This window comes from Mya arenaria, chromosome 1 (genome assembly GCF_026914265.1).
Source record: "Mya arenaria isolate MELC-2E11 chromosome 1, ASM2691426v1".
NCBI lineage: Eukaryota > Metazoa > Mollusca > Bivalvia > Myida > Myidae > Mya > Mya arenaria.
The window spans coordinates 31,596,280-31,884,637 of record NC_069122.1 but is presented as its reverse complement, the minus strand read 5'-3'; the positions used below and the strand labels follow the sequence as shown (position 1 = coordinate 31,884,637).

Genomic DNA, 288,358 nt, shown 5'->3' with positions numbered 1-288,358 from the left:
ATGTTCATATGAGGAATTGAAACGTCTGTGACCTCTGTATGTTCATGTAAGTAACATGAATTTACAATAGCATATACAAGGCCAAGTAGTCTGATTAACGAATGGAGGCAATCGTTTTAGACAATTTTTTCTCTTCAGATGGTATGTATTCATGAACACGATACAGTAGGATTTGTATGCTTTGTTATATATTATTCATTTGATCATATCCAATTTAGCATTACATTTAGCAACCTTGGTGGAGAGAAAATGCTTTTTAGAAGTTTCAATTTGAGTGTAACTCCCCATCTTGCTTTGTAGTATGTGCATGCATTCGTGTTTGTGCAAGGGGGGCCTTTGAAAACTAAAGTTTGATCTATGATTATGTTGTTTCAAATGCAGACTCAGAATAAACTTATATGCATGTGTTTAAGATCATAATGTGTTTTGATTTATATTTAGAATATTTGATATGTACCGTTGACCCTTGCCTAAATGGCGCTACATGCATCGCGGATCGGTGTTTCTGTGCTCCTGGTTGGGCTGGCGTTCATTGTGGAACAGGTATGCGTGATTGCGTGTGCGGAGGTATGTTATGTGATGTGGGCACCTTAAGAGGGACAAATCGGTGCTTTTCACATGTGATATGAACCTTAAAGGAATGACCTTATTATATTTCAAACCCGGACTCAACGATACTCAAAATACAATAGTTTTCATCCTTTTTGTTTTGACCTGATGTATACTATAAGAAAAAGCGAAATAATATTAATGAAATTATCATTTACACTATGTTTTATCGATTGTCAATGATATTGATGATTTTTGGCTTGTCAGAAATATACACTAAACTGATGATAAGTTGCAACCAGAAACATGTTTTTGGTTAATTGTATATATATATATGTAGAAGAGCAGAACCGTAGTATACACAAAAAACATTTAAGAAATATATACGTTTCTTTTAAACTATCATATGCACGGAATGTGCACTATTTAAACCTATCAACTGGTACCGTTTTGTTTCTTAGAATGGCGTCGTTATGTCCTGAAAGTCGAAAAATGTGCCTCCATATTGACGCATTAAATTCACGAACCGACAGTCAAGAAACTTTTTCGACTTTAAGGACCAAATCACACGATTTACAGCAGCACAAATTATACAGATTTAAAGGTTTAAAAGTACATTCCCTGCACAGCATATTTCTAAGTGTTAAAGAATCTCTTTTATAAAATACATAATTCTTCTCAAATTTGAACGCACCTGCTTCAATGTATTCTTTTAAACAACGACTGGATTCTCCAATATGTAAATAAAGGAGAATAACTCAACAATACCTCTTAATTGTATCTTATTTGTGCAATGCCTTGCAATGGCTTGACACTTCGCAACTTGAATGTTAACGATAATGAACTAAAGTCTTTTCTTGTTTTTGTGAGCATTGAAATGCATTTATTTTATGTAAGAGCTATTGGTTAAACAGATAATAACACAATTTTTGTTCATGTTTCAAACAAAGACGTGGACGAGTGTGCATCCAATCCCTGCAGGAACAGAGGAACGTGCTCACAAGCTATCGGCCAGTACAGCTGTGCATGCCCTCCAGGCTTCACTGGAATTAACTGCGAAACAAGTAATTCTATTACATTATGAGCTAAGATTCTACATGGATAAACCGCTATAGCTATATACTGCTAGCCTCGTCCATATAATCTCAATTCAAAAATCAAGTTTCTACATTTTCCGTGCTCATCGTTGTTGAATAATTCTATCAATACAATGCAAATTTATTATGCCCATTTGATGCACACGAATCTTATTTAGTTAACCAGCTGTTATAAATAAGTGGTAACAAGAATCTTACCTAGTTTAGAAGTTATAAGTGAAATTCGCAAACCATAACTGGTAACCTGTTAATGTTGTATAGCTAAAAAGGTTAATTAGTGTTAGTTCTGGGCAATTTCATGTCTTTTTTGTTCTACATTTTGTATATTAATTATCGTACCATAAAAGTATCCCGAATATTAATAAGATGGTTAGATAATTATCGCGAAAAGTAGTGTCAAGTAGTTTACATGAAACAATTCGTGTACGCTATCAGGTTATCTTACGGCAGTAATATGCCACCATAGTTTGTCTTGCGTAACCGATATTCTTAACTTGATAGTATCTGTGTAAATATTAAAATGCCGTCAGGAGGACGCACACATGTTAAGCTGTTAACTATTATTCATCAACTTCAACAACAACACTTAACTGGTCTGTAACTATACCTACTACGCCTAGACAGGGGGAAATAATATCATGTGAATATGACATCTCTAATTAACACATTCAATATCACAGACTAACAGCAACAATAGTTCATGTACATCTGTGAGCGTAGCCATCGATGTTTAATATAATAACAGTATATTTTCTTATCGACGTATACTCTCATCAATTGATAATTTGACAAACTTCAGATATAAACGACTGCGCAGGTCTGCCTTGTTTGAATGGAGGACATTGTAATGACCAGATCAATGGATTCAACTGCAGCTGTACACCTGGTTACGTCGGCCCCTTATGTCAGACGGGTAATTTACATGACGCCGGTTGACAGATAACCATTTAATTGAACAATAAAGAAATGGTATTTCGTTAATGAATTCTTTCATCACCACTGGTAAGCAACCACCGACCAGTGACTGGACGGAGTAAGACTTCCATTCGCGTCATGTTAAACGCAGACTTTACATTAAGTGATTACTGTGGCAACATTTATCGGCAAGGATAGAATGATAATTATATTATCTGTGTTTGTGTTTTTACACGTGGCGTTTTATGTCCCTCTTTAGTGTACTAGTATGTCTTTAGACCTTGAGTGTTGTGCCTTAAACATGATTATTGCCTTAGTAAAAGGTGAAGTACTTTTTTTGTTTTTGAACAGTGATTTATGCATACGTATAACAATCTGCTTCATCAAAGTATTCACTATTGAAATATTTGGTTACAGATATCAATGAGTGTGCGTCTAACCCTTGTATGAACAACGCCACATGTTTGGACCAGATTGCCCAGTTTTCCTGTGTCTGTCCTGAAGGATTCACCGGCACACTTTGTGAACACAGTGAGAACGTTACTGTAATGTCTGATATATACAGTTATTTGTGTCTATATAGTTCCCATGGTTACAAACGTAAGTTCTGTATTACATTTATGATATGTTAACATGGTAAGGGTTTACAAGGTGGTAACCACTTTATTGTTGTTTGGGGACTTGACGTTATAATTGTGTGGTCAGGATTTTTATGTGTGTATCTGTTTGTATTTCTATTGTTATGGTTTTGCCAATTAAGATTTCTGATGTACATATAAGCTTTACATATAGTCGTGCAAGTGTCAATTATGTCCAGTTTTAATGCCCTATGACCCAATATATGTGCGGTAGCATTTTAAATGTTTTAGCTTGAGATTACTAGAATACATTTCAGATATTTTTCCCGCAGTTTGTAATCTTGTTAATTTCTAAATCGGAATTCAATGCGAATTTACCCTTTTGCAATTTTTAAAGATAAAAAAATATTGTTTGTAAAATAAATCGGTATACATTTCTTTACCTACACATAGAACCCTATCCATTATGAAAATTGGATAAGTTTAATTGATGTCCTATCCATAGTTCCAATTACGTCCTAACTGTATTTTCCGGTCAGTCGATTTGATTCTTTTAACATTGCATTGTTCGGTTGAAAAAGTAAAACATTTTCTTGTCAATAGTCTTGTTAGTTATGTCACAAAGGAGCAGCGAAATTATGGTTGTGCTGTTTACAGGGTATTTTATCTAATGAAAATTGGTATTGTGCTTCTATTCAATGTCATCTTTAAATAATTGTCTCCTTCGTTTTTTTTTTCTTTCGTTTCCTATATAGTGCTATTTATGTCTTTATTCGCAGATATAAATGAGTGTCTTCCAAATCCCTGCCAAAATGGAGGTGTATGTGTGGACATGGTTAACGGCCGTACATGCGTGTGCCACTCCGGGTACACGGGGACGAACTGCGAGATAAGTAAGGGCGTGGCACCATATTTAGTTTACTATAAAAATATATACACAATAAACGTCTTAAAGTGAGACACTGTATCGATTTATTATATTCAGATGAAAAAGTGTATTCAACTATTAAAATACATATTTATAACGCTGTTGTAAACACATTCAACTTTTTAACTATTTGGTTTCTGATCTTATGATCTTCCATTCCCGTTGTAACTCAGCATAAAATGTGAAACAATTTTTGGAGATCACTCAGTGTAATGTATTGCGATCTCGCATCGCAAGAAACACTTTTCCTCTATATAAAGTATAGGCTGCAAGGCTTTAAGAAAATCATTTTGATTATTTCATATACATTTTTTGAACATGTATCATTGCATTTAAATATAAACATAGACGCACAGTCGAACACATGCATGTTGTGCTGGACTATTTTATCTTTGTGTTAAATGCTTGACAATATAATACATACATTACGACAGACGTTGATGACTGCCTCCAAAACCCTTGTTTGCACGGGGGTACATGCCTGGACGGAGTTGGAATGTTCACGTGTACGTGCGTGCTAGGATATACAGGCGGAACGTGCGAGAAGGGTTAGTCGCACTCATTGGTAATTTTGAGGCCGTGCTTTATAATCACATTTCATGTTGTGAAAATTTGTCTTATAAGATATTAAATCTAATGCTTGTTTAAAATTCTGTTTTTGCCATTTTCTGAATATAGATGATCTTATCGTCTTTGGCAGTGTTGCACTTATCATTTATGTCGAAGACAAGTTTCAACCAAGGGGCTGTATTCAATAACTACCTTAAATGTCTCTTAAATCTAACATAAGAATCGAAGCATTTTGATTGGACTTTAATAGCTGGCCAGTGGACTGGATTGAACCACTGAGGCATTTCGAAGGACAAGGATAAAAAACTACATTAAATAAAGCCCCTGGAATTTCGTTTTCCAATCTCATAAAAAGGTCCGACGTTACGCAATGGGCGATATGGGGGTAGACAACTTAATAATAAGAAGTGAACGATCTTATTTTAATGGGATTGGTTGTTTTTATACTTAACACGCATGGTGTGCTTCTAAATTATCTCTTATCTGAAATATATTTAGATTCAAAATATTTTTCAAAACTGTGTTACCAATTTATCAATATACATCAGAAGCTAATTGTATAAAACCGTTTTTTATTTGGTGTCGTAAAAGGTGTATTCATATGTCGATATGTATCATATAGTAATTGTTGAACAATTACATTTCCTATATGTACACACTAGCCAAATCATAACTTGTGAGTAATTTATCATTGACTGCAGACATTGATGAATGTCGGCCAAATCCCTGCCGAAATGGTGGATTGTGTGTGGACGCTGTCAACAGTTTTACGTGCAAATGTCCGGCTGGATTCACGGGAGTAATATGTCAAACTGGTGATTTGCTTACAATGTCATTATTAATCGATTGCTGTTTAGATAATTTAACAAAACCAATTTGGATATATGAAGACTCTTATTGGCCAGATTGTGAATACAATAATTATTATAAATCAAAGTTTAATTTATATGCGTATTAGTTTGTTGTTTTCTTCTGACTATTTGAAGAAAACTATTTGATTGAGTTTCGGCAGTATCGGATAAAATATTACCTAATCATATTTGGTCGTTAACACATTTCGTTTTGTAAATATCTTTGTTAATATCTCAATATGGGGTCCAATGTTTCCCAATTACTTCTTTTAAAAGAATCTCCCTTAAAACACCATATAGGTATCGACGAGTGTGCATCCTCGCCCTGTGGTGCCGAGAGCACCTGTTTGGATGGAAGTAATGGTTACACGTGCATTTGCCGTGCGGGTTACACAGGGAGTTGCTGCAAAATTGGTATATTTTGAAACATTGGTGACAATTGTATTAATACGTATAAACAGACATAGTAAAATCCCTGTTTTTGATGATATGTTTTGAGATACCAAATTCATGAATATGAAAATCATATGAACAGAGAAATCTGTCAGTATACAGCTGGTGAAATTATACTTTGAATTCGTATTTGATAAGGTTTTATTGTTCTCATATAATTGATAAAATTCAAATCCATCTATATAAGGTAAGACGGCCATCATTATGATGCAAATATGTGTTAGTGCAGTTAAGGTTCACCACCCATCATTAGTATACAAAGAAATGATAGTGCAATTTAGATATTAATATCGAAATTATTTATATGCTTAATATATATTGATTAACTATTCTTAACATGGAAAATAAACACCATTATGGCTCTACTTTTATGATATGATATATTGAAAGAAGGTGTTTAATAGCGTAATACCTATATAAAAAGCCGTGGGTGGAAACTTTAAAACTATTTAAACTTAACATTTTGTAACTTTATCATTATCATTATCAACTTAATCATTGATTTTTAGCTCACCTGTCACTTTGTGACAAGGTGAGCTTTTGTGATCGCCTTTTGTCCGGCGTCCGTCGTGCGTTTTGCGGCGTGCGTCGTGCATCGTGCGTCAACAATTTACTTAAAAGACATCTCCTCCTTAACCGCTGGGCCAATATTAAAAACAACTTCATAGGGATGTTCCTTGGGTGGTCTTCTATCAAAGTTGTTCAAAGAATTCAATTCCATGCAGAACTCTGCTTGCCATGGCAACCAAAAGGAAAATTTTTAAAAAGTCTTCTTCTCCCAAACCAAAAGGCTTTGGCCTTGATATATGGTAGGTAGGATCACCAAATGGTCCTCTACCAAGATTGTTCAAATTATGGCCCTTGGGTCAAAATTGGCCCCGCCCCCTTGGGGGTCATGCGTTTTCTCTATATGTTTATAGTGAAAACTTCAAAAATCTTCTCCTCTGAACTTACTTGGCATAGAGCTTAGATATTTGTCATGATTCATCGTCTAGTGGACCTCTACAAAGTTTGTTCAAATAATGGCTCTGGGGTCAAAATTGGCCCCGACCCGGGGGGGGGGGTCATGGGTATGCTCTATATGTTTATAGTTAAAACTTCAAAAATCTTCTCCTCTGAAATTACTTGGACTAGAGCTTAGATATTTGGCATGATTCATCGTCTAGTGGACCTCTACAAAGATTGTTCAAATTATGGCCTTGGGGTCAAAATTGGCCCCGCCCCCTTGGGGGGTCATGCGTTTTCTCTATATGTTTATAGTGAAAACTTCAAAAATCATCTCTTCTGAACTTACGTGGCTTAGAGCTTAGATATTTGGCATGATTCATCGTCTAGTGGACCTCTACAAAGTTTGTTCAAATTATGGCCCTGGGGTTAAAATTGGCCACACCCCGGGGCTGATGGGTTTTCTCTATATGTGTTATAGTGAAAACTTAAAAAATCTCTGAACTCACAAAGACAAGTAACGTCTTAATTTAAACTGGATAACATATTTAGTACACATACCAATTTTCAATATGGGCCACATACAACAATTAATAACAAATATACATATATAGATACACACGTAAAATCAAGTAGTGACAAGAGCTTAGATATTTGGCATGATATATCATCTAGTTGACTTGTACCAATATTGTTCAATCTTTGGCCCTGGGGTCAAAAAATGGCCCCACCCAGGCGGTCATGGGTTTCCTTATATATGTATATGATGAAAACTTATAAAATCTTCTTCTCCGAAACCAAAAGGCGAAGGCCTTAGATATTTGGTATGAAGCATTGTTTATCGGACCACTATTAAGATTGTTCAAACTTTAGCCCTGGGGTCAAAATTGGCCACGCCCCGTGTTCATAGGCTTAGGTTTTCAATATTTGTATATAATGGAAGAATGTGCAATATATGACAGGTGAGCGATTCAAGGCCATTTGGCCCTCTTGTTGTATTTTTGGTGGATGACTTATCTTAAGTTTCAATTGTTCGATGTAAAACAATCTTTTTTTCTAAATGATCATAATACTTTCTACTGTCACTTATTTCAGATATAAACGAATGTGAGTCGGATCCTTGCCTTAACGGTGGTCTGTGTTTGGAAGGTATAGACGTTTATAACTGTACATGTCCTGGTTATCAGGATGCCCACTGTGGAACAGGTACATGACGTTTGTATTAATTCAAATTAAGTTGATCACTTAAAGTGCTCTGACAGCTTTTGGGAAGAATTCATTGGTGCAGGTCGATTTTGTCCGGTTTAAACTATATCGAAACTTTTTTATTTATAAATGATGCTTAAACCGCGTGGTATAAATACCGTGAAAACTACAGGGACACTTAAACCGCCTAAGCCGGATGGTTTTACTAGAAGGCATTTACAGTGTTGCATTTTATGCCTTCGTTTTTCCGTCTTCCCAGGTTAATCTGAAAAAAATGCCTAAATAGCTCTGATATTTTGTAAGAAAGACAATAAGGGAAGTTATTTTCTAATATTGTTTCAGACATCAACGAGTGTGAATCACGCGTCTGTCAAAATAATGGGACATGTGTGAATCTGGTTGGCTCGTTTCAATGCAACTGTGCTCCAGGATACATCGGCACATTGTGCCAGATTGGTAACATATTGGTTACTTTAGTTTGACAATGGTTTAATACTGTTTTAGTATGTGTTGCACAATGACTCACTTGAGCCTCGCACTGATTACCTTTAGTAGGTTCAGTTAAGATATAACCATAAACTATTTTTATTTTCAAAAGGTTTTACACAAAAAGATGCATTTGAAATTGCCGAAAATTACTTTACGAATTTGAGTGCGTGAAGTGTTCAATTATAATAAAATCATTAATGTCAATATACATCTTTTTAACCGCACTTTGATGTGCATTTAATTGCAGCTCAGAGTCTATTCCGGATAACCGTTGGATATCCGACTTGCGGGAGGAAATGTTCTACCATAGCTTGCGACCAGCTGTATCAGATACAAGTTTTGTAACAAACCTGTTGGCCAGTATGTCAGCGGCAGTTTTGATATTTTTTTTCTGATTAAATGTTTGAATAATTATCTAGATGTGAACGAGTGTTCCTCACAGCCTTGTTTAAACAGTGGAGTGTGCATGGATGGAATCAATCGGTATAACTGCACTTGTCCTCTTGGGTATGCCGGAACTAACTGCGAATTTGGTGAGTTCACGTTTTTGTTATTATGTTGTTTATCAGGGGAACACCCATATCATCGTCTAAACTGCAATAATCAAATTAACAAAAAGGCAACCCTTAATGTTTGATCGCTTAATCCGATTGAAATAAGAACAGTTGAAATTTGACGCAAAAGGTTTATTTTAGTACTTCGCGGTCACCTGCTCATTGTATCCACATATTCATTTCAGTATTTCACGGTCATCGGCCCGTTATACATAATTATACATTTCAGAACATCACTGTCACTGGCCCATTATACATAACTCTACAGTTCAGAACTTCACGATCACTACCCATTATACAAAACTAAAGATTTTAGAACTTCAAAGTCAACGGTCCAGTATACACAATTAAACAGTTCAGTTGCTCACGGTCACCGACACATTATACATATCAATACATTTCAGTACTTCACACTCATTGGGCCATTATTCATAACTATGCATTTCAATATTTAACGGTCTCTAGTCCATTATAAATACAAATATACATTTCAGTATTTTACGGCACATGATACATTTTTACATTTTCTCGTATACATTTCAGAACTTCACGATCAGCGGTCCGTTATACTAAACTAAACAGCGAAGATATACAGTATATTAGATATTAATTCAAATTGTGTATAGCCTATATATTTACCTACTTGTAGATAATATAATAATTAGGGTTGTTTTTAGAAATTCGTTATCAATTTATATGAGAATATGACTAGTTGAATAAATGAATACTTGGTATGCTATAAGAAGTATTCATTTTACTCATTTTCAATCAAATTATGTTCATATCAAAGTTGTTAACAAAATCCTAATTTAAGTAAAACCCTTAATGTCTACCATTTTAAAGATATTCAGGAGTGCTCGTCTTCCCCGTGCCTTAACGGAGGGACATGTGAAGAACATATCGGATACTACACGTGCACTTGTATTCCCGGCTTTACTGGAACCAACTGTGAACACGGTATGGATGTTAATTATTACCAAATATTTTTAATTTAAGTTAAATAAATATATTATGAATGCAACAAACAACAGCTTAAACCGCATAAAAATTTTGGCGCCATGAGCACATGAACACATAGAGCTTTTCTGTAATATGGAGTGATCCCATGAATGTATGGCAAAATAATGTTATTTGGCACCATTAACAAAAAAACGGACTGTGTTAAACTGTTTATTGCGCCAAGACCACACGAATGCATTGGATATATTGTTGTATTGCGTACGGTGCATGTTTTCATAAAAACAATGTTTGATCTCATAGCAGACTTAGCAACGACTTTTCGACCTTCTGATTAGAAATTTATATTTTAATAAAACTGTCTTTTTGGATTATAGGATTTTAGAATTAGCAACAAGGAAATAAACAAACATGTGCCCTGTAATGTGTATCCTAACCTTTCTCGTTTCTTGTTATTTCTTCTGCCACAGATATTGACGATTGTTTAGGAATCGACTGTCAGAACGGCGGCACGTGCGAAGACGGTGTTAACAACTTCCGGTGTTTCTGTCCTGCTGGTTTTACCGGGGAAAGATGCCGAACCGGTAAATTCTGAATTGATCATTGAGACGATTTGAATATATATTTCTAGCGGTACTTGGTTATTTAATCACCATCATAGTCGAAAAGTAGGACTATTTGCCAGTGGGTGTTATGAATTTTTATAGTTCATACACTCGGGAAATTATTCGCAAAGTCCAAAATAAGTACAATTTGATTAACGCATTTTTCTATTGCATATTATATTTGAATATTAAAATGTTGATGGTTAGATATCAAGAAACGTTTTTGGTTTTTTCAGATGTTTATCTTATAATACCAATATCAGACACATTTAGCGTGTCGTAAAGTGTTATAAGAAAATAACGAGAGACTAGTTGTCATCCCAAACCAAAGTTCGCTGTATATAAATAACATTGATCATGTTAACTTGATTAGTATTAAAGTAATATGCCATATATCTGTGTATGCATAAAAAATCTGCTTATTTTGTATTGCTAATCGAAAGAGGCATTTTCAATTATCCAATTATTTCATTTAAAACCATTGCTCATATTCCGATTGTGTCCACTTTATTTATTTCACAAAGTAAACCCGGCATAATTGAAACTGTTCGATGAAAGTTTGATTGTTTTAGAATGTAATGGAATGAGAAGGGAAATGGTTTATCTTTAAGTAACGGACGTGAATTATTTTAGAAACGACCGAATGTTCGCCAGATACATGTCAAAATGGAGGTACTTGTGAGAATTTGGAGGCGGAGTTTCAGTGTCGGTGTGCATCAGGATATACCGGAACATTTTGTGAAACAGGCACGCATTGTTTTATTAGTAGTAGTATTCATGGACAGTTTTTTACTAAAAAAAGACATTCTTAAACATGAATTCCAGCATCAATATTTGGGGTGTAACTACACAAGCGAAATAGAAGCCATGTTGAAATATGTAGTATAAAAAAGAACCAATCAATAAAATGTTTGGCCTTGTTTTGGCGTTTGCGAGCAAAAGCCTTATCTTTGGTGCCAACTCATTAACCGTTTAAAATATTGATATGTAACATATGTAGTCAGCGATTATAAGCTAATGTGAGGCAAAGCACATAACTCTGATCTATATATGCAAACAATCTATTTAGTCAGTTTCGTTTCTACAGATGGTATGCAATGGTAATCACGATGCATTAAGATTTGCATACATTTTTACTGCTTTATATAGCGATATTTGAATGTGGTATTGAACCTTATGACGTTTGATTAAAGATTTTAATCCACGGAAATCATGGTTCATTTAATAGTAACGAATGTGTCCTCTGTATATTCATAAAATGAGTGTCTGTATTTCCAGATAGCATAGAGAAGTTCCGATATTTTTTATTCTTTAATGACTAGTATAATTTATTTGATAATGCATAATTTTGCTATGTATCTGTTTGTGCCAGAGACTATGTACATTTAACTTTAGACTTGGAACATGTAGTTTCATGTGTAGAAAAATGAAAGTTATAGATACATGTGTTTACGCTAATGTATACCATTAATATTTAGAGTATTTGAAATGTGGCATTGACCCCTGCTTAAATGGCGCCACATGCATCGCGGATGGATGTTTCTGTACTCCTGGTTGGACTGGCGTATATTGTGAAACAGGTATGCGTGCTTGCAGGTATGCTACGTACGGACACCCAAAGTGAGACTAATTGTGTTGTGCCAATTTATTATTTGTGATGTGGGCATTAAAGGGACACTTGTGTTCTTAATTGACGATGTTTTGTATCTCTTGGATAACAAGTGCGTAGCTATTTTCAGATACATTTCATTATTATTATCATTAGCTCTACACATCAGATGCATATATTTGTTAAATCCGAACATACGGATACACAACATACCTGGTTTAGTTTGAAGAGCTTTCATTCCTTACTGATTTGACCTTATGTATATTATAATGAAAAGCGAAAGAAAATAAATATGATAATACGTACACCAATTTAATTAGTATGTAACATCGATTTTCAGACAAAAATATGGGAGTTAATGTTATTGTTATGCTTGTCAGTAATATAAATCGAGGATACATTGTCTACCACCAGTGTGATCCTTATTAATTCTATCACATGAAAATCAAGCGGTAATATTCACGCATTTAAGGAAGCAAGTGCGAGTAAACAACAAACGCATTTTAAACCAAATAGATTTTAAATCCATAACGTTTTCTAAAACTGTGATTTGCACGAAATGTGCGTTATTTGAATCTTTCACTCGTTATTATTTTGTTACTGAGAATGGCGTCGTAAGGGCATGAAAGCCGAATGTACTGTATATTTTAAGAAAGCATATCTTTACGTAAATATTTCGTAAGTCGTTTGCCAAACGTTCAAAATTGATTTCACCTTCATCATCCATTTCTTTCGTCCCCCCCAAACAAAATTTAATGATCCATTCCTCTTACCCCGTATATGGGTTAAGTAGCCAATAAAAAGGGCAGAAACTCGTATTATAGATGAAATAAAATCCTAAAATAGGAACAATAAAGGTGCACTTAGAAAAAACACAGTTTCAAGTCACGGAATTTTCTATTTTTGCTTTGTAAACCAGCAATCGTTCAGCTTATACATTCAATAACCTTTTTGTTAATACCTCTAGAAACATAGGTTAAAAACAAGAGAAGCTTACACGTGTGGCCTCCGTGAAAGCGTTTTTATATTGCGAGAAAAGTGATTAGACTTTCTTACCACGTGAAAATACCCCCCCCCCTTCAAAAAACACACCAAAATCTCTTCGAACACCGCCATTTTATTCCGCTTAACACTTTTCCCACACTTAAAATTCGGAAAACACAAAACACGTTGGACGCCCTGTTGCACATAAAATAATTTGCAAATTAATTACTATAGTTTGCTTGGTTCAAGAATACTGATATTGGTCATGACCAGCAGATGACCCATATTAATTTTTGATGTGAGGTTAAAACATCACGGATGTGATCTTGATCTTAAAAAGAATGTCCGAATTGTAAAAAGAAACGATTGGACCTACGTTCTCAAACTATTTATAAATATATTGGCTACCACTTAAATTGACCTTGACCAAAGAAGCTGTATGTATATCAGTAAAATTGAGTTGCCCATATGCTTAACTTTATATTATCCATTTTACTAATACACTGCTGTAAGGGAACACACAAAAGCTATAACTCATCACTTCCACTAAACATATTTACAACTGGTCAATAACTATCCCAAAACTTTTAAGGATGTTGCTCATAATCTGAATTACAACAAACATATTAAATGCAGATGGGGAGAGGGCAGAGGCATTCATGCTTTAAAACATCTCTGGTGCTCTTATTGTGGCTATCTACCCGACAAGGCGCAATTGGGGGCGTTTGATATGTGACTGTGACAGCTCTTGTAAAATTGAAGTATAACAGACTAGCTACATCAATAAGTACATGTACATGTTTGATTGTATCAATCTGTGTTCAATTAAAGTACAGTTTTAATAATATGCGCAATTCTACATTCCTTTCTTTGTTCCGTCTAAAGCGGTACGTTCAAGCTATGTTACAGATAAGTTATTACCACACTGGACGATGAAGTATTTTAATCAAAATGAATTATGAAATAATGAATATAAAATACTTCCCTTTTTAATACTTCCATCAGTTAACACTTGATTAACTTCAGATATAGACGAGTGTGCCAGCCTGCCTTGTTTGAATGGAGGACGTTGTATGAACCAGGTCAATGGATTTAACTGCAACTGTCAACTTGGTTACGCCGGTTCCATTTGTCAGACGGGTAAGATCCTGCGTGTCCTTCAATCAATAAATTGACCAATGAAGAGATTGTATTGCACCTATGAGTAGTAGCAGATGTATTTATACTGCAATGGATATCTTTGAGCACCTCAAACAACCTCCAACAAGTGAGGGCGGAGCTAGGCTTCCATTCATGTCATGTTAAATAAACGGAAAAGGACTTTATCCGAAATGATTTATTACTAAGTTTGCACTAGCCGAGCAATCATTTATCGATAACAATAGTATAATATTCATACTATCTGTGTTTGTTGTCTAACACTTGGCATTGCATGCGTCAAATAGGGTGTATGTTTGATCGTAATTACTGTGCCTTAAACATGATAATAATTGCATTACGTTTAAGGTGTTATTCATTTTCTATTGTCTTAATTTATACATGACATGTGTTTCTATCCAGATGATAGAGAAATATCGGTGATTGTTTCAACACATTTAGTAATTCCAAGCTGACTTAAAATTAATCAGAACAGCAGTGTCTGCTGGTATATTTTATGTTATGTTAGTAGTTTATGCGTATTTACATATTTTAACGGTGACAGTGTCTTTGCTTTCATGAACAAATAATTCTGATTAAGCAGAGCAGTTTGCTTCAATGAAAATATTTACTATTTTCTCGTTTGGTTACAGATATTAATGAGTGTGAGTCTAATCCTTGTCTGAACAACGCTGCATGTTTGGACCAGGTTGCCAATTTTGCCTGTGTCTGTCCTGAAGGATTCACCGGCACTCTTTGTGAACACAGTAAGAATATTGCTGTAAAGTTTGATATATTCAATTATTTTTGACTATTTTTTTCCGTTGGTTACGGACATAAGTTTCGTATTACTTTTAAAACCTGTGTACATGGTAGGGGTTTCCACGGTGGTGACCACTGTATTGTTGTTTTGAGTTCGTCATCTGTGTTGTCATGGTTTTTTGTTGTTTATTTGTAAGTGTTCTTATTGTAATGTTTTTGCCATTTATAGTATCTGATGTACAAAATAGCTTGTACTATTATCGTGAAAACGCCAATCATGTTCAGTTTTGATGACTGGCGAACGTATATTAAGTGTTGTATAATTTAGAAGGGTATACTTTGTGTTTACTAATAATATAATTTAGATGAAGTACGCAGTGTGTATTTTAATTTCGACGTGGAATTACCGATTTTGCTCTCTGTAAAGAGACAAAAACTTGTTTGTAAAATTAAATAGCTAAACTCTTTACTTATTCATCATCTACAAATCCGTTCCGATGGGAAATTTGAATAATTTATTCCTCGGATACCTTAAAACGATTTCACGTGACTTTTATCCGTAGTTCCAATGACGTCCTTATTATATTGTCCGGTCGAACAATTTGATTCTCATAACACTGCATAGTTCGGTTGAATAGTTTATACATGTACTTGTCAATAGTTCATGTTCATTCTAACACCAATTTTGATTATTTTAATCAAATGTTTCACTTAAGAAAATAATCAAATCCTTTAGTGAAAAGTTTAATAGAAGACATGTTATCATAAAGCATATAATAACATCAGACATATTTAAATTCCCCAGTTTTAGAGATGAGGTCATTACCTAGATGTACTGTCTGCAATATTAAAATAGTTTATTTTTCACACAGGATTAATGACATTTTGCTTGAGTAATATTACTGGGTGTTTTTGTCGAATTGGGTAAGTTAAGACTCTTTAACATCTTGGTGCTTTTAAATTAGGTCATTAATATAGTACTGGCTACTGGGCTGGTTCCTGTGATTTCCATTGTAATATTGTATCTGTATTCGCAGATGTAAATGATTGTGTTCCGAATCCCTGCCAAAATGGAGGTGTATGTGTGGATATGGTTAACGGCCATACATGCGTGTGCCACTCCGGGTACACGGGGACGAACTGCGAGATAAGTGAGGGCTTGGTACCATGTATAGTTTACTATAAACATTTATAATTATTTGTCTAGACGTGAGATTCTCTACCGATATTCTGTATTCAGATGAAAAAATAATGTTTTTTAAAACATATAAATATATAAAAAAAAATATTTATGGTGCTGTATTAACACACCATTATTATTTTTTTTTTAATTTGATTTCTGATCTAATGATTTTTTTTCCCGCTGAGTTTAATCATAAACACTGTTACTGTGAAATATATTTTATAGAGCTCACTCAGTGAAATTTATTGTGATCTGGCTCTGTAAAAACAATCTTTCTTTTGAACGTTAAGACGTTAATGACTGCCTGCCAAATCCTTGTTTGCACGGGGGTACATGCCTGGACGGAGTTGGAATGTTCACGTGTAGGTGCGTGCTTGGATATACAGGCGAAACGTGCGATACAGGTCAGTCACACTAATTTGGTGTATTTTAAGGCCAAGCGGTCATATTACTGTCGTGTTGTTAAATGTTGTCTTATTACCTAAAAAATAGAAGAAGAAACCATAGGCTACCAATAGAAACAGGTAATTGGAATAGGAAACTAGTCAACGAAAGACTTTGTCAAACTTGATGACGAATTTCATTTCTTATTTGAATGCCTTAATTTTGATAATGAACGTAAACAATTTATTAAACCATATTTTTACAGAAAATCCAAGCATTTATAAACTCGAACAATTGTTTAATAATGCTAGTAAAAAAGATTTCTTTAATCTCTGCAAAATAGCAAATGTTATTATCAGACAAAATAGGTAAGCGCGGTATGTTTGAATATATGTTATCACTGAATGTTAACATTCCTAGTTATATCTAGTACTTATATATATGTAAGTAAGTGCATTTATTTTCTCTAACACATATACTTCAATATTGTTGTATTCTTCTTGTTTCTTTTTTTTTTTTTTTTTTGGTTCCTTACTAAAAATGTGACACTTCCATTGTTTTAAAATAGTATTATGGCAATAATGTAACGTTACAATATGCTTTTTAACTTCTTATAAGTATCAAATCTAAATAGTTACGTTAAAGATTAAGAATGTTAAATCTGATTTGAGCCACTATATTTCATTGACTGTAATAATTATGCACCTCAATGTTGTACATGCATTTGAGAGAATAAAAGTATTGACTTGACTTTACCTGACTACATATTAGATATTATGCTTGCTTAAGTATTCTGATTTCTGTCATCGTTTTGAATGTGGAAATTCTAATACCTAATTTTAAGAAAAATAATCTATGTGTTTTTATTTGACTGAATCGACTAACATTTGTTAAATCTGTATCCAAAAGTAACTGTTGGCCTATCCAGTTCTTTGTATTCGCAAACTAGCCAAATGAATACCTCTTGATGATTTATACCTCTTGATGATTTATCATTGGTTGTAGACGTTGATGAATGTCGGTCAAATCCCTGCCGAAATGGTGGACTGTGTTTGGACTCAGTCAACAGTTTTACATGCATATGTCGAGCTGGATTTACCGGAGGAATATGTCAGACAGGTGATTTGCAGTGAACCCGGAGCAGTGTTACTTTTTAAATAGAAAGTCTGAATCGATTGTTATTACAAAACCCTACCAACAAATTTTATAAATATAGCTGCCCATAATTTAATGTTAATGTTTCGAGAATAAAACTTTTATCGTGCTTTAATGTTTGAATTAAATATGCGAGTTGTTTTCGTAAACATATTTTCATATAACAGCTTAACTGACTACCTTTTTGTATTCTTTAAAATCTGAATTTCTCACATTTAGCTATTTCTACATCCTTTTTATTACGCTCAATTCGGGCCAGTTGTTTTTTAAACATTAGCATTGTCCTTTTTCGTATAATTAATAGTGTGCAAACTTAAAACAACCATATAGGTATCGACGAATGTGCATCCTCGCCCTGTGGTGCCGAGAGCACGTGTTTGGATGGGATTAACAGTTACACGTGTATCTGCCAGGCAGGTTACACTGGGAGTTGCTGCGAAATTGGTATATATATCTTTTAACGATTTACATTTTGGAACATTATCACAAATGTTTTGAATGCTAATTTACAGGCATAGTAGAAGTGTTTTAATGACATTTTTTTTAATGTAGATACCAATTTTATTCCAATCATCATATTAACAGAGAGACATGCAGATATTAGTTACTGGGTTTTAGATATTAAGTTCTATGTTTATTTATATTGATTGACCATTATTTTATTCTGCATGAATTACATTTTAATGATTTTGTTTCGCAAATAACATAATACCTATATAAAAAAGCTCCCCCTGAACACTTTAACTTATTAATTTGAGCTTAAAGTCTATAACTTTAAAATGAAAATTTACCATCAGCAGTTTTTGTTTTATTGATGGATGACATAAGTTTCAATAGTTTGATTTAAACAAAGCTTTTTATCTGACCCAAATAGTAACTTATTTTAGATATAAACGAATGTGAATCGAATCCTTGCCTAAACGGTGGTCTGTGTTTGGAAGGTATAGACGTTTATAACTGTACATGTCCTTCTGGTTATCAGGACGCCCACTGTGGAACAGGTACCTTACGTTTTGATTAGTTTTAACATTGGTAAAGTTGAAAAATTAAAGTGTAAAAACAGCTTTGGGAAAAAGACATTGGTGCAGATCGACCACAATCGGTTGTAAAAAATATATAATACTTACCACGTATTCTTACATATGACGTTATAATCATGCGTTATGTAAACCTTGATAACTACACGGACATTAAAGCCCTCTTATCCATTTTACCTTGCTATTGGGCATTGACAGTGATGCCTTCCTGTTTAATGTTTTCGCAACCTGGATAACCTGGGAAGAGTGCTAAAATTGCATTGATCTTTTGTAAGGAAGACACTAAGTGAACCTTTTTTATTAATCCTGTTTCAGACATCAATGAGTGTGAATCAGGCCCATGCCAACATAACGGGACATGTGTGAATCTGGTTGGCTCGTTTCAATGCAACTGTGCTCCAGGATACACCGGCACATTGTGTCAGAAAGGTAGAAGATTGGTTGCGTTAGTTGCACTATCGGTTTAAGAGCGTATTGCCTTTTGTCTCACATAAGCATCACACTTAAGTTAATACATACGTTTATCACTTACAATACTTTTATCTCGGTTTATTTGACTATCACATATTTGTTTGTTTTTTCTTTTATATTACAGAAGTGTTATATAACTTTGTTTTGTTTTTATTGGTTAGAAAATAAATCACTTTGCATGTTTGTAAAAATCTAATTCATTTGGTGATTTCGTTTGCTTAACGGACAATTTTCCAGCAAGTCAGAGGTTAAATTCTCATTTAGTTATTATGAAGCTGTTTGTCCATTGGAGTACGTTTTAATTTATCAAATGTGCATGATACATGTTTATATCGCGTGCTTACAGGATTTCAACCTGACCATATAGCCGGCTGTTTCTGATACAAGGTTTCTTACCCACCTGGCGGTCATTATTTACTTTGCAAGTTTGTATATTTCTAATTAAATGTCTAAATAATTATCTAGATGTGAACGAGTGCTCCTCACATCCTTGTTTAAACGGTGGAGCATGCATGGACGGAATCAATCGGTATAACTGCACGTGTCCTCAAGGGTACCAAGGAACTAACTGCGAATTTGGTGAGATTTCCATGTGGTATAATAAGTAAACATAACAGTATTTCACGGTCACTGGCCCGCTATACATTACTATACATTTCAATACTTCATGGTCACAGGCCTACTTTGCATAACTATATATTAAAGTACTCCAAGATCACTGGCCCATTATACATATCTGTACATTTCAGTACTTCCCGGTGAATCCTTAATACATAACTATACATTACAAAACTTATCTATGCATTTAAGTACTTCACGAACACTGGTGCATTATACATATTTTTACCTTTCAGTATTTCACGGTTACCGACCAAATATACATAAATATACATTTCAGTACATCCCGGTCACTGGCCCATTATACATAACTTTACATTTCAGTACTTCCCGGTCACTGGCCCATTATACATAATTTACATTATATATATATATATATATATATATATATATATATATATATATATATATATATATATATATATATATATATATGTACTTTAAACTACGAAACTAAACAACGAAGTTATCGAAGTTATACTGTGCTATTAGTTAAAATGGTGAAGTGAACTTCATAATTTCCTACTAAGTATAAATCTTTAAATAAATTGGAATATTTTTAAAGTTCGTTTTACTTTTTATAACAATATGACCAATTTGAATATATAAATACTTTGTATACACTAATAAAATGTTAATTTTGTTATTTTATATTGGCCTAGTTATTTGTCCAAGAAATCTGTATGAAATCATCTATTTAATAAGTATTTTATAATTAAACATGACATATGCTACAACATTTTGTTTAAAACATTCTTATTTCTTATCTCAAGTTATTATTGAAGATTATCATGGATTCTGCTTTTCTAAACTGGGCATTGATGATTTTGACATGCATCCTTTAAAGTGACATTGCACAGACTAATGAATAAAGCCGATTGCATGGTGAAGAAGCATGTCTGTTCGTGATAATTTCGTTAATAGTTTAACAACTGTAATATAACACCGTACAGAGTGGAGTAAAACTTTATAGGCTAGTAATTACAAATATGTTTCAAACAAGGCGCACAATTTTAAAAACAGCCGGTAACGTGGAAAACAAAATGGCTACCTTATTAAATAATTTACAGCATTCTCATATTACAGCGAGTTTCGACAGCCAGTGGTAATGGTTTGTTTCTCGAATCCCGTATTTTACGAGTTTAGTAGCCAATTAGAATGGCGGAATCTCTTATTGGCCGCCTTTGGTCGAGATTTTGCATGTATTTTCGTCGGGAGTTAGTATTGCATTTGGCCCGTTATCGCGTAAAAGACCTAATAGTTTATTACTAAGACTTGTTATTAACACGGTGCTCACATTTATAACAAAACGTTTGATACACATAATTCCTCCAGGAAATGTCTGCCTTTCTCTATAGTTAGAATTGCCTATTCATTTTTGTCATTTTCAGATATTCAGGAGTGCTCGTCTTCTCCGTGCCTTAATGGAGGAACATGTTCAGAACACATCAGATACTTCACCTGCAGTTGTATTCCCGGTTATACTGGAACCAACTGTGAACACGGTTTGAATTTTAATCTCTATATAGTGTAATCTAAATTAAATCAATATAATTCTTAAGAAAAACAAATTGAAAACACATATAATAGATGGAGCCATAACCACATAACAGCATAAAGATATACTGCAACATGAACGCACTATGAGATACTTTGGCATGGTGCCATTATCATATGAACGCATTGTTGTACGGCGAAATAATATATGAACGCATTGAGCTATACAATAATATAGTGCCATGACCACATGAACGCATTGAGATGTACTGCTATATGGCGCAATGACCGCATGAACACAGTTCTAGAGATACTCAGAGTTATAAGTTACGGGGCTAGTAGCTTACCCGATATGGAATGTACGGAGTAGAGGAACCCGAAGCTTGAAGCCGAATATGGTTTCCTGCGTCGACAACATATTAGCATTGATCAAGACGCAAACACCACCTGGGAAATGTTTCATTTATTAATTGGGAAAAGACGCCATTTCTATATAATTGATTTATGATCCAATATGAATATATATTGGGTTATCTGTCCTCGACCAATGTCTTTGCGTCTTTCATGTTGGAGGTGTAATATACTAGGTATGGCGCAATGACCAAATAAATGTATTGATTGTTCTGTTGCTGGTACGTTTTGCAAATACACTAAACAAAGCCTATTTGTCAATCAGCTATTACGCTAAAGATAATTTTGTTATAATAATAACAAAATGCATATCACGATTAGCACAAATTAAAGATTTAGACAAGAGCTCTTTTGTTAGCTTTTTTCTAAAAATATGAACGAAAATGTATATGCTAAAAAACGTTAATAACCTTATTGGAAGTTTGGTGGCTATAGGTTTGGATATACAACAAAAAACAGTTAAAATAGAAATTTGTTAGTTGCTGTTTGGTATTTTTTCCTAGATCTGAGTTAAAGAACTCAACAATTTGAAAACGTGAAATTTCCAACATAAATCTGTGAACAAGTCGTCTTTAAGGTATCAATTTCTTAACCTTTCTTTATCTAGAGTTAATAAAAGGTAACTGCATTTAAATCAATCCATCCTAATACATGACCATATTGAAATGTTTTAAAGATATCAACGAGTGTCTGCCAATGCCATGCTTTAACGGTGGAACGTGTGTAGATGAAATCAACCGCTACACGTGCATATGTCGAGCGGGCTTCACTGGCACAAATTGAGAAGAAAGTAAGTCAAACTTATGATAATGTGGTATCATTGCCAAGGTAGAAGTTACCTTAAACTTCGATAGATTCATTTTAGACCACGGGCCGGTTACATTAAAACGAGAACAAAATTTCTCGCTTAAAATTTACCACACAATTAGACATTAAAATAACGATCGAATCAGATATCTGGAAAGCCAATGACTAGTCAATCAGGCGACTGTAGATTTTTGTTCAACCTAACCCAGTGCATGGTTGCACAAAAATAAATCTTGAGTCGCAAAGCAAAATAAGCATGACTTTTCGACCATCTGAATGATTTGTTAGAGTTCATTTAATATTACTTTTTTTATGGAATTGTAGGTCTTTAAGCGGAAAGAAATGTTTTCTTGGCTTAGTTTATCCGTTCAAACAGTTATGTCGTTATCACAAGTTAGCATGACAATCAAATGATGTTTGGTTGTAATCGTAAAAGTAATGTTTTACAATCTTTCTAACTTCTTATTATTTCTTCTGCTGCAGACATTGACGAGTGTATTGGAATTATTTGTCAGAACGGGGGCACGTGCGAGGATGGCGTAAACAGCTTTCGGTGTGTCTGTCTTCCTGGTTATACCGGAGAAAGATGTCAAACTGGTAAATTCTTTGCTGTACTCGTTGACAAGAATTGTATATATTAAGAAATTCTGCTTGAGTTAATCACGATCATTGTCGGTGGCTAGGACTATTTGCAAGCGGTTTTAATGAACTTTATAATACATGAACACTTTTTGAAATGATTTGCATAACCTAAAGCAAGCACAATTCCGTTAATTTTAAAATTCGGAATTTGCTCAAAAATACAATGCTGATGGAAAGATATGAAGAAACTTTTATTTTGCCTTGGGATATTTGACTTATGATACCAATATGAATCTTATTTAGCTGATTTAGTTGATATCAGAAATCAATGATAGACCCGTTGACATCTGAATATAAATATAGTCTTTGAGGCATTGATAATGATAACATTATTTGTATTTTTCAAAGTATATATGTATGTATATAACATATGTAAATATACATAAACAGTCTTCTTGGTTTTGTCAATAGTAAGATTTATCTTGTAAATCGTTACTATTGTTCATATCAAATCAATTTCTTCCTCGCCTGACATTTCTATGACTTTATACTAGTTCCCTTATTTTATTTAGATGATATGTATACGTCAAAGGTATGTATTATTATACCAAGCCAATAATGCATACCATGTTTAGCACAGTCAATATTTTTTTACTTGAATAACTTATCTCTTTTCTCAGATATCGACGAGTGTCTTTTATTACCGTGCCACCATGCCGGGACATGTCAAAATACACCTGGAAGCTACATGTGCATTTGTCCAATAGATCTGACTGGGCAAAACTGTGAACTATGTATATCAAAGTTATTTGTAGATTTAAAATTATCATTTGTTGCTAATAGCATTACTTAGCTGGCATTGTATTCTTGTTTTGCCTTGTTCCTGTAACTGGTATTCATTGTTCTTAAGTAATTCATTATTCACTACTGTGCTGCGATAAATTAAAGCATGGTCCCTATCATTTTATTAAATTTTTGGTTATTAATCCCGATTATATCGTAGTGCATAAACTGCTAGTGGGGAACCAAATCGCGCAAGTTTGCGTTTGTAAGCAAATGTTAACTAACACAGTGCTGTTTTCAAAGTGATTAAATCAGATCACACCCTCCTTTCTTACTTTAAGTAATGAACGAATGTCTTTCGAATCCATGCCTGAATGGGGGAGAGTGTATCGTCGGCGAGGGACTTTATGACTGCATCTGCTTGCCCGGCTTCAGCGGAACAAATTGCCAGATAAGTATGTAACATATTTATCGACAATAAAAAAGTGTTTAAACTTTGATAAAAATTATACTAAGAGGCATCTGATAGAGTTTGTTTAAAAGATGAATCAACTACATAATATAAATGAAATAATATGGAAAAACAAACTAGCCTACTAGTCAATACCCAACCATGGTCTGGTGTAATGCCCCCAGAATCAGCCAAAGAATCAGCCAAATACTAAACTCTGATCTTGTGTAATGCCACCAGAATCAGCCAAATACCAATCTCTGATCTTGTGTAATTACTATAGAATCAGCCAAATACCAATCTCAGATCTTGTGTAATGACCCCAGAATCAGCCAAATTCCCATCTCTGATCTTGTGTCATGACCCCAGGATCAGCCAAATACCAATCTCTGATCTTGTGTAATGACCCCAGAATCAGCCACATACCAATTTCTTGTCTTGTGTAATAACCCAAGAATCAGCCAAATACCAATCTCTGGTCTTGTATAATTACCCCAGAATCAGCCAAATACCAATCTTTGATCTTGTGTAATGGCCCAAGAATCAGTCAAATACCGATCTCTGATCTTGTGTAATTAACACAGAATCAATCAAATACCCATCTCTGATCTTGTGTAATGGCCCCAGAATTACAAATACCAATCTCTGGTCTTGTGTATTGGCACCAGAATCAGCCAAATACCAATCTCTGATCTTGTGTAATGCCCCCAGAATCAGCCAAATACCAATCTCTGATCTTCTGATCTTGTGTAATGAACCTAGAATCAGTCAAATACCAATCTCTGGTCTTGTGTAATGAACTTAGAATCAGCCAAATACCAATCTCTGTTCTTGTGTAATGCCCCAAGAATCAGCCAAATACCCATCTCTGTTCTTGTGTAATGCCACCAGAATCAGTCAAATACCAATCCCTGATCATGTGTTTGACCCCATAATCAGCCAAATACCAATCTTTTATTTTGTGTTATGACCACAGGATCAGCCAAATACCGTGATCTTGTAGAATGCCCTAAGAATCTGCCAAATACCAATCTCTGAGCTTGTGTAATGACTCCAGAATTAGCCAAATACCAATCTCTGATCTTGGGTTATGCCCCCAGAATCAGCCAAATATCAATCTCTGGTCTTGTGTAATGACCCCAGAATCAGCCAAATTCCAATCTCTGATCTCGTGTTATGCCCCCAGAATCAGCCAAATACCAATCTCTGATTTTGTGTAATACCCCCAGAATCAGCCAAATACCAATTTCTGGTCTTGTGTAATGACCCAAGAATCAGCCAAATACCAATCTCTGATATTGTGTAATGTCCTCAGAATCAGCCAAATACAAATCTCTGATATTGTGTAATGGCCCCAGAATCAGCCAAATACAAGTCTCTGATATTGTGTAATGGCCCAAGAATCAGTCAAATACCAATCTCTGATATCGTGTAATGGCCCCAGAATCAGCGAAATACAAATATCTGGTCTTGTGCAATGGCCCCAGAATCAGCTAAATACCAATCTTTATTCTATTGTAATGACCAAAGAATCAGCCAAATACCAATCTCTGATCTTGTGTAATGACCCCAGTATCAGCCAAATACCAATCTCTTATCTTGTGTAATGACCCCAGAATCAGCGAAATACAAATATCTGATCTTGTGCAATGGCCCCAGAATCAGCCAAATACCATTCTCCGATCTTGTGTAATGACCCCAGAATCAGCCAAATACCAATCTCTGGTCTTCTGTTATGACCCCAGAATCAGCCAAATACCAATCTCTGGTCTTGTGTAATGAACCTAGAATCAGTCAAATACCAATCTCTGATCTTGTGTAATGCCCCCAGAATCAGCCAAATACCAATCTCTGATCTTGTGTAATGAACCTAGAATCAGCCAAATACAAATCTCTGGTCTTGTGTTATGTCCCCAGAATCTGCAAAATACCAATCACTGGTCTTGTGTAATGAACCTAGAATCAGTCAAAAACCAATCTCTGATATTGTGTAATGTCCCCAAAATTAGCCAAATACCAATCTCTGATATTGTGTAATGGCCCCAGAGTCAGCCATATACCAATCTCTGATATTGTGTAATGGCCCTAGAATCAGCCATATACCAATATCTGATATTGTGTAATGACCCTAGAATTAGCCAAATACAATTCTCTGATATTGTGTAATGGTCCCAGAATCAGCCATATACCAATCTCTGATATTGTGTAATGGCCCCAGAATCAGCCAAATACAAGTCTCTGATATTGTGTAATGGCCCTAGAATCAGCCATATACCAATCTCTGATATTGTGTAATGGCCCCAGAATCAGTCGAATACAGATCTCTGATATTGTGTAATGGCCCCAGAATCAGTCAAATACCAATCTCTGATATTGTGTAATGGCCCCAGAATCAGCCAAATACCAATCTCTGATATTGTGAAATGGCCCCAGAATTAGCCAAATACAAGTCTCTGATATTGTGTAATGGCCCTATAATCAGCCATATACTAATCTCTGATATTTTGTAATGGCCCCAGAATCAGTCGAATACAAATCTCTGATATTGTGTAATGGCCCCAGAATCAGTCAAATACCAATCTCTGATATTGTGTAATGACCCCAGAATCAGCCAAATACAATTCTCTGATATTGTGTAATGGCCCTAGAATCAGCCAAATACCAATCTCTTGTCTTGTGTTATAGCCCCAGAATTAGCCAAATACCAATCTCTGATATTGTGTAATGGCCCCAGAATCAGCCAAATACCAATCTCTGATATTGTGAAATGGCCCCAGAATTAGCCAAATACAAGTCTCTGATATTGTGTAATGGCCCTAGAATCAGCCATATACTAATCTCTGATATTTTGTAATGGCCCCAGAATCAGTCGAATACAAATCTCTGATATTGTGTAATGGCCCCAGAATCAGTCAAATACCAATCTCTGATATTGTGTAATGACCCCAGAATCAGCCAAATACAATTCTCTGATATTGTGTAATGGCCCTAGAATCAGCCAAATACCAATCTCTTGTCTTGTGTTATAGCCCCAGAATTAGCCAAATACCAATCTCTGATATTGTGTAATGGCCCCAGAATCAGCCAAATACAAATCTCTGATACTGTGTAATGGCCCCAGAATAAGCCAAATACCAATCTCTGATATCGTGTTATGGCCCCAGAATCAGCCAAATACCAATCTCTTGTCTTGTGTAATAACCCCAGAATCAGCCAAATACAAATCTCTGATATTGTGTAATGCCCCAGAATCAGCCAAATACCAATCTCTGATATTGTGTAATGGCCCCAGAATTAGCCAAATACAAATCTCTGAGATACTGTGTAATGGCCCCAGAATCAGTCAAATACCAATCTCTTATATTGCGTAATGGCCCCAGAATAAGCCAAATACCAATCTCTGATATTGTGTAATGGCCCCAGAATCAGCCAAATACAAATCTCTGATATTGTGTAATGGCCCCAGAATCAGCCAAATACCAATCTCTTGTCTTGTGTAATGACCCCAGAATCAGCCAAATACAAATCTCTGATCTTGTGTAATGACCCCAGAATCAGCCAAATACCAATCTCTGATCTATTATAATGACCCCAGGATCAGCCAAATCCCAATCTCTTGTCTTGTGTAATAAACACAATATCAGCCAAATACCAATCTCTAGTATTGTGTAATGGCCCCAGAATCAGCCAAATACAAATCTCTTATATTGTGTAATGACCTCGGAATCAGCCAAATACCAATCTCTGGTCTTGTTTAATGCCCCCAGAATCAGCCAAATACCAATCTCTGATCTTGTGTTATGGCCCCAGAATCAGCCAAATACCAATCTCTGATCTTGTGTAATGACCCCAGAATTAGCCAAATACAAATCTCTGATATTGTGTTATGACCTCAGAATCAGCCAAATACCAATCTCTGGTCTTGTGTAATGACCCCAGAATCAGCCATATACCAATCTCTGATCTTGTGTAATGACCCCAGAATCAGTCAAATACCAATCTCTGATCTTGTGTAATGCCCCCATAATCCGTCAAATACCAATCCTTGATCTTTTGTAAAGACCCCAGAATCAGTCAAATACCAATCTCTGATCTTGTGTAATGCCCCCAGAATCAGCCAAATACCAATCTCTGATCTTATGTAATGACCCCAGAATCAGTCAAATACCAATCTCTGTTCGTGTGTTATGTCCCCAGAATCAGCCAAATACAAATCTCTGGTCTTGTGTAATGACCCCAGAATCAGCCAAATACCATTATCTGGTCTTGTGTAATGTCCCCAGAATCAGCCAGATACAAATCTCTGATCTTGTGTAATGCCCCCAGAATCAGCCAAATACCAATCTCTTGTCTTGTGTAATGACCCCAGAATCAGCCAAATACCAATCTCTTGTCTAGTGTAATGACCCCAGAATCAGCCAAATACCAATCTCTTGTCTAGTGTAATGACCCCAGAATCAGCCAAATACCAATCTCTTGTCTAGTGTAATGACACCTGAATTAGTCAATACCAATAGTTTGTCCATTGAAATGACCAAGAATCAGTGAATACCAATTTTTGGTGTTGTGTTATAACTCTTTAATCTGTCAATACACAACTGTTTATTTAATGATATATTTATGTGATGTCGTTAGAAATTGTCAATACACAACTGTGGTCTTGTGTAATGGCATTATAATCAGTCAATACACAAGGTCTTCCGTCATAACACTATAAGTAGTTCAAACCTTACTGTGGTCCATAGTAATGACACGAAATCAGTCAATACAAATCTCTGGTCTAGTGTTATAACTCTATAATCAGCCAATATATAACTGTTTATTTAAATGATTACTTTAGAAATTAAACATACACAACTGGGGTCTTATTTTATGACATAATCATCAGTCTATACGCAGCTGTGGTGTTGCATAGTGACATTTTGCCCAGCCAATGCCCAACTGTTGTCAGGTGTTATGAAAAATAATCAGTCAATACCCAACTGTTAGCTTGTGTAATGGGTTTGTGTTATGATGCAAGAAGCAGTCAGTTCACAACTGATTTTCTTTTCAAACAAAGGACAGGCTTTCTTAAAATGTGTGGTTGACATTTTCTTTTCAAAAACTCAGATATAAACGAATGCTCCTCCAGTCCATGCCGTAATGGTGGAACATGTCTGGATGGCATTAATTCCTACAATTGCACATGCACCCCTGGATATACTGGACTACATTGTGGAATAGGTAAGTTATGTAAATCATGACAGAGAACAAGAACTGGATAACAATGCAAAAAAGCCAACTTATCAATATTTTTAGCAAGTGTTTTATATACTAGTTTTGGTGTTTCACTAATTGTTTTATTTTTAGAAAATTGTCTACGCAACCTTGAATTCTGAATTATTTTCTTCTGTACGTTATCAATGTTTATGCGAATTTTTCATCGGGTTTTCAATGTTAGACTCAGATTTAGCGATATTGGAATTTATATCAATGTTTATATTTTATAAAACGTTAATAACAAATCAAAATTAAATTACTTGTAGCTAAATGGTCGTGTTTTATACACCAATTTTATTAGAACGATATCCTGACGTCCCCCTTTAGAAATACGCAGTTAACGTCAATAGCGTATGTTCGTGAAAAGAGCATTGGAAGTTCGATAATAGTTAGAGTGGTTACATGTAAATATAACGATATTAATCTTTTAAAGACATAAACGAGTGTGCTTCTGGACCGTGTCAGAATGGCGGCGTATGCAGCGATCGAGTCAACCTGTACATCTGCTACTGTACACCGGGATATGCGGGAATTAACTGTGAACTAGGTATAAGTACTAAGTATATTTGTAATTGTATAATGGGATTACACTTCCCATTCTTTTCGCTATACATTTCCATGGAAATAGGCAACATTTCAGGTTTCAAGTATATGACAAACATACATTTCCTTAAAGTTCGGTTCAAAACCGATTGATTTAAACAATAAAAAGGTATGTTGCGTTTCTCCTGAGAGTTCACTTACTTTGAAGTTACTTATAGAAAACATGTGGCATTTGATCTGAATTAGTTTTAGTCCAGCAAAACAATATTTGAATAATATTCACGATTCTTCTTGGTTGTAGATATTAAACTGAATTCAAAGAAAAATAACTTTCAAATAAGTGCATTGCTAAGATTTAAACAAGTTATTTGTCTGAAGTAGCATTCTCAATCTTATATGTAGAGAAAGCATCTTGAACCAATATGAGTGCTTGCCATTTAGTTATAACGTTTGCAGGGAGGGTCATTTTCTAACGGTGTTATAACTTGTGGCCCAACCCAATTGTATAATTATGTTATTTGTTGAAATGATTTATATTACGTGCGTATATTATATACAATAAAATACGTTTTAACTTAACTACGATTAAACTAGACTAGTTGTAACGTACCTTTTGTCATGACGCACTGTGTTGTATGGCCCTGGTATGTCTGCCGTTTTGACACTAGACTACCAAATAAAACAATTCTAGAAAACGAAAACGAAACAGTTATCAATTTTTAATTTATGAAAAGAAACAGAAGAAAACGAAAATGTACGGAATATTAGTCGTCATTAATATTCATTTGACCAGTTCCACTAATATGTTTAGTCGTATATTATTTATATGCAATTACACTTATAAAACATGCATTACTCACTAATTTTATAGACATATATATGTATCTTCTTGGTGTACTGATTTGACGAAGAGATCTCACTAATATTGATTTGTATTTATAATTCAATGTTAGATCATTCGTTCCATGTTCATATCTACAGCTTACTATATGAGGTCCCAATTGAAGTTCTTTGTTTAACAACTTATTTTAAGAGCAAGACATTTGTCTATTGCTTTATGCAACACATCTGGACAAAACGACTTGCATGTCTTAAATGCGAACGTCAGTCATTTAAACAGGTTTGGAACATTTTGTAACGCAGATATAGATGAGTGTGCCTCCAGTCCCTGCCAGAATGGAGCAACGTGTGCGAGACTTATTCCGGGATTCCGTTGCATTTGTATGCCCGGGTACACCGGAGCATTCTGTGATATAGGTGGGTTGTACCTTGCTTTGTTGTGGATGATTTTATACTGTAAGCGAGGTTGCAAAACGTCGGGACTACACCGAGAAATGTGTAAAATGTAGAAATATAAAGAGTATACATGTATCTGATATGTTTAGATAACATGATATGATGTGTAAATATAGTTTTGGTTTGTTGTGCACACATGATATAATGTACATATATCAATTGTTGAAATCACGCGAATGCACGATCAGATTTTAATGAAATTATTACAACAAAAGCATAAGTAGAATGTATCATTCACTTTAAATATGCTTGAAAATTCTTATGCATTTTTGGTTTTCAATAAAAGCTTTCAACAAATTCTGAAAAAGAGATTACCAATCTGGATGTCTTGTTTCATCAAAACGTTCTGAAAATGGAATCCACAAAGTTGATGCCTTGTTTTATAAACACATTCTGGATCAACTTAATTGATGCATTGTTTTATAAACACAATCTGAAATCGAGATCAACATACGTGATGCATTGTTTTCTTAACACTTTCTAAGATCCACGAACAGATACCTTGTTTCATAGAACCATTCTGACAATGAAATCCGCATACTTGATGCATGGTGTTCGAAATTCAGTATGGCAATAATATCATTCAGCTTCCTTTCAGATATAAATGAGTGTGCCTCATCCCCTTGCCTAAACGGGGGCTTGTGTGAAGACAGAATTAATTCCTATATTTGTCATTGTGTTCCTGGATTAACGGGCGACCGATGTCAATCAGGTAAACTATTCATATACAATCATTAGAATTAGCTCAAATAGAGAGGGTTTAAACTTGCTGATCTTATTTAGAAGACATGATGTTATACAAGCAAATTTACGACGTTAAACAATATAAATTATTTCTGTCGCGTCTATTAAAAAATAGAAACAAATGATATAAAGTGACTAATAAGACATTTATAACCTGCGGTAATGCCTTTTCATATCCAACTTATTTTTTAAACTACAATACCTATAGGTTCCAATGGCACTACTTAATTTTAATCTTATAACCGCGGTTTAAATAAAGTTTAAATCAACTTAAGTAACTCGTCTAAACATATTTACTTGCCTTTAGTTATTTCTATTACTTAATGATCATTTTTCATATTCGGACATCGATTATTGCCAGCCTCAGCCTTGTCTTACCTTAGCAATCAAAGTTGATGTCTTGATAAAGATTATTGTCATCCTCAGCCTTTTTAACTTAGCAATTATTCTTCATATTCAGACGTAAATCATTGCCTGTCTCAGCCTTGTTCAAACAACGGCGTATGTCTTGATGGATTAAACAACTTTACGTGTGTATGTCGTCCTGGTTTCACCGGCATCACGTGCGATATAAGTAAGTTATAAATGGTGTTTAAACCTTTTTCTGTAAAAAAATACATTAAACGCATAGAAGATGGATAGCGGCCAATTTTATAATAATAAAGTGATTTTTAGGTATCTTTTGATACGGTAACACATGAACGTAATGTCATTGGTCAACAGTAAATATTGATCAATCAATTAACATTTAATCAAGTTTTTCCAAACCAACAAAATAACCAGTTTTATACAATTGGCTACTGTCTTGTATTAATATATGTTGGGACAATTGTGAGATAGTGAAGGCTTAAACGGCTTACCTAAATCTTAATATACTATTTCATTCAATCAACTACAGATACTCCGATAACTTATATTGAATATTTGTAATATCATTCATGCATACGCCCTACACCACATGATCCTCATATATGTTGTTTAACTACATGCAGATATCAACGAGTGCGCCAGTCAGCCGTGTCAGAACAGGGGAATTTGTGTCGATGAAATCAATGGATACACTTGTATTTGCCCCATTGGATTTATGGGGCTCAGATGCGAATAAGTAGGTTTTGGTTTATTGATGTTGTTATTGTTTACCTTATAGCATAACTACGAACAACAAGAATCCAAATAAGTATTTACTGGCAACATCAAACAATTGAAATGCTTACATTTAAATGAATTTTAACATGAGTCACGTGCTAACCATGCGCATTAGATTTGAGAGTTTAAGAAAACTTTTATTTATTACTACTAGAAGTGAAACAAGATTGAAATCATATATTGTTACATTTTTATTAATTTGTTGTAATTAATTTCTTTATTTATTTTGAGATGGAAAGTTTGGCCTTAATTATGTTAATTATTAATTATGGATATTCCGGGTTAAATTGTGATATTGGTAAGGGTTTCGAGTATCAAAGTTCAATGTATGTAACCCTTTTTCTTAATGACTTGAATGTATGGAACATATAAGAAACATCTCCTTTTGTCGTGACGTCAAGATTTGAATGTATCAAACATATAAGATGGAAACAATACAATTTTACAAAATTGATATAAATAAAATCACAAGAAAACAAAAATAAACAGATTAGATTAGCAAACAATGCGTGAGTAAATTGCGTAATGTGTGCGAGATAATTTTAAACATCTTACTACAATTGGGATGGTGTAGAAATAGTTTTGTGTATGTGTTCTTAAGAATATCATTGTTAATAATGTAATAATTTGGTATATCTAGATATTGATGAGTGTATTACTGCGTCCTGTCAAAACAACGCATCCTGCATTAACCTGGTTGGTGGTTTTCACTGCATTTGTGCGCATGGTTACACGGGATCATGCTGCAAAATTGGTATGTTTTTTTATTGTGAATCTTGTTTGTGCGATCCAAATTTATAAGTTCAATACAACCTCCTGGATCAGAGCGCAGTGAGATTAAAACTATTGTATTGCCAAATAATGCTTTTCATAAAAACTGCATATCATATTCATCAAATCACTGCCTCTTAAGGATGTGAACATTTAAATTTCAATTGCATTTCCATATCGTTTCTTTTCAAGATTCCTCCAATGCCTTTCAAAATGTTTTCTATAATTGAAGATTAAATCAAATAACAACACATGTACATGATTTTTTATAAAAACAACAACAATTGTATAATATTGATGTTTTACCAACTTTGTGGAGAAAAAAAATATTGATTTTTTATGTTTTCATGAATAACAAAATCACCATTAATGAGTTTCATAGTGCTTAGTGTTGTATTCCTTGTTGACAAGTATTCATGTCAATGTTTAGCTCATATCATTTTAATATTTATTCCATCTTCATTTTGTTCAATAAATTGTTATTTTGCATTTACGTGTAATCTGTGCGTTTAATATTAGTGCTACTCAGAAATTAGCTCAGTCGATAATAGAAGATTGAATATTTGATCAATAAAACGAAGTCAAGTGGCGACACTCAAACATATGAGGTTAATAAACAGCACGTTTCACATGTGCCACACAGGAAGTTCAGATTGTTTGAATGTTCCGGCAATTTCTTCCTCAAAATTTAATGCATTACTAAAAATGACTTTAATTTATTAGCAGTGAGGTTTAATAATACATAATGCAAAGCTCATTAAAAAGTAATATAAACAATGATTGAGTACTTACAAGGTACTAACAAGTTGTTTACCGCCACCATGTATATTCATGTGCATACATGTATACCCTTTTAGATAGACGGTATGATTTAAGAATTAACGTCACACGAATATGTATGATTTTACAGTATTTGAAGTTTGTTTTACACTTCAGACATCGACGAATGTGCGTCAAGCCCCTGTAGTAATGGGGGTCTGTGTGTAGATCGGATCAACTCGTATATTTGTGTGTGCGTTCAAGGCTACACAGGGGAGTCTTGTCAGACTGGTATAATAAAATTGATTGCCAGCCGTTGATGTTGTCCAGTCATGTGTATTCTACTAAAAATTCGAAGATTATTTTTCATGACATTTCTACTCAAAACAATCTTGCTCTACGAAATCATTTCATTTTAAAAATAGACTACCAGGTAGGATCCATCTCTTAATCTACTGTATATAAGGAATAAAAATATGTATACGGTTTAAAAACATAAATGTTTAGAGAAACATGTCTTGAAATTTATCTAAATGTTGACGGCACCACATAGATAAAGGTCAAACCCACTATATTCTGAATATTATGCCTTTTGCTTTCGAAGTCCATATCCGAACCAATGCAATTCAAGATCGTTAATTTGTGGGTAGATACATCTACCTTCCACTCCGATCGAGGGAAGAAATTCATCTAATATAATACTTGAATAATATTATCTAGGCCGGACTATCTTATAAAATATCATAGCATTCAAAAAACTTGTAAAAGTATAATTATCAGTATAAAATGTCTTGTATGCTATTCATAGATATAAATGAGTGTGCGTCTAACCCCTGTCCACCCTCGGTCCCATGTGTGGATCTGGTGAATTCCTTCAGATGTGATTGCCCCCAAGGTTATACAGGTCCATTTTGCACGATACGTGAGTGTACATGTATTTGCATTTATCTCTAATGCGCTACTCTTCACTCCGTCTGTTTGCATTTTTAGTTGCACGGTGGTTAAGGAATGGCATATGTTCAACGTGAGATTGACTTCTTTTGGTCATAACTACATATGATATAAGCATAGATGATAATCAAGTTAGTTATTTTTTCTTCCACATTTTTATTCAAAAGAACGTCATTTTATCATCATATGTTGACGATTTATAACAAATACTTATCTCAAATTCGCGAAACAAACATGGCTTTCATCCAGACTATCGTCAACTGCACTAATAGTTTTCGACTGATAAGATTGATATCACTGATAAGCCTCTCTGATGTATACTTGCAAGCCATATGCCAATGACCTGCATGAACATGTTTGTAGACTCAAATTTAAATTCATAAACAAAAGTATTTGAAGTCATAATTAAGTAAAATAGTGTATATTATGTTTTGTTATATGATTTTTGGTGGTTTATAGAGATTTATCAGTTAGATGCAATTGATATTTCACTGTTTCAAACAGTGAAAATATCAAATATATATTTTTCAATGTATTGAAAGCCCGTTTTAGGTTCCGAATCAAACGTTAGCGTACACAGGGCTGGGACACTATTCCAAAGAGTCATTTTCGAAATGACGTTATGTACGCATACCAGTTGACGAATATTTCTAAAAAAGTGTAATAAAATGAGTCGTTTTTCCTATTCAAATTCCAATCTTAGGCATATAATAAAAATAAAAAATAACGTCGTGAACACCAAAAGTGAATATTTCACTAGTGGGTACGCCAATCGTGAAATATGAATTTTAGTGCTCACTCGGTGAAATATTTTACGATCTTTCCCTGAAGCATACAATTATCCTCTATATATTTTTCACAGTCAGTCCTCTACTGATACGCTTGTGCTTGTATTTTTTACAGTCAGTCCTCCACTGCTAAGCGTATTCTGGTATTGTTTCACAGTTAGTGTCTACTGCTAAGCGTATTCCTGTATTATAAGTCAGTCCTCTACTGCTGAGTGTACTCCTGTATTCTTTCAGTCAGTCTTTTACTGCCTACATTTTTCACAGTCAGTCCTCTACTGCTTTGCGTCTTCCTACAATTTTCACAGTCAGTCCTCTACTGCATAGCGTTTCTCTACATTTTTCACAGTCAGTCTTCTACTGCTTTGCGTATCCCTACATTTTTCACAGTCAGTCTTCTACTGCTTTGGGTTTCCCTACATTTTTCACAGTAAGTCCTCTACTGCATAGCGTTTCCCTACATTTTTCACAGTCAGTCTTCTACTGCTTCGCGTTTCCCTACATTTGTCACAGTCAGTCCTCTACTGCTTTGCGTCTCCCTACAAGTTTCACAGTCAGTCCTCTACTGCATAGCGTTTCCCTACAATTTTCACAGTCAGTCTTTTACTGCTTTGCGTCTTCCTATATTTTCCACAGTCAGTCTTCTACTGCTTTGCGTTTTTCTACATTTTTCACAGTCAATCCTCTACTGCAAAGCGTTTTCCTGCATTTTTTCTCTGTCAGTCCTCTACTGGTTAGCGTTTTCCTGTATGTTTTCAAAGTCAGTTGTCTACTGCATAGCGTTTTCCTATATTTTTCACAGTCAGTTCTCTACTGCTATTCCTTCATTCTGCACTGTCAGTCCTCTACTGCTTAGCGATTTCCTATATTTTTTCACAGTCAGACCTCTACTGCATAGTGTTTTCCTAAATTTTTCATAGTAAGATCTCTACTGCTAAGCAAATTCTTCATTTGTTTACATCAGTCCTCTGTTTTTATTAGCCTATTCCTGATTTTTGTCATAGTCAGTCTTCTATTGCTTAGGGTGTCCATGTATTTTCAGTTGCAGTTTTTAATAATTTTTCACAAAACACTCACTTCAGCGGTTGACGTGTGCGATTCAAGCCCATGTACAAACAATGGGACGTGTGAAGTGACGAACATCCCTGACGCTGGGTACGTTTGCACATGCGCAGCGGGATTTACCGGAACCAATTGTCGAACCAGTAAGACTTCGCTTCCACATGTATTCTCTAATTACATTATCCGATATAGAACTAGTTTTATTGAATAAATCGACTGTGAAGCTTACGGCAACAAGCTTAATTGTTTGAGTTATCTGAAGCCATGGAAAACATGGTTCATTGTATCAGTTGATTATGAAGGCTACGACAACTAGCTTTACTTTATCAATTGATTATGAAGGCAACAACAACTAGGTTTATTATATCAATTTATTATGACGCTTACGGGAACAATGTTGATTGTATTAATTGATTATGAAACCTACGACAACTAGGTTGATTGTATAAGTTAACAGTGAAGACAATGATAACTGCGTTGATTGTATAAGTTTAATTGAGGCCATCGAAAACATGGTTAATTATATCAGTTGATTATGAAGCCCACGGCAACTAGGTTGATTTTATCAATTGATTCTGAAGCTTTGGACAACAAGGTTGATTTTATCAATTGATTCTGAAGCTTTGGACAACAAGGTTGATTGAATCAATTGATTCTGAAGCTTTGGACAACAAGGTTGATTGATTCAATTGATTATGAAGCATATGACAACTAGGTTGGTTGTATTGGTTGACTGTGAAGCCTACGACCAGTAAGGTGATTGTATAAATTGATCCTGAAGCGTACGACAACTAAGGTGATTGTATAAATTGACCGTTAATTGTACAACAACTTGGTTGATTGCATATATTGGCTGTGAAGCCATCGATAAATACATTGATTGCATACATTGAAGCTATCGAATATCTGACTGCTTTTTATTTCTGAAGATAAAAAAGTATTAGATATCAAACCTTTTATTGGTAATCGTTGTTTACATTGATGTTTGTTTATTTTATTTATTTTTCTAGGGATTAACTTGAACAATTTGCAATTTTCAGACATTGACGACTGCCTATATGGAAAGTGTGCAGCCTTTGCGACTTGTCAGGACGGAATCAACTCTTACGTATGCATTTGTCAGTCTGGTTTTACTGGCACGTTCTGCACGGAAAGTTAGTGCTTGTTTTGTTATGGTTGTTGAGGTGTCACCAATTTGGCAATTAGACAATTAGATTTACTTTACTTTATTGTATTAAAGTGAAACGGTAGCTACGGTAGTATGCATCCAAACTACAATAATCCTGTATATGAAGTTCTTTCATCATAGAAATAGTTTATTTGAAGCTAGTCTTGTGGCTAATACACATGGCAGTGTTTTAAAGAGTATTTAATTAACACTCATATGATTGTCTGATTGAACAATTGGGAGTTCACGGTTTTTCGTACCCGAGTCTAGTTGTTGTTTTTTACAATTTCCAAGGATTATTTCTTCAGACCGTTAATTGATCACCTTTTGGATACAGACAGTCTACGCCAATGATGTGTTAATATATCCGGACGATATGGGCACGATTTTTTAGAGTGAAAATGTTATCTGTATTGCTATTTTCCTAAAAAGACAATCCTTTCGTTGGCATTAAAATTTGAACATAAGTTTATTTATTTATTTGGCCTCATTTTTAGACATCAACGAGTGTACAGCCACTCCTTGTTTGGACAAAAGCATGAGCGTGGATACCATTGGCAGCTATTATTGTATATGCCGTGAGGGCATGACGGGTCTTCATTGTGACACCCCTACGGGTTGGTAACTGCAATCATACTTATTTAACTTTGGTTCTGACCAGTGGAGTAACGTTTTTCGAGCGAGTGGATCTCCGTGTGGGCCTGTTGAAAAACAACAACAATAAAATAACTTCAAATACATTGTGAAGTATAAAATAAACAAAAAACTTTTTTATTTACTTTTATAATTATCAATTTTGATAAATCATACACTCCGTACACATCTGGAATTTTTATGGAAGTTATGACTTGTTATCACGCTAAAAGTCCAACAATGGAAAACAATAGCTTTAGGAAAATATCTCGACTGGCCAGAATCAAACTACTGATTTTGCAATGTTTATTGACAACCTCTGCTTAAGTAGGAATACTGTTATATGTAAATTTGAAAAAGTACGTAAGCTTGAGCTCTAATTTAGTTCAGTTTGGGCTACAGATTTTCTATCTAATCGTTGGAAAACTAGATCAATTCTTCAGCAGTAACATAACCTTGTTAACGTATATTAGAATGCAAAGACAAACGATAACAAACTTTGAATAACATGTACATGTTTTCAATATGATTATAGGCATCGGCATTCCATTCATATAGACCACTTTTTATCAAAGTCAAATACAGAACCTAAGATTATACAGAATATAATACTTCAACAAGATTGATTTACAAAATGTCATTTAATTATTTAAATGTCAAATGTTGACAGTTATTTCCTTTAGTTGGAACATCATCGGTGTGTCTTTCGTCAGACGATTGTGGTTCTCACAAGACGTGTGTAGATAAAGAATGCGTTTGCGCTGATCAGTATGTTGGTGTGGCCGGAAATGATTGCATGCATGGTCAGTTTCTTGAACGTTTCTTTTTATTTGGTCCTTTTATTTGGCTTGTGTTAGTTGTTTAATGAACAGGTGTAATGCAAGATAGTCGCATGAGCCATTCTCGTTAGCCTTAGTTTGATTCAAGTTATTAAACTTTACATGAATGAATTAACTATTAGTACAATACACGTTTCAAAATAAAGGCTATGCCTGATTCTACAGTTTGATTGTAATATGATGTGTTTAAGGTTAACATCCAATGTACATGCTAAAAGACATTATAGATCCACTGGAACTGACCATCAGTTCTGCAGTACCTTCTTTAATAAATTATTAAAGAGTCAATACACCCTTGTGTGTTGCTATTATTCTGATTAATTCTGAAAATATTCATACTTTCTAAATCTAAATTTACACTTATATCGGATTGATGCCATAAAAAGAGCATTTAAAATTGAAAGCAATTAAGGTCATAGCAGTTTATATTCACACCGCAAAAGGTCACTTTTGTGGACACCCCAATCAGGTTAGTTTAGGTTGACGCCACAATAAGGTCGATTAAGTCGATGCTAGCATCAGGTCAGTTGAGCTTGACGCAACATTCAAAGCGCAGCTTCGATAACCCTTCAATCATGTGGCACTACAATCAGACAAGTTTAGGAGACTGAATCAGGAAAGTTGAAGTTGTTGTCACTATCAGGTAAGTTAAGGTTGACGCCACAATCAGGTTAGTTTAGGTTGACGCCACAATCAGCTTAGTTAAAGTTGACTTTACAATCGGTAAAGTTAAGGTTGACGCAACAATCATGTCATTTTACGTTGACGCCACAATCATGTAATTTTACGTTTACGCCACAATCAGGTCATTTAAGATTGTTGCCATAATCAGGTCAAATTAGGTCGACCCTTCAATCAGGTAAGATTAGGTCGACGCTACAATCAGGTAATGTTAGGTCGACGCCACATTCAGAGCGCAACTTCGATGTATCCAACAATCAGGTCAGTTTAGATTAACTCAACAATTAGCTCAGTTGAGGTTGTCGCCACAATAAGGTAAACTTAGATTGACGCCATAGTCAGAGTGCAGCTTCGTACCAAACAATTAGAACAGTTTAGGTTGATGCCATAGTCATATAAGTTTAGGTTGTCGCATCAATCAGGTCAGTTTAGGTTAACGCCACAGACAGTGCGCATCTTCGATGTACCCAACAATAAGGGCAGTTTAGGTCGGAGCCTTAATCAGGTCAGTTAAGGTTGACTCTACAATGAGGTCAGTTAAGGTTGACTCTACAACCAGGTCAGTTTCAGTTAATGCCACAGTCAAGTCAGTTTAAGTTGACGTCATTAACAGAGCTGTTAAGGTTAATGCCAGTATCAGGGCAGTATAGGTTGACACTATCAAGACCGTTATGAATTTTACCACAAATAATAAAACCTAAAATATATTGTTATATTTCAATTAATATTTAATTTTAATTTCATCATTTCGTTTCGTTAAAAATCAAAATAGATATAAAAAACACTCTTAAGACTATTTGTATACCGCTTGACCGTTAATACAAGGACTTAGGTTTTACATTAAGTTTAAAAAAAAACTTTTCTTGTTACAGTTGCTGTTCTCATTGGAGTTATCTTGGTGTGCATCATCGTGGTGATAGCAGGAACTACTTTTACAATAATATACCTGAGGGTTGATACTTTTGATATTTATAATATTCCTGCTTGTTGCATTCACTTTTTATGCGTTTATCCTGCTTATTTGTATTAGATATACATATGTACAGCTCCGGCTTTGACTGCGCTGTTAGTTGTGAAAAGGTCGAGTTATATTGAATTGATCGAGTTCAATTTCTATTTTTATTAGATATATAGTTGTTCATTATATAATGCAATTTAAAGAAATAATTTGTGAACATTTAAATGAATGCTTAGGTATATTTATCACTTTTCGATTCGTCATCTATACCCTTTTAGACTTAAAAAAATTCGAGCTTTTTCTACAAGGCGATTTTTGAAGTCACTTTAAAGGGTTTGAAAATGTATACTGCACACAATCACAAATGTTTCTCTTACGTTGAATGTTTAAAAACTTGCAAACCAAACGGAAAATATTTGTCAATAAAAATATATTTACATGTATTTCATGTAATGGAATTTCACAACTTTTATTTTACAATACTTACAGGGCCGTAACAGTAGCCTAAAATAAAAAAAATCCAAAGAATGTTGTACTCTGTATTACTGTGCTAGTTAATGCTGATACAAGCCTATGTAATTTTGTAAAAAATAATACTTGTCTACTCTGTTGAACAATGTCTTTTTCTACATAGAAGATTAAGAAAAGCTACTTATCAGACTGACATGCAGTTTATTTATCATACAATTTATTTTAAATCATTGAGCAATAATGATTACTTATCTTTAATATACTTTTAAACATAATTATTAGTAAGCCGTAATTAAGGCCAATACACTGTATACCCGAACATATCCTAGTCAATGTTCAATTTATGCATCATGTAGTTACAATAAACAAAATCCAATGCCGAAGCTCGCCCATTAATGAAAGTACAGGTTTCGTGATAAAATCACACACACACACACACACACACACACACACACACACACACACACGTGAAATCGCGCTGACTCCTTTATGGTACTAATGGACAAAACGCAGTGTTAACTTTTCTATTGCACTATGCATTTAAATACACTATTAGTTGGAGATACGTGCAATATTGCTTCCTGTTTTGTACTATACAATCATACACAGACATTATAAGTCGACCAATGTACAGCGTTGCCTTATCTAAGGAATTAAACAATTAAACACAGATACGAAAAAACGACTTATGTACAGTGCTGCCTCCTCGAAGGAAGTAAACAATACCATATATCTACACAAAAAGTAACCTCGTGCACGGCTCTGATACCTCTATTTGGAACTAAACAATCATGATACATCTACACAATTAGCAGGTTCAATGTACAGTGCTGACACCTTTATTGTACTATAAAGACATACACAGAACCGTTTAGTTGTCCACCGCACAGTGTTGACTGATCAATGGTACTGTACAATCATGCACATACACAATAAGCCGATCACTGAACTATACACTACAATAATACAACGCATTATTTCTGTTGTGCAATGCAAGAATTAAGATACACGATAAACCTAACCAAGGTACAGTGCTGTCTCCTTTATGGAACTATACAACCATGCACAGAACCGGTATGTCGGGCCAACACAGAGTGCTGTCTCTTCTATAGGACTACTCGTATATGATAACACACAGACAAACCGGACAAACGCTCACTGCTGATTCCTCTATAGGACTATAAAGTCATACACAAACACGTTTATCCAGCCAAACGTACAATGCTTACTCCTTTATAGGACTATACAATTATACACAGACACGGTAAGCTGGTTCAATGTACAATGCTTGATCCTCTATAGGACCTAATAATCATGGCCGATTCAATGTACAATATTTATGCAAAAAATACTGACTCCTCCGTGGGACTTTAGAGTCATACACAGACACGTAAGGCAGGTTCAATGTCAACTCCTCTCACGTCCATATAACTATATATGACTATACAGTCATACGATAAGCCGACCAATGTTTATTGCTGCCTCCTCTTTGGCACTAAATAATCATACATCTACACGATAACCAGGTTGAAGGGACAGTGCTCACTTTTTATTGTGCTTGACAAGTGTACACATAACCGAATAGTCGACCATCGCACAGTGCAGTGTCATCTATGTTACTGTACAACCACACGGTGACACCAGCTGACACACATTTTAAGATTAAATATGTATATTTATATAGTCATTTATTCAACGTTTCAATATATAGCTTCATTTATTACAGTGTCGCATTTCAAATACAAAATGAGACAATGCGTGTAGTATATATATAATATAATTGTAAGATATATTTAACTTAAAGAAAATCTTTTTATATTAATATGTGTTCATTGTTTTAGACTTATTTATTTTAACAACGATTGTGAAATAAATGATTACTACATTTTTATTAATCACTTTCGATCACTGAACCGTATTACATGAAAGTGTGGTTTCATGCTATAGGGAAACCGGAGTACCTAGAGGAAACCCACCACCTGGCATGGTGACCACAAATCAAACTCGCATGCGCCAAGGCCGGGAATCGATCCTAGGTCGCCTAGATGATAATGCTAAAATCTCTACTAGTCAATGTTTGAAAAATGCGTTGAAAGCATTCAACTGCTCAATAAATCAAAATCTAAATGAAATACAGAACATATTAGACAAAAAAATGCTTCATATAAGATTTCCGTCTATTATTATTATTACAGTTCAACATTAATGATTTCACTGAGTCTTAATTTGTCAATAAAGAAACATTTCTTATATTTCAGAAAAGGATAAACTCGTCGAGAGAAGGAACATTTGTTTCGGAGATGACCTCTTCATCTTCATCTAACTCCTCAAACTTGTTAAATAAAAACGAAGGTAATTATCGGGCCGTTCTCCTGTGGTTCATGTTGTTAATGACTGGCCTCAGTATCACCAAATAACTCAAGTTTCTACTCAACTGAGTACATTATTTAAAGTATTATGTATGATGGAAAACGGAAGTGTAAAAAAATCTACAGAACTGGTGTAGTCTTTGGTTAGGTTTAAGTTGGCCAAAATATTTTTGGTTGGTCAATATGTATCCAAAAATCAATATTAACCAATCAATTCATTTAAATATGCAAACTAGCATTAAAATAACCTGTGTACAACCTATCCACGATTTATATAATTGGCTGCTGGTTGTTTCAAATTCTGGTTTAATATTCCAGTAATCAACACTTTATAACAAATGTTGTTTTGTGTAATTGTTCATCGGATATCATAAGTTACAAACACCTGATGGCGTCAAGGTAAATACTTAGTTTAAGACATGCATTTTCATTTGAATAAGAGTTTGCTTCCCCTACCACCAGTTTTTATAAAAACTATATTTGTGAACGGTCGAACTGTAGTGCAAACGTAATAATGTACTGGGGCTGTGATGACAAGCTTACAGAATTGTCAGTTCTCTCAAAAAAAAGAGAGAACATTCTGAATCAGGGAAAAAGATAGCACATATATTAATGATGAACTTAGCTTTGGTGTCATAACACAGGTGTGTTTGACTCAGAATCGGTGAAGGAAAATGCAAAAGTGTCGGAGACGAAAAGTTTCACCATTATCGAGAGAATGTGACCATTGGACCATATTTGGACAGGACCTCATATCAACGGTTATTGGTAATGTTTTGTTGAGTTGTTTGTATACAAGGACACGTTTTGTTCACTGGTCATCGATTTTCAAAGCTTTTATTTGCACATTTAAATCAGGTAGCACAATGGTATAATACAATGTCGCATTGCAATTATTAATCTCTATTCTAGAGCCTTACCATGCGATGTCGACACAAATGGATTTGTCAACCATGCATTGAAGCTCCATCAAATAAGTTGAAAAATATTAAAAATGTAAATGAATATCCAACACATTTGTAAAATTTTAACGACTCTTATATAATCATGTGCAATTATATCAAAACGTGCAGGTTCATGCTAGTCCTTTCGGATTGAATAAATACTTTTACATAACTTTTCATACCGATAGATTACTCAAGTTAATAAACATTGAAAATATTGATGAGCGATTGAAATACATTTATGTTAAAAAATCCGTTTTAACAAGTATGACGGTTATTTTATAATAATTAAGTTTAAATCGTAGCCCATTTACTTTCTATGTGATAATATGATTAACCTGATTGCACAAAAAACCATTGAACCAAATAAGCTGGATTTCACATTATATAATTTCTTAAAGCTGCACTCTCACAGATTGAACGTTTTGACATTTTATTTTATTTTTTGGCTTGGAACCTGCCAATTTTTGCGAAAAACCATGGAAACCAGTCATGTGAGTCTACTGACAAAACATTAGACGGAAGATTTAAGTTAAAAAAATAATGTTTTACATATTTTTCTTTAACCGTTAGTAGCCATAAAACATTAATTTTCGAACGCAAATATGAAAATCTACGACCTGATTTTTGTCAGCAATCTTATATCATTGGTTTGCAGATATTTTCGAAAAAAAAATGCTCTTTCCAAGACAAAAAAATAAAAAAGTTGTAAAAATGTGTGAAAGTGCAGTTTTAAAGGCATTCGGTCAATATTAACATTTGCTGAACCTACAAGATACAAAAACAACGCTTGTTTATATTCATTAAATTGTCAATTAAAACAATATTTCGTATTTCAGAGCGTATACAGAAGTTCCAAGACCTCCTCATCTTCATCTTAGTGCTGAGACTTGTAAATAAGATTGAAGGGCACAACAGACTGTTCTCCTATGATTCATGATTGTAATTGTTAATTATAGTCTGGTCCAAATATAACAAACAAATAAGATGCAACTCAACTGGAAACTACATTGCTCAAATATGTTGTGTAATTCAAAGGAGAAAGAAATTCAAATCTTGTTGTTTAAAACTCTGGTTTCATAATTTATAATGTTACATTCATCAATATTCGATTTGTTTTAAGCACTTGCCAAAGTACATTTCTTTTATTTACATTATTTTAAGGAAAATGCGCTTTTAAAAATGTAAGCAAATAAATATTTGTCCACACTCGCTATGTCGACGTCGGATATCTCGATTTTTCGGTTGTGTCGATTTTTTTCTCCGGTCCCGAAATTATTCCTTCTTATTCTATATATAATAAAACTGCTTGTGTCGATTTTTCTATCTCGAATATTTCGCTATGTCGACCCCCTATTTCAGTCCCTGTGGTCGAATTTCACACATTTCCCTTGTACCTTATGTCGAAAATATTAAATAACAAAAGTAAGAGCAAAAGTGAAGCAGGACTTGAAGACCTGTCTAATTTCTTTAAAAGCGTTAACTATAAGGATATACAATCCACAAGTAACCAGTCTGGTGAACTTAATGTAAACGTGGTAACTAATGATGAAATTAATATTCCAATTACATTGGAAGAAATTGAAAAAGCTGCAAAATCATTAAAAAAATAACAAAGCAAGTGGACTAGATAAAATAACAAATGAACATATTAAAACTAGTTTTGACGCTCTTAAGAACATGTATGTCAAATTATTTATCTTAATTTTTGAATATGGTGTTATACCTCAATCTTGGACTGTTGGAGTTATTAATCCTATTTTCAAAAATACGGGTGACCCTACACAACCTGAAAACTATCGACCTATATCGACTTAGTTGTATGGGGAAATTGTTTACTTGCGTAATAAATAATAGGCTAAAACATTACGTCGAATCTAATAATATCATACATGAATTTCAGGCAGGTTTTAGAGCTGGTTTTTCGACATCAGATCACATGTTTGCCATAAACCACATAATTCAATATTCGAACAGTAACAAAAAGGGCTATTCTGCGCGTTTATTGATCTCAAACAAGCTTTTGACACTGTCTGGCGAGAAGGGCTTTGGGTGAAACTTTTAAAATGCAATATAAACGGCAAATGTTTAACTCTTATTAAAAATTTGTACAACAACATCAAATCATGTGTCACAGTTAACTCATAATTGTCAAATTATTTCCCAAGTAATATAGGTGTCAGACAGGGGGAAAATCTGTCTCCACTTCTGTTTTCCATGTTTCTAAACGATTTACACGAGTATTTTATAAGTAACAATATAGACAGCAGTGTACAATTACCAAATCCGAACCATTTTCAAAATTTGCAAAATTTCATAATAATATTTATACTTCTATATACTGATGATACAGTTATAATGTCTGAAACTCCAACAGGTTTACAAAATGCACTCGATGCTTACGCACAATACTGCGATTCATGGAAACTAATAGTTAATATTGTCTAAAATACTAGTATTTGGAAAGGGAAGACCGGTTACATTTACTTTCTCATTTCAAGCAAGCCAACTCGATATAGTTAATGAATATAAATACCTCGGTATATACTTTAGTAGAACTGGTTCTTTTCAAAAATGCAAAGTACATATTGCAAATCAGACTACAAGAGCAATGTACAGTTTATTACGGAACGCAAATCGCCTTTCTTTACCTATAGATTTACAAATTGAAATTTTTTGATAAAACTGTGAAACCAATACATCTTTATGGAGCTGAAATTTGGGGCTATGGAAAAAAACGAGGTTTTAGAGAGAGTTCAACTTCGATTTCTTAAGTATATTTTAAAGCTAAAACGATCTACTCCAAATTATATGGTCTATGGTGAAACCGGGGCAATGCCGCTTTCGGTTGATATCGAAGATAAAATGATTGCCTTCTGGACAAAATTATTAACAAATACTGATAACAATATTACGAAACTCTCGTCTTTGATATATAAGAGTATATATAATTACTCAATCAATTATAGTGAGCAAGTATTGAAAAGAAAATTTCCATGGATCTACCATCTAAAATGTATTTTAAGTAAATGTGGTTTAATTAATATATGGGAAGGCCAAAACTTTGTGAATCAAAAGTGGTTGAAGGCAACGGTTAAGCAAAAGTTAAAAGATCTCTTTATTAATGAATGGTTTAGTGCTACTGAAACATCCAATAAAGTAACGTTTTACAGAATATTTGAATCAAAATTCGGCATTGAGCCATACATTTTAGATCAACCGACTAAAAACTTAAATTCAGAACAAGAAACCATAGACTCCCAATTGAAACTGATAGCTGGAACAGAACGCCTCTAAAGGAAAGAGTGTGTACACATTGCGATAAATTAGGCGATGAATTTCATTATCTTTTAGAATGTAGAATTTTTGATGAAGAACGAAAGAAATATTTGAAACCCTACATTTATAGACACGCGAATATTATTAAACTAGAGAAACTTATAAATACCCGGAATAAAACGCAGATGTTTAACTTAATAATGTTTGTTAAAGCAATTTTATTGAAATCATTATTATAATAGTTGTAGGACATGCCTGTTGACATATACAGAATTTGAGCCATTTTGTTTCTAATTGCTACGATATTTTATTGACTCTCCATTTATTTATTTATCCACTAATGTATGTGACAATAACCAAATTGATTACACTGGTAATTTACTATATATAATAATCATTGTCAAACGTTTGTAATATAAGAAAACAAACCTTTAAATGTACCCATTTCACTCGTTTGCCTTTGTGACATTTAGCATTTGATATTACCTCATTTTGCCATGTTTGTATTGGAATGAGTGAAATAAAGGAAACTTGACTTGACTTGACTTGAACAGAAGATCGAGCTGTACGTGCGAAAATGTTCATGACGGTTTGTCGCATTAATTCTTTTTGAGCATAAAATGTCATAATTGGAGGTTATTTAATAAGTGTTATTTAAAGTTGTTTGTTTATGTTTCTGATTAAGTAAATCATTTATTGCTCAAGAGCCATTTATTGCGGAAGAGACATTTATTGAAACGCCGTTGACATCATTGGAAAATTCGACAGCAATGAAAGTTACGTGACGAAAAAAAAATCTCTACACTGCATGTAGAAAACAACATTTTTTAAACCAATAAATTGAATTGAATTAAATAATTTGACACAAAAAAGTCATTTTTTTCATATTACTTTTCAAAATTACATCTGCTGTTTTCACGACGGAAATATGTAACAAGACCGTTCAATTGCAGAAGTCGGACATCGAACTCAAATGTGTTGGGATTTCTGATGTTTTTTTTGTTATTCGGATGTGTCGAATGTTCGTTATGTCGATTTTTTTTCCCTACGTCCCGACAAAGTCGACATAACGAGTTTCGACTGTACATGATTTTGGTAATGTTATACTGTTATGTAGTAAAATTAGTTGAGATTGGAAAGTGATATTGGTCCTTTGTGTCAATGAGAGAAACCTTGAAAGGTGATTTTACTCCTGTTTGCAAATAAATGTAGAATTTAGAAGTTTTGGAGCATTGAATAATCTTGATGTTTGCTTATAATTAAATGAACAAATTTAATTCCGAATCAAGGGCAACATCCCTTGCATGTCAAGCGGCTTCACCCTTAGAATTAAGTCGACTGCCACCGTCAGAGATTGAGAGTATTCTATTACGTATAAATTTTGCAATTTGCAATTGTGTCAAATCAAACCGGTCAGATTTATTTTTATTCTAAAATAGGCTCTTTGAAGTGCAGAGAATCTTATGTTCGAAATCGTTTTGGTGCTGTATAGATCGACTGACTATTCGTTACAAAAAGGGGATTATGATCTTGATTTTATTAAATGCTTTGCTCAGTTTATTTCAAACAGTAGAAGTAGTAGCATGTCTGTGTTAAAGGACTTAACAGTGTTGGCTTTAATGCCCCGATTGAAGGCAATTTAAATTTGATCTTGAGTTTAGTTTCTCAAATAAAGCCATTAATGCACTTAAAATATAATAAACATTGAGCTCATATTTTCATCAAAAAACTTATAAAAAGAAAGAAACCAAATATAGCAAAGATATCATCTAGCTATGGCTATCTTAAAGTAATACAAACTTTTTCAATTTAATAAACATCGTGTGGCTGATTTAAAAATAATTTCTTAAAACAATTAAAAACACACACAACGTCTTTGTATGTCTACGAAAAGAGTGGAATAAAAACATAAGAGTGGGATGAATTAACTGAGCGTGGAGGGGCTGAAAAACTCAAAATTATTTATGTTGGCCTTACCAAGACTGTAATATCAAAACTTCTATGTGTAGTGTGAGCTGCCCTAAATAAAATGATTGCCAAATTTGAGATTATAACCTTAGTACGAGATGCGGAAAGAGATGTATGTGTAGAAAGTATCAAATTGTAGATGGTTTGAATGTAATAAGAAAACAATGTATTCGTTATTTTTAAAGGGTTTTATTAAATAAGTGTCGATGGATGTCGCCTGGGTAGCGATAACATATACTATGTATGTCGGCAAACCGATCAATTCAATTTTATTTTTATTTGATACAGATATTATTTTTTCAAACATATATACCATAACCTTTCAAAGCGGTGAACCTGCACATGGTTGGGTAGATGCAAAACAACGTTTGCACATAGCTAAGTAAACCAATGAACGGATACGAAATAAATGCAATTAAAGTGGCAAGAAGTGAGGTCTTCAAAAGGCCGGTGGCAAGCAGTGAAGTCTTCAAAAGCCATGTTACAAGCAGTGCAGTTTTCAAAACCCAGGTGACAAGCAGTGAAGTCTTTTAAAACCCAATGGCAAACAGTGACGTCTTTAAAACCCCGTTGGCAAGTAGTTCAGACTTTAGCCTGTTGGCAAACAGTAATGTCTTCAAAATCCCGGTGACCGACAATAAAAATCCTGGTAGCAAACAGTGAATACTATGTGACAAACAGTGAAGTCTGCAAAAGCCATGTTACAAACAGTTAAGTCTTAAAAAGCCTGTTGGCAAACCGTAAAGTCTTCAAAATCCCGGTGACCAACAGTTAAGTTTTCAAAATCCCAGTAGCAAACAGTGAATACTTTAAAAGCTCGGTGACAAACATTGAAGTATTCAAAAGCCTGTCAGCAGACTGTGAAGTCTTAAAGAGAATCGACACAAACAGTAGCGCCTTTAAAAGACTAGTAGCAAACAATGAATACTTCAAAACCCCGTAATCAAACAGTGAAGCTTTAAAAAATCCGATGAAAACAATGAAGTCTTCCTAAGCCCGGTTGCAAACAATAAAGCCTTCAAAACACCGGCGGCAAACATTGAAATCTTCAAAAGCCCGGTGGAAAACAGTGTAGTCTCAGAATACCCAGTGGCAAACAGTAGGTATTATAAGGTCCGGGGTCAAACAGTGAAGTCTTCCAAAGCCTAGATGCAAACAGTTAAGTATTCAAAAGCCCGATAATAAACAGTGAAAGTTTTAAAAGCCAGGTCAAAAGCAGTGATGTCTAACATAGCTTAGTGGCAAAAAGTAAAATCTTCAAAAGCCCAGTGACAAACAGTGAAGTCTTCAAAAGGCTAGTAGCAAATTGTGAAGTCTTCAAAATCTCGGTCGCAAACGTTAAATTATTCAGAGGCCTGGTAGCAAACAGTGAATACTTCAAAAGCTCGATGGCCACAGTGAAGTCTTCAAAAGATTGGCATCAAATTGTGAAGTCTTCAAAAGCCTAGCAGCAAAATATAATCCTTCCGGGAACAAAGAGTGAAATCTTCAAAAGTCCGGTGACGAACAGTGAAAACTTCAAAAGTCTGGTGAAAACAGTGAATTCATCAAAACCCCGGAAACAAACAGTGATGTTTCAAAAGCCCGGTGGCAAACATTGAAATTTTCGAAAGCCTGTGGCAAGCAGTAATATCTCCAAAAGCCTAGTAGCAACCAGTGAAATCTTCAAAAGCCCAGTAGCAAACTGTGAACTTAAACGCAAACAGTAAGTCTTTAAAACTCCGGTGGTAAACCGTTAAATCTTTTGAAGCCTAGAAGCAAACAGTGAACTCTTTAAAAGCCAAGAAACAAACAGTTAAGACTTCAAAAGCCTTGTAGCAAACAGTGAAGTCTTTCAAAGCCCGATGACAAACGGTGAAGTCTTCAAAAGCCCTCTAGCAAGCAGTGAAGTATTCAAAAACCAGGTCACAAACAAGCCTTCATATGCAAAATGACATTATTTTATTCGTTTATGCATAGATTTAGGTATCTTAAACATATTTTGTCTTACTTCTTTGAAACAAAAATAAAAATGTCCCAGTTTGAGCGAGCGAAATCAAAATACGAACGAGTAAAAGAAGGAAAAACAAGATATCCCTACATAATTTATAATCGAGATTGGCAATATTGACCATGAATGACTGTTTTTTTCCTTTAACCTGTAATTGGTAGTACCTTCTCCACGCATTCTTCGATTTTTATAATTTAATCGGGTGTTGTCTGTGAGATATTATAAAATATTTTAAGCTGTTACATAGCTTAACATTATTTGTATTAAGCTCTTTTATTAGGTTTTTGGTGCAAATATTCGCAGTCGCTTTAAAAAATTATAAAGAAGTAATTTGTTGATTTCAATGTAATATTGCATTTAATTTCACGAGTGGCAAAACAGAGAATGTAAGTGTAGTTTTTCTATGATACGAGTGAAGTAAAAACAATCTTACAATTAAATCAATAAATACAGTTTCTTTCATGATTATTTTCGGAGATTTATTGGCTATCTTTTCTAAATAACCCCGATTTGGAATATCTCTTTGCTACCCGGGTAGAATCGATTGACGATAGCATGGATTGTCGTTCGTTCGCCGACATTAGGAGAAATAGTTTTGAAAGATTTTTTATAAGGTGTATTCTTTATCCGTATTTCAGTGCAGTCATCAATAATCTTTTACCGATGCATGTAGTTATCAGTTAAGAACAGTTATTGTATGATTTCTTTTTTTACATTGAACAGTGCAGGAATATGAATACCAAATTTCACTTGTTCTAAATCATTGAAAAAATATTTGAAAGGTCGAACGTGTAAACAAATACATCTAGATGAATATTTGATTTAAAACTATTTTCTTTTTCAGGTTTAAGAGTTTGTTTAATAAACATTGGTTTATGAAATTTGGATATTGAATCAATTTCATTGTCAGAGACCAGTATAATCTGCTTGTACACGGGTAGTTTTCAGATGGGATGAAGACCACACTAGGTTGTTGGCATATTATTTAAAATGTGGTCGGGAAATGTTGTTTATAAGTTAATTGTTCTCCTATTTATCCAGGAAGTTCGTATAACAGTCAGACAGTTATCCAATCCAAACGGGTTGTATGAAAGTTAATGTTCGAGCATTCTGCTTCCAAAAACGTTTAAAAAAAGGGATCGGCATTTATTTCCCGAACAATCGCTAAGTCGTGTGTATTACCAAAAAAAAATTTTTTCAAACGGTTTAACTTGTGTTCAGAGATCAAGTCATTACTTTGACATGATTAACTGATTCAAAACAGAGGAAGTCAGTTATGATAAAGGGAATAACTACAATTGATTTTAAAATCTTAACGTTATATTTTCACTTCTTAATTTGCAGTGAAAATATCAAACTGAATTTTCAAACTGATATTTGTATTGATATTTTTTCACTCATTAAACTCCATATTTCACCAGATGAGTTCGAAACCTGTGCATTTCATAACAAAAGGGTACGGTTAATTACCTAATTGTCCGGATAGCTATAACTAAATAGATGCCGTGCAGGAATTCCGATGACCTGCATCCCCTGGGACAATCGTTAATGCCGATACGCAGGCCCCGGTTTAATTGCCAAATTATATTTGCGTGTAAAGCTATGCCATAAGCTTTTAATTAGAGATGTGGAGAATTAAATGCCTGTTGATTTAGATTTAGAGAGAACGATGCTATGTATTCAAAGAATACAGGAGATGTCGAACTACTAGGAAAGTTGTCCAAAGTGTTAGCTACATAATGGTTTTATCAAACGTTGTCACAGTTTTGGACTTTTAGTGAATTTTATAACGGTACAGTTCCACCATGCCAATTTTATAAGTACATTTCTGTTTAGGTCATCATTTTAGATTTTAAATTTTAGATTATAAGGACAGTTGACCACGTAATGTTTATCTTCAGTCAGTTGGTCATTTTACCTCGAAAACGGACTTTTTTCTATTCCGATATGACAGAGGAAAAACACAAATAATCCTTCAGTATCTTATCAATAGTCCGCCAACAACTGCACCAAACAATCACTCGCCAAGAAAGTTCCATCACTCTGCATGATAATGCTACTGGCAAAGAAAATGGCCCAGAATATCTACATGTGAACTAAACCCTACCCGCCTAGGCTGATAAATATGCAGCAGTCAACGATAATAAAATGTCTATTCTTGCAAAGCTATGGCGGAGCTACCTGCTGTATGATAAAACAAACTTAATTCGAGTTTACATAAAATCTTTATGTTAAATTCTTATATCACGCGATGAATTTTATAAAAATTACTTGAATGAGTGCTTGAAATACGCATTGGCAAGCTCTTGTCCTCCATATTCACGAAAGTAACCTAGTCAAGTAAGGTAAATACCGCTTGCAGCCGACAATCGAAAACCTAAAAAAAAGAAATGACTCAATGCTTAACGGCCTTCAACATAACAAAACTCGTTGAATGGACCAAAACAAAAAATGTTTAAAAAAAATCATTTCACATTTAGTTTAAAGATTCAATCTTAAGCATTGTACTGCATTTGTTGAAATATGTGTATGTGTAAGTAGGAGTTGATGAAAATTTTATCCGATTGTCAATCTATTTAAATAGCATTTGCATTTTTTCTGAAATACCTTATTAAAAAATGAATGAGATTTTGTGTCAAAATAGTCAGTACTTCCGTGTGTACAATGAAATGTGGCTTTGTGATGATTGCAGCTATTTTAAGAAATATATACGCCTTTTTCTAACCAGGACATGAATTATATCCACTACCTTCACTATTTTATTGAATATCTATCGTTTTATGAAAAGCATCATCAGGAACCAAAAATATGTTTTTGATTGTATGTTGTCGACATAATTAAAACAATGTAAATACTTTTTTACCCGAAATCTAATCAAATCTTTTTTCGTAAAAATATTGTCAACTTTTTATACCACAAAACATATCGCAAAAGATGTCTACTCACGAAAAAAAATAATTTCGTAGCTAAATATAATATTAAGGAACCTAATTTATTTATATTTTGGCCATCCCCACAAATTGTTGGCAGGCCCTTGAAGTATTTGCGGGTCGCATTTTTATGTGGGTCGGTAAGGTAACACAAAACAGACTTTTATTTATTACAGCCCTATATAGATTTAATGAAGTTAAAAAAGAGTATTTAATGTTTATACTTTAACAACACTTTAATGAGATATACACAAATAAGTTCTTAATCTGTAAAAAAAGTCGTCTGGATTTTTCTAAAAATGAAACGCATCAAGTCAAAAAGTTGTAGAAATTAAAGGGTTTTAGCTCGACGCAAACATTTGCACGTCATGTGTATGAACAACAAGCTATAAACTGATTGTGAGAAGGGAGCTACATGCCGGAATTTCCGATTAACTTTCGCTTTACGAGTGCGCTCAACTGAAATACACGCGGTAAGCGAAACATATTAATATCATACAATTCATCTTTAAAGTATGTTCGATGCATACGGACAATAATTATCAATTTTCATCGTTTTTATTTATTATTAAAAATTATACAGGCTACTTGAAAAATATTTTATGTGTCGGCAAAGAGAGGTGAAGAACATAAAAGGTCTTTCTTATCATCGAACGTACGACAAACTGTCGTCAAATCACGAATTTCAATTGAACATTTGGTAAATGTCAGAAATGATACCAAAAAACAAACAAACGTCAAATCAAAAAAAGTTGCTCTGAAGAAATAAATCAAGATAAATGCTTTTAAATAGAAATTATAACTACTCAGACATATTGATTAAAAAAGCGATCGTTGGATACGTGCGTTTATAAGAAGACACCTCTGAATTCCATGAACAATCTGAATACAGCAAAAAAACTATGACACTGAATGAGAGTGTTTTCTCGAGACGATACACACTATTTGCTTATCCTGATAAAGACCTGAGTCAATAGTAAATCTGAGTCAAGGTACAAGTACTCTTTTTGTCATCTGACAATGATTTTATAACTTAAACATTTAGAAAAAAGTGGTGATTCAATGTAAAGTTAAACAAACGAAAGATTAATTCGCATACAGGTAATGGTACAAGTAGTATCCTATATATATAAATATTGTATGGTTTATACGACAGCGATGCATACACTTGCAGGTTACATTATAAGAAGTGCCTCTAATATTCGAACATTGTAAGGCGATGCATACGATTGCAGGTAAAAGAAAAGAAGTGTTATAATTATACATTTTGCGGTATAAACCATAGGGATTCATATCCATATTTGTAAATAGTGCACATAGTGACTCTCATAAATGTATATTGTACCGTATATACGACATTATTCATACGCGTACATGAATCCATACGAAAGCAGATAATAGAACACACAGTGTTTCTTATATATGAACATGTTACTGCATACGCGACAGTGATTTATACACGTACGGATATTTGTACAAGTAGTACCTCTAGTGTATATAAACAGTGTCGTATTCACGACAGTGAATCGTACCCGTGCAGGTAATTGTAAGTAGTGCATCTAGTACATATGAACAGTTTCGTATACAGGACAGCGATTCCTACGCATACAGGTAATTGTACAAGAGGTGCCCCTAGTATATATGAACAGTGTCGTATAAACGACAGCGACTTGAAGCTTTGACCAAAATAGTACTTTATTCAAATGGCACCCAGATTTTCAATATTGTAAGATCCAGAATGAGTTCTTAATAGTTTGTCAGCTTTACACATTCCAATGAACCCTCTACAGTCAAATTAACTGTGTTTGAACTGAGAATCACAATTGGCCATAACCTTTGAACTATAACTTTTGATATCCCAGTTAGAATTGAATATAAAAAATACCTACAGGAAGGTAATACACATACAGTAATTTTTTTATAACTTCAATAACCACTAACCACACCTTGTATTAAAAAAAACAATATTGTCAAATTTATTTATATGTCAATACAGAACCGAACATTTATTAACCAGAAGGTAATAGAATTGTGTGGAAAAAGTATCGGACGTACAACAATTCCAAAATTCTATTTAATAATGGTTATTACTTAAAATTTGTATACTCCATTGTAAAAAAACTTTAAACTTAGGACTAAGATCGAGTAAGATCTGAATAGAAACGTGTCCCGGTATTGATATGAAGACATACTCTCTGTTATTAACGTTTATCAGTTGATGTTGATCTACTGTTTATGGGGCTGGTATAAAATGGCAATTATACCATAGTAAAAATAAACTAGCAAAGTCCAAAGCGATGCCCCCTCTCCCCCGCCCCAAACAAAAATACATTAACAAATCCTCGACATCAAAGAGACATTCTTCAAACATGTAAACTGACAAATTGCTATATTGTGTAAGGGTAATACTTACGTGATTAACTCTGACAAACGTAACAGACCCGGAGAAGCTCTAGCTGCTGTCCACTACAACCCCGATGCTTTTCAGAAGGGTTGCCGATAAAATTTTACTAGTTTCGGGAACCTTTCCGTATCATTACTTAATAAATGGGCGAAGCTTTGCCATCGGGCCCGTTCGGCATGTATTTGCATGCATTCGCGGAGTGGCATACAAAAGGTTGCGGTATAAACGCAGAAACCTATCCGATTGGCTCCCGAATGTTTCCCAGTCGTGCAGATAGGTTGCGGTAACATTGCAGAATGTGTTGAAGAGTTGCCGAATAAATTTGCGAAATAATTCTTAAATGATGCGGAGTCGATAGTCAGGGTATATAATCTATGCCGAACTACTATTTTGTTATCGGTTGCTGGTGGGACACTATGGATGTAAGAGGCCTTCACCTTGCACTTCAGTTTCTATTCTAAGCCGAAATGGATACCATGCTGACCTTGTCATTGTTTTAGAGACAATGAGTATGGACAGTACAATACATTGCTGCAAGAACTCCGAGATGAAGATGCCTTCTCCTTCGAAAGGTATTTGAGGATCACGCCAACAATGTTTGAAGAAATACTCCAGCATCTAACGCCTGGCATTAAGAAAAAAAAGATCCTGCTTCTGATATACCCTTCCTGCTGGCATAAAGCTTGCGATGACGCTGATGCTGAGGTAAATGGCATCTTGGGACACAAACGCCTCCTTTTCGTATGACTTCTGTGTTGCTGCGGAAAGTGTATTCCATTTCGCCCAAAAGTGTGTACTGCTCTGCTTCAGGAGTATATATAAGGATGACTGATCACTTTCGTAGTCTCTTTCAAGTTCTGTTTCGGCTTGCTCTTGTCATTGCTGCCTTCAATAGCCAAAGAAGAGTGGGATGTACTGGGAGCATCCCTTCGAGAATTTTTCAAAAAATCTCTTCTCAGCTTGGACAAATAGGGGTTTATGCCTATATCCGAATTTGAGTTTTCAGGGGCTGGCTGTCTAGTATTTTTCACGCCAAATCTCTTTTTAGGTAGCTTGTCCTTGCCTCGCATCATGACTTTATTTTTTCCAGAACATCGCGAAGACACGCCGAAACATCCCGATTTTGCAACTCCTGCTTTCGGGTACCCTTCGGGGGCCTAGTGGGCGGCAGGTAATATAATACAAGACTAAAACGCGTATAGTGTTTAACGAATATCTCACTGGTGTACAATAAACGTAATACCCTCTCCGGTCACTGTCAGTCAACCTGTATACTCATCTCAAGCTTCATATTAAATATTTTTCATTGGATAGTTACGGCATCAAAAACGTATGTACAGTAAGTAGGCTGGGATATTTGGACAAAAGACTATTTTCAGTTTTTTCGACTGGTATGATTTAACTTTAAAGCCGAAATTTTTACATGGCGGTAATTCTGACTATTTAGAAACTCGAAAAGACTACTAAATCGGCAATTTTACGTTACTCAATCAAGTAACGTATACTTTTAGGCGAACGAGTTGGTGCGCTGTAAGCAAATGTTGGACATATTCAATCGGGCATGGATCTCTTTGAATACATGTTACACAATTGAAGTGGACAATTAGTCAGTATCCATCTCTTCTTCAACAGCACAAACTTCTACGAAAAATGATTCTTTCAAGTTTGTTTTGTGGAATAACATGCTCTTTGTATAGGTTCAGATAAAACTAAATCGATACACAAACGTCAAATAATGCCACATGCCATATGCCTACACAAGTTTTCCTAAGAAACGTAATATGTTGCAAAGGATGGAGTCCTGGTTACACACAAATTGTTATTAGTTTTGTCGGATACATGCGGTTTTTGTAGAGAATATATAATAGGGTTATCATTTCCAGTTCCATAACAAAACTAAACGTAGAAAAAACGAGTTTTAGAAAAAAGGAAAATGTACCGATTCCACACGTTGGCCCTGTTTATCCCGGATTGCATGAACAATTGTATCCGCCGGGAACGTTATTACAAGGCCACCGTTCCTGCATGGCGCCGATGAACATGCACTAATAACTATAAGGACATATCATGAGTAATTATGACAAATAATTTCCTATTTTTATACATGTTTCTTCGTGTATCTCGTACATTAACTCGTATGTCAAAAGTACATCGAACAAAATATGTGAACTGGAATTAAATGACAAAAAGCCTTAATCAGACCCTTTGATAAATTTGCAAATAACATAATTGGGGAAATACTTTTCCTGGAAAGAACGCCGATATTGCAAATTGTAAATATTGTGAAACAATGCTAAAACCTGCAGGAAATGTATATAAATAATGTATTTTTGTATTTGAAGTTGGCGACTAAGTAAGTAACGCGATAAAGATACAAAAAGAAGTCAGCGCTTGCGACCAGGACAGTTCTAATCAACAATGAATACAATCAGGTGGTTTCAATACGGTGAACATGGCAGATGTCAACATTAAAAAGAGTCCCTTTATGACAAAACATACGCATATTCGGTATATCTGAAGCGATGGGGCATATAGGATATGCCTTATAAAATAATATTCGCTAAAATGTGAACATTATTACAATACTAGTTGTAGTACAAACCTACAAATGAGCATATTAAAACGCCCGTCCGTGCCCCACCTTCAAGTTTAATAAAGACATATTGTCACTATTATTGTAGCGTTCTTCAGGGTGCTTTTTATTCTTGGCCCTTTGATAAGAAATCATTCTTTTAAATAAGAATAACGGGTTACATTTATTTGTACCAAAACCACCACAGTGCTTTGAAACCCATCTTAAAAAGAAACAAAAGACTGGTTATTCGGTGATTGAAACTATCGTTTTGAATTATTCCTTAGTATGTGATAATATTTGTCGAACCATTTTCACAGAATCGACCGGTAAAACCCGAAGGACAGGTACAGTCGAATTGCAATAGAAGGTCTGTACATAATCCGTTGTTCCGGCATGGATTAGAGGCACACTCATCCATCTCTAAACGATGCCAGAAACGAAAACACATTAATACAGTTGCCAAATGCTTAATCCACTGCTTTTGCCCATCAAACAGTGTTTGTACACAAAGGCTGATTGGTGTCTAAAACTTGTCTCCAGATTAAGGAGTTATATTAAAGGTGAATACACAATCACAATCAGAGTCATTGTTTTCATTTCAAAAAACAATTATATTTTACTTATAAAGTTTTGTTTTTGGGACGCTTCATTTCAAGGCTGTATTTCAATAAAGTCGAATGTGCTTTACGCAAAGTTTAGCACATAGTAAGGAAAAAATGAAATTGGAACAAAATTACTCAAATAATACTGATCATTATGTCATAGAATTGGCGCTGCTTTAAGAAAAATCTTAACATGACAGAGTGCAAATAAGGAGCGATTCGTATGGCTTCTAATCGGCGGTGAGTGAAACAATAAGTAGACTGCAAATCAGGAGCGATTCGTATGGCTTCTTATCGGCGGTGAGTGAAGCAAGAGTAGACTATAGATTACATGCATAATATCCAGATTTCATTCGATTAGCGCAATAATGGTTAATGCAATGTAATTCATTGGCATGCATTATTATGGATTGTGGTCACGTAGCTATTAATTAAAAAACATTTGCAAAAGTTAAAATTTGTTTATCTGTAAGGAAAACATGTTTTTGCAAACTATTTTGCATTTCAAAAAGCGTGATTAAAGGCTTCAACTTTATAAGCCTACAGATTTTAAACTATTAGGAACATCACAAGTATGGATCCCATGCGGACGTGCAAGTAAATAAATCGCTGTGCGACAAACATCGGCAATGTCGCCTATTTAGTGGGGGCATAATTAGAAGTAAATTAACACCGGAAATGCACATTCGATACCATTCACTTAAGCTGTTACATATAAATATGCATATATGCTTGATTATTATTTGGTCTTAAATCATAAGCAATTGCATTGCAATGAAACAACCTTTATTTCCGAGGACATCATTTGACATGCTTGTATTGATATATAGAAAGAAATGAATTAATATAATGTTATCAAATACTAGATATTAGTGAATACTAGACTATACATTATATATATAGAACTTATTCAGCTTTATAATGCCTGTTTTATATCAGATCTTAACGACCACATCTGTCTACACTACTGCTTTTACCAGGCATCTTACCAAACAGCTCGTAAGATCAGCAAATTTAGTGGCGTAGCTACATATAGGCCTTGTAGGCCTACGACTTTTTTCGAAAAATGACAAAATGTAAATAACCCAAAAATGCAATTAAAACTAATAGCTACTCAAAATTTTTGAACAACTCAAAATTTGTATATAACGTTAATATAACCAAAGCAAGTCTGGTGTTTATTTTAACTATATGCAGGTTGTATTGATTGTTTTTATTGTAATCACTGCATATATAATTAAGTTTGTGGAATACACATATCCGTAAAAGATACATTGCAAAATATTATTGGTCCAATCCTTCGACTATACTAATATTTCTGAACTCAGAAAGTTATGGACATACGTATAAAAGGCTTTTAAATTTAGAAAAAGTTTACAAAGATAAACAACCTTCTTTTTCATTTTTGTTGTTGTTGTTGTTTTGTTATAATATGTTGCCTTACATTTCATTTTATGTATTGGTAGATTTGTCCTTTGATTTGTATGTATTGAAGATCGGTATTTTTGTTTTTGAACTGAGTAAATGTATAATGTGTAAAAAGGTCACTTTTATCAGATTTCTTTGTTGCACTATGTTGACACTGTATGTAGTAATATAGGTATATGAACACCTTCTCTGTATATGATGTCAACTTGCACCTTTAAGTATCACGTTGTCTCTTATCATGATATCAAAAAATGTCCTTCGTAACCTGTAAAATCTTTCGTAAAATTCAAACAAGCCTTACGTGCTCCACTTGCTATGTCATTTGTAAATGTTAAATCGTGTATTTTGTTTTTCTCACGGGCCATGTGGCTTATTGAACATTTATTCAAAATAAACCATCTATCCATTAAAATGGATGAAATTGTGCCTTTTGTTTTTCTCCTGGAATGCTCCCAAATGACATCGAAAGGGGGGGGGGGATTCCCAAACTCAAATAGAACCATCGGACCTAAAAGTCTTTTAGGCCTAGGTACGCCCCATCGGCGTTGCTCCATTAGGCACGGTAGGCCCGGGCCTACACTTATTTCCAAATATGAAAAATACAAATCGTCCTAATCTGCTAAAAAAATAGGGGGAGGGGATGACAGCTTACACCTATTTGTATTCAAGCTAACACTCCACTTTAACTAAGCATTTTTAAATAGTTTAGTGACTATTTTATGAAGACAGTCGAACTGTTAAACTTATCGATTCGATAATATTTTACAACAACCGACAAGCGCATAATTTCAGTGAGCGTCGGCTTTGTTTACAAATGTAAAGTTGCGAAGCGGGAGTATATTTTGAATGTCATTCAACATGTTTCCCCCTTATCCCGACCCTGGAGATTCCGATGGATCGTGGAATGATGACTTTAAACTCATAACTTTATCCTTTATCACAGAAGTGGGAGTTGGTCAGTGATTTCAAATTTCCAATGGGTACGTGCTGGTAACAGATGTTTAATCGCAAAAGTTACGGAAATTTCGAACACAAATAAATTGTTATTATCTTAGTTTATCATAGAATAAATGGTAGCAAGGATTTACATTTAAATGGTCATTAAACTATTGTCAGGGATAGGATCGTAGGGTTTCATTCAGTTCTTCAGTCTGCTATTGTGGGATAAAACTATGAAACTGTGTAGTAGGGTTAAAAACAGAGTGGGCTTAAAGAGATAAAAACACAAGAATTCAGAATATATGACTCGTAAAAACGTCCGCCCTAACACAATCCGTCCGTTAATCCTTTTTTCATTGACCATCTTTCATCTGTTCATCCATCCATTTGTCTTTCCGTCCTTTTCTTCTTGTCGTTATTTCATTTCTCCATCCATCCCCTCTTCCACGTCCACCCGTACGCCAACTAATTTACCAAACCGTCCGTCTTTACTCCGTCCATTGATCCGTCCGTTCAAACATGCCCATCAATAGAATATTCAAAGATTTACAGTCTATATTCTATGTGGCATATTACTGCCGTAAGATGAGCTGATAGTCTTTGCGAATTATTTCGTGTTAACCACTTAATTTTCGCAATGATTATCTAGCTATCTAGTTTATATTTGCGATACATTTTTGGTAAGATATATTTCATAAGACTAAAAACAGGCTTGAAAGTACCTAGACCTTCCACCTATTAACCTTTTTAGTTATACAACACTAGTTAACTAGTTATGGTTTGCGAATTCAGCTTAATAAGTCACATAATAACTCGTTAACTAGATAAGATTCCTGTTACCTCTTATCTATAAATGCACTTTTGACTTGTTGCAGTAACTGGTTATCTATTCATGGTTTGCAAATTCCACTTAATAAGTAACATAATGACTGGTGATAAGATTCAAGATACGGATACTCGTATCCTGAATAATGAAAAGCGCTTCAAGGCACAGTGGTTAATTCCGACCGAATTTGAAAGTCTCCAGCCGGCCAATGCGGACAGAATCTACGAGGCCTATGATCCAGACCTGCCCAAGACTCGGCAAGAGTTCAGCGAGGAAGTAAGGAGGTAGAATATGCGATGGCAGCTGCATAATGCAAAGCCTTTGACACTGCTGGCGACACTCAACAAGACATCGGAGGCAGCTTATCCGCGCATATACATTATACTGCAGTAACTGCTGACTAGGCCTGCTACATCCGCCTGATGTGAGCGCTCCTTCAGTTCTATGAGGCGTATCAAGACACACCTTCCTTCTACAATGACCGGCGAGAGGCTATCTTTAGTTGGCGTCCTCTATATTCATCGTGATGTTGAAAAAGACATAAATATACTCATAAACACATTTGCTTTACTCAAATGCAGGAACTTCATTTCATTTAAAGACCCTCGATATATTATCGTAAACAAAACCAACTAGACACGCTTATTTAGCCATTATATAGTATTTTCTATTTTGAAGTTTTTATGACAAGTTCGTACCAAAGCTTTGTTTTTCAGTTCTGTTACTCTACATCATACGTAAGACAGAAATACATTGCAGTCAAGAAAATTATGAAGCTATTTTTGTTCACTAAATAAGTCCATGTATACGCCAAATCGCACCATATCGGATCAGTGGTTAAAAAGAATCCCGAGGGAGGTCCCGAACCCCACTACCAAAAGGGCCTATACTCCTGTATATGCCCAGCTACGCCCCTGATTGCTTACTAATGATCAATTCATTACATAAACGTTATACAAAACATACACTATAGCAAATATTATGGCAGTTTGTCAAATAATTCTTTTCTACATGACAACTGAAAAACGAAGTGAAATGATCGTCTTTCCAATCTATAGTATACTACTTATATATTCTTCCTCTACAAGTTAAACATTTTCATATTATACCAACAAATATGGGGTCTACTGTATCAGCTTCTATTTAAGCTTGAATAATTTGTTAAAATGACTTAATGATATACTAACAAAACCAGTTTTTCGTGTATAGTTCTTCATTGAACGGAGCTGATAAGAAATAAGGTTTGTTCATACGCATGCAAAGCAACTTCCATTCCTTAAATGAACTGCCTTTCGGCAATTGCGTATATCAATCGATGAGCGCAACATCTTCGGATATGTTCGGATCGCAATCCATTGCATAACAATACAAATGCAAATTATTGATCTTGTTATTGTTTGTATTACAGGCCCGTAAAATATAAATCAACATTTTAGAAAGTGTTATTTGTTTTTAAATTTAAATGAATCGTTGCCATTAGTGTTTGAATTTTACGTTTAAAAGTGATTTAAAGTGGTTGATCTTTTCCCGAGTTATTGTTACGTCATTTGAAAAAAAATGCTTCCGGTTACAATCGGGTCGTTCAGAATGGGTAGGAAAGGGTTACTAAAAGGTTTTCTTAAATGAAATTAATTAATTTTTTAGCAATTCTTGAATAAAATCATGAACTATTGGTGTAAATATAAGTAATCAATTGCGGGGTTGATGTCAATATCGGGGATATGAGCGCAATTGGGCTGAACAAAGTAGGCATGGAGTCCTTCGGACTCCGCGTCCAATTGCGTTCATACCCCGATAAAGACATCAACCCTGCAATCCATTCCTTAATTGAAAACATAGAAAAAATAATACGTCCGAATTAAAATTACATCTTAATAGAAATTTGAAAAAAAAAAAAAAAAAAAAAAAAAAAAAACATGATTAAAACAAGTTACCTGATTTGGTCATTTTGTGAACTTGTATAGATTATGAGTCGGTTCAACTTCTTATCATATTGTATGACATAACACTAGCTTCCTTAATTACTTGCATGTTGTTGTTTTTTCAAATTTGAGTGGTGGCAGATGGCGAGCTGAACGGTCGTAATTATATTATGGTATAGCTTCCAAAATGTCTATTTCCTCTCGGGCATCTTGCACATTTACTGACCTAGATTTAAGATATTTGAGAGTTCAAAACAAGGTTGGTGGCAGTTTCCAATATCAGTTGTGCCGATTTATAACCAGATTGGATCGGGTGTTTCTTTACTCCAGAAGAAAGGGATAGTAATCCATTTTGCATTCTTTGCTTTTCGCAACATGCGTTTAGAGTGTTTAAACATAGCTTTCACTCAAACCATATCACTTGGATGATTTGGGCTTGAAGCTGCGTGCCATCTATTACCTTCATTTCTTAACAGTGCAAATTGCCTTGATAAAAACTTTGGGCTATTGTCTGTTTTTATTTTCAGGTCAAACGATCCTACATTTGGTTTCTGAATGACAATGAAATTTGTAACGTTAGCACTGGAATCCATTATCAAAAGACGACCCATCTACTCGTATCATCTAAATAATAATAGATATTAATGCTCCGGGAATAATCAATTAATGACCTTGGAATGATATCTCTTCTTCAGATGACAACTCGTCTGTGTGGTTCCATAATTCTGGAACTTAAATAGGACATCGTTTACGCTCTTCAGGCCAATCAATTGGTATGATTTGTTTCACGGCCTGGAGGGTTTTATCATTTTGCGTCACTGACCGGCAATTGCTTCAAAACGAATACACGTGTGCACCAACGGCGACAATTATTTCCGCGTACGTTTCCGGCTGATTGTTTTTATCTTTAAATTTGTTGTGAATGACTTTTATGTTTAATAGAGGAAGTTTGTTTGTTACAGTAAGATATCGATTTTATTTCATCGAGTGAGCACGGAAAGTTATATTTTCAGGAGTGACGGAGCCATGAGAGAAAAAATGCGTTTCCGGTGATCACGTGATATAATAAAATTCTAATCTCACTGAAACAAACAATTTTTCTTTTTATGTTATGCTCCGAACGAAGGTTTTAGAGTTTTTCATATTTAATCAGAATGACCTTTGACCTGCGCAACCCGTTTAGTGACTCATATATGGACTGCATAACTACATTATTAAAGTGCATGCAGGAATAGAATATGCCTAACACTAATTTACACAATGGTTCGTAGCATCCCGCCAATGCAAACACAATGCAAAAATAATTAACATTAACTTAGCATACTAATCTTTTTACAACAAACTGTTCTGTGATTGCTGAAAAAGCCTGGACTATGAATACATAAATTAATATTTCTTAAAGTGTGTCACAGATGAACTTAAAACATGTAGCAAAATCTGCCACATAGATTTATGCGTGTGTCTGGCAGATTAGCTTCTTCTTCGGATTGATCAAGCCATTTACATTAACCCGTGAACGAACTCTTCTAGAAAGCATATTATTTCGTTTATTTTCGTCCCATTAATGTACATAGACAGAGCATATACGAGTCATTTACATTAAACACATACTCACTAATTATGAGTTATAAGAGACGATAAATGCTTAAACATATCAGATTTTACAACGTCTGAACAACTTAAAGGAGAGCTGTATTGCCCAAGGCCGAAAGGTGACCGGTACATAAATTTCGCCAGTCAAATTCACAAATTCGTCAAGACCAGTAATACGTTTTAGTATTTTCTGAATGCCATAAATTAACCTCCAACAAAAAGGCCCATGCATTTCAGGCTCAAATCCCGACATATTTAGGTGAAAACGTCTCAAGAATACCAACAAAACAACAAAAGATGACACTTAGCATTTCTGCAAACAGCGTTTGGTCTGCTAGATCGTCCTTCAACCTTACAGGAACTTTTGAACATCGTGAATGCGCACCGTCTTATGACAACTCCTTGAGCATCAACGATTACGGACAATCTAGATTAAGCCATGAGGGATTTCGGAGCGTATCTAGGAATACCTTTTCAAGATTTGATTTACCTCCGTTATTCTAACAATCCAGCTGTGCTGCTTCACTGGAGGATCATCATGGCTGTAATATCTCGCCTGACCCCCTCCCAAGCCCTCTTGTGGTTTCAAACTTATACAGTTGACGGAGATGCTCCACTAGCTTACGATTCCAATTTCCACCTGGACTGCTGTAGTGAAACTGGTAAATACAGATCGGGGGAGGAGGTATTACAGTCTTGATCTTTATTGAGAGCCGATATACTATTTATGTTGATATGGAGGAAGCTGTAGCGAACTTTTGTGATCCAAACTCATTTCCAGTAATGAAAGAAAGTGACCGTTTGGATCAACATATCGAAACCGCTTTTGGAATACAACCCAAAACCGCCTAAGCCTCATAGAAAGGACAATAATTTCCACAATATCGTCCGGCATGAGAAAGTGGTAGCCGTGGTTGAAGTCGGCCTTCAAAGCGCAGAACATCTTAAGAAACATGTCGAAAAACTACAGCAATGTCGAGGATAATTGCTTATTTCAGTGTATTTTTGTTCGTTTTTTTACAAGATGAAATATTATTCAATCTTACACTGAAACCAACTTTTTTTTTCTTTTTATTATATGCCTTAAAAGGATATCAAATGACAAGTAAGTGAACTATGTTTTTAAAGAGCGCCAAATTGTATCCGAGCGTAACGTCATTTCGGAATGAAATCGTTAAAATTGTGTCCCAGCCCAGTGCGCAGTCACGGTTTTTTTTGGAATTAAGCGCGGGCTAAACTTTCAGAACAGTGTAAAATATCAAATGTTATTTCACTGTTGGAAACAGTAGAATATCATTTTATTACACTGATAAATCCCTATATTTCACAGGTAGTCTTACACTGAAGGAACATAATAAAGCCATTCAACCATACATACAAGACGATGTTTTATGCAAATAGTTATCTCACAAAAAAAATCATCAAGGCCAGGTCTTTGACTAGTGTCATCAAAACATTAAAGTCGGTTTTGAGTTTAAAGAGCATAATTTCCATTTTATTGTAGGTTTAAACATTTTATATTTAACAAAAATTGTGAAGAAAGGAGTTATATCATTATTTAAGATTATATTATCTGGCAGTGGGTGATAATGTTAAGTGATAGTTGAAAATATTGTCCTGGGATTTTTTACTATATGTTGAATAGTTGTAATGAATTAAATAATTTTAAACTGTGCACACAAACTTCTGATAGTAAACAGAAATGCAACCTAGACAAGTACAATAAGTTTGCTAATGTTGGCTACCGGGCATTTTGAAAAATTCAATGTTGGCTACCGGGCATTTTAAAAAATTCAATGTTGGCTACCGGGCTATAGAAATATTTATGTGTTGGCTATCGGGCTTTTCAAAATTTCACTGTAGGCCAAAGGGCTAAAAGATTTCACTGTTTGCTACCCTATATGAAGACTAAACTGTTGGTTTCCGGGCTTTTGAAAATGTTACTGTAGTCTACCGGGCTATATAAAAAAACTTCACTGCTGGCTACCGGACATTTGAAGAATTCACTGATGGCTATCGAACTTTTGAAGCCTTGCTACCGGAGTTTTAAAGACTTCACCGTTTGTTTCCAGGCTTTGAAAACTTTACAATTGGCTTCTGGGTTGTTGACTTCACTGTTTGCTGACGGGCTGTTGAAAAAAATACTTTTGGCTACTGGGTTTCTGACGACCTTACCGTTGGATTCCGGACTTTTGAAGACGTAACCGAAAGCTATCCAGCTTTTCGAAGTAAGAAAAAACGTGCATGTTATACTCAACGTCATAAAATAGTACACATATTCAGGTTCCCAAATAACTTAAATAGCCTTAATTCCAAGCAACAAGTGAAATAGTTTAATTGATTAACTATGTCTTAAACACGGATCGATATCTTTGAATAATTTTATAGTGGGGTTTATTTTTTCAGACAAAATTTAAATCTATTTAATAAGAAATGCAAAAGTTAAAAAAAAAAATTAAAACGGAATTTTCTGCAATATACCACAGGTATATCATGCGTTTTTTTGCATTTGGTTTCAATCGATTCCGCTAAAGCATCTTCTTATATATATATTTTTTTCACGTTTGATGACATCATTATCATTCGATGCTTCCTGAATAATTTTGATATGTTCAAACTGGATACATCGTTTAAAAATAGCTTTTGAAAACTTTCTCAGGTGCAATTAATTATATACGCACGCCTTATGGCGATTTAAAATCCAAACACATTTTTGTGATGAAATAAGTCATATTTCGGGACTGTCTGATTAAACTGTTTCCTTTGACTTCTTTAAGACAGTGCTTCATTGCGAACAGGTTTACAATGAAGAATATATCGTGTGCATACGTGCGTAGAAAACACTATGGGGATCATCTTATCAACAAACGTACGACAACATGTCTGAAGGTCACTGAAATATACTTGAGTGTTACAAATGAAGTTGGAAATTTTACTTATAAAATCAAAAACGCTTTGCCTCAACTGAAGAATCAAACTGATAGTATTGTATGGATTTTATAATAACTATCGTACGACAAGTACGCTAAAACAATGGCTCCTATAGCTGTATGCTAATCTATTTAGATCATTGATTGTCAATTCAAACTTCCGTTTCAGCTTCTGCATGCCATTTAAATAGAAATTTTGATATGCTGAAAATCAAAACATCTGATTGGACAATAACCTTGCACAAAACAGAAATGCCCAATTGGAACACTGCGGCCATTTTTCATCAAAAACAATCTCGGATGTATATGGACGGTTTACAAGGTCTGAGGTTTTTCATTTAACAATGCTGCAAGTAGATTGTTTTGTTTTGTTTTTAAATTAAGCAGTTAAACCTAAGAACTTTACTCTGATGGAATCTTAATTATTTTTTGCAATAATATACTTCACTGAGAATCAATTTAAACTTACAAATAACACGTTAAAACAATACATTTAACTTCTACATCTACTGATGACCTGCAAACATCCGATGCTGTTTTCGATGGAAAATGGCCGAGATGTTCTGATTGGTTACTAAAAATAATCAACAGCCATTATATCTTCAATGCTTCCAGCGGGTTTTTTGTCTTTACAAGAATATATTTTCGATATATAACAAGCATATTCTAATACTTATACTATTTAATTCTAAAAATAAGCTAAACCAACTGCATCCAAACACAAAAAAGACACACAAAAATAAATAAAACGAATAATAAGTTAAACAAAAACATACACAAAATACAAAGAACAGCAACACAGGTATAGTGATGGGCAGTATGTAATGCATCTGGGTGCATGGTTTTGTTAGTGTCAACGTCAACTACATATAGTGCATGTCGATAAACTTATGTTTAAGTTACAATTTTGTAAAAGGATTTGACAGATGTGTCCAGAAAAAAACAAATGATACAGACATTTACATACACAGCTGAACGGTTTGTCAAAAGTGCATCCCTATCTCTTTCCATATAACAATCATCGATACGTATTGAAATAACGTTTTAAAACAAAAATTCCGAATACATTTTTTTTTCTAATTACATTCAAACCGTCTAAAGTTCGAAACTTTCTACAAAGGTATATATTCGCTTCACGTAGGATGTAGTCACAATTATGACGAGTACTGCAACGTGGAAAGCACATACTACATATATAAGTGGCAATCTACAAGAATCGGCTTGGCCATTGTTAACTTTCTCAGGTCCGGCCACATTCCCTTTCTTTACCCACGTCTTTTTTGTAAATAAATCCCCTTTTCATTTGTTTTAATGTACATGAGCAAAAGATTACTTTTTAATGGCATTATATCGAAAATTTCATAAACAGTTATAATGGCACTAGTGTCAAAGCCCCTTTAACGTAGGCATGTTACTCCTACTGTTTGCCAAAAAATATTTAAGCAGCTAACAAAATCACGATCATAGCGCCTTTTTTGCAACAAGAGTCTACAAGGATCAATACTTAAAGAATGCTTAGGCATTTATTTATCTAAATATAATCTAATTCAACCTCAAAACAGTAGAACATTACCCAAATATTCAATTCAAATTAGCATATAAGTTTACTCTTTTAAATAGCGCATTTATTTCATGAATATTATCTATAAAAATCTAAAACATTTCAGTAAAATCAAAATCTGTACTTGAGCAACTGTTTAAATATACTAAGCTGTACTGAACTGTAGCAGTTTAGTTTAATATCAAATATTTTAAATTGTTATATATGGTTGAACAATTAAAAGATTAACAAGACTTGAATTTTTTATTTCACAGAATATTTTAAAGTAATGCACACAGCTTAATCGAATCGTTTTGTATTTTTGTGATATTACGGCCACACATTATTTAACAACACGAATCACAGGAAAATAGTCTGGTGTAACCTTTGTTCTTATTTTTGGAGTCTCAGCATTCTGATTCCTTCGATTCAGAACTGTTACTTTTGCTCTGAAATACACGAAAAAATGGTTTTCTATTGACAGTCTACGTCCTAGCGAAATATTTCGTGCTAAATAGTTCATTTACGTTTAAAGAAAAAACATAGAAAACATCATTCCATAGTAATCTAGTAACCAACTTGATTTTGAATTTCATTTGTTTTTTAGTAAGCAATAAATATAAACTATCATTTTTAGAACTGTATTTGTATCTTGGAGAGTTTAACAAATGTAGATATTGACTGAAATGGTCAGGTTTTAGAATTGAGATTATTTAATGTACGAAGTTCTTTAACATGGAACTGTTCAGTGTGTTCACTTGATAAAAAATGCCAGAAATGAATTATGCCTATTTATGTGTATGTTTATGTTATATATATTTACGGACAATTTAAATCGCTTTGATTATTGACTGACGAGTATGTTGAGAATTGAAAGGGACTCACTATAGTTTTGGCACCAACATTGTATTTTCGCAAAATGAGTCTGTAAGCAATTATATTAAAACTACTTTAGTCTTTGATACCGAAAATGCAGAAATAAATTAATTTAACGACAAAAAACATATTCTGCCTTTTAAGGTGTGTGAACAAACGCCGATACAGTCAATAAAAAATATAAAACTGGCAACAAAACCTCACGCTTTCTAGGACACAAAGTTTAGGACCTATCTTTTAAGCCTTTTTTGTTGAATCGCGTTACTAACGTTACTCGAAACTCGTGGACTTCAAAGACATTATTTGAGCATATACCTACATTTGTTGAATGGCCCAAGACTTTACTCCTTCTAAAATGAGTATTTTACTAAAACATGAACGAATCCCCACAAAACGAAAGCACAGCAACGTTTCTTTTATACCTCATTATTGGCGTTATTTTCCGACTCGTGATCCTCTGAATGTTCTGTGTTACTTTCTTCTGTGAAAGGGCAATAGAAATAAATACATCACTATTGTTTTTATTGCATTTTCCTTGATTTAGAATTTTCTTTCTTTTTTCGAAATTATTTTTAAGGAAACAAAAGCTAAGGAAGGTCATGGACGCAACCCCTGTACTTAGTACTTTGGACAATCTCGTTATCATGAAAACTCCTCTTTGAATAAAATAACATGTTACATCTTAATACGCTTTAACTTAGATGACTAAGCATGACGTCATACAGAGGTTTTGTTACATAAAGTATCCGATGTAAAAAATGTGAATTTGGGATGTCGAGTCTTGAAAGTGTGTTTGGGGTAAATAACAGCATAACATTGATATTTGTTATATAAATATATATATACATATATATAATAGCGCATTCTCTCATATATTATGTTGATGAAAAATCATTGTCAACATTCTAAAAAAAATATGTAGCGAACAATGTACATTAGCAATCGCTGAAGTGATTAACTATTGAGTGGAATTAATTTAGGATTTATAATACATGAACTAAAAATCATAAAACAGCATTTGTTGAGATTGTTCATAATAGACGAACAAATTAGAATTTGAAACAAACATATTTTTTCTCATTATAAAGACAATTTTAAATACTGCAGTCAGTTAAGTTGAATCTGTTTGTATAATGCTGATATTGCGGCCAGACATGATTTACCAACATGAATCACAGGAGAATGGTATAGTGTGACCATTTGTTCAGTTGAGTCGAATCTAAAGTATGTTGTGATACTGAGGCCAGACAATGAAGAACATGAATCACAGGAGAATGGTATAGTGTGACCATTTGTTCAGTTGAGTCGAATCTAAAGTATGTTGTGATACTGAGGCCAGACAATGAAGAACATGAATCACAGGAGAATGGTATAGTGTGACCATCTGTTCAGTTAACTCGAATCTAAAGTATGTTGTGATACTGAGGCCAGACAATTAAAAACATGAATGACAGAAGTACGGTATGTTGTTACCTTCATTGGGCAGGCTTGGTGTATCAGAACTTGTTTCCTCGTCCTGAAACATAAGAAATGATTGTTTATTATTTATTTACATCTCAGCGATTTTTTTTTCTTTTCAGTAAAGAATAAGGGGCGGACCAAGAAAGTGACGTTAGAGGGGGCGCTACTTAAGAACGTAAGCTTTTGACTTGTGCCCCTTTCTCGGACCGAATTTTATTTTAAAATGTTGGCAGGGGTGTCGGAGGTTTCCCTCCTAAGAATATTTGAATATATTCTAGTCCGAAAGGGTGCATTTTGGGAGTATTTCATTACTTTGTTCTTCCTTTATTAAAATAAAAAGTAAACTGTATGGATATCCTAAAAAGGTTGAAAAGACGTGTTTCTGTATACAACAACACAACAGAACATGACCAATTTCCATTAATATTTACCTCTCGTATAATTAACATGGATATATTTGCTTAATGCTGGAAACACTTTTCGTCACAGATATTGACCGAAATGGTCAGGTTATTTAACGTTGGAAAATAAGGGCTTGTACAAAAGTACATGTATATGAAAAAAGTACTTTGACGTGGGAAGGGGAGGGCACCAGGTGCTAGTGAGAATATAGACAAACATGTGCTTCAATATTTGTCAATTGGATTCTGTATTTTCTTTCAAACTTGATTTATTGAGTAGGTTGACTATGCTGATGCAAGCCTATCAACGAACGCTACAGAGCTGTTTTTGACTTTAGGTGTTTTCAGCAAATAATGATAATAATCGAACACTTTTAAGGCAGTTATATAGTTTGAAATCCATCGTTTTGGTTGTTATGTACCTTTACCATACGGTTTACTAATATTATCATGTATCATGTTTCAAATAAGTTAGCCATTCTTTTGACAGAACAATATTGTACAAAGCTAGCAAATTGCCAAAACGGATTCGTTTTAACAAAATGCATCTGCTCGTGATTATGTTCTATACTATAATGAGTAGTTGGTCGGTATGATTAGTTATAGAAAATGGTCATTTCCTCCTTTCCATTAGTAAAAAAGTGGGCGTTCGAAAGGAACCTGCAAAATCAATGTTCTGTTTTAAGCCTTTAGTTGAATCTCGTTACTAACGCCATTCAAAATTGTAGACTAAAGCGACATTATATGAGCATATATCAACATTAGTTGAAGGGTAACCGCCGTCGGTATGTTATTTTAAACACCCCTAATGTTTTGCCACAAATCACTACGTCATAAAAAGCATTTACAAAATCATTAAGAAATCCCATCAACGTGTCTATGATACCTTTTTGGTGGAGGAATCATCCGGCCCCGAACAATCTGTTCCTCCTTTGTTACTTTCTCCTGTAATAGGGCAAAAGATCATCATTTCTGTTTATATATCGCTTTGTACTTAATTCAGAATTTTGTCTTTCTTTACTTCGATAAATCGAACAAGGAAACAAACGCTAAGGAAGCTCATGTACGCAACCCCCGTATTTAGTACCGTAGACCACCTCGTTTTCATGAATAATTATGAGATAGGGAAGAAAACTCGTCTTTGAATGAAAAGGCATATTTTATCTTAATACGCTTTAACTTAAAAGAATAATTATGACGCCATACTGGGGTTTTGCTACATATAGTATCCTTTGTAAATTTTTGTGCATGTGGGATGCCTGGTGTCTTGAAAGTGTGTTATTTGTAAATAACAGCATACCATTGATATTTGTTTATATATATATATATTTATATATTTAAGATCGCTTTATTTCATATATTTTGTTAATAAACAATCATTCCCACTATTGTAAAAATAAATAAATAGCAAACATGTACTTAGGTAATTGCTTAAGGATAAATAATTAATGACCTATAAATCACAAAACAACATTTGTTGTAGAATGTTTGTAATTGAGGAATAAACCAGAATTTGAAAACAGAGAAAAATTATTTCCATTAAAAATACAATTTAAAACACTGTTCTAAGTTAAATCGAATTTATTTGTACTTTGGTGATATTGCGGCCAGTCATTTTTTTTACAACATGAGCCACAGGGGAACGGTATAGTGTGACCTTTAGTTCAGTTGAGTCGAATCTTAACTATTTTGTGATATTGAGGCCAGATAATTAAGAACATGAATTCAAGGAAAAGGTATGTTGTTACCTTCATCCTTGTTTGTACCAGAATCTGTTTCTTCGCCCTGAAACATACAATATAGTTGTTTTTATCGACATTTACATTTCAGCGACATATTTATTCGAATTTTCCCTTCACTTTTCAAGCTATAATAAGGGGCGGGTCTAGAAAATGACGTTAGAAGGGGCGCTACTCCCCCCTCGTACTGAATTTTATTTCTTTTAAAATGTGGGCAGAGGGTTGGGGGGTTCCCTCCTAAGAAAATTTAAAATAAATCTAGTGCAAAATGGTGCATTTTGGGAGTTTTTTTAATATTTTGTTCTCCTTTATGGAAATAAAAAGTAAACTGCGTACATATTCTCAAAAAGTGGAAGAGCCATTAAGAAACCGTGTTTTTACATACAACAACACACCACAACCGAACATGACCAATTTGCATTGAGGTTTACCTCACATATAGGTAAACATGGACATATTTCCTCGATGATGGAAACAAATGTCTTGTTCGGTGCCTTTTCTTTTTCCCTTCCTGCTACAGACTCGTCTGTAATATGGAAACAGAGCTTATATCAACATTTCCTTTTAAATTGCTTTTTATATACAGAATTGTTTCGTTTATGTATCTGACCAAAAAAAACAGAAACCATGTGAGCTCATAATCAAAACCCCTAGTCTAGACTACATTTTGTCATAATATCAATGTGCTAGGGGAGATTGATAAAGCATGTCTTTACCCTTGACGTCATTCAAGCATTTTTTACTTTAGGTTTCCGATATTCAATTATTTAAATTTGAGATGTCTGGTGATATTAATGTTGGTTGTGTGTTGATTACAGCAGAGCATACTTTTATACAAAAATAAAGTAGAAGTGCAAACCCTTTTAATTATACCATTTTGATAAAATAAATGGTCAAATTCTTAAAATTAAACATGCTACAGCAAAGTTGTACTCAATTATGATACACTTAAATAATGACCTAAAATAGGCTTTATATCAACAATCAACATTCGTTTAAAAAAGATGATTTAAATTTAACAAACAAAATGAGTTTGCAACAACCAGAATCGGTTATCGCTCCTTTTCTATCTCATAGAATATTTAAAACGGTGAACTCAATTGAGTCGAATCTTTAGTATTTTGTGAAATTGAGGACATACAAATAAAAGGAACATGAATTGTGTGTTGAAACCTTTGTTCTAATTTTACAAGGTTAATGAATCAATAATACATGGATATCTAAAGAATCAAGAATACGCATGCGCGGTGGCCACTTTGGATGATGTATTGCATATTCACGGCGAAAGTATTCAAAATTTTATAAATTCGACGGCCTTTTCAAAGATATCATCATTTCAGATTGAGAACGTAAATCGAAGGTTGCCAGGATTTTTTTTTATATACGGGTTCATCTTTTTTTACAAATTATTATAAGAAAAAAACATATAGCGCAATGTACATATATTGTTCACGACATTTTGTGGATTAATTTTAAATCGACTTCTTTTTTGTAGTCTTGGAGAAATCTGTAACTTGGGCACCCCTTGTTGTTCCTCACGGAGCTCTTTAAAATCAACAAACTCTGAAGCATGCGCACTGGTCTAATATAAACTAATGCTTGAATTCTAGTTCGCAATATAAATGTCATTTTTTCTATAGCTACTGTACATGTAAAGAATCTCTGTTTTATAATTATGTTTATTATTTAATTGTGTTTTAATATTCGTTATGCCGAAAAGAAAATGTTATAAGCGGCGTATTTCTCTCTTTGCATTATCATATGTTATTAAACAAATTTGATTACTTCGTTATTGCGGGCTTGAAGTATTGCGCTCTTCTTCAAGTCCGATACGGTTTATTTATGAAAGGGACTACGTCATTTTTTTGCTGGAGTGATGGCTTTTAATGGGAAGCAACGAACCATAAAATACACAGAAAAGCTCGTCATTTATTGCTCAAACAATGTGTGCACTTATCATAGACCAAAATGCACATGTTTTCGGCGGGATCTTATCTCCGTTAATCAGTGGTAATCAAAACAAAAATGCACGTTTTTTTGGTCAGTAAAACTATTATTGATTCTGGCAAATTAATAAAATATCGCTGAAACAAAGTATATGTAGAAATGTTTTTTATATATATCCACATTTCACGCTACTATGAACTTGATGAAGGCTTGAAAATTGGACACCATTTTATTTGCCTGGAAGCGAAGCAAATAAGTTTAAGAAACAAGTCGGATAACCTTTTTTCTGAAAGGTGATTTTAAAGGGACTCACTCATGTTTTTGTTTTAACCTTCTTTTTTTGTATGACGAAATGAAGTTTGGAAAGTCATTAAAAGTGTCAAAACTTAGATACTGATGGCTGTAATCCTGAAGTGTCGATATATGCTTTAATATTCAGCGTCAGCGTCAGTTTTCTATTTATTCATTGACGGTACCGACGTGGGATCGCTCACCACAGAATAGCTTTGGTTTCTTAAGTTGTTTTTTTTCCTTCGATTTCAGAATCAAAGAGTAAAATAGTTTTACTTTTAAGTGTGTTCACGTGCATTGTCTGAAAAAATGGGGCTAACACTGAGATGCATGAATTTTATCTTTAATTGTATAATGGATATCAGATCGCTTTTCACTTGCAATTTCATGTGTTATCGATCGCGTTCCAATTGAACATCTTATAGCGAGGTATGGCTTTGCCCGAATACGGAGACTTCGTACCAGTTACCACTACGAAATCGTACCAAGAGAATGTTCAAAGGTTGGCTGCTTCTTATTTGACCGAAATGGCTATGTCTGTTGTGTTTTTTAATATATCACATGTTCTAATACTTGTCTCAACATTAAAATATTGAATAGACTGTTATCAATCTTTGGATGTTGTTGCATTTAGCTTAAAATTGAACAGAAGCATGTTTTACTCCCTTTTTGTCATAAATGATACTCAAATATGCTCAAGACTACACCTATTGACCAGGATCCAGTTGCTAATACAGAAAGAGAGTGATTGTGTTAAAAAAGCATGAAGTTGTAAGTTGAATGAAAGAGAAGAAACTGGTGGTCTTTTTGCTTATAGTTCAACATAACTTGAGACTGTATTGCAAACATTCATCCAGATTAGTGAAGCATGTAGGAAAGATACTGTGGCCACAGGCCAGGGATACAAAATTTTATCTAATGGAAAATGTTATGTTGTGTTTTTTTACAAAAGGAGATACTACATCTGGTTTATCTCTTATATTGTGATATTTATTATAATTAAACTGAAACAATCAATGCATATTGTTAAACATAAGCACACTTTACCAAAGCAACGTAAGATTTGTTTCCGGTTCTAGTTCAGGGATGAAATTTATTTTCTTGTTCTCTCCACATCAGTAATATGTTAGTGTATTTACTGGCAATATCACTTGATTCGTATTTGAGATAAATCATGTTCATACTTTAAAGGCCTAGAATGTTTAAGGGTTTTATAATCGTCAGAAAAAAAGAGTGTAGATATAACTACACTAAAGACTCAGATAATGTCTAATAAACCCCCAAGGTTCAAGTAATGCTTTATTAAACAGACTTGCATAGGAGTGTCCAATGGCATCACTCACTCGACCAAATAAGCGCTACATTAACAATTAACTAAAAAATAATAATTAATTTCAATAAAATCAAACTGAGCTTTTAAGATAATCACGTGGTAGTGATTTTCTGTGTACTAGATTAAGAATATGCATTCCGTTTTGCTGCATGTTTCCTCCTTTCATGTTTTACGTTGTAATTTAGTAAACTTTATCTATAACGTTTCCGGCAATAATACTTCCAACCCGTAAAGATAGCGACTTGGATCAATTTATGTTATAATCTGGACACTTTCATATAAAAAGCTTAAAAATAGTCACCACTTAGCGCAGAGGACATGACTCCCTATGTCCACAGTCAAAGGCTAAATCTTGTATACTAGTCGGCTCTGTAAACTTGCCGGACTAAGATATATTGACTAAAAAAGGGGTCAAAAAAGCATTCTAAAAGTGACGTTCTAAAAAAAAAGCATGATCTAATTTAAAAAATGCCGCCTTAATTTCCAAAATTTTGAATGTTCGAGCCTCGCATAGGTGATGACGTCATCAAAAATGGCCGCCGCGCATGCGGATTTTTGGTTCGTAAAGGTTTCCTACCTGAGCCACCTGAAGTCGATTCAGAACTTGATGTTTCTTCGCTTGAAGAGATGCCTCTGTTCTGAAACATAGAAAACTGGTGTTCATACTGACAATACACGTCTCAGCAAAATTTTAAAATATGTTGAACTGTCAATTCACTTTCGAAAAATCAACACACATACAACTCCAACTAACCATTACAGCCTTGCAGCAATTTATTTACTTAAAAAAAACAGTGAATTCGATAGTTTTAAAGAAAGACATCAATTTATGACATTGCTGAACAGCTAAAACAGATCGGAAACAGAAAAACATGGAATCACTTCCTTTTTTTCTTATTTCATATTGACCGAAATGGTCAGGTTATTTTACGTTGGAAAATAAGGGCTTGTACAAAAGTACTTGTATATACAAAAGTACTTTGACATGGGAACGGGAAGGCGCCAGATGCTAGTGAGAATATAAACAAACACGTGCTGCAATATTTGTCAATTGCATTCTGTATTTTCTTTGAAATTTGATTTATTGAGTAGGTTGACTATGCTGATGCAAGAATATCAACGAACGCTACAGAACTGTCTTTGACTTTAGGTGTTTTCAGCAAATAATTATAATAATCGAACACTTTTAAGGCAGTGATTTAGTTTAAAATTCATCGTTTTGGTTGTTATGTCCCTTAAGCATACGGTTGTATTATATGATCATGTATCATGTTTCAAATAAGTTAGCCATGCTTTTGACAGAACAATAGTAAACAAAGCTAGCAAATAGTCAAAACGGATTTGTTTTAACAAAATGCATCTGATTGTGATTATGTTCTATACTAAAATGAGTAGTTGGTCGGTGTGATTAGCTATAAAAAAGGGTCCTTTCCATTAGTAAAAAAAGTGGGCGTTCGAAAGGAACCTGCAAAATCCATGTTCTGATCAAACTGCATGTAATTTTTAGTTGGTATTGTAATAATGCTAAAGCTCTGCTTAATTTGTGAACACATTTACTATTTTTGACTGATTTGATGGAGTTTCAAATGGCCGAAATGCATTATGCCTATTTATATGTATGTATATCTAAAATATTTTTACGGACAAGTTAAATCGCTTTGATTATAGACAGACGAGTATGTTTGAGAATTTAAAGGGACTCGCTAATGTTTTGGCACCAACATTGTGTTTTCGAAAATGCGTCTGTAAAACATTATATTATAACTACTTTACTCTTTGATACCGTATTGTAGGAATAAAATTAATGTAACGTATGAAATAATAGAAAACAGACAAAAAAACTCACACACTAGAATACAAACATCAGGATAACATGACTTTTAAGCTTTTTGTTGAATCTCGTTACTAACGCTATTCAAAATCGTAGACTTCAACGACATTATATGAGCATATATCAACATTAGTTGAAGGGTAACCGCCGTCGGAATGTTATTTTAAACACTACTAATGATTTGCCACAAATCAATGCGTCATAAAAAAGCATTTACAAAATCATAAAGGAATCCCTTTAAAACTAATCCTCATCGACGTGTCTATGATACCTTTTTGGTGGAGGCATCTTCCGGCCCCGAACAATCTGTTTCTTCTTCGTTACTTTCTCCTGTAATAGGGCAATAGAGATAAGAGCATCAATTCTGTTTATAAATCGCTTTGTACTTAATTCAGAATTTTCTCTTTCTTTATTTCGATAAATCTAACAAGGAAACAAACGCTAAGGAAGTACCGTAGACAACCTCGTTTTCATGAATATTTATGAGATAGGGAAGAAAACTCTTCTTTGAATGAAAAGCATGTTTTATCTTAATACGCTTTTACTTAAAAGAATAATTATGACGCCATACTGGGGTTTTGTTACATATAGTATCCTTTGTAAATGTATGTGCATATGTGATGGCTGGTGTCTTAAAAGTGTGTTATGTGTAAATAACAGCATAACATTGACATTTGTTTTATATATAATATATATTTAAGATCGCTTTATTTCATATATCATGTAAGTAAACAATCATTCTCACTATTGTAAAATAAATAAATAGCAAACAATGTACTTAATTAATTGCTTAAGGATAAATAATTAATGACCTATAAATCACAAAACAACATTTGTTGTAGAATGTATTTAATTGAGGAATAAACCAGAATTTGAAAATAGAGAAAAATAGTTCCATTATAAATACAATTTTAAACAATGTTCTAAGTTAATTCGAATTTATTTGTACTTATGTGATATTGCGGCCAATCATTTTTAACAACATGAGCCACTGGAGAATGGTATAGTGTGACCTTTAGTTCAGTTGAGTCGAATCTTAACTATTTTATGATATTGAGTCCAGATAATTAAGAACATGAATTCAAGGAAAAGGTATGTTGTTACCTTCATCCTTATTTGTGCCAGAATCTGTTTCTTCGCCCTGAAGCATACAATTTAGTTTTTTATCGACATTTACGTTTTAGCGATATTTTTATTCGAAATTTCCCTTCACCTTTTAAGCAATAAGAAGAGTCGTATCTAGAAAAAGACGTGAGATGGGGCGCTACCCCCTCCTAAGAAAAGGTAGACAAATTCTAGTCAGAAATAATGCATTTTGGGGCATATTTAATTACTTTCTTCTCCTTTATGGAAATAAAAAGTAAAGTTCATGCAAAAGAGCAATTAAGAAACCGTGTATACAACAACACAACACAAGATGACCGATATGGATTGATATTTACCTCACTTATAGTTAAACATGGACATATTTGCTCGATGATGGAAACAACTGTCGTTTTCGGTGACTTTTTTTTCTTCCCTCCCGCTACAGACTCGTCTGTAATATGAAAACAGAGCTTATATCAACATTTCCTTTTAAATTGCTTTTTTCTTGATACATAATTGTTTCGTTTATGTATCTGAGAAGACAGAAACCATATGAGCTCATAATCAAACCCCAGTACTTAAATGCGTCTAGACTACATTTTGTCATAATATCATTGTGCTAGAGGAGACTGATATAGCATGTCTTTACCCTTGACGTCATTCAAGGATTTTTTACTTTAGGTTTCAGATATTCAATTATTTAAATTTGAGATGTCTGGTGATATTAACGTTTGTTGTGTGTTGATAACAGCAAAGCATACTTTTATACAAAAATAAAATAGAAATGCAACCTCTTTTAATAATACCATTTTGATAAAATAAATGGTCAAATTCTTAAAATTAAACATTCTACAGCAAAGTTGTACTCAATTATAATACACTTACACATTATAATGACCTAAAATAGGCGTTATATCAACAATTCTGGTTGTTGCAAACTCATTTTGTTTGTTAAATTTAAATCAACATTTTTAAACGAATGTTGATTTAAATTTAACAAACAAAATGAGTTTGCAACAACCAGAATTGTTTATCGCTCCTTTTCTATCTTATAGAATATTTAAAATGGTGAACTCAATTAAGTCGAATCTTTAGTATTTTGTGATATTGAGGACATACAAACAAAAGGAACATGAATTGTGTGTTGAAACCTTTGTTCTAATTTTACAAGGTTGGTGAATCAATAATACATGGATATCTAAAGAATCAAGAATACGCATGCGCGGTGGCCACTTTGGATGATGTATTGCATATTCACGGCGAAAATATTCAAAATTTTATATATTCGACGGCCTTTTCAAAGATATCATCATTTCAGATTGAGAACGTAAATCGAAGGTTGCCAGGATTTTTTTATATACGGGTACATCTTTTTTTACAAATTATTATTAGAAAAAAATATATAGCGCAATGTACATATATTGTTCACGACATTTTGTGGATTAATTTTAAGTCGACTTCTTTTTTGTAGTCTTGGAGAAATCTGTAACTTGGGCACCCAATGTAGTTTCTCACGGAGCTCTTTAAAATCAACAAACTCTGAAGCATGCGCACTGGTCTAATATATACTAATGCTTGAATTCTAGTTCGCAATATAAATGTCTTTTTTTCTATAGCTATTGTACATGGTAAGCATCTCTGTTTAATAATTATGTTTATTATTTAATTGTGTTTTAATGTTCGTTATGCCGAAAAGAAAATGTTATAAGCGGCGTATTTCTCTCTTGCATTATCATATGTTATTAAACAAATTTGATCACTTCGTTAGTGCGGGCTTGAAGTATCGTCAGGTCCGATACGGTTTATTTATGAAAGGGACTACGTCATTTCCTTGCTGGAGTGATGGCTTTTAATGGGAAGCAACGAACCATAAAATACACAGAAAAGCTCGTCATTTATTGCTCAAACAATGTGTGGGCTTATCATAGAGCAAAATGCACATGTTTTCGGCGGGATCTTATCTCCGTTAATCAGTGGTAATCAAAACAAAAATACACGGAGCACATGCACACCTTTACATAGTCTTGTTTCATGTTCTTCATTTGACTGGAAAGTAAGCAATACGGTAAAGAGAAAAAACTTATTTTGGTCAGTAAAACTATTAATGCTTCTGGTAAATTAATAAAATATCGCTGAAACAAAGAATATATATAAAAAAATCAAATATATATATCCACATTTCTCGCTACTATGAACTTGATGATGCTTGAAAATTGGAAAAATGTTTTTCTTTATTTATTCCCAGTTTTAGTACAATGATGCTTTTCATTATGAAACTCTATGATCACACAGTTTTAAACCTTTTATTTTATAAGGCAGACTGTGTGTGATGTTTTTGGTTTCTAACGATGACTGCATCGTATCTTTGAAAAGTATTTGCATTAGGTGCTCTGAATTGTTTCCCTCCGTCTGCAGATAGAGTTGGGATCTCTAATCATTGAAGTACTTGGGGTTTACCTTTTCGTTTTTTATTATTATTTGTTTTATTGATAAGTTTCCTCAAGTTAATGCATACTTTGATAAGATTTATCTTTTGCGTTTTATCTTTATTAAGAATTGTTGGGATAAGAGTAAGGTTTGTGCACATAAACTGGTTTAAACCCCCAGTAAATTTACATTTTACTGACCGTTTCAAGGCGGTACCTAACAATTCTTGATAAACATACCAATTATATATATATATATATATATATATATATATATATATATATATATATATATATAGTATTTATGCACTGTGCTGTTTGTAGAGTTGTGTATTGTTCTATGTTTCTTGTTTGTGAATTTGTGTTCTATGTCTTTGGCGTTTGCCCATTGCCACTAAACCGGGTTTATGTTTAAACTTTTTGCTACTGAGCATGTTTCTGTAGCTTTTTGCATAATTATGGAAAGCTGTATTTTATATTTGATCAAAACAATAAGTCTTTTTCCAATGTAACATTTAGGAACAATGTTCTAACTGGTTTTGAGTTATGTTGTTTCAATAACAAACAAATGAAACTGTATTCTGTATTCTCACCATGATGTTTTCCAGACGTAGAGTCAGAGTTGCTTGGCTACAAATAGTTCATTAACCATGTATAATCAATACGGTATTTATTTAAGGGTAAGGGATCCGTCAGTTTTATTAACATTAGTAATTGTAGTAATTTAGTAAATGTTAAGCCATGATTTTACTTCATATTTAAATGGCTTTAATAAATTCAGTTTTAGTAAAAATGCAATAACGCTTTTTTGTGTTCTGTTACATATTCTTCAAATGCCTCTGTGTGCTTTATCAAATACATACTAGCTCTATTAAAGTTGTAATGAGTAGGACAACTCTATTCTGATCATTCATTTGATAGTTTTATATATATTAAAACTACCTCGTGTACTCAAATATGTTTTTATATCTTTTTTACTGATAACATTAACAATCTACATAACATTTACAATAAAACGATACTGTTATTTTCTTAATGCATTATTTTAAATCTTATACATATACACGAACATTGTATAATGTTAATATAAAAAATATATTATTGTGCAGTAGTACAGCTTGTGATTGATATGATGTGAAATACTTCCAATAGGCATTTACAAACATTTTCTTTTTCCTCCTTTCATGTTTTACGTTGTAATTTAGTAATCTGTAACTATAACGTTTCCGGCAATAATACTTCCAACCCGTAAAGACAGCGACTTGGTTCAATTTATGTTATAATCTGGACACTTTCATATAAAAAGCTTAAAAAATAGTCACCACTTAGCGCAGAGGACATGACTCCCTATGTTCGCAGTCAAAGGTTAAATCTTGTATACTAGTCGGCTCTGTAAACTTGCCGGACTAATATATTGACTAAAAAGGTGTCAAAAAAGCATTCTAAAAGTGACGTTCTAAAAATAAAAACAAGATCTAAGTAAAAATTGCCGCCTTAATTTCCAAAATTTTGAATGTTCGAGCCTCGCATATGTGATGACGTCATCAAAATGGCCGTAAAGGTTTCCTACCTGAGCCACCTGAAGTCGTTTCAGAACTTGATGTTTCTTCGCTTGAAGAGATGCCTCTGTTCTGGAACATAGAAAACGGGTGTTTATATTGACAATACATGTCTCACCTAAATTTTAAAATATGTTGAACTGTCAATTCACTTTCGAAAAATCAACACACATACAACTCCAACTAACCATTACAGCCTTGCAGCAATTTAGTTACTAAAAAAACACCGTGAATTCGATAGTTTTAAAGAAAGAAAACAATTAATGACATTGCTAAACAGCTAAAACAGATCGGAAACAGAAAAACATGGAATCACTTCCTTTTTTTCTTATTTCATTCCACTCTGAGCGGAAAGCGGCTCTAAAACTTGCGTTTTGAAAACGTAAATCATTTGTGTTGAGTGTTTTTTACAAAACAAAACGTAGGTTTCAAAGACTTTAAATATCTGTATTTATGGCTTTGCCTGATTTGTTTTTCATTTAACCCTTTCCACAAGCTTTAAAGTAAACTCATTGATATTATTTTGCCACGAGTTCTGTATGCTTTGCAAATCAAAACAACTATATGCCACAAAAAAAAACAATGGGTAGTTTCCGTTGTGTTAATATCACGTCTGTTGAACAAATTCAAAAAGAGACTTATAAAACGAAGGGACAAAGTTATTACATTCCTTAAATTAGTTCGTTGGAGGATACGTTGTACACATTTTGCAATCCGTGTTTTCGATGACAAAAACAGAAATGTGAAATGCTCAATTTGGAACAGTTTTAAACAGTCAATTTGTAGCAGTTCGGATAGTTATGTTTATGATAATCATGCATAAAGCGTGGTCTGTTTCCTAATATTATGTTTACCCTGTTTTCAAATCGTGTCTGTGTATGATTTAAAAGTACCATGGAAGAGGCAACACTGTGCGTCGTTGGCCGATCGCTTCTGTTTATGAATGCATTATACCATAGAGGAGACAGCACTGCATTGTTAGGCAAATCGTGTCTATGTATGACTATATAGGACCATATAGCACACATCATTAAACATTGGTAAGCGAATTGTAGCTCTGTGTGATTGTATAGTACACCAGAGGTGACATCACTGTACCTTGGTCGGCTTATTGTGTCTATCTATGATTGCATCATACCATAGAGGCGTAGTACTGCTTGTTTTCACCCTTATCGCAATATACGTGTGTGTATGATGGTATTATACCACTAGGCGGCCGAGTAAGATAGCATATATTTTCTATGATCCATCTTTTGTAAAAAAAACAAATCGGTACCTTGTCAAGAACTTCGAATATCTGTACCGTACGTCCTTGATGATTTGAAGATGATGAGCTCGTATCTGAAGATGTTAAGCTCGTATCAATATTTAATTTTTCGTCCACCTTCGAGATTAACTTTTTCTGAAACATAGGAAACGGTTTTTTTATTGACAATACACGTCTCAGCAAAACCTTTAAATATTTTGAACTGTCAATTCACTTTCAAGCAAGAGTACAAAATAATATTTCATTAGCAGCAATATTTGAATAATTATTTATTTGTATTGTTCGATTGCCAATGCCGAAAAATCAACACAGATACAACTTTAACTTACAATTACAGCCTTGTACCAATTTCTTACTGCAAAACTCCGTGAATTCGATAGTTACAAAGAATATTAAAACAATTTTAAACATTGTTAAACAGCTAAAACCAAACGTAAACAGAATAAAATGCATGGAATCACTAACTTTTTTCCCAATTTCATTCCATTCTGAGCGAAAAGCGACTATACAAATTGATTTTTAAAAAGTAAAGCATTCGGTTGTGTGTTTGTAAACAATCAAACAGTGCGTGTTAAAATCCGCAGAATGATTGAAAAACGGGCTTTCGTTTCAAAGATTTTATTGCATTGCCTTATTTGTCTTTTATTGAACCATTTCCACAAGCTTTGAATTTATAACCGTGTCTGTGTATGATTGAATTATGCCAGAGCATTGTACATTGGATGCCAATCGGGTCTCTGCATGATTGAACAGTGCCAGGTATGAAGCAGCATTGTACATCGGAATGCTAATCGAGTCTGTGTATGTTTGAAAAGTGAGGCAGCATTGTACATTGGAAAGCCATCGTGTTTTTGTATGACTGATCAGTCTCAGAGATGAGGCAGCATTGAAAATAGAAAGTCTTATCGTGTCTGTGTATGATTGAACAGTGCCAGAGATGAGGAAGCATTGTACATCGGAAGGCTAATCGTGTCTGTGTATGATTGAATAGTGCAAGATATAAGGCAGCATTGTTCATAGGAAGGCCAATCGTGTCTGTTTATGATTGAATAGTGCAATATATAAGGCAGCATTGTATATTGGAAGGCCAATTGTGTCTGTGATGATTGAATAGTGCCAGGTATCAGACAGCATTGAACATTGGAAGGCTAATCGTGTCAGTGTATGATTATAAAGTACCAGAGATGAGGCAGCATTGTACATTGGAATGCCAATCGTGTCTCTGTATGATTTAACAGTGCCAGGTATGAAGCAGCATTGTACATTAGAAGGCTAATCGAGTATGTGTGTGATTGAACAGTGCCAGAGATGAGGCAGCATTGTACATTGGAAGGCCAATCGTGTTTTTGTATGATTAATCAGTGTCAGAGTTGAGGCGGCATTGAAAATAGAAAGTCTAATCGAGTATGTGTGTGATTGAACAGTGCCAGAGATGAGGCAGCATTGTACATTGGAAGGCCAATCGTGTTTTTGTATGATTAATCAGTGTCAGAGTTGAGGCGGCATTGAAAATAGAAAGTCTAATCGTGTCTGTGTATGATTGAACAGTGCCCAGAGATGAGACAGCATTGTACATTGGAAGGCCAATCGTGTCTGTGTATGATTGAACAGTGCCAGAGATGAGGAAGCACTGTGCCTTGCACGTCTTGTCATGACTGTGTATGATTGTATAGAAAGCAAAGAAAACAACACTGCGCGTGAGTAAGCTTGTAATATCTGTGTTTGCTTGCATAGTTCTAACAACATTCTACGTCTTTCGCCAATGACTTCTGTGTGCAATTGTATAATACTATAGAAGAGCCAGTACTGTATATCGGTAGGCTAATCGTGAATGTGTATGATTCAATAGTACCATTAAGGAAGCAGCACGGTGCATCGTTGGCCGCTCGAGTCTGATTACGAATTTATTATGCTATAAAGGAGACAGCACTGTATTGTTAGGTAAATCGTGTCTATGAATGACTGTATAGGACCATAGAGGATACAGCATTGTACATTGTAAGCTAATTTTGGCTCAGTATTATTGTATATAACAGCAGAGGAGACATCACAGTACAGTGATAGGCTTATTGTGACAATGTATGACTGCATAATACCATAGAGGTGTTTCACTGCATAATTTTAAGGCTTAACGCATTATATATGTAAATGATTGTATCATACCACTAGATGGCCAATAAGAAAAATACATATTTCTCATAATTTTCGGTACCTTATCACCAACTTTGTATTTCTGTGCCATAACTCCTTGTTGAACTGCCCGGATATTTCTGCCCAGTTTCTGAAAAGTTAATACGATGTTTAACACCATTATTCTAGTAGTTGGAACTGATTGAAATGTATGCAGCATGTTTTTATAAAGTCGAAGTGCAAATCCGTAATCAACACTACCATAGAACATTATCAATATCCGTTGAAGATCGCTTTAAATTATTTGTGACGAGTACGTATAAAAACTTAAAGTACAAAGACGTTGGTATTATACCGTTGACTTTAAGTCGGATAAAGGAGACACCTTTCGACACGAGCGCCCCTGCTTCTCCTTGTTCACAAATCCAAAACAACACTGTAAAAAAGAACTCCTCTAGAAAATTTGTCCATGATACCACAAAACAACATTAATCATATACCTCGTTTTCTCCTTATCTCGGCATTTATCTTTTTTCTAAACAGGTAACATGGGACATCTAAGCTCATCGTCTTCACACCACCCCTTGCATTTTCTTTCTGTTACACACAGTTCGTGAATTAATTAACTGAAACAATTTCGTGTTCTTGTAAAAGAAGGTGGTAAGGGAGCAAACAACATGTAACCATAAAATACACAATTCAAACATAACCGATCAATTCATACGGGGATTTTGTTACTCAAGGTATCAAATATATAAATTTTAAATGCCTAGTTATCCAATATTATCTAAGTTTTATTTGAAATGGGATTATATGTAGAAAAAAATATGTTTAAATTATAACTGAAAAAAAACACATGCTTTTTGAGCCATTAAACATAAAAAATATTTTATTTCACGTCCGATATTATTTGAAATGAAGAACGAAAATATAACTACGACTATTTATCTGTTTATCCAAAATGCATTTCAGGTCTTTTATTTTTGTACTATGGATTTGCGAGTCATGCACTTTAAAATGATAGTAAAAGATATGTGGGGTCACCTGGAATTGCAATTTTACATCATTACAAATGGCTCGATGAGATGACAAGCTTGTCTGTCAATCGGAAATCTCTATATAGGACAGAAAACAAGACGTTATTTCATTGACTTAAAGTTGCACTCTCACAGATTGAACGTTTTGACAACTTTTTTAATTTTTGTCTTGGGACGAGACATTTTTGCAAATATCCATGTAAACAAGTGAAATAAGACTGCTGACAAAAGATAAAACCTCAGATTTTTATATTGCAGTTCAAAAATTAATGTTTTATGCAGTTTTCTTAAACCGTTAGTAACGGTTTAAGCCATTAAACATTAATTTTCGAACTGAAATTTGCAAATATTCGATCTGATCTTTTGTCAGCAAACTTTTATCATTGATTTGCAGATGTTAACGCAAACATTTGCTTTTTCCAAGACAAAAAAATGAAAAAGTTGTAACAACGGTAAATAGATTGGTTGATAATTTCTCTTTGTTCCAATATATACTGACACGTTTGTGTGCTTTTGATATTAAAACACGAGTTCGATTGTGAACCTTTAATAAATGCGCATGAGTATTTTTCAAGGATACCGGTATTCTTTATGACATACTAGAAATTGAGGTTCGTCTTGGGACTTCTTCGTCTTTCCTGGTTTATATTTTGTTAATAACTTTTTTAACCAATTATCTAATGAATTGTCATCAGATGAGTCATCGCCCATTGTCCCGCTTTCCGTTTCGTCAACAGGGTCTTGACCATTACATCCGGAATTCTGACGAGGAAATAAAAGACATGTAGGATCATTGTAGGCAACATCGGTATTTTATGCACACACACTACATTAGTACCCTAAACAAATAGACTGAAACAATCTCGTTTCCATGAATATTTATAAGAAAGCTGACAGAAAACTCCGCTTTGAGGTAAATTACATGTTACAATACAGTTCTCGTTATATAAGCTGATTTACCATGACGACAATTAGTGGATTTCTTATTTAAGCTATCTCATGTACAAATTAGTGAATTTGAGATTCTTCGGGTGAGCACACATTGTTTTATGGCAATTGAAAGGGTGTTGAGTGACGAGGAAGAATTTGCGAAAAATCGAAACAGTTTTTACGAACAAACATTTTTGGCCGTGAAAGATTAAAAAGGGTTCTGTATTAAACATCCGATATAAATCGAAACAAGGAAGTTCGTTGGATTGATGTTCTCCGCCTAATTAGACAAAGTAGATGAAAAAGAAACCAAATGTTTGTTAAATATCCCAACCAAAACATGCAAAACGGCTGCAGCGTGATGGACTCTTATAAATGTTGGATATAAGATAAGGTTTATTTGCAAGTTTAGAAATAAAATCATATTGTATATTGAGTGGCATTTTACTTTGGTCTAGTAGCTAAGGATTTGACCACACTTTACCAAGTCACAAACTGATACCATATTAAACTAAGGCAAACATTCTGAAAAAGATTTATGAATATTAGATCAGAAATATTATGGATTAACACCTAGAGCGTTCACATTTTTTTATTCAGATCTGACGCAGTGACTCAGTACATGACCTCATGTGAACTTTTTAAAATATTTTTCAAGATTTTTTTGAGACAGACATTCGTATTTGATTTCTCTAGGACAGGAGCAGATAATTTACCAATGTATGTTCCCAAAAACTATTTACGATTTGACCTATGTTAACTACTTTTTAAAGACTACCAAGATTACACCAAGGGCAATTCTCTGACAACAGTGTGAAAAACGTCTTGCCTTTCAATACAACTATTTGGTTTTGGACTTGATTTTTCAAAGATTGAACATAGTAGTCCTGTTTCTGACCTCATTTGATCCAGTTCAAACTAGTGAATGATTTCATCAAAACAAACATTCTAATTAGGTTTCATAAATATAACACTAGATATGTTGCCTCTAATATGTTCTCAATTGTTTTCTAAGATTTGACCATGTAACCTATTATTCCAAAGATCTTTCTAAGAGTTGACCTAGTGACCTAGATTTTGTCCCAATGTGAACCACAATCACAAGCAATCGAGTTTTTTAAGCGAAACATTCTAACCAATCGTTACCAAGATATGACTTTGGCCCTGATTCCTAAAATATGGATTTTGACATTCAGTATCAAAGAAACTGCCTTATTAATTATTTATCAATTGTAATGTTACATTTCCCAGTGAGATTCCTCTAGGTACTCAATGAATTAAGGCGTAATTCAATGTACCGGATGTCATCCGAAGATGGAGTATGTGAATTTTTCCCTTTTACCAATACATAAATAAAGACAGTAATAAGCCATGCTTAACCGATGCATGTTTTCATTGATATGATATAATATATGTAACATCCAGGTGAATTTTCATTTCCATATGGATGAGATTACTTGAATTGTATGATCAGTTATTGGAAGAGTAGCGTTCCTTGCACATGTCCTGTAGGTACCATGTACCTTTATCGATATCTGATGGATAAATTGAACTTGGAATAGCAAAGCTGGGGGATACTCAGCAAAACTACGAATTAAAAGTAAGTAAGAATATGTTTGAAATGACATGTTTATTTAAGATAAGTTATAACCAATTCTCATAAGAAAAAAAAAATGAAGGAACATATTTGTGAGCATTTGTCCGAAATTTTCGCCGCAAACATTTCCACACCTTCAAAGAGGACCTCCAACACTACCTTCAAGTTCTAAAAAGATCGAATGTTTCGGATTCTATAGAAGAATGGTTGATTTATCGACAGTAACTTACCTTATTTAAGTTGCTTAACATAATGGACGTTCTTCGTATATATCGATTGATATTAGAAATAAATAATTCAATTCAAATAACACAAAATATTTAAAACTAACAGCGTAGTCCATTGAAGCCAAACATGTGCGGATGTGTATCTATTCAAACTACCATGCAGGATAAACGCAGAATCATTGAATGCAACAATTCAGTACAAGCAGGACCATTTCCAACATTAAAATAACTTACCCTCAGATGCTTTATTGTTAATATAGCTCCTATTATTCCAACGATGATGCCAACCAAGATAATGACAGTGAGTATACCAACTGTAAAACGGAGGAGTTCCAATGTTAAATGTAAGTATCTTCATATTGCTAAGAAAATGTATATCAACCTTTTTGTAATATACAACAAATGGTAATTAGTTAAAATATGAATATGCTCAGAAAGAACCAGTAAGAGAGCAAACGCAAAGATGTGTTGACACTCCAAAACTTTATCCCAAATGGTCGAGGATACTTGATGGTCAGTTCTTGTTGATCTATACTGTCTTTGAGCATGCACATTGGATGTAAAATTAGAATACATGATATATCAAAAGTCTTTTAGAACCAGACAAAGCTAAATATTAATTTAATTAATATTTGATTACTTAAAACAAGCGAGGTTTAAAGAAATGATTGCATTTCTCGTCTGTAGGAAAGTATACATACGGAAATCTACTGAGTAATACTATTTATTGAACACTTCATAATATTCATAATATTTGAAAATGAAAGTTAATGTAATTAGTCCTAAAAAATTACAACGATAAAGGACAATAAGACAACAAATCGTTTGATTTTAAACTCTTTAACTGACCATGCATGCAGGCATCTCCGACCACACCAACATAATAATCAGCACAGACGCACTCTTGATCTACACACGTCTTGTCAGAATCGCAGTCGTCGGACGATAAACATGCTTGTGCTGGCACACCGGAAAGAAAGAAATGTCAACATTTGACATGCAAATAGTTCAATAACGTTGTGTAAAACCTTTTTGTTCAAATGTAATTGTTTGACTTGGTACTGTATGAATTTAATAACAGTTACCAACAAAAACTTTATGTATATGACTATTTCTATATTGAAACATACATTTCAATGATTTGTAGCGTACCTTGTAACGTTACTGTATTACATCATCAGACTGTTACTCTTTTAATCAACATTAATTTGCGGAAATTGATCCATTCTACACATGCACTAGCTATAAATAAACATTGTCAAAATAGCTTCTTAAACTAAAGCTTGGGTTCGAGCAAGTCGAGCTACTTTTATAAAAACTATTGGTTCCTCTAGTTTCTATTTTTTTGTAACCATTTACAATAAAAACATTTAACAACTAATACATTATATCAAAATCCATTTGTGTATCAAAACTTTGTATAAGTCGAGAAACATTTACAACAGTGTTTTTGTTAATGTTATACATCACAGTGCATTTGGATTTGTGTATTGTCTGAGTCGGAGACCCAATCGCTCATCAAACATAACTCCATTGGCCTGAACAGAAGTCAGTTGACAGTGGTTGCAATTACTAACCTGTAAGAGTGTCACAGTGAAGCCCCGTCAGGCCCGAGGGGCATGCGCAATAGTAGCTGCCAATAGTATCCACGCACGTAGCATTACGTATACAAGGAAAGCTTGAACACTCGTTGATGTCTGAAACATAATGCCAGACAAACAATTTGCTTTTTTCCGTTTTCACTGCCAAAAATTGTAAGGTAGATTAGTCGTAATGTTTTATTTAATTGTGTCTGAATTACATTCTCACATCCATTTATTCGACGTCATTTATTCTAGGTATATTAACGCGTCCATTTCTGAAACTACCGAAAATGAATCCCAAAAGGTGAAAGAAAATAACGGTCAGAATAAGCTATATGCTGGTAACAAACTAATTAGGGAGGAATGCAAAGAATGTCGCCAAGAAGGTCGTTTTTGTTTCGACTGAACATTTATAAACAAAATAAACATGTACCATTAAAATCATGTTAAAAACTTATGCTGTGTGTAAAGACTAAAGAGCCAGATATATTAAAAGATTTTACTACACGTGTCCAACAAAACAAAAGTCTTTTAATTTGTTATTTAACAATTCCAATAAATCTCTTATTAATTTATCAAAATTTATATACTATGCAAACATCTTAAGAAACTTATAACAATGTTGTTGTTTGTATCCATAAACAATGTTCTGCTCTTCTGTTAAACCAATACGTGTCTAAATCCATGCCTTGCACATGTATTTTGTATTTGCTATAAACATGTCTGATATGTTTAATGCAATAAAATATTGTATTGAATTGAATATTAGCCTCAAGATAAGAATTAAATAAACCATTTCTTGAATGACGGAATCATACTTCACCCTATATTATATAAAATACGATTTGTTTCAATAAGACTGGTTATAATAATATTGATATTATAAGTTAAATTGGTGTATGTTAAAAATTAAGCATGTGTCGATTGATTTTATCTGAGCAATTTGTTCTAGAGAAGGTTCTTAAGTTCTGTTTATAGTATATGAATTTTGCTGTATATTCTTAATGTAAAAATTATTAGGTTTTTCAAATTTTGTAGATACAGATTAGATATACTAGATAAAATTCACTTTATGTCTGTCTGAGATTGCAGTTTAAGCTTTGGTTTCTTGGTGTATTATAACATCTTCCAGTTTCAATTTCATGAAAGTAGTGCGGATTTTGTAGTGTGTTTATATGTATCGTTAATTTATCAAATACATTTCCCAGATGTAGCTTAGCCCAAATGAACTTACTTTCAGTGCAGAACGGTCCAGTAAAACCAGGCGGACAAATGCATGTGTAATTGTTGATTCCATCCACACAAGTCGAGAACGCCGCACAATGGCTGTAAACACAGTCGTCAATGTCTGAAAAATGCAAATTGTTAAATTATTTCCTAAAAATATGAAATATCCATTCGTGTCAACAACGTTCACCAATATTTGGATATAAAGTAAATATACTTTTTCTCGACATGAAATTACAAGTCAGACATTAAATAGATTCAAAATCAATTTATATAATCAACGAGATGGTCGAAGGCTTAACTGGCGATTTATACAATCAACTTAGTTAGTTTGAGCTTTATAATCAATTTAGTCATTTAACCTTCTTGCAGTATGCTTTAAAGTGAATTTATGCAAATGACCATTTCAATCAAAATCGTTTTCGAAGGCTTCAAAGTTATTTATTCCAATCAACCTATTTGCCGTAGGCTTCACAGTCAATATGGGAAATCAACCTAGATGCCGTAGGCTTCACAGTCATTCTAGGCAATCAACCTAGTTGTCGTAGTCTTCCTTCACAGCCAATCTAGGCAATCAACCTAGTTGGCGTAGGCTTCACGGTCACTATGGGCAATCAACCTAGTTGCCGAAGGTTTCACAGTCAATATGGGCAATCAACCTAGATGCCATAGGTTTCACAGTCAATTTGGGCAACAAACCTAGTTGTCGTAAGCTTCACAATCAATATGGGCAATCAACCTAGATGCCATAGGTTTCACAGTCAATCTAGGCAATCAACCTAGTTGCCGTAGGCTTCACAGTCAATATGGGCAATCAACCTAGTTGTTGTAGGTTTCACAGTCAATATGGGCAATCAACCTAGATGCCATAGGTTTCACAGTCAATATGGGCAATCAACCTAGTTGTCGTCGGCTTCACAGTCATTCTAGGCAATCAACCTAGTTGCCGTTTGCTTTACAGTCAATTATTCTAATCAAAATAGTTGCCGTAGGCTTCACAGTCAATCTAGGCAATCAACCTAGTTGTCGTAGGCTTCACAGATAAATATTCTAATTAAAATAGTTGCCGTAGGCTTCAAAGTCAATACGGGCAATCAACCTAGTTGTCCTAGACTTCACAGGAAATCTATGCAATCAACCTAGTTCTCGTAGGCTTCACAGTCAAATATTCTAATCAAAATAGATGCCGTAGGCTTCACAGTCAATCTAGGCAATCAACCTAGTTGTCGTTGTCTTCACAGTCAATCTAGCAATCAACCTAGATGACGTAGGCTTCACATTCAATCCAGGCAATCAACCTAATTGTCGTTGCTTCACAGGCAAACTAACCAACCAACCTAGTTGTCGTTGGCTTCACAGACAATTATTCTAATCAACACAGTAGAACTAGGCTTCACAGTCAATTCATTCAATCAACCTAGTTATCGTAGGCTTCACAGTCAATTAATTCAATCAACATATTCGTCGTAGCTATCACATTCAATCTATGCAATAAACACTTGTTTTCAACATATATTCCAGATAATCTACATAATGGATACTTAATTCATAAGCAAAGTCTTACTGATTTGGCAATTAATTCCTGTAAATCCCGGTACGCATGTGCAAACGTACGAAGGGTAAAGGATGTTAGTCATTTGACACGTGCCATTGTTTAAACATGGGATCGGATAACACAAATCAACCGCTGAAATGAGAGTTATTTCTATATTAAAACATGCAACAGAAATTACAGGGACGGGCTTAGCTGTATAGAACTGACTGTGGAAAAATATAACAAAATATACGTTATAGCAATTAATTAAATCACTTCAAATGCTATACGTCATGAATTTAAATAGGAATCTACATACATTTACATGTAGGTCAGTTAAATATGACCTTGCAAGTATACATCGGAGAAGCCTATCAGTTAAAGAGTATAATTTCTCTACAACAATTTTGCAGTAAAATCAAAATAGGCTTTTCTTTTTTGTAAACATAATAACCGGTCCTGTAGTTGTCTAGTCAGGCGTGTTAATAAAGCTCTCCTGCTTGCATCCAATATATAAGCCTTAATCAATGAAGTAAGATAAGTGCATTTTTTTTTAAATATAACGAAATCATTTTTATTTATAACAGGGCAGGAATATATATCCGAATTATTACGTCGCCATTAAGTGAATGAAAATTTGAAAGGTCGAATGGGTTTGCAAAACAATTTGCGGACAATCGTTGGATATAAAACTGTTTTCTTAGTTTAAGATTCTGTTTTATGATATATGGATAATCAGCCTTCTCACTGTATCAGAGACCGGTCTGTTTCGCTTGAAGACAGGTCGGTTTTCAGGTAAAGAGTGAAGGTCACGCTAGGTAAATTTAAAATAACGGCAGCCATTTTGTTGGGATTTAAGGGAAAGGGGTTTGAAGTTCTTTTAATATATTAATGAAATTTTATTGATTATTAAAAACAAATTTATTCAACTATAAATTTGGAATATAACAATCCCATCATTTGATGTTTTGAAAAAAAATATAGCATGCACCCATGGGGAGTTCTGTTATGTATTATTTATATATATATATTCTTTACTAATTAGCTAATAACCATTATTTTATTTAGAAACTTTGACACTCTTTTCCCTATATGGCTTTTGCTTCAAACTGATATCAGTTTTAAAAATAGCACTAAAATGTAGAAGATATAGTTTTAAAACTCATTGATTTCTTGAGTTAACCCTTAATTGGATTGATTAATATAGCTATCAAAATAGAAGGTACAATGCTTGCAGAGTGTTTTCCATTAAATGTATAACTTAAAATAGTAAGAGTTGTTTTTTCTAGGAAAAACAAAACAGCCATCTGCCGCCTGCCAGATAAGATTAACCAAAAATGTCCTATGATAAAAATAATAATTTGGTAAATTGTAAATAGTCCACACTTTTTTTGCCGTTAAGAATCTCAATATCTTTACAAAAAGAAAAATGTGGAAGCAGTCGATTTTATTTTTGTTCACAATTTAGACAGTATTAAGAATAAATATTGGTTTTAAACATTTATCATATGCTTACCTGTGGTGTGTTTATATTGATTAAATATGATTGAAATAATGATATTTAACTATTTCACATTGAACACAATAATAAAACATACAAGGGCTTTCATTATGTTTTATTCATATTACATTGAAAAGTTGAAATAAGCATAGCCTACTGAATTGCATGATATGTGACCTACTTATTAAAAATGGCAATGTTTAGTTTTGTTAAATTAAAGCTTTAACGAGGGAGCACAGCCTCTACGCTTTTTGTGAAAACAACGATTCTTTGCAAAAGCTGCGCTTTATTGCGATAAATAATGCAAAAATTCAAAAACAAATAACTAAAATAGGTACAAGAATGGTAAACTTGAACTGAAAACACAGTTTCAAGTCACGCAATTTTCTATTTTTACTTTGTAAACAATCAATCACTCAGCTTATACATTCAATAACTTTTTAAGGCCTTTAGAAACAAAAGTTAAAAAACCGAGATACGCTCGCACGTGTGGTCTCTGGGTAGGCGTATTTATATTGCGAGAAAGGTGATATAACGTACTTACCAGGTGAAAATACCTTTCAAAACACCGCCATTTTATTCGGCTTCACACAATTCCCCTCACTTAAAATTCGGCAAACACAAAACACGTTGGACCCCCTGACAAAAAATGCACGTCTCATCCATACAATTCTTTAACCCCACGTGAACTAACAAATGCTGATAGATTGACGGACGGACGAGTAGCGCATTAAAGGAACATGACACTTTGGATGATAAAAATACAAGAAAGTAAACTCACGTGTCATGCAAAAGGGACCGGTATAACCTGGGGGACAAACACATCTGTAGGCATTCTCCAGATCCTCACAATGGACCGAGGGTGGACAGGGGTCAGACAAACACTCATTTATATCTGTGAACAGCATATACAAGATATATAATATCGCTGATTATATTTTTCCTTTAACAAGTTTGTATAAGGTAATTTTATAGTATAACAAGTGATGAACATCCTTAATTTTATAATTTAAGTGTTATAAATCGGTGGCAGTTGAATATAGATGTATCAAAACCCCTAAATAGAATTACCGTTTTCATCATTCATGGTTAAAATAGTATAGTCGAATGCTACATATCGGTTGGTTTTCGTTAAAAAGCGATACTGGAAATATGCTCGGATGTAGGGAATTACAGTTTGCTGATTGTTGTCACACATTCGTCATGTGTACGGTAAGTATTTTTCTTTTCAATTTTGTATCAAATAAACATCATCCCCATTTCAGTCATTTCAATAGAGAACGGGATTGCCACTACTGAAAATTTGTCGTTATTGTTTGATATATAAGAGCCCTCTCAACATACAGTCGTTCTACTTGCAGTTGGTTTCTATTCGCAAATATAGACTGTAATTTGGTCAATGTATTATAAGATTGTTCTTTAAATTGAATTGGTTAGTATAGAGACATTGAATGTTATAACCAAAATCAGGAAATTTGGGGTTGGACCTTTCAACTATGTAATTCCTTCAACCTTTAAGATAAATTACACTCAAAAATTACAATTTTAAACCGTAAAACTATTTATTCTTCCTTATCCTTATATAAGGTATATTAGAAGATGTACATTTCCATGTCGTATATTTAAAGTGGCACTCTTATTCTAAATCAATACACACATGTATGACAAACATAAATGTTGAGTGATAAACCTTTAACTTCTTACTAAATAATGCATTTATCAATATATTTATTACTGATAACAAGATTACCGTGTATTTAAAAGTTTAACATGCAAAAAACATTAAATGATTGGTGAGTGTTGTGATCAACTATCGTTTCATAAGATAGGAATACCATGTTTTCTGCACCTTTCTTTCAAATCCTACTCCAAGTCCTTCATAAGAACCATTGTTTGTGACATTTATTCATCATTTTGGTATATTTAAACAAATGTATTAATTGTCAATAATCGTATTTGCTAGTAAGAGTGCATCTTTAAATATGACATATTCTTGTATATTTACTTCGTTCAGCACAATTTATTGTTTAATGCAGAATCTCTAAAAAGCATAATCGAAAGATCTAAAGTTTATCGACATGTAAACAAAATTATCATACCAATCTGACAGGTGTCCCCTGTGTAGCCTGGAACGCATATACAAATACACGAGTTGATCAGATCTACACACAGACCACCATTACTACACGGGTCAGATGCACATTCGTTGATGTCTGAAGTGTTAAACAAACACCAAATAAGTTGTTTTCTTGGAAAAAAAGAACAGAAAATTGACTGATTTTGCACCTCGTTGACATAATTTAAGTTGAATGTGTAATTCATGGAAAAATAAACATCAATAACTAACTTAATTTCGACATAAGTGCGTAAAAAGACTTAAACATCATACAAATGGCATAAAGTTATGCAATACATGTACATGTGGTGTTGTTTCTTTCAATCTTCATTTGTAGAAAAACAGTTTGATAGATCTTGGAGAAATCTTGAGAAAACGATTTTAAAACATGCATTCCTTGGCTCACAAATAATAAAACAAATAAAGAATGAAGATCGTTCAAAGTGCCATTTTTGGTGGCAGATACAAAAGGGTTATACGGCTTACTGCATTTTGATCCAGATTATTGTTACTCACCCGAGTGATTAGCATATTTGGCTTACACGAACAAGATTCGAGATAACATCTTACCAAGTTCGCAGCATGATCCCGTGTAGCCAGGCGCACAAATGCAATTATAACCACCAGCCAGGTCAACGCAGGTTGCGTTGTTGGAACAAGGAGTAGGCACACACTCATTAATATCTAGTTGAATAAAAATAAAACATTTTTATATCTAAAAAAATAAACAAACAGTTTTTGCATCATGCCAATTGTGATAAGATGTTTAAATTTATGTCATGCACTTATCGCATTGTACACGCGCATTGCTTGGTAATTCTTATCCGTGTATTTATGGTTTTGCTTTTGTATTGATTTCTTGCAATTTAGTTCATATTAGTTTTTGTCAAAATTGTCTATTTTGCAGTAGGTCTGTTTGAAACATTCGTATCATTAGCCATTACGCCTAAGGTGATATTCGATACATTGCAGACTTGAAGACATCTTTACAAAAGCTTATATTTGCTATCGTTTCAATTCAAATGGAAATAGAAAGCCTTACCAATATCACAATTCAATCCAGAAAATCCATTGGGACAAACGCACGTATAACCATTTGAACCATCGATACAGTTTCCCCTTTGGCAGGGGTAAGATAAACATTCATCTATATCTGCAAACAGTAAATAATGTATACATCAAACAAGTTATAACACTTACACGTCATAGTGCTTAAACAATTGTGTTCACTACTTTTTATTTTCTAAGTAATGAAATACGGACACGCCCAGTATCCAAACATTTAATAGACTTTCAAATCCTCAACAGGATAAACATACTGTTCAGTCATGGTGTTACCGCTTTGGAAGGATCAGCAAACAGGGGGTTTACTAGGGGTTCAAACTAGTTTTTAAGGTCAGCGACACAGGCGTTCACTGGGGTTTAAATAAGTTTATTAGAGTCAACGAAACAGGCGTTCACTGGGGGTTTAATTAAGTTTATTAGGGTCAGCGAAACAGGCGTTCAGGGGTTTAAATAAGTTTATTCGGGTCAGCGAAACAGGCGTTCACTGGGGATTTAAATAAGTTTATTAGGGTCAGCGAAACAGGCGTTCAGGGGTTTAAATAAGTTTATTAGGGTCAGCGAAACAGGCGTTCACCGGGGGTATAAATAAGTTTATTAGAGTCAACGAAACAGGCGTTCACTGGGGGTTTAAACAAGTTTATTAGAGTCAACGAAACAGGCGTTCATGGGTTTAAATAAGTTTATTAGGGTCAGCGAAACAGGCGTTCACCGGGGGTTTAAAGTAGTTTATTAGGGTCAGCGAAACAGGCGTTCACCGGGGGTTTAAATAAGTTTATTAAGGTCAACGAAACAGGCGTTCACTGGGGGTTTAAATAAGTTTATTAGGGTCAACGAAACAGGCGTTCACCGGGGGTTTAAATAAGTTTATTAGAGTCAACGAAACAGGCGTTCACTGGGGGTTTAAATAAGTTTATTAGGGTCAGCGAAACAGGCGTTCACTGGGGGTTTAAACTAGTTTATATGGATCAGCAAAACAGGCGTTCACTGGGGGTTTAAACTTGTTTATTTGGGTCAGCAAAACAGGCATTCAGGGTGTTTAAATAAGTGTATTAGGGTCAGCGAAACAGGCGTTCAAGGGGTTTAAACAAGTTTATTAGGGTCAGCGAAACAGGCGTTCACTTGGGGTTTAAAGTAGTTTAATAGTGTCAACGAAACAGGCGTTCACTGGGGTTTTAAATAAGTTTATTAGGGTCAGCGAAACAAGCGTTCAGGGGTTAATACTAGTTTATTAGGGTTAGCAAAACAGGCGTTCACTGGGGGTTTAAATAAGTTTATTAGGGTCAGCGAAACAGGCGTTCAGGGGTTTAAACTAGTTTATTAGGGTCAGCGAAACAGGCGTTCACCGGGGGTTTAAACTAGTTTATTAGGGTCAGCGAAACAGGCGTTCACTGGGGGTTTAAATAGGTTTATTAGGGTCAGCGAAACAGGTGTACGCTGGGGGTTTAAACTAGTTTTTAAGGTCAGCGAAACAGGCGTTCAATGGGGGTTTAAACAAGTTTATTGGGGTCAATAACAGGCGTTCATGGGATTTAAACAAGTTTATTAGCGTCAGCGAAACAGACGTTCGCTGGGGGTTTAAACAAGTTTATATGGGTCAGAGAAACAGGCATTCAGGGGGTTTAAACTAGTTTATATGGGTCAGCGAAAAAGGCGTCCACTGGGGGTTTAAATAAGTTTATTAGGGTCAGCGAAACAGGCGTTCACTGGGGGTTTATACTAGTTTATTAGGGTCAGCGAAACAGGTGTTCAGGGGGTTTAAACTACTTTATTAGGGTCAGCGAAACAGGCGTTCACTGGGGGTTAAAATAAGTTTATTAGAGTCAACGAAACAGGCGTTCACTGGGGGTTTAAATAGGTTTATTAGGGTCAGCGAAACAGGCGTTCACTGGGGGTTTAAACTAGTTTATATGGGTCAGCAAAACAGGCGTTCACCGGGGGTTTAAACTAGTTTATTAGAGTCAGCGAAACAGGCGTTTAGGTGTTTAAATTAGTTTATACGGGTCGGCGAAACAGGCGTTCGCTGGGGGTTTAAACTAGTTTTTAAGGTCAGCGAAACAGGCGTTCAATGAGGGTTTAAACAAGTTTATTAGGCTCAATAACAGGCGTTCATGGGGTTTAAACAAGTTTATTAGGGTCAGCGAAACAGGCGTTCGCTGGTGGTTTAAACAAGTTTATATGGGTCAGAGAAACAGGCATTTAGGGGTTTTAAACTAGTTTATATGGGTCAGCGAAAAAGGCGTCCACTGGGGGTTTAAATAAGTTTATTAGGGTCAGCGAAACAGGCGTTCACTGGGGGTTTATACTAGTTTATTAGGGTCAGCGAAACAGGTGTTAAGGGGGTTTAAACTACTTTATTAGGGTCAGCGAAACAGGCGTTCGCTAGGGGTTTAGATAAGTGTATTAGGGTCAGCGAAACAGGCATTCAGGAGGCTTAAACAGGTTTATAGGGGTCAGCAAAACAGGCGTTCATGGGGTTTGAACAAGTTTATACGGGTCGGCAAAACAGGCATTGAGGGGGTTTAAACAAGTTTATATGGGTCAGCAAAACAGGCGTTCAGGGGGTTTAAAGTAGTGTACAAGGGTCAGCGAAACAGGCGTTCATGGGGGTTGAACTAGGTTTTAAGGTCAGCGAAACAGGCGTTCAGAGGGTTTAAACTAGTTTATTAGGGTCAGCGAAACAGGCGTTCACTGGGGGTTTAAACTAGTTTATTAGGGTCAGCGAAACAGGCGTTCAAGGGGTTTAAACTAGTTTATTAAGGTCAGCGAAACAGGCGTTCGCTAGGGGTTTAAATAAGTGTATCAGGGTCAGCGAAACAGGCATTCATGGGGTTTAAACAGGTTTATATGGGCCAGCAAAACGGGCGTTCAGGGGGTTTGAACAAGTTTATATGGGTCAGCAAAACAGGCGTTGAGGGGGTTTAAACTAGTTTATATGGGTCAGCAAAACAGGCGTTCAGGGAATTAAACTAGTTTATTAGGGTCAGCGAAACAGGCGTTCATGGGGGTTAAACTAGTGTATTAGGGTCAGCGAAACAGGCGTTCATGGGGGTTAACCTAGTTTTTAAGGTCAGCGAAACAGGCGTTCACTGGGGGTTTAAACAAGTTTATTAGGGTCAGCGAAACAGGCGTTCAGGGGTTTAAACTAGTGTATTAGGGTCACCGAAACAGGCGTTCATGGGGGTTAAACTAGTTTTTAAGGTCAGCGAAACAGGCGTTCACTGGGGGTTTAAACAAGTTTATTAGGGTCAGCGAAACAGGTGTTCACTGGGGGTTTAAACTAGTTTATTAGGGTCAGCGAAACAGGTTTTAAGGGGTTTTAAACAAGTTCATTAGGGTCAGCGAAACAGGGGTTCACTGGGGGTTTAAACTACTTTATTAGGGTCAGCGAAACAAGTGTTCGCTGGGGGTTTAAATAAGTTTATTAGAGTCAACGAAACAGGCGTTCACTGGGGGTTTAAATAAGTTTATTAGGGTCAGCGAAACAGGCGTTCACTGGGGGTTTAAACTAGTTTATATGGATCAGCAAAACAGGCGTTCACTGGGGGTTTAAACTTGTTTATTTGGGTCAGCAAAACAGGCATTCAGGGTGTTTAAATAAGTGTATTAGGGTCAGCGAAACAGGCGTCCACTGGGGGTTTAAACAAGTTTATTAGGGTCAGCGAAACAGGCGTTCACTTGGGGTTTAAAGTAGTTTATTAGGGTCAGCGAAACAGGCGTTCACCGGGGGTTTAAAGTAGTTTATAAGGGTCAGCGAAACAGGCGTTCACTGGGGGTTTAAAGTAGTTTATTAGGTTCAGCGAAACAAGCGTTCACTGGGGGTTTAAATTATTTTATAAGGGTCAGCGAAACAGGCATTCAGGGGGTTTAAATTATTTTATACGGGTTGGCGAAACTGGGTCGGGGAAACTGGGGTTTAAACTAGGTTGTAAGAACTCAACCACACAGTTGTATCCAGAACATCGTATATTCAAAAGGTCCTTTAACGGATACTTATATACTAACTCCTTATATGTTATATTTTATGTACATATTAGTATATAAAAAAATCTTATCAAGCATTTACTGTGCATCTACCTAGTTCGCAATGTGTTCCGGTGTATCCTGGTCGACAGTTGCACGTGTACATAGTGTCACCGTCTATACACGTGCCTCCATTCAAGCAGGGATTAGAAGAGCATTCGACAACATCTGAAAGACATGAATAACACAGTAAAATAAATAAAATCCCAGCATTTTGACAAAATGTTTTCTTCAATATATTTAAATCATATGTCGATATACTCTTTTTGTGAAACAATATATTAACACACGTTTAAAAATAACTGCAAATTAAAAAAGAACACATAATTAAGGCCAAACTTTCCATCTCAAAATAAATAAAGAAATTAATTACAACAAATTAATAAAAATGTAACAATATATGATTTCAATATTGTTTCACTACTAGTAATAATAAATAAAAGTTTTCTTAAACTCTCAAATCTAATGCGCATGATTAGCACGTGACTCATTTTAAAATTCATTTAAATGTAAGCTTTTCAATTGTTTGATGTTGCCAGTAAATACTTATTTGGATTGTTGTTTTTCGTAGTAATGTTATATGGTAAACAATAACAACACCAATAAAACAAAACCTACTTATTTCGCATCTGAGCCCCATAAATCCAATGGGGCAAATACAAATGTATCCATTGATTTCATCGACACAAATTCCCCTGTTCTGACACGGCTGACTGGCGCACTCGTTGATATCTGCATGTAGTTAAACAACATATATGAGGATCATGTGGTGTAGGGCGTATGCATGAATTATATTACCAATATTCAATATAAGTTATCTGAGTATCTGTAGTTGATTGAATGAAATAGAATATTAAGATTAAAGTAAGCCCTTTAAGACTATAAGTATCTTCCATGGCTGAGAGTGAAAGATAGGTTCATCCCGACCCGAGCGCAGGGTGTTTTGCGGAAACTCGGTAAACCTGCACGAGGGTCGGGATGAACCTATCTTACACGAGCGGCTATGGTAGATGCTTTTTCTCCCGACTCAGTTAAACAAAATTGTGTATTTTTTTTTTCTTTTTTTGCTGAAACTCTTTTGTGCGTAGTGAAAATAAATGCGTATGGATATTTGATAATTCGAAGTTGTCATGGATATGCTCGCAGTGATTCAGGTTATGTTGCTAGTCAAATCGGTCTTAAAATAGTTCGGAGGAGAGTGGAGCATTATTTCTTGAAATATGCCTGAAAACTTTTTATGGTGACATTTGAAGCGAGAAATAGTTAATTAGCATTCTAAATATTGCCACAAGACAAGGTTTCTATGATGCTACAGACGACTGTCTTCAACAAGGGAAGTAATTACAATGTGGCGACAATTAAAAAGGAGTTCCATACGGGCATTTTATATTCGCCCGTGGGCAAGATAAGAATTTCTAGCATGGTTAATTTTTTGGATCTACTTATCTGAGGTGGGAGAATTCGCTATCTCACAGTTGTCCCAACATATATAATACAAGACAGCAGCCAATTTTTTAAAACTTGTTATTTCGTTGGTATGGAAAAACTTAATGAAATGTTAATTGATTGATCAATATTTACTGTTGACCAACGACATAACGTTCATGTGTTAATGTATCAAAAGATACCTTAAAGTAACTTAACTTTTATAAAATTGGCCGAAATCCATCTTCTATGCGTTAAATGTATTTTTCTACAAATAAAAGTTTAAACACCATTCATAACTTACTTATATCGCACGTGATGCCGGTGAACCCAGGACGACATACACACGTGAAGTTGTTTAATCCATCAAGACATACGCCGTTGTTTGAACAAGGCTGAGACAGGCAATGATTTACGTCTGAATATGAAGAATAATTGCTAAGTTAAAAAGGCTGAGGATGACAATAATCGTTATCAAGACATCAACTTTGATTGCTAAGATAAGACAAGGCTGAGACTGGCAATAATCAATGTCCGAATATGAAAAAATGATCATTAAGTTATAGAAATAACTAAAGGCAAGAAAATGTGTTTAGACGAGTTACTTAAGTTGATTTAAACTTTATTTAAACCGGGTTTATAAGAGTAACATTAAGTTTTAACATTGTAACTTTACCCATAGGTATAGAAGTATAAAACCTAAATATGATATGAACAAGCATAGCGACAGGTTATAAATGTCTTATTAGTCACTTTATATCAGTTTTTTCTATTTTTTAATAGACGCGACAGAAATAATTAATATTGTTTAACGTCGTAAATTTGCTTGTTTAACAGCATGTCTTCTAAATAAGATCAGAAAGTTTAAACACTCTCTATTTGAGCTAATTCTAATGATTGTATATGAATAGTTTACCTGATTGACATCGGTCGCCCGTTAATCCAGGAACACAATGGCAAATATAGGAATTAATTTTGTCTTCACACAAGCCCCCGTTTAGGCAAGGGGATGAGGCACACTCATTTATATCTGAAAGGAAGCTGAATGATATTATTGCCATAATGAATTTCGAACACTATGCATGAAGTATGCGGAGTTCATTGTCAGAATGGTTCTATGAAACATTAGGTATCCGGTTCGTGGATATTAGAAAGTGTTAATAACACAATGCATTACGTATGTGGATTCCGATTCCAGATTTTGTTTATAAAACAATGCATCAATTAAGTTGATCTAGAATTTGTTTATAAAACAAGGCATCAACTTTGTTGATTCCATTTTTAGAATGTTTTGATGAAACAAGACATCCAGATTGGTAATCTCTTTTTCAGAATATTTTGAAAGCTTTTATTGAAAACCAAAAATGCATAAGAATTTTCAAACATATTTAAAGTGAATGATACATTCTACTTATGCTTTTGTTGTTATAATTTCATTAAAATCTGATCGTGCATTTGCGTAATTTCACAATTGATATATGTACATTATATCATGTGTGCACAAGAGACCAACACTATATTTACACATCATATTATGTTATATAAACATATCAGATACATGTATACTCTTTATATTTCTACATTTTACACATTTCTCGGTGTAGTCCCGACGTTTTGCAACCTCGCTTACAGTATAAAATATCCACAACAAAGCAAGGTACAACCCACCTATATCACAGAAGGCTCCGGTGTACCCGGGCATACAAATGCAACGGAATCCCGGAATAACACTCGCACACGTTGCTCCATTTTGGCAGGGACTGGAGGCACACTCATCTATATCTGCGTTACAAAATGTTCCAAACCTGTTTAAATGACTGACGTTCGCATTTGAGACATGTAAGTCGTTTTGTCCAGATTTGTTGAATAAAGCAATAGACAAATGTCTTGCTCTTAAAATAAGTTGTTAAACAAAGAACTTCAATTGGGACCTCATATAGTATGCCGTAGATATGAACATGGAGCGAAGGATCTAACATTGTATTATAAATACAAATCAATATTAGTGAAATATCTTCGTCAAATCAGTACAACAAGAAGATACATATATATGTATATAAAGTTGTTGAGTAATGCATGTTTTCAAAGTGTAATTACAAATAAATACGACTATACATATTAGTGGAACTGGTCAATTGAATATTAATGACGACTAATAGTCCGTAAATTTTCGTTTTATTCTGTTTCTTTTCATAAATGAAAAGTTGAAAACTGTTTCCTTTTCGCTTTCTATAATTGTTTTATTTGGTAGTCTAGTGTCAAAACGGCCGACAAACCATGGCCATACAACACAGTGCGTCATAACAAAAGGTACGTTATAACTAGTCTAGTTTAATCGTAGTCAAGTTAAAACGTATTTTATTGTATATAATATACGCACGTAATATAAATCATTTCAACAAATAATATAATTATACAATTGGGTTGAGCCACAAGTTATAACAACGTAAGAAAATGGCCCTCCCTGCAAACGTTATAACTAAATGGGAAGCACTCGTATTGGTTCAAGATGTTTTCTCTACATCTACGATTGAGAATGCTACTTCAGACAAATATTTTTTTAAATCTTAGCAATGCACGGAAAGTTATTTTTCTTCGAATTCAGTTTAATATCTACAACCAAGAAAAATCATGAATATTATTTAGATATTGTTTTGCTGGACTAAAACTCACTTCAGGTCAAATGCCACATGTTTGTCATATACTTGAAACGATAAAAATAACCTTTTTCCAACCTGAAATGTTGCCTATTTCCCTGGAAATGTATAGCGAAATGAATGGGAAGTGTATTCCCATTATGCAATTACAAATATACTTGACCTAGTTCACAGTTAATTCCCGTATATCCCGGTGGACAGTAACAGATGTACAGGTTGACGCGATCGCTGCATACGCCGCCGTTCTGACACGGTCCAGAAGCACACTCGTTGATGTCTTTAAAAGATTAATATATTTATATTTACATGTAACCACTCTTACTTTTATCGAACTTCCAATACTCTCTTCACGAACATACGCTATTGACGTTAACAGTGTATTTTTAAAGGGGGACGTCAGGATATCGTTTTAACAAAATTGATGTATAAAACACTACCATTTAGCTACAAGTAATTTAATTCTATTTTGTTATTAACGTTTTATGAAATAAAAAAATGATATAAATTGCAATATCGCTAAATCTGAGTCTAACATTGAAAACTCGATGAAAAATTCGCATAAACATTGATAACGTACAGAAGAAAATAATTCAGAATTCAAGGTTGCGTAGACAATCTTCTAAAAATAAAGCAATTAGTGAAACACCAAAACTAGTATAAAAACCACTTACTAAAAATATTGATAAGTTGGCTTTTTTGCATTGTTATCCAGTTCTTGTTCTCTGTCATGATTTACATAACTTACCTATTCCACAATGTAGTCCAGTATATCCAGGACTGCATGTGCAATTGTAGAAATTAATGCCATCTAGACATGTTCCACCATTAAGGCATGGACTGGAGGAGCATTCGTTTATATCTGAGTTTTTGAAAAAAAAATGTCAATCACATATTTTAAGAAAGCCTGTCCTTTGTTTGAAAATGAAATAAACCATAAAATCGTTGATTTTAGTGTGTTTACCTATCGGTTCCCTTTTGTTTTGTGGTGGCGGCAATTCTTTTTTTTAAACATGATTTTCCTTATCTATGCTGGAGTATAATACGAATGTCTTCAGGTGTCTATGTGGCTTTGTTGATTAACGATTTGTCTTGATTTTAATTTCATTACCTAATAGTTGGATTTAGACTGATTTTAGTGTCATTTCAAAAGACCACAGTTGTGAATTGACTGTTTCTTGTGTCATAACACAAACCCATTACACAAGCTAAAAGTTGGGTATTGACTGATTATTTTTCATAACACCTGACAACAGTTGGGCATTGGCTGGGCAAAATGTCACTTTGCAACACCACAGTTGCGTATAGACTGATTATTGTGTCATAACATAAGACCCCAGTTGTGTATGTTTTATTTCTAAAGTCATCATTTAAATATACAGTTATATATTGGCTGATTATAGAGATATAACATTAGACCAGATATTTGTATTGACTGATTTAGTGTCATTACTATGGACCACAGTAAGGTATTAACTACCTATAGTGTTATAACGGAAGACCTCAGATGTGTATTGACTGATTATAATGTCATTACACAAGACCACAGTTGTGTATTGACAATTTCTAACGCCATCACATTAATATACATATCTTAAATAAACAGTTGTGTATTGAATGATAATAGAGTTATAATACAACACCAAAAACTGGTATTCACTGATTCTTGGTCATTTCAATGGACCAACTATTGGTATTCACTGATTCAGGTGTCATTACACTAGACAAGAGATTGGTATTTGGCTGATTCTGGGGGCATAACACAAGACCAGAGATTGGTATTTGGCTGATTCTGGGGTCATTACAGAAGACATGAGATTGGTATTTGGCTGATTCTGGGGCCATTATACAAGACAAGAGATTGGTATTTGGCTGATTCTGGGGTCATTACACAAGACAAGAGATTGATATTTGGCTGATTCTGGGGCCATTACACAAGACCAGAGATTGGTATTTGGCTGATTCTGGGGTCATAACACAAGACAAGAGATTGGTATTTGGCTGATTCTGGGGTCATTACACAAGACAAGAGATTGGTATTCACTGATTTAGGTGTCATTACACTAGACAAGAGATTGGTATTTGGCTGATTCTGGGGTCATTAGACAAGACAAGAGATTGATATTTGGCTGATTCTGGGGCCATTACACAAGACCAGAGATTGGTTTTTGGCTGATTCTGGGGTCATAACACAAGACAAGAGATTGGTATTTGGCTGATTCTGGGGTCATTACACAAGACAAGAGATTGGTATTCACTGATTTAGGTGTCATTACACTAGACAAGAGATTGGTATTTGGCTGATTCTGGGGTCATTACACAAGACAAGAGATTGGTATTCATTGATTCAGGTGTCATTACACTAGACAAGAGATTGGTATTTTGCTGATACTGGGGCCATAACACAAGACAAGAGATTGGTATTTGGCTGATTCTGGGGTCATTACACAAGACAAGAGATTTGTATTTGGCTGATTCTGGGGCCATTACACAATATCAGAGATTTGTATTTGGCTGATTCTGGAGTCATTGCGCAAGACCAGAAATGGGTATTTGGCTGATTCTGGGGGCATTAAACAAGATCTGAGATTGGTATTTGGCTGATTTTGGGGGCTTTACACAAGATCAGAGATTTGTATTTGGCTGATTCTGGGATCATTACACAAGATCAGAGATGGGTATTTGGCTGATTCTGGGGGCATTACACAAGATCAGAGATGGGTATTTGGCTGATTCTGGGGTCATTGCACAAGATCAGAGATTGGTATTTGACTAATTCTGGGATCATTACACAAGATCAGAGATTGGTATTTGGCTGATTCTGGGGGCTTTACACGAGATCAGAGATTGGTATTTGGCTGATTCTGGGGTCATTACACAAGATAAGAGATGGGTATTTGGCTGATTCTGGGGGCTTTACACAAGATCAGAGATTGGTATGGTATTTAGCTGATTCTTGGGTCATTACACAAGATGTGAGATTGGTATTTGGCTGATTCTGGGGTCTTTACACAAGATCAGAGATGGGTATTTGGCTGATTCTGGGGTCATTACACAAAATCTGAGATTGGTATTTGGCTGATTCTTGGGGCTTTACACAAGATCAGAGAATGGTATTTGGCTGATTCTGGGGGCATTACACAAGATCAGAGAATGGTATTTGGCTGATTCTGGAGGCATTACACAAGATCAGAGATGGGTATTTGGTTGATTCTGGGGTTATAACACAAGAAAAGAGATTGGTATTTGGTTGATTCTGGGGGCTTTACACAAGATCAGAGATTGGTATTTGGTTGATTCTGGGGTTATAACACGAGAAAAGAGATTGGTATTTGGTTGATTCTGGGGGCATTACACAATATCAGAGATTGGTATTTGGCTGATTCTAGGTCTTTACACAAGATCAGAGATGGGTATTTGGCTGATTCTGGGGTCATTGCACAAGATCAGAGATTGGTATTTTAGCTTATTCTGGGATCATTACACAAGATCAGAAATTGGTATTTGGCTGATTCTGGGGGCTTTACACGAGATCAGAGATTGGAATTTGGCTGATTCTGGGGTCATTACACAAGATGTGAGATTGGTATTTGGCTGATTCTGGGGTCTTTACACAAGATCAGAGATGGGTATTTGGCTGATTCTGGGGTCATTACACAAAATCTGAGATTGGTATTTGGCTGATTCTGGGGGCTTTACACAAGATCAGAGAATGGTATTTGGCTGAATCAGGGGGCATTACACAAGATCAGAGATTGGTATTTGGTTGATTCTGGGGTTATAACACAAGAAAAGAGATTAATATGTGGTTGATTCTGGGGGCTTTACACAAGATCAGAGATTGGTATTTGGTTGATTCTGGGGTTATAACGCAAGAAAAGAGATTGGTATTTGGTTGATTCTGGGGGCTTTACACAAGATCAGAGATTGGTATTTGGCTGATTCTGGGGTCATTACGCAAGATCAGATATTGGTATTTGGCTAATTCTTGGGGCATTACACAAGATCAGAGATTGGTATTTGGCTTGTTCTGGGGGCATTACACAAGATCAGAGATTGGTATTTGGCTGATTCTGGGAGCATAACACAAGATCAGAGATTGGTATTTGGCTGATTCTGGGTCATAACACAATATCAGAGATTGGTATTAGGCTGATTCTGGGGGCTTTACACAAGATCAAAGATTGGTACTTGGCTGATTCTGGGGGCATTACACAATATCAGAGATTGGTATTTGGCTGATTCTGGGGGCATTACACAAGATCAGAGATTGGTATTTGGCTGATTCTGGGGTCATTTCACAAGATCAGATATTGGTATTTTGATAATTCTTGCGGCATTACACAAGATCTGAGATTGGTATTTGGCTGATTCTGGGGGCTTTACACAAGATCAGAGATTGGTATTTGGCTGATTCTAGGTCTTTTCACAAGATCAGAGATTGGTATTTGGCTGATTCTGGGGTCATTACACAAGATCAGAGATTGGTATTTGGCTGATTCTGGGGGCATTACACAAGATCAGAGATTGGTATTTGGCTGATTCTGGGGGCTTTTCACAAGATCAGAGATTGGTATTTGGCTGATTCTGGGGTCATTACACAAGATCAGAGATTGGTATTTGGCTGATTCTGGGGGCTTTACACAAGATCAGAGATGGGTATTTGGCTGATTCTGGGATCATTACACAAGATCAGAGATTGGTATTTGGCTGATTCTGGGGGCTTAACACGAGATCAGAGATTGGAATTTGGCTGATTCTTCGGTCATTACACAAGATCAGAAATTGGTATTTGGCTGATTATTGGGGCTTTACACAAGATCAGAGATTGGAATGGTATTTGGCTGATTCTTGGGTCATTACACAAGATGTGAGATTGGTATTTGGCTGATTCTGGGGTTTACACAAGATCAGAGATGGGTATTTGGCTGATTCTGGGGTCATTACACAAAATCTGAGATTGGTATATGGCTGATTCTGGGGGCTTTACACAAGATCAGAGAATGGTATTTGGCTGATTCTGGGGGCATTACACAAGATCAGAGATTGGTATTTGGTTGATTCTGGGGTTATAACACAAGAAAAGAGATTGGTATTTGGCTGATTCTGGGGGCATTACACAAGATCAGAGATTGGTATTTGGCTGATTCTGGGGGCTTTACACAAGATCAGAGATTGGTATTTGGCTGATTCTGGGGTCATTACACAAGATCAGAGATTGGTATTTGGCTGATTCTGGGGGCTTTACACAAGATCAGAGATTGGTATTTGGCTGATTCTGGGGTCATTACACAAGATCAGAGATTGGTATTTGGCTAATTCTGGGGGCATTACACAAGATCAGAGATTGGTATTTGGCTGGTTCTGGGGGCATTACACAAGATCAGAGATTGGTATTTGGCTGATTCTGGGAGCATAACACAAGATCAGAGATTGGTATTTGGCTGATTCTGGGTCATAACACAATATCAGAGATTGGTATTAGGCTGATTCTGGGGGCTTTACACAAGATCAAAGATTGGTACTTGGTTGATTCTGGGGGCATTACACAATATCAGAGATTGGTATTTGGCTGATTCTGGGGGCATTACACAAGATCAGAGATTGGTATTTGGCTGATTCTGGGGTCATTTCACAAGATCAGATATTGGTATTTGGCTAATTCTTGCGGCATCACACAAGATCAGAGATTGGTATTTGGCTGATTCTTGGGGCATTACACAAGATCAGAGATTGGTATTTGGCTGATTCTGGGGGCATTACACAAGATCAGAGATTGGTATTTGGCTGATAAGTTGGGTCATAACACAAGATCAGAGATTGGTATTTGGCTGATTCTGGGGACATTACACAAGACCATAGATTGGTATTTGGCTGATTCTGGGGGCATTACACAAGATCAGAGATTGGTATTTGGCTGATAAGTTGGGTCATAACACAAGATCAGAGATTGGTATTTGGCTGATTCTGGGGACATTACACAAGACCATAGATTGGTATTTGGCTGATTCTGGGGGCATTACACAAGATCAGAGATTGGTATTTGGCTGATTCTGGGGGCATTACACAAGATCAGAGATTGGTATTTTGCTGATTCTTGGTGCATTACACAAGATCAGAGATTGATATTTGGCTGATTCTTTGGTTGATTCTGGGGGCATTACACCAGACCATGGTTGTTTATTGACTAGTAGGCTTGTTTGTTTTTCCATATTATTTCTTTTACATTATGTAGTTTATTCATATTATAAACATACTCTATCAGATGCCCCTTTAGTATTTTCTTTATCAAAGCTTAAACACTTTTTTATTGTCTATATAATATGTTACATACTTATCTGGCAATTTGTTCCGCTGAAGCCTGGCAAGCAGATGCAGTCATAACGTCCCTCGCCGACGAAACACTCTCCCCCATTCAGGCATGGATTCGAAAGGCATTCGTTCATTACTTAAAGTAAGAAAGGAGGGTGTGAGCTGATTTAATCACGTTGAAAACAGCACTGTGTTAGTTAACATTTGCTTACAAACACAAACTTGCGCGATTTGGTTCCTCACTAGCAGTTTATGCGCTACGATATAATCGGGATTAATAACCAACATTTTACTAACATGAGAGGGACCATGCTTTAATTTATCGCAGCACAGTAGTGAGTAATTAATTACTTAAGAACCATGAATACCAGTTACAGAAACAAAGGCTAAACAAGAATACAATGCCAACTAAGTAATGCTATTAGCAACAAATGATAATTTTAAATCTACAAATAACTTTGATATACATAGTTCACAGTTTTGCCCAGTCAGATCTATTGGACAAATGCACATGTAGCTTCCAGGTGTATTTTGACATGTCCCGGCATGGTGGCACGGTAATAAAAGACACTCGTCGATATCTGAGAAAAGAGATAAGTTATTCAAGTAAACTACAAAAATTATTGACTGTGCTAAACATGGTATGCATTATTGGCTTGGTATAATAATACATACCTTTGACGTATACATATCATCGAATTAAAATGTACAATAATGGAATCAGTATAAAGTCATAGACATGTCAGGCGAGGAAGAAATTGATTTGATATGAACAATAGTAACGATTAACAAGGTAAATCTTACTATTGACAAAACAAAGATGACTGTTAATGTATAATAATTTATAATATATACATCCATATATATACTTTAAAAAATACAAATAAGGTTATCATTATCAATGCCTTAAAGAATATATTTATATTCAGATGTCAACGGGTCTATCATTGATTGCTGATGTCAACTAAATCAGCCAGATAAGATTCGTATTGGTATCATAAGTCAAATATCCCAAAGAAAAATAGAAGTTTTTTTCATATCTTACCATCAACATTGTATTTTTGAGCAAAATCTGAATGGTTTAAAATGTCTCTTAAAATTAACGGAATTGTGCTTGCTTTAGGTTATGCAAAACATTTCAAAAAGAGTTCATGTATTATAAAGCTCATTATTAAAACCGCTCGCAAATAGTCCTAGCCACCGACAATGTTCGTGATTAATTCAAGCAGAATTGTCTAATATATACAATTCTTGTCAACGAGTCCAGCAAAGAATTTACCAGTTTGGCATCTTTCTCCGGTATAACCAGGAAGACAGACACACCGAAAGCTGTTTACGCCATCCTCGCACGTGCCCCCGTTCTGACAAATAATCCCAATACACTCGTCAATGTCTGCAGCAGAAGAAATAATAAGTTAGAAAGATTATAAAACATTACTTGTACGATTACAACCAAACATCATTTGATTGTCATACTAACTTGTGAGTACGACGTAACTGTTTGAACGGATAAACTAAGCCAAGAAAACATTTTTCCCGCTTAAAAACCTACAATTCCATAAAAAGTAATATAAAACGAACTCTAACAAATCATTCAGATGGTTGAAAAATCATGCTTATTTTGCTATGCGACTCAAGATTTTATTTTTGTGCAACCATGCACTCGGTGAGGTTGAACAAAAATCTACAGTCGCCTGACTGACTAGTCATTGGCTTTCCATCTATCTGATTTGTTATTTTAATGTCTAATTGGGTGGTAAATTTTTAGCGAGAAATTTTGTTCTCGTTTAAATGTAACCGGCCCGTGGTCAAAAATGAAACTATCGAAGTTTAAGGTAACTTCTACCTTGGCAATGATACCACATTATTATAATATTCACTTACTTTCTTCGCAATTTGTGCCAGTGAAGCCTGCTCGACATATGCACGTGTAGCGGTTGACTTCATCTACACACGTTCCACCGTTAAGGCATGGCATTGGCAGACACTCGTTGATATCTTTAAAACATTTCAATATGGTCATGTATTAGGATGGTTTGATTTAAATGCAATTTCCTTTTATTACCTCTGGATACAGAAAGGTTAAGAAATTGGTACCTTAAAGACGACTTGTTCACAGATTTATGTTGGAAATTTCTCGTTTTCAAATTGTTGAAATTGTGCTTTTTAACTCAGATCGAGGAAAAAATACCAAACAGCAACTAACAAATTTCTATTTTAACTGTTTTTTTGTTGTATATCCAAACCTATAGCCACCAAACTTCCAATAAGGTTATTAACGTTTTTTTCGCATAGACAATTTCGTTCATATTTTTAGAAAAAAGCTAACAAAAGAGCTCTTATCTAAATCTTTAATTTGTGTTAATCGTGATAAGCATTTTGTTATTATTATAACAAAATTATCTTTAGCGTAATAGCTGATTGACAAATAGGCTTTGTTTAGTGTATTTGCAAAACGTACCAGCAACAAAACAATTAATACATTTATTTGGTCATGGCGCCATACCTAGTATATTACGCCTTCAACATAAAAGACGCAAAGCCATCGGTCGAGGACAGATAACCCAATATATATTCATATTGGATCATAAATCAATTATATCGAAATGGCGTCTTTTCCCAATTAATAAATGAAACATTTCTCAGGTGGTGTTTGCGTCTTGATCAATGCTAATATGTTGTCGACGCAGGATACCATATTCGGCTTCAAGCTTCGGGTTCCTCTACTCCGTACATCCAATATCGGGTAAGCTACTAGCCCCGTAACTTATAATTCTGATTATCTCTAGAACTGTGTTCATGCGGTCATTGCGCCATATAGCAGTATATCTCAATGTGTTAATGTGGTCATGGCACCATATTATTGTATAGCTCAATGCATTCATGTGGTCATGGCACCATATTATTGTATAGCTCAAAGCGTTCATGTGGTCATGGCACCATATTATTGTATAGCTCAATGCGTTCATATATCATTTTGTCGTACAACAATGCGTTCATATGATAATGGCGCCATGCCAAAGTATCTCTTAGTGCATTCATGTTACAGTATATCTTTATGCTGTTATGTGGTTATGGTTTCATCTATTACATGTGTTTTTAATTTGTTTTTCTTAAGAATTATATTGATTATATTTAGATTACACTATATAAAGATTATAATTCAAACCGTGTTCACAGTTGGTTCCAGTATAACCGGGAATACAAGTGCACATGTAGTATCCGATATGTTCTCCGCATGTCCCTCCGTTGATGCACGGAGAAGACGAGCACTCTTGAATTTCTTGAAAGAAGAAATTGTCGGCAAGACTCGGTATAAAGACATGTAAACATATATGGTTTTACTTGGCGAAATACTTTATATACAACCTGTTTGAATTGATGTATTTGGAAATGTATACTTACAGTACATTAATTATTCATTTACTCAATTTGGTCATATTGTTATATAAAGTATAAAGTAAAAGGAATAGTTAAAAACATTCAAATTTATTTTTAGATTTGATCTATCTAAGTAAGTAAGTATATAGGTATCCTCACCATTTAAAATACTATTGAATAACACTTCGCTGTTTCGTATTGTTTAATGGGCCGGTGACCATAAAGTACTTAAATGTTTAGTTGATGATACTATATGTATAATGGGAAAGTGGCCGAACGCGTGAAGTACTAATATGAATAGATAAATATCATGGGCCATTGAAAGTAACGTTATCAGTTCAGGTAAAAATTCATTTTTAATGGGCCAGTGACCTTGAAGTACTGAAATGTATAGCTATGAATAATGACCCGTTGATCGTGAAGTACTAAATATTTTAGTTATGTATAACAGGTTACCACGAAGTACTGAAATGCAAAGTTTGGGATAATGAGCCGGTTACCATAAAGTACTGAAATGCATAGTTTAGGATAATGAGCCGGTTACCATGAAGTACTGAAATGCATAGTTTGGGGTAATGAGCCGGTTACCATGAAGTAATGAAATGCATAGTTTGGGATAATGAGCCGGTTACCATGAAGTCCTGAAATGCATAGTTTGGGGTAATGAGCCGGTTACCATGAAGTAATGAAATGCATAGTTTGGGATAATGAGCCGGTTACCATGAAGTACTGAAATGCATAGTTTGGGGTAATGAGCCGGTTACCATGAAGTAATGAAATGCATAGTTTGGGATAATGAGCCGGTTACCATGAAGTCCTGAAATGCATAGTTTGGGATAATGAGCCGGTTACCATGAAGTCCTGAAATGCATAGTTTGGGATAATGAGCCGGTGACCTTGAAGCACCGAAATGTTTAGTTATATATAACGAGCTGGTGACCGTTCAGTGCCGACATGCATAGTTTTGGGTAATGGGCAGGTGCCCTTAAAGTTCTGAAAGGTGTATACATATATAACGGGCCGATGACCATGAGTTCTGAAATGTATAGTTATGAATAATGGAAAGGTCACCTCGAAGAACAGAAATATACAGTTATGTATAATAGACCATGACGTACAGAAAGGTATAGATATGCATAATGAGCTGGTGACCAACACGTTTTGAAATGTATTAAAATGCAATAATGGGCTGGTGGCCGTGAAGTTCTGAACTTTAAAGTTATGTTTAAAGGGCAAGTGACCGTCAAGGACCGAATTATATGAACAGGTAATCACGAAGTTCTCAAAAAAGCTTTTTCGTTAGTTTTCACCTGTTTGTCCTTAATTCAACAGGTTTATGCCACAGACCGTTTTGCCTGCCCTTTCGTAAAGCATATTATTCAAGGAAGATTAGATACCCATAACAACAAAAAAGGTGAGCTCACCAGTTTCGCAGTCAGTTCCTTGGTACCCTTGAGGACACGTGCAGTTATACCGATTGATTCCGTCTATGCACACTCCACCGTTTAAACAAGGCTGTGAGGAACACTCGTTCACATCTAGATAATTGTTAACACATTTGATCAGAAATACTCAAAATTGCCGCGTAAATACTGACCAACAGGTGGGTAAGAATATTGTATCCGGAAATGCCAATCCTAAGATGGGGTAGAAAACGTATTTCCGGAATAAGCTAAGAGCACATCTAAGCACGCTATATAAACCTGTACAACTTATTTAGATATGATGTCATAGGATTATTTAAGGTACTCCAATGAACATACGAAGAGTAACCTTCGGCAATTTTAAATGTTTCCTTATCTATAACCATGCTTCTGAACTTAAATTTCTATAATAAATTGTTTGTAGCTTACTAATTTTATTCTATTTTTTTAAAAGGCAAACAAAACCATCCAAATATATTGTTACAAACCTACGGAGTGACACCTTTTCTGACCAATAGTAATAGTACAACATTAAATAACACTTCCGTAAAACAAAAATATATGTGATTGTTATAAAGCCCAAGTATTGCAGTGATTAATGTAGCTTTTACCTAAACTGAAATCTTACTCAAACTTACTGAAAGGCTTTTGTGAGACATAAAGCAAAACAATCCTTTACTTTTGTAGCAACAAACGTTAACAATCTGCTACCTATCTGACACAATGTGCCGGTGTATCCTGGAGCACAGTTACATTGAAACGAACCAACCAGATTAACACATGTCCCGTTATGTTGGCAAGGGCCTGATTCACACTCATTGATGTCTGAAACAGGATTAATAAAACCACATTATCCCATTGTCTTCCTCACTAACGATCGGAGCTAATTTGACTTTATTATTAAGTATGCCAGGGAAAACTTAAAACACTAAGGCATAAAGTGAAACAGTGAAATATCTTCCCCGCTAGGTAAAATAGTTTAGACGACATTAGTATCCCTGTATTTATCACGTTATACTTACCACGTGGTTAAACTTCATATGTAAAAACAACGCGGTATAAGTATTCCGGATAGTGAACAACCGGACAAGGTCGATATGCACCAACGCATCGAAAGTTTTTATTTTAAACTTTACTTAAAATATATTTATACAAAAGCCATGCACCTGTTCCACAGTGGGCATCCTGATACCCAGGTTGACACGTGCAGTTGTACACGTCTATACCTTCCAAACACAGACCACCGTTTAGACAAGGTTCCGACGCACATTCGTTTATATCTGAAATAATAAATAACAAAATGTTCAATATTAGTCATTCAATAAAAGCATTGTTTACATCAAATATGAGAACAAATTTGGACAAGAACTTTGGGTAAGCCCTTAATCATTGGAACTAAAATATATTCTGTTAAAGTTTGATTTCAAAGTATGCTTAATTATCTCCCGTTTATATATAAAATCATAACAGGAGCGTCATTATGGTGTTATTCATAAATGTTATCCATGCTTAAAGATAATCGGTTATCCATACAAATTTAACATAGGAAACAATATCGATGTCAATATATAAAAATCACTAACACAGCTTTGCATCTTAATGATAAATGGTTTACTTTAAATGAACGAATATATCTTTTCGTCTTCATGGTGAATGGCTTACTTTCATTGATTGCGATTTTAATCAATGATATGAGAACAACCAAGCCTTACCTAATATGAATTTTAAGTGTAATTTCACCAGCTGCAATTACCCAAATCCCTCTGTTCACATACTATTTGAAAAGTAAGTGGTATCTTCATCGACCTATACTTTGTCTGTCAAAAAGTAATCAGAACATCTGTGACCTATGCTTCAAAATTGAATTTTATAAAAAAAATATACCAATTTCGCAGCAACTCCCAGTGTAACCTGCACGACATATGCATGTGTATGTGTTGTTTCCATCCACACACGTGTTCTCGGCACCACAGGGCGAGGATGCACACTCATCGATACCTATATGGTTAGGTTCATACACTATGAATTGTAAGAACAATGCAATGGCATTGTTTTAAAAAAGTATCGCGGTTACATATTGACATATATACAGAATATTATGGAAGAGGTTAAAACGACCAGATAATGTTAACTTCAAGAATCTGAAGGAAACAACAAATTAATAGTTTTGTCTATAACAATTGATTCAAAGTGTATTTGATAGCAATGTACATGTATAAGGCCAATTTCTAGCACACCGGATAGGCATTTTTGGTGAATTCAGCCGTGCTGGAAAATTCCATCTGGCACCCCCCTATGCCAGATGAGTCACGCGCTGTGACGTAATACTTTTTATTTATTTTATCATACACTTAATGTAACCATTATTATGCGATTTCAATAGATAAGTTCCATAAACATTACCTTGACAAATATATGTCATCAAAACAAAATAAAATAATCCTTAAAAGACGTGATATCGTAGGAACTTATTGACGGATGCAGTAAATACAAATTACTGCGCGTCATGATTTCAGTAAACATCATCGCACGCGCTTTTTGGTGAATTGAACAAAAATGCGCTATTTATGTATTTTCTTCACAAAACAATATGATTTAAGGTATGCTTGAAAAATATATATATCACGTGTGTCCGTTCCGGATAGAAAAATCGGCAAGCCTCGTTACCTGGCAACGCAGGTGCCCTCGGGTCGGATTTTTCTATTCGGAACGGAAACACATGACAGATATTATTAGTCTTAATGTAAATCACCTGTTTCACATATTACACCCGTGACTCCAGCTGGACATATGCATGTAAAACTGTTGATACCGTCCACACATAGACCACCATTTCTGCATGGATTCGGCCGACATTCATCAATGTCTGCAGTCAATGATAAATTATCCACATATATTACACATACAAACAATGTGATTGGTCAACAGTTACTTTATAATACATTTTGACCAATCAATACACTTTTTGGCTAGCAGGGACCAAACCAAAGAAATAACCGTCTATACAATTAGCTACTGATGTATATTGTTTACATAGTCTGGGAATAGTTTGTTTGATAGGTCAACAGTTACTATTAGACACATATTGATATTTATTTACCAATATAATTATAATCCGGATAATATACTCTTTGAAAACACAACATGCACGCAAAGTATGAACAATACATATATCTCATTTAAATCAGATCGTGCCGTTCACGTTACGCTGTGTATGGCGTAAGCTTATGTCGCGAAGCGAGTATTGGGTATCTTTATGGAAGAGATCGGAAAACATTATTTCTAGGACCATATTCATTATCATTCATATCTATGCTCTAACACAGGCCTCCTTGTTCAGTCCACATTGCTTTTTAAAAAAAAATTCAATCAAAACACCTCCATTCTGATCTTGACTTGATTTAATGTTGTTATTGAGGACACAGGTCTGGTGTGGTTGATAGTATTGACACGTGCAACACTGTCATCGTCAATAAACTTTTAAACAAGCATTATATTACATATATCTAATATCTAATTAAACAAATGTTCACAAGATCACAATATCAAAAGTGATATGATTGTGTGTGTGGCTGACCTGTTTCGCACGTTCTGCCTGTATATCCTAGCACACATGTGCACGTGAACATTCCAACTCCGTCCAGGCAGGTAGCCCCGTGCAAACAAGGATTCGGGAGGCAGTCATTAACGTCTGTTGTAATGTATGTTCTATGTTGTAAATTATTTACCACACACAAAAAATAGTCCACATTAACATGCATGTGTTCAATGGTGTGTCCGTGCTTATATTAAAATGTAATGATGCATGTTTAACAAAAATGTGTATCAAATATAAGCAGAATAACTTTTTTTAATTCATTACAGGCGGTAGTTTATATAGAGTAATATAGTTTATTGAGGTGCAAGATCGCGCTATATTTCACTAAGTGATTTCTTAAAAATATATTTCACAGTTTATGATGAAATGCAACGGAAATAGAAAACCATTAGACCAGAAACCAAATAATAAAGAAGTTAAATGAGTTTACTACAACGTTATGAATATGCATTTTCTATACTTGAATACACTTTGTTTTATCTGAATTCAATAAATCGGTATGTTATCTCACTTTAAAACGTCTGATATTAATATATTTAATTGATTTTATAGTAAACTTAAAATGGTGTTTAGCCCTCACTTATCTCGCAGTTCGTCCCCGTGTACCCGGAGTGACAAACGCATATATAGCCGTTAACCATGTCCACACATACACCTCCATTTAGGCAGGGATTTGGAACACACTCATTGATATCTGCGAATAAAGAAATATACAATACTGTTGAGGAAACAACAGGAAAAAGCGTAGGAGCCAATAATTTAACGATGACCTTGATTAGAAGCACAATATAGACACTTAACAAATTTCATTTGACAAAAACATCGAAAAAACAGAAAACAATTGAACATGTTTTAAGCGTGAAACCAAACTATGCAGTTACATGATAGACCAGACAATACAGTTAGTAACGTCATTGTTACTATGAATACGACTCATGTGACATCATTTCATGTATCCGATGTAGTAGTATGTCAAATTTTCCAAATAGAAAATATAAAGGTTAATATAGGTTAAAGGTAACACTGATTTATTTTTCACTAACAAGGCTTTTTATCTTTTCATATCTAACAGCAATGTTCTCACTGTGTTCACAAAGAGTGCCGGTGAATCCTTCAGGACAGACACAGGAAAACTGGGCAACCTGGTCCAAACATGTGGCATTGTTCATACAAGGGTTAGACGCACACTCATTGATATCTGTAACCAAATATTACAATACCGAATAGTTTGAAGAAGCTGATTGTTATACGTATGCATAAATCACTGTTGAAAAACGAAAAAAGTACTTCACCTTTTAACTAGGCAATAGTCATGTTTAGGCACAACACTCAAGGTCAAACATACACTAAAGAGGGACATAAAACGCCACGTGTAAAAACACAAACACAGATAATGTAACTATCATTATATCCTTGCCGATTAATGTTGGCATAGTAAGAAATCACTCAATGAAAAGTCTACATTTAACATGACGAAATGGAAGCCTTACTCCGTCCAGTCACTCGTCGGATGTTGTTTACCAGAAATACATCAGATAATAAACACTTTTTTTATTCATTAAATGGTTGACTGTCAACCGTCGTCATGTAAATTACCTGTCTGACAAAAGGGGCCGACGTAACCAGGTGTACAGCTGCAGTTGAATCCATTGATCTGGTCATTACAATGTCCTCCATTTAAACAAGGCAGACTTGCGCAGTCGTTTATATCTGAAGTTGATAAAATTATCAATTGAAGAGAATATATTCGATAAGAAAATAGACTGTTATTAAATAAAACATCGATGGCTACGCTCACAGTTGTACATGAACTACTGATGTAGTTAGTCTGTGATACTGAATATGTTAATTAGAGATGTCACATTCACATGATAAATTGAATCTGCCTGTGCGTAGTAGGTATAGTTAAAGACATATAAATGTTGTTGTTGGAGTTGATGAATTCTAGGTAACAGCTAAACATGTATGTGTCCTCCTGACGGTATTTTATTTTTTAAACAGATAGTATAAAGTTAAGAATATCGGTAACGCAAGTCAAACTATGGTGGCATATTACTGCCGTAAGATAACCTGATATCGTACACTAATTGTTTCGTGTAAACTACTTGATTTTTCGCGATAATTATCTAACTATCGAATTAATATTCGGGATACTTTTATGGTACGAAAATTATTATACAAAATGTAGAACAAAAAAGACATGAAATTGCCCAGAACTAACACCTAGTACCCTTTTAAGCTATACAACACTAACAGGTTACCAGTTATGGTTTGCGAATTTCACTTTATAACTTCTTAACAAGGTAAGATTCGTGTTACCACTAATTTATAAATGCACTTTTGGCTGTAACTGGTTATCTTGTTATGGTTTGCGAGTTTCACTTTATTAAAACAACTGGTTAACTAGATAAGATTCGTGTGCATCAAAGGGGCATAATAAATACTTTAAGGAATGGTATGTATCAAAAGAAGTGCAGAACGCAAACAAAGAAACAGATTCAAATCTGTAATACAATATCCTTAGAGTTAAGGGTTCGTTTTTTTTTGTTTGCATTATATTGATAGAATTATTCAACGATGATGAGCACGGAAAATGTATAAACTTGATTTTTGAATTGAAGCTATATGGACGAGGCTAGCAGTATATAGCTATAGCGGTTAATCCATGTAGACTCTTAGCTAATAATGCACTAGAATTACTTATTTCGCAGTTAATTCCAGTGAAGCCTGGAGGGCATGCACAGCTGTACTGGCCGATAGCTTGTGAACATGTTCCTCCGTTTCTGCAGGGATTGGATGCACACTCGTCCACGTCTTTGTTTGAAACATGAACATAAATTGTGTTATTATCTGTTTAACCAATAGCTCTTACATAAAATAAATGCATTTCAGTGCTCTCAAAAACAAGAAAAGACTTTAGTTCATTGTCGTTAACATTCAAGTTGCGAAGTGTCAAGGCATTGCAAGGCATTGCACAAATAAGATACAATTAAGAGGTATTGTTGAGTTATTCTCCTTTATTTACATATTGAAGAATCCAGTCGTTGTTTAAAAGAATACATTGAAGCAGGTGCGTTCAAATTTGAGAAGAATTATGGGTTATATAAAAGAGATTCTTTAACAATTTGAAATATGCCGTGTAGGGAATGTACTTTTAAACCTTTAAATCTGTATAGTTTGCTGTGAATCGTGTCATTAGGTCTTTAAAGTCGAAAAAGTTTCTTGACTGTTGGTTCGTGGATTTTACTGCGTCAATATGGAGGCACCTTTTTCGACTTTAAGGACATAACGACGCCATTCTATGAAACAAAAGGTACCAGTTAATAGGTTTAAATAGCACATTCCGTGCACATGATAGTTTAAAAGAAACGTATATATTTCTTAAATGTTTTTGTGTATACTACGGTTCTGCTCTTCTACATATATATGCAATTAACCAAAAACATGTTTCTGGTTGCAACTTATCATCAGTTTAGTATGTATTGCTGACAAGCCAAAAATGAAAAAAAAATCATTGACACTCGATAAAACATAGTGTAAATGATATTTTCATTAATATGATTTCGCTTTTTCTTATAGTATACATCAGGTCAAAACCAAAAGGATGAAAACTATTGTATTTTGAGTATCGTTGAGTCCGGGTTTGAAATATAATAAGGTCATTCCTTAAAGGTTCATATCACATGTGAAAAGCACCGATTTGTCCCTCTTAAGGTGCCCACATCACATAACATACCTGCGCACACCCAATCACACATACCTGTTCCACAATGAACGCCAGCCCAACCAGGAGCACAGAAACACCGATCCGCGATGCATGTAGCGCCATTTAGGCAAGGATCAACGGTACATATCAAATATTCTAAATATAAAACAAAACACATTATGATCTTAAAAAAAAAACATATAAGTTTATTCTGAGTCTGCATTTGAAACAACGTAATCATAGTTCAAACTTTAGTTTTCAAAGGGCCCCTTGCACAAACACGAATGCATGCACATACTACAAAGCAAGATGGGGAGTTACACTCAAATTGAAACTTCTAAAAAGCATTTTCTCTCCACCAAGGTTGCTAAATGTAGTGCTAAATTGGATATGATCAAATGAATAATATATAACAAAGCATACAAATCTTACTGTATCGTGTTTATGAATACATACCATCTGTAGAAACGAAATTGTCTAAAATTATTGCCTCCATTCGTTAATCAGAATACTTGGCCTTGTATATGCTTTTGTAAATTCATGTTACTTACATGAACATACAGAGGTCACAAACGTTTCAATTCCTCATATGAACATACACTTGACATATACGTTAGCTTTCCTTACGTGATCATTCAGAGGACATGTACCATTCCTTATATTATGTACATATAATAAACATATACGTATACGTTACTATCAAATGAATCATTATTACAATGGAATAAACTCGTTTAGCAATCGCCATAAGCTCTAATACTACTTTCTAATAAGGCTATATAAAACAGTACACCAAATGTATACAAATCTTACTGTATCGTGTTAATGAATACATACTATCTGTAGAAACGAAATTGACTCAAAAGATTCCTTGCATTTGTTAACCAGAGATTTGAGCCTTGTTTCACATTGTGTAAGTTCACAGTCAAAATTTTGAACGGTTTTAGTTTTTACATGCAAACGGCAAAACATGGCCACTCATGATCTCTACTGGTTCCTGTTGTTTCGCCAAAAAAAAGCTAATAAAAAAGCCTTACGTGAACAAATCTGACCATCCAATCCTGCGATGCACGTGCAGTTGTAGCTGTTGACGAGATCCGTACAATACGCCCCGTTCTGGCAGGGATTCGGGTCGCAGTCATTTATATCTGTTGCCAAGATGTTATGATAATTTAATATTTCAGTAACTTCAGACATAATGTCTTCCTTCATCAGATACATGATTTTAGTTTAAAAGTTGATTTGGAATTCGAAGTTATTGTCCAAGTAACATATACAATTGTTTGTTCTGGTATGAGCTTCGGCTGTTTTAGTTTTTGGTTTGTAAAGGTTAATGTCCGTTATCCATTATCAAACACGGTTACTAATTTGCAATAGGAGTTATGCCCCAAATACTTGTGCTAGGATTTTATGTGTAAGTATTTCATTTCTTTATTCTTAATACAAAGTACCCAAACACAGAACTAATAAAGCAATGCGTACCTGTTTCACAAAATGTTCCGGTATATCCTGGTGCACATCGACAACGAAATGCCGCCACCAAATCCACACAAGTACCTCCATTTTGACATGGATCTGGCGTACATTCATCCGTTTCTAAATAAATACACACTCGTTACTTAAAGATAACCTGTATTCCTTAATTTCTCATTACCTTCTAAATCGATAGCAAACTTTCAACCAACATTTTCAATCATGCCGGATGTCAGTTTGAATCAAAACGAAAGCAAGTTTTAATGATATTGGATTTCAGTTTTAATCATGCCGGATGGACTTTGTGATTAAAAATGATCTCTTTTTCAAGAAAATACCAATTCTATTTTTTTTTTTACTGACAATTTGTAGTTTCAAATTCAAACCTACTCACCATTTAAGCAAGTTCCACCAGTAAACCCATCCCGACACACACAAGTATAGTTGTTGACACCATCATGACATATTCCACCATTACTACACGGTTGTGATTCACATTCATTCACATCTGCAATGCAAATTATTCGTTTGTTAACAAGTACGATGTTAATTGAAATGTATTGCGAATTTTCCGCCGGCTTGTTTTGAAAACGATAGTTACAAAAAGGAAGCCCGGTTCGAATTATCGTTTAATAGACCCCAAAACAACTTTCTTAGTGCTCAGTGAGAAATGGCTCGCACATGGGAAGGCTTCTAAAAAGTCCCCTTATCAAAACCAATTAATGACTAAAATGAAACTTGGCGGTTGATTACGTTATTAAATGGTAATTTGGCGGTTGTAATTTGCTGAATGCATATTTGGCAATCATTATTCATCAAAATGAATACTGCCGAAAGTATCTTGCAATCTCATTGGTGGACTGAACACTTAAACTATTTCTTAAAACTTAAAAAAACGAAGACGCCATCGGTGTCCGTCAAGGCTTCGGATAATTAAGATATTTAGATTTCAAAATTTTAATTTGGCGGTTTTATTTTGTTGTTTGCATATTTGGCATTCATAGCTCATTTAAGTGAATATAAATCTTGCGATCTCATTGATGGACTTAAACAAAAAAATATTTATAAAATAGAGAAAACGCCTCCGGTTGTCCGTCATGCTACGGATATTTAAGATATTTATATATCTAGTTGTATAAAGTACTTACTTATCCCGCAATGAAATCCAATGAACCCTATCGGACAAGTACAGTTGTAGAAGGCGGTGTATTGGTTACAGGTACCGCCGTTTAAACATGGCGATACTGCGCACTCATCCTTATCTGAATATAAACAGAAAATTAAGGCACCAACGTTCAAACAACAATTAACATATAAATTTTCAACTAGTACGTTTAGGACGTTTATGTTGATATAAAAAACAATTTTCAGTTTTGGTTTCAATGGTTTCAGCAGATTCGAAACCTGTTTTGCTTGAAGTAACAAATGCATGGTTTTGTGTACAGTTTCAACAACATGGCGGGGTTACTGCATTTAGCCATTATTTCTGAACTTTTTCAAAACAATGATACCGCAGATGGTCGTTTGCATGTTTTATATAAAAGGAGTTTCAACACACGTGCTGGAGCACTGTCCGCTATGTTGATTTTCAAAGTGAACTAGTTTTCGGATGGAACGAACCGATGAAACCGCCTCCGATAGGGTTTAAAAACCGGTTTTGGTTTTTGTAAAAAAAAACGATAAAACTGGTTTTGGTTTTATTTGAAACTGTTACAACAAGTACACAGTTTGTGAAACCTATATAAAACCGAAACCAGTTTATTACCAACAAAAACGCTCTTAAGCTTTATCTCTGATAGCTCCGTTAACCTTAATGTTAAAGTATGGTGCGTATTGACCTCATGCCGTATAAATTGAAAGGCATTTTCTTGCTGATTACGAATATGTTGAACAAATGGCCTGAGTGCACATTATAAGTTTATTTATTACGATTTGTATATTTGCTCTCTATTTCAACGGAAATATTGTAGATATTTTGCTATTTCTACAGTACAAAATCATTGTTGGTTATTTATTTCGGTAAGAACAATGCCTTTTTTTTTGGCACAAACTACAAATATAATACGGCATAATCAGGCATTCAATATTCATAGATACATATTTACGAAGACACTAGGTTAAACCCGCTAGAAATAATCTTATACAACATTAATGCCAATTCTAAAGTCAAGCCCGTTAGCAATTATCTTAAACTTATATCATAACAACATTAGGCTTGAACGTGTCAGCAATATCATCACATTTACACGAAAACGCAAGGGTAATAATACAGCTACATTCATGAAAATATTTCGGTTTAACCCGTCAGCAGTAATATGACAGTAAGTTTGAAGTAAGTTCATATAAAGGGATCATCCCATTTAAATGCAAAAAAAAACAATTACTGTGTTATAATTTAAACAAAATATTGTACACGCTTGTCAGACAGCTGTCACATATCACCGAGGAATAAGCATTCGATAAAGAGGCTTGGTGAAATTGCAGCTATTTTTAAAGCCTGTCACCAAGAAAGTATAGAGGAAAATTGTGAAAATATTTTTTTTTATTAGTTTCAAAATATTTCATTAATTATAACTATAAAGTACCAAACGTTTTATAAATAAACTTATAATTACCAATTTGACAAAACTCTCCTTCATGTCCAGCATCACAAACGCACTGAACACCGTTAACAATATCTCGACATATTGCACCGTTCAAACAGGGCTGGGAAATACACTCATTAATGTCTGAAAAATGAAACAACAGCAACAATAAAAACGCTTAAGTTGTAGTATCAACTCTTTACAATTCGTTTAAAATACCTCGCAAAGCAATGGAGAAAAAAAAAAAAAAACGTACCTATTTCACACATTGGTCCTGTGTATCCCGGATTGCATGAACAATTGTATCCGCCGGGAACGTCTATACAAAAGCCACCGTTCCTGCATGGTGCTGATAAACAGGCACTTAACCCTATAAAGACATATCATTAATAATTATGACAGTGCCTTAAAGGAAACTTCTTTTTTATTAAAAAAAAACCACAACACAACGTTGGTGAATCTCTTTTCCTGAAACAAATGTAGGTGTTGCAAATCGTCAGTTTAAGTAAAACAATGCTGAAACCATGCAGGAAATACCCCTTAATGTTATAACCTTGTATTTGAAGTCAACGACCTTTAACTAACGCGATTGAGATACAAATAGCAGATCGCGCTTGCGAGGCGGACAATACTTCTCTACTATAAATACTACGAGGAGGCGTTAATACGATGAAAACGAAGGATGGCAACCGTTGTTCAAGTCCCTTTATGACATTTTTGATATGCTTTTATATTTGAAGAGAGGGCATATTGGATATGCCAATTCGAATAAAATAAAAATCGACATTTGATAATTCATCAATAATTCGCAAAATCATTACGCTCATGTGACTCGTGAAGGCAGTAAACAACTATATATTCTATTTATTCAAAATACTTTCAATTAACTTTCAGATTTTTCAACCAAATCCAGACCTTTTAACAAATTATAAAACCCATATCTTTCGACACCCATCAGCTACTGACACTCACAGACAAAACCCTAGAGCGACACACAAGAGGTCTAGACCAGTAGCATTTGTGTATTCAACGTCAACAGTTACAACGACTGCTTTCTTGCATCTATAATCTTTGGAACTTCCGTCACCTAAACACCTGTTGTATCCCACAGGACTCGGCAAAATATAAAAAATACAATGCACTTTTACTCAGACCTAGTAACAGCACTAAATACAGAATACAGAAACTTTCTGAAAACAAAACGTGTAGACTTAAAGCCTTGACTTTGGAAGAGCTATCAATTACATTACAGTATGCAGGGAATGTTGCCTTCGAAAACCAGTTCACATAAGATACCAGAAAGCTAATAATTATCATGAGTGGGTGTCACTTTATGTCCGGGTATTGTGATGTCCGTTTTCACTCCAACTTCTAACCATAATGACGGTGCAATCAAAAATTTAATTTATCCTTACGTTAATCATAAATATAGAATTCATGCAATGTTCTCAATTAAATGTGTGTGCATTTTCTTCCGTTTAGTATAGCTAACTACTTATATAATGGATAATAACTAAGGGAGACAATCTCGAAGCGGTTATGCTAAACTAAGTATACCAGTAGCTATAATGGAACGCAATAAATATACGTGAAAATAATAGGTGGGTAAATTTATTTTGATATAGATTAACGTTATCGTTTTTTCGTGCATTTCGCTCAGTTATTCGCATATTCGCTCATTTAAACAAACGGCTAAATAAGCGAATATACGAATAACTGAGCCAAATTGCTTCTTCAAAGGGTTCGGTAGCTTTACAATTGATATAACTATTTCGTTAGTGTTAAATAATACTGACAATAAAACACAGCAATAACAAATCACGAAGAAATTTGACGAAAAATTTAACAATTTTCGTCATTTACGAAGGTACAGCCAACAGGACCATTGTCGCTAACGATAACGACATAAATGCCGTGGCATTTATTTGATTTTTGGGCTCGAAAGAACTATCCCTAAAACAATATACGGGCCAAGTCGGTAAATGATATTAGTGTATTTGAATATTCCTTAATATATTATAACATTTATCGAACCAGTTTCGCAGATAAGTCCGGTAAACAGGACAGGACAGGTACAGTTGAATTCTAACGGAAGGTCTGTACATAATCCGTTGTTTCGGCAAGGGTTGGAGGCACACTCATTTGTCTCTGAAAGAAAGTCAGGAAAGACATAATACAGTTATGTTTACTCGTGATTTCAGCCGTTAATCTGCTTGATAAATTTTCATTATTTGCGGTATTTTACCTCATCAATTCGGTATCAAAAATGGTTACTCTCTGATTAGGAGGTCACAAGGCGCAAAGTGTTCGCACTTATGTCGAGACACACTTGTTCGTATCTGAAGCAAAAGTACTACGGCTTCCTTCGTATATAATTGAATCTAATGTATGACGAAGTTTTTGCTTTCAAAAGAACGATTCATTGACAGTAGTTCACAAGTGCAGTAGTTGCAGAGAAAGCTGGTTTCATAAAAGTTTTAGACAATAACTCATTTCCCGCTTAAAAGCCTAAACATTATACTTGAGTAGGGATGGCTCCATGAAAACTTAAAACGGAACATGTCCCCGACCCCCATGGACTGCTGTTCCGGAGACGTGCTAGTTTTATGAAGGTTTAACACGAGAATATGATTTCCCTCTTCCGACACATTATTCCGTAGAACTGCTGATTAAATGAAAGTTTAATTCGAGAACATGTTTCCCCGTTCAAATCCTGCACATTATTGCGGAGTAGGGCTGGTTTCATGAAAGTTTAAGACGAGAACATATTTTCCCATTGAACTCTTTCACATTATTCGGGAGTAGGACTGGATTCATGAAAGTTTAAGACAAGAACATGTTTTTCTCATTGAACTTGTTCACATTATTCGGGAGAAGAGCTGGTTTCATGAAAGTTAAATTCGAGAACATTTTACCCCGTTGAAATTCTGCATATTATCCCGGAGTAGGGCTGGTTTCATAAAGGTTTAAGACGAGGACATGGTGCCCCCTCTCCCTTGAAATCCTACATATTACTCGGGGGAATGGCCGGCTTCATGAAAGTTTTACACGAGATAATGTTTTTCCTCTTTGAAATCCTACCTATCATTTCGGAGTAGGGCTGTTCCTTGTTTTTTTGGATGTATGACTTAAGTTCGTTTTGCCCCTATAAGCTACACATTATTCCAGAGTAGGGCTCGTTTATGTAAATTTGGATTTTTCCCCTTTGAAATCCTACACATAATTCCGGGAAAGGACTGGTTTCTTGAAAGTTTAAGAAGAAAATACGTTTTCCCTTTTGAAATCATGCAAATTATTAGACAATTACATTAACAAAAGCAGATAAATAATTTCGAAAGTATTAACGTGCCCAGGTGTTTTTGCACACCAGTCAGGTAATCCTATATCAGCAGGGAAGAGGTTATGCACACATCAATGCAATGTACTTACCAATTTCGCAGCGAGTTCCCGTGTATCCCGCAGAACAAACGCATACAAAGAATCCGACATTGTCTATGCAAATGCCACCATGTTGGCAAGGTGATGATTCGCACTCATTTGTATCTGAAATAGAAATCACATGATCGCTAAACATTCGCTATGTCTTTATCACAATCTTTAAAATCACTAGAAATATTTAGTATGGAGCATATTCAGAAGTGTGATGGCTGTGTCAGAAACAAATCGTACGTATTTATGAAAATTCAAAAATTGATGCAAGTAATCTTAAGTAGAATAGATAAATCCATTGACTCAAGTTCACTTGAAAACGGAGCTAAAAATGTTTGAACTTATTCCATTTTTAAAAATGCAATAAGATTCAATTGTTGACATTTATCGTATATTTATTAAGATGAAAAACAATATTTGTATTACCATTATGCTGCCGACTTTCAGTTGAAGTAATGAACAAATGTACTCGATATTTACTATTATGTTGCCAACATTTTATTTAAAATTTAAACATATTTACCATTTGCGCAGTTGTCGCCCGTGTACCCCCTGCGGCATGTACACGTGTAGGAATTGACCCCGTCTATACACAATCCACCGTTTAAACAAGGTCCGGACTGGCAGTCATCACTGTCTACGTGGAAATATACGACATTGAACTCCACATACAGAATAATAATTCATACATATTGTCATTACTGTTGTGTTGTTTGAACCTAAATTTTGCAAGTTCTAATTACTTATTACTGAAAGTTTAAACTTCTTATTTCTGCAAGTCCTTACTTCTGATTCTGCACGTCATAACTTTTGAATTATGCAAGTACAGTATTTCAAATTCGTCTTTTAAGTAAAAAGCCAAAGTTTGGTACTAGTGGGGGTTAATTGTTTTCATTTTTAGGACGAAACAGATTCCTTGCTCTGGTTAAAGTCCGTTATGTTACGTTAAAAAATACTCTGAAAATTGCTAAATGCGAATTAAAAAGTTTACTATTTGCATCACTTGAAGTCGAATATCATACAAACAACAAAATGTCATACTTATTTCGCAGCAGGTTCCGGAATACCCAGGGAAGCATGAACAATTAAAATAACCCACGTGATCGGAACACACGCCATTGACACATGGGAATGATGCGCATTCGTTCACATCTGAACAAAAGAAGATATGTATTATAAATGTTATGTTTGTTTTAATTTCTTCACCACCACAATGCAATGTTTAATGCAAAAAAACAAACAAGCAATATTAATATGTAAAGTTTAAATTGGAGGTTCACAAGTTAGAGAACATAGGGCTAACATGTTACATACTAATTTTGTTAGTTAAACAGTATGTATGAAATATGAATTAAAATAAAGCTCTTTCTTTCATGCTTTACGATGAAATATGGGGTTTTAACAGTGAAATAACAACAGTGAAAATATCAATTTGATATTTTCACTGCAAAATAAGGAGTGAAAATATCAATTTTCAGAACTACTTTTAAAATCCTTTGTTATTACATGTACTTGCCTTGGTCAAAACAGAACACTGGACTTCAGTAAATTATGTCAAAAAATGTTAAAAAAAAATAAAGAAATATTTTATAAATTTAAATAAATATATAATTGGAAACTAACAACTTACCGTTTATTACCGGTTATCCCGTTTATCAAACATTTTACTGATCTTTGAAGCTGAATGTTCGAACATTTGCTTTCATTCCAAACAAATTACAGACAAAAGCAACTGTTCGAACATAAATAAAATTTTATAGCATTGTTCAAATGTATTTTGAACTGTTAACCGTTGTAGTACGTAAAATGAGCTTCCTGGAGAATTCACACAACAATTTACAGATAGATCCGATATTTTTTACCCCACCCACATCTCAAAATGTGTCAACAAACTAGTGTGGCATTTACTCTTCTGGAAAACAAACATTTTAAAGCGAAACAGACTGGTCTGTAAGATGACTGAATATTAACTTACTATAAAAACACGCGTATATGCAGTCTTAAACTAAGAAGAATGGTTAAAATCCAATGAGTATCCACATTTGTTTTGCTAACACATTTGACCTTCCAAATTTTCATTCCATAAATAGCGGCGTAGTAATTTGGTTAAAATAAAGTGTTTTCATTATTTTTTGGAACATTTGTGCACTAATAATACTTCATTTTTTACTGTTCATAAAGCTTTGCAATAAAAAACGAGCGAATATTAAGCTATAAGAATGAATAGCAGAGAACTATTTCTCAGCAAACTAAAAGTAGAAAAGTTGACAGCTATAATTATGCATGAGGGGCGCCCCACGGGTAGCGGCATAAAGCCCACCCTTTTCAAAAAAGGGGGTAATTCAGAAATAAATAAAAAACAAATAAAACTCCGAAAATAAGCATAAAAGAAACAGAAAATTTGTTTATTTCAGTGTAAGATCGTATTTAATTTCACTCGTGATCATAAAAAAACTACATTTTCACTCGTGGCTTCGCCACTCGTGAAAATATGTTTTTCTATGACACTCGTGAAATAAAACACGATCTTACACTGAAATAAACAAATATCCTCTATGTAATTCTTACCTATTTCACAGAGTTGCCCGGTGTACTCCCTTGGACAGGAGCAGTTGTAGGAGTTGACTCCATCTAAACACAACCCTCCATTCTGGCACGGCTGATTGGCACAGTCGTCAATGTCTGCGAAAGAATAACATTCAGATGATATACTCGTTTAAATAATAATAACTATTTTAGCTTTTACATTTATGATTCGAGATCTTAATTTAACTTTTGATGTTCATAGTTCCCTTAAAAACACATCCGCTATTAATTTACTGTCTGGGTTGCTACCTGAATCAAGTATTTAAAACAACTTACTTGTATGGCAACGGATTCCGGTAAAGCCATTTTGACAAACACATCGATATCCATTAACCTGGTCTTGACACGTTCCCCCATTCAAACAAGGATTCGAAGCACACTCATTTATATCTGTAAAGAGATGGTACATTATTCATTAGAAACTGTAAGGATTAACGTTCAGAGATTCTTCTTAAATTAACATCCCACCAAACCTTTTCTGTTCAGTGTTAATTATAACATATTATGATCCCTCTAGTTGACCTGATAATCAAGCATTTCCGGACAAGAAACGAACATTCTCTGTACACATAAGTTGACCTAAAAATAAAAGTCCATTGCATTTAAGATTTTAGCACGCTCGTCTCATTTTAACTTATTTTAAAGTTCCTGATGCTGTATACCTTCTATATATTAACTAAATAGAAGATGCAATTTTAATATCCTATTAAAAATTAAAACACCAGCAGCCATTTCTATAAAACTGGGATAAATTGTCGACAGGTTATCTTAAGGCTAGGTTGCAAAATTATATGATTTCATTGATTTATATCATTTTTTGATAATATGGACCAATCGTTACACATTTTGGATTACCTAAACCTAACAAAAGAATGAATAATGTTTATACAATTGTTTGCAGATCCAAAATATGAACGTTTATTTTGAACATGGATATAGTAATATATTCATAATATTGGTTCTATTTTTAACCAAGACTTGGGGACAAGTACATGTCCGTGTTACCATTGAATCGTGTTGTATTTGGGTTCCCCAGTGCAAAAGTGGGTGGGGAAGGTAAAAAACTAAAACTTTTCATAAAAAGTTCATGTTTCATTCAGTTTTGAGGAACGGTCTTTTTGAGAGTAAAATATACATTCATGGTGACATGTTTTAGGGTAGTTAGGAGTTGGACAAATATTACAAAAGAAGATTTATCAGATTGGATCAAAAAGCATTCACATTCTTTCGAAAAAGTCTGTCGACATTTTTACTTTGTATTTGTGTCAAAATGCCCCGGACTATCTAATCAACAATGCCTTGAGAGTTCGTGATGATATCGGTTCAGATCATAACATATTAAAAAAATAATGGAAAATAGTGGATAAAATTTATTTTCTAGTTTAAAAAATGCAAATATTTCTTTTTTAAAATAGCTGCTTTCACCCCAAGGTCTCAAGACATTGTTGATTGGCAAGTTGATAATTTTGTCCTAACCTCATTGTGTATTAAGACATTTCCGTGATAACGTAAATGCTCTTTATTGGAAATCTGATAAATCGTAGTTCGTAAAAATTGAACATCAAAACTAAAAAATGGACTTCTACATATTAAATGTTTGCCCTTCGAACGACGTTTGCATTGTGGCCGGCCATCAATACGTTTCCAATTTTTTTTAAAAACTTATTGATATTAATTGCAATATTTGTATTTTTACCATTTGAAAATGTAATCCTAAAGAAGTACCACTAGCAAATGTCCATACAATGTTTTTGGTATAACAATATTGTATATTTTAGTTTTTAAAGATCCCACTCTCATATTTTTTTATGAATTCGTGTTCAGGTTTAAGCCTGAGCATTAGGAGAACATTTCTTATGTTTGCACGAGTGTTTCAAAGGATTTTCTGCCACCATTATTGAAAAATGCTGAATCATAGGCCAAAATGTTTGTTTTATTATTTCATTATTCTTATCCCTTTAACGTCACTGTTCAGTGTAATAAAGTTATGCAGTGTTTAAAATAAAAAATAAAAGCAACGGCCGGTATTTGGCAACCCTGTCGAACGCCTCTGTCTAGTGTAATGACTGTGATATATGTCTTTACCGGTCCAAACTTCCATGATTTTATGCATTCAAAAATACATCGGTGGTTTAAATTGCCAAACACTTTGTAAATGTCGGCAAACAAAAAGAATCCTGGTTTAATGTTTTCTTGTATATATTCTATGATTTCAAAAAATACTCCAATGTTTCCTCCTATATATTTACCCTTTACAAACCAATATTGTTTATGAATTATAATAAATGATATTTTTTCTTTATTCGACTATTTATGGCTTAAGTTACTGTTTTATAATCTACGTTTAGTAAAGTTATTGGTCACCAGTTTGTTAACTCATCAAGGTCCGTATTTAGTCTGGTATATGTAGTATCAACCTCTGCTTCTGAAGTTGTTAATGTTTAGAGCTCGGTCACATTCCAGGCTGGTCAAAAGGCCTTCACGCACATTTTTCATGTTCGTTTATTGTTCTGTAAGGGTTTTCTTAAAAAGGTTTCATTTCAACCTTTTTAATGTGGTTATCTCTAAAATATACTCGTTTAAAACGTTTTCTAAACCTGTTGTTCTTTCCTTTTTAGTCTGCAGTGTATTTATTGATTTTTCCTTTAGTGCGATTTTTTCTGAGTGTGGCAAAATATGTCATGTTCTCACGTTTTGTTAAACATGACAAAGTTTATTATCTATAAGGCGACCGGTCCATTACAATATACAGACATACAGTATTAATTTAAAATCATAAATGGATAAAGCTCTAATAGTTTGAAATTATTAAGAATTTTATAAACAACTTTGATGTTGCAACATATTTGTTTTATGCTCAACATCAATTAACTTCTTTTAATATAAGGGGAAGTAACTCTTTTCTTAAATTTTTCAGTAGTCTGTTAGAGTGATCTCCCTTTGTTTACATTTGAGTACACGACCTTGAAAGTTGAGTGTTGAAATGAGTGCATCTGAGAAAAGAAAGATTATTTATGAGCTTTATATTGATGGGATTACAAATGTAAGCACCATTTCATAAACTGCAGACATTCCTCTATCTACTGTATACAGGGTTTTGATAAAAAAAATGAGAATGGACAGGGAATAGAGCATAAGTAGGGAGCAGGAAAGCTTCGAAGTTTGACAGTTGGTGATCGGAGGAGGTTGGGTTTAGTCACATCCCAAAACAGGAGATGGAGTTTTTCCAAAATCAGAAGTGAAATGATTTACAGGGGGACTGTGCTGGTATCCAAAGAGACCATGCTTCCAACATGATCCAAAACATACTGTCAAACATGTAAAATATTGGTTTTTAGCGGAAAATGTACCAGTTTTGGAGTAGCCAAGCTACAGTCCTAATCTGAATCCTATTGAGAACATTTGGGGGCTAATGAAGAACAGTATCAACCAGAAAAATCTAACCAGGTGCTATGGAGCAGGAGGTAGTCAGTTTTTGGGACACTATGGACCCTGATTGGATAGGGTGTATGCCCAGGAGGATTGAAGCATGTATTACTCAGGAAGGCGGACTTACAAAATTTTGAAAGCTGGTGATTTTATATTGTGAAAATATGTTCAATATCTTGATATAAACAAATAGTTAATGCTATGTTTTGCTATGGTTTTTTTTAGTTTTATGTATAAAAACTAAAATCTCAATAATTTCTGGTCAAACTAACATTCAGATGATATACTCGTTTAGATAATAATTATTAGTTTAGCTTTCTCATTTATGATTCGATAACGATGTTTTAAAACAGGGAAATCATGATTTAACTTTTTATGTTCATATTTCCCTTAAAATCACATTCGCTATCAATATGCTGACTGGGTTGCTACCTGAATCAAGTATTTAAAACAACTCACTTGTATGGCAACGGATTCCGGTATAGTCATTTTGACAAACACATCGATATCCATGATATATATGATACCGCTTAGTGAAATTTGAGTTATTTCATCAAGTTTTTGGTTTGTTTTTTAGTAACACACATTTCAGATATTGATCAATTTCATATTTGTAATTCGTATTGAGTTTTGTTTCTCATGTATGCTGTTCTAAACTTAACTGTTTCATTTCTTATTAAACCCTTTATCAGTTCCCATAAGGTTTTTGCATTGCATTCGGTGTCATAACTAACCGTTTCCTCTATGCAAGATTATATGAGGTCTTGAAAATTGGATCAAATAACACAGACTAATATATTTTGAAATACTGAGGCCTCTCTTTATCTTAGACGAGGTTAAAATAAATTTATACCAGCGAGTGGTCTGTTTTATAGCCGGGCTTTATGGTAGTTCCTTCTAAAAGGTATATTTAGATATGTAGTCAAGTCTACAATGAATGTGAGATTAAGTGTTCGACTACCATATATATTGATATTTGCCGGAATGTTTTAAATCGCCATGCATCGCATTAGTTTTAGGAGATTAACATTTAAAATAATGTTTCTCTGCATTCTGAGTTCTAGTCATACCATTTGTCTTGTCTAGGTTTCATATAAAACTATTAAAGTCTACGAAAAATTATAAATGTTTCGTCATTGTTGTTAAGTATACAATTTGTTAGAATAGAAGTGGTTTATTACTGTTTAATGTTTATCAATGAAAATTCTGAGTCATGAATTTGGTAGGCCAACAATTAAATTTCTACTTTCAGTCCGTTCGGTTTTTTTGTTTGTTTTTTTAAGCTTGTGTTTCGGGTTGAATAGAAATGCAACAACCACAATATTTGATTTGCTTCCGCTGAATATGCAATTAGTCCCCCATTCTCTTTACCATTTTCAAATCAATTCTTTTAATAGTGTACCTTTTGAAGCATACATATACCATAATGATTTAATTAAAGCCAATCAAACATGTGTCTCTCTTTGTTGTTTTCTATAGTTGCCTAAACCACTAATATTAAGTGTTGCCAATTAGTTCAAAATTATTATACTAGGAAACCATAACGCATTATAAAACATTTAATTTGAATGTATCATTGGTTTTTCTTAATACCATTAGATGTTTTAATTTGTTTTGATAATTGCTGTACAAATAATGTGTTAGCAATATTAGATGTACTGTGTATAATAATCTTATCGCATAAGTCGTTTCATAAACAAAAAAGGGACCAATATCAATACACGCATTTCATTATAAATAAGTAAAAATGCGAGGTAGGTTTTGATTTTGGGTCTAATCATTGCAAAAGGTAGCAAAAATTGGGACGCAACTAACTTGTCTTATAATATGGCATTGCAATAAAACTGTCGTATATCAGACAGTACAAATTATTAAAAGGTTTTGACAATATGATGAAAAAAATATCACCACGGTTTTCAAACAAATGTGTCTTTCATGTTTTCAGTAGTGTACATATAACTGAAACACGTAGCTACGCTGGTACACATGTATTAGTTCCATTGCACATTCATTTGTAATGTGATATGTATTTAAACTGAAGTCAGTAAATAAGCATAATTATACTTATATTGATTAAAAATATGAAGAAAAGTGTGATATGCATTTAAATAAGGTAAGGTAAATCTGTAATTATTACATTGTACAATTTCATGTTGTTTAAATAATGTGTAAACATAAGTGTCAAAATTTTATATTAAAAACGATAAATGTGATATTTTAATTTCTGTTCTTGTATACATTTAAAGGCATTTCTGAATACGTAATGTAAGTCGTATACATGTAAAATAATATGGCCCATTCATTTGTAATGTGTTTTATATAATTAAAATGATAAATAAACAATACGCGGCTTAAAGCACATGCATCTTATTCCGATTTTATTTGCAATTGCCTTCCGCATGCCGAATGTAAATCAAACAAATGTGCTGACAAGTTGTTTTAGTTTATATCACTTTTAAACACCGTCAACAGTGAGTTTACTCATTGTTCGACTGTACAAGTGGGGTTTGGAGGAACAATATATAAACTGTCAAGTGTTATCTGTGATTTTATGTTCAATTTTTAGCACGTTAATACACGCTTCGTTTCAAACGAATGTATGTATAGTTAAGATCGCTAGTGGCCATTTTCAAGTTTAAAAGGCTCTTTAGATTCATTTATGAAGTAGTTTGAAGACCTTACTTGATATAAATTTATATGCAATATAAACAAATAAAAATGATATGATACTATCAATAAAAACACTTATTGTAATAGTTAAAGTGACACTCTTATTCAAAATCAATGCATACACATGTATCACAAACATCAATTTTGACTGATAAACCATTAACTACTAACTAAATAATGCATTTATTAATAATATTAATTACTGATATCAAGATTGTAGCCGTGTATTTAATAGCAGAAAGCACAAAAATATTGAATGATTGGTAAATGCTAAAAGATTTACTGTGATCTACTATAGTCTTATAAGGTAGAAATACCGTGTTTAATGCTCATCTCTATTATTTCTATTGTAGAAAATCTTATCTGGGAGTAAGAGTGTATCTTTAAGTTTATACTGAGTAATAATTATGAATACAAACAATAATAATGGACTATAATAGACGAACAAGATAAAAGATAATTATATATGTTTTTCCACGCTGTGAAATAAAACGTGATGATTGTGGTGTTGGTGCTGGTGGTTGTGAAATGTCTGGGACCGTTTAAATAAATATCTTAATCAATTTGGGTGGTAAATTGAAATAATCTTATTGTCATATATTCTTTAATTTGCCACATATTGTTTACATTGTCTGAGATGAACACAAAGTTGACGAAATTAAAACAAATCCATGTCTTGCCTTTTGGAACGTTTATACAACTTTAAAAGTAAAAAGTTGAATTTATGACTTAACTCCTTTATTGGTTTGTTTATTGAAACGATTACCTTACCAATGAGTGTTTGCATTCTAACGCAAACCTTCTTCAGTATTGGGGGTTGTTTATGGTCCCCACATGTCAGCATGCTGTATGCATTTGTAAAGATAACTTCTGCTTAAAGAAATAGATTTGCAATTTTGTAACCAGAAAGTAAACTTGAAGTAGCTATTGTTTTTCTATTTTTCATATATGAAATTACCCAAAACAAATTCACATCGTCGAAGTGGCAACCCGACAAAATGTTATCAGTATAGTTTTTTAATGTGTCTGTACTTCTTTCTATATGGGAAACGACACACGCGACATTTGGTATAACTTAAAAGTAACCATCTTGAAGTTGTTATTGAATACATTTTATGCAAACTCTGCATTTAGATGCAAAAGGATTTCAACAATACTCTAATAAGCCCTTCTTGATATCTGTTTACAAACAAATCTAAACATGAAGAAAATGATATGTGTTTTAAACTTGCGAACCGTAAAAGATAAACGCACTTTAATATCAATGAACGAGAATGGTTTTTTTTGCAATATTCGTAAGTATTGTTTGTCCATTATACTTGTGTACTAGAAGAGCATAATCCTTTTCTTTTAAAAGAGACAGATTAATAATGTCAACAAGTATAGAGTAATTATTCTCGATGCATTGTAAGCTATTGTTCAATGTTCAAAGCAAACAACTGTGATAACCATAACATAATTTCGGACGCACAAGTCAAATTATGTTACATAAAGTCTAAAATTGATGCAGTAGTGGGCGCAGGATTGACCAAAGCGTACGCACTTAAAACAAAATATACCATTTCTGTTATGTTCCAGCCGTTTTGCAGTGGCAATTAATGACAATAAAATATTCATAACAAAAATTGTTTCATTTAGTGCATTTTGAAAGCCAGGGTTATGTGCATAGAAAGAAACTGGAATGGTTGAATAGAAAATAGGTTTTTGTAACGTGGAAGCATAAACCATGTCATTGATTTCAAAACGTCCAAAACAGTCTACGGCATGCAACGCAAGACGAATTGAACAAGTGCTGATGCACGACATTAAAGGCACAAGATTGGCACCATAAAAAGTTTTTTTCTGTAACGAATCCCAGAACAATTATCTAATAGAATGTGTAACGCCTTGATATCATAATTGTAAAAAATGCCAAAATGTAAAAAAATGGTGGCGGAGACAGGGTTCCAACCCGTGTCGCCAAAATTGCAGTCCAGCATCGTATCCACTGAGCTACAACGGCCTACTCTAATCGGGTGACATAATTAAGCTATACACCTACCTCGGTAATATCACGTGATAACACCGACTAGCCAATTACACATAAGGAATAAATTCTACATGGTAGACATACCCAGTAATTACGAAACAACAGCTAAACTTAAATAAATTGTAAACTATGTGCTACTTATGTAGTCAGTTTCAATGCATTGTACACATCGATGCCAAGTTTATGTCAGTTTTTGACAATTTTCTTTTTTTTTCGCTATTTTATCATACGGAAATTATTATTATTTGAAAATAATCGAAACTGCTTTAAATCGAACTTACCGCTTTCACAGTTCGTGCCGTTGTATCCAGGTCGACAGTAGCACGTGTAACCCGCCATGTGACCCACGCACGTGCCTCCATTTTGACATGGCGTAGAATAACAGAGATCTTGAAAAAGATATGAACGAAATGTTCAGCAATAGTAAACAACTTAAATTGCTTAGACGCACGAGTCAATAGCAGAAAATGATAAAAAAACATGCCAAACATTATATAACAAAATTCTTACATTGGGCTTTCACAAAATATTGTGCAAACAATAAGCTCCATGCAAGAATCCAACCTTTCATGCTGGATGGTTTGTGCAGGTAAACATGTTATGCCATAGTGAGCAATATATTGTGCTCAATTGCTCATTCGACTACCTTTCTTTTTTATGCATCTTGATAAGGCCACGCCAAAATACAGTCCGTTGTGAAACACTGTCTTTTGTTGTTAGTTTGTACATTCATTTTTTTTATTGTAAAATAAATATGGTTTGGTGGATATTCACTAAAAGTTTATTCGCATATAAATGTATATGGCCGTTACAAACATGGTCACGCGGAAATGGCATAATTTAAAACATATACAAAAACACAAAGAGTAAAGTGTCGAAAAATAACATTGAAAATAAATATATATAAAAATATAAAGTATTAAAGAAACAGTAACGTTTTCAGGGAATAGTTTCTAAATTGCATTCTAGTTTTTGGATATCTAGCTACATCTGACATTTTTCAGGATTGATAACAAGAAATATTGATCATATAATTATCATGTTTATCGAAAGCCAGGATGTATTACCCAAATAGCTAAATCTAAGCTGATTGTTAATGGTTTTTGCTATCTTTGATAAATCTCAAGGAGAAACTTGCTTTATAAATTTTGTTGCTGATATCTTACAGTGTGTGTATACCACGTGATAAATTGCGTCATAAATGCTACGTCGGAAGGCAATATTTTGATTTGAAAAAAGACTTTAAACAAAGATAACTTTATTTCGTCACCATTTTAAATAAAAAAAACATAGCGCAGTCTACGCCGCTTACGGAGCCCCACCTTCTGTCTTTAACCAGAGTTTGATTGTGAGATTAGTTTCTTAAAACACTTAGACAAACCTTTTCACAATACGGCCGTCGGCCTGAGTACTGTCAAAACATTTTTTTGCAAATAGGTTTGTCGAAGTGTTTGGTGTAACAAAAGACCTCATTAAATTTCGGAAATAAATAAAATGCGGGGCTCTTTAAGCGGCATAGAATGCCCTTTGTTTCAGTTAAAATGGTGTTGTAAAAGAAAAGTTATCTTTGATTTAAGTCTTAATTTTAAGCAAAGTTTTGCATTCTGACGTAGTATATATGACGTAATTTATCACGTGGTATACACACACTGTCTTTGATCAGAAAACACTATTAAGTGTTTAAGATCATGCCTCTGCCATTGGGATTGCAGGACAGATTCACATTAAATCATTAAGAAGAGCTCTGACAACCAAAACTTCTTTAAGCAGATTTCGACAGCCAAATGTTATAAAGTAATATATTTAGAAACTCAGGCATGCGCACTGGCTAGTATAGAGCTATTTGTCAGGAATATATCACTGAACACTAACTTGAAAGGATTTATTTTTGTCTTCGAAACGATATATATATTTATCGGCGATTGGCTTCGCCCTGCCTACCGAGTAAAGCACAGAAATAAGCACTACGATTACTTAGTTTTAATTTTGGAACTCCTTTGTAGCTGCCGATAAATCCTTACAATTCAAAAATGTTTTAAATTTACATTGAATAGAGCTCATTATACATCTTTGTTTGATATGCTTTATTTCTGTATGTCAATTTGCATCTTTCCGTGAGGGCATTTAGATGTGATTTGTTGAAGGGTTAAATAGATCAATTTAGATTGCATTACACTAAAACCGAATTTGCTTTTCGCAGTTTTTATCAAAAATAAGGAAGATTTACTCGCTTCAGCATTTTCCTAGATTTTCCTCATGAAACGGTGCGGGTTGATAGCTTTTTAAGGACAGTCTTTTATTTGAAAATGGGAAAATTGTTGCGGTAGGTCCGATGAACATGACATAAAAGTAGCGTGGCCTTAACAAACAGTTCGTTTTGATATTGCCTACTTGTGAACATGCACATAAACCTTTCATGGGCAATGCAAACAGAGTCGTTCTATAATAAAGTGTGTAACCTATCGTCGATAAATGAACTAAACCTGTTTTTAAAAATGTTATTAAGATTTAAACCATTTAAATTATCTATCAGCTTTCACGAAAAACACACGTTTAAATTCTTATACTTATATTTTGATAATTAAGCAGACATGACGTCATAATTCAGTTTCCTGCCGGCTGAAGAAATTTAAAGCGTATTATTTAAAATCCTAATGGCTAAGATGGACTTGATTGCTTCCCTCGCTCAGCCTTTCTTAATTATTACGATTTTACACAATCTATTCTATCACATTATAAATGGCACACGGGAATGATTTTAAAATTTATGGTTTTAAAATTTATAACATATTATAAATCATTCCATACACTGAGCTAGTCAATTTATTTTCCTAGAATATTGCAGTTTTATTTTAAAGCATGGAAAGGAGAATAAAGTATGTCTAACATCTGCTCTTAAATCAAACAGGATTAAAACATATAACAGCAGCAACAACAACAACGACACCAGACAAAAACAACAACAAAAACAACAGCAACAAAATCAATAACAACAACAACAACAGCAACATGAACAAAACAACCATTAAAACAACAACATAAAAAACACCAGACAGTACCAACAACAAAAATAACAGCAACAGCAACAATAGCAACAAACAGACAGTAACAGGAGCGACACCGACAAACCGCCGAGAAGACGTTGCTTTGTTTGTTTCTTTGTTCCGGGTCTATGCTGTACACGACAAAACCAAACATTTATAGTAGACACTACTTTATTCAAATAAAATTAGCAAAGCAAACTCATCAATAAGCCAATTGAATCACGATCATAATGCCATTTAGCAACGAAGTCAGACAATATTTACAGCCCCAAAACCGATTTCGAAGAGTGTTTTTTCTGCACTTCAAAAAGTGTCAATAAATCCTTCGATTTGATGTTCGTTAGATGGACATGTATGCATCCTCTACAGAAATGCAAGCTTGTCATTTGAATGCAATATTCATTCTCAATGACGCATTTATAGTGTCATTGCTCTCATAAGAAGCTATTTAATATTTTGGTTTGTCATAAGAATGAGTAAATTAACACAAACTTTACGCTGTCAATACTTTCCACAATAAATGCAATCTACAATGCATGCCAATTTCGATGGGAATGGGAGGGTTTGGGGCGTATGTAAAAATACCACGCACTTGCTTGACTATTTGGTCTTCGATCTGGATAATTACGCAAATTTCAATCAAATGAATATCTTGTACATTTCATGCCTTCATTCTTTTATACAGTGTTCCTCTTTCGTTTGTTTAACTTTACACTGTATCACCACTTTTTTCTAAATGTTTAAGTTTTAAATCATTGTCAGATAAAAGAAAAGAGTACTTGTACCTTGACTCAGATTTACTATTGACTCATGTCTTTATCAGGATAAGCAAAAAGTGTGTACCGTCTTGAGATAACACTCTCATTTAGTGTCATAGTCTTTTTGTTGTATTTTGATAAATCATGGAATTCAGAGGTGTCTTCTTATAAACGCACGTATCCAACGATCGTATTTCGAATCAATATTTCTGAGTAGTTATTATTTCTATTTAAAAGCATTTATCTTTATTTACTTCTTCAGGACAACTTTTTTAGGTTTGGCGACAGTTTGTCTTACGTTCGATGATAAGAAAGTTTTTCAACTCTCTTTGCCGACACACGAAATCTTTTTAAAGTAGCCTGTATCACTTATAATTATATATAAAAACTATGAAAATTGTTTATCATTGTCCGTATGCATCGAACATACTTTAAAGATTTATTCTTTGATATCAATATGTTTCGTTTACTGCGTGCATTTCAGTTGAGCTCACTTGTAAAGCGGAAGTTAATCGAGAAGTTCCTACGGCATGTAGCTCCCTTCTCACAATCAGTTAAAAGCTTGTTGTTCTTAAACATGTGGTGCAAATTTTTGCGTCGAGCTAAAACCCTTTAATTTCTACAATTTTTTTACTTAAAGGGTTTTCATATTTAGAAAAATCCAGACAACTTTTATACGGATTAAGAACATATTTGTGTACATCTCATTAAAGTGTTGATAAAGTATAAACATTAAAAACACTTATTTGACTTCATTAAATCTATATACACTGTAGGGCTGTAATAAACAAGTCTGTTTTGTGTTACCTAACCGACCCACATAAAAAAATGCGACCCGCAAATACTTCAAGGGCCTGCCACAGTGCACAAGTGGTGGAGGAAGGCCAAAAATAAATAAATCAGGTTTCCTTTTTATTTAGTCACGAATATTTTTTTTCGAACTGTTTTATGGTATAAAGAGTTGACATTTTGTAACGAAAGGAGATTTGATCAAATTTTGGGTACACAAGTATTTACTTTTTTTAGATTATGTCGACAACAATCAACAATGTATTTTTGTTTCTTGATGATACCTTTCATAAAACGATAGATATTCAATAAAATAGTGAAAGTAGTGGAAATAATTAATTTCCTGGTAAGAAAAAATCATACATATTTCTTAAAATAGCTGCAATCATCACAAAGCCACATTTCATTGTTCACACGGAAGTACTGACTATTTTGACATATTTTTAATAAGATATTTCCGAAAAAATGCAAATGCTATTTGATTGACAATCGGATAAAATCTTCTTTCGTAAAATTGCTTCATCTCCTACTTACACATACACATGTTGCAACAAATACAGTACAATGCTTGCTTAACATTGAATCTTTAAACTAAATGTGTAATGATTTTTCTTTAAACAGTTTTTGTTTTATTCCATTCAACGAGTTTTGTAGTGTAGAAGGCCGTTAAGCTTTGAGTCATTTTATTTTTCGGTTTTAGACTGTCGGCTTCAAGCGGTATTTACCTAACGCGACTAGCATGCCTACCGCGGCAAAATAAATTTTCAAATATTTTTACATAGCCTTATGCGTATTAACAGGTTACTTTCGCGAATATGGAGGCCAAGTGCTTGCCAATGCGTATTTCAAGCACTAATTCAAGTATTTTTTATAAAATTCACAGCATGATATAAGAATTTAACGTAAAGATAGTAATATGTAAACTCGAATTAATCATACAGCAGGAAGCTACGCCATAGCTTTGCAGGAATAGTCATTTTACTATCGTTGACTGGCCCATTTTCTTTTCCAGTATTATTATCATGCAGAGTGGTGGAACTTTCTCGGCGAGTGATTGGTGAGATCGGTTGTTGGCGTTTTTGTACGTTTCCTATGACATATCGGAATAGAAAAGAAGTCTGTTTTCGCGGTAACATGGCCAGCTGACTGTAGATAAATATCACGTGGTCAACTGTCCCAATAATCTAAAGTTTACACATGATTATTGGACCGATTCGTAAGTGACAGGAACAATTATATTACGTAGAACATATAATCTAGTTAAGTGGCAGCAGGGAAAGGCATCAACATTAATCCCACATATAATCCGATTACTAGTAGACAATAACAATAACAACCCCCACAAACGGCCGTTAAGACGTTGCTTTTATGTTCCTTAGTGAAACCGGGTCCATGCGGTAGTCGTTACTTTACCAACCATTCACAGTGGATACAAAAAAAATCATAAAAACTTAGCAAACCATACTCGTCGGTCAGCTAAGTTAATCACGGTCATAATTCTTTTTGCAACGAAGAGTGAGACCATTTGTACTGCTCCAAAAGCGATTGTAATCAGTTATTTTTCTTCAATTTAAAGAGCGTAATTAAAGGCTCTGATTTATTGGAACCTCGGGTGTAAAAACTAACCATTTTTTCAAATAAATATCGGCAATACCGACTTAGTATTTTCATTGAAATCTATAAGAAACAGTTGGATGTTTTAGTTGGCCATAAGTATTCGTTGATTAACACCGACTGAACATTGTAGTCCAGCAGAACCCGGAGTGAACCTTGCATTGGCGTATATACAAAATGTTTTTGCATTTTCTTAATGGCATGACTGTACTATAACAGAATCTAAACGATGCCACTCTGGCATCAGTGGGCAACTCTTGGAATTCAAGATGGCGTCCAAGATGGCCGCCATCGGACAATTTGTACCCGGAGTGAACAGTGCGTTGTCTTCTATACACAATGTTTTTGCATTTTCTTAATGGCATGACTGTACTATAACAGAATCTAAAAGATACCCCTCTGGCATCGGTGGGCAACTCTTGGAATTCAAGATGGCGCCCAAGATGGCCGCCAACGAACAATTTGTACCCGGTGTGAAAAAGCCGTTGGCGTCTATACACATTTTTTTGCATTTTCTTAATGGCATGACTGTACTATAACAGAATCTAAATGATGCCACTCTGGCATCGGTGGGCAACTCTTGAAATTCAAGATGGCGCCCAAGATGGCGCCCAAGATGGTCGCCAACGGATAATTTGTACGCGGTGTGAAAAGCCGTTGGCGTCTTTACACATTTTTTTCGCATTTTCTTAATGGCATGATTGGACTATAACAGAATATAAATGATGCCACTCTGGCATCGGTGGGCAACTCTTGGAATTCAAGATGGCGTCCAAAATGGCCGCCATCGGACAATTTGTACACGGAGTGAACAGTGCAATTGCATCTATACATACTGTTTTTTCATTTTGTTAATGGCATGACTGTACTAAATGATGCCACTTTGGCATCGCTGGGCAACTCTTGGAATTCAAGATTCAAGAATGCAACGGACAATTTGTACCCAGAGTGAACCGTGCATTGGCGTCTATACAAAAAGTTTTAGCTTTTTCTTAATGGCATGAGTGTACTATAACAGAATCTGAATAATGTCACTTATCAGTGGGCAACCCGTGGAATTCGAGATAGCATCCAAGATGGCCGCCAACCGATAGATTGTACACGGAATGAACCGTGCATTTCGCGTCCATATTTTTTTTGTATTTTCTTAATGGCATGACTGTACGATAACATCGAATTACTCTGTGATGGAGAACGGCCACAAAACACAGGCAATCATAAAGAACAGATGAAAAGCAGAATATAAACCGATAGAAAAGACCGCATTTCTATCCAGACCAAGATCAGTGAATGCACTCATCCACTGCGGCCCATCGCTCATCCAAAATCATTCCACGAAGCTATTGCGCGATCAGTTACAACGCATGCCACATCAAAGAAGTCACTTAAGATAGGCGAATTGAAATCATTTGATATGGAGTTGATATGGAGTTGATATATATCAGAGTGATTGGTCTGCTAGCGTGACACGGGAAATTGACTTGAGAAATGTGTTATCGTTTTAATTGTCGCCAGTTCCCACCTCTTTGTTTACTGCTTCAGGTGATTTCAGAATTTCCGAATCAAAGTCACAATTGAAGAAGATTGTACAGGTAGAAACGTCTGCAAGACCATCATGAAAGCAGATAGAGAGAGGTATAATTGACAGCTCTGCAATTTTGTATATAATTTGTTGGCCCACAAATGGAACGGTCATGGGTTACATTTTCCAATTTAGAAGATATATTGAGAGGAAACTGCTTTCTTTCATATTAGACGATTTGTCTGGAGAAGATGATGTACCCCTTTAAGTTACAGAGAGTGTAACGATAAGACGGAAAGACATGCGAACAACACATAAAGAGGCGGATAATATCCTTGTTCAACAAATGGTTCTGGTTGCCAATGACACCAAAAGTGGTATATGCATAATATCTGACGACACTTATGTGTTTGTGCTGTCCCTTTATCATTTTAAGTACACCAAGTGTCTTTGAAAGTAATAATGGAATCCCCAATACAAGGCCGTGCAATTATTGACATCAACACGATTGTTGAGATTAACAAAGATATAATACTGGATTTATCAGCAGCTCATGCATTATCCGGTTGTGACACGGTGTTTTATGGAATCGGAAAGGGTACAGTTATAAAGGTTCTAAAATCTCATTAATACACACTCGAGTGTATTGGAAATAAAGCATCGACTCTAGACGTCATCCTCAGGGAATCGACGTCCTTTGTTGCTGCTTGTTACGGGCTCGACGGAATAAATTAAATGTCAGACGTGAGAATTGTTGCATGGACTAAAAAGGATGAAAAGTCTCCAGCATCAGCACCAAAGCTTCAGTCACTCCCCCCAACAACTGAATCATGCATTGATAATGTTAAATGAGGGTATAAGTGATAAATGATAAGGTGTTCATGTGAAAGCCAAATGCGGTGTTTTAGTATGCGATGCAGTTGTAATAGCTCTCGACTGTCATGCAATGTTTTCTGTGATTGTCGTGGAAAAGATATGTGTTGTAACATACAGATCAATTAGGAAATCAATATATAAGCTTGCTTATATGTTATTAAACTAGACCGATGAAACACTGAAATCAAAATGTGTCAAATGAAACAAGTGTTTCCTATTGAGTTCTTTCATATATCTTTTTAGTATCTTTTTGTGGTGTTATTAGTATTGAGTATATTCAGTACATCATAATTTCCGTTTTTATCTCTTTGATATCGGTCAATATGTTTACCACAGTGTTTATTTATCGTAAATAGAATTGGAATTAAGTAGACGTGATAACGTAAGTTTCATTACATAATTATGTATTACATGGACCTCTGCTAAAAATAAAATTTGCAAATGTATAATTATAACGTTATTCTTTTCAGTTATTTTGCCATGCTATGGTCTAATATTTCATAACGATGCATATCAGTTGTCAAAAAGAACTAAAATTAAATAGACGTGGTAACGTATGTTACATTTCATTGTAACCATGCATTTCATGGGTTGCTTATTTATAATTATGAAATTATGCAGTAAAGTTTTGTAGTTCGGATACAGTTTTATATTTTAAACACGATGATTATGAATCTCAAAATAAGAAAATGTGAATGAGTTGAGTAGACATTGTGACGTACATTACCTACATGACATAGTTATCTTGTCAAACTTGAAAATTTATTATAATTGTAGTTTTGGTAGCACGTAGTTATCTTACCAATCACAAATATATATAACACGAAACACATACACTTCATATGAATCTCCTTTCTTAAAATAACTTCGTTGTACTACTTTGGTAACTGATTTTTATCAGAAAGTGACAGTTTGATGGGTTTTTTCATGAGCAAATGCCGTCTTAAACCAGTAAATGTACATAGGAGATTGTTATTGCTGCAATATAATCATTTTTTTTATAAACATGAATCTTAATAAAGAAATATAGGAATTGTATGTGTTTTTTTCCTTTGTCGACAGCCATGTTGGCGGCCATCTTGTTTTAGCGAGTTGCCCAACGATGCCAACGTGGCATCACTCGGATTCGTTAACAATAAGTTTTAACCTACACAAAAATGCAAAAACATTTTGTATATACGCAATTGTACTGTTAAGTTGAATTTTGGCTTTTATCTGCCGGACTATTGGCATTACCTTTTACTACAATTGATACATATGTAAATAAATGCACTCTATAATGCATGCCAATCTCGATAAGTTGGGATCGGGTGAGTGTGCAAATTGACGAATTTTCTTGATTACTTTTTGTTCTTTGATCTACATAATTACGAACCTGGAGCAGCAAGACAACAGTTGCATGGTTGTATCGATGTTTAGAATGAAAATGGATTGATATAATATTACAAAATACCCTAAACTAAGTAGTTCACAAAAGCGATACATCAGCCAGTCACGATTGACATTGGTCGAATTCCTTTGTTTTTCGATATTTTCGGGATTTTCACGAGCGGATGACAGATGCTTAGCTCTTCCTAATGAATTTTAAGTCCTCTAGACATCCTTAAGCGGTTGACTGCTCCCGTTTTCATTATAATATCCAATCGACTTCTGCCAGTAACGTTCATGAAGCTCTATGAAAATCCTTTTTGACATTTTGGAATACAGAAGTAGTTAGATAAAAATTATGGCCTTAACATAAATGTACTTATGAAATTGGCATGGTGGTATTGTACCGTAATAAAGTTAACTAAAAGTCCGAAGACATGACAATTTTTGATAACATCATTATATAGCTAATACTCTGGACAACCTTTTAATAGTTCAACATCTCCTATATCCTTTGAAAACAAAGCATTGTTCAGACTTCTCTAAAACCTCGGGCATATTATCCTCTTCATATTGTCTTTTATTAAAAGCTTATGGCATAACCTTAGGTAGTTTGGCAATGAAACCGGGGCCTGCGTATCGACATTAACGATTGTCACGGGGGATGCAGGGCTTTGGAATTCCTGATCGGCATCTAATTCGCTATAGCTATCGAGACAATTCGGTAAATACCAAACCTTTTTGTAATAAAATGCACACGTTTCGAACTCGTGAAATATGGAAATTAATGAGTTAAAAAACATCAGTACAATATCAGTTTGATATTTTTACTGCTAATAAATGAGTGAAAATAGAACGTTAAGATTTTAAAATTAATTGTAGTTATTCCCTTTATCAAAACTAACTTTTGAACCAGTTAATCATGTCAAAAAGATAACTTGTTCTCTGATCACAATTTAAACTGTTTAAAAAATACTTTGGAAATACACACAACAGCGATTGTTAGGGAAATGGCGATTCGATTTTTCAATCGTTTTTCGGAAGCAAAATGCTCGAACATTAGCTTTCGTACAAAGTACAAACGAACGACAATCCATGCTATCGTCAATCGATTCTGCACGGGTAGCAAAGTGATATTGCATATAGTCGTATTAAGATAATAAATCCAATAAATCTTTGCGAATAATCTTGAAAGAAACAGTAAATGTCGATTTAAGTGTAATATTGTATTTTACTTCACTTGTTTCATTGAAAAGCTACAGTTTCAAACTTGACTTCCCCACTCGTGGAATATAATACAGTCTTACACGGAAATCAACAAATTACTTCTTTTTATGTTTTGTTTTAATTTTACTGCAACCGCTCATTTTTTCTCCGAAAACCTTATGAAGGAATACAATTAATTTAATGTTAAGCCCTTAACACCTTAAAATATGTTATGAAATCTCTCAGACAACACCCGCAAAAAAATTATAAAACGAAGACTGCATGGAGAATATACTACCAATTACAGGTTAAAGGAGGATTTCCAATCACAACAAAAAATATGTATAGATATATTGTTTTCCTTCTTTCATAAAATAGAAGGAAAATTCGTATTTTGATTTCGCTCGTTCAAACTGCAACACCGGGCAAGATTTCAGTATTTGCCGCCGGTGTTTTGAAGACTTTACTGTTTGTTACCGGACTTTTGACTTCAATGTTTTTTTATCGGACTTTCGAATCGAAAGCTTTACTGGTTGGTCACGGGGATTTGAAGCCTTCATTGTTTGCTACTAGACTTTTTAAGGCTTTACTGTTTGCGTCGATTCTGTTAAAGACTTTAGAGCCTGCTAATACACTTTTTAAACGCTGTTTGCAACCGGGATTTTAAAACATACCTATTGGTTACCGGATTTTTGAAGACTTTACTGTTTGCCAACGGGCTTTTAAAGGCTTAATTTGTTGTCACCGGGGCTTTGAAGTCTTTATTGCTTGCCATCGGTGTTTTGAAGACGTCACTGCATGTCACCGGGCATTAAAAGACGTCACTGATTGTCACCGGGCTTTTGAAGACTTCACTGCTTGTCACCGGACTTAAGATGACTTCTTTGCTTGTTTCCGGGCTTTTTAGAATTCATTGTTAGTCATAGGGCTTTTAAAGTCTTTATTGCTTTTTACTGGGGTTTTGAAGTCTTCATTTCTTGTCACCAGGCTTTTGGAGACTTCACTGTTTGTAAACGGGGTTTTGAAGTATGCCTTGTTTGTCACTGAGCTTTTGAAGACGTCACTGCTTGACACCGGGCTTTTGAAGACGTCCCTGCTTGTCACCAAGAATTTGAAGACGTCAATGCTTGTCACTGGGCTTTTGAAGACTTCTCTGCTTGTCACCGGGCTTTTGCGAAGTCTTCACTGCTTGTCACCGGCCTTTTAAGACGTCGCCACTTGTCATTGGGCTTTTGAAGACGTCACTACTTGTCAACCGGCTTTTGAATAAGACGTCACTACTTGTCACTGGGCTTTTGAAGTCGTCACTACTTGTCAACCGGCTTTTGAATAAGACGTCACTCCTTGTCAACGGGCTTTTGAAGACATAATTGCTTGCCATTTGGCTTTTGAAGACCTCTCTGTCTGTCACTGGGCTTTTGAAGACGTCACTGCTTGTCACCGGGCTTTTGAAGTCTTCACTGCTTGTCACCGGACTTTTAAAGACGTCACTACTTGTCACTTGGCTTTTGAAGACGTCACTACTTGTCAACGGGCTTTTGAATAATACGGGCTTTTGAAGACGTCACTGCTTGTCACTGAGCTTTTGAAGTCTTCACTGCTTGTCACCGGACTTTTAAAGACGTCACTGCTTGTCACTTGGCTTTTGAAGACGTCACTACTTGTCAACGGGCTTTTGAATAAGACGTCACTCCTTGTCAACGGGCTTTTGAAGACATCATTGCTTGCCATTTGGCTTTTGAAGACCTCTCTGTTTGTCACTGGGCTTTTGAAGACGTCACTACTTGTCACCGGGCTTTTGAAGACGTTCCTGTTTGTCAGCGGGCGTTTGAAGACGTCAAGGCTTGTTACTGGGCTTTTGAAGACTTCACTGCTTGTCACCGGGCTTTTGAATTCTTCACTGCATGTCACCGGACTTTTAAAGACGTCAGTGCTTGTCACTGGGCTTTTGAAGACTTCACTGCTTGTCAACGGGCTTTTGGAGACGTCACTGATTGTCACCGGACTTTTGAAGACTTCACTCCTTGTCACCGGGCTTCTGACGTCTTCACTTCTTGTCACCGGGCTTTTGACGTCTTCACATCTTGTCACCGGGCTTTTGAAGACGTCAAGGCTTGTCACTTTGTTTTTGAAGACTTCACTGCTTGTCACTGGCCTTTGAAGACGTCACTGCTTGTCAATGGGCTGTTGAAGACGTCACTGATTGTCACCGGGCTTTTGAAGTCTTCACTGCTTGTCACCGGTCTTTTGAAGACATCATTGCTTGTCATTGGGCTTTTGAAGACGTCACTGCATGTCAGCGGGCATTTGAAGACCTCACTGCTTGTTACCGGGGTTTTGAAGACTTCACTTCATGTCATCGGGCTTTTGGAGACTTCACTGTTTGTCACCGGGCTTTTTAAGACGTCACTGTTTGTCACCGGGCTTTTGAAGACGTCACTGCTTGACACCGGGCTTTTGAAGTTTTCACTTCTTGTCACCAGGCTTTTCAAGACGTCACTTCTTCTCACCGGGCTTTTGAAGAATTAACCTTTTGTCACCGGGCTTTTCAAGTTTTCATGGCTTATCACAGAACTTTTGAAGACGCCACTGCTTGTCACCGGACTTTTTGATACGTCACTGCTTGTTACCGGCATTTTGAAGACGTCACTGTTTGATACCGGCCTTTTGAAGACGTCACTGTTTGTCACCGGCCTTTTGAAGACTTAACTGCCTGAAAGTGAATTGCTTGCCACCGGTTTGATACTTTCCTTATATTCATTACGTATCCGTTCATTTGTTTACCTAACTATGTGGCAATCGTTGTATTACATCTACCCAACAATGTGTTGGGCTCCCAGCTTTGAAAGGTCATGGTGTATATGTTTAAAAAAGATATCTGTATCAAATTCAAAAAGGGTGGATTGATCGGTTTGCCGACATACGTATTATTGTTTTCGCTATCCATGCGACATCCATCGATACTTATTTACTAAAACCCTTTAAAATTATGAATATATTGTTTTCTGAATAAATTAAAACCGTAAGCAGTTCGATACTTTCTACACATATATTTCTTTTCGCTTCTTGGCAAACAAGTTTCTCAACCCCGCCACGTTCATTTTCTTCATCCCGCTCTTTTTTCATTCCATTTTTTTCATAGCCAAACGAATATATTGTTGTTGTTGTTGGGTTTTTTTAAAAAGTGTTTTAAGAAATTAATTTGAAATCAACAACATGAAGTCTATTGAATAAAAATGTATTACTTTAAGATAGGTATAAATACATGTTACCAAGATAACGCCAAAGAGAGCAGCAACTGTAACAAAAGGATTCCCGATGTCTGATAGAAGTATATTCGTCATTTGCCAATGATAAGGTCGAAACAATTGTAGTCCAAACTGAACTAAAATGGAGCATGATTTTTTTCACAAATCACGAATAACTATTTAAGCATAATGACACAAGCACATGCTGCCAATGAACAGTATGTTGGGTTTACGACTTTGGTTCTGGCCAGTCGAGATGTTTTTTGTAGAGCTATTGCTTCCCATTGTCGATTATTTAGCTCACGCTTACTGTTTTTGCAATGTTTATTGGCAGCATGTGCTTGTGTGACCAAATAAATCATTTAACTTCTTTTACTAACAAATTATATAGGTTTTTGTTAAATTTTTCTCACTGAAAATCGTCGCCATTTCGTCTGGATATATTTTCTAATTTTAGTGCATATATATGTTTAACTCAAGTGACTGTAATGAGTAAATCAAAAAGCATTTTATTTGTACAGAAAAAAAGAATACATTATTGCGATTTTAGGAGCATTTGAACTGATTAATTTGCCGCAACTATTAATTAAAAAAAAAAACAGTTATAAAGCTTAATATTTTTTAATTGTACATTAATCATACGTGTTTTTAATGATCATTTAAGTCAAATAAGATCAACATAGCAATGCATTAGACACAAAAAAAACGTTTGTGAGCATCAACCTTTATTGTGCCCCTTGAATACAATCTTGGGCGACACGAGATTTTGAGCTTGCCGAAACAGATTCAACATTTCCCTTGCTTTATTGGGTATTTCAATATGATGCCATTTCAGAAAGCAATATAGACGGGAGGACAGACGGATGGACACAAGTAAAGCATGAACGGAACACGACAAATTGGATAAGACAACTGAAAAACCCTCACGTGTCGTGCAAAATGGACCTGTTATATCCTTGGTGGCAAAAACACACCTGTATGAATTAACCAGATCCTCACAAGGGACCGAGGCTGGACAGGGGTCAGACGCACACTCATTTATATCTGTGAGTAGCATAAACAAGATATATGATATTGCTGATTATATATTAACTTTTACAAGTTTGTTTAAGATAACTAAATATTATAACAAGTGATGTTCGCCACAAATCGCAGGATGGTTCTCGTAGATAACTAGACTAATATTTATCACATTTGTTAGTTAAGATAATGCGCTCGAATGTAGGGAACTACAGTTTGCTGACCGTTATCTCACATTCGCCATGTGTACTGTATGTTTCTTTTGCTTAATACATTTTACAAATATAAGGATAGTTCAAACAAATGTGTATCGCCCATTGAAGTCATATATATCGAGAACGGTTTTAACTGTTGCGCGATATCTCGTGCTTTTAGCGCAATATGGTATTTGTTCGCACTTAAATTATACAAAGAGAAAACATATAATTGTATCTTCAGGGCAATATTAAAGGATCAATACAGGTATCTTGATGAGAATCCACAGACTATGAATTTGTTTTTCTAAGTAGAGGTGTTCTTCAATCAGCGGGTTATGCGGATGTGTGGTTATTCCCTGGGTCTGTTAATATGAATTCAATTGTCGCCATATCTAGAAATAGATTATGAGAGGTATACATAACATAGTTGGTGAGCTACCATTGAGACACAGTCATCATTGTACTTTTATAACGAAGTTAAGCAAACTTTCCAAATATCTAACTGCATGTTATAAGTTGATGATATAAAAAATAGAAATGTTTAAGCTAAATTCCCCTCTAAACTAATATTGTTATGTATATGGAACAAGGTAAATATAGATATATCCCTATACAAGATGGAAAATGTACACTGTGCCATTTAGACGATAAAGAAAGCGACTTTCAGTTTGTTTTCGTTTGCCTAATGTATAATGATATCCGGCAGACTTTTATTCCTGGATATCGTTATGTTAGAAGTCCCTGTATGATTAAATTAATATCATTACTAAATTCTGATAATAAAATGCTGTTAAAAAAAAGAAGTCATTTTCTGTATTAAGGCTTTTAAGATAAGAGACATAAATATATGACATTTTAAAAGACAATTTCACATTATATCGCTGTTAAATATGTGAATTTATGTATACCATAACAATTATGTATTGTTGGTTGAGTCACCAAAATATCCATATGAATTATTTAATTACATTATTTATTACATGCGTGCTATTTTTTATTATGCGTTTATAACGATGAGTTGTATATGCTAAAGTTAAATAAACATTCTGTTCTGTTCTGCAAATCGGCTAATGACGGTTAAGAAAGTGTTTTTTAATTGTATTGTTTCCGATATGAACCTCAAAGTAATAGCCATATTAAGGAGATATGGGGTTAAACCTTTTCAGCTTCAAGATACATTTCACTAAGCAATTATGTTTTTAAACCGTATGCATATGACAGTCACTATATGGATATTTGCAGAGAATCTGGGCTACCCTTGCATAGGAGACCGAGAGATCATCGTAGTTATTTACTTTACCCTATTGGAGAATGGGATGCTGGAGTTTCAGTTAGCTAATGACACAAGGCTGACTGTTCCCATGGAACTGATAAAATAATTTGAATAACAACTTCATGTACTCACAACTGATTGTTTCGTAAACTTACAGAAAACATAATATTCCAAGATTCTAAAATAAAGAACAACATTTTGGTTGTTTAGTTTACAGTTCGAAACTTAAAAGAAAAATGGGATATTCCCCAAACAAATAGCACTATTTTAAATGACACTTTCTTCAGTAAAATTCTTTCTACGAACTGAAAATGGTTGTGTGATATGAAATTTGTTAGTACAAATCGCTGTAAATATATTAAATTTTGTTTGTTCAGCTAGTTTCACTGCTGGAAAACATTGATTTTTGTGTGAAATACATGGATTATTCACATTTTGTAACATTTTCACTCTGTTACATATGCTTCCTCCTACAATGTTATTGTGCTTATGTGACCATGTATATTTAATTGTTTGCACATAATTAATCTGCTCAAGATTTAGTGCTGATCCCGTGTCATGTTATTTTTTTCATCCAATACAAATGTTACCGGTGCTCAAAATATTGCGATGATGGGTGTACTTTCCAGTCCTCATGTTATGTGATAATTGTCAGCTGCATCTTTTCATTTAAGAATTGCTTTATCTTCATTTCTTAGCAAGCCACCGACTCATACTTTGCCTCATATGTAATAATATGTATCATAGCTTTATGTGGCTACTGTCAGAACAGGCACTAATATTAATCAACCCAATGGTCAGTACATAAGGATTTTGTGATAACATTTTGTTTTAAATAATTATTGCATTGGTGACTGCTTTATTGCACTGGTATTTTTTTTCAATTTGGCCTATCTTCCCCAAAAAATAAATCCTGTGATAAATCCTTATTATTGCATCCATCATATACCAAAGCTTTAGATTGTCTTAAAAGCACGTCTGACTTTTCATATGTACAAACTACTGATAAAAAATGTTATTTTCAGTTTTTCTCTTTTTAAATAGAAAAAATGAAACAGACACGTGCTGTTATCAAGAGAAAAATATGTTGCATAATAACTTGAAAACATTTTTACTCTCTACAGTCATTTAGGCATTTATTCCTTAAAAATATTTATGTTGAAATACATTGCAAGTACGGCTTTTGTTTGGCTGCAATTAATCTTATAAACCCTAGCATAATTGAAAATATAAAGAAATATTGGCTCTTCATAAGCAGGGCTTAAATTAAGACCCATACAGATCAAGATACAAATACTGGACTTAAACTTAATCAGAAAACAGTTTAAATGCAGTTAGTGAACCTTGCATGTATGTATGCATTTTGTTTAATTTGACATAACGTTGTTATAAAAAATTGAACTGCATTGTGATTGTTGAGGCATTGGTCTATCACAGTTGTCTATGTGTTTGCCTGTTATGTAGGTTAATTTTACATTCAGCAGTTGAAATTTACAGGAAATCATTTACAAGTAATTTTCAAATAAATTAATATAGGTGCGCACTACTATCTGTCGTGTTTGCATTTGTTTCATTCTTATCAGAGACAAACATTTCAGTTGTTCTTATAGCCTTCGAAGGAGAGGTGTATATTGCTTTGATCATGTCATTTTGTCAGTCCGTGTTTTTAAGTCCGCAAGATTTTAGATAAAGTGAATTTATGATATGTTAAATGTATTGTTGCCATTAGTTTTTCAATATTAGGTTTAAAGATGATTTCAAGTGGTTTGTCTTTTCCCGCGATTCATTTGATAATGAATTGTTTGTTTTTTCTATGAAAGAAATATTGCCCATTTTTTATATTTTATTGGAAAATTTGTGTTGGTATATACGAAAGTTGACCCAATCAGTATTTGCAGTACAAAGGAAATAAAAGTGTTGTTGTTTTATCTAAAAATAAGGAAAATATGCTAATTTAAAATAGGTGGGCGTTTAATTTTGAGAAAGCCAAAAATAAACCTGGTGCTGGCTGGAAATTTCTGTGCGCCGAAAGGGTTCACAGTACGGTGAATTTATTTTTTTTGTAAATTCCCTACCGGCTCTTAAATGGCTACCAACGTCTATTTTGTAGTTATTGCAATATTGATAACTGAAATTTATATTTTCTTGCAAATGAATATACTTTAGGTATTTGCAATAAAATTATTTTTCAAGTCACCTTGTCTAGTCATTTCCGTGTCATAAGATATGATACGTTCTTTAACAGATAATCATTTTTAACCAGGTTTTCAAAACAAAAAGTGGAAAACCTAGGTAATTAGTTTTGGGCATGTCGCTGGGCAGGCAGGTGGCTGTGACCATTGGCGCTCTTGAGTCCAGGCTTTAGCTAAGCCATGCATGGGGTATTTTTAAACAACTTTGAAAACATGTTTAACGACTAGAAAACTGTGGTTTTAAATTCTTTCTTTCATTTATTTAAAAGTTTAAAAAAAAATACATTTGCTTAATCTCAAAAAGCATTTGTTTGATCTCAAAAATAATATTTGCATAAAACTTTCTTGTATCATCATGTGTCATTCTTTCACTTGACTGTTATCCTTGTACATTATTTAGTTAATAAACTAATAAAATGAGAGTAAAAGTGACTTTTTATATTTGTTCGCTCTTCGCTCGCCCCACTATTTTTTGGGAAAAATCCGATGAACAAGTTATCAATTTGGTGAGGCCTTAAGTAATCTAGGGCATTAACCGCAAAAAAGTGTTTGTCGCGTGTCCATTACACTTGTGGAACAGCTATAAGTTCTTGGTTTTTACTGCATACATAAAATAAGCGCAAAACGTACATGGTCAATGAAACTCATCTAAAATTAACCAATCTTTTCAAGGTGTCTCGAACCTTGTTCGAATTAAGTTTAACAAATCAAGAACCTCTATATATGAATTATAATCAAGGACCATATTTAAGTCCTTTTGAAAGCGAACCTCGAAATAAGTGCGAAGTGCTACGGCCATGGTTGTTCATCTGTAGATTTATTTTCTAGCCAAACAGTTTCGTTTTAACAGGGGCAGAATCGTTGAATTTATGATTCTGAAACATTTCTGACCACTGACTTGATTAATTATTTGCGTGATTTGTGTTTGTTTAGCTTAAGAAATGTCAATTGTTGTATATCATTGTTAAGGTTATGGATTGAGCTTATCAACGAGTATTTCAAGTTTTCTTGGTTTGTGTTATAGAAAACTGTCAAATTTGACTAACCGCATTTTTGGTATGTCCGTATTGACGCTCTATTCTTTCAATGTATTACTGGGGACCGGGTTTTAGTCTGAAATCGTTATTTTTGAAAGTTTTAGGTTATACTAAGGTTTATATATCATTTCACACCAATGTTTGAGTCGATTTCCTGTGCTTGCTAAAATCTGTTTGCTTAAGGATATCACCATACACTGATCCTGCGCATTTACTATTTGTAACCATTCCGATGTAATGCATCATTGTGCAAAGAACCTGGTGTAACAATGTATTGTTGTTGTTGTTTTTTTCAAGAGAACATATTTAACTATTTAAACATTATATATTACCTTATGGGACGTGTTCGCTAAAGAGAACGCCGTATCCAAACCCTACCAGAATTCGTGACATTTGTATGTCATGCTGTTATTTCACTTGTATGCATTGTTAAGACAAAAATACAATTTCATCAGGTAAATGAAGTAAAATGCAGTTTACAAACATATTTTCAAAATCAAAAACGCTTTAAAGATAGGTGATTAACCGTTATAATAAATCCGATATAAACATTGCTTAATTTAGTCAAAGATTTGTTCAAATTGAATCACGTAATAACAAGATATTCAGAATATACCCACGTTAACGGTCACCTACATTTGACCTAACAAATCTGAAGTTTATTTTGCTGTTTTTTCTATTTTGAATGACTATAAATCTACAAAATTTGGAACATTTTAATTGTTTTCATTCATTATAATTTATTTTCAACATAACTGCAATAGGTTTTAACTAAATAAACGATGTGAAGCCGAAGCAAAAAATTGAATCAATTGCCGTCTTTGGATCATCTTAGTCAGTTGATTCTGGTTGACTTTGGTATTGGTGTTACGCCATAACTTTAATGTGTAGTAAACATAAAAATATCTTAATTGGAGTTATGGAAGCCAAATCTAAACTGATACAAAAAAAATATGTTTTGATGTATTTATTACATTTTCCAAGACAAATCCGTTAATTTTGAATATCAAATGCGTAATCCATTCATTTATCAATACCAACTGTTTATGTCCGTGTATACAACTTACCAGATTACATTTAATAAAGTAACAATGTCAATGAATCATGTTAAAATTCTAAATAAGGTAAACAATTGGGTGTTACTTGCCAAAAATTAACTTTAGGCTACACATCACTATATTTTTACAATAGCTTTTAAATTTTATTTTCTGTTTCGTTATTTTCAGTACAATAACCTACCGAGTGCTATGACAGAATGTGTTTAATGAAAAATAAGATAAATACAGTCATCATGTAAAAATTAAACTGATACAAGTTAACCTGGCCCCAATTTCTCGAATCTTCTTAAGTCCAGTATAAGAGGATTAAGCTAAGCTCACTATTTTCGTTGTACTTTAATATGAGTTATATTTACTTTTTAAAGAGTTTTTAGAAATTATGTAGGAATAAACTATATGATAAGCAGAATAAACCATATTTCATTTATATCAAAATCCATTTTCAGTATGTTTTTTGGCTAATTGAAATAAGCGACTTACGCCTGTTAAGCTTAAGAAGTTTCGAGAAATTAGGGCCTGGTAAATAAGGCCTATCTGTCCGTTTTCTAAAATTAAGCTAATTTTATAAAATTTAAAGCCTCAGTGCCACTAAGGATTAAATAATTAGCGAAAACATAATAAAAGCGAGTATATAACTAAGATAGTGTCTCGTATAATGTCTGATTAATTCCCATGGTCCACAAGATGCTTTAGTAAAAAGAACTGTTTGGGAAGTACCAACGATATTCAAAACTGAATCACTGACTCGAACAGAACCTGAGCAGCTGGCGGGATAAACTGGAGGTATAGCTTAAAAAATACTTTTTCAAATGATTTTCACATACAAAAATGCAGCTCCTGTTACTGTAAAAATGTGATGCTAGTATTTTCAAATAAAAATGTATCAATGTTGTTTAGTGAAAACTCGCAGATTGGTACTCGCTCATGTTTTTATAACTACACTTTGAGGGGGCGTAGCATTAGGGCCTAATTGTTTCGACATGCGTTTTCAACGTCTGGATCTGACATTACTTAGTGGTAACAATTGTGACAGTAGAAGTGTTTGCAATTGTAGCATCGGTAGTAATGTCAGATCCAGACCTTGAAAATTATACTTCTAAGTGTTTGGACAAAATGTTATTAACTTTTGAACATATTATCTGCAGGAAATTTGAATTATGACTTACTGAAAAGAGAAAAATGTAAACCCTTTCATAACATTCGTGATAACTTTAACCTGGAAAAAATGCAGGCCCACACTCATTGATGTCATCCTCACCAATGCAAATTCTTTTATGAGTAAAACTGAAAACTTTAATTGCGACCTAAGCGACTGTCACAACCTCATAGCTACCAGTTATAGAAAACAATGTGAGCCATTTATGAAAAAGAAGGTTACTTTCAGGTCATACAAGAACCTTGACAACAAATCAATTAATGAACATCTTTCTCATGTACCGTCCCATCTCGCCAATATCTTTGAGTACATGGACGATATTTATTGGGCTCACGAACACCTATTGAAACAAGTTATTGACGAGCATGCCCAAGTAAAACAGAAAACCCCCAAAAAACGAATCCACCACCTTATGTGTATTCTAGGTACCGTAAACTAATTTATAAAGCTCGTCAAGCAAGAAACACCTATAACATAACATGGCCAACTGGTTAAACTGCACTAAGTTCAGAAATCTCAAAACCAAGGTGTAAAGAGAATCTATAGCTGTTTATTTCCAAGAACGGTGTAGTGGAGGACCCAAATCTAAGGACTTCGGGCAGACAAATTAACATTTTCTCTCACAGAAACCTACAAATAAATCAGATAACCCAATAATACTCAAACAAAACATATGGAATTTGGTTTCTGATCAAAGCTGGTGGCCAATAAAATGAACTCATTTTACATTTAATAATATAACCGAAAAGTATTGGAATATCTGGAACCATGGTTAAAGATAAACACCCTAGTCTTGACAAAATAAAGGAAAACTGCCAAATGCCTCCTGACTTTCACTTTACCCCGGTCACCGATAAAGATATTGGAAAATACATTGACAGGTTAAATCCCAAAAAAGCAACTGGTATAGATCTGATTCCTCCTTACATTATCATTGCTGGCAAAGATACTTTACAGGTTCCCATCCGAAACATGGCCAATGAAATTATCAACCAAGGATCATTTCCAAATAGGCTTAAGCAAGCACGAGTTACCCCTTTTCAATAATACAAAAAGATGACCCCTTTATTGAAATTGATATAGACCAGTCAGTATTTTACAATCAATGTCCAAATTATATGAACGGGTCATAACTGAACAACTGATTAGTCATTTTGATAACATTTTTCATCCTTTCCTGGCAGCATTCAGAACAACATTTGGATGTCAAACTACCCTGAAAGGCGAGCCACAACGATCAATATTAGGGCCTTTAGTTTTCACCATCTGCCTAAACGACATATTCTACTTACCAATAATGCAGCTTTGTATAATTATGCAAATGGCAATAATCTTTATGTCTGTGAAAAAAATCCTGATGTTGTTAAGATCACTCTTAAAGAAAAAAGTTACATTTTGGTTACAACTGGTTTACTTCCAATCAAATGCAGGCTAACCCTGAAAAATTTCAGGCAATGTCAGTTGGCTGAAGGTCAGTTAAAGAAATAAAACAATTCAATATACTTAATCACACCATTGTTTGTGAAGAGCAAATGAAACTTTTAGGTGTTGAGGTAGTTTATTAAATATTGATGCCCTGATTTCTAAAATGGGCAATAAAGCTGCTAAGCAATTGAATATTCTTCAAAGACTAAGCAAATTTTTGACAACCTATGCTAAGCTTATTATCTTTAAATCTTTTATCAGATCCAATTTCAACTACTGTCCTGTCGTTTGGCATTTTTGTAGCAAGACCAACGCAGAAAAAATGAAAAAGATTCAATACAGAGCTTTAAAAATTGTTTTTAATGATTACACCTCAACTTACGAAAATCTTCTTCATAGAGTTCAATTGCAAACATTACATTTGAGCAGGTTAAGATACATTGCTATTGAAACTTACAAATGTCTGTATGGTATCTCACCAGAATATGTTTAAAATCTTGTAACATTAGGACATGTAATTTCAATCTGAGATCCGAAAACTGTGTAGACGTTCCATCAGTAAGAACAACTTATTATGGAAAAAATATTTCCGCTTTGAGGCCACTCAGGTATGGAACACCCCTCCAAAGCAAATAAGGGGCTCCCAAAACTACCTGGAATTTTAAAAGGCTGATCCGCACCTGGACCTCTTTAATGTGTAAATAATACCTTTTTGCTTTAAAAATAGAAGAAATTGAGAACTATAAGATGTTTCACTGAATATCTTTTATCCTTAAAAGTTTGTCTTATGTACAAACTATGAAAAGGAGTTTTATTTTCAGCGGCATGGCTTACACCCACTGAACAAGATATGGCATTCAAATACCAGAAAATATTTCAGCGGACTTCTTTGGCAAATAACAACTTATTTAATTAAAATGCATGGGCTAATATCTTATTATGATTGTTCGAATAATATAACTTCTCTCGAACACATACAACTACTTGTGTTTTTCTTTCGGCAAATATTTTGTTTATGATTTACGACTTTACTTTTTCAATTAACATTCTTTAGCGGTGATAGCTGTAATATCAAAATATTATGTTACATATCATACCTCCTGTAAGCAATACTTCCATAAAAAAATTCCTATCATGCAAGATTAATTATACTTAGTAAGTTGTTGTTTTTTACAAACTACTATCTACTATACCAGGCTGTTATTCCCTGGCATATTTTGCTTCTTACAATTTTGCTACTTCAATGTATGTAATTACCCTTTTAGTTATACCTTTGACACAACTATCCAATTTACAGTGGTATATCAACTAGTGAAACCGTGCGCGTATAGACTGGCCGTACAGCCGGGAAAACTTGTTAGTGTTATCACTGTTCTCGATGCTCTTATCCTATATTTGTATTTGTATGCATGCTACAATATGTGTTCACTTTTACATATATACTCTTATTTCCAGGTCACAAGCTCATTGTTTGTTTTTATTTGATATGTTATGTGTGTCTGTTATTTATGTCGGAAAATAGCTCATTAAGCACATACCCGACTTTAAATAAAGATTCTTGTATCTTGATACAAGTATAGTAGTGGCAGAAGTAGTGGTTGCAATTGTGGAAGCAGTAGTAGTAGCAGTAGTATTAGTGGCAGTAGTAGTGGTTACAATTACGGAGCAGTAGTAGTAGTAAAAGTATTAGTGGTAGTAGTAGTGGTTGCAATTGTGGCAGCAGTAGTAGTAATAGTAGTAGTAGTAGTAGTAGTAGTAGTAGTAGTAGTAGTAGTAATAGTAGTAGTAGTAGTAGTAGTAGTAGTAGTAGTAGTAGTAGTAGTAGTAGTAGTAGTAGTAGTAGTAGTAGTAGTAGTAGAAGTAGTAGTAGTAGTAGTAGTAGTAGTAGTAGTAGTAGTAGTAGTAGTAGTAGTAGTAGTAGTAGAAATGGTAGTAGTAGTGGTAGCATGGACAAATATGATACATATGCTATATGAAACACACAGAGACGAGATATACGATATAACATGACAATAGAAAGTGTTTTTTACTTAAATTATATCATTTTTATCAAAAACCTTTATTCAAAACTTAATTCAAACATAACACACTTATATCATTCCTTCATTTTCTTAAGAATAGGTACTGTCAAAGATTTTTTAGAGTTGAAATTTTGGCCGTCATGTTTTACACTATATAAATATCATATGGCAGCATGTGTGACATTGATATTGTCAACCCGAGAGCAGAATGTCACCCGAGGCGTAAGTTCATAAAAAAACAAAATTAAGTTCATAAAAAGTTTAAAAATGTTTTAAAGGTAAACAAAATATAACATATTAAAATAATTGTATGTAGATAAAAACATTCACCGTTAATTATGCTAAAATTCCTTCAAAAACTGACAGTTCCTGTCGTGTGATGTTTTTGTGTACACATTGAATAGTGACGTCACGGCTGTATGTGTATACGGGAGGCAATCACGTCATGATTAAGCTAAAATATTGAGGCAGTTATTTGGCCTTATATGACATTCAAAATGTCACTGCGGTCACATGACCTGACAGTGAATTTTCGCTTGGTCACGTGTCAAAAAGGTTGAAAATGTTTTGGACAGTCAAAATATCTCTTTTTCGGGTAATGGGATTTTACCATTGTAGACAAAAGTGAGGTAAAATAAATGTCAATATCCATGTTTATTTTCGGCAAACTCATATAGATAGCGTCCTAGTTTAATATAATATCATTTAACATGAAATGATCATGCTTTAAAAAGAAAAGTATACGTGTAACAGATGTCACTTATCAGTTACAAATTTTTAACATATCTTACTGAGAGATAGCTAATATCCCTTTGCATTAAATTTAATGGTTATCCATCTGTCATTATTGACATTAATACAAAAAATGCTACTGGTAAAGTTTCATTTTTAATTTACAAAATTTTAAGTTCGGATATTTTGAAAGTTTTAATCGATAGTTTTTTCATAGATACAGTTATGACAATATGTTTTTAATGAAAACAGGATTAGCACTGCTATATAGTCATAGTAACATTTTGTCTTATACCTCCCTTTAACAAACCATACCATAATAGTAGCGGCATTATGATTTTATTCAAAAACTTAATCCTGTAAAAACTATGTTATGGTTTATCAATTTAAACAAAATGCAATAACACATGTTTGCATCCTAATGGTGGGTGTACTTGTTTTACCTTGAAAAGCATACATCGATCAAAATATGGATAGATAATATGATATGGTCATATTCTTTTACGTGTCCAAACAAGTAGTCTATGTGATTAAACTTGACGTACAATAAAAAAAAGGAATATGTGACAAGTACCGAGACAGAACTGACGTCATTACTGGTTACCTCAAGTTATCAGAGAATGCCTCGATGCCATATTTGGATACCGCTTACGACGCGTTCTCGAAAACGAACCTCCCGCAGATGCTGGACGTGTTCACCACCCTTCCCTTCTCCTTCATAATGATCGGCATATAGGCGTTGGAGGCCAGTACCACACCGTACAGATTGACGGCGAAGACGCTGTAATACGTGCTATTACAATAAGTTAAAAAATGCTTTTTTTTGAAACGTGCTTTCATTTTTTGTGTGTCAAATTTAGAGGAGTTGTAGAGAGTTTATTTATCTATTTGTTGTTCCTTTAAGACTTATATGCAACTAACATGGATTGCTAAAATTTCAATTTCATTAAATGATACAAGCTATTAAACTCTTATTTCATCAGATACTTTGGAAGTTAACATATTCATGATTCTTATTATTTTAAGAATGAAAACATCGTGAAGACGTGCAGTTTAAATTATTTCTGACAGGATAACTAATGACATTTTATTAAAAATTCAATGTTATCAATTACCATATAAACAGGATCAAAACTGCATACGTAGCATAAAAACGCAACATATCGTAATGAAAATATAATATAAGTGTTTCATAATGTACTTCATATGGACATACTATACTACGCTTTGCAAAAGTCAACATCTAGGTCAAAATAAATATAATGTGAAAATGCAAATATGATCCATAACGACAGCGCTGTTTTGATAAAATATTCGTTTGATTTGAAAAAAGGGACATTATATAGTTAACTTGAATTTAATATATGAAAAAGTTTAAATATCATTCTTATTTGTGATTGTAAAACGATGATTTCAATAATAGCGCTGTCTAAATTGGTCATATTTGCATTTTGACATACAAATGATTTGGACCTTGATTTTGAAATGCGTAACATGTAAGAAAGTGTTTTTAGGTAGTCGCTAACAATGATGAAGCTAATATTATTCACGTAAGATATCAATTTCTGTATTTGATACAATATTTATGCGAAAAGCTACAGAAAAAACTCAGAAGCAAAAGGTTTAAATATTAACCACTCTATCTAACTAAGCGATATTATGTTGCAGTAAAAGGTCATCCTGTCAGAAAACATTTTAACTGCACGTATTCACGTTTGTTTTCATGCTTTAAAAAAAATAAGAATCAAGAATGTGTTTAAAGTTGATAACTTTAAACGTATTAGCTGTAATAGGAGTGTGCCAGCTTTTATAATTTAATGTATTTGAAATTTAATCATTCCATTTTGGTAGCATAGAAGTGTCAAAGAAAGTGCAAATAGATCGATAAACATTATAGAGGAAAAGGACATTGAAAAAATGGGTTATTCATCCCTACCTGAATAAAGAAAATTGTCATACTTAAACATAACAATTTCACTGGATTGAAATGTTATCATGGCCTTTGTGGACGTCATCTCACACCAAGCGTTGGAAATTTAGGCTATCACTTCCGTTTACAGACTTTGCCGATTATTTTGGCATGTAACAAAACAAAAATATACAAAAAATAATGAACTTCAAGAAGTAAACAGGGTTTGGGTTCATTATATTAGCATACATATTTTTTAACAGGAATAGGTAAGCAATAAAAAAAGCCTTTTTCTATAAATAAAACATTTATCATTTTATAGTATTTCTTTTAACAAGTAAATTCATCCTAAAATGAGTTTACTAAGGTTATATTATTATTAAAATTATAGAGAAAAAAGGCTTGTTCCAGTGTTAGGTCGTAGTAAATTGCTTTTTAATGCAACGTGTGCAAAATTTGCACAAGGTAATTTTTTTTACCCGTTTATATTGTAATTGGTATTGTGTTGAACAAAATAATTAGGCTTATATTATTCAGGCGAGGTATCAATATCTGTATCTAATACATCTCTGATACACTAAGCGATATTATGTTGCAGTCATTAAAGAGAAATAGAATACATGACTTCCTGTCAGAAAACATTTGAACTGCACGTATTCACGTTTGTTAGTTTTTTCTTTAAAAGGTAAGAATCAAGAATGTGTTTAAAGTTGATAACTTCCAGCCTATTAGCTGTTATAGGAGTGTGATAGCGTTTATAATTTATTGTATTTGAAATTTTAGCATTCAAATTTGGTAATATATGAGTCTCGAAGAAAGTCCAATTAGATCAATTAACTTAAAAAGAATTAAAAAGAAGAAAAGGATATTGAAAAAAATGTTGTTGTTTTTCATACTCTGAAGGTTAAATGACCGGTAAATACCTTAAATTGTCAATGTTGTAGGCAAACTTAAAGTAGAATTTTAGATTAGTAAATTTTAGAGAAGTAATATCCATGTGAATATTCATCCTTACTCGAGTAAAGAAAATAGCGATATTTAGACATAACAATTTCACTGTATTAAAATTTCATCGAGGCCTTCTTTGGACCTCTTCTCACACCAAGCGTTGGAAGTTAGGTCCATCACTTCCGTTTACAGACTTTGCCGATCATTTTGATATGCAGCAAAAATAAATATACAAAAAATAATGAACTTCAAGAAGTAAACAGGTTTTACGTCCATAACATAAGCATACATTTTTTTCTGAAATGGAAAATGTCAGCAAAAAAGATTATTATAAAAATAAAATATTTAAATTTTATAGTGTTTCTTTTAACAAGTAAATTTAACCTGATCTTTTTTTACTAATATGTACAGGAAAATTGTAAGGTCGTAATATATTTCACTGAGTAAGCACCAAAATCTGTATGCCACGAATAGCATAGCCACAGGTGTAATATTTACTTACGGTGTTTACGAGGTGATATATTGCGATCTTAAACTGAAAGCAACAATTTTTTCTCTGACTTTATAATAAGCCTAAAACGTATATAGTTCTACATTTAATTGTAGGTATTTAGAAAAGCGCGCAAAATTGTATGCGAATTTAACGTCATTTCAGAAATTACGCCTTTGAAATTGTGTCCCAGCCCTGAGCGCTGACATTTGATTTGGAAGTGACAGTAGGCTTCAATTTCAAAACGTCAAACAGTGAAATACCATTTTTTATTTCACTGTTATATCTCTATAAATCACCAGATATTAGATATTAAAACATTTATTTATTTATGACAGCTCCTTTTTATAATATTAAGTCCGATGGCGGCCTTCTTTGATTTTGGTGGCCAATATGGACGAAATTTAGGTGGGTCCTGATTTGTTTTTACCAAAACATATATATGTGTCAACAGTCAAAGTTTCCTAACTTTAACCAAAAGTGCACAATTTGGTACAATGTTGTCACATATGATTGGACTTATATCTAAAGTTGCGAAAATAGTGTTCATTGGAGCTGTAAGTCGTAGTAAAAGTCCTGCACCGATTTATGCCCGTAGCATGTTTGGCATGATTCCAAATTCATTCAAATATACTGTTTTCCTTATATAGCTAATTATCCTTCACCTTAAAAGCATACAATCGTCTTTGAAGGCTAGTCAGGATTTCTTCAATTCACTGTATTGCAGTGTAATATACAGGTCGTTTCGTATCTAATAAAGAAAGAAAAAATGTTCACTTTGTATTAATGCCGTTTTGGTCTCTAGCAGTAACTGGTTATCTAGTTATGATTGGCGATTTCCACTTAATAAGAAACAAAATAACTGGTGAACTATATAAGTTTCGTGTTACCACTGCAATTCTGTTTTGGGCTGGTGTTATTTCTTTCAGGATTCGAGAGTCAGGTCTTGTAGCTTTGTGAGGTTGAGACTTGAAGCAATTTCCATATTTAGTAACTTTAATAGAATGGGCATCAGAGTTCTAGTATCGTTGTATCACTCTCATAGGTAAATACTGACAAGAACTGCTTGGTCAGTAGTTCTGCCTTTATGATCGCATCAATGTGGTTCATTCCATCACTCATGGATAACGCAACATCCATGCTGTCACACGTTTTACTTTTCACAAAGGTGTAAAACATCTTGGATTTGTCGTCTGACGCAAGATCGCTGATATACTGGTTGTGGGCTTTCTTGCATTCCCTTTTCGTGGTGAGTTGGATCCCTTTAAGTCCCAATCTTTTCTTTTACTGGATCGTCGGGCTTTATTGTAGGCACGTTTCTTCCTGGTTGTAGTGAGCTGATGTCATCTTGGACGGGACAAACTTACATATAGCAGCAGTGAACGCCTTCTTGAATGCTTTCCACAATGTGTGAAAATTATGTCGGTAGGGTACCCTGCAATTCAAGGCAGCTGATTTATAAGGTGAATAAGATCGGGTATATGTTCTTTTTCTTGATGGTATGACGTTGGTATCGGTCAGACCATTGGCATAGTCACTTGAGCCGAGGGTCTAGTGCATTTATGTAAAAATGAAGGTCTGTTTGTGGCGAATATGTCTAGGATGTTGTAAAGACGCGATGGAAAGTCGACATTTTTTCGCATAAAATGTCTAGCAATGTTTTAATAAGTTAGCTGTTTATTGGAATATGGTATCTGTTGGTTGAAACAGAATTTGAAGACCAGTGTGTGTCGGGCAGATTGGCATCCCTACTGACAAAAAGTGTATGTTTAGTATGGCTGCTCGAGAAAGATCTGAGGCATCTACGCAGTTCTTCCATGGTGTCCAAGTAGATATAAGGTATAAATAGACCGCTCATACTATAATTTGAGTTTTAAGGCTTGAGCATGGTATGGTAGCGGCTACAAACTCAGCACTAGACTCTATATCAATCTCAGATGCATCCAAGATGGCTTTGGTTATAATCGCTTCTCCACCACGGGGGCTCGACTTCCGGTCCTTCCTTGCAGCGAATTGGTTATTCATGTTCATGCAGACTGTTAAGTACTTTTGCGCAATTACTACAAGCAACAGAGTGGATGGTATTATATCACTAGCACGCTTTTCCACGTACCTGGCAGGGATATTTAGAGGTTGCACGGACCTTGGTTTATTTGACAATCAAAGTCAGTTTGGATTAGACTTGGTACAGATGGTGGTCCTAAATAATGAGCTTTTGGTGGTATAAATGGTTTAAAAAAAGTCATAAGGATGTAGTCATTACATGAGCTTGTAGGGTAGATCCTGGTCACAGGGTTAGAACATCCCCTCCTGTAAAGACATGTTGCTATGAGGCTAAGAATGAGCTACATTGGGCTGTAAAGGGTCATTTCTTGCGACTGTCCACCCTGTACATCAAACAGGATTTACTTCAGATTGTAGAAAAATTGGTGATAAGCTTCCGAAATGTGAACAAAACACTTCCGGTTTGACGAGTGCTGGTTTCCAAAAATAAAATTATCATTTAATCCGACAGATTAAACTCAAATGTAATAACAAAGCGTACAAAGTGGTCAAAGAATTTAATAGGCTAGCATGGGCATACAAAATATATATAATAGTAATTCCAAAAATAATTTTCAAACACAGTAAATGTAAAACGAAAATAAAATGGAAACCACCTTTAGTTTAATAAATGCTTGGCATTGTCGTATTAGGGCGAGTTTCGACAACCATTGAAAATGGTTATGCACCAGTCAATGGTAACCTTCACACAACATCCCCCCCTCGCCCAAAGGTCCGGGGAAAAGCGGGGAATTTGACTTTGGTTCAGCCAATCCAAGGTGAAATGCACGCCCTTCGGGGACTAATAACTGGTAAAATCCCCGCGGAATATCCGTCCCCGCACCTCTTCGTTGGAAGTACCAAAGCACCAAAATCTGTATGCCACGAATAGCATAGCCACAGGTGTAATATTTACTTACGGTGTTTACGAGGTGATATATTGCGATCTTAAACTGAAAGCAACAATTTTTTCTCTGACTTTATAATAAGCCTAAAACGTATATAGTTCTACATTTAATTGTAGGTATTTAGAAAAGCGCGCAAAATTGTATGCGAATTTAACGTCATTTCAGAAATTACGCCTTTGAAATTGTGTCCCAGCCCTGAGCGCTGACATTTGATTTGGAAGTGACAGTAGGCTTCAATTTCAAAACGTCAAACAGTGAAATACCATTTTTTATTTCACTGTTATATCTCTATAAATCACCAGATATTAGATATTAAAACATTTATTTATTTATGACAGCTCCTTTTTATAATATTAAGTCCGATGGCGGCCTTCTTTGATTTTGGTGGCCAATATGGACGAAATTTAGGTGGGTCCTGATTTGTTTTTACCAAAACATATATATGTGTCAACAGTCAAAGTTTCCTAACTTTAACCAAAAGTGCACAATTTGGTACAATGTTGTCACATATGATTGGACTTATATCTAAAGTTGCGAAAATAGTGTTCATTGGAGCTGTAAGTCGTAGTAAAAGTCCTGCACCGATTTATGCCCGTAGCATGTTTGGCATGATTCCAAATTCATTCAAATATACTGTTTTCCTTATATAGCTAATTATCCTTCACCTTAAAAGCATACAATCGTCTTTGAAGGCTAGTCAGGATTTCTTCAATTCACTGTATTGCAGTGTAATATACAGGTCGTTTCGTATCTAATAAAGAAAGAAAAAATGTTCACTTTGTATTAATGCCGTTTTGGTCTCTAGCAGTAACTGGTTATCTAGTTATGATTGGCGATTTCCACTTAATAAGAAACAAAATAACTGGTGAACTATATAAGTTTCGTGTTACCACTGCAATTCTGTTTTGGGCTGGTGTTATTTCTTTCAGGATTCGAGAGTCAGGTCTTGTAGCTTTGTGAGGTTGAGACTTGAAGCAATTTCCATATTTAGTAACTTTAATAGAATGGGCATCAGAGTTCTAGTATCGTTGTATCACTCTCATAGGTAAATACTGACAAGAACTGCTTGGTCAGTAGTTCTGCCTTTATGATCGCATCAATGTGGTTCATTCCATCACTCATGGATAACGCAACATCCATGCTGTCACACGTTTTACTTTTCACAAAGGTGTAAAACATCTTGGATTTGTCGTCTGACGCAAGATCGCTGATATACTGGTTGTGGGCTTTCTTGCATTCCCTTTTCGTGGTGAGTTGGATCCCTTTAAGTCCCAATCTTTTCTTTTACTGGATCGTCGGGCTTTATTGTAGGCACGTTTCTTCCTGGTTGTAGTGAGCTGATGTCATCTTGGACGGGACAAACTTACATATAGCAGCAGTGAACGCCTTCTTGAATGCTTTCCACAATGTGTGAAAATTATGTCGGTAGGGTACCCTGCAATTCAAGGCAGCTGATTTATAAGGTGAATAAGATCGGGTATATGTTCTTTTTCTTGATGGTATGACGTTGGTATCGGTCAGACCATTGGCATAGTCACTTGAGCCGAGGGTCTAGTGCATTTATGTAAAAATGAAGGTCTGTTTGTGGCGAATATGTCTAGGATGTTGTAAAGACGCGATGGAAAGTCGACATTTTTTCGCATAAAATGTCTAGCAATGTTTTAATAAGTTAGCTGTTTATTGGAATATGGTATCTGTTGGTTGAAACAGAATTTGAAGACCAGTGTGTGTCGGGCAGATTGGCATCCCTACTGACAAAAAGTGTATGTTTAGTATGGCTGCTCGAGAAAGATCTGAGGCATCTACGCAGTTCTTCCATGGTGTCCAAGTAGATATAAGGTATAAATAGACCGCTCATACTATAATTTGAGTTTTAAGGCTTGAGCATGGTATGGTAGCGGCTACAAACTCAGCACTAGACTCTATATCAATCTCAGATGCATCCAAGATGGCTTTGGTTATAATCGCTTCTCCACCACGGGGGCTCGACTTCCGGTCCTTCCTTGCAGCGAATTGGTTATTCATGTTCATGCAGACTGTTAAGTACTTTTGCGCAATTACTACAAGCAACAGAGTGGATGGTATTATATCACTAGCACGCTTTTCCACGTACCTGGCAGGGATATTTAGAGGTTGCACGGACCTTGGTTTATTTGACAATCAAAGTCAGTTTGGATTAGACTTGGTACAGATGGTGGTCCTAAATAATGAGCTTTTGGTGGTATAAATGGTTTAAAAAAAGTCATAAGGATGTAGTCATTACATGAGCTTGTAGGGTAGATCCTGGTCACAGGGTTAGAACATCCCCTCCTGTAAAGACATGTTGCTATGAGGCTAAGAATGAGCTACATTGGGCTGTAAAGGGTCATTTCTTGCGACTGTCCACCCTGTACATCAAACAGGATTTACTTCAGATTGTAGAAAAATTGGTGATAAGCTTCCGAAATGTGAACAAAACACTTCCGGTTTGACGAGTGCTGGTTTCCAAAAATAAAATTATCATTTAATCCGACAGATTAAACTCAAATGTAATAACAAAGCGTACAAAGTGGTCAAAGAATTTAATAGGCTAGCATGGGCATACAAAATATATATAATAGTAATTCCAAAAATAATTTTCAAACACAGTAAATGTAAAACGAAAATAAAATGGAAACCACCTTTAGTTTAATAAATGCTTGGCATTGTCGTATTAGGGCGAGTTTCGACAACCATTGAAAATGGTTATGCACCAGTCAATGGTAACCTTCACACAACATCCCCCCCTCGCCCAAAGGTCCGGGGAAAAGCGGGGAATTTGACTTTGGTTCAGCCAATCCAAGGTGAAATGCACGCCCTTCGGGGACTAATAACTGGTAAAATCCCCGCGGAATATCCGTCCCCGCACCCCCGGGACATCCTTGGTAAAGCCTATTACTCGCCATTTTCGGTGCAAAAACAAAACCACCGCATTCACTCGCGGGCCACTCAAAACGGCATAAATATGTTTTAGCCGGTATGCGAGTTTTGATATGTATTGTCGTCAATTGCAATGGATTAGAACCATATTCTTGTTCAAGTATCGCGTCGAATACGTAAGTTAATTGATAACCACTTATTTATAGCGTTATATATTGATGTTGTTTAAAGCCAGGGCAAAAGGAAGTCGCTGAGCCATTCTGGCACCATCCAAAGAGGGCGAAAGATGTAGTTGGCGTCCCAGCCTACCACATATCTGTAACAAAATATATCACATGTTAACGACGAATTAAAAGTTATTTGGGGTATAGGGTATATACTTATATGACCGCTATAAGTTGTTGTAAACAATGAAAACTTTGACTAAATGATTGGAATCAGTACATATGCACCCGTATTTATTATGATTCAATGTTTTAGTCTTAATTACTGGGCAATGAAAGCTTGGATTTAATAATCTAAATAACTTCATACGCGTTTGTATTTTATAATGATATAGGGTACTTGCTTTGATTACTTAGCAATCAAAGCTAGGAATAAATCATTGAATTAACTATATATGCACCTGTATTTAGGGTACTTTGCAGTGATGGCGTGTTCGTAGGCGTCAACAACGAGGTCAAGGTTACTGCTGCCCAACTTGTCCACTAAGTCTGAGAATTTCTTGACCACTGGAAAATAAATTGACGGCAAAATTAAGTAACGGGAATAAACTGTAGAGTTTGATATTAAATATAATTCTATCTTACTCCTTTTATTTCCTGCACAATATATAGAAGACTTTAGCGGGCTACAATGTTCACTGTAACCCTCGATGTTATCCACCATCGCACTTGACCCGCAAAAGTGATAGTACGATGCGATACGGGGTTCACCTTCTATCATTTCATCTGTGCCGTTTACCCGATTTTTTAAAAATGTTTTTGCTATTGGCTCGTGTTGTTTCTAGCTCTTACAATTTAATCTGCTTTAATTATATTTCAATAATGGACATAAACACTTTATATTCATTAATATAGAGCTTCAACATGGTAAAGTTAAAAAAAAAAACTTAAACTTATTCAAAGAAATCCAGGATATTATTATTTATCGTATACACTCCGTTTATACATCAGACAGGTACACACTGGCTATTTGAGACTAAACGGTATGTGAGTGTTCGCCTCTTTCAAAAAAAAAGGTCTGTCAAAATCCATACTCAAGGATTTTTACTTATCGAAGGCATAACAACGTCCAATGTGTACTTATGTCCTCGATGTCTGATGGCAAGTCTTTCTTCCAGACCATTGGCAGTGTTTTCAGTTTCTGCTCGGTTCTTTTCTTCTGAGCCTCAATGTTTACGAGGGGCGTCTTGATGATGCCGGGCTCCAACATGTGGACTGTCACTCCCATCTTGTAAACGTCCCTCCTGAATACGTACATATAGATATATTCTGCTTCTTCTTAGCGTCGACGCTTATCATCATTCGGAACACCTCGGCCATTTTCCATCGAAAACGAAGTCGGATGTTTGTCGGTACATCAGTAGAAGTAAATCGTATTTTTTTTGTATCATAGTATTAATTAATGGTAGTGTTTAACGTGTATTTTGTGTTACTGAGTTCAAATTGATTGCCAGTGAAGTTAATTACTGCATAAATATAAAGATATCCCAGGGTAAAGTTTTAAGGTGTAACTGCTATTTTGAAATAACTCATCGATCTACTTGCAACATAGTAAAATGTTTAGATTTCTAACATTGTGAATTGTCCATATACATCCGAGGTTGTTTTCGATGGGATGGCCACGGTGTCCCGAATGCGCTTATCATTGGAATGTAATATATATAAAGCTTATAAAGCATGTATTGATTGTTTACTGTACTTACGAACCTTACTAAATATGATTTTTTTAACATTTTTACAGTTATTTTGGTTATGCAGCTGAACAGAACAGAACACATAGTTAATCAGACGTGTGTATCGTAACCATTATATATGTATAAAAACAACCATGGTGGATGAACTGTCAAAACAGAATATGAAATATGAAACAGAAGTTTCCTAATAAAAGCAATATGTTTAAATAACGGTTGAGGGTGAACAAAACAACTTTTTAAGTAAACAAAGATACTTTTATTATTTCTTGTTTTGTTTTATAACTCCATGAAATTGTACACAGACTGATTAGTAAAATAGTGTCGTTTCATATATTGTCTTCGAATAAAATTTGGTTTAGTTTACGTCTTTTTATTATACACCTTTATACTAAACTTGATTAAAACAAAAAAACACTCAAATAATCAAGGGCGAACTATTCATTTACGAATAAGTACTGTTGAAGATTTTTTATGTTTGAATTTTTTAACATCATGTTTAACTCATGTAAATATATTCATGTTTATGATATGCTTACTGATAAAGATAGTGTCCTAGTTTAATACTTTATCATTTAACATAAAGAGAGAATGCTTTAGAAGACTAGTATACGTGTAACAGATGTAACTTATCTGTAACGATATATTTAAAATATCTAAGTGAGTGATAGCAAACATCCATTTCCATTTAAGGTTTAAGGTTTCCATCTTAGGCAAACAATGCTACTGATAAAGTTTCATTTTAAATTTATTGAAATGTTAAGTTCGTTTTTTTTTTAAAGATTTGACCGAGAGTTTTTTTTCTTCAGACAGTTATGACAGTCTGTTTTTAAAGGGACTGTGTCACAGATTGGCACCAGAAAAAGTTTTTTTCTGTAACGAATCTCAGGACAATTATCTACTAGAATGTGTAACGCTTTGATATCATAATTGTAAAAAAGTACCAAAATGTAAAAAAATATGTGCCGGAGACCGGGTTCGAACCCGTGTCGCCAAAATTGAAGTTCAGCGTCTTACTCACTGAGCTACAAATGCTTATTCTAATCGGGTGACATAATTAAGCTATACACCTACCTCGGTAATATCACGTGATAACAATGACTAGCCAATCACGCATAAGGAATGAATTCTACCTGGTAGACATACCCAATAATCTTTTTTTAAATGGAAAAATACGAAATAACTGCTTAACTAAAATAAATTGTAAACTATGTGGTACTTCAGTTAGTAAGTTTCAATGCATTGTACACATCGATGCCAAGTTTATGTCAGTTTTCGTCTACTTTTTTTCACTATTTTATCATACGTGAGACAGCCCTTTTAAGGCTATTCTATTTAGTCGTAGTAAAGTTTTGTTTGTTTTCCTTCATACCATATCATAATAGAAGCGTCATTATGGTGTTATTTAAAACTTTGGTGCTATAAAGAGTATTAAATGGTTTATTAATTTAGACATAGAAACATAGAAAATACTCTTGATGTTGATATATTAAATGCAATGACACATGTTTGCATTCTAATGATCGATGGCTTACCTAGAAAAGCATACGTCGATCATAATATGAGTATTGAGAAAACGATTGGATACTATTCTGTTACATGGACAAACGAGTAGACTACGGGATTAAGTACATTAAGAAGAAATATATGTAAAATATGTGTCAAGAGTGTTATGACGGAGCTGACTTCACTACTGCTTACCTCAAGTTATCAGAGAACGCCTCGACGCCATGTTTGGAAACCGCGTACGGCGCGTTCGAGAAAGCAAACCTTCCGAGGACGCTGGATATGTTCACCACCCTTCCCTTCTCCTTCATAATGAGCGGCATGAAGGCGTTGGTGACCAGTACCACCCCGTACAGATTGACGGCTAGGACGTTGTCGTAGTCAGCCCGTGTCGCCCAGAACGTTGGACCCGACGTGGTTCCCAAGACTCCCGCGTTGTTTACCACCGCCCATAGGCCTTAGGGAAGAAATATATAATAAATGAAAAACTTTTCATCCCACCTCTCCTCCCCCGCCTCCCCCTCCTCCTCCTAATCATCATCATCATCATCATCATCATCATCATCATCATCATCATCACCACCACCACCACCACCACCACCATCATCATCATCATCATCATCATCATTAACAGCATCATCATCATCATCATCATCATCATCATCATCATCATCACCACCACAACCACCGGAAACGTACATTATTGTTTTGTTGTTTGCCTACGGTAAATTATGTATTATTTACTAAGACAGTTATATTAAATTAGCCATCGTAGGTGCGTTCAGTTGCTAGTAATAACCTAAGCCAAGCTAGAAGGCATCCGTTCATTCACCAGTTTACGCACACCAACTACTACACATTTGCCCTCAAATAGTTACTGAAATCTATTACCCTTCTTTTCAGGTAGGAGATTTGTGACTTCTTCCACCGTCCTGTTTATACTGTCATCGTTTGTAACGTCCATTCGGAGAGGAAATACGTTCTTAGAGCAGGTTGATAATAAATCCTCCACTCCATTCTGTGTGAAACACGCTGCAAAAACTTTGAAACCCAGCACGTCCAAGCGTTTCTCTAGTTTGTTTCCGAATCCTGTGTCGCATCCGGTTATTAGTACATATCTGTCTTTAAAACTCGCTAATTTCTGCTTAAATCTGTAGGATTTAATAAAAAGATACAAGCACAGCAATACAAAGCCAAAGAAAGAATAACTTGACAATAAGCAACTCCAGCTCATTGTTGTAATAGTATAAAGTATATTTCTATGATCCGTATTACTTGTTACGTGTTTTATCACTCATTATCAGTGTATGCTTTTAAAACAAGGTCGTTTGTTAAGTATTGATTGCGCGGGTGCATCAGTGCATATATGAATTGTGTCAAAACTATCCCTGGTGCAATAGGCTTGCGCATGCGCCGTGTTAATCGTCTTGATCACGCATGCGCCGTTTCTTACCGTCAGCTTTCGGACATTCCTTAGCAGTTCGTCACTAGACTGGTTCCTGTTTGAGTTTGCATTTTTATTCGTAATAAAAGCATATCGTCATGAAAGTTACAAGCGCTCAATTACATTATAGCGAGTAACCGAAAATGTGCATGTAATGGCGTTTGTAGGCGACTGTGGGTATGGGTTTGAACATCGTCGGATACCCCAAATACACTTCTACGCTAGTGTACCGTGGGCCATTTGGCTAGGAAAATCTCGTAATCATGAATATTGAATGAGGCAGTTTCATTGGTTCTGCAAGTCCCTGCAAGGAAATTTCTCCGTAGTACAGCCCAACTTCGCCGAAAATCTAGCCAATGAAATTTCGTTTTACATCTATGGTTTGGATTACCTTTCAAAATGGCGTCCTCCATGTGTGATATTTCTAAAGAGTGTGATTTATTTGGTATTGGCAAGTTTGAAGCGCTTCAAGTTGATGTTTTAAGTAAATTGTTAGAAAGGACTGACGTGGTTTTGTTTATGGAGACTAGTGGGGGAAACGATGGGGATTGTCAGGTGCTAGTTATCACACCCTTATTATCCATTATTAAGGAACAATATGAGTGTTTGATGTCCCTAAGTTTTAGTGCTACCTATATAGGAGAGGACATAGAAGAACACATGGCCATACTGGAAAGGAAATTTGAATTCCTGTTTTCATTACCGGAGATTATTCTAGGTGTATCAAAGTGGAGGGATATCTTGTAAGCTTAATATGTTAAATAAGATATGTATACCAATTTCAAAAAGGAAAATGGCAACTGAATTTAAATATAGGCCTTTATTAGATGCATACATGATAAAGAGTACCTTTAAAAATCATAATCAACAAATATTCACAAGTCAGGAATAAAGAAACTTTGAAAACATCGAGGTTTGAAAAAAAGATGGGGAGATATTTCGATCAATTTCATTTGTCTAATGTCTTAGTAGAGAAAAATGTCTCCCACTCATAATGACTATTGGGGAGATTAATAGGCCAGGAATAACTCTCCCCCTCTAGCTTGATACCTGACAATTGAGTTAAGAACAAAGATAAAAAAGCAAAGAACTAACTTTCAACAACATTTAACTTTTAAATCAACCTCAACATGAACCAAACTGGATGACAAGTAAGAAGTCAAATTCTCTGTGAAGGCCCTCTGGCCGGTGAATTTCCCCCAAGTAGTTGACTGCACTCGGAATGATTGTTTTGCATGACTTCTTGATCTGAAAACGCACGCTCATTAGTTAGAACGTCTCCCCCAAATACAACCTTTTCCAAAACCTTATTGTCAATGTGAGGAATTGCTAAATCATGCACCTTCTTTATGATTTGAATCATACCTTAGGAAGAGTTCTCTGGTGCTTCAACAAGGTCACAGTTCAATACCACAGATTTTGTCTTTGTAAGTCAGTTTCAAATCCTCTAGTATAATCTTGCATATACGTTATGGTTTTATTAAGCACGAAACAAGCAACGTCATGCTTAGGCAATGTATATTTCAGTGCGTGACGTCCAGTTTCTGGTGGAATAGGCGTTCACGGAAAACAACTTCATGAAGCATATATTAATTTAAAATTTAAATATAAGAACGTATCAAACATAAACAAATAAAATAAATAAAGCATCTTGTTAAAATGCTGCTTAGAAATTAATTGCATTTAGAAAAGGGGGAGGATAGGGGAGGGAGGATAGAAGAGGAAGGATAGAAAAGCGGGAGAGAGGAAAGGGGAGGGAGGACAGGAGAGAAGAGCGGGGGATAGAGGAGGGACGGGAGAATAGAAGAGGGGAGTGGTAGGAGGATAGAAGAGATGAGGGGTAGGAGGAAAAGGGGAGGGGTGGGAGAGGGGAGGGGTAGAGTAGATGGGTAGGAGGGGAGGGGTATGATAGAAGAGGGGAGGGGTAGGAGGGTAGAAGAGGGGAGGGAGGGGTAGAAGAGGGGAGGGATTTGGGGGTAGAAGAGGGGAGGATTGGGGGTAGAAGAGGGGGATAGAAGAGGGGAGTGGTAGGAGGGTAGAAGAGGGGAGGGGTAGGGGGGTAGAAGAGGGGAGGGGATAGAAGAGGTAGAAGAGGAGGAGGGGTAGGAGGATAGAAGAGAGGGAGGGAAATATAAGAGAAGACGGGATATAGAAGTGGGAAAGGGCGAGAAAGATTGAAGAGGGGTAAGGGATGGAGGGCGAATAAAAAAGTATATAGAAGAAGAGCTGAAGAGAGAACATAAGAGAAGAAGAGAGGGTAAAAAGATAGGAAAGATAGGTAAGATTTAAGGTGAAAGATAAAAGTAAGAGGAGGTGAAGAGGGTGCGAGAAAAAGACACAATTAGAGTTGGCAATAATGAAGAGAGGCGATTGAAAAGTTATCGTAACATGCGCGACCACATACGCATGTACATTGTTGGCTCCAAGAGCCAGTGGGAAAGACAGAAGAGAGGAGACAGATCTCGTACCATGCACGACCACACGTACGGGCGGTGGCTCTGAGAGCCGGGTCGAGAACCAGCACCGCTAGTTCCCGTTCAAATATACCCAAGATATGAAACCCTGGGATTTAGTCATAATACAAAACTTAGAGGTTTAAATGGAACATTTATATAACACTTACCGTGGAAATGTTACTTGTATCAATGTTCGCAGTGGTGCACAGAAAACATGTATGTTATAATATTTTATTTTTAGAGCTTCATTCTGGAGCGACAGTTCATCAAAATTGTGGTATTTGTCCTATTTTAGTGATTAAGTAATATTTTGTATGCCTTCCGGTTTGTTTTCTTCAGTCTATTTATATTATTAATACAATTTATGAATACTCTATAAATAAATGCATTATTATAATAACAATGCTTTACTATAGCGCGTTTGGCCATTACAATAAAAGGTGTGGAAAATGGACGTAAATAAAGGACTGAAACTTATACATACTTAAAAGTTTCATTATTATAGAAAATATTTTATATCTAACTGAAATATATGTTCTATAGCCCATATATACTTCCGTTATTTATTATTGTTGTCATATTTGGGGAAAAGGTAATAGCTCCAACGTTAAATAAAATAAACATTGTACTAGGAAGAGTAATATTAAGAAGACGGGAGACTTCAAAACCGACAGAATATATGTATGATTAAAACATTGTATTTATTCTGTTACATATGATTTCATAGTGGCAGTGGCAGAGGTAGTGGCAGTGGCAGAGGAGTGGCAGTGACAGTGGCAGAGGTAGAGGCAGTGGCAGTAGAAGTGGCAGTGGCAGAGGTAGTAGAAGTGGTAGTGGCAGTAGAAGTGACAGTGGCAGTCGCAGAGGTAATGGCAGTGACTATGGCAGAGGTAGTGACAGTGGCAGAGGCAGTGGTAGTGGCAGTGGCAGTAGCAGTAGCAGAGTAGCGGTATCGGTAGCAGTAGCAGTAGTGAACTCGACGACATGATTGTGTTGTGTGTGTTTGCGTGTATTTTTGAAAATGATATAACTTATGTACTGTTTATATCAGTGTGTTTTTAAATTATATTTAAATATAGTATGAGACTAATGATGACAATTTAAAATAGTTTATAAGACAGCCATACCCGATTTTAACTAAAGTGTGTACCATTTTAAATGCTTTTAAAATCGTATGCAGATGTTGGTTCAATAATAATTGACTATTTCGGACGGAAAAAAATGTTAAAGCTCTTAAAAACGTGACTGAGAAACTAAACATTTTTCTTCTCTTACTTTAAGACACTTTTTTCAACGGTACCTTCGAAAATTAACATCATAATTTTGATCTCGTAACTAAAGATTTTATATCCGCAAAATACGCTCTGCATGGCGATCGAGTGTGCACTTGAGTCAGTTTGGTCAAATTTCTGAAGGAGAAATGTGATATGCTGGCAGAAACCAGTTTAACTACAAAAGATCCGTTGTGCCCTAATTAAACGAATTAACGAATTCATGTATTCCACTTCGCGAATCAGTCACGTGTTCACGGTTTCTCGAGTGCATACATTTACGATATCAACTTCTTGAATTCACGAATTCAACTTCATATATTCAAAAATGTAAATGTGAAATCGAAATGCCACCAAGAGTCTTTAGTATCTAGGACCTGGCAAAATATTTTGTAAAGTTACAATGAAAATAACTATTCCTCGTAAAATTTGACGATTATCAGAGCTGGCTGGACTTACTATGGCCACAGTAATATATTGATTGTTAGGGTCAGCTATACATAAATAATACACAAGAACGTAACGGGAGTGGACGTAACTGTGTTGTACCATTTGTCAAGGCCAACGTTCAATAATTATCGTGTGTGTTAATGTGTAGTGTAATTGACTCGCACGATACTTAAAGCACGGATAAGCGCCGCCGACATGTTAACGTTCCGATATGGAAGTCAGCGTGTCGACGACAACAAAGAAAAATTAATTGAGTAAAATTAATTAATAATAAACTTGCAACAAGTTATTTCGTTAATGTAATATAAGAATTTGTGCAAAATTGTAAGCCTTTTAGAAATCAGAATCACTTAAATTTATTTGAAAAACACAGGCGCACGCACGCACACACACACACACACACACACACACACACACACACACACACACGCGCGCGCGCGCGCGCACACACGCGCACACCCGCGCACACACACGCACACACACGCACACACACGCACACATACGCACACACACACACACACACAGGCGCGCACGCGTACGCACACACGCACGCACGCACGCTAGCAGCGAAAACACACACGCGCGAACACACACACACGCACGCACGCACACACACACGCGAGAACACACTCACGTTACGCAGGCACACACGCACGCACGCTCGCACGCTCGCAAGGACGCACACACAAACACACACACACACACACGCACACACACGCACGCTAGCAGCAAAAACACACACACACGAGCGCGCACGCGCACGCGAACACACACACATACACACACACGTGCGGGCGAACACACACACTTTTTCAAAGACAATGGCTTATATTCCATAAGTAATGGATCCGCTGCCCGTGTCCGCGCCCATGTCCGCTTTCGTGTCCAAGTAGAGATATTCCTTTCATCCCTCAAACAATTTGTATTTAAATTGAGCGTCCAATGTAGATTCGTTTTACAATTAGATTTTGTTTGAAACACATATCGAAAAGAAATAATGAAATGTCAAATCCTTTCCTTTTACGTTTCTCTTCTGCACAATTAGATATTTGTACTTTAGAGAAGAGAATAAAATAAGATTAAATAAACTGGACTGAATGAAAACAAACTGTTAGTAAATTCCGCTGAAGTATTATACTACTTCAATTATAGGTATTCAATTTTCTAGTATCTGTTTTTTATTTGACCAGGTAACAGATTTCTTTTATATTAGCATGAACAAATGATTTTTTTTTAAATTTAAAATGTTGCAAGTATAATGAAATTGTGCACAGTTATAATAGCGAGGATATATAAATGAAGCTTATGTATGTCTTTGGTTATAGCGTAATCTATGAGATGTTTAAAACACTTTTATCTGTGTTGTATTGTAATTTAAATGAAAGTATGTGAGTGTGTATCAGAATTACTGCATCAATGAAATGTCATGTATTCAGTATTGTTGCATTCTTTTTTAATTCGTGAGGAAATCGACAAAAATAATAAATTTATATTATATTAGTCAAAGAACATGTTAAATAATGTAAAACCCCGCTCGTATACGTATAGTGAAAATATAAAACCAGGGGGCAGCCATCTTGAAAAAAAATTAAACACGTGTTGGTTAATATTTTATGTAACAAAACCCCAATATGACGTCTTGGCTATTGAAGAGTGTTTCATTGTTACATGCGATTTCATTGGAAGAAGTGTTTTCTCCCATGCCTCATTCATATTCATATAAACGGAATTTTGTCAGTCCCATGGTACCATTATAAAGTGTAACGGAAAATGTACCTTGGTTGCAGAGGACGGTGTTTGTAGGATTTTGCTACCGTTTGGACATGATGTTTATATTGTCGTGCTTGTCAGATGTAGTTTTGAATATTTTTAAAGCAATGTGTAAGCTTCGTTTTTATAGAGTTTATTCATGTCTATACCGGGCATGGAAATGTTTTGAAAAATGAAAATATATCCAGTAATGTTATATACATTACACTGACAACATTACATTTATGTACTTCATTTTGTTTATCAGTAGAGGATATTTTTATTTGCAAGTATGTGCAAATGGTGTGGTGGAATCATTTTAAGGTCTTGTGGTATGTCCAATGACGTAATAAAAATAAAGAACAATGTAGGTTTAACGGATTTGCGATCATAGTATAACATTCCGTTATAGACGGAATTACGTTCATAGTTTGTATGTTTACGTGGTTGTTAATATGCAAATGAGCAAAGCCCGGGCTCCGTGTGGATTTAGAATTTACTGTATATAAAAGCCCGTGGATCCCTTAATGGTCGAGCATGCTTTTCTCGGAAGGGATCTGTTGGCCTTGTTGATGCCGCACGTTACTTAGGTTTTCCCGATCATGATTGATTTTACTAAGCAGCTGCCCCAGGCAACTATTGAAGAGTGTTAGGGGCGGCCTTTAGGCTGTGCAGGCGTCTGTAAATATAGTTAAAAGCATCGCAGTTAAGTTTTCATTTTTGTTTGAAAACAACACTTCCAGACCAAACTATACAAGTTCGGTAAATGCCTACTCATTGTTAAATGTCTTATTTACTTTAACAAACATATGACAATGAATCAAATCATGGTTGAACCATCTAGCATCATTAGTTAACTTTCGTATTTATAGGTTATTAAGATGAATGGTGTGTGTGGTTAAAAACAGGCTGAACTTTCTTGATCTACTTGATCTTCTTTATGTTTACATTTTCACCGCATTGTTTGTTGTCGTTCACTGGATACGTTCGGAGCTCCTCGGCCATTTTATCGAAAACAACCTCGGATGTATTTGGACGGTTTACATACTCAAAAAGTGGTACGTTTAAGTCCGCTGCAAGTAGATCGCGTAGTAATTTTATTTAGCAGTTAAACTTTGTGACATTACTCTTGGGATTCTTAAATATGTTTGCAATAATACAATTCAATGGCAATCAATTTAAACTTAGACCAATAAATACAACTCTAAAACACTACATTTAATTAATGATATAATTCAAAATTTTACGAACTACTTCAACTGATGTACCTGCATACATCCGAGGTTGTTTTTGACAAAAATGGCCGAGGAGTTCCGAATGCACTGGATATAGTCATTTTGCCGAATACACAGTGGTTACGTTCAACCAATTTTATAGTTCTTAGGAGAAACGTTAATGATCTTTTCTAACGTTTGTAGCACCCTCACTATCAAACAGCGTGCTATACACTAAGCCGTTCAATCGTATACTAATAAAGTCAATACAACTACGTCCGATGATGCAAGTTTTATTGTAAGCAATTGTTTATATCGTAATTGTCAATTATTTTGTTCTATTATACGAGAGCAAAGCTGACTGTCAGATCTTGACCAGGTAGGCTGACTAGACTCAGTCCGAAGACCTGAAGATTTGAACCCAATTACATTCACGACTATCAGAATCCTAACCAAAAACAGACTACTTCTCGAACTCCCAAACTAAGGTTTTTTACTCCCTAGTTGGCCCCAATTGTAGCTGTCTATTCAGAAGTGTTTCCTAATTCCCCTTTAACGATATAATGTGATACATTTAATCTCACGTGATAATAACCAAAGTATTTAACTGGCTATCGCCACAAAAAGAGCTTGTCAATCAATAGTTTCAGTGACGTCAAAAAAACTAGACCAAACCACTTTTAGTAAACACGGTAATTAAGCTAATTTCTGGACAGTACTTAAAATAGCCATTAGTGGTTGACCATAGCCTTAGCCGATTGATCTTCAATGGTACCAAGTAACATATGAGTTTAACAAAAGGCAGGTCCTTTGATAAGTATTATTCAAGTCTAAGGGCCATTCTTAGCATATGCTTAAGCGATTAACTGTACTCTCAGAATATCTAATCGACACCTGCCGGTAATGGTAATGAAGCTCCAATGAAAATAAACGCTATGGCATTTTGACCACTTAATAGTGAAAGAAAGAAATGAAGACCTTAACATCGATGAATAATTATTTGCGGGGGCCATTGTGTTACACGTTGTTTAATGTTAGGTTCAAAAGTGCAGCTTTATCCCCATGTATGGTGTTGGGGGTCGTGAAGCACTAGAAATCAGTGCTTTCTTACTTGCGAATTAGTAAATTTACTATAAAATTTGAAATTTATTTAGTTGTGTCTGACCTCAACTTTTCCAATGGGAAGGACATTTTCCAATGGGAATGGCTTTTCAAGGTTTTTCCATTGGAAAATTGGCTTCATTTAAATTGTGGGAGAAAATGGAACATAATTTTTAAAATAGAAATAGACTGTCTTTTTGAAATATTTTACACTAACTACATGTAAAATAATTTATTTATTAAAATAAAGAAGCGATATATTCAGTCTAGAGTTTTTGCCCTCAAAACTTATCATTTTGATAAAGGTTACCCAGGGTCAGTGTTTATTAGCACCTCTGTGATAATGATCTAAAGCAAGCCACAGAGTTATAAATACTGACTGCCCAGCTGGTATTAAATTTCTAACACATGTTTTCTGAGAACCGAGCTGTACATCGTATTTTCACTTTTTGTCGTTCAGAACATTTCCGAACCGATTTATTATACTTTAAATGTAGAAGATTTGTATTGCATTTCTTTATAATAAGGCACTTAGAACACAACATTGAACACTTCAGGGTACATGGAATGATCATTTCAAGGCCAGACCATGAAAAATATCCCTTTTTTTCAATATTCATTTTTTCTTTATTAAATTTATTAAATTAGTTTTACTTTCTTTGTGACTTATATGCTATCAACATGGATTGCTTAAATTTCAAATACATTAAATTATCACGAAAAGCCCGCGCACTCCTATTTCAGCTGATACTTTGGAAGTTAACACATTCTTGGTTTTTATTTTTTTTTGAGAATGAAAAAAACACAATCGTAAATACGTGCAGTTTAAATGTTTTCTGCAACATCATATCGGTGTAACAGATATTGATATTAATATCTGACGTGAATAAAATGAGCTTCATCATTATGTCTCACGTTCTTTTCAACACAAGCTAATGGCATTTTATTAACAAGTCAATGTTATCAATTACCATATAATTGCGTTCAAAACATACCACAGGTGCAAATTTGCATACGTGGCATAAAAACGCAACATATCGTAACGAATAGATGATATAACTGTTTCATGATGTACTTCATACGGACATAAAATACTACGCATTTCAAAATGCAGATGAAAATCATCATTTGAATGTGAAAATGCAAATATGATCAATATCGAGAGCGCTGTTTTGATAAAATCTTCGTTTTATTTGAAGTCATAATATAAATACAATATATGTTGATAAAGATTTGTAGTTTATTTTTATTTTTCAAAACTGGTACACATATTAGTTTAAAATTTAATTATAAGAACGTATCAAACATAAACAAATAAAATAAATAAAGCATCTTGTTAAAAATGCTGCTTTGAAATTAATTTCATGTAGAAAAGGGGGAGGATAGAAAAGCGGGAGAGAGGAAAGGGGAGGACAGGAGAGAAGAGCGGGGGATAGAGGAGGAACGAGAGAATAGAAGAGGGATAGGAGGGGTAGGAGAGATGAGGGGTAGGAGGAAGAGGGAGGAGGGAAGAAGAGGGGAAGGGTAGGAGGGTAGAAGAGATGAGGGGTAGGAGGAAGAGGGGAAGGGTAGGAGGGTAGAAAAGGGGAGGGGTAGGAGGGAAGAAGAGGGGAGGGGTAGAGTAGAAGAGGGGATGGGTAGGAGGGTAGAAAAGGGAAGGGGTAGTAGGGGAGGGGTAGAGTAGAAGAGGGGATGGGTAGGAGGGTAGAAAAAGGGAGGGTATGATAGAAGAGAGGAGGGGTAGGACTGTAGAAGAAAGGAGGGAGGGAGGGGTAGGAGGGTAGAAGAGGGGAGGGGTAGAAGGGCAGGTAGAAGAGGGGAGGGGTAGGAGGGTAGAAGAGGGGAGGGACTGGGGGGTAGAAGAGGGGGATAGAAGAGGGGGAGGGGGAAGAAGGGAGTGGTAGGAGGTTAGAAGAGGGAAGGGGATAGAAGAGGTAGGAGAGAGGGAGGGAAATATAAGAGAAGACGGGATATAGAAATGGGAAAGATAAGAGGGTAATAAGATAGGAAAGAGTTAAAGTGAGAGATAAAAGTAAGAGGAGGTGAAGAGGGTGCGAGAAAAAGACACAATAGTGTTGGCAGTAATGAAGAGAGGCGATTGAAAAGTTATCGTAACATGCGCGACCACATACGCATGTACATTGTTGGCTCCAAGAGCCTGTGGGAAAGACAGAAGAGAGGAGACAGATCTCGTTCCATGCACGACCACACGTACGAGCTGTGGCTCTGAGAGCCGGGTCGAGAACCAGCTAGTTCCCATACAAATTTACCCAAGATATGAAACCCTGGGATTTTGTCATAATACAAAACTTAGAGGTTTAAATGGCACATTTATATAACACTTACCGTGGAAATGTCATTTGTATCAATGTTCGCAGTGGTGCACAGAAAACATGTATGTTATAATATTATATTTTTAGAGCTTCATTCTGGAGCGAAAATTCATCAAAATTGTGGTATTTGTCCTATTTTAGTGATTTAGAAATATTTTGAATGCCTTCCGGTTTGATTTCTTCAGTCTATTAATATTATTAATACAAGTTGTAAATATTCTATAAATAAATGCATTATTGTAATAACAATGCTTTACTTTAGCGCTTTTGACCATTACAATAAAAGGTGTGAAAAATGGTCGTAAATAAAGGTCTGAAACTTATACATACTCAAAAGTTAAATGTTACAGAATATAATTTATATCTCACTGAAATAGATGTTCTATAGCTCATATATACTTCCGTTATTTATTATTGTTGTCATATTTTGGGCAAAGGGAATGGCTCCAACTGTAAATAAAATAAACTTTGTACATAGAAGAGTAGTATTACGAAGACAGGAGTCCTCAAAACCGACAGAATATACTTATGATTAAAACATTGTATTTATTGTATAACATATGATTTCATAGTTAACTCTGAAGGTGGTAGTGGCAGTTGAAGTCGCAGTGGCAGAGGAAGTGATAGTGGTTGTGGCAGAGGCAGTGGCAGTGGAAGTGGAATTGGCAGTGGCAGAGACACTGACAGTGGTAGTGGTAGTGGCAGTGGAATTGGTAGTGGCAGTGAAAGTGGCAGTAGCAGTGTCAAAGGCAGAGATAGTGGCAGTGGCAGTGCAGAGGTAGTGGTAAACACAGTAGCAGGGGCAGTGGAAGTGTTAGAAGAAGTGTCAATGGCAGTGGTAGTGGCAGTGGCAATGGCAGAGGCAGTGAAAGTGGCAGTAGCGGTAGCAGTAGTGAACTCGACGACATGATTTTGTTGTGTGTGTTTGCGTGTATTTTTTAAAATGATATAACTTCTGTACTGTTTATATCAGTGCTTTTTTAAAATATATTTAACTATAATATGAGACTAATGAAGACAATTTAAAATAGTTTATTAAACTAAAGTGTCTACAATTTTAAATGCTTTTAAAATCGTATGCAGATGTTGGTTTAATAATAATTGACTATTTCGGACGGAAACATGTTGGTAGAGTATGGTGTTTCCGGACATCCTAACCCCCTCCCCACCCCCATGACAGCTGTTTAGTAGAGTATGGTGTTTCCGGACATCCTAACCCCCTCCCCACCCCCATGACAGCTGTTTAGTAGAGTATGGTGTTTCCGGACATCCTAACCCCCTCCCCACCCCCATGACAGCTGTTTAGTAGAGTATGGTGTTTCCGGACATCCTAACGCCCTCCCCACCCCCATGACAGCCGTTTAGTAGAGTATGGTGTTTCCGGACATCCTAACCCCCTCCCCACCCCATGACAGCCGTTTAGTAGAGTATGGTGTTTCCGGACATCCTAACCCCCTCCCCACCCCCATGACAGCCGTTTAGTAGAGTATGGTGTTTCCGGACATCCTAACCCCCTCCCCACCCCCATGACAGCCGTTTAGTAGAGTATGGTGTTTCCGGACATCCTAACCCCCTCCCCATCCCCATGACAGCCGTTTAGTAGAGTATGGTGTTTCCGGACATCCTAACCCCCTCCTCACCCCCATGACCGCTGTTTAGTAGAGTATGGTGTTTGCGGACATCCTAACCCCCTCCCCACCCCCATGACATCTGTTTAGTAGAGTATGGTGTTTGCGGACATCCTAACCCCCTCCACACCCCCATGACCGCTGTTTAGTAGAGTATGGTGTTTGCGGACATCCTAACCCCCTCCCCACCCCCATGACAGCCGTTTAGTAGAGTATGGTGTTTGCGGACATCCTAACCCCCTCCCCACCCCCATGACAGCTGTTTAGTAGAGTATGGTGTTTCCGGACGTCCTAACCCCCTCCCCACCCCACCCCCATGACCGCTGTTTAGTAGAGTATGGTGTTTGCGGACATCCTAACCCCCTCCCCACCCCCATGACAGCCGTTTAGTAGAGTATGGTGTTTGCGGACATCCTAACCCCCTCCCCACCCCCATGACAGCCGTTTAGTAGAGTATGGTGTTTGCGGACATCCTAACCCCCTCCCCACCCCCATGACAGCCGTTTAGTAGAGTATGGTGTTTGCGGACATCCTAACCCCCTCCCCACCCCCATGACAGCTGTTTAGTAGAGTATGGTGTTTGCGGACATCCTAACCCCCTCCCCACCCCCATGACCGCTGTTTAGTAGAGTATGGTGTTTGCGGACATCCTAACCCCCTCCCCACCCCCATGACCGCCGTTTAGTAGAGTATGGTGTTTGCGGACATCCTAACCCCCTCCCCACCCCCATGACCGCCGTTTAGTAGAGTATGGTGTTTCCGGACGTCCTAACCCCCTCCCCACCCCCATGACCGCCGTTTAGTAGAGTATGGTGTTTCCGGACGTCCTAACCCCCTCCCCACCCCCATGACCGCTGTTTAGTAGAGTATGGTGTTTCCGGACATCCTAACCCCCTCCCCACCCCCATGACCGCTGTTTAGTAGAGTATGGTGTTAACGGACGTCCTAACCCCCTCCCCACCCCCATGACAGCTGTTTAGTAGAGTATGGTGTTTCCGGACATCCTAACCCCCTCCCCACCCCCATGACAGCTGTTTAGTAGAGTATGGTGTTTCTAACAGTAGAAAATGTGGGACGCAACACCGTGAATAACCAAATTTGAAATTAGCAAAACATATTCCTTTGGGAGATGACCCAGACCCCAAATTATATCACGTGAAGGGCCACCGCCTCCCAAATGACCCCATCACCCAAAAACATTAGTACGGTACCTTCGAAAATTAGCATCATAATTCTGATCTAGTAACCAAAGATTTTATATCCGCAATATAGCTCTGCATGGCGATCGAGTGAGCACTCGAGTCAGTCTGGTCAAATATCTGAACGAGAAATGTGATGTGCTGGCAGAAACCAGTTTATATACAAAAGACCCGTTGAGCCATAACTACATGAATTAACGAATTTATGGAGTTCACTTCACGAATCAGTCACGCTTTAATGGTTTCTCGAGTGCATACATTTTACGATATCAACTCCATGAATTCACGATTTCAAATTCATGTTTTCAAGAATGTTATTGTGAAATCGAAATGCCACCAGGAGTCTTTCGTATCTAGGACCTGGCAAAATATTTTGTAGAGTAACAATGAAAATAACTATTGCTTGTAACATTTGACGATTATAAGAGCTGGCGGGACTTTCTATGGCCACAGTAATATATTGATTGTTAGGGTCCGCTATACATAAATAATACACAAGGACGTAGCGGGAGTGGACGTAACTGTGTTGTACCATGTTGTCAAGGCCAACGTTCAATAATTATCGTGTGTGTTAGTGTGTAGTGTAATTGACTCGCATGATACTTATAGCACGAATAAGCGCCGTCGACATGCTAACGTACCGATATGGAAGTTAGTGTGCCAACGTCAACAAAGAAAAAATAATTGAGTAAAATTTATAAATAATAAACTTGCAACAAGTTATTTCGTTATAATATAAGAATTTGTGCAAAATTGAAAGCCTTTTAGAAATCAGAATTTCTTAAATTTATTTGAAAAACACAGGCGCACACACACGCACACACGCACGCACGCACGCACACACACACACACACACACACACACACACAGGCGCACGCGCGTACACACACACGCACGCACGCACGCTAGCAGCGAAAACACACTCACGCGCGCGCGAACACACACGCACGCGCACGCGAACACACACACACACGCGCGCGCGCGTACGCGAGAACACACACACACACACGCAACGCAGGTACACACGCACGCACGCACGCCAGCAGCGAAACACACACACGCACGCTAGCAGCGAAAACGCACACACGCGCGCATAAGCGAACAACGGCTTGTATTCCATAACTTATGGATCCGCTGTCCGTGTCCGCGCCCATGTCCGCTTTCGTGTCCAAGTAGAGCTATTCTTTTCATCCCTCAAACAATTTGTATTTAAATTGAGCATCCAGTATAGATTCGTTTTACAATTAGATTTTGTTTGAAACACATATCGAAAAGAAAAAAAGAAATGTCGAATCCTTTCCTTTCACGTTTCTCTACTGCACAATTAGATATTTGTACTTTAGTTTTCTTTCGTCGTATACTTATACCCAAGTGCAAAATCGTATTATGTCAATGTTAATAACTTTTCTAAAACCAGTTTTTATCTGCGCTCTTTTGGGGTTGTTTTGTTATCGCTGATGTGGACAATAACGTTTAAGTCACAGTCTCAAACTACACTATTGTTTACTCACATGCACACACTTTTTTTGAGTCCATGCCTATGCATTTTATATAATTATAATTGTATGCATATTTGACTATTTTACTGAAACATATATTTTTTGCTTACGTTTGCTGGGGTCATTGAGGCAGTAGCCTGGCACAGGGGTGGTTGGGTTGAACAGCAACAACAACATTTAAGGACATTACTGCTTTTAACAACCTCTGTAATAATTATCAATTCAGATTGTGAAACAAAAACCATGATAAGTTAAAATTTTAAGAAATATAAACATATATATGTATGTGTATAGATTGTTTGCCATCTATTTCCATTGCATGAACATTTTGTTCAATTGATTTATTTTCAGGCATACTACTGTTAGATTGAATACCATTTAGTACCACGAAGTCACGATTTGTTTTTGGAATACTTTTATACTTGTTTTCTGTGTTTAGAACATAACGTCTCACAACATTTTTTATCTTTTCTTCCTGCTCGGTAACAACGTTCCTTTTCGAGGATGCTAGTGTACGACACAGAAAGTCCTATATCATAAAGAATGTTAATGCCATAAAATGAAATGCCACACATTTTTGTAATAAAAGCAAATGTATTGGTATTTGTTTGAAGGGAATCATTCATTTTTCGTACTGTATGACTATATATCAGCATTGTTTATTTCATGTAGAAATGTGACCAAATACTTTTATTAATGTAGGATATCGTCAAAAAATCTTCTTAAAGATCGTTTGTTGAAGCGTTTTAACAAGAAACCCGACAATGCGACGAAACCAGGTCTTTAATGATTGACAGAGAAACTTCAGCCTGTGTTATGAGAATCAGTTTCAACTGTTTTATTTCTTTAAAACAGTGACACTGACCCTCAGGGCCCAGAATGCAATCCCATGAAAGATCTCCATCAATTCTTCCTATATACCAAGTTTTGTCACAACATGTCAACGTTAACTAAAGATACTAGTATATAGTTTCAACCATTTGTCTATGTATAGTAACAGTGACCTTGACCTATTGGTCCCAAACACAATTCAATGATAGGTCCCTATAAACTCTTTCTATATATACCAAGTTTGGTGACAATATGAAAACCCTAACCGAAGATATATCATTTCATTCATATTTCTAGTTTTAGTAACAGTGACCTTGAACTTGAGCCTACGGACCCTAAACGCAATCCCATGAAACCTGGTTAAAAAAATCCCCCAAAAAGAGATATGAAAGAAACTGTAGTAAATCACCGGAAACAACATTTCTATATTTAGTGATCTTAACCTTTGACGGAACGGATCCAAAAGGAATCCAAAGCGAGCTATCCACATGTTCTTACTAAATACCAAGTTTAAGGTCCATATGATGAACGAAACTAAAGTTATTCTCTGAAAACCCCTAGTTTGACGACCGACAGACCGCCCCCTCTCCCCCCTCCGCCCAACAACACACACCATTTTTATAACACGGTTTTTGTTGTTAACCGGGTTAAAACGTACGTCAGAATATGCTTTCTAACGCAAAAAAGCGTTCATGTTATGAATAATGAATAATTTAAGGCTTGGACATACAATTTTTTGTTCAAATGAGAATCTACCAGTTGCAGTTTGGTGCTAAAAAGTATTAGTAAAATTAATGAATTTTAAAAAAGTTGCCGATATCATATTTTAGCAAGCCTCTTTAAAGTAAACGAGCTTTGCATTAATATCATTTAGGTTAAGCGTATATGCTTGTTTTAATGGCACACAACCGAATTTGGCCTCGGGCTATCATTTTTTTACTTTTATTAAAGCTGCACTCTCGCGTTTTACCTGTTACCTATTAACTGTTTTTACAACTATTTTTGTCTTCGAATGAGCCAATTTTTGTGTAAACGTCTGGAAACTAGTGATATAAGACTGCTGACAAAAGATCTGATTCTGAGACAAAAAAAAAATCATAACTTTCAATCTGTTAGAGTGCAGCTTTAAGGTATCCTGTAAATTATTGATAAAAATGAAATAAAGGCAAGATTGTAGTTAAGATCAAATTAATATAGATTCGGAGGTGACTCAAAATATGTATCACATTTAAGTAACTTTCTGTTTGATATCTTTAAATGACTGATATCATTAAACTTCCTCATAATTTCAAAATACAATATGAAAATATTGTTATCAACAAAACTATCAAGAAAACACCTCTTTTGTCAACCCGCAGCTGTCAACTACCATACCCAGAAGAAGTTGAATGAGGTTAAAATGCTGGAGACTGGTATAAAGAAGAATGCTGGTTTACATCACAATCCAATGGATTTTATCTCTCTTGTTGGAATCAATGAAGGAACTGAAAAGCTCTATTAAAAGTGGAAATTGTCTCCTCATTTCTTGGTGCGCATTTTGCCAATCCAAAGTTAGGAGGTCACTTTGAACAACGTTTCACGCCTTTTAATAATGTCATTGACTTCATCACCAATTGCTTTGGAAACAGTTTTTGCCATTGCTATATGTATTTACTGTCCTTGGAAATTGTTTCTATTATGGCTGTATGGGTAGTGTTGTTGACAAACCATATTCATAGCACATTGCAGGACTTCATTATTGATGACTTTAGTGCGATGTTCTCCACTGCTATATTTGACAGTCTCCTAAATGTCCACGGCTAGCTAAATCTCTTCTGGGCCTATTGCAGAAATCATGAAACCCATTTGAATTGTCACTGAAGTTATTTGAGTCCTTAAAATTTGAGTCTGTCTGGTAAAAAAATGGCAAAAATCGATAGAAAATGAAAATAAAATATAAAGTATTGGAAACAGGTTCTGTGATCTCTAATGGTTCATGATGATATGCATTTTAATGTAATGATATATTACAAATAAATTATTTAATCATAAAACAATTGACCAAAAGTTCAACGCAAGACAGTCGTAACACCATATGAAAAAAGGAAATATGTATGTTATGTGCTAAGCATCTATGGAAACAGCACGAAGTATTCATAAGGGTATTATTACATGTATTACTTAATATATATCTACACTTTATAGTCATCTGAATGAGAACAAGTCTGTGTTGCTTTCTCAGACTCCGCCATTTGTTGTCTTTTATTCGGACTGCGAACCATCTAAGCTTGACCCGAAAACATCTAAGACGGACTTGTAAACAACGATCTTTTGCTCCTTGGTGCTACTCCAGAACGGGACTGTAGTGTTCTCTTCTTCTTAGATTTATTTGCTGAAAGATAAAATAAGATTAAATAAACTGGACTGAATGAAAACAAACTGTAAGTAAATTCCGCTGAAGTATTATACTACTTCAATTATAGGTATTCAGTTTGCTAGTATCTGTTTTTATTTGACCATGTAACAGATTTCTTTAATATAAGCATGAACAAATGTTGTTGTTTTTTAAATTTAAAATATTGTAAGTATAACGAAATTGTGCACAGTTATAATAGCGAGGACCATTTTATCAACGAGCGTAAAATAATGGGGGATATGGTATCAACGAGCGTAGAATAATGAGGGATATGTTATCAACGAGCGTAGAATAATGAGGGATATGGTATCAACGAGCGTAGAATAATGGGGGATATGTTATCAACGAGCGTAGAATAATGAGGGATATGTTATCAACGAGCGTAGAATAATGGGGGATATGTTATCAACGAGCGTAGAATAATGGGGGATATGTTATCAACGAGCGTAGAATAATGGGGGATATGTTATCAACGAGCGTAGAATAATGAGGGATATGGTATCAACGAGCGTAGAATAATGAGGGATATGTTATCAACGAGCGTAGAATAATGAGGGATATGTTATCAACGAGCGTAGAATAATGGGGGATATGTTATCAACGAGCGTATAATAATGGGGGATATATTATCAACGAGCGTATAATAATGGGGGATATATTATCAACGAGCGTAGAATAATGGGGGATATGTTATCAACGAGCGTAGAATAATGAGGGATATGTTATCAACGAGCGTAGAATAATGAGGGATATGTTATCAACGAGCGTATAATAATGGGGGATATATTATCAACGAGCGTATAATAATGGGGGATATATTATCAACGAGCGTATAATAATGGGGGATATATTATCAACGAGCGTAAAATAATGGGGGATATGTTATCAACGAGCGTAGAATAATGAGGGATATGTTATCAACGAGCGTAGAATAATGAGGGATATGTTATCAACGAGCGTAGAATAATGGGGGATATGTTATCAACGAGTGTATAATAATGGGGGATATATTATCAACGAGCGTATAATAATGGGGGATATATTATCAACGAGCGTAGAATAATGGGGGATATGGTATCAACGAGCGTAGAATAATGGGGGATATGTTATCAACGAGCGTAGAATAATGAGGGATATGTTATCAACGAGCGTAGAATAATGGGGGATATGTTATCAACGAGCGTAGAATAATGGGGGATATGTTATCAACGAATGCAGAATAATGGGGGATATGTTATCAACGAATGCAGAATAATGGGGGATATGTTATCAACGAGCGTAGAATAATGGGGGATATGTTATCAACGAGCGTAGAATAATGGGGGATATGTTATCAACGAGCATAGAATAATGAGGGATATGTTATCAACGAGCGTAGAATAATCGGGCCATTTTATGAACAAGCGTATAATAATGGGGGCTTTATTATCAATGAATGCAGAATAATGGGGATATGTTATCAACGAGCGTAGAATAATGGGGGATATGTTATCAACGAATGTAGAATAATGGGGGATATGTTATCAACGAGCGTAGAATAATGGGGCCATCTTATGAACGAGCGTTGAATAATGGGGAATATATTATCAACGAGCGTATAATAATGGGGGATAAATTATCGACGAGCGTATAATAATGGGGGATAAATTAACAACGAGCGTATAATAATGGAGGATATGTTATCAACGAGCGTATAATAATGGGGGATATATTATCAACGAGCGTATAATAATGGGGGATAAATTATCGACGAGCGTATAATAATGGAGGATATATTATCAACGAGCGTATAATAATGGGGGATATATTATCAACGAGCGTAGAATAATTGGGCCATTTTATCAACGAGCGTTGAACAGTGCGGGCTTTATTATCAACGAGCGTAGAATATTGGGGCCTTCAAATCAACGGCGTATAATAATTTGGCTATCTTATCAACGAGCGTTGAATAAGTTGCCATTTTATCCACGAGTAATGGGACCGGTTTACGATATTTTACAGAAGTTTAGGATGCAATTTTGAATGCGATTCGACCGGTCTATGAACCGGGAGTCTTTTTTCCTTGCAAAACTCGGAGTGGATCGGAAAATAAAAAGCTCTTGGAAGATTGAGAAAATGAAAAAAAATTGAGTTATATAATTAATACTATTAAATACGCCTGTTTCAACAATGCCGGGTCGAGAACGCCCTAGAGGAAGAAAACGGAGTGTAGCAGAAGTAGATGTGCAGCCACGTGCACGGCGACAAAGGTAGACGCCTTAGTTCCCCTGCCACCGCAGATACCCCTTGAGCCACAAATACCCCTGCCAAACGTGGATCCGGTGAACAATAATAAGGGTAACGTAATTGATGTTCAGGATATCATTGTTCGGTCTGTTGTTCCTACAGTAAATAGGCACAGTTCCACAGATACTAGGTGTGGCTCGGCGGGGTCTGGTCAATGTGGAAACCTTGGTGCTAACGTTGAAGGTGACATAGACATGTATAGGTTGGCGAATGATGACCTGTCAACACATGTACCAACACAATTTACCCAGCAAATAATGAGGGGTAGAATAACTAAATTTGGCTCTTCTTTTAAAAGGGGCAATGGAATTGAGTGACATGTGCAAAAAGCTTAATATTGTCAATATCATGAGATGGCTCCATTGAGTACCAACTAAAAAAATGTAAGGAAACATTACAATATGTTGAATAATGGACGGATGCATGTAAATCATTAGAGAGTGCGCGTCATGCCAAGGTGGCTTTGTATTGCGCTTATATGACGAGCAATTCAGGTTATGACAGGTATATGACTGTCATCAAGGTCCGAAATGATTTGTGGTGGCGTTGTATGTTAGAACGTGGCACGTTCATGGGAAATCGAATGGCCCCGGTAACAATATAAGTAAAATACGCTCGTCTACATGCTATGCTTGCAGATTTAATCAAGTCTGTTTTATAAAAACAGTGGTTCTGTGATACAATTATGTAATTGATTTATATTAGCTGATTATCAAAGAAATGACTTCATAATTAATGGGCGTACCTGAAGCAATTTAAAATGAGCGGTGAAAAAAGTAAAGATATGCCTATATTCTGGTCTCAATATGATGTATGGGATTGGAGCGGAACCGATAACCCCTGACGTGGGACTTTTACTGGCCATTTCGCGGGATCCTTAATTCATTTGTACGCCTGGGCGTGCTGGAGTATGCCTAGGTACACCCCTGTATTTGTTGAGATTTGTATAGAAATTGTAAACAAATACTAAATTAGTAAAGGAAAGTACTGATTTAATTTAAAGGTTATTTGTAAATCATGTGACACTAAAGGAAGGGAGAAAACCGCAAGTGTTTACTGCGTCGAGTGTAATAAATACTTTTGCGAAATTTGTTCCAACAGAGAACATGTTGAGACGTCGGATGGACATTTTATGGTTTCCAGAGAACATTTCCTTCAAAAGGAGTCGGAATATGAGTCAGAGGATATCGCATGTGAAAAACATCCTGGTCTCGTTGTAGGTATGGTGTGTGTTAGCCCGCATAATCAAGTGGGCTGTAACCTATGTATGCAGATAAAACATAGGATAGTGCGTGTATTCATAATTTTTTTTTAATGATTCCCCCCACATATTTACCTGGTATTTATATGTCGTGTCTTTTGCAAATGTAGATGTATATTCATGTATTTATTTATCACCCGCACGGACTTGGTAGGGGATTAAAGGAATGCACTTCGTCCGTCCGTCCGTCTGTCCGTCTGTCGGTGTGTTTGTCTGTTTGTCTGTTTGTGTTCTCCGTAGCATTTCGTGTCTATATCTGACCTATGCATTGATGGATTACCATATAACTTGGTAGCAATGCTGTCCTCATTGACACAATGTGAATTGACCTTTAACAAGTTAGAAACTTCAACGGTAAGGGTCACATGAGACATTTTAAGGTGAGGATACACATGCTCGTGTCCGATCTATATTTAGCTTATGCATTGATGGATAACCTTATAATTTGGTACACATGTTTCCTTTATTAAGACTATGTGCAGTGACCATGAATTAGGTCCATACCTCAAAGGTCAAGGTCACACTAGACATTTAAAAGTCAGAATGCACATGCTATTGTCCGGTATATAACTTACGTATGCATTGATGGATTATCATATAACTTGGTACAAATCTTGTCCTCATTGTGTATTGACATTGGCGCGGGTCTATACCTCAAAGGTGAAGGTCACACGAGACATTTAAAGGTCAGAATACACAAGATAGCGTCCGCGTTATAAATTACTTATGCGTTAATGGATTACCATATTACATAGTACAAATGTTGTGTCTTCATTCAGGCGACGTGCAGTGACCTTAACCCGGATCCATACATCAAAGGTCAAGGTCACACGAGATATTTAAAGGTCAGAGTACACATGCTCGTATCCGCGCTTTAACTTCCATATGTATTGATTGATTATAATATGATTTGGTACAAAGGTTTTCCTCATTGAGGCAATGTGCATTGACCTTGACCTGCGTCCGTACCTCAAAAGTCAAGGTCATACGAGACATTTAAAGGTCAGAGTACATTTGCTCGTGTCTACGTTATTACTGACTTGTGCATTGATGGATTATAACATAACTTGGTACAAATATTGACCTTATTGAGTGACCTATTCATTACATTTTTTTTGAAAACATTAACATTTCTCCTGGATCTTATCAGTTTCATTATGTAAGTGTTTATTGTTTAAGTGTTTTAGTTTATCATCTAGCATCTTAAAAAATAAAGATATATCTCTTTGATATGCAGACTAAGCTTTAGCAGCAGTTACAAAATTTGATCCAAGAACTCAAACCAATTGCAATTTGTGTAAGTTATCCGTCATGAACTTAAAGTTCCATATTTTGACAATGCTGATAAGATATCAGTTTTAAATGAAAGTGTTAAACAAGTTGCACAGGTTGATACCCAGATTCGCACTCCGCCGAAAGTTATCATTACTTTCAACCAGTGGCTTGCTGTTTCATCGATGTTATAAATCAAAGACTCATTATCCTTCTATTTTTAGCCAAAATTGCCTTGACATTGATTTTACCTACACTACACACAATCTGAATAATTTTAACAAATACCCTTTTATAACATGTTCAATTGTCCAATAATATTTAGTTTAACGATCAAACAACTTGTATTTCCTATTTCCCTCTCTTGATCAGATTCAAAGTACCAGTCAGGTTCAGAGAAAAACAACGGCGTGGATAAAGCCGTCCTTTGGACTGTCTTGTACGATTTTTAAAAATGCGGCGTAATCATGTGTAGACTAAATATAATATAACCTTATAAATATATAAATATATTAAATATAACTTCAGTTTAAACTTATCTAGCTATTCATTATTGAAGTTATTTGTATATTGTATTGTGTATAGGTTGTACCGTCCATTAGTAACAGTAGAGATATAATTCAATATTTATATATTCAAATAAAGTTTTAAATTTATAGATATAGCTGTTAAAACTGTGATATGAAAAACCTGCTTATGGTGATTAAAACATTATATTGTTCAGGACTTGACAATGTTTCCAACTGCTATGGTATAGGTAATAAATAAGCCAAAAAACATTATATTGTTCAGCACTTGCCAATGTTTCACACTGCTATGGTATCAGTAATAAATAATCCAAAAACATTATATTGTTCAGCACTTGCCAATGTTTCACACTGCTATGGTATCAGTAATAAATAAGCCAAAAACATTATATTGTTTAGCAGTTGACAATGTTTCCAACTGCTATGGTATCAGTAATAAATAAGCCAAAACATTATATTGTTCAGCACTTGACAATGTTTCCAACTACTATGGTATCAGTTATAAATAAGCCAAAAACATTATATTGTTTAGCAGTTGACAATGTTTCCAACTGCTATGGTATCAGTTATAAATAAGCCAAAACATTATATTGTTCAGCACTTGATAATGTTTCCAACTACTATGGTATCAGTTATAAATAAGCCAAAAACATTATATTGTTCAGCACTTGACAATGTTTTCAACTGCTATGGTATCAGTTATAAATAAGCCAAAAACATTATATTGTTCAGCACTTGACAATGTTTCCAACTGCTATGGTATCAGTTATAAATAAGCCAAAAACATTATATTGTTCAGCACTTGACAATGTTTCCAACTACTATGGTATCAGTTATAAATAAGCCAAAAACATTATATTGTTCAGCACTTGACAATGTTTCCAACTGCTATGGTATCAGTTATAAATAAGCCAAAAACATTATATTGTTCAGCACTTGACAATGTTTCCAACTGCTATGGTATCAGTTATAAATAAGCCAAAAACATTATATTGTTCAGCACTTGACAATGTTTCCAACTACTATGGTATCAGTTATAAATAAGCCAAAAACATTATATTGTTCAGCACTTGACAATGTTTCCAACTGCTATGGTATCAGTTATAAATAAGCCAAAAACATTATATTGTTCAGCACTTGACAATGTTTCCAACTACTATGGTATCAGTTATAAATAAGCCAAAAACATTATATTGTTCAGCACTTGACAATGTTTCCAACTGCTATGGTATTCGTAATAAATAAGCCAAAAACATTATATTGTACAGCACTTGACAATGTTTCCAACTGCTATGGTATCAGTAATAAATAAGCCAAAAACATTATATTGTTCAGCACTTGACAATGTTTCCAACTGCTATGGTATCAGTTATAAATAAGCCAAAAACATTATATTGTTCAGCACTTGACAGTGTTTCCAACTGCTATGGTATCAGTTATAAATAAGCCAAAAACATTATATTGTTCAGCACTTGACAGTGTTTCCAACTGCTATGGTATCAGTTATAAATAAGCCAAAAACATTATATTGTTCAGCACTTGACAATGTTTCCAACTACTATGGTATCAGTTATAAATAAGCCAAAAACATTATATTGTTCAGCACTTGATAATGTTTCCAACTGCTATGGTATCAGTAATAAATAAGCCAAAAACATTATATTGTTCAGCACTTGACAATGTTTTCAACTGCTATGGTATCAGTAATAAATAAGCCCAAAAACATTATATTGTTCAGCACTTGACAATGTTTCCAACTGCTATGGTATCAGTTATAAATAAGCCAAAAACATTATATTGTTCAGCACTTGATAATGTTTCCAACTACTATGGTATCAGTAATAAATAAGCCCAAAAACATTATATTGTTCAGCACTTGACAATGTTTCCAACTGCTATGGTATTAGTTATAAATAAGCCAAAAACATTATATTGTTCAGCACTTGATAATGTTTCCAACTGCTATGGTATCAGTTATAAATAAGCCCAAAAACATTATATTGTTCAGCACTTGACAATGTTTCCAACTGCTATGGTATCAGTTATAAATAAGCCCAAAAACATTATATTGTTCAGCACTTGACAATGTTTCCAACTACTATGGTATCAGTAATAAATAAGCCCAAAAACATTATATTGTTCAGCACTTGACAATGTTTCCAACTGCTATGGTATCAGTTATAAATAAGCCCAAACACATTATATTGTTCAGCACTTGACAATGTTTCCAACTACTATGGTATCAGTAATAAATAAGCCCAAAAACATTATATTGTTCAGCACTTGACAATGTTTCCAACTGCTATGGTATCAGTAATAAATAAGCCCAAAAACATTATATTGTTCAGCACTTGACAATGTTTCCAACTACTATGGTATCAGTAATAAATAAGCCCAAAAACATTATATTGTTTAGCACTTGACAGTGTTTCCAACTGCTATGGTATCAGTTATAAATAAGCCAAAACATTATATTGTTCAGCACTTGACAATGTTTCCAACTGCTATGGTATCAGTTATAAATAAGCCAAAAACATTATATTGTTCAGCACTTGACAATGTTTCCAACTGCTATGGTATCAGTTATAAATAAGCCAAAAATATTATATTGTTCAGCACTTGATAATGTTTCCAACTACTATGGTATCAGTTATAAATAAGCCAAAAACATTATATTGTTCAGCACTTGACAGTGTTTCCAACTGCTATGGTATCAGTTATAAATAAGCCAAAAACATTATATTGTTCAGCACTTGACAATGTTTCCAACTACTATGGTATCAGTTATAAATAAGCCAAAAACATTATATTGTTCAGCACTTGATAATGTTTCCAACTGCTATGGTATCAGTAATAAATAAGCCAAAAACATTATATTGTTCAGCACTTGATAATGTTTCCAACTGCTATGGTATCAGTTATAAATAAGCCAAAACATTATATTGTTCAGCACTTGACAATGTTTCCAACTACTATGGTATCAGTTATAAATAAGCCAAAAACATTATATTGTTCAGCACTTGACAATGTTTCCAACTGCTATGGTATCAGTAATAAATAAGCCAAAAACATTATATTGTTCAGCACTTGACAATGTTTTCAACTGCTATGGTATCAGTTATAAATAAGCCCAAAAACATTATATTGTTTAGCTGTTGATAATGTTTCTAACTGCTATGGTATCAGTAATAAATAAGCCAAAAACATTATATTGTTCAGCACTTGATAATGTTTCCAACTGCTATGGTATCAGTTATAAATAAGCCAAAACATTATATTGTTCAGCACTTGACAATGTTTCCAACTACTATGGTATCAGTTATAAATAAGCCAAAAACATTATATTGTTCAGCACTTGACAATGTTTCCAACTGCTATGGTATCAGTAATAAATAAGCCCAAAAACATTATATTGTTCAGCACTTGACAATGTTTCCAACTGCTATGGTATCAGTAATAAATAAGCCAAAAACATTATATTGTTCAGCACTTGACAATGTTTTCAACTGCTATGGTATCAGTTATAAATAAGCCCAAAAACATTATATTGTTTAGCTGTTGATAATGTTTCTAACTGCTATGGTATCAGTAATAAATAAGCCAAAAACATTATATTGTTCAGCACTTGATAATGTTTCCAACTACTATGGTATCAGTAATAAATAAGCCAAAAACATTATATTGTTCAGCACTTGACAATGTTTCCAACTGCTATGGTATCAGTAATAAATAAGCCAAAAACATTATATTGTTCAGCACTTGACAATGTTTCCAACTGCTATGGTATCAGTAATAAATAAGCCAAAAACATTATATTGTTCAGCACTTGACAATGTTTCCAACTACTATGGTATCAGTAATAAATAAGCCAAAAACATTATATTGTTCAGCACTTGACAATGTTTCCAACTGCTATGGTATCAGTAATAAATAAGCCAAAAACATTATATTGTTCAGCACTTGACAATGTTTCCAACTGCTATGGTATCAGTAATAAATAAGCCAAAACATTATATTGTTCAGCACTTGACAATGTTTTCAACTGCTATGGTATCAGTAATAAATAAGCCAAAAACATTATATTGTTCAGCACTTGACAATGTTTTCAACTGCTATGGTATCAGTTATAAATAAGCCCAAAAACATTATATTGTTCAGCACTTGACAATGTTTTCAACTGCTATGGTATCAGTTATAAATAAGCCCAAAAACATTATATTGTTCAGCACTTGATAATGTTTCCAACTACTATGGTATCAGTTATAAATAAGCCAAAAACATTATATTGTTCAGCACTTGATAATGTTTCCAACTACTATGGTATCAGTAATAAATAAGCCCAAAAACATTATATTGTTCAGCACTTGACAATGTTTTCAACTGCTATGGTATCAGTAATAAATAAGCCAAAAACATTATATTGTTCAGCACTTGACAATGTTTTCAACTGCTATGGTATCAGTTATAAATAAGCCCAAAAACATTATATTGTTTAGCTGTTGATAATGTTTCCAACTGCTATGGTATCAGTTATAAATAAGCCAAAAACATTATATTTTCACAAAATGTGTATTAATTGAAGTATGAAGCACTTAACTGACTTGCCTCAAAGAAACACCTTACATAGTTTCCTTCATAATATGAATAAATACTAGGCCTAAAAAAATACATTTGGTTCGGGTAACCCGATCCTACCTACAAAATAGGGGCCGACCCTACCGTTTTTATACTCAGATTGAAAAAAAAAATGAAAAAATAAAAAGAAGAAGATTTTTCTTTTTTTAATTGCTTTTCACTTTGTAGTTGAAAATCTTAAATGCTTATACAGAAGATAACTTTAACACCATTATCCAATGATGAAAATGACATTCTTACATAAAGCCTTATAAAAAAAGCCTACCTACCCTACCTATTTTTGATAAGGATGTTACCCTAACCAAAAAAAATTTTACGCCGTAGTATCATTAAAATGCCTTGATAAATGTATTCGTGTATACATAACATTCATTGTTAAATGTCACACGTGTAGATATCATCGTAGTCCACAATATTTCTCTTTAGACCACTCTGTAAATACCACAGTGAATAGTTTCGTAAACACTGTTTTGAACTTGTTCAAATAACTAAATTGTGCTTTTTGCGCACTTTATCTTAAAGGGGCTGTCTCACGTATGATAAAATAGCGGAAAAAAAGAAAATTGTCGAAAACTGACATAAACTTGGCATCGATGTGTACAATGCATTGGAACTTACTAACTGGAGTACCACATAGTTTACAATTTATTTAAGTTTAGCAGTTATTTCGTATTTTTCAATTAAAAAAGATTACTGGGTATGTCTACAAGGTAGAATTCATTCCTTATGCGTGATTGGCTAGTCGGTGTTATCATTATCACCCGATTAGAGTAAGCCTTTGTAGCTCAGTCAGTACAAAGCTGAACTGCAATTTTGGCGGCACGGGTTCGAACCCGGTCTCCGACACAATTTTTTTAATACATTTTGGTACTTTTTTTCAATTATGAAATCAAAGCGTAACACATTCTATTAGATAATTGTCCTGAGATTCGTTACAGAAAAAAACGTTTTTGGTGCCAATACGTGAGACAGCCCCTTTAATGGGGAGCTTATTAAATACAATGTTAACAATAGTCTTGTGCTGGGGCAAGCATGTTTGTAAGAAAGAGAATGCCAGGGGTATTAACTTCATGCTAATTATATGCCTGCTATGCACCTCTCAGTTGAGTAATTTTATGTTCATGTAAGTTGATTAGATGACAAAATGGAAAATATTCTTTTTAGATAAAATATGGAATTCAAGCAACACAGCAGAAAAAAATATGTATAAAACCACTAAATAGTCACCGGAAAAGAGTTTCGCACCGATGCACAAAGTGTTTATTCTAAAACATTAAAACATACTTAAAGTGTTTATTCTTATAACACCGCCGATGGAACTGCAGGACGGATTAACTCGTGAAATGGTTTATTCATTGTGTTGTTCAGAGGTTTGCGCAAGCGTATTGGCTCGAACAACGACACTTTCCCTCGCAGTCGTTCCCGCAGTTTGCTGACTTTCCATTGATATATTAGCGGAAAATTGGAAACCAGATCTTCTTGTGGTTTGTTGACCAGATGGGCGGGTTCTTCTTTCAAAACATTGATGATCAGATGTGCGGCTACTTCCCTGAGGCGTTGGAAATCCATTATATGCGACATACAAGGCAACTGCCAGGACAAAGCCGAAAGCGATTTCGACGAACATGCTGAAAAAGACGGGTACCGCGGTACATGTAGGTAGACCGTTTTTACATGTATTTCTTTATCTTTGTAAATATCTGAATATTCCATCAGTATCTTGTTTCTATTTAGGTGAATTTATCTAAAAGTAATTCGATACAGTACATATGTATTCAAAATTTCCGCACTTAATAAACTCAAAGCCACTAGCTTTACAGAAATTGTATAACTCTTACAGATTATATCTGTAGATAGTTCTCTTGTGTCTGATATTTAAGCCTGCATTTTATGTACGCCAAAATAATACAATAAATAAAGTGATTGGGTTTACTTGTACTGCAAAACAGAATCAGAAAGACAAAACAACATGGCATTTCTAAAAATAATCTAAAAGGAAAATTAAATAAAATGGCTTAGATCTCCATATCTTACATGCAGATAGTATCGTTCCACGCATGGCTTTCTTGCATGAAGTAGCGTTAATTTGATAATTTAGGGCATCAGCCATTTCTATGTTTTAAGCTGCACTCTCACAGATTTAACGTTTTTACAACTTTTTTTATTTTTTGTCTTGGAAAAAGCAAATTTTAGCGTAAATATTTGCAAACTAATGATAAAAGATTGCTACCAAAAATTCAGAACGCATATTTGCATATTTCCGTTCTAAAATCAATGCTTTATGCCTTAAACCGTTACTGACAACACAAATTTTGAACTTAAATATAAAAATCTGCGATCTATTTTTTTGTTTTTTTGTTAGTCGTAAAACAGTCGTCGGTAAAACTTAAACAGTCGGCGTTAAAACAAAACTACTGTCGGTCGGGCTTCATGAAACAGACACGTTTTTTGAAACTCATTAAAACATCAAAACTTGTTTTTAACAAGTGGGGTTGACTAAACAAAGATCAATTATTAAGATGTTCTCCATCTAGGCTACACTTATGGATATAAATGGACAATCAGAAGTCTTAAACAACCAATTTTGTAAATAAAATGATACATGTACATAAACTAATGTAAAATTATGTTTCACTGATTTTAGTTTTGGAAATGTTTTCAATACAATATAAACAAATGCAAACAATCAAATAATAATCGTACTCACCTGTACTGCTTTTATTGAAATTTTAAATCAACATTTATGAATTTCAATAGCGAATATTACCGTCGTAGGTTTGGTGGGATTCCCAAGAGTACTTACTTTCTGTTTTAAGACAAATTATATTCTCAGCTATCTTAAGGCCATAGCATATTATTTTCTTGTTGAACGGATTTTTAAAAAAAAAAAATCAAAATTGGAGCGAGCGAGCGAAATAAAAGATTTTGTATTCATTTTCATAAAAACAAAACCGAGAAAAGAGCGAAAAACGTTCTTTTTATCTTTAAATCAATATAAAAAGAAATATTTTCAACAAAATGCTCGTTTATGAAATTTAACTCTGCACAATCATGAACTTCATCTCTTTTGGACAGTGGAAACAAAGTCTTATACTTACTTTTCACTAAATAGGTTATACTAAGCACATACATGAATTCTAAAAATAATTATAAAACATGTTAAGAAAAAGAAATATGAGTTATGTTCTTCATTATAAAAGCTAATGGTCAAGATCGTTACAGGCGATCGTATGCAATATAGAGAGCATGTTTTGGCGTTTGTAACCGACTGTGTTCTAACAGATTTTTGCTACTGTTTAGACTTATGAGAAATATCGAAAGCGATGTGTATGGTTTGTATCTATATATCCAGTTGTTTTCATGTCTGAGCCAGGTTTGGAAATGTTTTGTAACATATAAGATTCATGTCTTTCAATTTTTATAATCCTAGAGGATTCTCATCTTTACCAGTTTGTGAAAATATTGTCGTGGAATCATGGTTAGTTGTTGTAGTGTAATGTTCCCGGAATCATTTAGTCCGGAGCTCGGGAAATAAACATTTAAAGCTAAGTAAAAGTTGTGAAGTATTTGACAATTTACGGGCTTCGCCGTTACCGCTATATTACTTCTTTAGGACGTGTGTGTATTTAATATCAATGTTTTGGTTTTAGTATTAAAAGTCTAAACTAAGCTGGTAAATATTAAACTGATTCGGAAGAAGTTATATTCTTAATAGTTTACTAAGATTAATGAATTTGACACCCCTACTCTTCACAGTTTGTTAAACATTTCGTGTCTGGAAGCCGATGAAAGAACATCGTGTAGAATGAAGGGTATTTTTGAAGTTCCTTTTTGTACTCCCTAGAGCGGATTCTGAACTATTGGAGACTACGACAATTAAAGTGTAGCACTGCGCTACAGCTTCTAGTTTTCAGGTTCGGACACCCGTGGGGTTTCTTATTGGCCTCTGAGTAAGCCTTGATCATTGCGATACAGACAAAACAGAGTCAATTGTTTGGTTTTCCGTACAAGCTTTACATAAGGACTGTGGGTTTCTTTGATATTTTGTGAGATTTCTTTATAAACGTTATGTATGCTGATCCTGTTTGAAGATATAGCATAGGTGATATAATTTTCATGTTGGTACGTTCTCTGGTTTGGGGATAATTAAACATTGCTTCTTAAACACTTGTAAAGGGAAGTCATTGCGGGCGGCAAACCGATGAAACTTCATCTTTCAAAAAGCTACACAAACAGTACAACAAAACATGCGGTGAAAATATAGCTGCGGTCTCACACTTTTGCTATTGTTTTACATTTTCAAAAAAATAGGTGCGTTTAATTCACGAAACGAATTATCAATAGTGTGTGGCCTCAAAAAAAGCAATATTGTATTACAAATGTTCTTGTACCTGCTTACTTTTGATCTTTATTGATCTTGAAAGAATAGTGGCTCAGGGCTAAATGTTATTGCGTATATTTCATTGTTATTCATTATTTGCGGAACATACTTGACTGGCATTCAACATGAAGCACGGACAGGATAATTGATACTATATGATATTAAAAACATAAGCTCAATGAGCTGTTTTTTCCGACAAGTAGTAGCTAGATAATGGGGGGGGGGGCAGAAACCAGGAGCCGTAAACCAGGAGCCGTAAACCAGGAGCCATAAACCAGGAGTCATATACCAGGAGCCATAAACCAGGATTTTTTTAAAGCAAATTTCCATCATGATACAAGTATGACGTAGTCGAGCTAACCCTTACTCGAGTCCTTAACCTCGACCTTAACCCTAGAGGTGGGGATGTATATTGCCATACGTTACGAGCGCTATACCAGGGGAGGCAACTGCATAATCTCTTGTCGGTGTTTAACCTAGCCGAGCAGAATGATGACGTTCGATATCTGCTTAGAGCAATTGACATACTATCGAGAAGGCTTTGGGTGCAACCGCTAAAGAGGAAGACTGCAAGAGGTTTTAAGCGCTATGAAGAAACTATTTTAAGTGGCAACGAGGGCGATGATGCGATACTTTTTTCGTACGAAGTCATACAATAGCAAAGGGTTTAAGAATATGAGACAGTATTTTGAGTATTAGTCATACTTTGTAAAATGTGTATTGACCCAGTTTTCATGTTCATACTACTTTCTGCGGTTACGTTGAAAAGTATTGAACGAGTTATTATAAATTAATGTTTATGTTAAAATATAAGCGATTGTTTCCCGTTTAACGAAGGAAAATGCAATGTATAATAGTTGAATCTAAACAGCCGTTTTAAACTAACCTAAGGGTATTATTTCCGGGTTTATGTATAATAAAGGAACATAATTATACAGCTGTTTAAAACGTATCTTAGACTCAAGTTAATACTAATAATACATTAATCAGACGTCTCATTTCGAATCGAGTATTTGGTATTTCAGAATGATATTCGCTTGCTATAAAATAAATACCTTTTGCGACATTATTGCGGAAGTTGTGCAGGTTAGCATGTTTCACAGTACCTGAATGAATTACAGCTAGTTGACATTAGACACGTTATTATATATTTGATTGTCTTCAGGTTTTATACATGTATGATGTATGTTTACTAAATACCCTCCAAGAACAAAAAGCATTACATTGCCAGGTCAGTTGGTTCGTCGTTGGTAACTTTTAGTTTTTATCAATATCTCGCAAAAAACTTATTAAACTTGGTTTACACGTAAATGACAGTTTAAATTATTTCGCATTTTTAAAACAAAAAGTAACATTACAGATATATTTAAATTAACGTCATGACAAATGTTTTACGGTAACCATAACCAAAATATATTTAAAAAAAATGTTTCCTCTCAATGCAGTTGTTGTGTTGAAAGCCATTTTTATAAAGTAGTGGTTATTAAAAGCTGCACTCTCACACATTTACCGTTATTACTATTTTTTTTCTTCTTTGAATGATCAAGTTTTTGCGTAAATATCTGCAAACAAGTGATAAAAGACTGCTGACAAAATATCAGATCGCAGATTTTCGTATTTCCGTTAGGAAAATAATGTATTATTGCTAAAAGCGTTACTAACGGTTTAATAAAAAATGCACTAAACATCAATTTTTGTACTTAAATATAAAAATCTGCGATCTTTTTCTTGGGTACGCAGTCTTATATGACTGGTATACATGCATTTTCGTATAAATAGCTCGTTCCAAAATAAATAATAAAAAAGGCATCAAAACGTTCAATGTGTGAGAGTGCACCTTTAAGCCATCATATATATATATATATATATATATATATATATATATTGAGCTCTTCATTTGCTATTTCAAATAAATAAAAAGGTTAATATTTAGTCAAGCCTTGCATTCTTATAGAAGTCAATGTCTATAAATGAATAAAAAAAACTAGATTCTTTTTTTTTTATTGCCATGTATCATTTTTTTCCAGACTTTGCCTTTGAAGTACAGACACAACTTGGACCTGCTAATCAAGTTCCTGGCGCTTCAAGAGTCCCCAATTAAAGGGCCTGTAAAAATATATCTTACTAAGCGTTACACAAACGTACAGGTGAAATCACACAAACCCTTTATACAAAATATTCTACCAAGATTGATGTATGAATCAATTTAAATGGTCTAAAATCATTTAAACCTAAACATTTGTTCCCTTAAACTTAAGCTTGAACATCCGTTTGATCACTTTCAATAATATCAATATTATCAACTTAACCAAACATTGATTCACTAATTGTATTAATGTTTATGTTTACATTGCGCACACATTTGGTCTGAATGGGCAGTCATCGTCTGCTTCTTAAATAATCTGTTTCAAGTATGTTCAGAAATATATTTATGAATACCCAATTCCATAATTGTATACAATTGCCAATAAGCCTTCATCACAATTTCACTTTAAAGTGTACAGGTGGATGACATTTGTATTTTATTCATCAATCTAATCTGTGTCAAACAGTAAAGTAGAGAAAATAGCATTACAAACTTTACACACTGCATAAAATAGATTCAAGTGAAATTACACACAAGATTAATACAATAGGTTGTAGATATCCACAAAATTTATTTCATTTGTTACTTTTTTACTCCAAATATATAGTCAACAAAAAATGTATCTGTACATTTCAATATATTTTTTATTAATTTAGTGCAAATTTTCCACATAACTAGTCAATAATGCACATGCGTAGGTTACTTTGCCTGTCAGGTGCTTGTTCACTATTAAACCTTAGAGATTTATTGTTTGAGAATAAAGATTCATTTCAACTTGCTGTTGCTGCAGTTGAAATTATCAATGATTCTGGTCATAATTTATTAGCTATTGGTTTATCTGGTGATTGCCAATGTTCATTTGATTATAGTTATAATGCGCAAGTAAACAGTAAGACTAAAAGCAAAAGTGGTCACCTGTGGTTGATATTAATTCAAATGATATGCTTGAGAACGATGACTCATTTAATGTCGATGTTTCTGCTTTTCAAGTTGTAACTGCTACTAATTGGCAGCCAAATACAAACAATAGTGCAGACAACAATGATGCTGTCCATTTTCCTGCTGTGGATACTAGTCTGTCTAAATATGACGCTTTCATTCGTTGTTTGCCAAATAAGTGGTGTAGTTACTCTTTTTTGTATTCACTAATCAGGTCAAGCATAATGGGTGTGGCAAATATAATGCCCTGGTAATGTCTTTAAATCAAACAATTCTAATAAACTTTGTTCAACATGGTTCATGGTTGCGGGAGCGAAAGTGGGTCTCATTCTTGCCAAACCAGGGCATATAGAAAACGCTTTTTCACACTGAGAGTCGCACTGAGTTCATATTCTAAACTACTTATACATTTTGCACCTCAGTCCTCCTTCAAAACTGTCTCGCATTTCATCAATATACATTCTAGGGACAATTGGAAATGCCTGACAGCCATCATATCATAATTCATAAACAATGCTTAACAGTTAGCCACATTTTAAAACCAAAACTATAGCAAAACAACAGTCCAAAGGTCAGAATGCACATTTATCATAATTCAAAGCGACTGTCCTAATAATATTTATGTTTACATCCTACATTTAAGTTTCTACCACAAGAGTCTTTACATCTTGAACAGCTTGGGCTTCATCTTTAAGATGAAGACTTTGAAGAAGACAGCACCAACAGTATTGGTGCCGAACCTGAGGAGTTCCAAGTAATGGGTATTACTTCAGCCCACGAATATCAGTGCTGTCCAAAACCAGGTTTGTTCTCCTTCTTAGTTTTCTGTTAACTTTATGATTTCAGAACAAGAGCTAGCATTTATCATAAAGATGAAACCTAAATAAAACAAAGAAATATAGATGTTTCGAAGCATTTGAATTCAATAAATAAATGTGTTTACAATTCTTCACAAATTCAAATAATGTATAAACTATTTTAAACTCTCCATGCTTACATTTCACAATTTCATACTTTTTAGACATCATTTTTTAGTTTTTTATTTTGCACAAAATACACGACCTATAAACTAACCTTTATAAAAGTTTACAACTTTTTTAATATCTCTTGAACAAAATCGCTTAGATCAAAACCTAAAAAATGAATGATATCATTACTTGTATATAAATACTAAGAGAGAATCTTAATCATTATTTTGCGATTTGTGCACCAATCTTTGATTTGCATAACCTGGTTAACAATTGAGATCAAATTGCAAAGGACCTGCAATTAGAGTAATTGTGTTCCTCATGGATCATGTTATCAAATCTTCAGTGCTGCATTCACTTATCATGATGTAGTAACAATTTACTTTCATGTCTTTGTAGAGTGTCGCGAAAAGAAAATGGACCTTGACAAATGTCCTCTTTATAAGGGCCAGTCCCTTACACAAGTGACCTAGTATTGCACAGCTGAGGTTGTTATCAAACTCAGCAATGGGTATGAAATGCGTAAACTGTTCTAACCTGATTTTTAACTCCTCGTTATGTACAATGCCTAAACAGAAGACAATCGGTGACGATCCTGCACTTCACTTTTACCTCACATAGCTCCTCCCCATATACGCTAGAGGATATTAAAAATGAGAAACTTGTCATTGCAAGCGTGAAACGACCAAATGAGTCTTAAAGGAACAATTATTTACAATATTTATTTGTTTTCTTTTAAAAGTATATCATTTGATAATTTCACACTAGGACTTCGCAAATATTTTCAGAGTATGACCATGTCTTTAAGAAGTACATATACATTAACAAAAAACAGGTAATTTTGTTCTTCCAAACTCCTTTTTAAGGATTTCTACAATTAGCTTAATATAGAAAATCTAAAATCCCTTGAATTGATAACATAAACTGATAAACCTTAACTTAAGTATAAATGTCAACCTGCCTTCACGCTTTGGCTGACACTACATCGAGTTAACATTATTTAAACTTCTTTAAGGAGATCATATATTAAAATATTAGTGTACTTTTCAACAAAACTTCTGCACTATGTTTACAATAGGTTTTTTTAAAATACTAACACCATTCTAACCTGTAGTTTAATGTTATATTATTGTGCAATGCTGTACCATGTTACCTTTTAAATGTAATCTTGCATTACAAATGTTACATTCACACAAGGTAACTTCACATGATGATCTTAAAATATTACTCTGTGTCACAGGATCTAATAATGTAACTCATAACACGGTCATAAAAACTATCCTTGACCATAATCAAAATTTCTATTACTTATTTGTCATTTCAAACTAACAAACATAACAAATTACATTTCAAAATCATACATCCGCACAGTATGTACAAATAGTATACATTAAATAATTATAATGATAATGGTTTCCATATATCCCTTCAAACATACTTTTAATACCTTCTCGTGACTTCCAACGGACATACTTTGACTATCAAAAGACAATCCAGGACTTCGCAGAAACACTTTGAATAATATTACTATACTTTGATATACCAGGCCCACCCGAGGACACCTCATGACTACTCACTGACACTCAACGTGTACCAAAAGCACACCCCGACTACCCCAAGAAAACTTAAAATTCAAAGTACTAGTCAAGGATCTTAGTACACCCTTATGATTTGTGTGTACTGTGTTTATATTCCCATCATAGCCCATTTGGGTATTTTTGTTCCTCGGAGGATATTAACCCACGTGGGTAAGAAATTGGATGCAACCGACAGGGGCGGGACCAGGATTCGGCGTTAGAGGGGCGTAACTTAGGGATGTTTTCTTTTTACTCGAGCTCTTCCCTCAGAACCGAAATATTTGGTTGGAAGTATTGGCACAGGGGTTTGGGGCACTCCCCGAAAAAGATTGGGAAAAAATTCAAGTCAAAAATGGATAGTAGGTCAAAAGGTTACAGTCGAGGTCATTAGAGGACAACATCGATGCTCGTTTGCAAAACTGTACACATGGTCCAAATTTAAAAAATGTAGGTCAAAAGGGTGGGGCCAGCTTTTGTCTCAGGGGCATAATTTCAACTGTTAGAGGGTCATCATATGATACAACAAATATCAAAGGTATAAGCCTTGTGGTTTAAAGCAAGAAGATTTTGAAAGTTTTTCTTATATAAGTCTCTAGGAAACTTGTGACACCGGGGCAGGGTCTGTTTTGACCCCAAGGGCATACTTTGAACAATCAGGGTAGCTGACCACGAAATTATGCCTTGTTCAAAATAGCAAGGGTATGACTAGCGGTTTCTGATAGAAAGATATTCAAACATTTCCAAATTTAAGTATACTAAACCTGTGAACCCCGGGGCATGGCCACGGGCATAATAGAGAACTATAATATATCGCACTGCATTACTTTAATTTCCCAGAAATGTTTGTTTGGTCTGAGTTTCAGATATTGAAAACATATTTGTTTACGCACTTAACCTACACAATCTACGAAGTCGGTTTAAATGGTGATACGAATTCTCTCATTTGAAGTCAGACACTATCCTTGCGATAAATATAACCAGTGTGTGTATACCACATGATAAATTACGTCATATATGCTACGTCGGAAGGCAAAAAATTGCTTAAAATGAAGACTTAAATCAAAGATAACTTTTCATTTACAACACCATTTTAAATGAAACAAAGGGCAGTCTATGCCGCTTAAAGAGCCCCGCATTTGTTTTATTTCCGAAATTTGATGAGGTCATTAGTTTCAGCAAACACTTGACATACCTGTTTCCAAAATAATGTTTTGACAGTGCTCCGTCAGACGGCTGTAAAAGGTTTGTTGAAGTGTTTTAAGAAACTAAACTCGCAATCAAATTCTGGTAAAAGACCGTATATATTTACATACGGATAAGACATTGCTATAATTTCTTCAGTTTTATGTACATTTATTAAAGATGCACTCTTATTCCAAATAAGATTTACCACAATTAAATGTATTGTTTTATTACAATTATTTACCAGCAGAGGCATCCGATTTAAATAAATGTCATATTGTACAAAGTGTATAGAAATCATATAATCAACACACTGGTAATAAGTGAATGTTTTTTATATTAAGTAACGTACATAGCAAAAATGGAAATAAATAGATAAGTAAGAAGTCCGTGTACTCTGATAAATAGTAGGGTCCATCCTATCATTAAGCGTACAGCAAAATATTGTTAGATTTACCAATTCGGTTTGATTTAATGTTATAATCACAAGTTTAATCAATAGGTTTACTTGCAAGTACATAAAAAAAAACTTTGTCTTACGTCATCATTCTCATTCTCTTTGTTTCAAAGAATACATTATTACAACCCAGAAATACTAATTCCAAAAAGTGATCGTAGAATAGGATCGTCTCTATGGTATTCTACTTATAGTATCAAATCGCGCAATTCACTTCAGACCATAATTTGTGGACAATTTGTTTGCTGTCCCCTAACACATCCCTAACTCTCCTCGAATTAAAATAAATCACAAATCTTTTTGTAGGCTAGCAATCTTAGGCATATTTTTCACAAAATAAGTTTACCTCAACAGGAGGTTTTTGCTAATTTACTCAGACTATCTCGTTTTTATTGTGTTACTTTTTTACCCAACATTTCTTTGTAAAAAATATATGAAACAATAACAACAATTGCTTCAGTAATAATGTTGAAGCTCTCCATACATGGTCATAGGTTTTAGAGTTGTATATGTGTGAATAAGTAGATAAGGAAATAGTCCTGTCCAGTATGCATGAAGGTCGTTTTTATTATTGCCCAGTTCGTTGTGCAAATGTTTCATCTGTAAGAAATGTTCCTTCGTGTTTCGTATTGCTCGAATCAAGTCGGTTACATTAAACTCGTTGTATTTCGGTCTAGTGCTGGATCTAGGCGCTGTGAATAATTCATTTTTAACAAGCGGTGTGAGCCTGCTTTTCCAGTCTGATTGAAACACCTGATGGGGATTTTGGTTTAACGCATTAGACACTTGTGTTTTTATATGTACATCTACACTTACAATGGTATCATTTACCACTTTGAAATATTCAAAAACTCTAGCGGAATCCCAATGACACGGGTGTTTTAAACACATCTTAGCATTTGGTCGTTTACTTTCGTCACGACATGTCATCGCTCGTACAATATCTTTAGTTGTAGGGTCATGTAAATTGCTATAATCTGCATTGCCCTGATTTATATCATGATTTATAGCTTCCTGAGAATTGTAAAGCATTTGACCACCTGAAACGACATAGTACCCGAGCATGCCACATGCAAATATATCTGCAGATGCATTCACTACTATATTTGATGGTTTGACTTCAGTTCCTTGATGTATTTCCGGTGGAATCCAACCTTCTGTTCCAATATATAGTCCGGATATGACACTCATTTCATCATCGGTTTCTTTGGCGAGAGAAAAATCAGACAATTTCAATACAATAAGTTTCCCTTCTTCTGTCTTTTCTTTCTTAACAAGAACATTGCTTGGCTTAAGATCACGGTGAAGAAATTTATTGTTATGCAGCACTTTCAATCCTTCGAGAATTTGCTTAAATCCATCCTTTGGAACCTCTTTCGGATATTGACAAATGAAAACTTCAAGGTTACAATCACACAACTCCATGCAAAGGTAAAATGAAAATTTGTTTTCATCAAAGTAGTAAAATCGCACAATATTTGCACATGTTACATTCAGGAGATTTTCGTTCACTTTCACAACTCGTTCTCGAGCTACTTATATTCGTGTATTCTTTTATTGCAGCGTGAGCATATTTACCAAATGTACCCCTGTAGACTGTCCCTTCTACCCCTTTACCAATAACATTTTCTCTGTTGAATGTTATACGACCTATCTTGACGATCTTGTATTTACACGGTCCACATATTGTAGTGTCCTGTATATTTGGCCATAGTTTTGCATGTTTTGAAACAGATGAGAATACGAAATGGTCAACTATGTCGTTAATGCGTTCGAGAAGTATTTTGGTCTCCATGATGAAATTTACTTTCTAGAAAAAATAGATTTAAAACATTACAGCATGTGTATATGAAGTGATTTCAAGTAAAGCACTTTTCATATACATTAATGGAAGAGATTAAATGGTAATTTACAGAAACAAATTACGGTTGGGTCAAGGTCGTGGGATAAATATGTTATTGTTCTAAACTTGATAGCAGACGACACAAGGTGTATGCCAGCTTCAATATAAAGACAAAGACAATGTATGTGCTTTACATTCGCTGGTATCGCTTAAATTTATCCCTCAACAACTTAAAATTCACTTTATTAATGCATATGCATGTTTCTCAGAGACCTGGTAATAATGTTTTCTCCTTGGGTTGAGAATAAAGCAATTTTACGTTTTCCTACGGCCTTGGGAGTTTTCTTCTCAAACAAGGTGAGGATTAGCTGGTCCATTTAGACATTAAAATCCATACCATTTAAACAACAACATGAATTAATTAAATGATAAAACATACATGTACATAAAACAAATTGTCTAGAGTAAAGTATCCCAAGGCAAACCTATAATTAACTGAATTTACTTTTGGTAATGTATTCAATAAAAAAATAAAAATATTTTTTTTAGAAAAACGTCATTATTAATAAGAGTAAACATACACACCTTCAATACGTTTATTGAAATTAAAATCACAAACTAATGAACTTCAATCGTGAATAATTCCTTCGTACTTTTCATGGGTATTCCCAAGTATCTACTTTCTGTTTTAAATTATAAAGGGAGACAAGTTTGTCAGCCAGATAATATAACATTCTACACTACATGTGGAAGCTTAAATGAAAATGATCTTATATAATATAAAGGAATATTGACTCGGGGCTTTATGATATAACGTATACTGGACTGTTTTGATATGTGGACTCATAATTGACTGTGTTTCAGCACACATGACTGCCCAAAGCGTGCATGGCCTCATTAAGGACACATGACTGCCCAAAGCGAGCATGGCCGCTCAAAGCACACATGACTGCCCTAAGCGGGCATGACCGCTAAAACCAAGGTGAGGATTAACTGAATTTACTTTTGGTAATGTATCCAATAAAAAAAAAATTTTTTTTTTTAGAAAAACGTCATTATTAATAAGAGTAATCATACACATCTTTAATACGTTTATTATATATATTATATATATAAAATTATAACGTATACTGGACTGTTTTGATAAGTGGACTCATAATTGACTATGTTTCAGCACACATGACTGCCCAAAGCATACATGACCGATCAAAGCACAAACGGCTATTCAAAGCGTGCATGGCCACTCAAAACACGCATGACTGTCTAAAGCGTGCGTGGCAATGACTGTCCAAAGGATACAGGGCCGCTCAGAGCGCTCATTACTGTCCAAAGCATGCATGGCCGCTCAAAACACATGACTGTCCAAAGCATGCAAGGCCGCTCAGAGCGCACAAAGCATGCATGGTAGCTCAAAGCGCACAAGACTGTCCAAAGCATGTATGGCCGCTCAAAGCGCACATGACGGTCCAAAGCGTGCATGGCCGCTCAAAGCGCACAAGACTGTCCAAAGAATGTATGGCCGCTCAAAGCGCACATGACTGTCCAGAGCGTGCATGGCCGCTAAAGCAGACATGACTGCCCAAAGCGTGCATGGCCGCTAAAGCATACATGACTGCCCAAAGCATGCATGGCCGCTAAAGCATACATGACTGCCCAAAGCGTGCATGGCCGTTAAAGCATACATGACTGCCCAAAGCGTGCATGGCCACTAAAGCATACATGACTGCCCAAAGCATGTATGACCGTTAAAGCATACATGACTGCCCAAAGCGTGCATGGCCACTAAAGCATACATGACTGCCCAAAGCATGCATGGCCACTAAAGCATACATGACTGCCCAAAGCATGCATGGCCGTTAAAGCATACATGACTGCCCAAAGCGTGCATGGCCACTAAAGCATACATGACTGCCCAAAGCATGTATGACCGTTAAAGCATACATGACTGCCCAAAGCGTGCATGGCCACTAAAGCATACATGACTGCCCAAAGCATGCATGGCCACTAAAGCATACATGACTGCCCAAAGCATGCATGGCCGTTAAAGCATACATGACTGCCCAAAGCATGCATGGCCACTAAAGCATACATGACTGCCCAAAGCATATATGGCCGCTAAAGCATACATGACTGCCCAAAGCATGCATGGCCGCTAAAGCATACATGACTGCCCAAAGCATGCATGGCCGCTAAAGCATACATGACTGCCCAAAGCATGTATGGCCGCTAAAGCATACATGACTGCACAAAGCGTGCATGGCCGCTAAAGCATACATGACTGCCCAAAGCATGTATGGCCGCTAAAGCATACATGACTGCCCAAAGCGTGCATGGCCGCTAAAGCATACATGACTGCCCAAAGCATGTATGGCCGCTAAAGCATACATGACTGCCCAAAGCGTGCATGGCCGCTAAAGCATACATGACTGTCCAAAGCATGCATGGCCGCTCAAAGCGCACATGACTGTCCAAAGCGTGCATGGCCGCTCAAAGCGCACAAGACTGTCCAAAGAATGTATGGCCGCTCAGAGCGCACATGACAGTCCAGAGCGTGCATGGCCACTAAAGCATACATGACTGCCCAAAGCATGCATGGCCGCTAAAGCATACATGACTGCCCAAAGCATGCATGGCCGTTAAAGCATACATGACTGCCCAAAGCGTGCATGGCCGCTAAAGCATACATGACTGCCTAAAGCATGTATGGCCGCTAAAGCATACATGACTGCCCAAAGCGTGCATGGCCGCTAAAGCATACATGACTGCCCAAAGCATGCATGGCCGCTCAAAGCGCACATGGCTGTCCAAAGCGTGCATGGCCGCTCAGAGCGCACATGACTGTCCAGAGCGTGCATGGCCGCTAAAGCATACATGACTGCCCAAAGCGTGTATGGCCGCTAAAGCATACATGACTGCCCAAAGCATGCATGGCCGTTAAAGCATACATGACTGCCCAAAGCGTGCATGGCCGCTAAAGCATATATGACTGCCCAAAGCATGCATGGCCGCTAAAGCATACATGACAGCCCAAAGCGTGCATGGCCGTTAAAGCATACATGACTGCCCAAAGCGTGCATGGCCACTAAAGCATACATGACTGCCCAAAGCATGCATGGCCGCTAAAGCATACATGACTGCCCAAAGCATGCATGGCAGTTAAAGCATACATGACTGCCCAAAGCATGCATGGCCGCTAAAGCATACATGACTGCCCAAAGCATGCATGGCCACTAAAGCATGCATGACTGCCCAAAGCATGCATGGCCGCTAAAGCATATATGACTGCCCAAAGCATGCATGGCCGCTAAAGCATACATGACTGCCCAAAGCATGCATGGCCACTAAAGCATACATGACTGCCCAAAGCATGCATGGCCGCTAAAGCATATATGACTGCCCAAAGCATGCATGGCCGCTAAAGCATACATGACTGCCCAAAGCATGCATGGCCGTTAAAGCATACGTGACTGCCCAAAGCAAGCATGGCCACTAAAGCATACATGACTGCCCAAAGCATGCATGGCCACTAAAGCATACATGACTGCCCAAAGCATGCATGGCCACTAAAGCATACATGACTGCCCAAAGCATGCATGGCCGCTAAAGCATACATGACTGCCCAAAGCATGCATGGCTGTTAAAGCATACATGACTGCCCAAAGCATGCATGGCCACTAAAGCATACATGACTGCCCAAAGCGTGCATGACCGCTAAAGCATATATGACTGCCCAAAGCGTGCATGGCCGTTAAGCATACAAGACTGCCCAAAGCAAGCATGGCCACTAAAGCATACATGACTGCCCAAAGCATGCATGGCCACTAAAGCATACATGACTGCTCAAAGCGTGCATGGCCGCTAAAGCATACATGACTGCCCAAAGCGTGCATGGCCGCTAAAGCATACATGACTGCCCAAAGCATGCATGGCCGCTAAAGCATACATGACTGCCCAAAGCGTGCATGGCCGTTAAAGCATACATGACTGCCCAAAGCGTGTATGGCCACTAAAGCATACATGACTGCCCAAAGCGTGCATGGCCGCTAAAGCATACATGACTGCCCAAAGCATGCATGGCCGTTAAAGCATACATGACTGTCCAAAGCATGCATGGCCGTTAAAGCATACATGACTGCCAAAAGCATGCATGGCTACTAAAGCATACATGACTGCCCAAAGCATGCATGGCCGCTAAAGCATACATGACTGCCCAAAGCATGCATGGCCGCTAAAGCATACATGACTGCCCAAAGCGTGTATGGCCGCTAAAGCATACATGACTGCCCAAAGCGTGTATGGCCACTAAAGCATACATGACTGCCCAAAGCGTGCATGGCCGCTAAAGCATACATAACTGCCCAAAGCATGTATGGCCACTAAAGCATACATGACTGCCCAAAGCGTGCATGGCCGTTAAAGCATACATGACTGCCCAAAGCATGCATGGCCGCTAGAGCATACATGACTGCCCAAAGCATGCATGGCCACTAAAGCATACATGACTGCCCAAAGCGTGCATGGCCGCTAAAGCATACATGACTGCCCAAAGCATGTATGGCCGCTCAGAGCGCACATGACTGTCCAAAGCGTGCATGGCCGCTAAAGCATACATGACTGCCTAAAGTCTGCATGGCCACTAAAGCATACATGACTGCTCAAAGCATGCATAGCCACTCAATGTCGGGCAGATTGGCATTCCCACTGACATATAGTTTATGGTTAGTGAGAGACTAATGTGAGGCATCTACGCAGTTCTTCAATAGTCCCCAAGTTGTTATCAGTTGGACGATATACCGCTCATGTGATGATTGGGCTTTAAAGGCTTCATAATGGTATGGTAGCGGCTACAATCTCAGCACTGGACTCCATATCAATGACAGAGTCATCCAAAATGGCTTTGGTGATAATCGCTACTCCACCATGGGAGCTTGACTTCCGGTCCTTCCTTGCAGCAAACCGGTAGTTGTCATGTAGGACTTCCTGCTCATATATTGAAGGTTAAAGCCAAAGCTCAGAACCGATAATGTCATCAGGGTCTGAGAATTGAAGTTTAGTTCAGAAATCTTCTTTCTTGGCCGCATTCGTTGGAAGTTAATGGTGAGTGACCGAAAACAAAATATGGATTGGTGTTCGATGATATTTTCTTGGGGATGATGCAATTTGCAGTGACCGAATGCTATGGGATTGCAGAATGGACTCTTCTGTAGAGATTGAGAAGCGGGAATCAGAGGTATTAACTATAAGAGATGTTGTATCGTCAAATAAACTTGAGTGGAAGTTTCAGGGTCCACAGTTACAACAGTACTAACTCGTTTCGTTGTTCCCTAGCGTTTCATAAATAAGGCTACTTATCTGTATACAGTCTGTATGACACCTTTTGGCAAAACTTCAAGTAACAGAGTGGATGGTCATCGATTACTTGCAAGCTTTCCCACATATATAGCAGAGAAACACGGGGGTGCACGGCCCTTGGTATGAGTGACAATCATGTTTGTTTGGAATTGGTGGGAGGTATAGATGATGGTCCTTAACAATGTGCTTTCGGTGGAACAATTGGTTGCAAACAATGTTGGGATCATAAGGGTGTACCCATGACATGAGCTTGGAGTGAGAATTCTTATCCCAGAAGCAGGAGTGCAGCATCCCCTCCTGTAGAGACAATATGCTATGAGGGTAACAAAAAGATACCTTTAGCTGAAGAGGGTCAGATCTTGTTACTGTACATCCAATCATGGACAGCATGCGGGGATTTATATTTGAGAGCAGAAAAATAAAAAACAAACGCACTTCCGGTTTGACGATTGCTGGTTTCCAAAACAATTCTCATAAAATCTACTCATAGGTTAAAGCCGAACTTTCAAAGACCTAGATTTTTGACATTTTTTTTATTTTTTGTCTCAGAATCAGCTGATTTTGGTATCAATACCTTCAATACAGTCATGTTTTAAAGATAACTTACAATATAAGAGATCTCAATTGGTTGGAAAACTGCCAAAATTACATTTGTCTTTAAGCGTTAGTTACGCTTTTAAGACTTAAAATATCAATTTTCGAACCTAAGTATGAAAAACTACTGTCTGATATTTTGTCAGCAGTCTTGTATTATTTTTTTCAAGACATTTACGCAAACTTTGGATCATTCCAATACAAAAAAAATTAAAAAGAATTGCCAAAACGGTCAATCTGTGCAGCTTTAATTAAACCAAACTGCAATAACAAAATGTTCTAAGTGGTAAAAGTATTTAATAGGCGTGTACTTCCAAATTATTTCAAACGAGGAACACATTTTTTAAAAACAGTCTGTAAAACAAAAATAAAATGGCTGACGATTTTAAGAATTTTGGCATTCTTGTATTAGGGCGAATTTCGACAACCAATGAAAAGTGTCCATTCCTCGAATCCCCGATTTGGTTTTGTAGCCAATCAAAGCGGCAGGAACTCGTATTTGCCGACTTCGTCAATTTAAAAGGATTAGAACAATGATTGTTCCAGTATCGCGTCAAATACGATAAGTTAATTGATATATAGCGTTATATATTGATTGTTGTTTAAAGCCTGGACAAAATGAAGTCGCTGAACCATTCCGGCGCCATCCAAAGAGGGCGGAAGATGTAATTGGCGTCCCAGCCTACCACATATCTATAACAAAATATATCACATGTTTACGACGAATTGGAAGTGATTTAGCGCATGACATATACTTAATATCACCAACTTATATGACCACTAGTAGTTGTAATAAACAGTGAAAGCTTCGACTTAATGATTGAACATCAACATATCATCTGTATTTTTATAATGATTGAGGGTATTAGTCTTAATTACAGGGCACTGATAGCTTGGACTTAATGACTGAAATTACTACATACGCGTTTCTATTTAATATGTTTTAGGGTACTTGCATTGATTACTAATCTGGGAATTATTGATTGAATTAATGATATATATTCACCTGTATTTGGGGTACTTTGCAGTGACGGCGTGTTCATAGGCATCAACAACGAGGTCAAGGTTGCTGCTGCCTACCTTGTCCACAAAGCCCGAGAAACGCTTGGCCACTGGGGAAAATGACGGCAAAATTAAGTTACATGAATTTAACTGTAGAGTTTGATATTAAGGAGGTATTATCATAGCTCAATCCTTTTACAATATATAGAAAACTTCAGCGGGCTACAATGATCACTGTAACATCGTACTGTTACCCGCGTACTGTGCTGTTAGGACGCTTTTTGTATCAGACGATATTGGCGAATTAACATTCCCCTCAAGGTAGGCAATATACATTATAAATATGTATCTTCTTTGACATTGGTTCGTGTTGTTTTAACCTCCTAATATTTGAACTGCTTACGTTATTTTTTTAATAATGAACAAAAACACTTTATAATGTATTAATAAAGAAGTTCATAATTGAAAATACTTTAAAAAGAACTTTTAACTTATTCGAAAAAAGCCTGAATATTATCATTTATCATAAACACTCCGTTAATACAGCCAACAGGTTTACACTGGCTATTTAAGAATAAACGGTCTGTGAACGGTCAAGGCGTACTTATGTCCGCAATGTCTGATGGCAAGTCTTTCTTCCAGACCTCTGGCAGTGTTTTCAGTTTCTGCTCGGTTCTCTTCTTCTGAGCCTCAACGCTTAAGAGGGGAGTCTTGTGGAAGCCAGGCTCCAACATGTGGACTGTTACTCCCGTCTTGTATACGTCCCTCCTGAATATGTACATGTATAGATTAATGCTGCTTCTTCTTGGCATCGATGCTTATCACCATTCGAAACACCTCGGCTATTTTAGATTAAACATATAAATACTCTCGCCAATAGTATCTTCAATCCATTAACACATGTTTCCATCCTAATGATGCATGGCTAACCTTGAAAAGCATACATCGATAATAATGAGTATTGATAATATGATATGATACTATTCTTTTACATGTTCAAACGAGCATATGGGATTAAGTATATAAAGAAGAAATTATAACTTATGCAAAATATATGTTAAAAGTACTATGATGGAGCTGACTTCACCACTGCTTACCTCAAATTATCCGAGAACGCCTCGACGCCATGTTTGGACACCGCGTAAGGCGCGTTCCCGAAAGCGAACCTCCCGGCGATGCTGGACGTATTCACTACCCTTCCCTTCTCCTTCATAATGAGCGGCATGAAGGCGTTGGTGACCAGTACCACCCCGTACAGATTGACGGCTAGAACGTTGTCGTAGTCGGCCCGTGTCGCCCAGAACGTTGGACCCGATGTGGTTCCCAATACTCCCGCGTTGTTAACCACTGCCCATAGGCCTGAGAAAAGAAAATAAAGATGAATAAAACTTATTCATCATCATTATCATCATCATCAACTTCACCTTCACCGTCACCACAAAAATTTACCACCACCACTACCACCATCCTCCTCCACCTCCTCCTCATCTTCCTAATCCTTATCATCATCATCATCATCATCATCATCATCATCATCATCATCATCATCATCATCATCATCGTCTATCCGTAAATCATGTATTTTAACCAAAACAGTTGTATTTATTTAGCCATCGTAGATGGGTTCAGTTGCTAGTAATAACCAAAGCCAATCCAGTAGGCATCCGGTCATTCACCTGTACACGCACACCAACTACAACAGCTAAATTTCCCCGAAATAGTTACCCAATACCATTACCCTTTTTGTCAGGTAAGAGTTTCGTGACTTCTTCCACCGCCCTTTTTATACTGTCATCGTTCGTTACGTCCATTCGAATTGGATTGACGTTCTTAGTGCAGGTAGATGATAATTCTTCCATTCCATTCTGTGTGAAACACGCTGCAAAGACTTTAAAACCCAGCACGTCCAAACGTTTTGCTAGTTTGTGTCCGAATCCTGAGTCGCACCCAGTTATTAGTACATATCTGTCTTTAAAACTCGCTAATTTCTGTTTAAATCGGTAGGATTTAATGAAAAGATACAGGCACAGCAATGCCAAGCCAAAGAATGAATAACTTGACAATAAGCAACACCAGCTCATTGTTGTAACAGTATATTTATAGTAAATTCCTGTATGATCCTACTTATTACTTATTACTTGCTACGTGTGTTATCACTCACTATCAGTGTATGTTTTTAAAACAAGGTCAAACGTTTGTACAGTATTGATAATTCATATACTTAACGGATATATGTTGGGATTTAATCAAGACAGTTTACAAAGGCTGAAATTAATCTTAGCAGGGGTGGTGGAGGCTCAGCCCCCCATCCCCTTCCAGAAATGTACAGAAAAAATATCAGTTCTTCGATTTACAAGTACTAAATGTTATAATTACTATTAAGAGTAGAAGTAATGGTACGTAGTAGTAGTAGTAGTAGTAGTAGTAGTAGTAGTAGTAGTAGTAGTAGTAGTAGTAGTAGTAGTAGTAGTAGTAGTAGTAGTAGTAGTAGTAGTAGTAGCAGCAGTAGTAGTAGTAGTAGTAGTAGTAGTAGTAGTGGTGGTGGTGGTGGTGGTGGTAGTAGTAGTAGTAGTAGTAGTAGTAGTAGTAGTAGTAGTAGTAGTAGAAGTAGTAGTAGTAGTGGTAGTAGTAGTAGTAGTAGTAGTAGTAGTAGTAGTAGTAGTAGAAGTAGTAGTAGTAGTAGTAGTAGTAGTAGTGGTGGTAGTAGTAGTAGTAGTAGTAGATGTAGTAGTAGTAGTAGTAGTAGAAGTAGTGGCAACAGCAAAAGCTGCATAAGTAGTAGTAGTATGGCGGTGGTGGTTTCAGTAGGGTGGTTGTGGTGGTGGTGGTTGTGAGGTGGCGGCGGCAGCGTTGTATGTGGTGGTGGTTGTGGACCTGTTATTACAATTAGTTAAAAATTGTTCATGTTTGTGTGTCAAATTTAAAGAGTAGAAGAGAGTAGGGTCTGAATTTGAGCCGCCAAGTTAGAACGGCCCCTCTTACGTCAAATCTCGCCATTTGAAACAGATTTTTTAGAAACAGTTGTTAACTAAAAATGTACTGTACCCATTTTTAATATCCGAAAAGAACGGGAAATTTATTTTTGACTTAAGCATATTTATTACCAGCTCATCGGCACATTACACAAATAAAAAAGTATGAATCCCCCATATTTAAACCGACCTCCATTTACTTTTCAGGTTGGCAATTAACATCTGTAATAATCTATGAACAATTTGAACACATGAACACTCCCCCGCTCTAGTAGCTTTTCTCCACCTCTCTGTTCACGTTTTATTATGTACGGATTGCAAAAAAATTGCGTCGTTGACAATGTTACTTTATACATCTTTTTCACAGTGATAAATCATATTGATTCGCTTGGAAGACAATGTATGAAGAACTATCCCAGATCATTGCAATGCGATTTAACATGGGCGTTAATCAATGGTTTGATTTGTCGCATCGAGTCCCCCGGTCGACCTTTTTTTCATTTAACAAACACAAATTTATAATGTCTAACTTTGTATTTACTCAAGGGAAACCATTCATGGATTCATTGATCATTTGTAGCTATATCGCCTCTTTTAACAATGTTTATATATCACTTTGGCCTTAATTATTATCTTCATCATCAATATTTTGCGCCAAGTCAATATTTCATGTCAATATTGTATTGGCAAATACAGACAGAACATTGTCATCAAAATCGTACAAAAAGCATAATCGTTTCCCAAAAAGAAAAAAAAAGAATGAAACGTCAAAATCTGCAATAAAACTGAAGAGTGAGAGGTGAAATTTTACAATCGAATAAAGATAATTTTGATGAATAGACTGCAGGCCCCAATTTTTTCAAAACTTCTTAAGGTTGGCAAGTTAAAGTAGCTTATTTCAATTTGCCAAAAAATATACTTAAATTTGATTTGGATAAATGAAAAACTGTTTATTGTAAATATCATAAAGATTATTATTATTTAAAGCCTAAAATATCTTAAAGAGTAATATCACTTAATTTATAGAAAAACAAAAATAGTGAGCTTAGCTTACTCCTGTTATAATATACTTATAGAAAAGTTTCGAGAAATTTGGGCTACGGCCGGTAATTATAAAACAACTTAAGTCAAATTCCTAAGTGAAGTATTTCACTGATCATATGATATAATAACTGGAGCCGTGTTATTACTGGCTGGTGATGTCTTCGCAATCGAAAATCTGCATCAAAATTCTGTGGATGATTTGCTCGAGGAGCTTGCAGGCCACGGAATTAAGTTACTTTCCACGAAGGTGTAAAACATCTTGGACTTGTCGTCTGACACCAGAACGCTGACTTACTTGTCGAGGGCCTTCATGCATTCATTTTGGTGGTGAGTTGGATCCCTTTAAGTCCCAATCTTTTCTTGTATTTGATCGCCGGGCTTTCTTGTAGGCACGTTTCTTCCTGCGCGTTGAACGGCTAATTAAGCGGTTACACTACGGTTGGCTGTAGTGAGCTGATGTCAACTTGGACAGGACAAACTTGCTTAAAGCAGCAGTTTACTCCTTCTAGAATATATTCAACAATGTGTTGATAGGCTTGGAAGTAGAGTAATATGTAGGTGAATAAGATGGATGTATAGGTTGTTTTCTTAATGGTATGATGATGGAATCGGTCAGACCAAAGGCATGGTCACTTATGCCGAGGATCGGGATGCATTTATCTTTAAGAGAAGGTTTGTGGCGAATATATCTAGGATGTTGTCAAGACGAGATGGGATGTCGACATTTTTTTCTTATCCAATGTCTTGCAATGTTTCGATAAAGTTGTTGTTTATTGGAATATGGTATTTGTTGGTTGAAACAGAACTTGAAGACCAGTAAACAAAAGGTGTATGTTCAGTATGGCTGCTCGAGATGGATGTGAGGCGTCTACGCAGTTCTTCCATGGTGTCCAAGTAGTTTTCAGAAAGACAATAGACCGCACATACCTAGTTGGAGTTTTAAGGCTTGAGAATGTTATGGTTGCGGTTGCAATCTCAGCACTAGACTCTAAATCAATCTCAAAGGTATCCTAGATGGTTTGTGCTATAATCGCTACTCCACATTGGGGGCTCGACTTCCAGTCCTTCCTTGCAGCGAACCTGCAGTTGTCATGTAGGACTTCCTGCTCATGAATTGACGATTGCAGCCATAGTTCAGAAGCGATAATGTCATCAGGGTCTGAGTATTGGAGTAAAGTTCAGAAATCTTCTTTCTTGGCCCGCATACGTTGGAAGTTAATGGTGAGTTACCAAATATGTTTCTTCTGGATAGTTGTTTGGTGAGTTTTCCTTGTAGATGATGCGAGTTGGGGTGGCCCAAATTTTATGGGATTTCAGGATGTGTAGAGACAGAGGAGCGGGAATCAGAGGTGTTCAATATAAGTGATGTTGTGTCTTCAAATTAACTTGAGTTGACGTTGGGGAGTCCACAGTTACAACAATACCAACTCGTTTCGCTGTTCTATGGCGTTCCATATATACGGTTATTCATTTTCATGCAATCTGTATTGTACTTTTTTCGCAATTACTACAAGCAACGGAGTGAATTGTCTTCGATCACTTGCACGCTTTTTATCACAAATCTGCCAGGAAAACTTAGAGGTTGCATGGCCCTAGGTTTGGGTGACAATCATGGTCAGTTTGGATTAGAATTGGTATAGATGATGGTCCTAAACAATGCGCTCTTGGGATTATAAGGGTGTGGTCATAACATACCTTGGAGTGTAGATCCTGGTCACGGACACAGGGTTATAATATCTAGCATGATAGTATGAGGGCAAAAATGAGATATCTTGTGTTGTAGAGGGTCATATCCTGCGACTGTGCATCCTGTACATCATACAGGATTTACTTCAGATTATAGAAAAATCAGTGATAAGCTTCCGAAATGTAAAAAATACACTTCCAGTTTGACGAGTGCTGGTTTCAAAAGATATAATTGTCATAAAATCCAACAGGTTAAACACAACTGTAATAACAACCCGTACAAAGTGGTTTAAGTATTTAATAGGCTAACATGGACATACTTATCAATATGTATGTAATAGTAAATCCATATTAGTTTTCAAAAACAGTAACTTTAAAACGAAAATAAAATAAATCAATTTTAATATTGCTTAGCAATCACATATAAAGGCGAGTTGCGACAGTCAAATGAAAATGTTTCATTTCCCGAATCCCGTATTTGGCGAGTTTAGTAGCCAATCAAAACGGCAGATATATGTATTAGCCGACTTTGGGTCCGTATGCGGCCAGTTTTGGAATGAAATGTCGTCAATTGCAATACATAAGAACCGTATTTTTTGTTCCGGTATCGCGTCAAATACGCAAGATAATTTATAACCACTTGTTGTTTAAAGCCTGGACAAAATGAAGTCGCTGAGCCATTCTGGCAACATCCAAAGAGGGCGGAAGAAGTAGTTGGCATCCCAGCCTACCACATATCTGTAACCAAGTATATCACATGTCAATAACGAATTGAAAATGATTTAGGTTATAGGGTATATATTATATATCACCAACTTATATGACCACTGTCAGTTGTAATGAACAATGAAAGCTTTGATTTAATGATTGAAATAAGTACATATGCACATATATTTTATTATGATTCAATGTACTAGCCTAAACTACTGAGCAATGAAAGCTGAGATTTAATGATTGAAATAAATACATATCACCTGCATTTTATAATGATTGAGGGTACAAGCCTTAATTACTGAGCTATTAAAACTTGATGATTTAAATAACTGCATACGCGTTTGTATTTATATTGATTTTGGGTACTTGCTTAAATTACTAAGCAATGAAAGCTTCAAATAAATGATTGAATTAACTATATATGCACCTGTATTTAGGGTGCTTTGCAGTGACGGCGTGTTCGTATGCGCCAACAACGAGGTCAAGGTTACTGCTGCCTACCTTGTCAATAAAGCCAGAGAATCGCTTGGACACTGAAAAAAAATGACGGCCAAATTTTTGTAACGGGAATAAACTGTCGAGTTTGATATTAAATATAATTATACCTCACTCCTTTTATTTGGTTTATAAATATAGGCAACTTCAGCGGACAACGATGTTCGCTTTAACCCTTAATTGTTACCCACTAGCTCACTGTTAACCGCTCCCGTCATAGTACGAAACGATACGGGGTTTACGTTCTACCGTTTCATCAGTGCCGTTTAGGCGCTTTATTTATATTGAGTATCAGACGACAATGCATTCACAAGAATGATGATGATTTATTCTTAGTCTCGTACACCGGAAAGAGAACACATGCGTTGGATTTATCATAATCAAACCTCTGATAAATGAGAATGACGCCAAAGGCGGGTTGAGACTTTGCCTCAGGTTGACATGATGCACTGTTCCGCTCAAGGAAGGGCAATATGTATATGCACATGTACTGTCTTTATATTTGGTTCGTGTTGTTTCTACCTCCTAATATTTAAACTGCTTGAATTTTATGTTAATTGTGAAAATAAACAATTTATATGCATTCATACTAAACTTCATAATGGTATATTAAAGAACTTTAACTTGTTCAAAGAATGCCTGACAGTGTATATCATTTATCATATACACTCAGCTTATACAGCCAGCAGGTCCGCCTTTTTCAAAAACAGTATGTCAAAATCCATACTCAAAGTTTTTTTACTTATCGAAGGCATAACAATGTCCAATGCGTACTTATATCCGCAATGTCTGATGGCAAGTCTTTCTTCCAGACCTCTGGCAGTGTTTTCAGTTTCTGCTCGATTCTCTTCTTCTGAGTCTCAATGTTTAAGAGGGGCGTCTTGTGGAAGCCAGGCTCCAACATGTGGACAGTCACTCCCGTCTTGTATACGTCCCTCCTGAAAATGTACATATAGATAAATGCTGCTTCTTCTGGGCGTGGATGCTTATCATCATTTGAAACACCTCGGCCATTTTCCATCGAAAACTAAATCGGATGTATGTCGGTACATCAGTAGAAGTAATTCGTAAACTTTTATATCATAGCACTAATTAAAAGTAGTGTTTAACGTGTATGTTGTGTTACTGTGTATGTTGTGTTACTAAATTCAAATTGATTTTTGATTTTTAGGTTGTTTTCGATGGAAAATGGCCGAGGTGTCCCGAGTACGCTTATCATTTGTATGAAATCTATTTAATGCTTATATGAGAAGGTATTTATGATTATTGTACTTACGAACCATACTTTGCCTGAATTGACATGTTGACAGGTATTTTGTAGATCAGCAGAACAGAACAGAACAGTTTATTAGGACGTGTGAATCGTAACTAGTTATATATAAACACAAACAATGTGAATGGACAGGCAAAACAGAGTTTGAAATATGAAACAGTAGTTTCTTAATAAAAGCAAAATGTTCAAATAAGGTTAGGGTGAAAAGAAACAACGTCAAACATTCACATTCAACATTGTTCGCCTAAACAACAAACTTCTTAAGCAAACAAAGATAGTTTTATAATTTATTGTCAAACTTTTTGTATACCTTTATGAACTTGTACACATTCTGATGAGTGAAATAGTATCGTTTTATTTATTGTCTTCGAATAAGTTCAAAACATGGACACATTTTATACATAGACTACATGTACTGGTATAGGAAACACACAGAGTAAAGATAAACATCATAATATGACAAAAGAAAATGTTTTGATTTAAATTACGTAATTTTATTATACACCTTTATGCTACACTTAATTAAAGCACACTCATATAATTAAATGCGAACTATTCATTTAAGAATAAGTACAGTCCTAACTGTACTATTTAAGATTTTTTGAGAGTTTGAAAATTTGGGCATCATGTTAAACACATGTAAATATCCATGTGTATTATAGGCTTACTCATATAGATAGCCTTCTAGTTTAATACCATTTAACATGAAGAGATCATGCTTTAAAAAGACTTAAATACGTGTTATAGTTGTGACTTATCTGTAACGAAAATACCTCTTAGTGAGAGGAATCAAACATCCGTTTGCATTTAAGGTAACCCATCCGTAATATTTCAAAATACTTCTGATAAAGTTTCATTTTAAATTTACAAAATGTTAACTTCGGATACTTTGAAAGTTTTCACCGAGAGTTTGTTTTTTCTACAGACAGTTATGACATTATGCATTTAAAGACACACAGGAATAGCATTGCTATATACGATATAGTCATAGTGATTATTTTTTTTATTACCTCCCTTAGGTATACCATATCATAATATAAGCGTCATGATGGTGTGATTCAAAATTTTAATCCCGTAAAAATTGTATAATGGTTTATAAATTTAAAGAAGACATATAAATACTCTCGCCGATAGTATCTTCAATCCATTAACACATGTTTCCATCCTAATAATGGATGGCTTACCTTGAAAAGCATACATCGATAATAATATGTATATTGATAATATGATATGATACTATTCTTTCACATGAACGATTAGACTATGGGATTAAGTACATTAAGACGAAATATATGTAAAATATGTGTCAAGAGTGTTATGGCAGAGCTGACTTCACTACTGCTTACCTCAAGTTATCCGAGAACGCCTCGACGCCATATTTGGACACTGCGTACGGCGCGTTCGCGAAAGCGAACCTCCCGGCGATGCTGGACGTGTTCACCACCCTTCCCTTCTCCTTCATAATGAGCGGCATGAAGGCGTTGGTGACCAGTACCACCCCGTACAGATTGACGGCGAGGACGTTGTCGTAATCGGCCCGTGTAGCCCAGAACGTTGGACCCGATGTGGTTCCCAAGACTCCCGCGTTGTTTACCACCGCCCATAAGCCTAAGCGAAGAAAAATACAAAACTATTCATCATCAGAATCATCATCCTCAACGTCACCTTCACCGTCACCGTCAATACAAAACACCACCACCATAAGGGCATGGCTAATAAACGCCCGCTCCACAACTCATTGGTGGTGCAAAGAAAATGAGCTGTCGACACTTGCGTGGTGAAACTGTACCTTGTGTTTACTTCTAAACACGTTATTATGATATATAATTTATTTGATAAATTTATTAGACGGATATGTTTCGAAAAACTGTTATTTTTGTTGTTTTTCGGCGTATTAAGTACTATGAATAACAGTAATATTTGCATGAACTCCTTTACATATAGTTCAGGAGAAAAGTTCCTGGCACCACAATTCGCACAATCGTAGCCAACCAGCAGTAAAAGTATTCTAACACGGTACCACATTCTCCGATTTTCCAAATATGTTCGTTAAATAAAATTGCCAAATAAAATATTAATCATATTCACGTGTCATCCACCAGTATACGAATACCAACTACTACAGCTTTTCCCCAAAAGGTTACCGAATACTATTACCCTTATCATCAGGTAAGAGGTTCGTCACTTCTTCCACCGCCTTGTTTATACTGTCATCGTTCGTAACGTCCATTCGAATTGGAGTGACGTTCTTAGAGCAGGTTGATGATAATTCTTCCACTCCATTCTGTGTGAAACACGCTGCAAAAACTTTAAAACCCAGCACGTCTAAGCGTTTTGCTAGTTTGTGTCCGAATCCTGTGTCGCATCCGGTTATTAGTACATATCTGTCTTTAAAACTCGCTAATTTCTGCTTAAATCGGTAGGATTTAATTAAAAGATACAGGCACAGCAATACAAAGCCAAAGAAAGAATAACTTGACAATAAGCAACACCAGCTCATTGCTGTAATAGTATATTTATAGTACTGTATATTCCTATGATCCTACTTATTTCTTGCTACGTGTAACTGTTTATCACTCGCTATCAGTGTATGATTTTAAAACAAGGTCAGACGTTTGTACAGTATTGAAAATACATATACTTAAAGGTTAAAGTGGCACTCTTATTCAAAATTAGTACATACACATGTAAAACAAACATAAATTTTAAGTGATACAACCTCAACTGCTTACTAAATATTGCATTTATGGAAATATTAATTACTTTGAACAATATTATAACCGTGTATATAATAGCTGAAAACGCAAAAATATGAAATAATTGGTGAATGCTAAAAGATTTACTGCGATCTGCTATGGACTCATAAGGTAGAAATACTGTGCACATTTCTTTTAAATTAAACTCGGTATCCTTCGTAAGAACCATTCTTTTCGACATTTATTCATTCTTTTTGGTATTTTGGTATATTCAAAACAATTGTATTGAATGTGTTAAATCTTATTTGGGAGTAATAGTACATCTTTAAATGCTGGGTTTTAATCAAGACCGTTTACAAAGGCTGATAAAGGAATAAATGTTAGTTGGGGTTGTGGAGGCTGCAGCAGTAACAGTAGTAGTAGTAGTAGTAGTAGTAGTAGTAGTAGCAGTAGTAGTATATTTGGGGTGGTGGTGGTGAGGTTGGCGGCGTTGTCGGTGGCCACGGTGGTGGTGGACGTGTTAATACAAATAGTTAAAAAATGCATTCATGTTTGCGTTTCAAATTTTGGGGAGTTAAAGAGAGAGTGGTGGGGCCCGTACTAGCCACTCGCTGAATTTGAGCCGCCAAGTTACAACAGTTTTTTCTATAAACAGTTGTTATCTATACAATGTCCTGTATTGTAATGCAGTTGGTTATTCAATAATTTCCAAGCAAAATATTGTTTTGACTAGTAACATGCAATTTAAGAAAACTTAATCATACTTTAAATGTGATGATAGCGGTTTTCCATTCTTTTATACTTTGAATAAAAGTGAATAAACGATAGCAATTAAACTTCCGAATGGGTTACTCTACACTGTTGTATTCCTTGGGATGGATGTGAGATGTACAAAGACACTAGGTTTAGGTTACATGTTTACTGTGTCCGATTAACAAGTATTATGAAAGTGTACAACATCAGTTTATAATAAACAATACATGCAATAGAGTGTATGATTAAAGGGAAGTTAATGCAGTTTTACTCATTGTCTATTGTAGTGTTAAAGTAGTGTATATAATACAACATAAACAAAAATACAAAGCTGTTTTGCAATGGTCTTGCTGGGTTTACCTAATTTACTCCTTTTACGCTAGACACCAACTAGATGGTCAAAAAATACCGAATTTCCTCAAAACAAGCCTCGAATTGTCAATGCGAGGTCGCTTGCACCAAAACTATGATTTCCCTTAAAACGGCTTGCTTAAAATTGTCTTCCTTCGATCTTGAATTAAATACAATCTATGTATTTGTATCGTCCATTATATCTGTACGGTTGATTTGAACAGGTTGATAATAATAAACTAAACAAGATTTAACACATCCTGTTGTAAATAGTTTTGTTTATTGATTTTTTTAAAATGTAAATCGAAGTGTGTTTTTGCAATTGTTTATATCTAACTATGGGGGGCACAAGGGGGGCACAGGGGGGCAAAAGCATATTAAAAAAATCATATTCAAAACATCATTTGTGCAGTGTTCTGAAATCCAAAGTGGTTTCTATAAAGGTCAATCGTAGAAGTATAAGTGTGCGTTTCAGGAACGCTTAATAATAAATATGAGATCGCTCACATTTCTTTTCCACGTGCGCTATCCATAATCACGAAGAAATGAAAAGGAACATAAAAAAAACACAATGAAGAAACACGGTGTTCCGCTTTAATTTCCATCACATATGAAAAATCGTCATAGCCAATCATTTTCTATTTTCCGTTATACTCCATGTTCTAGCAGACACGTGCGGCTAATTTTCTGTTGCCTTCATTTGCAATACACTTCACCAATCAGCCGGCTCTCACTGTAACAATAGCCATGTAAACGCCAAAACTAAAAAAAGAAGCAACAGTGAACAAAACAAAAGCCATCCAATCTACTATTTTATTAATTTTCTTCCAAGTTACTTGTTCTTTGGCCACAATGTCCGATAACTTCTGGTGCGATATTTCTGAATCTGAATCGGTTTTCAGAATCGGTACTCCTTTTTCATTTTTACATGGAATGCATTCTTCTTTATTTGATTTAATACACAATCTTGACGTATTTTGCTCAACGCTAATTTTTCGATTTTTGCAACATGAGCATGTTGTCAAGTGATACATCTTCTTCAGCCAGTTTGGAACTTTTTCTTCGGCGTCATCCTTGCCATTGATTCTGAGAGTGAAAATCGTCACCAGAACGATCAGTGCACTAATAGCCATATCCGCAAAAAGTTTGTATGAAATAATCGGGACCGGCTCAGAAGTTTGGGGCAGCAAATTGCTTACAATTGTCATAAACACCGCGATAGAGAGCAGCACAGTAATACAGTAAGAGACTCGTTCGCCGGATTCGATGGGGAGTAAGAAAACCAAGACGTTAAGCAGGCTTAAGGACAATATTGGTAAAATGACGTTGATGATCACAAATGATGGCTTCCTCTTCAAATGGAAGATGAAATCAACTTGCCACGACACTCCGGCTTTTGTGGATAAGGCAGATGTGTCGACGACATCCCACATTGCGTTCTCTTGGAAAGTGCTTATATTTATTTTTGGAGAAGTCGTTTCAACCACGACTTCATCCCCTGTGTACCCATGTGTGGTGAATGAAGTCGTACACGACTGCGAATCAAATGGATAGTTTCTCATGTTAACCGCGCAAGTCGACTGTATCAGGTCAGCCGGTAACCATTGTGCCAAACCGGTGGCATAAAAAACGTATACGGTTCCATTTTGCGCCGAGGTTTTCAAGATCATCAGAGGGACTTATGATTATCAAGTCCGGGACCCAAACTTGACTGAAAAATACAGTGATTTGGTTAATTCCCCCATATGAAAGCGGGTTCCATACCATTCCTTCATCGATCCAGCTAACTCCTATCGCAGCTACAAAAGAGAACGTCTCCTTAACTTCGTCAAACTCTTTAATAGCTCGCGCGAACATTTGCACATTTACTTTAACCGCTTCACTCTGATTCAACACTGGTCGAACGTTTATGTTGTAGTCCTGCAGCAAGTCTTGTAATAAAGTTTTTGTATTATTCATTGATGCACTGTCAATGTTTTGGAAATTGAACGCAACAATATGCAAAATCCAAATTAACGAGGTATTTTTAAACGACATTCTCTTGAACGCTGTAGCTGCCTACATTAAACTGAACAATTATCAATTGTCATTACTCTCTCTCTCGCTCCCTACATGGAACTGATTAATAACCAGATGTCATGTGGTGCTGAAAAATATTAGGTTATATTTCAAAATAACATAATGAGGTATCGAACAAATTCTGGTGATGCGATTATGGAGATTCGAAGAATGCCGTTAAAGGCACTCCATCACCAACTCGCTGACAGTGTAAATATTTAGGCGTGATAAAAATGTGTAGTTTTATCAATAGATGATTGGATAACCGCCTAGGAACGGCCAATAAAAGCACGTGAAATAAGTACCCCCCCCCCCGCTAGAATCTTCCAAGATTACTTTTAATTACAGTCATGGAGAATTAAATGGAAAAATACACCCAATGTGCACCATTTCGGCCTATAAATTGTTAAAACTTCGTGTGGAAGTATCCCAAACCCCTCTGCCAACTCCTTAAACCATATGAAGTTCGGTTCTGGTGGAGAGACACAGGATAAAAGGTAACGCCCCTAAGTTACGCACCCTCTAACGTTAAATCCTGGACCCGACCCTGTATTTTATGTTTGCTTGTATAGAGTATTGTGCTGTGTAATCCCTTCGTTTTTTATATGGTTGGCACTTGGTTTCTGGACTATGCGTCACAAAAAGGTTCTAGTAAGATTCAATTTAAGCTACTGCAGAACTGGTAATATGTTAGTAAATTTAGACGCGTTTCTCCCACCTCAGAGAAGTAGATCCAATAATTTAACCATGCTAGAAATTCTTATCTTGCCCACGGGCGAAGATAAAATGTCCGTATGGAACTCTTTTTTAATGGTCACCACATTGTAATTACCTCCCTTGTTGAAGACTGTCGTGTGTAGCATCATGGAAACCTTGTCTTGTGGCAATATTTAGAACGCTAATTTATTATTTCTCGCTTCAAGTGTCACCATCAAACAGTTTTCGCGCACCTTTCAAGAAATAATGCTTCACTCTCCTTAGAACTATTTAAAGACCGATTTGACTATTAACATAATCTGAATCACTGCGCGCATATCCATGACAACCACGAATTGTCGCATATCCATAAGCAATTCATTTTTTACTAAGCACAAAAGAATTCCAGCAAAAAATACATTTTTACTTTATTTTGTTTAACTGAGGTGGGAGAAAAGCATCTACCATAGCGCTCGTGTAAGATATGTTTATCCCGACCCTCACGCAGGGTGTTTTGCGGAAACTCGGTAAACCTCGTTTCCGCAAAACACCCTACGCTCGAGACGGAATGAACCTATCTTACACTCTCGGCCATGGAAGATACTTATAATCTCTACCAGTAGCTACCTGCACGTGAGCCTGTTCTTTTAGTCGCGTCACAGTTACAAGTAAACGTTGAAGTTGGAAAATTTCCTTAATATGTACATTAAGCCTCCCTTCTTGTGATCGTTTTATACTCGTACATATGCATCAAGAACAGTAAGAAGAAGTTTGAAATGGATATAAATGACTTAGGGAACAATGGAAAAAGGGTCTAAGGTCCTTAACTCTGCTTTGGGCATGAATCCCTCATATTCAAACAGACCTCCGGTTACTTTTCAGGATCGGATGTTTACTGTTTGTGATTTTTGGTTTTAATGTTCTATGTCTTTGGCGTTTACCCAGTGCCATTAAATCGGGTTTATGTTTAAACTTGTTTTAAGCTTGTTTCTGTAGTTTTTCGCATAAATATTGGCAATTAACAGCTTTAAGAACCCATGAACATTTTAAACAGACGTACACTCATCCGATCTAGTAGCTTTTCGCATACTCTCTGTTCATGTTATATTACGTACGTAAATTTGCGAAAAATTCGCGTCGTTGACAATGTAACTTTAAGCAGATTTTTTTCTTCGCAAAGGTAAATCATGTTGATTCTCTAGGTAGACAAGATATGAAGAACTATCCCAGATCTTTATAATGCAATTTAACATGGTCGTTAATCAATGGTTTGTTTTGTCGTAATGAGTCCCCGGTCGACCGTTTTTCTTTTCATTTTATAAACACACAAGTATAATCAATGTCTATTTTTGTATTTGCTGCGGGGAATCCATTCATTAATTGATTGATAATTTGTAGCTATATCGCCTCTTTTAACAATGTTTATACAGCACTTTGGCCTTAATTATTATTTTCATCATCAACATTTCATGTCAATACAAAATTTCTTGTTAGGACAAAATCTTGGTAAATTCTGAACATATCATCTGCATAGGATATTTAAATTATGACTTACTGAAAAGAGAAAAATGTAAACCTCTTCATAACATTCGTGATAACTTTAGTCTGGAAAATATTATCTCTGAACCTTCATGTTTTATGAAAAATTGCAGGCCCACACTTATTGATGTCATCCTTACCAATGCAAAGTATTTCATGTGTAAAACTGTCAACTTGCGGCCTTATAGCGACTGTCAAAATAAATATTGGGCTCACAAACACCTATTGAAACAAGTCATTGACGAGCATGTCCCAGTAAAACAGAAAACCCAAAAAAGAAATCAACCACCTTATATGAACTATAGGTACCGTAAATTTATTTAAAATGCTCTTCAGGCAAGAAACACCAATAACAGAAATCAGAACATGACCAACTGATTAAACTACACTAAGTTCAGACATCTTGAAACCAAGGTCAAAAGAGAATGTATAGCTGTTTGTGCCCATGAACGGTGTAGTGGAGGACCCAAATCGAAAGACGTTTGGCCGACAATTAAACCTTTTCTCTCACAGAAATCTACAAATAAATCGGATAACCCAAAAATACTCAAAAACAACATAGGAAAATTGGTTTCTGATCAAAAGCTGGTGGCGGCTAAAATTAACTCATTTTATATCAATATAGCCGAATTTATTGGATTATTGGGAACTCAGCTTTAAGATAAACAGCCTAGTTTTGACAAAATTTTGAAAACTGCCAAATATCATCTGACTTTCACTTCAACCCGGTCACTGATAAAGATATTGGAAAATATATGGACAGGTTAAATCCCAAAATAGCAACTGATATATATATATATATATCTGATTCCGCCTAAAATTATCATTGCTGGCAAAGATACTTTAAAAGTTCCCATCCGAAACATTTCCAATGAAATTATAAGCCAAGGATCGTTTCCAAACAGTCTTAAGCTAGCATAAGTTACCCCTATTTTCAAAAAGATAACCCCTTTATTGAAAAGAATTATAGACCAGTCAGTATTTTGCCATCAATGTCCAAATTATATGAAAGGGTTATGAGTGAGCAACTGATTAGTCATTTTGATAAAAAAAAACTTTCCTGGCAGCTTTCAGAACAGCATTTGGATGTCAAACTTCCCTGTTAAGGCTGGTTGAATACTGGAAAAAAGCCCTTGATTAGAACAAATATGTAGGTGCAGTTCTAATGGACCTCTGAAAAGCATTCGACTGCCTGCCGCATCAACTCATATTATAAAAGCTTAATGCAGGGTGTCTCAGCATGTAAACTTATGCGCAGCTATCTTACAAAAAGAAAGCAACGTGTCAAACTTGGTCAAATTATCAGTGAGTGGGAGTCCATCCTGAAAGGCGTACCACAAGGATCAATATTTTGGCCTTAGTATTCAACATCTTCCTTAACGACATCGTGTACTTTATCAATAATGCAGCTTTGTCTAAGTATGCAGATGGCAATACTCTTTTTGTGTGTGATTAAAATCCTGATGTTGTTAAGACCAATTTTGAAGAAGAAAGTAACATTTCGATAAACTGGTTTACTTCCAATCAAATGCAGGCTAACCCTGACAAATTTCAAGCAATTTCAGTTGGCTCAACGTATTTTAAAGGAATAAAACAATTTAATATACTAAATCACAACATTGTTTGTGAAGAGCAAGTGAAACTTTTAGGCGTTGAGGTAGATAGCTTATTAAATTTTACTACTACTGTCCTGTTGTTTGGCATTTTTTAGCAAGACCAACACAGAAAAAATGGAAAAGATTCAATACAGAGCTGTGAAAATTGTTCATAAAATAATTATACCTCAACTTACGAAAATCTTCATCATATAGTTCAATTGCCAACATTACATTTGAGCAGGGTAAGATACATTGATTGCTATTGAAACTTACAAATGTCTGTACAGTCTCACCAGAATATGTTCAAAACTTTGTAGTTTTTAAAATATGCATTTTTAAAAACTGTGTAGATGTTCCATTAGAAAGAACAACTAAATATGGGAAGAACTCTTTCCGGTTTGAGGCCAGTCAGGTATGGAACAGTCTCCCAAAGGAAATAAGGTGCTCCCAAACCTACCTGGAATTTAGAAGGCTGATCCGCACCTGGACAAGTCCCTCTTGTAAATGCTCTATGTGCAAATAATACTTTATTGCTTTAAAAAATTAGAAGAAATTTAGAATTATGAGAGGTTTCACTGAATATCTTTTATCCTTTGTCTTAACGGAAAAGGAGTTTTATTTTCAGGGAGATGGCTTACAACCAGTGAACAAGATATGGCATTTAAATACCAAAAGGATTTCAGCGGACATTTTGAATAAACATAACAAATTATCAAATTATTTAACATCAGCTAATATATATTTATGACTGTTTCAATTTTTATAACATCTGTCGAACACATACAACTAATGGTGTTTTTCTTTTGGCAAGTATTTTGTTTAGGTGTTACGACTTTACATTTTCAATTAACATTTTTGCACATTGGTAGGTGTACTATCAAAATTACATGATAAATATAATACCTCCTCTAGCAATATTTTCCAAAGATTTTTCCTATCAAGCTAGATTAATTATAAGTTTTTTACCAACTACACATCAATGTACAACGCTGTTATTTCCTGTATATTTTGCTGCTTACAAATTTGCTATTTCAATGTATACGATTAACCTTAGTTAACCGAGTTATACTCTTGAAAGAACCAACCATTTTACTGTGGTATGTCAATTAGCGGAACCGTGTGCGTGAGGATTAACCTTACAGCTGGGAAAACTTGTTGATATTATCACTGTTTTCAATGCTCTAATCCAATTTACTATTTGTAATTGTATGCATGAATATGATAACGAACAGCTTTTGTAAATACTTGCTCCAAAAGATGCACTATTACTCCCAAAATCAGATTTAACACATTTAATGCAATTGTTTTAATATACCATAAAGGATGAACAAATGTCGAAAACAATTATGCTCGTGATGGATACCGAGTTTAATTTGAAAGAAATATGCAGAAAACACGGTATTGCTACCTTATGAGAAGAAAGTAGATCGCAGTAAATATTTAAGCATTCACCAATCATTTAATATTTTTGCGTTTTCATCTATGAACTACACGGTTATAAACTTGTTATCAGTAATTAAGATTGTCCATAAATTCATTATTTGGTAAGTAGTTGAAGGTTAATCACTCAAATTTTGTGTTTGTTATGCATGTATTGGTTTTGAATAAGAGTGTCACTTAAACATATATTCTTTTATTTCCAGGTCACAAGCTCATTGTTATTTTTTTATATGTGTTGTATGTTTGTTATTCATGTCGGCTGAAAATAGCTCAATGAGCTAATGTTTCTTGTTAAACACCTACTCGACTTTAAATAAAGAAAATGGTCATCAATATCGTACAAAAAATCACAATGGGCCCGAGCCAACACTTCGTTTCCAAAAATGAAAAAGAATCAAACATCAACATCTGCAATAAAAAATGTGTGTGTGGAGAGTGGTAGGTGCATGAAATTTTACATTCGAATAAAGATGATTTTCATGAATAGATTCCAGAAATACGCCAAACGCACCATTTGCACCTAAAATAAAAAAACACCTGTGAGTATTTCACCCGGACCCCCTAGCAAATAAAGGCCTATATATTAAAACAGTCTAAGATACGCCCCTTAATAAAATTATATATAGTAATCTGTTTTACTAAAATATTTTTTCGCTACAAATATAAGCTGCATTATATAGACATATATATAGCCTGGGCATAAAATCCTGAGAATAATCGTTAAGTTTATAGGAATTCCTGAGTATGAGAACACAATTATTAGTCACGGTATTGTAATACATTTCTAAAAAATAGAAACTAAAAAAAAAACTGAGAAGAGTATAGGTCAGCACCTTGTTTGAAGAAAAATCAATCAACTAGTAACTACTTTCAGGTGAGTTATGTCGACGGCAGTTGAAATTTACTGATTTTGGATGAACTATCAAACCCTACTGATAAAAAAAATCGAAGGGCAACCAAAACAAAATTATATTAAAGAATTTACCACAATTAATAATACTGTTTCAATATTTCAAAAGGATGAATAAATGTCGAAAACAATGAAGGATACCACGTTGAATTTGAAAGAAATACACAATACGGTGTGTCTTCCTTATAAAACTATAGAAGACCACAATAAATCTTTTCCATTCACCAGTCATTTATTTATTTTTTGCGCTTTCTGCTATTAAATAAACAGTTACAATCTTGTTGTAAGTAATTAATATTTTACATAAATGCATTATTTTGTAAGTAGTTAAAGGTTTATCAGTCAAAATTGATGTTTGTTTTGCATGTGTATGTATTGATTTTGAATAAGAGTGTCACTTTAATTGAACATGAAATTATTGTAACTGACAATAGTGATGTAACAGCGATTCTTTAATAATTGTTTCACAAATGTTTCAAAAATGGTTTATGTTTTTAACTCTGAAACTCACCCTATTTTGTCCACAGGCGTACAGATGACTACACATTTCAAAAATAATAAACAAATTTGAATCGAAGAAGAACATAAGGGTAATACATCAATAATTTAATTCAAGGGAAATAACTCATACGGGATAAAAAAAAATCTCCGGGCGTTCATGTTTACCTGCACACCGTTACGTCTGAGTGATCATACGATGACACAGGTAGACAAATATTTGAAAATTGTGTCATCATTGTTCTTAACAAAAACACGGAAAATGTGATTCTTTACTATTGGATTCTAATGCTAATGTTGAATAAAAGGTTTGTATTAGTTAAGTACAGTAATACTTTTGTTTGGTGTTGATTTCTACAGGTGTGTACAATAAATTGGCAATGTAAGCGATGAGAAAACAAAACTAGGCGGAAACTAGGCCATTCCTACTCACTGTGAGTGTGACATATTTCCTTATTTGTAACTGACAATGTCTGCTCATAATCTGATAATTGGCGTCTAGAGGTTTCTCTTTTTGATGTATACGAAATGATGTCAATTGAATTATTTTAAATGATTGACAGTCGATTAAGGGATTCCGAATCAGTAGGGACAAATCCAGTGCTGTATAAATATTAGGATAGTCAGTTAAATGAAACAATACATGTTCAGGAGCTCATATATATGGACTAGATTTTTATTACTTTCAAATTATGATGAGACTTCTGAAGTCCATATATCTTGTTGTCTAAATATACACACTCGTTGTAGGAATTCCGAATCAATTGAAGGTGTTTAGGATCACGTGATATGTTAGGCTGTTTTATCCAATCACTGCATCTTCTGTTCTCTGAAGTTGGGGGTCGTTTCAAAATCAACTTGAACTGTCAAACACATGTCGAAACAAACATGGAAAAGGCCAAAGAATTTTTTTCTTTGATTCTCATGCGGACTTTAAAAATTAAATTGGGTGTTTGGGTGGATGTTATTTAGAAAAAATAGGCTGGTTAGAAATAATGAACTTGCAGTCTCTCATTGACAGGCATTTATTTTTTTTATAAATATATATGAAGGTTGGTCATATTTAACTTTATTTTACATAATCATTTGTCCTAGTCAAATGAAAAAGTAAGGCTGGTGGTTTAAAGTAAGGATGTGGGGTTTCAGACAGGTGGTCAAGTGAAAATCCAAAATGATTGATTTTGCCATCAATCTTGTTAATGTATTTGAAGTAGGGCTGAATGTAACAAATATCTTTTGTAACTATATTTATTTTTTGTTAATACCTTTAACAGAACAGAACAGAACAGAATATTTATTTAGATACAAGCATATACAGCTTATGATCATAAACATTAGGAATATTTAGTAATGCATGCACATACAATACATATGATAACATAACACAGACCAGTAACAAAAATAAATTGTGACAAAATATACATGGAATATATAAACCAGTGTCTACTGGCTTTGTTAATACCTTTAACACATGCAGTACCAGTCACTGACTAGAAATTAAATAAAAAGAATATGTAACAAATAAAGATAACACACATGGTATATATGAAATGGAGATATGATGGAATAAAATAATGATGGTGTTGAAAATAGTAGAAAATGGGCATTACTACTCACTCATTTTCTAAGCTGGAGTTTTGCCCAATGAAGTTGCTATTGAAACATGTGTACCAAGTTTCATTTGAATATCTTAAACGTTATCTTATCTGAAATGCCAAGGGTATCACAATTCCTCGACTGTTTTCTTAAAATTCAAAAAAGAAAAGCTAAAAGTATAATTGTCCCATTATCTGATATAATTTCAATACAAAGTAAATCTAACTGTTTATATTTCTGATCACAAGGTTCATTGCACTCCCAGATGTCATTTCAGCAACAGTATCTTCCAAATTCTTAACAGTTTCATCAAAGCATGATGCCATTGGCTGGATGGTGTATTGACATTGAAGCACCACACCATCACCATGTAACTTCATTTTGCTCTGGTCATTGACATGTACTTGGTACTGGATCACCACATGTTTCAGCATACACAGTTCCTCTCACCATGAAATTGGAAATAAAACACACTTTTAGTAAAACACTTCATACTGTGTCAATGAATTGTATGTAAATTTATGTACTTGTATGTGATGATTAAACTCATCTAAGTTTTTAAGAAATTAAGTAAAAAGAAAACACAAATTTGCAACCACAAGTTCTACCCCTCTTAACTTCCAATTTCGAGGTTTGCCCCTGCAAACCCACAACCTCATGGCCATCAGTTGCTTCTACTATTAAGTATAAGATCTAGCAACATTTAAAATTTTATGAACAAGTTTACTATAACATAAATTTATATACTGAACCAATGGCTTAGTAATGTTCTGTAAACTTCAGGCCATGATTTCTATCATTTAATTTTCAGACAAGTATTTTTGGTTCAAACTTCTTAAAGCTGCATTCTCACAAATTGAACGTTTTGACAACTTTTCTTATTTCTTATTTTTTGTCTTGGAACGAGCCAATTTTTCCGAAAAACCCTGGAAATTAGTGCTATAAGACTGCTGACAAAAAATCATACCACAGATTTTTATATTTAAGTTAAAAAATGATGTTTTATGCATTTTTCTTAAACCGTTAACCGTATTAAGTAAGGGTTTAAGCCATAAAACATAAATTTTCGAACGGAAATATAATAGTCTACAATCTGATTTTTTGTCAGCAATCTTATATCATTGGTTTGCAGATATTTATGCAAAAATTTGCTCTTTCTGAGATAAAAAAAAATAAAAGTTGTAAAAATGGTATACATGTGAGAGTGCAGCTTTAAACCACTCACTATGAATTTTACTTGCAACTAAAAAGTGATTTTATGTAGAAAGTTGAGTTTTCAACAAATATTTTTACACAAGAATGCAGAATTGTTTACCAGAACGTTATTTACTGTACAATTTACAATGCACTTGACTTTGAGACAGCCCCCAACATGTGACCCGGAATTCCTGCAATAACCCACTTCCATTTTCAATGTAAAATCAATATTTATTCTCAATATATTTTTGTGGGGTGCTAGCATCTGTTAAAGTAAATATCCATCTTATGTTAAAACCCAAAATAACAAGTATTTACCACTTATTTACCTATTTATTTGATGTTGTTTCATCCAAAGCGCATTTCCATTACCGGTGCGTCGGTAAAATTGTTCCATGTGCGATATTTGTAAACATGTACGCAAAGGTAGTTTTGATGTGTACATGTTCTAAAATTGTTGTAAGCAATAACAAAGCGTCAAACACAATATATATGGAAGAAAAATCTTCATATGCAGGTCATTCTCAGATATTTTCAGGTAAATTTAAACGACTGATTCGGAACTACCCCTGATTCGGAATCCCTTATTAAACTGTATATTCAACAGGTAAAATCTTAGAATATTACGTATTATTCTGTCGAAATCATTTAAATGGACAGCAAAGAGTCGAAAGGCTTTTTTTATAACAGAGATTCATAACAATGGTCAAATTAATTAAAGGTATGATATGGTCTCATCTGACCTGCGTAGTACAAATAATTGTACGTTGACGGATTATTTTTACGATTTTAGATATGGCAAATCCTTCACGGAGAGGGATTGGAAGAATCCCGTATAACATGTCTATTATTTTAGACTACTGACCTGTGTATGCATGACGAGAGGTCCAAATAGATATTTTTGTTTTTTGGGCCTCTGCGTGTGGTCTGGCACAATTCACAAGTAACTTCGGTTGACCTGACCACAACGTAGCCTTCATCTTCTAACATGGAGAAAATTAGAACATGCACAATTTTTGGCGTGCGATGATTTATTGCGGCTACCGCGGAGTGGTATGTGGGGTGCTTGGACTAATTTTCTTCGTACTTGTCAAATTTCTTCGTATTTGCAGGGTATAAGCTAGAGAATATGGCACCCACGTAACACCTTCTAACTGCTTTCTTGAACTTTCCAAAACAAAGCAGGTGATCACTGATGTGTCCTTAATAATGGCCACATGAAAATGTGTGTGCTATGCATACTTGAGTCGGATGAGACCGTTACAGCTTAAACACTCATGGCTAAATAACAATAATGCATCATTCAATGGGTGTCTGCATGCCTGGTTCATTAATACCCTTCTATAAATGCAATCTAGATAATGCATTATTGCAGGCACCCCTTTCCACCTCTGTCATGGCTGTCAAGGAGAAAATAATGAAAAAAGTATCTCTTTAAGCTCATTATTGTAGCCACCCTTTTTTCAAATATTAGAATTCACATGTTAACAAGTTTGGCATTGAAAGTCCATTTATAATGAAATCTAAAATTACCTTTAAAGAAACTTATTGCCAGTGCTTATATGTATATTATACACAGTTTCAATTTTGCCATGTAGATTGTATATATATGTATAAGCATCATACAATTATGTGGTCCAAATATTGTTAACTTTTTTTCTACAGTTACCGTATATCAAGTTATTTCATTCTGACTTGGTTTTAATCCCTGGTGGTCTATGGTATGATAGGAATGTGACGGATGGTAATAAAGATTCATAAATTGACTTTTTCCAATATCAGTAAATGTTCGCCACTTTCTGTTTAAATGAAGCAGACATTAATGTTCCATAAATTATTCATAATATTTAATATGGAAGTTCAATGTACATTTATAAACTCTGAAGCTGTAAACAAGTCCATTGTCAGAATTTGATACATTGTCATTTCAGATACCACATCTGAGTCATCAGAATTAAACTTTTGAAAATAATAAGCCAGATTTTTTTACTGTTTTTGGCTTAAAGAAGGCTGGCCAACATCAAGGCAGCATTCCTGAAGTTTTCAAATACATTTATTTCAGTAAATCAGCAATCAGCCGTTATTGATTTTATTCAGGTGAAGCGGTAGATAAAATACACGATATAATGTAAACCGTAAACCACTAAAAGATAAAGATTGTTAATATGTATAAAAAATAAATCAAATCTTGATTTTGTAAGTACATACTAAAAATCTTGAACCATTAGCAAATAAATCAAGCTAATGCAGGTAATGCGAAACTATGTAATAAACATTATTATATATTTTTATCTATTTTTTGGTATCTTAAGTTATAGAATTTCTATGATATAAAATTTCTGCAGCAAAAACTTTCATTAATAATAACAGTATTGATTTAAAGTGATTTAACTTTTTAAGAACATTAAAACTAACTCTTTGTCAAAAGAAATCAAGTGAATGAGTCTCTTTCATCTTTGTATAGAAAAAGATAACTAAATTTATAGATTTGTGTATACAAATATAAGAATACCATGTCAAGGTCATTGTACTGAACACAAATGTAAATATTGATTCAAGATAAGCCTTTGTAAGATCTGAATTTTATACATCTAAAATTATTATAAACTTTCTTGGATGTTTTAAAGGATTATTTTTCACAAAATGTTGATAAATAAACTACTTCATGCAGAATGATATCATAATTATGCAGTCAATATTTGTTCAGTGATCAATTTATATAATAAAATGTTTGCAAAATATGGTTTAACCATTCATTTTACATTCAAAATTTTAAAAACAATCTATGGTAGTAAAATAATCAGAGAGTGATTCCTGTTTGTTGTCATTAGAAGTAGATAGTCTTTTATGTGTGATTTCAGTAAGAAAATTCAACCAGTTCTGTGTCTTTGACACGATGGGCCCGGGTTTGAACCTGCCATTGATAAATTATACTACCTGGTTTTAATTTTGTACAATTTATGCACCAGTCAATTGTAACCACGCCCCCCCCCCCAGGCCTGGGGAATAGTGGGGACTTTGACTTTCGGTCCAGCCAACCCTTGGCAAAATCCCCGTCCTGCGCGGACGAACTGATGGTTAAATCCCCGCCAAATGCCCTCGCACCCAAGGGACCCTGGCTAAGGCCCATTTCCCGCTATATTTTGCGCGAAGACAAAACCACCACATTCACCCGGCACTGCGGGGCCACCTGAAAGGTAAAAACATGGCCCACTTCCCTGGCTATCCCCGGTATACCCCCAGTCCAGGGGGGGGGGGGGTTACAATTGACTGGTGCGTTATATGTATATACTCCACTCAAAAGTTACCATATTCACTAGTAAAAAGGAAATTCCAATATTACAAATCAATCACTCCTATTTCAGGGTATAAATTTTAACCAGAGATGTACAGACAGACGCCCACAGCGCTGATAGCGGCCCGGGAGAATGAAGCCCTCACCCATGGCCAAGTTCTGTATGGGCTTGTTAAACCAACAAAAGACATGGACCAGGTGGAATCTACTGCCGCTATGGTCAATGTCATCCCCAAGAAAAGGTATTGAATATTGTGGTAGATGTATATTCAAACCCCTCAACCACGGTCAAGTCCTGTATGGGCTTGTTAAACCAACAAAAGACATTGACTGGGTGGAATCTACTGCGGCTATTATCAATTTCATACCTTAAAAAGGGTATTGAATATTATGGTACATGTAGGTATAGATATTTGACCAGTCAGTTCTGAAGAACTCATCCACAGGCAAGTTCTGTATTGGCTTATTAAACCCAAGAGAGACATTGACACATTTTTCCGAATCAGTATTAAATAAAGGCATTGTACAACCCCATTCCCAAAATCATGGGTAAAAACATTGCTCTTTAATGTGGAAAATGGTCCTTGTCATTTCTTACATAAGGTATTAACGTATTATTGAGTATGACAAATTTTGAGACTTGCTATCATCAGGGTTCTACACTTCAAAATGATATTCAAACTGTGATGTCCAGGGGTCATGATTACAAACAATCTCAAGTCTGAGTTCAAACTCAAGTGGCAAAACTGCAAATCTTCACATCATTGTAATTACTTTCCTTCTGTATTGATGATGATTATGGTAAAATTATGAAAACTGTACAATTTACAAATTTACCTTTTTTCTTTTGTAAAACAATCATGGTAAGAATGATATTTAGTAATCTAATAAAAGTGCTTTTCCGAGTCTCAGCCTAGAATTGGACTTGTGACTGTTCGTAATCACAACCCCTCAGATGGCTTTTTCCAAAATGTTTTTACGTTTTCTGACATTCAGATTAGTCCACCTAAATGGCCGTCAACAAGTCTGTTAACAATTTTGTTTACTTTGGCATACTCAAGACATCGTTACAGGGGTACATAAGAAATGTCAAAGTAATAAAAAAAGTATCCCTGATTGCTCATTTAATTGTAGCTAACATTCAGATGTATCTGACTGTTAAATACTTAGGTTTTCTTTGTAGAAATGGTACACCATTGATATTTTTCAACATTTTTCTATTTGTGCATTTGAATAAATGGATTTGTCCAGGTATATAAATTGTCCTTTATCTGCAGTTGCAAACATGAAAAACATAATTTGTACCTCTGATAAGATCTGGTATGTGATCATGCATTGAAAACCGTATCAGCTTACAATGAGTAATCCTGAAGCCAAAAAAACAAGTAAACTAATTTTAGAATAAACAATTATTTTTATTAATAAATATGAAAATGGTGTTAAACTTTAAGACTAATAAAGAAAAAAATACTTATATTATATTCTTAGATCTTTCCTCTTAAATATTGTTCAAAGCATTTTGTTCATTCGAGGCAAAAGGTGTATTATAAACTAAACATTAAAAGCTAAAATAATAATATATAGAAGTCACAGTTGCTGGGTTTTTTTGCAAATTCTAAATAACATGAAACTGTGAGTAAAAAAATGTCTTTTATTTGAAACCTGTAAAGTGGGAGATACATGTACATGTAAATCATAATAACTGTAATTTTGTGACCAGAGATATCTATTAAATAAGGTCAACAACCGAAAAATTTCAAAACAGTTCAAATATGATATATTAAATCTTATCTATCTTATGCTTAAGGCTAGCATAAATATGCAGGCTTCGTTGATCATAATAAATATTGGCGAAATGCAAATGTTCATTTTAAGATATTTGTCAGTCGTTACATTCCAATTTTGGGAGATGTTGAAGTGATTTCAAGCATGGAATGAGTCCCACTGTATTCATATCATATTTAGGTTTTATTTGAATTGTTTAGGTTGTGTTTAAAAATGGCTTCTATTGATAACACAATCCCAGATCAATTCATAGAGGCTAGACTACAGTAGCTTTACATAAAATTGTGTTAAAGTGGGACTATTTTCCAATTCTGTGACATGAACAATGAACACTTTCATAACCTTAAACTAAAAAAAATGTGATGTTTCCGATATATAAAGCAGTCTTACAGCCGTCATTTTAGGGCACCTAAAACCCTACCTATTGCACGCATGCACACAATGACAGTCAAGATAAAATTGCCTTAATATCTGCATTGATATACTGGTCATGTATTCAGTGGACCATTTAGGTGATTTACACAGCATCGTATGTTAACAGCTACGATGCAGCTGATGCAAATCATTATTTCATGATTTTTACTTCAATTTAGGGGAGATTAAAAATTGATGAATGGGTTAAAATGGTTCTTTTTTAGCATGCATGATTTTCAAATAAGATATACGCCCTGTGGGTTTAATAAGACATATACGGTATGTGTAGTTTCCCTCACTAAGACTTAACAAAAAAACTGACAGATCACCTGCAGTCAACTGAGGTTACCGGTAATTAAAGTCTGTCCTCATGCTGAAATTGTAACAATGTTCCCTTAACCTAACCGTCTTGGTGTAGGTATTATACAAAACTACACATTGGTTAAAATACAGCTTGTATTTTGGTATAGATGCTCTCACAGGAACAACCGCCTGAAGAATTGAAATCAAATATGAAGTTGCTGGTAAAATGACTTCCACTTTATGGCCAAAATTCTACTACAAACAAGACTTACGGCCAACACCTGTTGGAGACTTTTATATAAGAGATTCGCTTACTCAAAATAGGATAATTATTTGTGAGCAGTTTGCTTTGTGTGTAAAAAGGCTAGCGCATGTAGCATTTTTTACAGTATTAAATCAGACATATTTCCATTCCAATTTAATCGAAGAGAGATTATTTTAAACATTAAATAAGACATTAATATTTTTTCCATCTGACATCTGACAATTGTATTTTGTATTCCAATATATGTTTATCCAGAATCTACCGTATGGAGAAGTTGGAAGAGCTGGACCTGTTTATGGTGGAGCTTATGAAGCGACCACTTGTCCTACAGCCGTCAGCACATATTGGGAGAGGACTCGCTGTGCTGGGGTGCTCGTTCTACACAACAGAAGGTTAGAACATTTTAAGCCATAATATACTGGTTGGTTATAAATTATTTTATTGCCAGTGATTTTTCTTGGTACAATTTACTGCCTGTTTTCCCATTGCTAAAACATTCCATTTTCCCAAAAAATCTTTAATTTGTTTGCACAATGGTAAACATGGTTTATGCACCAGTCAACTGTAACCACGGCGCCCCAAGGTCTGGGGAATAGCCCGGACGTTCAGTCCTGCCAAGCCCGGGTAAAATTCCTGCCCTGCGGGGACGAACTGCTGGTTAAATCTCCACCAAAAGCCCCAGGGGCCCTAAGTAACGACCATTCCCTGCTATTTTTGGTGCGAAGACAAAACCACCGCATTCACCCGGCACTGCGGGATCACCTGGAAGGTAAAAACAGGGCCCATTTCCCCGGCTATCCCTGGTATACCCCCAGACCTGGGGGGCCGTAGTTGCAGTTGACTGGTGCATTATGTGAATGAAAAAAAGCAATGTACAGTATGATGAAAAACAACAGGATCTTTACAATACCAGCTTGAATATAGAAACCTGTATGCATGAATAAGTCAAAACATGTTTTAATTATTCACTTTAATATCAGCTATTTAGTAAGTCAGAAAAATCCAAATTTGGAAGGCTCAGACAGTGAAAAAAAATCACTGATTGCACAAGCCAAATGAATAATTATGTTTATAATGAAATGTCCCCTCTTTCTTCAGCGTAGTAGCCATTGTTACACTTCTTAAGAAATCACATGAATTTGAAATCTTTTTTCAGTTTATATACTTACGCTTTTTCGTCTGCACCATTGACTGGATTTTCTAGGACAGTCTGTGTCTTAGCTGCCAGTGCTGAAATGGACTGAAAACAAAACAATTTTCCTTGCATAATAAACATAGTAGAGGTGTGATTTTTCCACTGTTTTGCAGATTTCTCATGATCAAATGGCTCAAGGGACCAAAACAAAAACATATAATTAAAAGTATTTTATAACTGATTATAAAAAGTTGATTTTAGTTTTAACATTATTTGTTGTTAGTATAGTTCAAAAGGGTTTCTAAAAGGCCCAAATTGGACCTAAAGCTGCCTGAAGGAACAGCCCTTCAGCTGCCAGGTCAATCAAATCCCGGATTAAGAGATTTAACCTTCTTTTCTTTTTTTCTCACCCCTCCACCCCTCGTATTATCTGCTAGCGTACTATCTACAGCAAGATTTGGTACATTTATAAGATTATAAGACCATTGTTCAAGTATATTTATCCCGTTGTTATTCCAGAGAAGTGGCTTCTGTTGGTGAATCAGAATCATCCGAAGGTGGAGAGCCGAATCAAGATGGCTGTTGAGGCCGCCAAGAAGAAAATGATACAGGGTCTTCCTTTTGTTGTAGAGGTGAGGGAAATAAGGGTTTAAAAAAAAGGGCTAAAGAGGTGTTATGATACACTTGGTTAGGGGTCTAGGCCCCGCTTCTATAAAGATCTTAGAAATAGTGAGATGACTTAAATTAAAACCTTAATGATTAAGAATAGGTGGATTAAACCCTTCTTAATCATTAAGATTTAATTCAGGTCATCTCATTGACTTAGAATACAATCTCATTGGCTGACACATTGTCAAAGCAAAATCTTACACAGGGATTGTGTATCAGATGAGTAACAGTGGGCGGACCTTTAAACACCTGCGAATTAGGTGCAAGTATTAATGATTCTTAGAAGCCTAGTACCTAATTATTGCCTATCTGCAATTTCATTGGCTTTAAAATGTAGGTTGTATTCAAAGTTGCTTAAGTCATCAATTAAAATCGTTGTAATACTTTTCTTATCTTCTTACATGTGTGTATTGATTTACCCTTTAACACAGTTAAAGAAATACTGAAAATCAACTTTTACATCTTAAACAGATATAAGATAATTGAAGTTACTACTTAAATATCCTTTAATGAAACAGACCGCAGCTTCTTATTAAAATGTTATGGGTTTGATAAAGTTCTGATTAATTGGCCTATAAAATGTATAAAAAAAACTCTCAAAAATGCTTTTGCATTTAAATTCAGTATAACCCATATGTTACAAATCCTCTAATGTTTAACAAAATCACTTCATCTTACATGATGCATTGGCTAAATTACTTTTGCTCGTGTATAGGAAGCTTTGACAGGTTTAAATGCACACATGCGTTTATTGCTTTCTTTCTAAATATTCCTTGGAATGTTTTGGTCTGTTTAACTAGTATGCATAAATTAAAGCATTCAGTTCTAGAATGAGATATGTATATATACTTTTAGTCAACATTCACCATACTAATACTTTTGTAAAATTAAATAAAAACTGTAGGCCACATTAGTTCATGGACAGATTATTGGGTGACACCTGACCTGGGTGCACATATATACCTAGGCCGGTATTCATAAAACATTTTAAGTTATTTCTTTAACTTATAAAGTTGAATTAAAAAAATCCTCATAGTCAAAATAAAAGAAAAGTATATGTGATTTAAGAATAGAAGTATGCTTATTCAATAACATCAATAAAAAATAAAGCATATCAGACCAGATTAAGCTTTTAAATCAAATAACCAGTGAAATACTTTACATATTAGGTAAATGACGTAAGTTAGGAAATGAGTTATTAAAGGTGTTTTATAAATACTTTCCCTGCAACCCAAATATGTTTTAGTCTTTGGTTGTCATATATCATCATCATCATCATCATCATCATATCATCATCATCATCATCATCATCATCATCATCATCATCATCATCATCATCATCATCATCATCATCATCTATCATCTATCATCATCATCATCATCATCATCATCATCATCATCGCCATCATCATCTTCATCATCATCACCACCACCACCACCACCACCACCACCACCATCATCATCATCATCATCATCATCATCATCATCATCATCATATATCATCATCATCATCTTATCATCATCATCTTATCATCATCATCATCATCATCATCATCATCATCATCATCATCATCATCATCATCATCATCATCATCATCATCATCATCATCTATCATCATCATCATCATCATCATCATCATCATCATCATCATCATCACATTTGCTAATTAAACTTCTCCTGCTGAAGCCAATGTGATTTTTGTTGTTTTCCATATGGTACAAGTTTAAAACTGGTAGAGTCACACCTATATTTTTCTAGTCTTCTTAAAATATCTGGGGGCGTCTTGCCATATGTCACAATACCACTCTGTTTTCAATCATGCAGTTATATGGGGCACGATATAGGTTGATGGAAAAAAACATTTTTTTTAATTTTTGTGCATTTTATGTTTAACTCATTTGAACACACAAACGCACAAAAGAATGAATTGTGTACAAATATAAACATACTAGCCTTTATAAATGGTGTTTTAATTATATAAATATAAATATACATACTAATCTGTGGGAGTGCAGCTTTAAATAATTTAATTATACGATCAAGTGTAAACCTATGCCCCTTTGAGATATTTGTGCCAACATCTCAATGATTGTGTCCTACAATCACGTTTTTAAATCTGTATTATTATTGTAAAAATATATTTACATTTAGCACTGGTTGATTATATGTATTTTGCATGCGTTCAAAACATTAAATTTCATTTGTAACACTGACATTTATTTAGTCATTTCATCATAAATCTCTTTTTTTAACTAGCAATATTTTGTCATATGTGCGCTGATGAAATGGCCAAAGTAAGCTGTATTTACTATAAAAAAAATAATTGACAGATTGCGGTGTTGACAGTAAATGGCCTTACACCACAACACAGATTGAGGTCAAATAAAATGGCCACAGCTATGTTTGTGAGTCCTCTGTTGTGAAGAAAATGTCACATTTATCTCAATTAGTGAAGATGAGAATGCAGTCGATAAAATTTTTAATTGTTTTTGAGGTTTGTGAAAATAACCATATAAAAAATTATATAATTAAGATTAAAAGAAGAGTGCTAAAAACTGAGAAAAAAATAAAATATTTAATCCATCAGTTGTATCTTTACTGCGTCAGACTAGTATATCAGGTGTGTTTAAACTGTTTGAACTTTTTTGTCTGACTAATTTTACACAAAGTCATGTTAAACTTTGCCGGAAAATGTTGAGCAATATAAGTTCACTGCAGTTTTAAATTTAAAAGAGACTCCTTCAAGTAAAACTCAATTTTAACAAAGTACAAGCAATAATTGCCAGCAAAACTTTTGTGGAAGAGGACCTTTAACAGGTTCGTGATTTGTATACACAAGAATATCTCCCTTTAAACAGAAAACTACCACACAATTCTTGAAATGTCCAGATCAGAAATTTAATACTGTTTTTACAAACATTATGTTTTCAGTTATGTTGCTTTGTAATGATTTCATTTAACCATTCATGGCTGTCTTTGGACAAATTTTGAGGCCGATATAAGGCCCCATTCCCCAAGCCAATAAATATACCTTTAAAAAAAAATTGGATAAAATTCTCCTCCATAATCTTAAACATATTACCTTTGAAAATATGATTGCCAGTCAAATGTTTATAAAAAAATCATTTATTATTGGCACTATATATATCAGATACTGTGTTCTGAAACATGTATCTTACATATTTGCATAAAAATTGTTTTCTGTTGTTTAATTAAATGTTTTTGTCAACTTGCAAATTTCCCTTTTTTATCAAAAATAACGCTAAATTCCTCTTTCTTAGATATGGAAAGTCAGCCCGGGCATTTGCACAGAAAATGAAGCGATTCAAGTAAAAATATCACATAACAATTATTTTAATGGAAATCATATATTCTATTTCAGATCTCATTTAACAAGTTCTTGAAGCGCGTATACCTTGACAGACTGACGAAGGCTGTACTCAACAAGAAATTTACGTTCATAGACTTCGAAGGTGCTGATCTCGTGATTCGATTTCCCGGAGATAGATTCAACAGGACTTCTATAAATCTGGTAAGAAATCAAGCATTTGGTCTACATAAGGAAAAAAATACATTACTGTAGCAAATTTTGCCAGAAATTGACTCCGAAAAAAATGTAAGAAGTCTTATACTAAAGATGGAACGCAGGAAATTTTATTAAATGAATTCCAGGACAAAAAAGTGCATCCTCACTCATAATATAGTAAGTGCTGTGGAAACTCCATAATTGAGGCTTTAATATCATTTTGTCTGTTAAGGTTTTTTATTGTTTTGATTAAAAATGAAATAAAAAAAATGTGAAGCCAGACTGGGATTCAAACTCGGGATCACATCTCCCCAAATAGTGACAAGATTCATACTGCCCCATACACATCCTCAAAATTGGAAATCTCAAATTTCTAGGAGTTTTATGTACTAATCTGCTGAAAAAGAGTGGTGGCCAAACCATATACGGTAGCCTATTTATTGGTCCCATAATCTTGACATAAAGGACAACTTTGCACATACAAAAAAATCTTACTTACCCTTTCTGATAATTTTGTGGCTGTTACCCTTAGGACAAACAAGTTTTAGTGGTCTTATAGGCCGTATAAACCTTACACTTGTAGATGATTGTTAACTGTAGAATTTTCCTTATCATGAATTGATATGCTTGTGATATGTCATATGGTTAATAATAGTTTTTTAACACTCGTTCAAAAACAGTAATCCCCCAACCTCTACCCATTCATGTCTGTGGTGAATATGAATATTAAACCCTTTCTTGTCACTTAATAATGTCCTTTGTATCAGTATTTTTTTATTTATTTTTTTGGAAGCTAATGACTTATTTTATTTCTCCGTAACATGTGTCGAATGGGGTCAAGGAGCACCAGACAATACTAAAAAAACTAAAAGAAAAAGTTGACCTTTGATAATTATACCTTACTTGTCACTAAGTGGAGTCAGCCATTGGTTACAATTTTCAAAAGGACTTGGGGTAATAGTACCATTTTTGTGACTTAAAAATTATTTTTTGTATTTGTGTTTCAGTCTCAAAACAATGATGTTCATCTGGAGGTGGAGGATTTACTCCCGAGTGAGGTTGAACGTCGGACGGTCAGTGATGCCCAAGTGGAGTGGTCAAGCCCTGCGCTAAGAGTCATCATGCCAGGTGATTGTTTATTCTTGTTGACATTATAAACTTCCTCACGGCTATTGCTTTAAATGTACTACTGTTAATTATCAGTTTTTCCAAAGCTATTTTGCCCTGAAGAGACTGAAACTTTGTTCTGCCCCAATAGAGACTTTTAACATTCAATATAAACACGCTTTTAATGTTTTTGCGGGCGTAATTAAAGCTATCATTTAATTGGTCAGATAAAGTTAGACCAATGCAAACTGTTCATGTATGGATGCTTTGCGGTGAAATGAGCTGGCTTCTTCTGCAAGTCAAACGTGATATGTAAAAATGTTCACCAAATCGCTGATGGCAGCAATTGGTTTCATGTGGGAATGCAACTGACAGGCTATAAATGTTGCAATAGATTCTAAATTCACTTGATTGATTTGGGTGGATATGAGACCTACATCATTTGATGCTTCAAGTACTTGAAATGCTAAGTTAATTTTCAAAAATAGATGGTAAGACTGACCAAGGACAGTATATTCAAAATTGGACCGTATTCCTCCCCTTTTTATTTCGTTGCTTCCTGGGGTGTGTTGTATACAATGTATTATTGATACAGGGAAATAAGCATATAAAATCTACTTTTCAGAGGAAATTTAAATTCATACTAATTATTGTTGCCGGTAATTGTATTATAAACCATCATTAAAGTTTTGTGATTAAGATGGAGATTAATGTGAAGCATGGCTTTCTATGTCCATCATTGTCATTGTTCATGTGAAACAAGATATGCACATGATACACCGGTTATGGTCAGCACTGTCACTTACCCCTATTTGATTTTTGAGGTCAAAGTTCATAATCATATTGACCTTTCAAAAAATAATTGTGGGTGGTCCCCACTGGCGACACATCCAATTTGTAGAATTCTAGTAGTCTATAAACATTGCATATTTTCTTTTTCAGATGAGTTACATGATCTGATGCCTGGCTGGCAGTTTGAGAACATCGACCCCCTGGCCGCTGCGGAGAATGAGGAGGACGAATTTGACGATGAGAAATTAGGGGCTGAGCATGGTGGGGCGGTTGGAGGGGGGTACCCAGGGTGGTCTGAGGTTGAGGAAACACATCTTGGGGCCCAGCCCACCAAGGTCATAGGACGTGCCCGCAGAAAGGCTGATCAGAATCAACCTTCCAAGAAGTATGAAGTGCCAGTGGAATTATATGTCCCGGGGTCTGGGGGTCCACAAGGGTCGCACAGGGTAGAGAGGTCACCTGTGCCACTAAGGTCACCAGGGTATGGAGCGCAGCAAAAAGGCAACGCATCAAAATATGAAGATCTAAAGAGGGGTGGTAATGTCAACGAACATGCGTATACAAATACCCGCATAGTACCCCCCAAGTCTCCTAGATCCCCAGGTGTGACGATGCCTCACAATGGTGATAGTGCTTATGAGGAAATGAATGTTAGCAGACAGTATAATCAGCAGAGGTCACCTCATGGTGCCTCGTCTCCCAGAATGCCAGGGATTTCACATTCCCCAGGCCCTCGGACACCTGTTTCACCCAGGATAGATGATCAATATAATATGGAACGTGGTGACAGGTATAGTTCACCAAGGACCCCAGTGTCTCCAAGGCAAGTTACGTCTGATGACCGATACATGAGGAATGAAGATAGATATAATACAGACTATAAAAGAAGGGAGGGTCTGTATAACACAGAACAAGTTGACACAACAAGGCCGTCTCGTGCCACATATTTGACTGATGATACTGAAGATGGTGGATTTAGCAATAGAAGTCCCCACTCTCCATACACGCCAAAGCTTCACAGCCCAGGGTATGATGCTAATTATAATAAGACTGTTGAAACTAACAGATACGCAAATGCCGGCCCAATAAAAGCCCAATATGACCCTAGAGATAGATACGGGGAAAACCAAAACCTGGGGCAAAAATACCCGGGACAGATAAGGCCTCAAGAAATTGAACGATTGAGTCCGGGAAGTCAGCCCGTACCTACCCCGAGGGGCTTCCATCGGCAACAAGGCAGCGGGCGATCAGATACATCAGCGTCAGATAGCGGTTTTGGTGAAAATGACACTATTGAGACATCGAAGTACAAAATAAATAAAAATGGTGCAAGACCAAGTGTTCCTTCTGATTTAACAAAGACACCCTATTATAACCGTGCATTTGAGCAGGACTCGCCAGATAAAGACGCTGAAATAGAGAGCATCATGGCGAAACATCGTGCTTTGGCTGCACAGGCAGAGAACCAAGTTGTTCGAAATGGTGGCTCGTATGAACGAACAGATAGGTACAACAACCCTAAATATACGAGTGAGTTGAAAAAATGGCGGCAAAATATAAATGACCTTGAGGATTCATGTGGAATGCCCGATGTACAAATGTCAAGGACAAGTATTCAATCTGGAGTGGAAGAAAGCTTTATATAATCTGCTGATGACCAGTATGTTTAGTCCACGTTGTGTTTTTATCAGTGTGCGCCCATGCAAAATATATATTCAGGAATAAGTGTTTTTGGAAATAATTCTGGTCACCAAGGACTATAGTTTATCTAACAATGTGGGATTTTAAGTGCTTTTCACATTAAGGATTCACAGTGTATTCAGAGGTGCTATATATTGGTTGTAAAAAGGTCACCATATCATCAACTTACACGTACATCAAGAATCAAGCTTTAAACTTGCATTTAGGTTTTGATATATAGCATGTTTACCCATTTTTTTATTTTTTTTTGTCTTAAATGTTACCTCGTCTATTTTTTTTTAAAGGAAATAGATCAGGGTATTGCAATAGCCTTGGTTTCGCCAATTTTGTTGCACAAGCACTGTAACCTTGGCCATAACTCGAAAATATTCCAAAATGTTCAAATGAAACTTGTTATACATTTTGCCAGAGACAATTTTAAATGCGCATGTACAGCCAGGCTGATAGCTCAGGCTTTAATTCTTGTGAAGTTATGCTCAATGTTCAACTGATAAAAAGATATCGGATGAGCGCTGGGGTTCGCTCTGCGACACTCTGACTTGTTAAACTTGCTATTGGATCCACTAAATGTTTGATGTTTTCTTCACACAAATTCTTGAAAAATTAAAAATAATTCATTAAATTTTTTGTTTTGCATTATGAGACCTTCAGGCGCGCTGAAATCTTTTTTTATTCTATTTTTTTAATGTAAAAATCACCTTGCCATTGGAATTAAGCAACATTGAAATGTATAACCTATAATATTTGTCATTTTCACATTCATGTATATATACTGTTACATTTTAATGTGTGGGAAACAGAAGTGAGAACATTCGCTATTTCTTTCATTTAATAAAAATGCAGTAAACATTGAATCTATATAAAGACTGGCAGTGATTGGTTGACTAATCTTCCAAGTTGATCTTTTGGCAATGTAGACTTGCCTCAGTGTTTGGTCCCGTCATTATGCATTTAAGATTTCAAGAACATATTTGATTGGTTGTTGTACACACCTACAAATCTTTACTATCTATAAATGATGACCAATATTCAAATTGTTTATTAAAGTCTCATCCAGGTACATTATCATACATACAAATATTCCATATAGGAATGACGTCACCATTACGTCATATGCACTTTCGTTGTGTGGAAAATTCTCGATAAAAAAAATGTTCTTATGATTGATAGACATGTTTTCACATGCTCAATACACTGTAAATCAAAACTATCATTATTCCTGAAACTTTTATACCTTAAGTATCTGTCCTTGCTTGATTTATCATTTAGAGTAGAGATTAAAGCATAAACCGCTGCCCTATAGTTGAAAGGTCATTTTGGAAGATCTGTCATGGCGGACGGTGCAAATTTTAGAGTTTGTTTTTCAAGTGGAGTGATTTTTCTTAGGAATAACTTGACCCCCCTTTTTTATTGGCTTAAAAGATAATTTAAAGCTTGTACTTTAAGAATATATGTGGTTATCATAGCCTGCATTCCCTCGAAAAGCCTTTAAATGTTGTCTGAAAATTATAATTTTACATTGAATTATATAGGGAATAACAATGGTGGTGTGTAACCTATAAGGGACCAAACTGCTTTGTTTAAAAAGTGTTATTTTTGGTAAGAAATGTATTGCATTTCACTATTTCTGGCAAATTTTCACAATTAAATGCAATTATCTTGTCCGGTTGATCAAAATATGCTATTTCCTGGTTTTCACAACTTTCGCCTTTTTTTTTTTTTTTTTTAAATGAGTCGTCTGCAATCTTACGAGCACTGAAAATGTCCAAATTTGGTGAAAATTTGACTGCGAGAACTTGAAATGTGTGCAAAGATGTGTAGAACTGCCCAATTTGATGCTTAGAATGCCATTTGAGTCAAGGTTCAGTTGAAAAACCTCAAAGAATGGCATTTTGGGCCTAAACGCCTTAGAAAATACAGACGCACAGGCACTTGGGTGACAGGCAGTGAAACTGGAAAACCTGACACAGACTATCAGATTGAGCTAGCTTTGGGTGTATTTATGTATAAAGGACTAATCGTAAGTGTTTTTCATTAAAAATGCAGGGACGGGTTTAGTTATAGGAATGACGTCACCATTACGTCATATGTACTTTCGTTGTGTGGAAAATTCTCGATAAAAAAAAAATGTTCTTATGATTGATAGACATGTTTTCACATGCTCAATACACTGTAAATCAAAACTATCATTATTCCTGAAACTTTTATACCTTAAGTGTCTATTCTTGCTTGATTTTTCATTTAGAGTAGAGATTAAAGCATAAACCCCTGCCCTATAGTTGAAAGGTCATTTTGGAAGATCTGTCATGGCGGACGGTGCAAATTTTAGAGTTTGTTTTTCAAGTGGAGTGATTTTTCTTAGGAATAACTTGACCCCCCTTTTTTATTGGCTTAAAAGATAATTTAAAGCTTGTACTTTAAGAATATATGTGGTTATCATAGCCTGCATTCGCTCGAAATGCCTTTAAATGTTGTCTGAAAATTATGATTTTACATTGAATTATATAGGGAATAACAATGGTGGTGTGTAACCTATACCAGTGTACATTATATTTACTGAGGTACATGGTCATTCTTAGAGACTTATAAGAGACTATTACAAATACTTTAACTACTCATCAATCGTTTATACACAATAAAAAAGTGATGTATATTAGCTAATCATAACACACTCGTATTGTGAATGCATTAAGAGAACTATTAAGAAATTAAAATTAATCTATAAAACCATAATGCAATTTCAAATGTGCTCGTGTGACAGGTCTGTCATTTATCATTTGTCGTTTTTCTTGAATTACAAGTTACAGTGTTCAAGAAAGATGGCAGATAAATCAATAAGTTTGTGTGTTGTATGGAGAGTCCCTGGCTTATCCATTCTCCTTACACTTAATAATATGATGTAAATGGACTTGTTTTCACTTCTGTTTCCAACGCAATATTTCTTGACACAAACAAACATGTTCAGGTGTTCTATGATTATAACCTTTTTATTATATTTTGCTGTAGTTTGGAATGGTTACACAGGAACATGAATGAATACGGTTTAAATACACTGCAATATAAATTGGCCAGTCGTAAATTTGAATCTAATAAAAAATCATTTTTAAATAATTTACTCCTTAAGATATTAGATAATTATTAGTTTTTTTTTGTCATTAAACAATATCTAAAACATACATCAACAGTACATATATTTAAATACATGTAAATTGTAATGGTATTTTACTTTTACTTTTAAATTCTATTTCTTCCATTTAAGTATTCATTATGCTTTTAATTTGTAGTCATTTTGTGCCATATTGTTTGACAAAGTGCTTACTGGAATAAATAAAAAGTGCTGTTCAGAATTTCTAAGAGAAAACTAGACTCTCCCTTGATCCAGGCCGGTATTCACAAAACATCTAAGTCATTTCTTAACTTAACTTGATTTCATAAACAAATGTAGTCAGATTTAATTTATAGAAAAGGTTAGTGTTTTTAGCATAAAAGTATGTTCATTACATCAAATTAATGAAAATAAAGTAGTTTAGGTATAATTTAAGGTTATTTTAACATAATTTTATGACAAGTGAGATCCTTAGAAATTGACTTAAGTTAGGACATGAATTGTAGTGTTTTTGCAACCTCTTTTTTATTTTTGTGAAGCCAGTACATAGGCGATGATAACTTTGCTTTAAAAGACACACTTCAATGTTAATTAGTGGTCAACATAATATTTTGACTCAAGTTTTTCAGTAGGTTTATTTCAGTAAATCAGTCAGCGATTAATGACTTTAATCAGTTGAATCGGTAGATATAAACAGTGGTGGGCCCAGGCAGTTTACAAAATATTATGTAGACCACTAAAAATTTAATAATCTTAGTATGTACTTACTCAAGATAAATGGTTGTGCGCAGTAAACCATTTATTTTTGTTAATACAAACCATTATGTTATGTATCATTGATGTTTTATGATTATTTTAAAAACTGTTAACTTAAAACTGCACTCTCACAGATAAACCGTTTTTACAACTTTTTTTTATTTTTTGTCTTGAAAAGAGCAAATTTTGCGTAAATATCTCCAAACCAATGATTAAAGATTACTGACAAAAGATCAGATAGCAGATTTTCATATTTCTGTTTGAAAATTGATGTTTTATGGCTAAAACTGTTATCAACAGTTCAAGAAAATTGCATAAAACATTATTTTTTGAACTTAAATATAAAAATCGGTGATCTAATTTTTTGTCAGCAGTCGTAAGTAACTGGTTTCCATACATTTTCGTAAAAATGTGCTTGTTCCAAGACAAAAAAGTTGTCAAGACGTTCAATCTGCGAGTCAGTGCAGCTTTAAAACTTATTAATATATTTTTATGAATGTCTGTGATTGTAGTTTTCTAATATTAGTCAATAAAAATGAACTAGGTTAGTAAGATATTATAGGGGAGTAGAGTAGATTTTATTTTTATACAACAAACATTTTAATATGTAAATATTGGTACACTGTCTGCTCATGTATATATATGTGTGTATGTGTAAATAATATATTTCCAATAACATTATTAATCCTTGGACATTCCTGTTTAATCTTATACATGTACATTGTTTCTCTTGATTAACCATATTGGTGTTACCATTAATCATCATTTATTATTATATATTATATATTATTTGTACCAAAACATTCCACCAATTGTCAGTTTAGGTTTATTTTCATGTTTTGGCCATTGTTTTCAAGATATATTGAAGGTTTTATTTCAAATTCTTAAAATATACTAGCGATATAAAGAAACTTTGCACGATAACAAATCTGTCTGAAAAGATCTGAACGCTTTGTGGAGTTTTGGTTTAACCTAATCAGCCATTTTATATAATTTGGACAAAAATATTAAACCGTCATTGAGGTTTATTTCCTTGTTTTCGTACAACAAAATCAAAATTTATCAAAGGTTTAATTTCAAATTTTAAAAATAAACAAGCAAATTAAAGAGAAAATTTGCATGATAACAAATCTATCTGAAAAGATCTGCACACATTTGAGGAATTTCGGTGATGTGTAAGCTTATTTACACTCACTTTCAGGCCTGGCCCATTCGGCGAGTGCTCAGATAAGATTGTTAGTCATTTTATGTTTTTGGAGCATAGTGCGCAGATAGAATGTAACCCTGGTTACAGTTACACTGGTTCTTTAACCTGCACCAGTGTATATAAGCACTATCACACAGGACCCATGTAACATCCCTCCTGGAAGACAATTAGTAGGGGCGTAGCTTCCTATAGGCCGTGTAGGCCGCAGCCTACACAATTTTCAGAAGAAAAAAAACGAAAAAATAAAAATGCCAAATCTGCAATAAAACTTGATTAATATATCGGAAACCAGGTATTTCAAATATATCGTTTTCCTTTTCACTAAAATACATATTCATACGACATTAATGATACGTATATTATTTGTCGAAATGTGCATACCAGTAGTCTGCGCTTTGACGCCGTTCATTACATAAAACATTTATTTAAGGTAAAACATATTGATATCGTTACTCTCATTAATATTTTTACAACAAAGAATTATACACTAAAACGCATCCACGACCATCTAGCTAAAACGAAATCCCGGGGATGCATGCTCTCGTACCCCCCTCCCCAGAAAGTGGCCTACACATATATTTTCGTCAAGCTACGCCCCTGCTAGGTCAAATCTTTGAAACATATTAAGAGGTATTAAACATGGTCAAATATTTATAAAACTTAATCAGAATGTTTTCCTTGATGAAATATTGACTTGTTAAAAACTGGGTCACATATGATCGAAAAGTAGGTCACTAGGTCAAATCTTCGAAAAAAATTTGTCTGGAATGGTAATGATTGGTCGGATTATGTTCAAACTTGGTCATGATGTACCCCTTGATGAAATATGGACCGCTTGTAAAAGTGGACACATGGGGGTCAAATACTAGGTCACAAGATCAAATCTTAGATATTTGATACACATTAGAGGCATTATGTATGGTTGAATATTCATGAAACTTGATCAGAAAGTTTTCCTTGATGAAGTCTTGGACATGTTTTAAACTGGGTCACTTTAGATAAAAATGTAGGTCACTAGGTCAAATTAAAAAAATATTGTCCGAACTATTTAATGGTGGTGATTGGTCGGATTATGTTTAAACATTGTCAGAATGTTCTCTTGGGTTTAATTTCGACTGCGTTTTAAATGTGGGTCAATAGGTCAAATCTTAGAAAAAATATTGGGAACACACTAGAGGCAATCTAATTTTCATGAAACTTAATCAGACTGTTTTCCTTTATTGGTATTGAATAGTTCTAAACTGGGTCACATGGGGTCAGAAACCAGGTCAGAAGGTGAAATCTTTGAAAAATTGTGTCCCGAACCAAACAATGGTATTGAATAGTCAGTTATGTTCAACATTGGTCAGAATGTTTGCCTTAATAAAGTCTTACAAGAGTTTTAAAATTGGTCACATGGGGTCAAAAACTAGGTCACTAGGTCAAATCTTACATAAATATTGGGAACACTCTAGAGGCAAAACATCTGCTCTAATTTCCATGAAACTTAATCAGAATGTTTGCCTCGATGAAATCTTGGAAAATTTTGAAACTAGTAGGTCATGTAGGGTCAGAAATGTGGTCACTGGGTCAAATCTTAAAAAACCTTGTGGACACTCTAGAGGCTGTAATTTTTGCAAGATATCTGGACCAATCTTCATAAAACTTGATCAGAATGTTTGCCTTGATGAAATGTTTGTTTGGAACTGGGTAACATGGAGTCATAAACTAGGTGTTAATTGGTCAATTCTAAATGCTACATTATATACAATGTTTTTTTTATTTCAAACAGTTGCAATCAAACTCAAACTTATATATATATTACCAACAATTGATTTCCATTCCTTGACCTAGCCCAATCAGGCGGGGGATATCAATTCAACGAATTCGCCTGTTTTATATATATAGCATGTATGCAATGTGCTGTTACTGGAGATCTGAGCTGTTTACCCATGTTTCTTGTTTGTGATTTTTTGTTTTTATGTTCTATGTCGGTTGCCTTTACCCATTGCCATTTAACCGGGTTAATGTTTAAACTTTTTGCTACTGAGCTTGTTTTTCACATAAATTTTGCACCCCATTTAAACCAAAATATTTTCAGTTTTATACTATAAAACCTCTTTTCTGCAATTTCTATATCATAGAGTAAAATAATGATAAAATAAGTATTATTTCTATATTGCCGGGAAAACTGTTTCAACCAAAAACTTCTTAATAAATGCAGATCATTAGTATTTAAAACTACATAGAATTTTAGGTATTCAGAAATATTCACGTGATATGGTTATTGGTCTCTGATATGCTATGCAGGATCTGATAAGCTCCGCCTACCAGCTAGTTGTCAGCGAATAGCTTTCACTGCTTTATTTTCATGTATGTGGCGGATCCGTGGTCTAGTGGTAACACATTTGACTATCAAAATACTAATCGTCTTCCGGGAGGGATAAAGTGTTAACGTACCAAGGTTGCTCTAACCAGGGATACATTCTGTCTGTGCAATATGCTCCAAAAAAAAAAAAAAAAAAACTAACAATTTTAACGGAGCACTCACTGAATAGGCAAGGCCCGAGTGCGAGTATAAATAAGCTTACACGTCCACCCCTATTCGTGTATTTCAAGAATGATAGTTGTTGTTAAACTGTTGTACAGAATAAACCTATTATACAAATCCCGTTTCGGGTCTGACTTACTCCTTTACATACACAAGGATCTGTTACTTAATGTTCTTAGCACATAATGTACATTGCACAGAACATTACAATATGCAAATTTCAAAACGACGTTGAGCGTGCTGAGTTTAGATTGTGATTTTATTTTCGGTGTTGATGCATTTTGTTATTGCATTTCTTATCATTATGGGTTTAGAAATGTCAAAAATGTGAAGAGAAGCCATTTGGATATGCATACAAAAAAGTTTATATCACTAAAACATAATGGGACTTTAATTATGTTACGTAAGTAAATCAGCTCACTTTAGCACGTGCACAGGGTAAGTTAATAGAAACGTTGAATGTCCGCCGTCCGTTCTACAATTAGCGTGTGTACATTATAAATCTTTGGTAGAATGTTAATAGGCAATACTAGCCATAATATCACATTCGATAAAGGACTCCAAAGCGGAACATTAGGTCAAGAATTGTGCTGCTTGGTTGTGCAACTTTTTAAGCATGTTCATTGTAAACAATCTACGAGGTTCTAACTTCATCTTATCTTTATGTATGTTAGTCAGATTGGCGAGTTTTACAAACTTATGGTTAATGTCAATTGATGTCGCTTAAATATTCGAGAATACTCCCAGCAATGCAGTTTAGGATACTTTTTATCGGATCATAGTGAAAATTAATAAGAATTATTGTGTTTATGAATGCAGGCTATCAAGTGACCAATAACAAAAAAGTAGGGATAAAAGTACGATTTTTTCAAAAAAAAGTAGGGAAAAATAGGGATATTAAGAGCAAAAAGTAGGGATAGTAGGACTCTTCACTTACCTTTTCGGATGACAACTTAACCTATTCATCAATTGTATTGTACATTCAGTTATCTTTGCTTAGAAACCAGTGCTTCAAGCCACAGGATCAGGAGATGAACCTGGAATGAGTGTCTCTGACTAGCGAACATGCACCACTCATTCTCATCACAGAACCCCTCTTGCAACAATGGAGACCTACTGCATCAAACTTATCATACAAAAATACTAGAAATTGCTTCTTATTAAAATCAAGATTTCAAACAATGCATTTAGTTTAAACTTTTCTATTATTTCTCGAACTATTTTTACAAAAAAAGTAGGGAAAAGTAGGAGCCTAACAAAAAAGTAGGAAAAGAAGGGCCCGCTTGAAAGCCTGTGAATGTATAAATCGCCCTCAAATATAAACTTATATTGAGTATAGGTTGTGTCAGGTCAAAAGCAAGACCATTTCAGGTCAAAGCATATAAAAGCATTGTGAATAAAATTTCATCTGATCAGCATAAAACAGACCCAGAATGATTGTCTTTCAGAAATCTAGGTCAAGTTGAAATGGGTCACACCAGCTCATAGGTCACCAGGCCAAGTTACATAATATCAAAATCACTTAATGGATGTCTGTACTGCTTAATAATCGTATGGTACTTGTATACTACTGCATTAAAAACGATTCTTTCATTACTATCTCTTCTCAAGAGTGTGTTAAATGTGCATTTAAAACGCACCGTATTTTTCTTACTGATTGAATTAAAAACTATATTAAACAAGAGGGCCATGATGGCCCTAAATCGCTCACCTGAGTAAAAGAGTTTAACCTTTGTTATAAATATAGCTTGTTTCTCAAAGAATATTGAACAAGAGCTGTCAAAGTATGTGACAAATGCCCCCCAATGTGACATTGATCTATGAACAAGTACATAAAAAGTTGATCTTGCCTTTATGTGTCAAATACATATTGCAAGTTATATTAAATTGCCTCTGAGCATAGAAAAAAAAACAATCATACTAAATGACAGCCAACACTCTTTATGTCCTCATATTCAGCATTCCATTGTGAATAAACACTTAGTGTATCTTTCACCTTAGAGGTAGGGACATGGGTCTTGCACACGACACGTTGTCTTGGTATGTCGAAAACATATGGCAAGTCATTCTAAAATCTGTCCATATAAGAGTAAGTCACAGCGCGGACACGACAGCCTATATTTTCCTTCAGGTTGCCATGGCAACCAGAGTTCTGCATGGAATTATTTTTTTGGAACAATTTTGAAAAAGCACCAACCAAGGATCATTCCTATGAAGTTTCATCAAAATTGTCCAAGCGGTTTAGGAGAAGAAGATGATTGTAACCAATTGTTGACACTTTTCCTTTAGGTTGCCATGTCAACCAGAGTTCTACATGGAATTAATTTCTTTGAACAATTTTGAAAAAACACCAACCAAGGATCATTCCTATGATGTTTCATCAAAATTGTCAAAGCAGTTTAGGAGAAGAAGATGATTATAACCAATTGTTGACATTTTCCTTTAGGTTGCCATGGCAACTTGGCCAAACAAAATTATGTGAACAAATTTAAGAGAGGTCCATGCAAGGACACTTCAAACCAAATTTGCTGAAGATCTATCAAGGGGTTCATGCGAAGAAAAGTTTTTTTTACTAATTTTAGCTCTGGTGGCCCTTAAAAGGGGCCAAACAAAATTATTTGAAAAGACCTGACAGAGGCCCATGCTAGGATGCTTCAGACTTGAAGATCCATCAAGCAGTTAATAAGATCAAGTTGTTTAAAGGTTTTTTCTATTTTTTGCTCTGGTGACCCCTAAAAGGGGCCAAACAAAACCATTTGAACGAAGTTGAGAGAGGACCATGTAAGGATGCTACATATCAAGTATGGAGTCATTCTGACCTTTACTTTCAGAGGAAAAGATGTTTAAGTGACCAGACAATGTAAAAACAAATGACCCCTGAGCAAGGCCAATTTGACCCCGGGACAATAATTTGAATACCTTTGGTGTAGGTCCACTAGGTAACACTATATACCAAATATGAAAGCTCTAGGTCTTATATTTTGGAAAAGAGGATTTTTAAAGTTTTATTATATAAGACTATATAAAAATATTGAAAACCTAAGCCTATGAACACGGGGCGTGGCCAATTTTGACCCCAGGGCTAAAGTTTGAACAATCTTAATAGTGGTCCGATAAACAATGCTTCATACCAAATATCTAAGGCCTTGGCCTTTTGGTTTCGGAGAAGAAGATTTTATAAGTTTTCATCATATACATATATAAGGAAACCCATGACCGCCCGGGTGGGGCCATTTTTTGACCCCAGGGCCAAAGATTGAACAATATTGGTACAAGTCAACTCGATGATATATCATGCCAAATATCTAAGCTCTTGTCACTACTTGATTTTACGTGTGTATCTATATATGTATATTTGTTATTAATTGTTGTATGTGGCCCATATTGAAAATTGGTATGTGTACTAAATATGTTATCCAGTTTAAATTAAGACGTTACTTGTCTTTGTGAGTTCGGAGAAGATTTTTTAAGTTTTCACTATAACACATATAGAGAAAACCCATCAGCCCCGGGGTGTGGCCAATTTTGACCCCAGGGCCATAATTTGAACAAACTTTGTAGAGGTCCACTAGACGATGAATCATGCCAAATATCTAAGCTCTAGTCCAAGTAAGTTAAGAGGAGAAGATTTTTGAAGTTTTAACTATAAACATATCAAGTATACCCATGACCCCCCGGGGCGGGGCCAATTTTGACCCCAAGGCCAAAATTTGAACAATCTTTGTAAAGGTCCACTAGACGATGAATCATGCCAAATATCTAAGCTCTAGTCCAAGTAAGTTCAAAGGAGAAGATTTTTGAAGTTTTCACTACAAACATATAGAGAAAACCCATGACCCCCCGGGGCGGGGCCAATTTTGACCCCAAGGCCATAATTTGAACAATCTTTGTAAAGGTCCACTAGACGATGAATCATGCCAAATATCTAAGCTCTAGTCCAAGTAAGTTTAGAGGAGAAGATTTTTGAAGTTTTAACTATAAACATATAGAGCATACCCATGACCCCCCGGGGCGGGGCCAATTTTGACCCCAAGGCCATAATTTGAACAAACTTTGTAGAGGTCCACTAGACGATGAATCATGACAAATATCTTAGCTCTAGGCCAAGTAAGTTCAGAGGAGAAGATTTTTGAAGTTTTAACTATAAACATATAGAGCATACCCATGACCCCCCGGGGCGGGGCCAATTTTGACCCCAAGGCCATAATTTGAACAAACTTTGTAGAGGTCCACTAGACGATGAATCATGACAAATATCTAAGCTCTAGGCCAAGTAAGTTCAGAGGAGAAGATTTTTTAAGTTTTCACTATAAACATATAGAGAAAACCCATGACCCCCCGGGTGGGGCCAATTTTGACCCAAGGGCCATAATTTGAACAATCTTGGTAGAGGACCATTTGGTGATC

The 288,358-nt window shown here is 35.0% G+C and overlaps 7 protein-coding genes, 3 long non-coding RNA genes and 3 pseudogenes across 12 annotated transcripts; 4 read left to right on the top strand and 9 right to left on the bottom strand.

The window, feature by feature from the left end:
• The window catches only part of LOC128226431 (fibropellin-1-like), a 48,499-nt pseudogene extending 15,618 nt beyond the window's left edge, over positions 1-32,881 (top strand).
• Positions 32,882-35,949: 3,068 nt separating this feature from the next.
• On the top strand, positions 35,950-39,035 carry LOC128232062 (uncharacterized). The gene is made up of 3 exons (XR_008260482.1): positions 35,950-36,008; positions 37,905-38,027; positions 38,925-39,035. It is a non-coding gene; the product is annotated as an uncharacterized LOC128232062 (long non-coding RNA).
• Positions 39,036-44,950: 5,915 nt separating this feature from the next.
• Positions 44,951-46,979, top strand: LOC128229389 (uncharacterized). Its single transcript, XR_008260088.1, has 3 exons — positions 44,951-44,986; positions 45,648-45,771; positions 46,787-46,979. It is a non-coding gene; the product is annotated as an uncharacterized LOC128229389 (long non-coding RNA).
• Positions 46,980-76,496: 29,517 nt separating this feature from the next.
• Positions 76,497-84,292, bottom strand: LOC128238387 (uncharacterized). Its single transcript, XR_008261696.1, has 7 exons — positions 84,195-84,292; positions 83,857-83,893; positions 83,024-83,082; positions 81,499-81,559; positions 77,782-77,876; positions 77,360-77,396; positions 76,497-76,556 (listed from the first exon to the last, which is right to left on the bottom strand). It is a non-coding gene; the product is annotated as an uncharacterized LOC128238387 (long non-coding RNA).
• Positions 84,293-87,808: 3,516 nt separating this feature from the next.
• LOC128226420 (fibropellin-1-like) lies at positions 87,809-149,124 on the bottom strand. Its single transcript, XM_052936300.1, has 50 exons — positions 149,040-149,124; positions 140,907-141,020; positions 140,613-140,726; positions 139,086-139,196; positions 138,568-138,681; positions 138,045-138,158; positions 136,650-136,763; positions 134,872-134,985; positions 134,646-134,759; positions 133,179-133,292; positions 132,425-132,538; positions 132,040-132,153; positions 131,610-131,705; positions 130,612-130,713; positions 129,552-129,665; positions 128,448-128,561; positions 127,936-128,049; positions 127,432-127,545; positions 126,831-126,944; positions 126,006-126,119; positions 125,138-125,251; positions 124,420-124,533; positions 123,965-124,078; positions 123,254-123,367; positions 121,618-121,731; positions 120,333-120,446; positions 119,728-119,841; positions 118,916-119,029; positions 118,471-118,584; positions 112,885-112,998; positions 112,303-112,416; positions 111,151-111,264; positions 110,399-110,512; positions 109,787-109,900; positions 108,676-108,789; positions 108,112-108,225; positions 104,015-104,125; positions 103,543-103,656; positions 102,956-103,069; positions 101,638-101,751; positions 99,386-99,508; positions 97,829-97,942; positions 96,589-96,708; positions 95,861-95,971; positions 95,246-95,325; positions 92,858-93,019; positions 91,576-91,656; positions 91,303-91,371; positions 89,100-89,225; positions 87,809-87,895 (listed from the first exon to the last, which is right to left on the bottom strand). The coding sequence occupies exons 1-50, from the start codon at positions 149,095-149,097 to the stop codon at positions 87,809-87,811; spliced, it is 5,541 nt and encodes a 1,846-aa protein (XP_052792260.1). The 5' UTR covers positions 149,098-149,124.
• Positions 149,125-161,462: 12,338 nt separating this feature from the next.
• Positions 161,463-180,666, bottom strand: LOC128226410 (uncharacterized). Its single transcript, XM_052936290.1, has 3 exons — positions 180,551-180,666; positions 175,968-176,075; positions 161,463-162,090 (listed from the first exon to the last, which is right to left on the bottom strand). Exons 1-3 carry the CDS (start codon positions 180,664-180,666, stop codon positions 161,463-161,465), a joined length of 852 nt encoding a protein of 283 aa, XP_052792250.1.
• Positions 180,667-184,152: 3,486 nt separating this feature from the next.
• Positions 184,153-189,254, bottom strand: LOC128237301 (17-beta-hydroxysteroid dehydrogenase type 6-like). The gene is made up of 5 exons (XM_052952692.1): positions 188,803-189,254; positions 188,107-188,368; positions 185,795-185,958; positions 185,116-185,221; positions 184,153-184,806 (listed from the first exon to the last, which is right to left on the bottom strand). Exons 1-5 carry the CDS (start codon positions 189,143-189,145, stop codon positions 184,716-184,718), a joined length of 966 nt encoding a protein of 321 aa, XP_052808652.1. The 5' UTR covers positions 189,146-189,254; the 3' UTR covers positions 184,153-184,715.
• Positions 189,255-190,480: 1,226 nt separating this feature from the next.
• LOC128226399 (uncharacterized) lies at positions 190,481-206,724 on the bottom strand (annotated as a pseudogene).
• Positions 206,725-225,749: 19,025 nt separating this feature from the next.
• LOC128229129 (serine/threonine-protein kinase/endoribonuclease IRE1-like) lies at positions 225,750-231,581 on the bottom strand. Its single transcript, XM_052940876.1, has 2 exons — positions 231,481-231,581; positions 225,750-230,862 (listed from the first exon to the last, which is right to left on the bottom strand). Exon 2 carries the CDS (start codon positions 230,475-230,477, stop codon positions 229,509-229,511), a length of 969 nt encoding a protein of 322 aa, XP_052796836.1. The 5' UTR covers positions 230,478-230,862; positions 231,481-231,581; the 3' UTR covers positions 225,750-229,508.
• Positions 231,582-236,797: 5,216 nt separating this feature from the next.
• Positions 236,798-239,977, bottom strand: LOC128244563 (17-beta-hydroxysteroid dehydrogenase type 6-like). The gene is made up of 5 exons (XM_052962590.1): positions 239,582-239,977; positions 238,941-239,202; positions 238,448-238,611; positions 237,848-237,953; positions 236,798-237,534 (listed from the first exon to the last, which is right to left on the bottom strand). Exons 1-5 carry the CDS (start codon positions 239,922-239,924, stop codon positions 237,444-237,446), a joined length of 966 nt encoding a protein of 321 aa, XP_052818550.1. The 5' UTR covers positions 239,925-239,977; the 3' UTR covers positions 236,798-237,443.
• Positions 239,978-243,827: 3,850 nt separating this feature from the next.
• Positions 243,828-248,608, bottom strand: LOC128244468 (17-beta-hydroxysteroid dehydrogenase type 6-like). The gene is made up of 5 exons (XM_052962498.1): positions 248,185-248,608; positions 247,374-247,635; positions 245,529-245,692; positions 244,687-244,792; positions 243,828-244,283 (listed from the first exon to the last, which is right to left on the bottom strand). The coding sequence occupies exons 1-5, from the start codon at positions 248,525-248,527 to the stop codon at positions 244,193-244,195; spliced, it is 966 nt and encodes a 321-aa protein (XP_052818458.1). The 5' UTR covers positions 248,528-248,608; the 3' UTR covers positions 243,828-244,192.
• Positions 248,609-250,546: 1,938 nt separating this feature from the next.
• LOC128226389 (neuronal acetylcholine receptor subunit alpha-6-like) lies at positions 250,547-251,594 on the bottom strand (annotated as a pseudogene).
• Positions 251,595-258,763: 7,169 nt separating this feature from the next.
• LOC128232466 (uncharacterized) lies at positions 258,764-284,068 on the top strand. 3 transcript variants are annotated; one of them, XM_052946043.1, is made up of 7 exons: positions 258,764-258,874; positions 264,725-264,896; positions 267,677-267,813; positions 269,076-269,188; positions 272,609-272,758; positions 273,760-273,880; positions 274,802-284,068. In XM_052946043.1, the coding sequence occupies exons 2-7, from the start codon at positions 264,745-264,747 to the stop codon at positions 276,295-276,297; spliced, it is 2,169 nt and encodes a 722-aa protein (XP_052802003.1). In that variant the 5' UTR covers positions 258,764-258,874; positions 264,725-264,744; the 3' UTR covers positions 276,298-284,068. The 3 variants fall into 3 exon arrangements, with proteins under 3 accessions (XP_052802003.1, XP_052802012.1, XP_052801995.1); XM_052946052.1 differs by lacking the exon at positions 258,764-258,874 and adding an exon at positions 260,552-261,632; XM_052946035.1 differs by lacking the exon at positions 258,764-258,874 and adding an exon at positions 261,654-261,897.
• Positions 284,069-288,358: the final 4,290 nt, after the last annotated feature.

Coding starts and splice junctions, on each gene's coding strand:
- LOC128244468 (XM_052962498.1), bottom strand. CDS start 248,527: ATGAGCTGGTGTTGCTTATTGTCAAGTTATTCTTTCTTTGGCTTTGTA. Junction 247,636..248,184: donor CCTCTTACCTGATGATAAGG/GTAATAGTATTC, acceptor TTCTTCGCTTAG/GCTTATGGGCGGTGGTAAAC. Junction 245,693..247,373: donor GCGTTCTCGGATAACTTGAG/GTAAGCAGTAGT, acceptor GTACATTTTCAG/GAGGGACGTATACAAGACGG.
- LOC128226420 (XM_052936300.1), bottom strand. CDS start 149,097: ATGGCGGGTTACACGTGCTACTGTCGACCTGGATACAACGGCACGAAC. Junction 138,159..138,567: donor GGGCGACAACTGCGCAAATG/GTAAATATGTTT, acceptor TTTCTATTTCAG/ATACAAATGAGTGCGAATCA. Junction 104,126..108,111: donor CGGAACACATTGCGAACTAG/GTAGATGCACAG, acceptor TACTGTTTGCAG/ATATAGATGAATGTTTATCT.
- LOC128229129 (XM_052940876.1), bottom strand. CDS start 230,477: ATGGAGTTGTGTGATTGTAACCTTGAAGTTTTCATTTGTCAATATCCG.
- LOC128226410 (XM_052936290.1), bottom strand. CDS start 180,666: ATGAATAACCAATTCGCTGCAAGGAAGGACCGGAAGTCGAGCCCCCGT. Junction 176,076..180,550: donor GATATAGAGTCTAGTGCTGA/GTTTGTAGCCGC, acceptor CACGTATTACAG/CGTCTTCGCCGTCAATCTGT. Junction 162,091..175,967: donor ACGTCCAGCATCTGCGGGAG/GTTCGTTTTCGA, acceptor ACGTCTTCAAAG/GCCAGTGACAAGCAGTGAAG.
- LOC128237301 (XM_052952692.1), bottom strand. CDS start 189,145: ATGAGCTGGAGTTGCTTATTGTCAAGTTATTCTTTCTTTGGCTTTGTA. Junction 188,369..188,802: donor TCTCCTACCTGAAAAGAAGG/GTAATAGATTTC, acceptor TTCTTCCCTAAG/GCCTATGGGCGGTGGTAAAC. Junction 185,222..185,794: donor ATCAGACATCGAGGACATAA/GTACACATTGGA, acceptor TTTATTTTCCAG/TGGTCAAGAAATTCTCAGAC.
- LOC128244563 (XM_052962590.1), bottom strand. CDS start 239,924: ATGAGCTGGTGTTGCTTATTGTCAAGTTATTCATTCTTTGGCTTGGCA. Junction 237,954..238,447: donor ATCAGACATTGCGGACATAA/GTACGCCTTGAC, acceptor CATTTTCCCCAG/TGGCCAAGCGTTTCTCGGGC. Junction 237,535..237,847: donor GCAAAGTACCCCAAATACAG/GTGAATATATAT, acceptor ATTTTGTTATAG/ATATGTGGTAGGCTGGGACG.
- LOC128232466 (XM_052946043.1), top strand. CDS start 264,745: ATGTACAGACAGACGCCCACAGCGCTGATAGCGGCCCGGGAGAATGAA. Junction 269,189..272,608: donor GTCTTCCTTTTGTTGTAGAG/GTGAGGGAAATA, acceptor ATTCTATTTCAG/ATCTCATTTAACAAGTTCTT. Junction 272,759..273,759: donor ACAGGACTTCTATAAATCTG/GTAAGAAATCAA, acceptor TTTGTGTTTCAG/TCTCAAAACAATGATGTTCA.